At 40.9% G+C, this 288,358-nt stretch overlaps 2 protein-coding genes across 7 annotated transcripts; both read right to left on the minus strand.

Annotated features, from left to right (window-relative positions):
• Nucleotides 1–609: 609 nt before the first annotated feature.
• Nucleotides 610–203,419, minus strand: FARP1 (FERM, ARH/RhoGEF and pleckstrin domain protein 1). 6 transcript variants are annotated; one of them, XM_064712405.1, is made up of 28 exons: nucleotides 203,080–203,419; nucleotides 164,869–164,956; nucleotides 164,497–164,692; nucleotides 70,065–70,169; nucleotides 65,473–65,515; nucleotides 64,294–64,372; nucleotides 61,796–61,893; nucleotides 57,244–57,358; nucleotides 55,929–56,076; nucleotides 53,212–53,307; nucleotides 52,495–52,658; nucleotides 50,834–50,902; nucleotides 50,033–50,108; nucleotides 48,155–48,392; nucleotides 33,715–33,905; nucleotides 32,149–32,238; nucleotides 29,875–30,008; nucleotides 20,772–20,853; nucleotides 16,571–16,808; nucleotides 14,408–14,538; nucleotides 11,318–11,386; nucleotides 9,287–9,376; nucleotides 8,127–8,209; nucleotides 7,675–7,787; nucleotides 7,016–7,179; nucleotides 4,449–4,556; nucleotides 3,292–3,443; nucleotides 610–2,204 (listed from the first exon to the last, which is right to left on the minus strand). In XM_064712405.1, exons 3-28 carry the CDS (start codon nucleotides 164,665–164,667, stop codon nucleotides 2,123–2,125), a joined length of 3,129 nt encoding a protein of 1,042 aa, XP_064568475.1. In that variant the 5' UTR covers nucleotides 164,668–164,692; nucleotides 164,869–164,956; nucleotides 203,080–203,419; the 3' UTR covers nucleotides 610–2,122. The 6 variants fall into 6 exon arrangements, with proteins under 6 accessions (XP_064568475.1, XP_064568486.1, XP_064568491.1 ...); XM_064712416.1 differs by lacking the exon at nucleotides 164,869–164,956 and having other exon boundaries at nucleotides 50,045–50,108; XM_064712421.1 differs by lacking the exon at nucleotides 164,869–164,956 and having other exon boundaries at nucleotides 33,715–33,902; nucleotides 50,045–50,108; nucleotides 203,080–203,418.
• Nucleotides 203,420–216,924: 13,505 nt separating this feature from the next.
• Nucleotides 216,925–259,661, minus strand: IPO5 (importin 5). Its single transcript, XM_064712424.1, has 26 exons — nucleotides 259,392–259,661; nucleotides 254,307–254,387; nucleotides 248,756–248,948; nucleotides 248,172–248,274; nucleotides 247,851–247,947; nucleotides 246,729–246,833; nucleotides 243,412–243,534; nucleotides 243,206–243,326; nucleotides 239,635–239,722; nucleotides 236,452–236,558; nucleotides 233,965–234,089; nucleotides 233,768–233,857; nucleotides 233,502–233,675; nucleotides 233,056–233,274; nucleotides 232,518–232,601; nucleotides 231,677–231,809; nucleotides 231,462–231,583; nucleotides 230,846–230,942; nucleotides 230,193–230,365; nucleotides 229,651–229,762; nucleotides 228,997–229,052; nucleotides 225,748–225,870; nucleotides 224,953–225,172; nucleotides 221,826–222,054; nucleotides 220,254–220,395; nucleotides 216,925–217,658 (listed from the first exon to the last, which is right to left on the minus strand). Exons 1-26 carry the CDS (start codon nucleotides 259,473–259,475, stop codon nucleotides 217,572–217,574), a joined length of 3,288 nt encoding a protein of 1,095 aa, XP_064568494.1. The 5' UTR covers nucleotides 259,476–259,661; the 3' UTR covers nucleotides 216,925–217,571.
• Between the last annotated feature and the right edge of the window lie 28,697 nt (nucleotides 259,662–288,358).

The raw sequence follows: 288,358 nt of genomic DNA on the forward strand, positions 1-288,358 counted from the left end.
TTTTGGCAGGACCAGGTCTGCAGCGTTTTACCTCATAGCAACATCGAGTGCTGTTGCTTTTCCAGCATTGTTTTCCCAGACCAGTATGGCTGCAGCTGAGTTGTTGTTCACCTGTGCTGTGCTATTTCCTCTTCTCCTCACTATGCAGATCAGTGCTCACATTCCTGGACAGTCCTGAAGCACTGGAATTCCTGTATGTTACTCCAGGGCAGGGTGACAGGCTCAGAATGGACAAGGCAGTGGGACCTGCAGCTGAGAAAATGGCCTTCAGATTTTCCTACCTACATTCCAAGTCTGTCCTTCAGCACATCTTAGCCAGAGGCAGTGCTCCAGGGTAGGTGTGGTTATGGCACTGGTGTGGAGAGCCAGGGGCACCAACTGAGGCAAAGAGCAGCTGCAGCACTCTGCCTGCCCAGGGGGCTGAAGGTCTCCCTGCAGCTGAAGGAAATGCTCTGGAAAGAGTTTCCCTTTGGCAGGATGTGCTTGGATTTGGCCGTGAGGACTGCTGCTTGTCCTAAAGGGTTTGGAGCCCATCCTCATCTCAGACAGAGGTATGTCTGGGGTTGGGGTAACAGAAAGAACACTTTACTGGCTCGAAACAGGCATATGTACAATGGTGGTGTGAGGTATTTTATTCCCTTTTGTTGTGAGCAAAGCTGTAAGAAGCCATTTTACACATCGCACACAGACAAGCCATTAACAGAGCGAGTAGCTGGATGAAGAAAAAGCAGGGATAGAACTTGCCCAGCTTCCTTTCCCACACTGACCTTCAGGCCCCCTCTGCTCAGCACCATGCTCCCTCCAAGGCCTGTAATGGTGATGGGTGCTACCAGCACAGCAAACTTCTGCCCGTGGAAGTTTTACATCACCCTAGTGACAATGTTTCTCAGAACACAAGGGAAAGCATCTAAGCCTTGCAGATACAGTGCTGCCAGCCTTCTCAGCGCCACCAATTGATCCAAAATGCGGAGCCAGCTGATGTTGAAGTTAGGCATACGAAATGGGTAATTCTGCTGCAGGTTGTGTGAGTCACTCTCTGTCTGCCTGAGCCCCAGGGGAGAGAGGGAGAGACTGAAATTCCAACAATAAACTGCAAGTCAATTTGGGATGTGTAGCAAGCAGGATGAAAACTCGGGGCTTCAGCAGTACCCCCCAGCTTAGAGCAATTTAGTTACCAAAACACTACAAATGAATCACAAATAGCTGCAGTTCTTGTAGCATACAGGTTTTCTTTCAAGTTCGTAAAACAAACAGCAGAATGTCACCACAGCCTTTAATTTCTCCTTGTACATAACCATTCACAGTACATTAACAGCCCAAATAATATTGCACTGGATTATTTTAAAAATTTTTCGTCTTGCAAGTAGTACTCACTTTTCAAAGCCAACAGATGAATGATTTGGTCAACTTGCACCAAAAAAATGGTTAGGTAAGAACCCTATACTTTATTTATACCACATGGATTTGTGACCCCAAAGGGAAATGAGAATGAGCTGTCAACTGTTTCCTTCTTAAACATAGAAAATTAGTAAATCGTTGCTGATTAAATGTAGAAAGACTGGGGGGGAAAAAGCATGAAATCTGAAAGTTATCTCATTCCTGTTAGACTGCTTGCTGTATATATAATTATATTCTATACTGTGAAAATCCATCTACATTTAAAAGCCCAGCAGTCTACAGATTAACATGGTAAAAAAAAATAATATATTTTTATGAAAAGAGAAGAAAATAGTGTTTGCCTCAGAGGAGAAAGTTTTCATATTTCAGTCATCTGGGAGTTCTTTTAGGTGCAATCTTTGAGGCAACAAAACGTCTTTTGGCATTTGGCACTCTAATAAGGACAATATTTTAATACTGGCACAAGCTAAAAACAGCACAGAATGACAAAATACAAGACATGAAATGAACCGCAGCCACTGGGATGATGGTAAGCTAGTTTGTATATTCAGAGAACTTAAACAGTTTTGCTGAGGAATTGTGAAAGTTTCTGCAAAACCATACTCAATTCTCTTCTTTTACCAAAGTGTAAGTTTTCCTAAACTTGGAGGGAGAAAAAGAGTTTCAAATGTCCTCTAGAAAATCAGCAGCTGCTGGACAATCACCCCAGCGGCTCATTCGGCCGTCAATAGGCGTGAGGCTCTTTGTGGCTCAGAGCACGAGCGCGAGAGGCAGAGCTGGTGGCACTTCGGATCACTTCCATCCACCTGTGAGCAGGCACCAGGACAGACACAAACAGAAGGAAGGTCAGTTCCCAGGGGAGGGTTTCTTGACAGGCACAGTCTGTGCTATTGGTTGTACAGTTTGACTTTTAGTGCCTGCGGGAGCATCTTCCTACTTCACCCCTAAATCTGTCTCAAGGCAACTTCCAAAACTGTAAGGAGGTTTAGAGAGAACAGACAGCAGGTCCCAAACAGCAGGTATGGGTCCCAAAACTTGTGAAGTTAATAGTGATTTTACTTGCTCTGCACACACCAAATATCTTTTTCCTGAGTGGTCCAAGCAATGAGCAATTGAGACCAACCATTCTTAATCTGAGAGCAAAAAAAATGTACTTTAGCTGCAATTTATGCTTCTTTTTCCTAGAACTGATAAAGGCATTTTGTGTTTTTATTTTATCATCACTTTCCCACAATTTGCCTTGTTTATAGTTTTGGACTGACATGGCTAAAGGTTAAGAGCAGCTTTCTTTGATGAAGACATCATGATTTTTGACATGTTCATGCTTCATATAAAAGAGCTAAATTAGTTCCCTGTATGAACAATGACAAACCACAAATTAGGAGGATTAGTGCCTTTTCCCTGACTCTCCACTTACCTGAAGTTCAGTGGGAGGTGTAAAAATTACACGGTGAAGTGGCATAAATATGTAGTAGGAATAGCTGCTTCTATAAAAATTGGAATTTTGTTTCAGGTGCGGATTTTCCATGCAGTTGTACTAAAGGAAGCAAAGCTATTCTGAAGAGTTACTGAGGTGTCCTGTGATCTGTTCACATGCTTCCTGAAGGCTGAGGCATGGAGCTCCCCACACAGCCAGCCTGATCAATTTTGACTGGATAATTTCAGGTTTTGCAGTAATTACTATTACTGCTTCCATATCATCACAACCAATCACTTGATTTTAGCAGTATCAGGGTTAAAATTTCTTTCATAATTTTAAAAACTTTCTCCCATTGTGCTGAACCACTTTGCCTGTATTACTGAACCAACTTATTTAATAAACTTTGTATCTACTAACCTTTGAAAGAATGCTCCTGAAATTTAACAAAAATTTTCTCTCAAAAACAAACTTACCTTTCAAAGGTGTATTCACTTTCAGCCCTGAAGTAGTACACGTGGGATTTGAAATGTAGCTTGAACACGTAATCTTTGTGAATGTTTTCAGATTCAGAAGGAAGGGTAAGTGAATATCCCAATAAAGGAAGGCTGGCTAAAGGATGATTGTCCTGAAAAGATATGATGGAAAGTGCTGTGAGATAAATGCCCTTAAATAAAGAGAGCACGTAAGTAAATGGAAAGTAGATACAACCTCATTTAAAGATCACTGTGTTTCTACACATGTGCAGAAAAATACCAGATTTACAGAACTGCAATAAGATAAACTGTCTGGTAGTTTCAGTTGATCATCATTACAGACCCTCTGCATAAGGACCTGCTGCAGGTTGATCCCCTCAGTATTTCCTTGAAGGAAAGGTGGCTAATATCTTGGAGTTTCACAGCTTTCACACTGATGAATATAATGCTCCATTGTTTGCCACTGGTAGGGCACCACCCAGCTTCATCCTCAGCTTGCAAATTCCCACTCCTTTAGAGCTGTGCTGGCCACCCAGCAGGGTCACTGCTGAAGTGCAGTTACTACATGGCAAACGATTTCTTTATCTCTCTTACGTGTGGAATATCCTCCAATTCCTTCTTTCATCATTTAGGATTTCTATAACAATGCATAATGTAGCAACTTGAGTTACTTTGTGCTTATGCCCTGCTCAAACAGATTCAGGAGTCCAAGAGATTCTAAACAGAAATCCCCTAGTTTTGCAGTAGGATGTTTGCTCAGGTAGATTAAATCATTGACCGCTGTTCTCTTGTTTGGCTTAAGTGTCAGTAATGATAAACAAAATTTGTAAGTCACTATTAAATTTTTAATTGTAGTGATAAAAGCCTGGTTTGAAGTTGTACCACAGTTTCTGAGCAGTGGTGAGCTCTGCTGTGCTTTCAAGAATGATCTGCATTGTGCCTGCTGAGAGCTTCAGGAAAGAACTGGCCCAAGAGCAGTGAGAACAAGCCCTGCTGTGTGCCAGTGGCAGTGAAGGCTGTGTGTGCAGCTGTGCCCAGTGCACCTGCTGCTCCAGCCACAGCATCCCTGACTGATACCCACTTTTCTCTCAGCTGCCTCTTTGGAAAAGAACCCCCCACTGTCACCTCCAGCCACTCACACTTGCCCAATTGGTTACCTGGTGCGATTTATAGAAGAACATGCAGAAGTTGGTGAACACCACCCAAAGCTTCTGCCACCCGTTGCTGTTTTTGAATTTTCTTAGCAGATTTCCAGACAATTGGTTCTGAAACAGATCAAAAGCAGTCAAGTAAAACAGTGAAAGGTGCCTGCATCTTAGTTATTGTAAGAAAAATTATTTGCTTTTATCTGATTTTATGTGGCCTGGTTGTAAATGAAAATTCAGCAATTGACTGGACGTACTTTTCTTCTGCATTTTTCTACTGCTGAGCAGTACTTTACATATTTTTTTGTTTTCAGCTGGGTACTTCCAAAAACTCAAAGCTACTACACTAATTATTTTATCAACTGAGGTGGCTTTTGGTAATCTGTTACTGAACCTCAGTCTTGTTAATCCTACTGTCTTCTTTTAGAATGGTACTTAAATATAATGGAAACAGAAAGTCTGACATGAGTTTGTGATGTAAAGAAAAATTATGACACACTTTAGAATTGCAGATAGAGACTGAGGTCTCTGTACCCAGGGACTTCACATGGTACTTTTCAAAGATTTCAAAAACAAGGACTGTTCACCTTAATTTTAGCTGGATTTTGGATAGTTTAACATAAAGGAGGAGACAGCCATAACCAAGTACGTGTATTTAATGGCTGGTTGAAGCAACTGCTCTTCATATAGTGAAGACAGAAAGCCAGGCATCATTGTTCCTTGCAAATGACAGGGGGGTTCTCAGTGAATTATGAAGGATTTCCCATTCCTTGTTGACTGTAGGGCTCTTGCCTGGATCACAGTAGCTGTTTACATCATTCTTGTTATCTAATGCAGAAGCTAACAACTTAATCTGTAAAGCTTAATAGTCGAAATCTGGGGTTCCTGGTGTAGCTACTACAAATGAAGTATTCTTAGAAAGTTCTGCTTTCACCAGCCTTGGATATGCATTAAAGCCTTTCCTTTAACTCATCCTGTTCTCTGATATCTGGACAACTGCCTCCCTGCCCTAAGTTACAGGTGTACTCCTTAATTTTCTGTTACCTCATTACTCTGGAGGATATCATAAAAGGACAGGCTTTGCATTCGGTACCAGCAGACATATGAAATGGAAACAGGCCGCTGATCACTGATCAGTCCAGCAGGTAGGGAGGAACAGTCACTGACAGAGAGAGGCTCTTCTACCACGAGAGAGACAGAAAGGAGGGAGAGACACAAAGAAAATAAACGATAATGCTGAAGTGAGAGGCACCGACAGGACGAGGTGAGCATGAGCGGGCCCTGCCACGCATGGAGCAGCAGTGGAGCTGGAGATGTTTCACAGAACAACGCATGGCTCCAGGGTGGCTTGGTCTTCACTGCTCTGTGTTCATTGGAGGCACAGGGAAGGAACAAAAATGAGCAACAATGAACACTGATCTCAGACCTAGTTAGATTTGCCTAACTACATGTTTTAATCATTAGAATGAGTCACTGGTATAAGTTCTAGATCGGTTTATAATAAGGCCTCTGGCTTTAGGGAAAAATATGAGACCTTGTCCTGTGCTGAACTATTCCTCCCTTGCAGGATATAAGGATAGGAAGAATGGAAAATCCCACCTACGTGAGACAGAAATGAGGCTCTACTGTCAGCATTTTTTAGCATGAATATTTTGTCATACTTCAGCAACAAACTCACTCCTGTTTAAAAACAGAGGCAGTTACACAAACTGTGGATATGTTTGTCCTTACATCACTGTGTTCTGCATCAGTATCTCTTCTCTAGAGCAATGGTGGCCTAATGTTTGAGGGCTGCCATGTGAGTGCAGATCCACTCAGCTTTAAGACTCCTTCTTCCATTTTTATAGAGCATAAATTCCCATTTGCTGAGGGCCATGATAAAGTACACAGAGCTCCTTGGACTCTCTTCGGTGAAGGGGGAACACCTCAGCAGGCTTACTACTTCATCCTAAAACCTACACTGAGCTAGAAATCTTTCATTTCAATCTTTGAAAAGACAATGTCTGCACCTTGGCTGTCGAGTACAGAATTAACGAATGTGTATCAAATTGGCTTAGCTGTGATCAGAGTGGTAAAAAAAGGGGTTTATTTTGAGGTGGAAAATGCAAATAAAGAAAAAGCAGATGAGACTGAGCAATGAGACAAGGTTCCAGAAAAGATGGCTAGGTAAAGAAAGTAAGTTAGTAATAATACACATAATTGAAACTCTGGCTGCAGCAGCTAAAGACAATATCCTTTCCGCTCGAGCAATGACTTAATGCCTCTGTAACTGAAAGCATTAAGACAGTTTGAACTGCTGTACATTCTGAAGGCCATCAGCTTTTTTTTTTGACAGTTGCTTCTATGAAAATTACTTCTCTAACTGATTGTACACAGGTGCACTACAGGAGCAGATCTGTGCTGCCTGAGTGACGGTTCATGCCATGGTTTGGGAATACAGGAGGCAGGTTAATAACCGTGCCTGGAACTTCCCAGGAGGAGACAAGGGAACAGTGTACTTGTTAAAGGAGGAGCAAAAAGGAAATTGTCATTGAAAAGCGAGTCTGGAGCTGCAGTTCAGGTGGTTCTGAGGCAGATACCTCCACAGCAATACTAAAGTCGATCATTGAAACACTGGTATTTCTGTGCCAGCAGACGTGCACCGTAGTGTTGCCACGGTGGGGTGACTGACGTTCGAGTGAGGTGCGGGATGCACTGAGGTCGTCCTCAGATTCCTGGTCTACAGTAGTTTCATCAGGAGACTCTATGAAATGCAGGGAAAAAGCATCTTTCTTCCTCTATGCAACAACATATATAATTGGAAAAATTAAACAAATCAATTCTGTCCGCAGTATTGTGAACTAATTTAAAAACACCATTTTAGAAATAGTTTTGTGCAGACTTCAAATAGATTATTATATTTTATATATTTAATTTGTGTTTCTGCAAGTGTTAGAATTAAAGGCTAACTACCATGCTTTTTTGGTGTTTTTAATACCTTCCAAGGACAGGCACTGCCCAAATAGTTCCTGGAACCATTATGCTTAAGTCACTTCTCTATTCAATGAAACTTTCTGCTAACTTCAACAAGAACATTAAAATGGCACAAATCTCAATATATCTATACATATATATGTGTATAAATCAACTTCAAATGTCTCAGTTTGATTTGTGGCCAGCACTTCTCACCACTTTGCTTAGAAGCAGCCACCAATCATACTGACAAAAGTGAATAAAACCTACTCTGGCATTTACTTACTATTGTCAGGTGGGCTGCTTGCCAGTAACTCTGGGGCAGGGCCACTGCTTTTCTCTGCCAGGTCTATTGCCATCTGGATGTCCTCAGTCCATTTGTCCATTTCAGTGCGGGAACTAACAATGAAAATTCAGGTTTTATTCACTCTCATACAAGCTGAAAGCAAACTCTAAGAAACAGACACAAGCTGAGCTTATTTGAAACTGAAATAAATAAATTCAGATACAAGATGCTACATTTTTCTCCCTGATTACTTAGTTTTGGTTCCAGCTTGCACAATTGCCACTCTATTGTGTCCCATCCACTTTTTTCTTAACAACTGGCTTTCAGGAAAGAATATACCTTTGAGAAGATGGTTTTAGGTGCAAATACAAACAAAATGATGCCTCTCTGTCCCACTGTGACAGCTGCAGAGAAATACAACTCACATGTGGACTTTGTCTCCACTGAATTACCTTGCAGCAACAACGATGGACTGGTGTTGACCTCGTAGTGTCAGGCAGTGAGGAACTCCCCATTCCTCCTCACTCTCCTCCATCTGAGAGGTAAAAGGCCAAATGCAGTCAGATTGCAGGAAGTACATATTTCTTAAGGTGAAACAGTGAACTGAATGAGCTCTTACCATCGGGGAAAAGAAAATAGGAGAAATGCTCACAAACAAATTTGAGCTAGGTATTGAGGAAAAAAACAGTGCCTTGCAAGCTGGAAAAACAGTAAGTTCTGCAACAACATCTTGAACCAAAAGCATGGCTTTGTCTGCTTTGTGTCCAAGAAAATAGCAGTATTTTTATCAGAAGAGTGATTTATTGTACGAAAGAGTGTGTTAAATGCTGGGAGTGCTCTGGGAACTGTAGCATAGCACAGTTCTGCTGAGAGCAAGTCCAGGCCAAATGGCCACCAACCACTGAGTAGATTCCTTGAAATGCTAGGTAAAACTTGAAACCTTGCAAATGTTTAGAGAAAATCAATTACTGTGGTAGTGACAATTTAATTCAATTCTCAGGAGAACAGCAAAGAATTGATACCAAACAGTGAGAAGTTCCATTGAAAATAATGGAGGGAATGAAACCTTTTTGAAATCAGCAAAAATATTTTTGGAACAGCACAAGAAGAGGTAAATAGGTGCTATTGGCTTGAAATGGCTGTTTTCCAGAAGAATTGCAACAAGAGCTCCAAATAACATTTTGCTGCCAGATTCCCACTACTTTGGCTTTAAGATACAGAACTGAAAACATTAGGAAATGTATTTTTAACAGAAATTAGATTGTTGCTACTGTTTACTTGTCTTGTGTGCATCTATAATGAATTGGGGATGAATTACTTCTAAGAATCATGTTCAAGAAGTCTGTATTGTGAGGAAGCAGCCCTCAAAAATGCCTTTTCCTCTTTATGGAAAGCTCAAATTCTTTGCATTACACACAAAAAATGAGGGGGCTCACTTTGCTATGTGATGACCTCTGTGCAGAAGGCTGCAGGAACAGATGCTGAACCCAAGAGATTTAGAGAACACCTCCCTTTGCTGCTGTTTTCAGCCCAGCAGAAATCCATCAAGCAATTAAATGGGACCACAAATGGCCACTTAAGCACGAATCCCTTAGGCTCTCACAATACTTACTGTCATGCCATACAGTGGAAGATGCCCATGGACTTTAAACTGATTGGATGCTGTCAGGCCTCTACTTGTGTACAACAGGATATCATTAAACTGAAAAGCAAGGATAAGTATCATTAGAATGGTGTTGGCTGGCATGTATGTATGTGAAAAAAAAAATTAAAAGAGAACAGTGAATACAGGAAAGGTGAATATTTATATGGCAGTCCTAATTCATTAATCCAAAATATTGGCTTCCACAATATTCCACTACCTAGTGTTAGCACTTGTTATCTTCCCTGCCCTCCTTTCTGGCTAGGTTTAGGTATGTTTCCATAATTTTCCATTGGATATTTTTCGATGCCTTCTAATGTTCCCTTTGTGATCTCTGGGTCAGAACTACCAAGCCACAACAGTGGTGAAACAGAGCAGTACATTTCATACATTTCACACTCTGCTGCACTTTGAAGCTGTGGAAGGTGTGTCCTTCACCAGTGTTTTCTCCTGCTTTGAGAGAAAAGATAGTTAAACCTGCCCAAGAGGTGTGTCCAACTCAGCCCTTGTAAACAGAGTGTCTGTCTCCTACTCCCCATATTAAGAAGGAAGCTGGGAGACCTTTTTCCAGGTAGATGGTTTCAATGTTAAAAATACCAAAGTGAAGAGACTGAAAATCTCAATTTGTAGAGCTTCCTGCAGGTAACAACAGTTGTCCAAAGCATGTCAGATGTCTGCCTGCATTTTGTTGCCATAAAATGAACAGAATATTTTCACTGGGCCACCTGGGTCAAAGGGTGTTTTTCTCAAACCAGATGGTTACATCAAGAAAATCACACTCTGTGGTGTGAAACAGAGCTCTTGCCACAGACCTCTACAACGCAGCAGCAGCAATTCATGAAACTTTGTGGATCAGCCACTAGAGGGGGATTTAATTATGCCAATGATTATATGTGCATTTGGAATCTCACAGTACTGACCTGGGATTAGATTCTGGTGCTTAAGACAGGTAAAAGATTTCTTTGACAGTAAAAGCAACTGACTTGAGAGTCTAGTTCTCAGATTTTTTCATGTTTATAACCAAGGCATCATCTAGTATCTGTTGGTATGCAAGAAAACAGGCACCGTATTCATTGAGGCTTCCTCTACAGTGCCTTTAAAGGCAGAGGATAATCCTACTCAGGTAGATTTATCAGGTTATATCTTTGGCTTATTTAAAAGATTATATGTCAAACACCTTGTAAAATCTAGCACACTCACAAGCTTTTCTACACAGCCACTGCCTTCACCTTTAGCACACAAGGAGCCAAAGCAGCATTCTTCTGCCACACTGCACTGACTCTTCAGGGGTTTGTGTACTAAAAAATCTGTGCACCCTGCTGGGTGTCCCAAGGCCTCAGCACCAAGGGCACAACAGCAGTAACAGCAGGAGCTGGGAGCAAATCAGCTGGCTGGGAAGAAAAGAGAGGAGGACTCTTTTTATCCAGTGGACTCTTGTAGATCAGAGAGTGAGTGGGATCACCATAACGTCAAAGTGGTGGGAGAAGACAAACCTCCCTAGTACAAAACTTGCAAAATGCATCTCCAAGTACAGGCAGATCCATCAACATGCTGGGCACTTGTGTTGGAACTGGATGATTTATGGAAAAATTTGGTTCTTGATGTGTTCTGAGAGCATTATATGAATTATTGTTCATATCACCAGGAGTCACTCTATCTTTTCTGAATATGATCACTATCCCATGTGGTGCCACTTTTCATTTTGTAATGATGCTGCTTTTATTTAAGACAAGGTGCAAGGAGGTATTATTTTACCATTATATTCACACTGTCATATCAAAAATAGTTTTCTCTTTGTAAGAAGCAGTTACAAAGAGAATATTGGATTTGAACAGAAATGTAAGTTCTTAACAACCAGTTGCACGGGTGATGTACTATGTTAATTTAAATAAGGCTGTTTAAAATACTTACTGTAATTCAAAATTCAAGTCTAACAGTTATGTCTAGTAGATGCCTAGAGTTACATTTCATTGTACAAAGAAAAATTGTCTTCTTGCTTACCAGAAAAAACATCCGTTGCTGTAAACCTTTTCCAGACAACTTACTAAGACTGCCCAGCCTAATAAACTCCTGTGGGAAACAAATACAAGACAAAAATTTATCTTCTGCAGAAATTATGATTTTTTTTTTTAGTATATAAACAGAAATATGACTTCTTGGTCATACAAATGACTTGACTCTCAGTGACCAAGACTTTTAATTTTATTAAATATGTTAGAAATCTAATTTATAGGATAATTCCTGTTGGTAAGTGTCTTTAGGATAAACTCCTTTCATTCATATTAAGAAAATTCAGGTAAGCAAAATTGTTTTTACCTGACAATAACTCCTTCAGACAGCCCCCTCTTTCCCCAGTTTTTAATGAGTATTTTTCACAGCACAAATAACATAAAAACTAATGATATATATGTGTTCTTGGTTAGCCACTGGTAATCTTCTGTGGTGCATATGGCACACACTGCTCTCATTCACTGCAGTGTAAAACCAGCTACACAACATCACCACTAGCAGCAGACAAAGAAAGACATTTGTCTGGCAGTATGAGTTATCCCAGCACCATCCATGTCATATAATACAGCACATTAATCCAAACCACAGTGTTTCAGAATGTTTAGGGTTGGAAACAGAGGAAAAGTAGCACATCTAAAATTTCAAAATGCTGGATTTCCTATGTTTACTGTGAACTATGCAGCAACTCACTGTTATATTTCTCTGAAAGCCATGAAAATACAATTTTTCTGTCACTCCCTCCAGCTTCTGCTAAGAGGTTCATATTTATTTATTACAGTCTTTCGAAGGTCATTCTACTCATAATTGCGGATGTAAAAACCTGTATAAAGCACTTAACCACCTGCATCTTAGGAATAAACTGGCTCAGATCAACCTTTTCAGAGAAACAACACAAATGCCTTAGGCTTGCTTTGGTGTGTCCAGTCCCCACACCTGCACTGCCTGGGGGCTGAAGGGTGGAAAAGTGGCTAGAGGTGCTTATCCCTGTGCCACAGTAGGTTCCTGGAAGCTGCTGTTGGCCACCAAGGAGTACTGATCACAACTGGGGCCACGTGGTAGCACCCAGCGGTCCCAGGCAGGCTCAGCACCAGCACGGCCAGCGGTGGGGGCTCATGGATGCAGCTGCAGGTCACTGCCACCTGCAAGGACAGCCAGCCATGGGGGTTCTCCTGTGCAGCACAGGAACCAGCTCAGCAGCACCAGACATCCTGCTCTGGACAGCCTGCAGAGGATGGGGTTACAGTGGCATTTGCCTCCCAGCCCTGCCTGCACCAGGGCAGGGACTTGAGTCAGAGCCAGAAGAACAGCCAAGGGCTGGAAGCAGCAACAGCCTGGGCATGTGCCAGAGCGTGGTGGCCAGTGCTTCTTGTCTTGGCAGGGAAACAACTTCTGCCCCCCATCTGCCTTTTCCTTGAACTTCCTAGGACAGGAAGACTGCTCAGACTTTAAATAGACTAGGGTAGCAGAAAACACCCGATGACAGCGTTTAATTTCATGTGATAGAGAGATGCAGAGGCTGTGAAATGTCCTGAGGGACTTGCCAAGGATGTGAACAGTCTGTGGATCACTAGAAAGAAACATGAGCTGTGGCAGCTGCTTGGAGACAGGGAAAAGGTAAAGGGAGGGAGTGGGGAACAGCCACAAATGCAGAAATACCTGTGCTCAGCACTGCCTTCCCAATGGCACATCAAACTTGATGCAAGCTCTGGTTTTGTGTATTACACACAGAAGTCAAGGGACTGGGAAGGAAACTACTTCAGCAAGAGACAACTGTCAAGTTTGCACACACAGATACATGTGCCTAAGAAAATAAAAAAGGCTACAAATATTACAGTGTGGTTCATTTGTTCTGAAATGAGCTTTTGATTTTAAAAAGGCATGATAAGTAAGAAGGAGATGTTGGTATTCTTATGGCACAATTAAAAGTGTTTACTTGGGGCAACACTGTCTCAAAAATTATTGCCTAATGTTACAGTTAGACTGAAGAGACTGCTCCTCCCCAGAGCCATGAGTTTCAAAGCAAGGCATGGTGAAAGGGCTGAAGTTCTTCCAGCACAAATGCCTTACTCCCCCCCTTTAATCTATCAAGCTCTAGCATCAGGGGCTGGGAAAAGAAAATAAGGGCAGGAAAAAGAAATGTGCAACTGCTCAAGCTCTGAATGCTGTGATAAATGCTACACTTTTACTGCCTCTGTGATAAAAGATGTTTGGAATTGCCTAAAACAGTCCAGATCCATACAAAAGACAAAACTTTAAAAGTCAATAAAAAGGTAATAAAGAGGATTGCCTTTTCCTGCTTTAAAGGTGCTGTTTTCTACGGTGTGCTGGTTTTGGCTGGGGTAAAATTAATTTTCTTCATCATGGCTGGTATGGGGCTGTATTCTGGATTTGTGCTGGGCACAAGTAGCTGAACACAGGGTTGATGATAAAGAGATGTTTTTGTTATTGCTGAGCAGGGCTTACACAGAGCCAAGGCCTTTTCTGCTTTCCCTACAACCACACTGGTGAGGGAGCTGGAGGTGCATGTGAACCTGGAGGAGTCACAGCGAGGACAGGTGGCTCAAACTGACCAAAGGGACATTACAGACCATGTGACATCGTGCTCAGTATATACAGTGGGGGGATGAAGAAGGAAGGGGGAACATTTGAGGTGATGGTGTTTGTCTTCCCAAGTCCCCATTACACCTGCCCTGCTCTCCTGGGATGGTTGAACACCTGCCTGCTCTTGGCAAGCAGTGAATTAATTCCTTGTTTTGCTTTGCTTGTGTGCATGGCTTCTGCTTTCCTTGTTAAACTGTCTTTATCTCAACCCATGACTTCTCTTGATTGCTTTCACCCTTCTGACTCTCCACCTGGTCCTTCTGTTGGGGCAGTGAGCAAGCAGCTGTGTGGATCTTGGCTGCTGGCTGGGGTTAAATGATGACATTTGGCATTATTGTGTTTACATCTGAGAGGTTTTGGTGACAGAAACAGGTTCAAATGATAAAAGGCAATTTCACAGGTGCCCTAATAAACAGGTTTTGAAAACATACCTAATGATTTGAAATGGTATCAAATCTTAATCACAACTCTGTTACTCACCCTTCCGGGGATCACCAGATTGTCCATGCCTATCAAGTCTTTCTTCAGTTCATGCAGCTTCTGGAAGTTCTCCATCTTTATCATATTGCCATGGAGCTGAGCCACCATTTCAGAAATCTCAGCCAAAGCAGCTAGATGGACAAATCCATAAAGTGCTCATTAAAAATTTACAAGAATGTTCAAGAAGAAATATGGCTTTTGCCAGCAGTACCCAGCTCATGAACCCTCTTGTGCTACTCTTCTCCTCTACAGCATAAAGCTACCCAGGCAGAATAAAACCCACACAAACTCTGGACACCATCTTATGCAGTGGATGGGATGGAGTGTTGTGAAGAACAGTCTACTTCCCAAAAATTTGCCCTGTTTTAGCCAATCTAGAGCACCAACAAATGGATTCTCATAAAGGACTTAAATTCCTACAACTCTGATCAATCTAGGGATGTTCTTTGTGCTTCAAAAAAATGCATTTTCCCCCCTGCTTGCAGCACACTGGGTCAGGTCCATATTTGAAAAGAGCAGGAAATGGCAGTGTCACTTATTTCATCATTTCAGATGGCAAACACCTGAAATGATACAATCTTGGGGATTGTTCTCAGTCCCATCAACGGGAACAGCTAAAGGGCTGCACACCACTGAGTGACATCATGGCTCTTCTCCATTCTCTCCAGGGACACCACCCTGTGCCATCATGTGTGGGAGCACACCTGGCTGGGTGGGCAGGCTCTGAATGGGCCAAAGACATGGGCTGGCAGTGCCAGGAGAGCAGCTACAGCCATTTGTGTTAAAAACCCACAGTCCATGAACAGCAACAGTGGCTCCATCTTCCTTCATCATTGCTCAGTACACAGTTCACCCCCACCTGCTAGTGGGAGACATGCTCTCTTCTGGGATTAAATTCACTTTTTTTTTTTGCTTCCTTTAGACTCTGACCTTTAAAAAGAGTCTGCAAACACTTAAGTAAGAAACTGATCCCAGAGTGATGGGGTCTCTAAGTCACAATGCACAATGTTGTCTTATTTTCACCTGTGAAACCTATGTTCATATCCATTTCAAAAGTGAAGCAGGAATCAGCCTGCTACACTCTCTGGGGAGAGGAGAATGGACACATTCGGGGAGAGGAGAATGGATGCATCATCCTCACACCCCAGCCTTGGCTGAAAGACATGCAGGGACTACTCACTGCCTTCTCTGAGATCATTCAGGGAGCAGAGAGATTTCGGCCAGCACCTGTGTCACACAGCCCCCAGTGTCCCACAGCCCCCAGTGTCACACAGCCCCCCAGTGTCACACAGCCCCCAGTGTCACAGGCCTCTGTGGCATTTCCTACTGCCACAGGTCAGGTGGCTCTGCATTCCCTGCACTGCCTGCTGGGGGTCTCATCCCAGAGAATCTGAGGGAGCTCAGCTCACATGTTATGCCTGGAGCAGTTGTGCTGAGCACTGCTCCCTGCCCGAGTTCTTCCATGGATCTGCAGCAATGCACCAAAGATAATGGACACACGGGTGTGGGGGGTGGATGCAAAGGGGAAGGAGAACAAACCCTCAGAAGGAAATGGCAGGCAGTGAGTTCAGGCTACAGAAGGGCAATTTCTTCATGTGTGGAAAAAAAAAAAACAAAACAACCCTAAATCCAAAATCAACCCATGCTGGCTGCTTTGAGCTCCTGAAACAAATCATGGAAATGATAACAGAGCAAACTGTATTCTTGGAAAAGAAGACAAATAACACTGAAAGACATAATAACAGCATCCCTACTGGGTCAGATCAAGAGTTCACCTGGGCTAGTATTTTGTGTTATTAGAGGATCTCTAGGGAAAGCTAGGAACAACAGAAGCACATATGCTATGTTCCCTGTGCTCTCTCCAACCTTCCAACTGTTTTCAGTTCAAGAGGCTTCCCGAACATGCTGTCATTTCTGTGTGTTTAATAACCCCCAGCAGAATTCTATTCCAAGCACCTGTCCAGACTGTGGCACAATGTGTATAGAAGAGCATCCTTCTGTTAATCCTACTGCTTATGGTGCTCTGAGTGGTGGATTTTGCAACTCAATCCTCTTTTTATGTAGGCTTAAAAAAAAATGTTTTCCTTTCCTCCAGCCATACACCTCTAATGGATTTGGATGTCATTCCCAGCTCCAGGAACTGATGTCTTTTCTCTTTCTTACCTCTCGAATCCCTGAAGTCCATGTGGCTTGGAGGGTAGTGCTTGCAAAGCCTCTCCATTATCTGCTTGTAGTGCATAAGCCTGTGTAAAGGCCTGAGGAGGAAGGTATTGAGAGGCAAATAGCAGACTTTCTGTAGCTCGAAATCTCTGCAGAAGGTCTCCAGCTTGCGGGAGTTCCTGATCCCATTCTCCAGCTCCATTAAAATCTCATTGTGCTTTCGCAGGTGAATTGTCAGTTGCTTTTATGCATGAAAGAAAAGAGGAGGCTCTTAACAATCACTGAGAGACATGACTCAGCCCATACCTAATCCAATAACACATCCAACTAGCACAGCAGTGGGGATTTTGCAAACAAAATTGCTGTACAACACAATGGTTCTGATATTCACTTGCCAAGGAGAAAAGGCATTACTCATTTGAAGTAGACACCCCCACCCCCCCTGCATTCCCAGGAAAACTAAAGCACATAATTCAACAAAACTCTCTTATCAGTGAGGAATTCAAAGGCAAGGAGATAACATGAACACAGATCATGCAAGTAGGTGCAATAGAGACAGCCAAAAATTGTGAATGAGATTTTCTAAAAGGATGAAGGGATTTAGATGCCCCAGTTGCCCTTTGGTGATTTTGGGGAACAGAGATGCAGGTAAATGGACTTCTGGCTTCTGCTCTCCTCTTATTAATGAGAAATTGCATCTCTTGGGAAACTCAACAAACACAAAACCAGATGTGTTGCCCGACAGAAATGGGTATGTTACAAGCTCTTCATCGTTAGACTACATCTTCTTCTCCTTAGTGAAGTCTCTAAATAATCCCAGTGGCAGCAGGGGAGCTGCACACCAGCAATGAATGCGGTTTGCATTAAATATGTAATTCCATTGATGTCTCAGTATCACAGGTATTCACAACTCCCCCTTAAAACAATTCAGCAGTATTTTTTTAAACAATTTATACAGGGAATTAGTTGTATTTTGAAAAAGGTAAACTGGTTCTTCAGGATGTACAGAGCTTCTCTGAGCAGCCAACTGAACATTTCCAGTAAAGAGTAGAATATTATGCAGCAGCAAAAAGAAATTTAAGGCATAAATTGAATGGACTTGAGAAGAAATTCTGTCTTAATCTGAAGTTTGTGCTTTTTGACACATTTCCAGTCAACTCTCTCTCTCCTGTGATTTGTGACATGTTTACCAGAAACATACCTTCCCTAGAGCCAAGCTGCTTCCTCCACACACTGCATATTCATTTTACAAGTCTGTAACTCAGGAAAAGATACAGCAGACCCTCTGGGCTGCCAGAGACTGCCCATTAATTACTTTTCTTAACTTCTTTCCTATATTAATTAAACACGTAGCATCAGTTTGCAGATCTTTTAACAGGTCTCATGATAAATAAGTACAGTTTTTACTAACTTTATTTCTGTTTCTTGCGCAGTTCTTTTAAGTTAAACTAGCTTTTGTCTCTTTACCTATCAGTTGATCAGTGGTGGTGGATCTCAAACCAAATGTAATGGGAAAGGGAAAATGGGAAAGGGGAAAGCACGCTGCCAGGTCTAAGTTACAGTGAGGACTGTACACTGTCCTTAAACTAGTGGCCCAGAAGGACCTGCAGACAGCAAAGGAGACACAATTTCATGTTGCAAGATACCAAGAGCAGAGACAAAGTCTGTCTGAAGCTCTCTGGTACTCTAAAAACAGTTTGTGAAGAGCTGCATCCTTCTTGAGAGCAGAGATGGTGGTAGAAAAGTCTCCTCTGCATTTCTTCCACTGCATGTGAATTACATCTTGAGGGGGAAAAGCAGTTCCTGGCTAAGTACAGTGCAGAGAGAGAGAGAGAGTGAGGCTGCCTTATTGGTGACAAGGCTGGCTGTGTTGGGGATGGGAACTGGAGCTTTCTGTGCTCCCTTTTTTTGCTCTGCCGTGCAATCGCTTGTGCGTCACTTGGCTCTCCGCGTCTCTCTCCGTCCTTCTGAAAGACAAAGCGAGTCCTAGCCAGCACCTCGGGAGAGCTGTAATGATTAAAGTGCCCTTTCCTCCGGCCAAGGACTCAAGGCTGCTCCATTTACTAACAGCAGAATGCCCAAGTGGCCATCCCCAAGGAAAGATTTATCGAGAGTTCAGTATCACTCGCAGAGCTGCGTGCTGAAGGGGAAATGCCGCGTTCTGCCCCACACCGACCTGCAGGTGTGGATGCATTACAGCAAGGGGAGCCTGCATCCACACTGTACACACCTGTAGAGCTTTCACATGCCCCTGCATTCCATGCTGTTTTCCCAGTAACACAGAGCACTGAGAATACTGCTCTGGCCAGACTAAGAACACTTGCAAATACACCTGGATTTATGGTTCATATGTGCATTTTTACTTCTAGTTTTAAAGGCTTCAGAGGCAACTATTCTCATGATTCAAAAACCTTTCACCTAACTTGGCACTGTAGTGCACAAGTATAACTTTTCCAAGTCAAATCAATACCCAGCTTATGGTGACTAATTGTCATGGTTTGACCAGGAAGGAGTGGGAATTCTGGGAAGCTGTGGTCAAACCAATGAAGGTTTTAGGTTTCATACTGACACCTGGTGTAGCCAGTGGAGTTTGGACACACCTCCGAGAATACACAGGGGTTAAAAGCAGGGCACTGCCCTGGCACTTCCTCTTTTGGACATCGTCGGGCGAAGAGGTCAGATCTCTCCCCCGCCCGGCCCGCTGCTGCTGGGCGGGGGAGGGGCCAGCCATGCGGTAGGCCTGGGGCCTGGACAGAGATGGGGTTGAGGGGGCTTCGGGGGGGCTTCGAGGATGGAAGGGTGGAAGGTCCCAGAGAGTCAGCCCTCGGGCAGCCAGCCCCCCCCCCCTCCCCCCAGGAGAGCAGCCAGCCAGGAGGAGAAGGAGGGAGACTGCCCGGCCGGAGCGGCAGCGTGTGGGCAGCGTGCGTGGGAGTCGCTCCGGGACCGACAGCAGAGACTGAAAACTTTTAAACCCTTTCTTGCATGATTGGGGCCTTACAAAAAAATGCTAATCCTCCTCGAAGCTGAATAAGAAAGGAGATGAGAGATGAGATGACTTGGCCCGGAGATTGTGGAGATGATTGGATGGGGAGAGATGATTTGGAGTGGCCTTTTGGCTGGACTTTTTCTTGTAGCCATGGACTCAGTTGTTCCTGTGACACAGACTGCATTTAGGGGGAGGCAGTGCCTCAAAACCAGGAGGGTTCATTTGTGAGGACCCCCCGGCCCCAGGGGGTTGGAAAAATATGGGGGGGACAGTTGTCCCAAAAGCAGAGACTGTGCCTTTTTGGAGTGAGACAAAGCATCCTTGAAAGACCACCCTAAAAGCAGCTCTGATCCATGTCTCGGTGGTGAGAGCACTGAGCATGGAAGGAACATGTCACAAGCGGCAAAAGGACTTTTTTTTTCCCCCCCGGGCGGTGCCGAAGTGACAAGGAAGCATCCGAGATTTCAGTGTGTTTCCAAAAGCCTATGGAACAAGAAAGACTCTTTTCCTCTTCATGAACTGCAGTTTGAGTATACTAACGTGTGGGGCCAAGGCTGAGCAGTTGTTTTGAGAGAATGTATTAGATTGAGAAAGTCAGGTAGTGGGGAGGAGGAAAATGGTTTTTTTGTAAGGTTTTCAATTCTTTTTCTTTTTTTTTTTTTTTCCTTATAGTCTCTCCCTATTTCCCTGTAGTTTAAGTAATAAAGTGGTTTTTATGTTTAAGTTAGAGCCTGTTTTGCTTATTCCTGGTCACATCTCACAGCAGACACCAGAGTGAAGCATTTTCATGGAGGCACTAGCTCTGTGCCAGGCTCAAACCATGACACTAATCCTGCAACATCTTAACGTGAATATTTGCATGAAAAAACAGGCACACTCAGCATTTGAACAGTCTCTTCAGCCACACAAATTCCAATGCTTTGCCTTCTTATTTGAAGGAAAAAATAACCGGAAATTAAATACTCCTGAACTTTTGTGCTTGCTGCTTCTGTTTTTAGGAGAGTGGAGGAAAGCGGCTGGACAATTTAAAATCAGCTTGCAATTCTGAAATCCCAGGGAAATCCACCAAATGCTTGCTACGTCATCAAAGGAAACTTTCATATCATGAGCCTTGATTAGAATTGGCAAAACCAGCACAAGAGGCAACATCATAAGAAAATGAAAAGCACGCTGAAGTTAATCCGTGTCAAAGCTTAGCACTTATAGGATCATTCCTACCTTCATACTCTGAATGTTCTTCAGCATAACATCTCCGATTCTTTGGTAATCTCCTTTAATGTGAGCATTAGAGCGGCCTTCCCTGTCAGCAACAGAAATGCCACACACTTCAGTCATCCAATAAAACTGCATAATCACTTATAAGCACTGAAACTCAATAGCTCATTTCCTTTAAAATCCTGACCCCCGTGCTCCTTTGCTCAGAAGCTTGTGAGGAATCTTCCTGGCAGACTGTAATTCCCAGGTACAGTACACCCTTAACCCAGCCTGCCTTTCACTTCTGACAACAGAGAGGGCAGGCACTTAACAGAAGGATTAGACTTTTAAGGAAAATTGCTAGCACTTTTGAACACACCAGAGAAGGCTGGAAATGGTTTGGGAAAAAGAAGGCATCAGAGTTCCATGAGAATATGTGACCTTAGAGCAGGAGGTTCATTCTGCTCAGATACAATGGCTGAACTCCAGAACAGGACCTGGGGGTGTTCTTCTTCTGAAGAGTTTTCTGCTTGTGCAAGGGACAGTGGGGCCAAAAAAAAAAAAAAATCCACCCAGCATCTGGCTTTGACTCATAAGTGTTTACATATTGGCAGGAATTTCCATTCAGTATTTCACTTATGGTATTACAAATGCAAAGTGCTGCCTCCCACCCAGCCAGCTGCACTTTGGGGAGTGCAGCACTTGGGAGCAACACTGCTCCTGATAAAAAAGATATTCCTGTATCTAAATAATCCATGTGTGAGACAGGCAAGGATACCATGCTGTGAGTGAAACCAAACAACCAAACATGTGCTTTTTGAAAACACAGGAGGAAAGATCATGACTGTAAGAACTAGTGACAGACCTGTTCCAACCAAGCTATGCTGTCAAAAGAAAATCACTAGGGGTGTGTAGGGAGAAGCACTGTTCCCCTCCCCTTTCCAAGAGACTCCATTGACAAACAAGGGATTACTCCATGTTCATTTGAACATCACCCAGTTTCATAGGTTGTCTTTAATAATTTCCTATTGTGTGTTTTCCTAGTGTGTAAACACTCACATGCCTATTTAGGCAAGGAAAATCAGTACTCAACAAGATTTTTAATGTTTTTTTTTCTGAACCCAAAGGTTACACTGGGATAGAAAGTTGGGTTGTGTCAGTGGTAATTTTAATTACTATCACTATTTTTGCAAAACCATTATGTCATATAAACACTGCCATAGTCAAATCATGCCCGAGCAATGTCTAAACTGAAAGTACAATTTCTGTCTTCAGGAAGCCTCCGTCTGTCAAACCATCTTCACTCTGTGCTGTTCCTTAATCCTCCCTTCCCCCATGACACACCCATCCAGCAGCTCCCCCTCTGAGATTTCCTGACAGGTTGTAAATAAAACCTTCCAGCTAAAGCTCTGCTCCAAGTGGTACAGATCCAAGTGCCCCTGACTGAAAACCAGAACCATTGGGAGCCCCAGGCAGCAGCTCCACCCTGGCAGGGAGCAAGGGAAAGCCACCCTGCACCCAGGAAGCCAGCAGGCAGCATCCCCTCCCAAATGGTTCATGTTGGGTCTCTACACACAAGCTCAGAAGTGTCACAGCCAGATGAAATTGTGCTGCTGCCAGCAGTGGTGTGGTATTCAGCAATTATCTCTACAAGAATTCTTGCTTTATGCGTTATTCTCTCATTCTCTGGCACTACCTGGATCCCTTTCCATGTGTCTACATTTGATTTAATCTAATGGACTTTGGCAGTTTTGTACCTTTTTGAGTATGAAATGTAGAGCTATCTACTTACTGCCAAGATAAACATTAAGTCCATCATCACAGACTGGTTTTTCTAAACAGACACAGCTTTTCTGACCTGAAGGCTACAATACAGATTGGCTGGAATACACAGTGCAAATGTCTTATCTACTAGCTGCCTATTGGAGGCTGAGCCCAAGCCTACCAAAGTCACAGTGAGTGCTTCCAACAGCTAATAATTAATTAGCTGGGATTTAATTATTCCCAGCTAATTAATGGGAACTGGGGGCTGTTCATGGAACAGTCAGGTCCTTATTTCCTAAAAGCTGACCTGCTGGACCCTCTTCAGCACCACCAGCACCGAGTGCTTGCACAGCATCTCACCACATCAGGAGGAATAGGCCCCCTTCACCAGCATCACCCACAGACTTCTAGGGCTTTCAAAACTTACTCTGCACCTTGGCACTGACAGAGACAGAGAGAAGGGGGTCCCCAGAAGCAACAGCCCCAGCCAGCTCCAGCTGTTGGCTGAGCAGTGAGGAGCTGAATGCTACCAGAGCCCTCAGCCCAGGCTGACAGAGATGACCTGGGCAGAACACAGATGCATCCTGCTGGAAGAAATAAACCCTGGCTTTTCTTAGGAGAAAATACAGAAATGTGATGGCTGCATACTGCTCCGTGTTCCAGACACTCTTCTTGCTTTAGTTATTTATTTCCAGGCAAATGAATTTCCCTTGCAAAGGAGATGACTTCCCCACTGGAGATGGTGCACAGGCATGCAGGCTGTGATGTGGACAGAGAGGCAGGGAGAGCTGAAACTGGGCATGAGGGAACATGAGAGCTCCCCATCTGCTTCCTAAAACCCAACCTCCACTCAACCCCAGCTCCATGCTGGCACCCCAGAGCAAACCCCAAGCCACACTGCCATCTTCCCCAGCTCCTCAACATGCAAATCCCAAGAAAACAAGGAACACCAAGAAAAGAGCATCCAAATACACAGAATATAAAAATGAAACCCAAACACACAACATATCAGATGATGTCTTGCTGCTGCAACAGCCCAAAGCACGGGAGCACAAAGGCGAGTTCTCCCTGTGGTGTATGTTTTGAATAACAACACTCAGCTTGCTGAGAGGGAAGAAGCTGCTCATTTGTTGTGCATCAATGGCTAAATTGTTCTTCTTACTCCTTGTTTTCACGGGTCACTGTTTGAACATGGTATCTATCTGCCACTGACAAGGGAAAAAACTCAGGGCTTAGGGTCTCACAGCTTTTCATCAGGAGCTGATTTATGGTGCCCATCTCCACAGAAGATGCAGGAGCAGCTTCCCCCATGCATAATGTGCCCTTACTCCACTGACATTGTGGGGAGGTCTGAAGCCACTAAAAATCATGTTAAAAAGTGAGGACGTTATTGGTCATTGTAAGATCATTTCCCATTTTTATCCAAGTAGTCCCTTCCTTTTTACGGCAATGCAAGTGTACAACAGCAAGAAAAGAGAAGACTGGCTTACACCTGGCAAGAAATTCAGACACTACCTTATATATATTACTCCAAGCAGGCACCAGCTGGACTTACAGGGATTACACAAGCCGCCCTGTCAGATTTTCTAATTACATGATGTTTTTAGTGTATACAATTGAGAACATAATAGAAGGAAATCTCAAGTCAGCCCGTACCCTCAATCAGAAGGTATTCAATGGGGATGGTGGAAAGGCAAAAAAGAGAAAGATAGCTCAATAAAGATTTTTTTGAGGCAAACACAGAAGTCTTTGATTGCAGCCCTTGAATTGCAGCCAAAATAATAATAAATCAATTGTAACAAATTATATTTACAATGTGTGACCTTGTGTTACATACTCAGGAACTCCCTCCTGAATAACATAGCTGGTTCTTTGAACACCTACACACTTTGAAGTTCTTTATGACTCCATTATTAACTAAAGTTCTAATACTAAAAAATACCTTAAACATTTCTCATTACAACTGCCTTTTAAATAAGAGGCATGTTTTGTAATTGGAAAAGAAGAGCCAATAAAAGCAAACACCCCTTTCCTTGCTCACACCCTGCCTCTCACTGCCCTGCCCATTCCAGCCAGCACTGCAGCTGCACTTTCAGCAGTGAGTGGTGCATGACACGCTGCTCAGAGGCTAAGAAACACACTGCTGAAGCCATCAGAGCTTCCCAGAGTCAAACCAAGCCTTTGGAGGGTGTGCATACATTTAAAGACTTCGGGATGGCTGCCCCTATTGTGGGAGAAACCCAACCCACAGCAAACATGCGTCAGCAATGCTTTTAAATGTAAGGGATCTGAGCAAGCAACAGCACTGCATGAAAACGGGCTGCAAATGCAAGAGCATTCCATGCCTTGCTGTGGAACAGCCTCAGAGCTGACCCTGGGCACAGCCTGCTGGGAGAGCCACAGGGACTGATGCAACACGGCTCCAACTCTGACTAACAGATCCTGCATGTGCTACTTCTCTCCCACCATTTCCAGTTAATTTGGGCGTAGCACAGCTCCAATCCCCAGAGGTACCCAGAAGTGACTTCAGCAATGAAAACTCTCCTCAAAACCGAGCCCAGTGTGCTGGCACCAAGCCCCTCTCAATGTCCTGGTTTCAGGGATCTGCAGAGCATAACCCAGAGGTTTGTACTGCAGCACACACCTCATTTCTGTGCACAGGACAGAGACACTTGTGCAAGTGCTCTCCTGTTGCCTCCCAGCCTGCACGCTGCCTTTGAGGAGGCAGATAAGAACTGCTGCCTTGTTTATATAAACTGTCTGTCAGGCTGCTCCTCCTCAGCACAAGTATTCTCAAACAAAAAATGGTTAATAAATCAACATTTGGCTCATCTTCCTACACCTCCCTGAGTGCTTTTTTATTAGAGGTTTTCAATTTTGCTTCCACAAACCCTGATTGCGCCTTCTCCTTTCATATGCTAAGATTAAGAGCCCTTTTTCTTGCAAATTACAGCCACACATTCCCATCTGGTAACACTGAGCAGCAGCTTTCCTCAGAAAGATCTGCAAGTCAAACTAGCAGCTTCCCTGGGAGAAGAGGAGTCTGCCTGCACTTCTGGGAGGTACATAACACTTTTCTTTCCTAGCACATGACAAAGCCCAAAACACAGATTTGTACTACCTGATGAGGGCATCCTTGGGCAGAAACAGCTATCCTGGCTTGCCCCAGCACTGCTCTCCCTGCTGTTCAGTGGTCCGAAAAGGGGGATACTTATGGTTCTCTATCTGCCACTTTCTGTCCTCATTTAAAGAAATCAGTGTGGAAACTTGCAATACATTTAATGGGGTGTGGAAAGATGAGCTCAATTATTTGGATGGAAAATGGTGCTTGTGGCCCAAATGAATAGCTTATTAAACAGCTGAGGTAAAAGGAGGAGTAGAACCCAACTCCTCCAAACTGACTTCTCAGATTCAGCCCCCCAGGAGCTGATGAAGTATGTCACACTTGGCCTGCACTGCCCACACCTCTTCCTCCTTGCCATAAAATCTCACTGGTCTTGGCAAACAGGAGCCAGCCTAAAGTCACTGACATATGCCTCCCATATTTTCTCCCATCAAAAAAGCTTGGGAGCTCCTGGCCTTGCATCCAAAGCCTTGCTGAGGAGTCCTGGCAGGCAGGACCAGCATCTGGATGCCCAAGTGCCAGATGCAGCTCTTCTGGCACTTGAACAGCCTGATGTGTGCTGTTCCTGCTCTTCTCCTCTTCTCTTCCCTTCCTCTGTGAGGGGGCAAAGCACCATGCAGGACAAAGCGCCTGCATCCACCAAAGGTCCTCCTTCTTCTCCTCAAACCACACACCTCCAGTGGGGTGTTTCACTTGCTCCCAGGAACATGGGCAGCCTCCAGAGCTCAGCACAGCTGGGGCAACTGAGGAGATTCATGGAATGCTTTGCTGGCCTTGCAACAACACAGGCAGGGCTGAAGACATGGCCCAGAGCATGGTAACACTCATCTTAGGATGCTGTGCAATAAAACCACCAGGAATCTTCTCAGTTTCATGGCCAGAAAGAAACTCTGGCTGAGAAAAATGCACTGACTGCCTATATTCTGCAGCTGACTATTGGTGTCAGTATCAATCTATGTCACACTAAAAGCTGTCACTAGGGCCTGGACACTAAGACATGCTGCTCTTAGGAAATGCAGCACTGCAGAGAAAAATGGTGAACTGTGTAAAGAAACAGATGAGACCTGCCAGAATCTATAGCCAGGTCAAAAGGATCCTGGCCATTAAGGTGTTCTGTAGCAAACAGCCTGCCCTTGATTGCAAATTCAAACACTTCAGAAGCCTTCAAGCAAGCTTGAAATAAAATGCTTTTAATAATGCACACAACCTGAGCTTCCTCCAGCCAAATACTAAAAGTCTATAGATGTTATAACAAATTAAAGGCATGGAGACATCTAACAATTATGCACAATCCCCCTAAGCCTTGATCTCACCACAACTCTTTTGCACCAGCAGCAGCTTCAATATGATGCAAGGCCTAAGAGAGCAGGGAATGACCTCCTGTTAGATCTCCCAACATGCAGCATGAAGTTTGAAACAAACCTTGGAGAACTGCACTTGTGTCTGTGTAGACTGAGCAGGCTGAACTGCACTTTCAGTGGATAAAACCCAGCATCCTACTCACTAGGGGACACAGAGGACTGGCTGCAGGAGGCTCTCTCTCTCACAAGCTCCCACAGCACATGTTAGTAGCCAGGAGTTTCCAGCAGCCTGATGAAGCCCACAACCCCTTCACTCAAAGGCCCTTTTTTTGTAGGGCACGTTACCCTCTGACAAATGCAGAACAAGCTCAGGTCTCAGGACCTTCCTCCCCCATCCACCTGCCGGGAAATTTAAGAGCTGACATGGAAGAGTCAGATTTAAATGAGCTGGCTTGAATCCTGCCTACACCTGCCTGCAGCTGTGCTCAGCCAGGCCCATGATTGATTTGCTGGGCAGCTGGGAGTGACCTGTCCTGAGCTGTGAATGCAGCCAGAGCCCTCTGCCTTAAAAACTCCTGGGGCCAAAGAGAGAGGCACCAATCTGGCACTGAGCTAAGTGACCTTGACCATGCTGCTGAAGGAATTCCCTACCACACTGCCACCAGCTTCTTGGGGATGCTGAGGAGCTGTTTAATTTTGTCTCTCACTCTTTAATTAAACACTAATCTCTATAGGACAGAGTTTATTGCTTGTGGCTTATCTCAGCATCTGTGGCATTATATAGAAACATCAACACCTCCACAATAATACCTGTCAGCAGGGCTGCCTCCTTCCCAAGGCACACACTCAAATCTTGCAGAACTTTACAACCATCACTGTCTACAGCAGGGGTATTACACGAGGTGCATCCAGGCTGAAAACAATGCAGGAACGTGGCTGCTCTGCTGTCAAATGGTTCAGAGCAGCCAGCAGAGAAATCCCAGTGGCCTTACACTGACTGTGGAAGGACATGCAATAGCTGAGCTGACAAATCAGAACGAGGTGCTCAGCTGGGACGCAGTTACCTCAGCAGAATATTTTGGAATAAATTTGGATCTCAAAGTAACTTTGTAGCAGATCAGCACTTTAAATCACAGACTAAGTGCAGTTAAAATATGGTATTTAGAAGCTTTAAAATTAGGTTCACCACTCTGTGAAACTTTATGGAGAAGCTGAAAAATAGAAGGTTTACTCAGCTCTAAAATAAGCTAGCTGAAAAGGAGAAACAAAGTAAAACCAAGGAAAGTCTAGAAGTCTAAATACTTTTTCTTTCTTTTAACATCTTTCCCTCCACTTATCACAATGTCACCTTTCCACAGTAGGCTGGAAGTGCAGCATTATCCAATTTTTGCAAAACATGACACCTGAACAGGAGGTTAGGTTTGCATCCACTTCTAATGCCACCAGAAGGATATAGGGGATAACTCTATTTCAACATCTGCCCAGGAGTCAGCACCCAGCCAGATCAGACTGGTCTGACAGAGAGCAGAACTCAGCCTTACTAACTGCATAAATTTCCCTTTTCTCACCACACATGTTAACCTCAGCTAGTGGGGGATTAACTCCAACTACTGTTAATCCTACACCAAAGTTGAAGAAACAATCAGTATTTTATAACATCCTAAAGAGCCTTCTTGGAGTACCTGTAATAAATGCTGCTTAGGGCAGTGCAATCAACACCAGCAGCAGCCCAATGAAAAACAGAATGATACAGGCAGGGAGGCTGTGCAGAACATTTCTTAGGAGTAACTATATAGTTATATTAGTTAATATATATAGTTAATATTAGTTATTATATATAAATACATATACAAATATATACATATATCTATATCTATCTATTTATGTATATATAAAATATTAGGAGCCAACCAAGTCCTGGGTGAGGATGTCAGCTCTAAGAGGCAGTACCACATTCCCCTTCTCCTAGAAAACACCTGCTAATTCTGCAACTGTGCAGGGTGGGTTTGGACAGCACTACTCTGTGCTGTGCCCCCATTAAATTATCTCAATACATCACAAGAGTTAAACTCACACACTCTGAGACTGTGTTTTTGCTTTTGTTTTGATTCATTAGTTAAAGAGGCACCCGTCTTAATTAAACTGATTAACAGCCATTAGGTCTGCCTGCTCTGCTTTCACGTGATTTTCATTGTCACTTTTCTAACTGAGAAGGGAAGAGTTCAGCTCCTAGAACCAAAGACAAGTTACAAAAAATGCCTACACAGAGCAAGACAATCTAGTCCAGACAGGTATAATCAGAGCAAGTAGAAGGCTTCTGCTTATGCTGCTGCCTCTGGTAAGATTTCAGTGGTCAAATGTATTAAGAGCCTTGCCAGGGAAGAATTATTCACTTCATAGCTATTTTGTAAAAAATGCCATGTTTTACTGTCAGTATTGTGTTAGGAATAGGTAATTTTCAAGCCCAGTGTCCTCTTCCAACACTCCTTCAATTTGTAGAGAGCACTGTAGGCCCTGTGAGTGTCACAGCTGTGATGCTGCAGAATGAGAAGCTGCTCTGTGAAATCCTCCCAGCCTGTACCTATTTTGACAGAAACAGAACCTGGTCCTTTGCCTCTCCCTATTACTGATAAGCCTTGCTTGCAGCATGATCTTCAAAGGAGCTGCCATGTACAAACACTGACATTTGGCAAGGGAAAGCTTCATCCAGAATTATGATCTCATTTGCATATGTCTGTAACTGAGATATCTGAACAACAGAGTTTGTCAAGTAAACATGAACAAAGCACGATTCAATAAACCCTGTCTGTTAATAACCAACATCTGTGACTTTCACAAATTAAGCCCTACAGTAGATCACAAGGAGTTAGCAAAAAGGGAATGCAAAAATGCTAAACAGCACAAAAGACTACAGATAAATAACAATCAACAGTCTTACCACAGAGCAAGTCTCTGCTCAATTTCCTTGAGAAAACCAGTGTGAAATTTGTGCAAAGGTTCGAAGTTGGAGAAAATTAGATTTTTCAGTGTTTCAGGCATGCAATCTTCTTTACTCACTGCACTCTGAAACCACTACAAAGGAAAAAAAGAAGCAAAATTATCAGTGGGTGGAATGCAGAAGGTATGATCATTTTCTGTCTTTATGTACCTAACCCAAATACTCCTAACAGCTAAACCAGCAAGGATCCTATTTATCTGGCACTAGGAACACAACTCAGACTATCCCTGACATTCCTGTGTTCTGAACTGGTGCTCTTACAAGAGATCAGACCCTGCACAGCTGAAAAACGAACTCCCTTCCCTTTTGCCATCACTGATCAAAACTTGAAAATTCTTTTCAAACCCAAACTGGTTAGTCAATACAAACTGAATTTGCAAATGCTGCAGGTGCAGGAGAAAGAGCATTACAATACTTGTAAACAATTCAGAAAAAGTGAAAAAAATATGCTCTGCATTTTCTTTTTGCCGAGTTTGGTCTGAAATGCCTTTGGCAGGAGTTGGCTCAGTGAGCACCCACGGCCCTGCTGCTGTGTGCACACAGAGGACATCACTTGGCGAAGTGAGCAAGTGGAAGACACTGCTGTCACAAAACTGGAGTGGCAGTGACAGGCACTGTAAGGACTGAAACAGGCTCCTGCTCAGCCTTGCTCCAAATTCTCTTTATTTCACCCTAACAGACTATGGGTGACACAAGACCATAGGACTAGGCAGCTTGCCAAGGCAGTAATGCCTATTGTCTTCCACAGGGTAACACTGCTCACTCCTCACTGCCCTGAGGGGTTCCAGCTATCTGTGGTTGACTTCCAGCAGTGCCCAGAAGGCTGCTGGGACCACAGAACACTGTTAGAGCAGTCTTGCTTGACACTGCATCAGCTGGAGCTGAGCCAGAGTTGGGATAAAAAGAGATCCCTCCCAAGCTTCCCTCTCCCCTGCTTTATCTCAGCACCAGGCAGAACTAAAGTTGAAGCTCATCTACCAGGTCTTGAAATTCATGCACAGCAGCTGTTCCTTTTCCAGCTACGCTGGCTACTTGCTCACTTTCAGTGGCCTCCTGGGCCAGTCATTTGTGGAGCACAGCTGATACAACTGCATGCTAACCACCAGGCCCATCCCTCTTGGTGATCCAGCAAATTCAAATCTGCCTGCCACAAGAATGAGAGGATAGGGTGGAAAATGGGCTTTAGCTCTGAAGAGTTACAACTTTTTGTTTCTGCTGCCACTGGGTGAAATACTAGATGAGAACAGCATATCTGCTGTTGAGACTGCAGAACTGTCCCACAGAACCTGGCCTCTTCTCTCAGCAGGATGGCTTCCCAAAAAGCAAGGGTAAGGGGCAGTGAGGCCACAGATACCCTGCTGCCTGTAAAAACCATGTTATACTGGCTCTGTTCAAGCTGAGGTGTGATCAGCTGCATCTCTCACATGGGATCCTGGAACAGAGAAGCAGCTGAGGAGAAAGTGTGTCCCTGGTTCCCAGGTGGTGCCAACACTCTCCCCTGAAGCATGTCCTCCTCACCACAACACTCAACACAGGAGTGGGCAATGCACCTCACTGCGTAATTTAAGAGCTGAGAGATCTGGAGCTGCCCATAATGCCACAAAGGGGTTTGGATCCAGTGCCATTCACAGAAAAATGGTTATTTCAGACCAGATCTTGCACACATTATTCTCGGAAGTGAAACAAGACTGTTGCTGTGTGTGCAAAGACGGCAGCTATTTGCCTTGGTGATTTTAACAATCACACTCTGATCAGATGCTACAGATGAATGATTCATTTAACACACAGTTTTGCTTTCTGAAAAATCAGAATCATTCAAACATTAAAATACTCTGCAATATTTCATGTTAAATGGAGGCCGTTTAATACAGTAGAAAACATTTATCTGTGCCCCTAAGGAGCTGCTTCAGTTTTAAGAGAAGTCATTGAAAACCCACAGGCATTTTTAGTAATTATAACCACAAAGCATGAGAGCAAGAAAATATAAGTGAAGTGTGTCCCAAGTTCCTCAACCTGATACAGTTCCTTAGTGCATGTTACTAACCACAGAGCAAACCTCTGCTCTCTGATTCTCGTGTTACTTCCTCCCTGGAGGAGAACTGCCCTGCACAGCAAAGAGTAACCTCAGTGCAGAATGTAACAGCAGCACGAGGATGTTAAATGGAGCAGAGGAGAGCTTCACGTGTTCTGTGAGTCAGGCTCAAGCAAACATACCGATGTGATGACTTCAAGGTCCTTCAGGTATGTTCGCTCCGTGGTGGCCACTTCCTTAGCAATGAAGTAAGCCTTCTCAGTTGGGAACCTCTGTGAATTGCAAGCACATTAGGTTTTCCTCTGCTTTTATGGAGAAAAAAACTGTAGATAATAAATCACAGAGAGAGTTACAAACCAGTGACCCTTGCTTGTGGTTATGCTGTGACTCATCCTTGCATGTTCCTAAGCCCTGAAGCCCTAAAAGCAACCCTTCCTTGCAAACACAAGAGAACAAGGACTTTCTGTGGGTTTTTGAGAGACTTCTTTTTCTGCCAAGACGATTTCTACTGCTTTGGGGTGCTGATGTTCCTTTCAGTTTATTTCTGGAGCAGGACATGTTGTGAAGTTCATGAAAAAATCCTTTGCAGGATAAATGACCATTTAAATCAAGTGTAAAATTTGACAAAACAACAAAAATTTGTGTCTGATTATTGTTAAGTTTTGTCATCAGGATGGTAATCCACAGGAAAAATACTTCTGAAAAAAATTCAAACCTGTAAGACTTTCTTGGCTGGATAATCTAACAGTGGGATAGGGGAAGGATTTTAGATTAGGCTACAGATTTAAAATTTCTTAATTCTGAAGAGCCAAAGGAACCCAGCTGATCTTCCTCTGTGTTGCTTAGGAAGTAAAAATTAAGAAAAAAACATCCATAGATATTTTTCCTTTGTTTTCTCCCTGAAGACAAATGATGCAGTGCAAACACTGTGAATGCCCTGCCCAGGGAGTCTGTGTGGGCATGTCCCAGTCAGGATGCATCCCCAGGGAACCACCATCAGCTGGTGCACACAGTCACTGGCTGCTCTGTCTTGGACTGGCACACAGAGTCCTGGCTCCATTAACCGAGTCTCGGATTTTCTTCTTCTCAAATTTCCTTCACACATCTTTGCTAACTATGCACAGTGGGAAAAGAGATCTTCCTTACACAAACTCCCACTTCCCAGCAAAGCCATCAGAGTTTCTTTCTGCCTCCTGAGATGCTCCAAGACGAGGAGAAAAAACCAGCTACAGAAGGACAAGAGGAAGCTCTCTCACCCAGCAGCAGAGGAGGGATGAGCCAGCAGGCACCCAGAACAGCCCAGCTCACACAAACACTTCATCTTCAGAAATCAGTTTTGGATGTGTTGCTTCCTTATGGTTTTGCTGCAATGATGGGTCTGAGCCAAGCACTCCCAGCTGATTGCTGCAGGCTGTGGCTCAAAGAGAGCATTTTCTACTCCCACAACCAGATGCTCCCAGTGGTGCTCCCAGCAGAGACAGACTGGAGAGCCTGGGTTGGCTATTCCCACAACAGGCTCAACACTGCTCCTTTTCTTTCTGTCACCTGGAAATTTTCTCTCCAGTGAGACAATGGAGCTGACTGTTTTGTTACAACAAACTCCACTACTTAAAAGCAAGCTCAGATTTATAGGAGACCTCATCCAAACAAGCTCCTGAGGTTCCCTGGAACCTCAGGAGCAACAGGAATAACCCAGATTTATCACATCACAGAGAGAAGAGACACAAGGCCAACTTCATTCACCTTACCTTTCTTTTGACCTCCTCCTCATCATCAGCCCTGATGCATGACGGGTCATTCAGCAAAGGGCTGACCAAGGGAGATGACTGCTTGGCATCAGGGCTCAAGTTTGGAGATAAAGTCATATTTGCCACTGATGGTCCTCCTTGGGAATTGATGGAAAGCTCTGAAAGGTGAGGACTGCCAGTCAGAGAACCTGCTAAGAAAAATGATAAAAAAGAAATCAATTAGGACAAGCTTTCTCAAGAAAGTACCACAAGGAGTTATAATCTTAAATTGCAGCATGTGAAATTATGCTACAAGACACAGCCACCAGGGTCCTCAAACTAGCCCAAATGGCCTTGAAGCCAGAGGAACTGCATCCACTTGCATTCACCATGGGACTGTTAAGTGTCTTTTAGCTGATAAAACTGGCTGAAATTACTGTCTCTGTAGGGAAGGAATCAAGGCACAGATGATGGAGCTGCAGTTCTTTACCGTGGGAGGGGTGAGGCACTAGAACAGCTTGCTCAGGAAGCTGAGGCTGTCCCAGCCCTGGCAGTGCTCAAGGCCAGCCTGGATGGAGCTCTAAATAACCTGGTCTAATGAAAGGTGCTCCTGCCCATGGCAGGGGGGTTGGAGCTAGGAGGTCTTTAAGGTCCCTTCCAACCCAGGCCATTCTATGATTCTAAACATAAACTTAATATAAAACATTTCACCATTGCAATCCACTCTAGAAAGAGAATAAATACAACAATACAGTAATTGTTCCAGGAGTGCCATTCTTGCCAGCAAGGTAGAACTTCAAACACTCAAATCAGTACTTCATAGGGAACTACAGGACAAGTTAGTACAAATTTAACTAGTTGAGGTCTAGAGAAAAAGGATGACTTTCTACAGAAATGTTGCTGCTAAGATCAGTCAGATCTAACATGAAAGGAGAAAACTACTAGTTCCCCAACTTCTACACACAACACGAGGATGTATATTATACCTTGTAGGTCTTTCCATGCTCCTCTGATTGTTTGGGATGGAAATGCTAGCATTACATTTACATAAGAAAAGCAATACTTTTAATGCACAAAGCATGACAATTTCAGATTTTCACAGATATAAAATCCCATTTCATTTTGGATTAAAAATATTAAAGAATTAGACAATTAGTTACACTTCCATGGATTCATATACACTAGATTAAATTACCGAAATTAGCAAATTTTGTCTTCTGGGAGGCAGCCAGATTAATGACTGCACAGAAAGAAAGTTTGCCAAAAATGCCCAGTCTTCTCCCAGTAACCCCCTCCTCCATACATCTGACAATCTAAACCTGTTTTAGAAGAAGAATCTGTCATGTGGAAGAACATTTACAGTCTGTGCCATTTTGGCATCATACATTAAAATCCAACCAAAAAAAATGTGACAAGCTCTTGACTACCACAGCCAACAGGCTGTCTAAGATGAAATGTAAAGCACATACATCACCGTGTATAAATAGGGTCAAATACAATTTACTATCATGTGATTATGTCCTCCCTAAATTATCATAGGTAAATGTTCCTGTTGCTAAAACACCACAGCTGAGATACTCCAGTAAATGTAATAAAAAAAAAAAATATCATTAGGCCAGTAGTAAAACCTATTTATTTTCTGGAAGAACTTAAGCTTTATTGCTAGAACATGAATGTTTTCCAGTTCCAAACCAGTTCATGTTTATAAATCATTCCTTTGAAAAGAGAAGGAAAAAACAGCACAGTTATCAGTTTATGTAATCATGACAGTTATGTAGCCTATTAAAAATCAAAGTCAAAGCAGTATTTATCTTTGAAATAAAGATCTGTATTATTACAGCTAGCAAGAAAGGATTTACCAACAGTTTCACACTAATCAATGTTCAGTGAAATTTGAGAAAATGCCACAGCTTGTTACACAAATGTCAATTTTATTGACACTAGCACACAACTGTATACAGTATTTTCCAAAGAAATGGAATTCATCATTGAGAAATAGTGAAACAGATTAATAGCAAGGTTGTAAGGTTAAAAGTACTTAACTACATTACAAAAGACATAAGAAAAGTGGTATCACCTCAAACGTGGAAACAAAGAAATTCTGGCACTATGCCTGTCATACGACAGCGAATAAATGATTTGCACCTCTGTGAGAAGTTCACAGCATTGTAGTCTAGGAGTTAAATAGCACCTATCTGTGATAGAAAGATATAGATATATTCACATATCTATCTACCTATCTATAATCCTAAAACTAAACTCTGATGTACTGTAACTTTTATCAGTACAACTCAAGTATTTCAGACTACAAAATATCAAAACGACAATGAATTAGAAAGACACCCTATCTTACAGTTGGAAGACATTAACCTGGGAAAAGTATTATGGAAAGTATCACAAAAAATGTGCCTGGTGGCTCACAGCACTGTGTACACACCCAACTGATAAGAGACTCTGCATGCCAATGCATCACTGACATTCTCAAAGTTATTCTGCAGCAAGCTGAAATGCTGCATCCTCCTCCCTTTTAGTACCAATGTGGGCAGGAGCAGAGACCAAACTCAACCACCACCACCTACAAGCAAGAGCTCAGTCAGACCCCACCTGCCAATACACTGAACAAGTGAAAATTGAAACTAGTTATAAGAAAGTGGCTGCATTATGAGAGGACCTCAAAATGTCCTTGCATTAGTATATTCTGGGGCCTAATTACAACCAACACAGCCACAGATATCAACACACTGGATGTTGCTCTGGGAAATGTGGGAAACAAGTTCGTTTTGGTGTGAAAAAATCAGTTAGCCATGAAGAAATGAAAATGGAGGTTCTTCCCTCCCCCATCACCAATCAGGACATGTGTCATGTTGATGGGTCATGGCAGTGCTGCAAAGCCACTTTCTCTTTTTCACAGAGGTGAGGAATAAATAACCTGAATTAACAAAGTGTTTAATCTGATCTCCTGCCACAGAAGAGTATATTCATACAGGCTCTACTCATCTACTACATACTGCAGAATATAAACAGAAGCAGAAGGGAGAAGACCAATCCTATTTACAAGGTACTGAAATCCCTTACAATGTGCCCTAAAGGATTCATGGATTGACAAGCAATTATTAGCATATCATTTGCCAGATAGCAAATGCTACTGCACACTGGAGGCCTAAATGGTTTGCAGCTGGTAACATGGAATTGTCTTTGCTCATACTTCAAGTGATTTTTATTTAGATTCAGAATTGGGCCATCTTTCAAATTTAATGGAGTCAGCTGTATACACACAAATCAAGAGAAAAAGCACAAAAGAATGTTTATCTGAGGATTATTTAAGTGTACACTAAAATTACATCATTGGAGGAATGGGTAGGAATTATTAAGCATGTGCTTTAATTATTTTCTAAGTATGGGTTTAAGAAGAGAAACCAACACTGGTTGATGACACTGGCAAATAATGAGAATGCACTTTACCGTGGCATGCCAGATTTTACCATCAATGCCAAAATACCTGGAGTGATTCTTAGTTCCACTGACACCAGAGAAAAGTGCTGCAGTAGTGAAGGTAACAAAAGAAGCAAAACTTAAGTGAAATCTATTCAAGACAGATTGAAATCTAACTTGGGGGAAAACATCTATGAAATGACAATGGCATTTTACATGGCCACAGGGCATGAAAGTATGGGTTACCCTCCTGGCTTTACACGTGTCTCAAATCTCTCCCAACCAACATACGTATTCCATGTGCTACACAAATAGAAGCCAGCAGCTAGAATCAAATACTTAACAGCTACACCCTTGTCAAAATACACATCAGTTGCTTGCTGCAGTTTGGGGGCAGGAAGGCACAGAGTGCTGGCAAGCTGTGGCTGCCCTGCCAGAGGGACAGGCTGGGCTCTGCCCTCGGCCACCAGAGGCAATCCATCCTACTCACTGTCCCTTGGGTACACTGTCCCTTGGCTCCTATCACACAAGCTGTGAACCCACAGGGGCTGAGGGTGGTGCCCATGGAGTGCTGGGCTGAGTGACACTGCTGTAAGCATGGCTCATATCAAAGGAAAACCAGTTAAAATCAGTACTTTCCACATGATGAGGCAAGTCTCTCCCAGAGGTCAATTCACACCATAGGTGGCCTGAACAGCCTGCTGCCTCTTTGTTGACTACACAGGCAGCATGAGATGACTTGAAATCCCTGGTTAGAAACTAACCTAACAGGGGAGCTCCCCTCTTTGTGAGGGAGACAAACGGGACTCAGTGTATCCTGAAGATAATCCTCCTCCATTCCTTTTCTTCTGAAACTGCAGAATAACAAACTCCGGCCATTTAGTGTTCTGCATCTACTTCAAAAGGAACCGTTCCCATTCATACATAGTGTTTTTTTAACAGAGAGGAAGAGTACAGAAGTGTTAAGATCCCCATGGGAATGATTCTTTTCTGTGGAGTACTGAGAAGTGATAATGACTCAGTTATGGAAAGTGAGAGAAAACATTATTAAAGGTGACTGAAATTCTGCTGGAAAACTTCATGTACCGCTTAAGTCATCATCAAGTCAACTCTTGAGAGTTTTACTGTTCTCAAGGTTGTTATTATTACTATTAGAAATTAAAAACATATTAAGAGCCAGAAAAGCACCTTTCTCAATACCTGGAATGTTGCAGGGCTTATTCTCTCTTACTCCTGCTCTGTGGCCTGCTCTGCAGTCAGGGGAGGTTTGTGACATCCATATCCCATCAATTCAACTTTAATGTCTGATCAGTGTTTTCTAAGCTCCAGTCTGCCAGATGAAACTCAAGTTGTTTCCCCTTTCTCCTTGTCATTACTAAGCATATCCCTTATGAAGGCTCTTTCATAAGAAAGTATCTGACAGAGCTGCCCCTGCTGTGGCCACACAGTCAAGCTTAATTTTCCATTTTCACAGTGGTTGCATAGCTCTAATGAGCATCTAAATGTTTTGGTCAGAGAAGATATGTGGCATGGGGGAGAGATAGCACCAGATGAAGCAGCAGAAGTTTTCATATGCACTTCACCAATCACTAAAGTGATCAGATCAATCACTTCAGATTGAAGAAGAGTTCAATAATGGTGTCCATCCCTTCTCTCCCCAGCTGTGAACCAGGCACAGTCATGCTGCTGAAGAGTTATGGGATAGAGATTCTGCTCTGCTCTCCCTCAATGTAAGAAAAAAATCCCACTGACTTCCAGAAAAGCTTGAGGGGAACCAGTTCATCAAGCTGCACTTCTCTTCCCCATTACATGAATCAAGCTGGAGCAGTGGATACAGTTTGTTAGTTTGAAAAGCAGTTACACAACAGGTGTAAATTAATGTACAAACATCCCTGAATGCAGTACCAAAGATTTTGAGGAGGAACAGGAATTACAAAAACAAACTTGTGAAGAAATCCAATGTCACACAACTACTAACTCTGCCTGGCTTGAAGAGGAGCTTGCGAGGAAGAAAGGTTCACTTTGATGTCACAGCTGCAAAATGCACGCCCACGGCAGTGAGCAGAATTTGGGAAAATGGTGCACCTTCTCAAGGAACCAATTTCCTCATATTTAGGACAAAGCATCAGCCAGCAATTGGACAGAACAATTAAACCAGTGACAGTTTTACAGCAAAATACCAGTTAGAATGGGTAAAAGCCTTTAGGTACAGGTGAAACTAAAAATAATAAAAAAATTAATTCCATGCATACACAGTTAAATGGCTTGACATGCTTATAGTCTCATCAAGCTTGGTGTTGGTTTAGTAGCCAGCAGCCTCTCCAGCTGGTGAAGGTCCATGCTTTATTGGTGTGCTGCAGTATTAGACAGCGGTGAGTGTGAAATCAGACAGTAACTGCTGTTGGCCTACATCAGGGTCTCCTCCCACGTTAAGAACAAAGAGTGAGCATTACAGTCTGGGGAGAATGCAAGGTCACTGGGCATCAGCCCTTTGTCTAGCCTTGATCTCTCCAGACAGAAATAGAGCGACCTACAGAAGGTTTTCCTCCTGTGCCCAGGCTTAGGGTTAGTTTGCCTTTGTTTGCCTTTAAACCAACACAACTCAGTGCCACAACAGAATTGGAAACCTTCAGCCCCCATGTAAGCTAATGCCACAGCTACTGTCCATTCCAGCAAGACACCTCCCCAGGAGTGCAGTGATCCTGCTTACGAGCACACAGCCCGGATTGCTGTGTGCAGCCTTCATTAGGAATGAAGGGCACTGACTGTGCTCAGTGAAGCCCAAATGCCCTGGAAAAGAGACCTGCTCCCCTCTTCTCTTTTGCTCCCCAGCATGGTGTGGTTTCTCAGCCTGAGAGTCACAACCTGGTGAGGGTTTCCATTAATTCTGAGGTGAGGAGTGCTCCGTGAGGCAGGATCACTGTAACAGGAGGAATCAGGTACTCCAAATACAAAATAGGCATTTCTGCAGTAAAAGGACATTGAGACAGTGCTCCAAACAATGCAAGGAACAGAAGATATACCATGCTTTGAGGATAGACAGAACATTGAAAAGGCTTTTTCTCCCAGAGAGGTACATGCTGACAAAACAGTGCATACAATGAAACAAAAAGTGTTTCCTTTTCAAAGGTATTAAACAAATGACAAAAATGAGAATGAAGTCCCCAGCATTGCCAATCTTAAAAATTAATTTTTACAATTGAGATTTATTTTTAAAAAATCTATGTATGTGCACACACAGAAATCAGGAAAGGGCTGGGTAAGTGAACACTGCCAAGCTTATATACTTTTGTTAGTGGGCCCAGGTGATTTTTTTAGCGGGAAAAGGGAAATACAAGGACTCAGCGAATTAAATATTTTTAAGTGCCTCATGGAAAAGCAACAGACATGAGCTCTAACATTCTCTGAACTAAACAGAAAGATCTACCTCTGATCTTGCTGAAAGCCATCAAAGGCAAAAGCCTGTTCTCTTCTCAAAACCAGATTTGCAGCATTTTAAAGAAAGCATCTAATCTAATTTTAACAAGCTTGAAAGCTCTTGAATCAGAAAGCATTCATTTTCCTTCAGCCTTCCATGCTCAGTCCATGACAGCTGTATCATTACTGCCTTTAGACTTGATTTTTACCAATGTGAACTGTAGATTTTTATGGTTCTCAGGGGCCAAAACTTTAAAAAAAAATCATCAACGAAAATTACAACTTAAAACTCCAACCATTCTTGAGCAAATTATTTATCATTATGTCATGCAAATTTATGATCCTAAGGTCTTTACTCCCTTTACTGTAATAACACCACCATTATTTACACACATACTTGTGGAAAACGTGCCTGTGAATACATTGCTCAGCCAGGCACAAAGGATTTCCAGGTCTCATAACATTTAAAAGAAAGTGCTCACTGCTTTTAATAACAAACAACATAAACCAAGCTTATTCTACATGCTCCTTATAGAACACAGAATTAGAACAAAAGACAAAACACTCTGTAAAACTGCTACATGTTACCCAAACTAGGAATTTTGCTCATATGATGCCTTGATTTTTAAGTAGAAATTCTGTATTTAAAAATATCAATGGCACCACACAGCCTAACCATAGAGGAGGAACACAGAAGACACCTTTGCTCAGGATGCACATGATGCACAACAATTATTTCCCTTACAAATAAGTAACTAAGATATATGCCTTTGTCTAGGCATACTTCAGTAACTATAGAAACTAGAGAAACAGAAGAGGAAAAATCTTGCTGATGTCAGTTTCCTAGGATTTAAATTTCCTTCCTTTCTAGAACCTGACAGTACAGGCAAAAATTTTTCCTGACGTAGCTTGACTGAAACCAGAGTCCACTGCTACTCACGTTTGAGAAAAGTTACATACCAGGTGATGTGAGCCTTGGGTCCTGAAGATGTTAACACTGTGCATCTGCCACCTCCCATCAGAAGACCCACAACCATCACCACCAGCAAGTAGGGGACACCAACAAGCAGTTGGATTTCTGAGAAAAGGACTCTTCTCCTACCACTTGTGTCTGACAGCAGCTAACAAAAGAAAGGCCTACATACTAAAAATTGTTCCAGAAGATTCAATTTCCCTCATATATTTAGGGTTTCTCTTATTATTTTATGGAGAAGAGGATTTATCCCCTAAATGAAGAGGAAAGAGATGAGCTAAAGTATACAGAAGCTGCCTTAGGAAATTACACTATTCAGAGAAAGAGAGAAGCATTATTGGAAGACTAAAAGAGATTTTGGCTTACTTCACTTTTTTACATGCTTGAACAGAGAACCTCTTTCCTTCACACTCACTGCTCTTTCCAGCTGGTGACAACCATGCTGCTGAATGACAGGGATTCTCCAGTGATGCACATTTCTGTGCACAAGGCTGTGACACCCAACTTCCTCAAACATGTGTGGAAATCAGGAAAAACTTTGATTGGTAATTAATTTTTCGTCATTAGAAGTTAAATTGCAGCAATTAAAATTTCATTCTAAAGTCACCTCTGACAGCAGTCCAATGGCTCATTAAGACAAATGAGATTAGTTAAACAAACACGGAATTTGACAGAATTTATAGGTCAGGCATCCTTTTTTCTGTTAAAGAACTGTTCCAGAAATAACCACACTTCATGCTAACTGCATGTAGATCACACCAATAAGATTTGAATCACTGGTTTTACTGAAATTCAAAATTGGGTCTGCTTCATCAGTTCAACTGATCAACATAATTCTTGCTCTTTCTACAGGGACTTGGAACTCACAAAAAGAGTGGAAAGCACATTATGCCAAAGGGAACTGCAAATAAATAGGGCCAGATATTTTTTTGTGTGCTTAAGATGTTTTTTATTCTTCTTCTTCTTTACCTTGTCTTCCTGGAGCTCCCCAGAAGAAACTTCTAGTGATTACAGAGACTCTGTGTTTGTGTGCTTATCATGGACTGAAGAGGACAGAATTTAAAACATCTCTGCTTCTTAGTGAAGAAAAGAAAGGGGCTCATAAAGAGCTTTTAGATCTGTCTCATCCATTTTCTATTTGACTTTCTCTGGTCACCATCAAGTACTTGCATGTACAGGTAGAGAGGTCAGAACAGGAACTTCTGGCATGAATGCCCTTGCTTCAGAATGAACAGAGCTGCTTCAACTAATAAAAGCCTCACTGCAAACAAAAACCTGTCCTACAAATATTCAGGGGAGAAAATACAGGTCCCGAAGCAGTCTGGTCAAGTAATGCTAGCCCCATTTAGAGAACTAATTCACAAAACATTGGTTTTTCACTCTTTACTGGGTTCTGCTAATTACATTCAACATTACCAATGCTGCTCTGCGGAGCAAATTCTTTCTAGTTTTGCATGCCCTTTAATCTTGAAGAAAACTAATAGACTGATACGATTTTTTAAACTATTGATATGCAATTCTTTCATTATGCTCATATGCCTATAACTAGCTCTGTATAGCTCACATAAGGTAAATGAGAATGGAGCAAACCTAAAAACTTTCAGTCACATGTTGACATTTTTTACCTATGAGAATTTCTCTTTAGTTTTTCTTGATATAACTTGTATTCAGTGTGCACTGCAATGGTTAGTTGGGTTGTGCCTGTTAGGCAGGCTATAAGCCATGGGTGGCATAGCAGCATTTGGTGTAAATCATCTTCAGAGAACACTCCTCTCTGCCTTATACAAGGAGTATGTTTGCTAGGGGATATGGACTTAAACAGTAAACAGTGCAGTCTAGGCCATTCAGATATCAATTATCCAAAGCTCCATACCTGGAATATCCTATGTAGTTCTTGGCTCCTACAACAACTTGCCACTCTCCATCTTTCCTTCATCTATTTATTGACAGATTTCATATCCTGGGTCACTGAGGAAAACTAGATTCTAGGAAAGGCTGTCATGAAAAAAAAAAAAATTCCAGAAGATCCCAAGAGGAGATCACAAATTTGAGCTGCTGCTGAATAGGAGAAACCTCAAAATTGTCTGACATGACCCTTCCACTGCCATTGTAGAGGATGGCTGATTGTGGTTAAGTAGTTGGAATAGCAAAGAATTAATTTAATTAAAATGAGGGTCTTTTATCCAGAGATTACCTAGATCTGCACATTATTACGGACAAACCCCTAACTGCTTTTGCAACTCGCCTCCATATTTACCCAACTACATGGACAAAGCTGAATTCATCAACTCAACAAGAGGCTTCTTCCACATCCTCTGGAAAGACAGGAGATGGGTGATGCAGGACTATACAGTTCAGACTTGACATAGATGCTCAATCTCACCGGGACTCAGCGACCTCATCTGTACCAGCTGCCTAAGGATATCTGGGCACTTGGTGAGTTTGGGACAGAAAAGTCCATTATTGACAATAAAAATTTTAGAATGGTGAATCAAAACTACCATCAGCCACATTCTAAAATCTACTGGAATTGGTGGGAGAATCTGGTAGTTACTCTGTCTGTAACTACCTGCTATACTTGAGACAAAGGTATGCTTAGATCACTGCTGTTGTCCTGTGTATTCAGATTAATAAATGTTTGTTAATAAGTGTATTCAGATTAATAAATAAATAAACAACAAACTAGAACTGACAAGCTCCTCTTGCCATGAGCACTTTGTGAGCCAGGGCAAGAATTCCCCCACCTCATCTCATTTGCAATCTTGCCCTAAAGGTTTCTGCTCTTTTTCTGCAAGGTCCTTTTGATTGTCCCACAGAAACAAATTCCCAGATGAACTCTAAGGGGCCTGATCCTATTTAAAAATATAAGTTTAAAACTCCTGTCTCACTTCACCATTCTTGCCAAGGGCTCAGACATGAACCACATGTCTGGTGGAGGAATTTGGCCCACAGACTGCTTTAATTACAATCTTGTCTGCTGATATTGAACGGAGCTTCACTGGCATTAGAATGCTGCAGAAGTAATTAATCTAAATGAAATTATTTCCTATGTCATTTATAAACTTTACTTCTTTTAACTGGAAGAATTCCATGTGTTGAAACAACAACTACTTCACCATTCAAAGCTGAAAAAATGCCAGAAGACAGAAAACTCCTCATATTGCATTTCTGAGGATAATATTGAAGTGGGAAAAGAAAAGCTGTTGAGATACTTTATTAGCAACTAGGCTAACTCCAGCTACCCAGTGGGTCTGTTCTTAAAAAGTTTAAAATTCAATGTCTTTGTAGGCATATGAGAGAAGAATCAGGCCTGGAAACAGTATCAGAAAGGATGCAAAATAGCAAACACTACTTATAAAATTTTATATTCATTTAAATCCAAAGTGAATGTGAAATCTTTTTAAAGTAGCAGAACTGACTGTAAATCCTTTTGTGGAAAATCCATTACCTGAACTCTAATTTTACTGGCAAATGAAGCAATTAATTCATCTGTCCAAACTGCTATTACTTTACTTTATACCTACTGATACTTTTCCTGCACAGGCAATAAAAAATAAATCAAAAGAAGAGTCATGCACCCACTCCCCCATGCTCACACTATTTGCTGATGCGAGCTTCAACTACTTATATTTCACCTTATATATTGTGAACTTCAAGGCAATTATTTTACAGCTATTCTAAATCCAAAACACAAACCATCCTCTTTTAGAATCATATACAAGCAAGCTTCTCCCTAATTATCAATCTCACTGTTTGTAGACTCATGCTTTTAACTACAGGAATAAATGAGAGTATTCCCTGTCCCCAGAATATCAGTATCTAAAGAGATGCTTTAAATGATGCCTGTTCAAGAATGAGGTATCTAATCTCTAAGAAAACCAACACTCTAAAGGAGGTGAGAGAGTTAATACTTATATTTACACAAAGATATATTGTACTTTCAAAACAGTATATAACAACACATGTCTAACTACTAGGTATATAATACGTATATTTTTAAATATCCTTCATTCAGATTAAACTTTGTTAAAGTGTGCATAGACCAAGGCATTAGAAAAATTAAAAAGACTTCTTATTTTATAATTTCTGTAAAAACAATCTTGAAAATTTTTATATTGTCTAAATTTACAAAGTCCTTTAACTTTTTCATCAGTACTTATGTGAATGGATTAATCATTGCTGCATGCATGAACTGTATGATGCAGATCACTGAGAGTGACCTGCAGTTCAGTCAATGCTGTTGTTCATCAGTTAAAATTCTGGGATTTATTTTCATTCTTCCACAAGAAAAATATATAAAAGTTAAAAATAAGGCCAATTATAAAGAGCACACCTTGTCTCCCAGCACTGCTAACTGTAGAACAGTTTCCATAAAGAGGACCTTTCATCTGGATTTTCTTTCTTAACATGGAGAAACTAACATCAGATTTTATTAGGATACCCTAATTCTCAATAGTTCTAGCCTGTGAAAAGGAAGTATACACAGAATTAGTCTCTATGTCCTTCTGCCCATATCCACTCTATGGATAGAACAGAAGACCATCACCCTGGAGCACAGTTACTCCCATCATTCTCTTGTCAGGGGATGAAAAATTTCTGAGGTGGCACTACTAAAAAAGTAGGCTATGACAGAATAATTTGATCCTGCACAGATAAAGATTTTTTGTGATCAAAGCAAAAAATAAAACAGCCACCATCTCCAAAACAACCACCACAGAACTTGGATGTCTCTATAATAATTTCACTGAAAGTATAAGCAATTAAAAAAATTCTTGCAATATATCTTTATATTTAACTGATAAAGGATAGAAAGGATTGCCTTGCAAGTAATACTCATATCACTCTTCATTAGAGCTGTTTTGATCAAAGTCTTTTTCACTTGAAATGTATCTTTCATCCTGTTCTTTTTCTTGCCCAAGGAAGAGTTTGGCGTTTCAAAATCTCCATCATCAAATCACCCTGTTTAACCCACTGAAGAAAAAGACAATACTGAAATTTTATACATGCCTGATATGTACCCTCAGTTCATCAGATTACAAAATGAGTTATAAAGAAGAGTAGATCAGACACATTCTTGCTATGAAAAAAAATTCCAGCATATTTCAAGATTTCAACAAGTCCGGGTCTTGAATATCAAGCTGCCTGCATTTGGCTGCAATTTTTTTTTTTCTCCTAACTCTGTTGAGGCACTCAGAAGTTGCTCTCCTTATATGGAGAGAAGAAGATTGTTACAGACATATAAAAGAGCACAATGTACCAACTCGATTTGATTGTTTGTTTTGTCAAAATAACTAGTCAAATATCAAAGCAGCTACAACATGTATCTAAAACAAGACTTCACACAAAGAAGAGGAGAGTGTTATTAAGTCTTAGAGAGGTACCTAAATCAGTAATTACTTTCCTCTCCTCCTGCCTTTCAGAGGAGATGCAAACTGTTAAGCATCACTCAGACTCATTATTGTGTTCTAGCATCCTTTCCCTCTGGCTGGCCTGTACAACAATAAGGTCTGAAATAGCCCATGCACTTGAAATTATCACCAGCCACTCATCATGAGCCCCAGGAGATGCAACCACACTGCTGAGCAACCACAGCATCCCCTGGTCTCACACACACTGGTGCCTAACAGCTGAAGACCTGCACTCCATCTTCATCACTGAGGCCAACAGACACCTCCTCCTCTACCTCCTCATCCAGCTGAAGGCTTCCAAAGGAGTACTTATTTCTAGGCATGGGAGAGGAGCTCAGCACAACGGGGTTCCCAAACACCAGGGGGTGAGTGAAGGGATTAATGACTTCTGAGTCAGAATCACTGGATTCTGTCCCACTGCTGGTGGAGCCCTCCATCATCTGGATGGCAGCCATGTGATCCATCATGCCACTGGCACGCAGCGACTGCATCACTGGGCTCTGCTTTGACTGTGCCCCAGCTGCCATACCATTGGCCATCATCTTGCCTTCTGGAGAAGACATCTTAGCCACCCCACCTCCTTTGCAGTATCTCTCTGATCTATACTCCTGCCCAGGGGTTGAGGATACCTGGCTCAGGATAAACGGATCTGTAACTGACTTATTGCACAGATTATGGGTTTTCTGTGCTCGAGGCCGAGAACCTGGAGAATATCTGCAATAGCCATGGCAGTTAGTGGCATGGCTGTCCTCCTCCCCAGTCCTCACCCTGCAGTCGTGCCCATTTTCTGAGACATAGCCCTGAGAGCCAGTTCTACTCAGGCTCATGTTAGGGCTGGACTCTTTGCTGCTGGGAGGCAATGGAGTGGCCAGCGGGCTACGGCTTCCCGGCCCTCGGAACATTTCATCAACCAGAGAGCTATGCCTTGGCATCCTGGGGCTTCCCCCCGTGTAGAAGGAGAGATTAGCTGTGTTATCATCAAGGTACTCTTCAGAGACATACTGGGAAGACTTTAGAGAAGCTGAGGAGTCCCTATATCTAGGTCTATTGCGATTTTCGTCTCTGTAGTGAATATAGGCACCACTGGTCAAATCACCCTCATAATTGTCATTTGTTTGGGAATATGACCGGGTTATTTGTCCTCTGAGGAGATCATACTCGCTATCTACATCACTGCAGTCAATGAAAGGAATGGAGGTGCTGCTGCCATGAGCAGCCCTGGAAGCTGGACCTGTGCTTGGCTGCTGTGATTGAGGTCTGTTCTGCTGCATCCTATCCTTAGCAGGCTCCTCTTCTTCCTCCACTGCTGAGACCACTGCTCCATCCACCTTTCTGCCTTCCTTTGGACTCTTCTTCAAGGAAGGGCTCTTGTGCTGTCCAGTGTCTTCTGTTGAAGATTTCAACTCCTTCCCTTGCCGGCAGCTCTGCACTGCTGCAGCATCATTGCTGTCTCCATAAGCTCTAGCAGTCTGGAAAGAAAAGAGAGGGAGGGCAAGGGGGACACAAAGGGAAGGACAAAAGGGGAGGGAGGGTGGGAGGGGAGAGGTTTGGGAGGGATGGGAGCCAGAGGGAAAAGGCTGCATGTAATTACACACCAGAACTTCACATCTGCAGCAACACAGGAGTCTCTTGGAAAGAAAAGAGGTAACCCAAGCCTAAAAACTAACTGGAATTAAAAAAAAAAAAAAAAGTTTCTGATCTGGAAGAACAGAAAAAAATCATAGGCTAAACAAGGGAAAAGAAGGCATACAGTGCAGTGATAATGTAAAAAGGGGTATTTGAGGAGTTTCCATGCTCTAAGGCAGCCACTAACACTCTAAAAACATCAACCAGTGCACACTACTCTGAGAACCTGGAGGAAAAGATAAAAACATAAACCAAATTCTGCATAGCCTACTTAGACACACTAAAAAAGTCAAGTGTGGGCTTTTGAGCACCCTAAATTCACTCCCTGGAGCATAGCTGCCACTGGCTCATACACTGGCTTTTCTGCAGACATCTGCCCAGCAGCCATGCTCCATCTACCTGAGCAACATTAAAATACTACCAGCTATTTGAAATGGGCTCCATCTATAACAAAATTCTCTAAAGTTCCTAAAAAATTTGCAGAAAGGAGAGAGCCTGTGAATATCAAGTGGAAGTGATGCATAGAAGGTGAAGGTTTACATTCTTAAATGCACTAACCTAGTAGCTTACTCCTGACATTTTAAACTCTACCTAACATAAGGTTATGTGATCAAAGGTTCATCTTCACAGAAAACACTGGCAAGTGGAGAAACCACAACAACCAAGTCAGGAAAATGAAGCTTCCTGACCTGTCTCCTCTAGAGGCTGTCCCAGGAGAGCCATCAGCCCATATGTTGTGTGTGTTTGGAATGCCAGCAAATGGAGAAACCAGAGCCGAAGAGTGGAAGAGGGTGAGGCCATTGGCACTGTCTGTGCTTGTGAGAGTGCTGTTTTCTGTGTTTACATGTGTGGCCATGAGTTCATGCTCTGTATGTGTGCATTCACGTGGGTGCCTAGAGTGAATACATGCTCAGCCCCACTGGGAACCTGCAGCTGCTGCAGCCTCACCACTACTGACTGGGCTTTTGGACTTGTGAACTCTCAGCACACAGCAGCTATCAGCACGAGATAAATACATATGGTATCTGCCAGAGGTAATGGCTTAGAAGGCCAAAGGTGCAATTTTTCTGAGGAAATAATTGTTCTCTTCCCTGGTTAATACCTGGTTAACACTAACCTAACACCTCGAAATGGGCAACCAAGACCTCTCAGCAAAGAAAAGTAATTACACTTTCCCCAGATGCAATAGCCAGCTACAACCAAGGACCCTGGCAGCAACACTGAGGGTTGCAATTTTTCAGGTGGTCATTAGTACAGCTCAGACAAGCTCACTATTTATATTTGTCTGCTTGTCTGAAAGCAATGCTGTTTCACTCAGCAGAACCTAAAGCTTATGACACCCAGGGCTCCTTAGCTCCCAGCTAAATGGTAAGCAAGCAGAAAACTATGCTCCTAGGGTTTTAAAACAGCAATCAGTGGAGAGTAATCTAACAAGAAATGTTTCAAAGGATTTCATTTCCAGGGTTTCATCAACATCACTGACTTGTTTTGGCACCTCTGTATGCTGTTCTGAAGGCTGTGCAGTCAGACTCCTGATGGAATGAATCTTGCTGTGTTTCCTGGAGATAAAAGGAAAATCACATAAAGAGCTATTTCAGTTTTTTTTTTCTACAAACAGGAATCAATAGACATGCTTTTAAAACAAAACCTTTGAATAACAGCTTTCATAAAATTTTGCTTCAAAACAGATTAACATTCCTCCTTTCTGTAAAACTTTAATGTGCTGTGTGTTGCAAACATACCACTGTAAGAAAAGGGAGAAGCACTGAAGCAAAAATGGTCTACCAGGTAAGCATGAATCATAAGCAATGAGCTACTGGCATGGTCTTTGTGGCATTTTGGCCATTACTTTCAGCTCACCATGAGCATGATGAGTTCAGACAGAACTGCTCTGGCAAGCTAGAAGACTTTCAGTTTCCCTTGAGCTTGGCTGGACTTTTTCTTATGTTCAGTTTTACTCTGAGCTGAATATGTCTGTTCACACACATTAACCACATCCCAACAAAGAGGGTGCAAATCAAACTGGGAGAAAGTTACCTGTGATAGCAGGATGTTCATTGCTGAAAAACAGATTGAAGACTACTGATTTTAAGTGAACTATAAGTTATGAAACTTTAGCCAAAACATGCAGGACCACGGGATATTACACATGTGATAAACAGTCAAACCAGCAGAGAAGGAATTTTTTTCTTGGACTGGTGCCAAGATCTCAGACTATAACTAACTGGAAATCGCGACTTTTCTTGAATTTAACATTTGGCATAATAAATTTATTTCCTCTCACCTTTCAAACTGCACTTTTTTGTGCCCTCCTTCCTTAACATAATCAAGAACTTGCTTCTGGGTCCGACCACTGGAAGAAAACCAGAGTTAAAGAACTTAATGCAATATAACACCTGGTCATCATAACTTTGTATTTGGCTTGCATATTAAGTCACAGCAACCAGAAAAGTATTTGGCACTATCAGCAGAAACTCATGTTAAGATCATACAGAAGGGGACCTGGTCAGATACACACAGAGTTTTACCATTTTGCATGTTACTTGCCTCTTTTTTTTTGCTATGGAGCTACTTTTTGAAGCCATTTCAGAACTGCTTCAATTCAGCTTTTTGGACCCTACAGGGTACTAGATTACTGGGAAGCCACTACAATGGAAAGTGAAGCAGGGGTTAAGCTTTCCTTTAATGAATTAATATATTATTGAATCCTTTTTAGTCAAATACCAGCCTTATCTGATATTAGTAAACCCTGGAAACAAGATAAAACCCCTGACATCTACTTCATTCCTTGGTTGCTACTATAAAACACACCTTTTTGCAGAGATGTAGGCTGGAAATCCCTTTCTACCCTTCTGCAACAGGGCGTGAGGTAGTGAGAAAGCCCAGCACTGTCTATTGTGCAAATCTATAAACTCCAAAGCAAACTGAAAGCAGCACAGGAAACCCACACCTCAAGAATGCTCAACTGAGAGCCAAATTCTTCCAATTCATTAGAGGCTTTCAGGGACTGGAAAAGGTTATTGAATGTAGTAACACAGATCACAGGGAGTGGAGGATGTAGCCAAAACCTTCTTTCCAAAGCCTGAGGTAAGTTGAATGCATCTACAGTTCTTCATTTACTCTAGGCAGAAACTTAACACATTATAGTTTGTTTACCCAACATAGGTCCTTCCATGTTAATTTACTTTGCAGGCAGCAAACAAAGTGTAAAGAGAGTCAGAGTGGCTGTATATACACTGTGTTCTTATGCAAGGCATCTAGAGTGCATCACTCATCTCAGCAAAGAGCGCTTCTGGCTGTACAGCTTGTATCAGCTTCACAAACAAAATAAACTGTATGAATAAAAGGATTTCCCCCAGCATACACAATGCAATATCTACAATAATGCTTCTGCCAGTGTAATGAAAAAAAAACCCCAAAACAATAACTCAACTATTGAAAGCTTTCCTACAGGTCTAACAATATCACAGGTATACCTGGTCTTAGCAGAGATGGTCATGTCACATAAATCCTTTGTGAGCATAAAGCCATTGCTTTGAACTACACAAATATGGGTTTATCACAGGCACATGCAACAATCTCTACTCTGATACATAGGAAAGATCCCATCCTAGGAGCAGAGGATTCAAAGAATCCCCAAAAAATTGCTAGCTAGAGTTACTGAGGACACAGGTGAATTTTCTTGTGCAAAACCAGCCAAACCCTATACACTTTCTATCTTACCTTCAGAAAGCTACTTTGCAACAGCTGCTACAAAATTAATGCAGGATTTTCCCCTACAGTGTTCTTTGCACAATTCTGGCTGAGAAGATGCAAGGGAAAATATAAGGGAGCAAAATACAAGGTAAAAAAGGTGAACTGAAAATAACAGGTTTAATCCTAGACCATTATGGATGTGATTTTGAAATGGAGAGGCAACAAAGGTGGAAAGAATGCATGTCTTACCTGAACCTAAATGAAGAACCTCTAGAAAAAAGAACAGGTTTAGGCTTTGGTTTAGGTTCCTCAAAAAGCCTGAAAAAGGCATGATGCTCCACACAGATCTTCCAGAAAGACTTGCAAAAATCTCGACTGGCCATAAGGAATTCCAGGGTGTCCTGGAATGAACTCTGAAAATTGGGATAGCATTTGCAATGTAAGCTGGGCAGCAACATAGATTAGAGAAATGCATTGACAAATTAGGAGCTATGCTAAAAAAAAGAAAAAAGAATAAAGAAAAAAAACCCCAAAAGCTTCTTCCCAACTTACTGGCTTTCAGGCTTAACAGGCCCTATCCTTCTAACATTGAGACGTTGCCGGTCTGCCTGTCAGTATCAAAGCTATTGCTCAAACTTCCTTTCATTGGCAAATATGACAGAGATAAAGCAGTGGTTTGAATGTTAATGAGAAGAAGTTGATTACATGCTATACCTTAAGAATTGATGATATAGTACCAGAGCTGCAACCAGAAGATGACTCTGGGACATTCTATTATGATCGACTCAGCTCACATGTCCTTTGCCAGGACTGCTCACCTGAGATGCCAGGCTGATGTGCACAACACCAACAGTGAACATAAGCAATTAAAATATTCATGAGCTGATAAAAACCACGTGTGATCTGTGAGTAGAAATTTACCAAATAACCTTCTGTCAAGTTCATCAACTCCTGCCAAGGACTTACATTCACATCAGGCCGTAGTTTGATAAGAAAACGTTTCCTCTTGAAGCTCAGCTTCCGAACCTTAGCCCAGTTGAAGGCATTGATCTTGGTGTGACCCTACAGAGAACAAAGCCAGCTGGGTTTAATCATTCCAGATCCGAATGGAAAAATCTAAACCACTAAAGAAGCTTGTCATAAATTAATCATCTGTTCACTTAACTTGAAATGATGAAATTCTTATAACTCATCCTCTGATAATGCAAACCATAAACATCTGGTGCAATGACTGAAGGCAGGCCCTTAGGGTTAAACTCTTGCAATACAGGACTAGTTTCTGTGGAAATATCCAACCCAGTATTATTGCATAAGACAGGGTGGACCAGATTTTGCTATCTTGTGCTACTATGCAGACTCAAGATTTTCTGTGGACTAAATCACCTTCCAAAGGTGCCTCACTCTATTTCCACCAGTGACAGAGAATGCAGGGAATCCAGACACATCACCTCACTTTGATGAAGTAGATTTTCTCCCTCTTTTTATGTCTGCAGGGCAAAATAAATATCTCTTTAAATACTGCTTAAATCTGGGGGAAAAAAAAGCAACTGCAGGTTTTGTATTGGAAGTACAAAACACTGCATATTTTGAGCTTTTATAAGGACCATCAGAAGCAAAAGCAATTCAAACAAATTATCTGTCTCTGAAGAGCCACAAAATGATTTTCTGGGAAAACGCAACCAATACCATAAGCAAACAGCAAGAAGGAAATTATCTTTATAATACTCCAACTCCCAGCCACTACATCATTAGCCCCTACCCTCCAGATGTTTCATTTTTAATCTATGTCAGCAGGTATTGGAGGTGCTACGTTAAAATATTCACTAAAGCAGTTTGTTCAATGAAGACTTCAATGCAAACATTCCTAGAACACAGCACAGAAGTTTCAGAGAACTACTACAGGATTGCTAAAAGCAGAAACCCACATTGATTTGGGCACCACCACCAGACAGCTGTAGGAGTAATGACAGTGTAATGATCTCTGCTAAGTCAACCAGCTGTCTAAGAATCACATAATTAATCTCCTTAAAATAATCAGCAGCACTGACACTGATTTCTAAATAAATGGCAGACTTTAAAGTAAGTCTGACTACAGCTTATGCCATTTGTAAGTGAACTTTTATTTTCATTGGGGCCATTCTAATGAGATCCTCGTATTTCAATTTCTATCAGTTACAACCAAAATAAAAATAAGAACTTAGCTCTTGACCTATGAAGTGGTTGAAGGAAGCCCTAAGCCTACTGACAGACTCCAATTGCTGAGCAGACTCCAGCAGGTCAGAGCCCGACTTCCTTTTACGCATTGGAGCTTCACCCAGTAAAATTTCCAAGCTTTTCAGAAACTTGAAAAACAAAACAAAACTGTTTAAGTCCCAAACACATTAGGCTAGTAGACATGACTTCAGACCTTGTCAAATCAAGCCTTGGGCCATCAACCTGCAGCTACACTTCACAGCAGGATCTCAGCTGCGTGCTGGGACTCTGAGGTCCGTGCTGCTCCCTGTGGACACACACCTTCACCTTGAAGACAGCCTTAATTTACAAGGCTTGGCAGTTCATTAATTCAGCTGATGAAAATGCTGTGGGGGAGCAGGGGAAGGGCCTGAACATACATTTGCTTGAGTTATGTGCATTTCTAACAATGTCCTAGTGTTCTCATGTTTCAACCTACGCTTCAGTTTTGGGGTTCTACTACCAACTCAATTAGTTGATCAGGGATCTTTTTAATTTGCTGCCTTTTTTTGGCTGTTTGCTTGGTTGGGTATTTTTAAATCTTGGAGTATTTGGGTCAGACACTTCTGGGCTTGTTTGTTGCTGTTATTTTCCTTATGAAAGGACTCAAAGTACTTTGTAAGGCTGAAAACACTAGTATTTTAATTATAGTAAAACAGTTAAAATGAATAGTCTTTTTGACAATTGTAAAAAGGGATATTTTAAAGAACAGCTTACTTACTGTTTTTAGCACAGAGTCAGGTAAGCATCTAAAGTGAAAGCAGCTGACACCAGCTGACTACCTGTAGCTTCACAATTGTAAAAGCCAAATTTGTTATTTACGTAAGAGGAACTGCAGAATGAGAATTTGACAAATTTACTAATGATGCTTCATGAATATGTACTAGAGTGACTGCAGTAGGAAAGGAGAGGAAAAAAATAGAAGGAAAACAGTTTGTATCTTTAAAGGAAAGAGGTAAGATCCATGGACTCAGCAAAGATACAATGGCCAAGGCTGGTCAAGAAAACTGTAAAAACTTTGAAGAAGTAACACTACAGAGAGCTTATATTTACTGCCTTCATCCTTCTGCATGGACTCCAGCTGTCTGTTGTTTTACTTGTCTCTGCTTCTAAACCATTTAATGTGCACCAGGCCTGCAAGACCTACCTGCTCCTACACGTAGGAACATTCAGCATGACCAACCTGCAAATTGTGAGCCACAGCTCAGTCTGCATCTTGAACAGCACATTGTGGATGCAGATGGAGCTCCACACTGTGCATTTACATAAGGTACGAGTCCCTGGAAGCAAAGGGCCCAATGCAGCTGTAATAGGTTTAAGATAATTTTTAGAAAAATTTTGGAAGTTCCTGCATTTTCCCAACTGAATACTTGTAGACCTGGCTGAGTTCCTGAATTCTTACTACTGTCAGAAATCTCTCTGCCTTATGAAGTACAAAATCATGCTCTAACCTGAAACACCAGAATGCCTGTGTTGGCAACAGCCAGGTTGATTTTTGTCCCCTCCCTGTCCTTGGCTGGGTGCAGGCGTATCCCGTACATCTCCAGCCGACGGGCAATCTCCAACAGCTGGAAGTCAGACTCTGCTGGTGTCTGTCCCCTAGAGAAAGAAAACAGAGAACACTCACAAGCCTGTCACACCTTTTAATAGAGATCAAGAGGTCCTCCAGAGAACAAAGAGACATTTGATCAAAGAGACTGAAAACTGTCAGAGGTGTAATGTCTGTTTGGTTTTTCTACATCCCCAGACTTTTATCAGCTAGAACAACAACTTACTCTAAACAAATATCAAAGAATACACAGATTTTACAGTCTATTATAAATTTTGATTTATAAATTTTTGCTCCAATTCTGAGACACCTGATACAGATAGATTTTAAACCATTAGCTCTAACAGAATTTACTACCTCCCTTTGTTTTTTCCACTAGAAGACATGCCATATTCCTAAAAAAATAATTAATGGAAGCACGTAATGATGCTATTCATTGTAAAAGTGATTGTAATACCAAAATGAAATAAAACAGAAGGCATGAAAACCTTACCATAAATGTTGTGATAAGCATCATCATCATTAATTGTGATGAAATTATGCAAAGCTTTGATTTGACTGCCATAGAAATCACTAACACTGACGTATTACTCAACCTAGTTCAAAAATAAAACTGTTCACATCTTGAAGTGTTCTTGACAGCTAAAAAAATACTTTTCTAAGCCTTATTGGTACTTCTGTTCACCATCTTGCTAGTACAGGTTTTTTTCTCCAGACATTAGGTTACCAATTTGCACCATTATCTTGAATTCTCTTCTCCCATGATTCTGCAAATACTCCATGCTTTTCCTAAAACTATCACTACACCCCTTCTTCAACCTATCTCAAAATACAGCATGGAAAGGTTGAAATGCAACATTCAGTGTCCTTGAAACCAAAGGACTACTGTCAGAAGTGCCTGACTGATCAGTTGTGATTTGCAATCATACCTGCATGCACAAAATCAGCAGTAAAGCATTTTGTATGAAATAGACTGTAAAATAACAGCACGCTTGAATGAATATCGAATCAACTGTGCTTTAAACATCTTGTTATGATGATGGGAAAAAGGCAGGAGTAACCTTCAGAAAGTTCATAGGCTTTAACAGTTTTTGAGAAGCAACCTTTGAGAAACTCAGAGGTCCAAAGCTCTTTTGTACTTCAGATCTAGCATATACTTACCACTAGAACTACTCTACAGGGAAAGAAGGCCAATAACAAAACCAAAAAAGTCTTACATGTGGTTACGGTGAAATTCCATGATTTTGTCTTCTAGTGCTTCTTGATGAGGTATATACTTGTTCTTCGCTAAGTGTTCACGATCTATGGTTTCATCAAAATCCCCAATCTCAGCTGTGGAGAATTTCAAGAGGAGTCTGTTAAAGCACCACATTACATCTGAATAATCCGGTCAATCCAGAAGCCCCTGACAGCTGGGAGGAGGGCAGAGAAGCAAACATAGTTCCTTGCAACCTGTGCCATGGTTTTATACATGCATTCAGATTCCCAGTACATTATCTTCCACACATTACTCTCTTCTCCGCTGTGTCAGTATTTGATGTGTGAGAGGAAACCCCAGGATTTCTCCCATCTACCACAACTAAGTAAGTTGTTGCATGTCAGCTGAAGAGATGAAGCCATCAGTGCTACCTTGGCTTGCGTGGGGGATAAGGGCAGGGCTAACAGGGAGGGCAGCACTAACTGAGCAGAATTCATCCATCTCTCTCACACTCTCTCATGGTGCTCAGGTGCCTCTCCATGGAGCAGCCAAGCACCATCTTCCTCTCCAGGCCCATGCTCCCCATGGTAACCTTTGAGAGAAAGTCAGAAAGATGGTTCTGTTTGCTTGTTTGAACACTAGCTTGTAATCCACCTCATGAGATTATGAAACATTTGTCTTCCTCTAATTCTGCAGCAGTTTGAGACACATTCTGTCTCCCTCCTCCTCAAAGCTGCTCCCATCTGCTGCAGTTATTCAACACTGTGTGTGCAACAGTATGGCACACCCACCTTCCATTTTGCAGTCCATTCAGTGAAATTTCCTTTTTTTGGCAGGTGTGGGGGTGAGGGGCAGGCAATCTATCTGTGGGTGCCAAATTACTATCTTGTTGCCTGCTATTCTTGGAATGTCTCTGAAAAATCCTGCTATTAGTTTTTTCACTGAACAGGCATAGCAGCTTCTGCCTGCAAACCTGATGGAGTAATAGCAACATTGCTGCAACAAAGGCTGCTACCTTGGTAACGCCAGGGAAATTAAAATGCAGTGCCCTGCATTTTAAAATTAAAAGCAGGATGCAGTCAGACACGTTGTTGCACAGCTGACCCAGGATATGACAGACCCATGCTCAGATACACCTGCTTCACCCATGTAAATGAACCCTTGATCCAGTTCTGCTCAAACTAAGTCTGTTCAGAACAAGGAAAGGCTTCAGATCACATTTAAAACACTGTATTTCTGACAATCTGGGATCAGATGTACCTTAAATGCACAGGGGAAGCAATAGCCTGTGCAGGCACTGAAAATGAGGAACCAAAGCATCTGTGAATGACAGAACAGTAGTTTTTTTGACCCAAACTGCCTGCAGACACACGATGACATTTTTGACTTTGAAGGTCAGAGGTGGAAAAGAGTTGAAAACTGACACTGTCTGATTTACACCTCCTCATTCACCCCATCTGCTCTCAATCATTCCTTAAAATGGTAGAAATACTACACAACCTTTGAGAATTTCCTTTTTAAAAACTGTCCCATTGGTCCCCATCTCAGAAACGGCTCTCTGCTTCCAGTTTTACTCATCCCAGTCTCAAAAATCTTCAGGGTGTGTTTTTAATCCTACCTCAAATAAATGGCAAGTTTCTGTTCTTTAATGAAGCTATAAGCCCACCTAAGTTTGCAAGTTTGCAACATCTCAAATAATATGGGCCTGGACTCTTCAAAATGCAATTCAAAACCCCTATGTCCGTGTACACAGATGAGCTTAACACACCTCCTGTAGGGCTTTCTTCAGAGTCAACACTACAGAAGACAAGTTCTTTAACTCTACATTATTTTTAAAATGTTATCATTTTTCAACTGCTAATCCTTTATCAAATTTGTTTTCCTGGCTTTCAAGTTACTTCTGAATTTGTTCTCTCTGACCTCGTACTCAACAAGCTTTTATTTACCACTTACTCTCCTTTTCCACCTTGAATAACTTTCTAGTAGCACTCCATCGAGAATGAGAGGAAATTATATTGCAAATATTGTCAGCCTCACGCATAACTATTCTTAAAAAACTTTTCATGTGATTTAGCCAGACATATTTACACTGCTGATATTTTTTCTCTTACCTGGCCAGTGCATTACACCATGCTGTATTCTGCCTGCATTAGCACTTCTGATACATCTAATGTTTTGTATTTCAGCTCTTTTCCTCTTATGACAGAATTATATAATTGCTTCCTTTGGAAATGACCTCTAAGACCACCAAGTCCAACTGCTAACCCAGCACTGCCAAGTCCACCAGCAACCATGACCCCAAGTGCCACATCTACACATCTCTTTACCTCCAGGGATGGTGACTCTACCACTTCCTGGAGAAGCCGATTCCAATGCTTAAATTTCTTATTTCCGTGAAGAAAATTTTCCTAGTATCCAACCTAAAGCTTCCCTGGCACAACTTGAGGCCATTTCCTCTTGTCCTGTCACTTGCTACCTGGGGAAGAGGGTGACCTTCACCTGGCTACAACCTCCTGTCAGGCAATTGTAGAGAACAATAAGGCCTCCCCAATCCTCCTTTTCTCCAGGCTAAACCACCTCAGCTCCCTCAGCTACTCCTAATAAGACCTTTGCTCCAGAACCTTCCCCAGCTTCCTTGCCCTTGTCTGGACCCACTCTAGCACCTGAATGTCTTTCTGAGGGACACAAAACTGGACACAGGATTCGAGGTGTGGCCTCACCAATGCTGAGTACAGGGGGACAGACATTGACAGCTCTGGTCCTGCTGGCCACACTGTCCAGGGTGACACTGGCCTTCTTGGCAACCTGGGCACACTCTGGCTCATGGTCAGTCCATCTTCATACCTCACACACTCACTGTAGTGCATTGTTTGCAGTATCCAAATGTCCTCTCACTTCTAGCACTTTCGACAATGCTTTTGAGGCAGTTTTAAATTGAATGTTTCAAATAAAAAAATCATTCTGTAATATACATGCTAATTTAGCAGAAACCTATTTGCTGTCATATTGTGATTTTTATGATAAGTAACAGTATATAACATTGACATAAGCTTACATACATAATATATGGGCCTCCTGGAATCAGATATTCCCCATGGAAACCACTCACTGGCACAGCATTAGTAAGACATACAATAACTAACCTGCATTCTCAATCTTTCCCTTTTGATACCATACTCTTATCATCTGTTCGCTCTGATTTTTATTGCAGACAAATACATAATATTTATTTTGCTATTGAAAAAAAAGCTAGAGACAAAATAAATAAAGACAGCCATGCCAGTAAGATACAGTTATGGACTCTCACCAGAGAAAATTTTCACAGAAAAATGTTCATGAGACACAAGACAGAGAAATAAAAAGGCCAACTGCAAACTTCCAGGAGAGTTTCCTAGCAAATATGATCATAAATCAATATCTCAAATGAAGAGAGACACATGCATTAGGGTGTCTGAGCCTCAACATCTTTCTTTGGTGCACAGATATCAAAGAGAGTTAGAACTAGCTTAACTGAGAAAAGAAATACAGCTGGATTGCTGGACACTGTAGCAGGAAAAAAGAAGAGACAAGAACCTCACTAGTCAAGGATTTTATTTTTTTAAGTCTGTGCTGCCCAAATACTCCAATTTAAAATGGTATGAGGACTACAGAATTTCACACCACCTTACTGCTACTCAGTCCCACTGGTCAATGATGACCACAGCAAACAGAACTATAAAATACCTGCCTTTCCAACAGCAATTGATGAGAAACTGCCCTAACACTCCAACAGAGTATGGCAAAGAACCATGAGATTTATCTGCTCACCTCCAAAGAGCTTCCAAATGTCTTTGCTGACTGCATTTTTCATACAATAGCATTTCAGTGCAAGTACCCAATATGGAATTGTACAAGGACCATGCAAAACAATGTCTATTACAACCATTATACTTGCTGTTAAGTGGTTTTTCCTAATGTTATTTTCAAGATGAGTATCCATAAAGTCTTGAAAGGGAAAACATATACTGTCTTTCAAGTGATGTGGAAGCCAAAAGAAGCTCTGATGTCATGAACAAAATTAATGTATGATTCTACTGGACAGTGTTATTGTGCATACTTTGCAATTAAAAAAAAAAAAAAAAGGCTTCAAATCTATTGTTTTCTTTTCTTCCCTATCAGTTTCCTCTTAGGACTGTGATTTAGTCTGGCATTCTAAGCATGTTTATTTAGAACATTCTCCAGACAGCATACAGATCTCCAGGAATTTGAATACCCTACTGACATGATGCAAAGTATAATAAAACAGTATTTCAGTAGAATTCAACGTGTTTGCCACTGCCCACAAAGTCTACTTTTTAAATGATCTTTGGCAGCCTATCAAATGCTTTGGAATTCAAATCCAGTGACCAGAAATTCTTCTTTTTTTGAAATAGTAAATTATCTGTATTTGAATGCCATTACACAGAGCTACAATAAATTGTCAATATGGCTTAAACCTGTCCCTACAGCAGCTACAAGCAGGTAAACCTGCAAAGCATGTCCAACCAAGCATCCTTTTTATCCATCTGGAAAGAAGAAAAAAGAGAACTTACACTGTACTATATGTGAGATTAGGAGGGCAGTGCTGGTATCATTACATGTTAGCCTTCCCTCTGCCAGGTCCTGCTTCACTTGCAATGCAAATAGGTACCTGCAAAATAAAAGTGAACAAAGAGTCACACAAAGCAGGAGGGAAAGAGGGGAAAGTATCCCAATTCTGGCTTTGACTGCACCTTCTCTTCACACTTTGGAATCTACAGAAGTGATCTGAATTACTTAAGTTATAGGGCAAATAAAACACAACAGATAGTGTATTACTGCCATTAGAGCTGTGCATAGTGGCTGCTTTGAAGAACCAAGATATCTCTCTTTTTCTCTCTTCCTCCTTCCATTTGGAACCAGAGCAATGAGATTTGACAGTGCTAGAAAACGTGACAGCTATTCAGTATTCAGCAAGAGATAATGCAGCTGCTTCTAACCATGAAGAAATGACAGATAAACCAGCGATTGAGAGTTATCAGTTGTTTTTTGCAGAATACAAAGTGAACTCTAAACTTCCACCTTGGCACTCACTTGGGAATGAGGCACAAAATCTTGATCAAACTACTCTAGCTAGCTCTGATACCTTTGTGCCCTTAATATCTGTCCATGTACCAGCCCTTTCTAACATTGCCTCCAAACCACTTCAGACATGCAGGGCAATACTACACTGCCAGCTTAAATGCAGAGACAACAGAAGTCCAAGACATTATTTAATCCTTTAAATTTTTTCTAGCTTCAACAGAAATTGGCTTAGTTCCACTCAGTATCCAATTTTTTCCCCCAAAAAAGAAGAGCTAGCAATAGGCTAGCTGGTACGAAACCTGAAGTGGTGAGACACACCTGAACAAGCCTTCCAAAGACTGCAGCTCCTCTGGAGAACTCATACTAGGATCTCAATAATTTTAATAAGACTAGATTTTAAGAGATTTAGACAAAAGCTGTCATTTGAACAGTGAGTTTCAGAATGAGAATATGTAGCTGCACGAAATGAAAAGGGCAAGCTGATTTGAGGAGTACAGAAAAGTACTTTGTGTGTATGTACTGAAATAATACAGCAGATATACCTAACATCCTTTTGAAACCTGCAGACATCTGTCTACCCATACAAAGTTCACCCTGGTGGAGGAATATAGCACAAAAATTTTAGAGTCTTTTCTTCTTCAAGTGATGAAGCTGTTCCCCACGGACATGCTTTCACATCCTACACACTGCCATCTATATCTATTCAAGTCCCTTAGCATACATATTTAAAATCTAACAAAAAAAAGTCATTGGGATTAAGAGACACATCTTCAGGTACATACAGAGATCACCAAAAATTAATTTTCAGTTCACATAGTAAGAAACAGATATGCAGAGTGTCTATTCAGAAACAGAAATGTGTCATTAATAATGTTGTGAGTTTTCACTCATTCTTTTATTCTTTTCACTCTTTCATTTAGTCTTTGCCAAGTAAATAATCCTTCTTCCCACCCCACATTTCTACTTTTCTCTTTCCAGGCAATCAAGTAATATCAATTATTTATTTTTTTCTATTCCAATGCTCTATTGCCAAAATAAAAACACTACAAAGATAAACAGTGAACATCACAAAAGTAGACTTGTTCTTTATAAAGCAAGTCATAAGGACACCAGAGTTCTCTGCAAAAGAGGACTCTGTCTTCTGAGTAGATTGGAAATAAAAAATAAACACGAATATTCTGAATCAGAATGGAAACATGTAATTAAAAGCTAATAATATTGTAGACCAGAAAAAGAGTGAAAAGTTGCAATGAAGAAATACTGCAACAAAGCAATGTTTCTGACCATAAATGAAGGACCTGCTAGTAAAAAAAGAACCTCAACGGGTCCCTCATATACATATTTGCTCGCAGAGAACTAGGAGTTTTTGTGCCAATACAGTATGAAATTCTAAGCTTAAATGAAGTTTTTGAAAAGCATTTAAACATTAGTATTAAGGTACTCTGTCTGCATGTGTGTATCTTTCTCTACATTCTTATTTTTCATTTTATTCCTTCTCCTTTGCATTTCTCCATCTCCAAAGTCACACTTCCACCTGTGCAGACCTTTGGTATTTGTGCTGGTTATACAGACAGGGTCCAATGCTGCTGCAAATCAGCAATTCCCACAAAACAGCTCTCTCCCAAATGGCGGTGCACAGTCACACATGTCCCTTGGCAGAGGGGCACCTCAGGGTGCCCATACATTACTTGATCATGCCAAACAGAGAACCCTGGTGCCAAATTGACTTTTCTTGGGGTTAGTAAAGCTCTCCCAGGACTCCACATCCAAGGATGCAAAGGACTCCTGCACTTTGCAGAACCTCTCAGCACAGACTGCAGCTGAATCTTAGGGCTTGTTTTTTCAGGTGCATTCAAGGCTGGGACAAATAACACCAAGCTAAAAGTAAGAGGCAGTCATCACTCCTCACCCAGACATCTCAAATTCCATATTCTCCCCTCTGTCCATGGGAGATTTAACAAGAAGAAATAGTCACACAGCTACTAACCTTGTCAGTTCCTCCTGCAGCTGAGCATGGTCGGGTGGGAAGAATTTTACCACAAACTTTACAACAACATGCTTCGGTCCTAGGGAAAATGGCAAAGGAAGTTAACAAACATCAATAACATGCTGGCCAAATATGCACAATGATGTACAAGGGGTGATTCACATCACCTGCAGTGCATACAGACATGCTAACCTCGTGTCCTTTGTTAGTATGCAGGATATTTGGAAACTGCCCAATAAAATTTACACATAATAAAAGAGAACAGTAACTTGGTCAAGGGCTACTCTGCCAAAACCAAGTATGTTTTTAGCAATTACATCAGTTGATACAGTAAAATATATGTGTATCTACTTTCCTTGCTTCAGAACAGGAGGGAGCTAAAATACACTCTACTTTTGAAGACCACTAGCAAATTTCTATTTCTGTTTTAAGAACAGCAGATTCGTTCCAATTCTTACAAGTATGACCAGTGACAAAAGGACCAATGCATCCTGTCTTGTGAGAGAGAGGAGCTGCCAGACCATACACTCACACTAATATGACCAGAAAAACACCTAGAAAAACTGAATCGCAATGGCAAAGCTCCATAAATTAAGAACTTGGCTGATCATTGACAGAGAAAGAAAATAATCAGAACCTTCCCTGTTCACTTCTACTCTTTGCAGAGCTGGTGGCTATTTACGATTTCCTGTTCTTTCCTACCACCCACTGTAGCTTCCCTCATCCCAACTTTTTCCTCCTCTTGGTCTCCAAACACCCCAGGTTCTGCAGAAATCCCCACTCAGCTGTAATACATCTGCCAGCTCCTTCCCAGTAATACAGTCTTCCTGTTGTTCTCCTTCTGTTCTGATTCCTGTTACTACCAGCCAGCACCGTGTATTCTTTTAGCCCTTCCCTTACTGCACTCTTTTTCTTCACAAAGCTGTTCCCTCCATTCCCCCCACTGCCTCCCCCAGTGACTGACTGAACCCCAGCCTCCTTTGGCGTGGGGTCAGCCTGTTCATCTGCTCATGTGACACAACTTCACAGGTACATCTTTTAAGGACAGGCTAGGATCAGAAAATAATTCCAGCAACACAGTGCAGAAGGCTGAGAACATAAAGATTGCAACCAACAGAGTCCCAATTTATTCAAGTACTCTCAGACTGAGGAAAGAAATGTCAACAAGGAAGTACTTACTTCTAATCTGTTTCATAACAGGCTTCAAAAGATCGAGCCACACCTGAAAACAAAAGAAGGTGGTGTTATCATATCCAAACAAGCTACCAGGGGAGCATTTTTAATTGCAATGCCTAGATTATCAGTCACCTATTTATTCTTTCCAGTGTGGTCATTATGCTTTCCTTAATTACATATGGTGGATTTTCTCTCCAAAATTCTGGGAGATGCTCAGGAAACAGCACTGTGAATGGGCACAGCTTTCAAAGCAGTAGAGATCCAGAGAGCTGGGAAATAGTGAGGAAATCTCCCCCTCACTTGTCCCTGACACCAACAATCCCAGCACATGTATGTGGTCAGGAGCCATTAGTTTTGTGGAAAAAACAACTGAAATGAGGAGTTTAGGAAAAGACAGTCCTATATTGTCATTGAGCTCCAAACCCTGAATGATCTTGAGAAAGGGAAGTGAATAGAGCTGGTGCTTGCCTAAGAGGCTGGGAATGCTGGAAAAATGGAGAAATGAGATGGCAGCAGCCTAACCCAATTCCTGGGGGACCCAGGAATCCCCGTGTGAGGTCTGGCCATAAATATGGAGCTCTGTTGCTGAGCCCCATGGAGGTGAAGGAGGCTCCCTCCCATCACCTGCAGGAGGAATGTCCTCTCAGATCACAGGTGTGAGCAGACAAAAGGACAAGGCATGGGAGGGAGAAAGCATACTTTTGAGCTATGGAACATCTTCTCTTTTCTATAAACCTGGGAAATTCAGGCCCAAGCATTCTTAACTGGGGACAGTGTAACTTCTGCATGTAGTTCACTTGACAGCCCATTTTCCAGGACAGTGTGTGGGTCATCCCTTCAGCTTCCAAAAGCAAAGCAGTGGGTGGAAATGCAGTTTTGAGAGCCTACCCCCCCCCCCCCCCCCATCCTGCAGTCTCAATCAGAAAGGCTGGAGCAAAATGTTACAGAAAGCCAAGGGACAATCATGCTGAAGGTAAAAGCCAGATGATTCACAGGGCCTGGAGACAGCTCATAGCCCTCAGCTGGTAACAACCCATGCCCATGATTTATATTTTGTTATCTCACTAAATTGCCCAAAGCTTCCCTTGAAGACATCTGGAACTTGTGGAAGAACACCCTACAACTATCACAAAGGTCAAAGCCATTAAAAACCAAATTAATTGAGTCTTCCTCTAGAAAAATAGTATGTATTAGAATTATTACTTCTTTGACCTTTAGTAATTTTAGATTATGCAGAGATTGAAACATATTCAAAATATCCATTTCCCAAAATCACCTGAGAAGCCAGACAGGAGCAGGCCTGTATCACTGCTGTAACTGCTCCAATGCCATGTGCCATTTTTATTATTACTAATATGGGGATTCCAGTTAGCAGAGACCTCACAGCCCTGCTCTTTCCCATGCACTAATGTTACTCAATGGAATTCTTCTTATGTTTCTCAGTCTAGGAAAGTCTTCTTCTTTTGTTTCAGAGGTTAAAGAAACTTGGTTATCCAAGAACAGCAATACAGTTTTTAATCACATGTTAAACTGGCCCTGACACACTTTGGCACTTGAATAACTTAAAACTGTTTTGTTTCAGAAAGTTCACACGTGCATAATCTGCAACAAAGGTCAGGGACTTTGCCAAGTTTAATGAGAGGGAGAAAAGACACCTTGAATATGAAATAACCAATTTACAGGATTAGGAGAATAATGTATTTTACTTGATGCCAAAAACAAACAAACAAACAAAGCACAAAACCCTCAAACAAACAAACAAACCCACAGAAGACCCACCAAAATAAACCCCCAAAAACCCCCTCTCTTCTCTACAGAGGTGGTTTATGGTACAGCATGAGCACACAAGTGCACCATTCCTCTTCCTCTCCCTACTTTCCCAGTCATCCTACAAGCAAGTAACAACATCCTTGAACAGACTGCTGGAACTGCAAATGCATGTAGTGAGAAAGATGGGGCAAAATGTCAATGTCACCACAATGTCACCAAAACCCAAGCAATCAAAACTTCTGCATCATGCATCTCCCACACTGTACCCAAACACCATCAATCTGAGACTGCTTTATAAACTGGAAAGGAAAACTAATGCGAGGACTTAATTAAGATGAATGTTTTTCATTTTCCCCAGAACTACAAGGCTAGGTTATTTATTTGTTAAACAAAGGCTGGCATTCCATGATGGTGACCAGATTTCAGCAGCTGGAGAACTGAGGCAGACATCAAGTGTGCTGAAACCCCAGGCTTGGCGACAGTGCCTCGTTTTTCTCCTTGTCCCAGCAGGAAGTGGAGCACTCAGACCCTCCACAATCATCTCCCATGCACATCTTGTCTGCTCCAAGCATGGCATGCTTGAATGTACACAGCTCCTAGGCAACTTGACATACCACTGTCAATATGTCAGATATGAGATCTGGAGCCTTGCATGTTGAAATAAACACAGCCAAATTGTGAATATACGACTTCACATACATATGATTACATCCAAACAAATATGCTCTAAATATTTATTTTTCCTTTTACATTTCCCTCTGCACTGGAAAAGCAACTCATTCTCTTCAGATGATATGAATATAAAATATGCATGTGTGGTTTATTTCTCAGACATACCATTAACTGCAGGGATTTTTACTTGCACAATGCCTGATTCTACATTATGGCCTTTATGAAACTCAGAAATTTTTAAATCCCAAGGGAACATTCACCTCAATTGAATCATATAAACTGGTTACAATAAGTTAAGTGTAAATAATACTGCTGCTCCACATTGAAACAACAATTCATAATCAAATCTGCTTCAGAGTTCCTGTGAGATGCTTTCAGGTGGCTGAAGGCATTAATTCCACTGAATTTCACCATTCTTGGGGCACAGCTGAATAGATATGGGCAAGGTCTGTGGAGCTCCCCATTTTTCAGAAGCAAAGACTGGACCAACCAGCAAGAACATGGACTGGTGCTCCCAGATATTTGGCTGGTACTTCCCTTTCCAAGAGTAGGGGCCAGCTGAGTTACCAAGCTCAATACATGGATTTTCCTTCAGGTCAAACTGGCACTGTGCTTCAGGGGGTTTGTCCACCTTCCTCTTCCTCAGAGCCCTGCATCCCCCCCCGTGATTGTCTGGACATGTTTCCAGCCAGTCAATTCCTGCCACCCTGAGGGCCTCAGGCAGCAGCAGCACCTCAATCTCTCCTGTGCTCTGCCTCAAGCAAATAAACCACTTTGTTTTCACAAGACTGAAAACTGTTAGTTTGCTTCAGGTCTCTTAGTAAAATGCAGACAGTCATCTATTTAAAACTTAATGACCTGTGAAGTAGAGAGGTTGATCAAATGACCTTCTCTGTTTTCTAGAAAACTAAAAAGCAACTCTATATACAAAAGATGTTAGGATTTGTTTCAGTTTTACGTACATACATCAATAATGCCAGAATGCCATTATTAACACAGCTACATGGACCCTCTGCTGCAATGGTACTGCACAGTTGCACTGTTGAGAAAAGTTACATTAAGCTCTCAAGTTACCTCAAGCATTAGCCAAGGGTATCTGGCAGAATGCTAACCCTTCCAGTGAACTGTGTTTTATGTAATTCCAGCAGCACACTGTGAAGCAGATCCCTTCTAAAGATTGACATCCATTTAAAAAAGAATCCTGTTCAATTATAGTTAGCCTAGAACACTATGACTACTAGCATTCTGTTTAATGTCTATTGTCTAATGTCTGTGCCTGCACTAAGGCATGACAGGCAAGATTCCTACTGTTAATTTCATCAAGAAATATTGTTCCTTTTACATATTTTAGCTAGATGAAAAGAACACAGATTTTTTTTTAATCAATTGCCCAAAACCATCTCTTCTAGGTCATCCAGGCTACTGGTGCAAATTCACCCAACAGGTTAGAAATCCAATGTACATCAGAATGTACTAGGAAAGCAATCCAGGTAACTAGCACTCGTGCTAGTGGGTTACATGATAAGTCTAAAATAAAACAAACTTCAAAAAGGAAATCATTAAAGACTAAGAAGTCATCAGCCTATGGCTTTCTCTGGTACATGATATGGGCAGTGCAATGCCTGAACTGATCTCAGATTCCTGAATGTCAGGACCAGCCAGTACCACACAGCTCCCATCCATCTTTGGGGCTGTCCTTGGATTTGCTTTCCTTTTTACTAACCTTGCAATAGTTTATCTATCCCTTTTCTTACCCCATAATGTTTTTCATGAACTCTGTCACAATCATTGCAACTTTTCTATCAGCAGAGAAAGTTTATTTCTGCACTCCAAATCAAGCAGGACTATAAAATCAAGAGTTGAGGCTCTGTAACAGTCCAGCCTTTGGCTTCTGTACAGCAACTTAGAAAAACAAAACACTTTCCCAACTTGTGCCTGAATTAGCCATTACTTTCAATGCAGATGAAATCTGACAGGAATAATCAGGTTTTAAAAACATTTCTTCAACTCCACTAGGCAAGAACAATTCCTTTTTAGAAGTCCTTTCCCTTTTGAAGACTGAGGATTAAATGTATCTTACAAGTAAGGAGCAGAAGGAGAGAAAACAGTGTGCATGCAGATGAAAACCAGCTGAAAATGATCCTTTTACATACCATCATCTTTTTATGATCTGGAAATTCAAGGCCAAAATAGTCGCCTTCAACAAGGTTGAGGTGGTTGCAAACAGCATCATGCAAAACTTTCCCTGGAGCTCTTTGCTGTAAGAAGAAAACAAAGCCTAGGGTTACAAAGATGCTTTTAATTAGTGGCAGAAAAATTATTATGCTAAGAAATTATTCAGCAAACAACACTGCCAAAACTGTTTACAAAACCAGTGGATATTACAATCATACCCAAGGGCAGTGGACAATAATTACAATAGTTTTAAAGCTAAAGACTATATCCATCCATCCATGCATGGCAGCTCCAAATCCATCTTTAGTCCATTTTTATTTTTTGAGGGAAAAGTACTGTGAAATACAAGAGGGGGACTTGGGATACAGTTTTCTTATGCCTACCAAGGCTTATTCCTGCTGTGAATTCTTATTTTATCCCACAGCCCTTCAAGTGGTGTCAGGTGGTGCATGTACATCTGTGTACAACACACGGAAACCAGGATGTTCTCCTGGCTTACAAAACTCCAAGGACTAAGGCTTTGCTCAATGCTGCTTGATATGCAACAGGCTCAAGCCCTGGGTTCTGACTTCCTATGTGCTTATCCCAAGCTGGGAGGCACTGAGGCTGCTCCAGGTCTGTCTGTGCTACCCTGGCAGAGCTGGCAAGTAATTTGGAGGAGTCAAACACACTGAAAGCCTTCCCACTTCCCTCTATACAGACCAGATGTTCTAGCCCAATATTAGCTCTCAGAGCCACTGCTCTGCTGATTGTAAGGATTCTTTTCATCAGCCCATCCATTAAATCCACACCTGCAGAAAATACTACAAATTACAGTTCACCAGCAAGTCTTCTGCAAAAACCCATCTCTGTATAAAAAAGCCAATCACTGAAATCAAATATTTTTGTTCCTTGGACAAATGCACCTATTTTAACTCAAGAGGCACTGAAACACAGGTCTACATTCACTTCAGAACAAATAATAATCCATTAAATTGCACAAACCCTGCTGTTACAAGAGAACAATCACATCCTGGATTTGCACTCAACCTATAGACTGGTGCCCTCCCTTTCAGCCCAGTAAATAATAGAGTAGAACGAAACAGTAGTAACCAAGTGAAGAAAAGACAACCATTACAACAGGTGGGCAGGCCAGCTCAGAGCTTGAGCCCAGGCCCTGGCATCTCCAGGCACTGCCCAGACCAACAGTTTACTTGAGAGTGGGCAGCTGCTCAATCCCACCCCCTCCCAAAAGCATCATAACGCAGTCTGATCTCTGTTTCACTGGGATACCACAAAATAAAGACAGGCTTTTCCCAACCAGAGTAATACCCTAGGTGGGAAAAGCATCTTTCCAAAGGTACTTTATCTAACATTCTCTAATATGAACTGTGAAAAGTACATAAGCAGTAGTCAGGCTTACACCAGAGAAACCAAATTGATGATGTTTTTCTAGGGAAAGCACATTTTCTAGGATGTATGTGCTACCAGAGCAGCACTGTCACCCTGGTCATGCGTGACACAATGACTGAACCCTTCAATGCTGGCTGGTTTTGAAAGTCTGAAGGGAAGAGCCAAGCTCACTTCTCCAAAAACTTGCTGAACAGGTTTTTACCCAACATATTCCCAGTGCTTCTGAGAGACCTGAGCCACCAGGAAGCAATATGCATTCAAGCTATTAACTGTTTGATAGTATTTGGTGTAGCAAACATTAGCCTTGTGAATACTTTAAAAAAAAATTAAAGAACAATCACTGATAAAAGTACTAATTTTTTAAGCATTCACTATAACCTTGCTGAAGTAATTCAGAGTAAAATGCCAAGAGGATGCAAAGAAGGAAGAGAAAAAAATCTCTGTTTTCACAGATAGAGCACTTTTGATCTGACACAATGGCATCCAAAGTAAGCCTCAAGTGCGAGTATATTTGAATACTTCATGCTCTCCACTTCATGTTCTCCAGCTTCATGAAACCAAAAGCACTCCCAGAGTTCACCACCCAGACCCAGCCTGCACTGGCCATTGTGCCTGGCATGTCAGTTCTAACAGAAAGCTTCCCACACCTTCCACTCCACCTCTACATAGGCACAAACATACACACACCATCTCAATGAAAGAGCTTCCTGCTAAGGGCGCTTCATTGGAGGCAATGCAAGAATATTAAACACATTAGGCTGAGAGTAAGAATGATATTATTTACTGCTCTGAAAACACACCTACAAATAATTTAGAAGTAAATACTCCTGCTTCCAGACTAGTCTCAGGTCTTCACAGTTTGGCTGGGGCTGCTACAGAGAGGAAGAATGTGTTTATCAGTCACCCTCACAGCAAGAAGCCTTCCTACTTCTGCACGACCAGAGGAACGGTAACATGCCAGTGAGTGTGTACATATGCCTTGCTAAAGTATTTGATGGATTTCTGTCTGACAAAGATCAAATTTAATCTTTCCTCACAGGAAAAAAAGTGTCTCTGAGTGGAGATTTCTGACCAAGAGGAAAAAAAGGCAAAGAGCCACACCACTCAACATTAGCTGAGAAGAGCCTGGCTGTCTGATCTCAGGCCATGAGTAAAAGCCTCTGATGAAAACCTGCTGAGTGTTTTCACAAAGGTTTTTTTCTTATAGGCTTTTAAACGATGGAACAGCAGTCTTGCAGTATTTATGTCACTTGGCATTTTCTCTGGAGTATGCCTCAATAAAATCAAATGCTTCTTACTCCAGTATTTGTAAATATTATTATTCTAAACTCATCTTATCTTTGATCAGTGTATCTCAAAATAAAATCTGACAGTTCCCTCACAGGAAATGCTGTGCATATAAAATCTGCTGAGATTTAGAGCCTGATGAAACTCCAGTCTTGCAGGACTAGAAGGAGAAGTACAACATCCGCAAAAGCAGGAACACACAAGGTTTCAGAGAGATCTTGAGTGTAGTTCCATGACATCCCTACTAAAAAATTTAAACACAGTAAATTAAAAGCTCAGTCCACCGGGTATGGAAGCAAAGCAGGAGTCATTCAGGGCACAGTAAACACGAGCTGACAGAGGGAGCATTCAGGAATGAGTGTGCCACACCAATGACATCATCTGAAGTCAACAGTTGTGCCTGACTTCAGCGTGGTTACAAGGCCTAGGAGAAAACACAAGTTTTCCACAGAACCTGGAAGGCATTTTCCAACCATGAAGCATGGCCCTGCTGCCGTGTCTCAGACAGCAAGTTCTAGGCAAGCTTCACTGGTTTCTGCTCCACAGCCCCATGGCAGCATCTGCCAGAGCCGGCTGCTTTCCCTGCTCCATGGCAGCACCAGTCTGCTCCATGGGGGTCACTGACACGGAAGCATGGAAGCAATGAAGGCTGGGGTCAAGTCTATACCTCCAGACCACTTGCTGCACAGGCACCACCACCCTGTGAGGCAGCAAGGGAAAGGAACCAGGAGGGCATGGTATCCTGATGGAATTCAGCTGGGGGAGGGTCACATGCAGTCCCAGGAGCAGGGAAGCACCTGCAGCAGGTGGCAGTCTCCTGCTCCCATTTCTGCTGACAGCCAGATTCCTGTACAATCAATGAAAAAATACTGCAGCTCCAGGGAGCAACTCTTCCCAGCCCAAATGAGCCATCTGAGCACACTGGCAGGGACTTCTCCTGAGCAGTACAGGTGTATCTTTTACCCTGACAACAAGGAGCCCTGACATCTGTTTGAACCATCTGAGATGAGGTGAGCCCCAGCCAGACTGATACACCAGAGAACTACTATTTTTCTCTTGATGTGGTATTTACTTATACCAAGATAATATTAGAAATTTATTACACTGAAAAGAAGCTCAATGACTTCCAGCTACACATTCTTAGTCCTTAATGCATTTTGAACTGGTCTTTCATTTAGCTCTGTGAAATCACATTTTAAAAGTAGCTTTACATTTTCAGGGAACGTCAAGTTCTAAATTATGAATAATGTGCATCATCACATTTAGCTGCAAGCTATGAAGGTACCCAGTCAAACTAGCCTGCTTTACGCATTATATATTCAATATTTTGCTGTCTTCTCATTACCTCAGTCCTACTCCATTCAGCCTCACTCTACTCCCACCAAAAACCAAAACAGTATATTGTTTATGATCTTCTAATGGTGAATATTTTAACAGGTTCAACAATTCTTTCCTGTTCTAGTAAACATCAATCCTTTTTTAAAAATATACCTCTACATACTTGTTTGGACCATTCTTTGACACAGACTGCAATACATTAAAGAAAAAAAAAAACAAAAACCAGAAAGTACATGGCTGTATGTGATAGCCATGATGCAAGATATCCAGAACTTTAAAAGAAGCATGTTTGGACACATTACACCACCTCCCACAGTTAATTCAGCAATTATTTCACTAATTATGTACCCAAAAAAAAGTATATATGTTTACGGTCAAATAGAGAAATAAAGGTTTCACCATTTTTTATCTGTTCAGTGAAATAATCTCCTATCACAGCTTAAACAAGATCTTTGATTGAAAGGTTTTTGTTTATGTGTTTGTTTTTACATTACTGAGCAGTCATACTAGCTTAAAAGAACCAAATAAAATAAACACTTTCTTCTGAACATTGAAAAATATAAGTCTGATTTTTGGTTGAAGTAAGAAATAGTTTCATGTGGAAACAAAGACTACTCTGTTCTCCTTCTCTTCTTCAAAACTGGAATGGGTCAGAAAGAAGTTTGGGTGTCTTAATTACACTTGCTTGTACTTGCTTTTGCTCATAAGAGAGAAAACAATTCCTTCATGTCAATCTTAAAGAAAAAGGTGCATTCATAATTCACACCTGCCACCACATAAAGGCAGGTGTTTCTTCCACTGATGCCCTCTTCCTATCACATTCTGGGTGCTCTAATGGTCTAAAATGAAATGTGACAATTTGGTCATGCTAAATATTTTACAAATACCTAAATACTGTATGTCACAAAGGTTAAGCACAAGGTTTAAAAATGTATTTGGTCTTTCAGGGTTAATGACCTAAAAAAATCTGTTCTACTGATCACCAAACCAGATAGCCAAATTATTTTTATACTCCAATTTAAGAACTGCATTGAAATGATTGTGAAAACTTCATTCAGTAACTTCATTACTATTCCTGAAGTCATACACAGTTGTAATCACTACTAAAAATAACAACGCTACGCTCTTAACAGCACAACTTTCTCAGTTATTTGAAACTGTTAAAAAGTGTGTACATATCTACAGTTTTGAAATGAAAGAAAACCAACCAAGAACTGTTCGTGATAAGCAAATAGTATAAAAATAACCTCACAGATGAGATTGAGCACAGGATTCTTAAACAAATAACTCTGTCAGAAATTTATACTTCAAAGAAGGCTCGAAAACTACTCACAGGAGAACAATGCTGTCAGCATCTGAAGATAAATTTTGTATGTTAAACAGTTCTCCTTACTGGCATAAAATGAAATGCATAATTCATATTTAGCAAAAGTCTATTTCCTGAAAGGTGGGGTTAAGGGCAAGAATCACTGGTCTGCGTGTTGTTGCTCTGGACCTAATACTGCCAAGACACTTGGAGACCCTCTGCCCTTCTTCTCCTCTCTCCCTTTCAAAGCGTAGGTGTTAATCCTATAGAAAGGATTAGATGACTACAAAAATAGCATTAGACCACCAGGATAGCTCTTACACCTGGGCTTGCTACTTTTTACCTGGCTGTTCAGCTCAGACTGGGTAGTTGAGAAGTGCTGGAAGAACTGTGATCCATCACTCCTACACACCAGGCCAAAGAAGGGCAGCGAAGCGACACCTTTGAACAGAGCAGCCACACACTCCCACCCCTGCTTCTGAGCAGAGGACTGCAGCCACCAGGTATGCATCCCATCTGAAAAGAGGCTGCAGGAGAGGCAGATTTTTATGATAACCTAAAGGCACCTCGTTCCTTTTAAGATATTTTCCGTGTGAGTGTAGTTGAGGGCTCCACTGCTGGCACGTATCCCACATGCTTTTGCACAGGCTGTGCACATGCCATCAAAGGGCGGATTGAGGCCAGAAGCAGCAGCAGAATAAGGCTCTTATGCTGCCGTAAAAACAGATTGATCATCTGCTCTGCGTGTACAATGAGACTATTTAGGGTTCTTTTCTTTCAAGATTTTAGTGGACTGCTTTTACACTCACCACATAAACTGTATTCCCTTAATGCCACTGGCTGCCTTCCACAGTCTCTGATGTACACTTTTACCCTTCGGTCAGTTTTGGTGGTGGTGGCACCTTTTCTTAAACAGCACAATTTTAAGACATGGTAGATTTTACTTCAGGTATGTTTTACCACCCTTAAAAAATGCAGCTGCAAAGTTAAACTCCCCACCCCGCCGTCTTCAACAACAACTATTTTAGGAATTTCTTTGCTAACCAAAAATCAACATAGCAAACAATTAGTGAGGCAAAGACTACAAGGAGAAGGGGTTTAATAACTCTCTCATTTGCTTGAATTTCTGGAATGGTCACCAAAAGAAAACTGCAGTTTTCTATATTTGAAACATGGATTTGTTATTGTAACCATGGTCTTGGATTTTTAATCATGACAAATTGGTTTATGTCAAAATATTTTCTAAAATAGGCAGAAGGAGAAGGACTGCTCTTGCACCTTAAACTCTCTTCCTATGCCCAAAAATCAAATTCAGTAGAAACAGCCAACAGTAAAATTTAGGTGAACAGTAAATACTAAATTATCCACTTTAATAGTTCAATGCTGTGGAAGAAAAAATAAAAATATTATTTACAAAAGCTAATGAAAAGTTTTATGACGAGGCTATTTTCAGTACTGCTTGGTTAAGCTTTCTCTTATAGCAGTCAGACTAATACAAAACTCAGCTACAGTAAATCCTCAGGTAACTGCACATCTCCATAATTCCACTACAGTAAAGCTATGGAATTGGAGCCTCTGCTTGCTCTATTTTCATTTGGCTCATAAAATTGCAGCTTTGCACCTTAATGGGCAAACACCACCCACACTGTATTTATTATATATGCCATTTCAATGTGCATGAGAGGACACAAAAATGGAGGAGAGATGAGCTGGGCACCTTCAGGACTGAGCTCATATCACAAACCAATGTGTCATCTCCAGGTGTAATCCTCCAATAATCTGATTTCTTTGCAGTTCTTACAAACGCAAACTGATATTAATACTGATTTTATTTGCCATCTTTCAATTATTCCAATTTCCAGTGGACATTTGTAATTGCAGAATCAGCAGCAACCACCACAAAGGTAGTGGAGAATTTTGTAAAGAAAAATGAGGAAGAAAGGGGCAGATTCTTGAAACCTGAAGAACTTCCTTCTCAGGTAGAGGAGGCTGTAGAGACAAAATTCCACAGAATTTGTTTCACATCTTCATCCTTCTTTCATCAATGCCAAAGAGAAACTGAAACTCATTGGCTAAACACCACAAACCATATAAACCAAAAATATTCAGCTTTTGGCTGCAGTAGTCTAAGGACACATCTGTTTATTACAAAATGTTACTTATGGTGAAAAGCATTAACAAAATACTTCATTATTAGTTTCCTGGTTCACTGGTTCCTTTGGCTCTGTTTACAGCATTTTAACTAGCTGGCATCTAACTCTCAGAAAGTAGAACTGATCCTGTATTAACTTTTCTGTACTGGTTTTACAAGATCCTACACTTCACACATATGCAACTAAAATTCACTTTATCAATTTAAAAGTGGTGCTCTGATCACTTCTGCTTTTATGAATTCAGCTGGAAAACTTCACTGTTATCTGCCTAAAAAATCCTCTAAGAAATTGTCCCAATGGAGACAACACATTCCTTCCCATGAAATGCTGATCTCAGTAATGCCAAAAACACCTAAACCTAAATCCAGGTCTCTACAGAAGCTAATTAGTCCTTCTGGAAAAAAACAAACCTTGCTTCTTGTAGTACAGCCATTACTTCCTTGAGATAGGTGTAAAATATTTGTGGGAAATCAGCAGTGGCAGAACAAGTCTTTTAAATTACTATTTAAGGTTGCAAAATTTCACACATCAACAAAAAATTCTTAGACTTCCAGTGGGAACCTCTTGGCAGCACCACTGTTACTAAAATTACCTTCCTTGAACATCATTAAAATGCACAGTGTGGACAAAAAAAATGAGGCATTAAAAGAACAATGAGAAAACTTACTAAAAATATGTAATCTTATTTCCTAAATTAGCTCCTGTAAATGCTGAGTCATCTCTGCCTGATTTTACTAGCAAAACTAAAGTGGTTTGTGGCTGTTGTTCATCCCCTTAGCAAGGCAAGCATCCACTGCTGGAAGTGACTGTTTTCCATTCTGAGGAGTAACATCCACATGATGTATTCCAGCCTCAGAGCCTTGACACTGCATGGTGATGACTTGCAAAAACCAGAGCCAGCCCATCACAAATTTAAGATCTTGGTGTGAGTCGCAGGGCAGATGCATTAGACAGTGCCTTCCTCATGATCTGAAACACACAACTTTGCAAATCAGCATGTAAGAAAGGTGGAAGGCAACAATACTTTTGTGCTACATGGCTTTTTTAAAACCAGGTGCACGCCCAAAATTCGTCACTGAAAAGCTGTGTCTAGTTCAGAGGGGCAATAAGGGAGAGAGCCACACCAAACCCATTCCAGCTATGACACCAAAACCCTTAGCGGAGACACAGGAGACAGCAGGCATCACTCTAACAAAGATTACCTGTGAACTATCTATGTTTAATTGACAGCCAAGAGTGTAACTGGGCAGATGTCTCCATCTGCCATGAGCTGCCCCTCACCACGAGGCTGTGCCCGTAGGGATGTGCTGCCAGCATTCTGCAGCACAAGGATGCCCACAAAACAAGCCCAGCTTGTGCACTGCGGGCACTGGCTTTGGAAAGCACACCACAAGATTTGTTTTCAGAAACTAGATGGGAGTTTGATGTGAAGCTGATAGAACCTCATTTTTCAGAACGTTTTCTTTATGGAAAGCTGTTTTACTAAAGCTGAACTCTGGAACCAAGCACATACCTGTCAAATAAATGTTGATATTACTTTCTCTCCCTGCAAGCAAAAAACTGAATGAGTTTAACCCCCAGCCCTGACACTCTTTAGTGGCACACTGTGCTCGTTGTTTCTTGGGAAGAGCTGCAACTGAGGCTCAGAACACTCATTAAAAATACCTCAGATTGAATTTCATAGCCCACAACTTTTGAAAAGGAATATAATGGCACCATTCAGTGCTTTCAGTGTAATTCAGCAGCATAGCAGCCAGCATATAATTGGGGATAAAAAACCCAAACTCTGTGACACCCCTCACCCCTTGCCTCCCACTTTTACCACTCCTCTCTCTGTTTCAAGGCAAAATTAATTTAACCACCTTCTCAAGTTTTCTTTTTTTAATGTTAAGAAGTGCTTGCTTCTCTGTTTTGTTTTCTTTGCCTGCTCATTTTTCCTCATTTTCTTTACGCATAAACAAACACTTTGCTAGAATGAAGGAGTAGGCAATTCTTAAGTCATCAAATGTAAAACCAGAACCTTTATATACAGACTGGAAACATGAGAACATGAAGTGTTATGAGAATATGGGAGTTATTACTATAAAATCAGGTTGAGATGCAAAGCAGCTATTTATTATTTCTATCTGGATACATTTTAGTTCAACCATGATTGTACTAAAATCCTTTGAAGAAAGTAATTTCATTTAAATGCACGTCCAAGACCTGGAAAAAACCTTCACAACAAACCCCAACAAAAAATAAGTGGTGTTCAGGGAAAATATTAATCCTAAATCTAAAGAAAAAACAAATGCAACAGGAAAAACCTTTCCATCAGTTTCAACATTACTATTAATCTCAGAAAGAGCTCCCATCATCCAGGACTGTATATATTTTACTTTTTACTTTATCAGAGGCAGGAAAGCACATTTTAACGACTGGATACAGAAGTTTACAAAAAGGACACTCCTAGATAAAGCCTCCAGGCTGTGGCTGTTGCTAAGCTATAATGTAATAATTTTACACCCTAACTCTTTGTCTTCAGCTAGGCTTTGCTCCAGCTGGATGCAGTGCCCTGACAGCCAAAGTGCAAGGCAGGGTAAGGAAGACAACCTTGCATGCAATTTAAATTAGGAGTTTCTGTAGGACCCATTTGATACCAGCCTGTCTTCCAAAACTGATGTGGACTGTGTAAAGAAAAGCTTGGCTGCAGCACTCTGCAACTGTTCCAGATTGGACATGGAGTAATCTTGAATTTATGTATGAAACTGAAATAGAGATGATCTGAATTAATTCCTAATGAGCAAAATGCATATCAACAAGACATTTTAATGGAAACAAAACTTGCAAGGGCAAAACAAGTCCCAAAAGCAATCCTTCTTTAAGTATCTGAAAGGCAGAACTTTTGAGCAGTTTTTTGCCAGTCAAATCCCCAATACACAAGAGTTTCTTGTTTGGTTACGCAGGACCTGTGTCACCAACCTGATGGATGTACAGGCAATGTGTTCAACATTTCTCTAAGCAGCCTTGAAAGACCTTAAAACTGAATATACTTGGAGTCTGATCTGTCTTTTAAACATGCAAAGGACATGAGAAGTGAGAACTGTCTATACTCTTAGGGTATTTGCAAGGGGAAGACACAAGCTCTGTTTTGTGCATCACTGAAAGGTGCCACCTTTAGTTTGGGACACAAACTAGAGTGGACATAGGAGTTAGGGAAATTGGTATGGTAAGAGTTACAATAATGGGTGCTTTAGAGGCACCTCATAATGATGTAGTCAAGGCACAATTTCAAGAAAACATAAAAAATAAATACCTCCCTTTTTTAATATAACTACACAGTTTTCAGAAAGATCCTCAGGAGCTTTTCCACTCTTCCTTTGTAACCTGCCTGCAACTTGCAGTGTCTCCTCACACAGAAGATGCTCTAAAAATTCCATCCATGGGTGACCTCAGGTCTCTGGAAGGTGGAACTGCCTAGACTGTAGGAGTCTGATGCATGGTTATGTGAGCAAATACCACACAGCCATAGCCATCACTGGGGGGGAGTACAAGTGGAGTGGTGACACTGTGCACTGCAGAAACCATGACTTCACCTCCAGCCCCTTCAAAATCCAAACCTGCCAGGGCTGACCTGCATGTTCAACCCAGCATCAAACAGCAAAGCAGCACAGCCAGAGCAGAGATCTGCTTATAAATTCATGGCAAACCAGGGAAAGAAGGGATTGGTGCTCATATCTCTGGGGCAGGAGGAGGTGAAGAGGCAAGAAAGGCCAGCAGGATTTCTAAGCTGTACAGGGTGTCTGTTAGCAGCACATGGTCTGAGCCAGGCAATATTCTCTCATTTATCTCCAGAGTGCTTCCTCCTGACTGTGAGCAAGATTTTTCTTTCACCTATGTTGAAGGTGGAACATTCAACTTTCACCTGATTTCCCACCACTCCTGATATGTGTGTGTGTGTGTATGTACCCTACAGAATTGCCTGTGCCTGCAGTTAATGTGAAATACTTTGGAGACAACAACGCACACCCTTCTGCTTCACTGCTCATTCAGCCATACCAACTGTTCAAGCTAAGGAGATTCCTAGGAGATCTGCTCTGTGTCACTCAGACAGAGGCCTCAAATATCAAAGGAAAGCATCACCACTTACTATCACAAGTGCATAAACACAGCCTCACCACTTACTACCACAAGTGCATAAACACAGACTCTGAAACACAACTTTTACAGATTCTGTTTTGTTTTACTGGGCAAAAATGTTTTCTTTTATGCTCTGTTTAAGAACTGCGTGTTGTACAGAATTAGTTACTGTGATTTGGGCTTTGGACAAAATTGCTAAAATACATCTTTAGGCACAGCAGGTTTAAAAAGGCAAATGAGCCATTCAGCTCGTTTTTTCTTGAGGCCAGAATCCAGCACTGCCGTATTAGATACCACTTAGATATAAATGAGCTTTATCAGCAACAACAGACTTCGTGGGAAACAAGCATTCTCTGTTCAAGGTACGTCAAAGAGAAGTCTTTGGGGATGTGCTATCAAAAGTCAAACATCAGGCAGCCACAATGAGACTTTTCTGACCACATTTTCAGTCTGAGTTGAATTCCTCCACAAGGAGTTTTAATCCATTTAACCTTGAGGATAATGTGTGTAGCTGGAAAAGGATTTGATTTTATCTAATTTGTGGGTTTTTCTTAATGCTGAAACTCTACTTCTTATGTCTTTAGAGATAGCATACATCTCATTTTAAATTTACATTTGTAAATATAATTTGTTTAATGTTAATACCCAGGTAACTTAGAGATTCCTGGGCTATGTGAGAGCAATACATTTCATTTACAAGATAACAACATAATTGGATCATACAATCATAGAATACGCTGAGTTGGCAGGGACTCACAAGGATTACTGGAGTCCATCTCCTGGCCCTGCACAAGACCATCCCCAAGAGTCCCACCATGTGCAGAGGAACATTTTCCAAACACCTCTAGAGCTCTGTCAGGCTGGTGCTGTGAGCACTGCCCTGGGGAGCTGTTCCAGGGCCCAAACACCCTCTGGGGGCAGAACCTTTTTCTAATATCCAACGCAAACCTCCCCTGACACAGCTCCAGGCCATTCCCTCAGTCCTGTCACTGGTCACCGCAGAGAAGAGATCAGTGTCTGCCCCTCCCCTTCCCCTCATGAGGAAGCTGTAACTGCAATGGGGTCTCCCCTCAGTCTCCTCCAGGCTGAAAACACCAAGTGGCCTCAGCTGCTCCTCGTACAGCTTCCTCTCCAGGCCCCTCACCATCCTCTGGGCATTCTCCAATAGCTTTATATCTTTCTTATTCTGCATTGCCCAGCACTGCACACAGGATTCAAGGTGAGGCTACACCAGTGCAGAGCAGAGCAGGACAATCCTCTCCCCTTGATTGTGCTACCAGTGATTATGACCAAGATGCCTAGTATGAAACCTACTAAATATACTTCATCTCTGCCTATTTATAAAATATGTAGGTTATCCATGTTCTCAACAGCCCTCAAGTGAAGTTCTGTGCCAGCATACATACATACTTTAGTGATCTCCACCAAAACACTGTCTTGATACCAGCTTCAAGAATTATCTTTCTTCATCATAATTTACTTAGAGAAGTCAGACAACCCTGTCAGACTCAGAATATATCTCCTTAGGGAAAGAACTTTTGTCTGCAGAAGACCGCAATGGTCAGCATTGATCAATGATCACTGCTCATATACTTCTTGCACTGGACTTAATTTTTATTCACAATGTGTAATAATGTTTGACAAAACCACCATGGGACTAAGGAGAGATGTAACCCCGATGTGGCATTAAGCAGACAATACTATCAGATTTTGCCTTTTCAGACTGTAAGTATTTCTTGAATTGTTGCTACCAAACAGCTTGAGGCATCCTGTCTACACTAAAACATCAAGCAAGGTCTTGGCCAGGAGAAGGGCACAGGCTTTGCAGGATGAGAAAGGTAAGTGAAGACACCTGTCACTGGCATCCTTCTGGCTCTTTAATTCTTCCCAAATCATCAATACTCCTTTCAAGCTAACCAAAGGCAGCAACTTCTGAGTGAGCCCCAGTGGGAGACTCCTTCAGACCACACAGGGGGGAGCTGAGGAGGTTGGACATCATGTCCCAGGCAAGCCAAAGATTTATTAACCAAACAAACTGCTGCAGTTCTGCTTCTAGCTACCCAGAGAACACAAAGAAAGATAAAAAACCTTCATGTTTTTACTAAAGTAGCAGGTCATCATGCAAATAACAGCAAATGTATAGGTCTGTCATAATTGCAACTTAAATCTCATCCCCTCTACTGGCACTAAAAATCTTACAAAGCAATTAGTATGTGCTACAAGTAGCTACAGAACATTTTGCTCCAAGAGCAAAGCACAGTTTACTCAAGGGGTAGTATGATACAGAGATTAGACCAGGGACGGGTTCAGTGTGTGGCTGTCACCCTGTGGGACCCTCACACTCGGGCACCATCTCGGCACTGGAAGCAAGCAGTACTTGCAGTTTAAGAAAGCACAAATGCTGACAGACAAACATCCCACTGCTCCCATATGCTGGCATGTGCCTACAGCCATAAGCTGCCTCTACTTTCGCTCCATTGCCTACAGGGAGAGGGAAAAGGGCTGAAAACGAGAAAGTGATCCACAGGAAGAATGCAACTCCCTCCCAGATAATTCCTTTCAAGCAACATATCACAACTCTAAGCAGACTGTGAACAATTAAGGCCAGGAAAAGGTGAGTTATGCTCATCACTGTCAGTAACCATTCATTCCAAGCCCACACACTTCCTTCTAGCTCATAAAGAAATGAGATTTCCCAGCACTGGGAGTGCTCTTCACTCCCAGTTACATGTTAACCAGGACACACAATTTCCCATTATTTACTAGGGCATATGACCCTCAGAACCTTGAGTTGAGATTTATCAATTTTAACAGCAATTAGCATCCAGTTGCCCTAGAATTCCTTCATGTCAAGTGAAAAGGAAGGGTACTTTAGGAGAAAGACTCAGGCCAGGCAAAACTGACCAGATGAAGCTTGCCTTCATCTCATTGCTACTTTGCTTCTCCCCTTGGATTACATGATCTTGAATATGGTGGTGTGCTTATTTCTTGTTATCATTAACATTCATGACGTATTTTGTCTACTTGCTTTTAGGAAACAGCTAAGTGCTTACATAAAAGATATTAGAGGACATAATCAGCATATTTTAAATAGTCTTCTGAAACTGAATTCATATAAGTAAACTACTAAAGACAAATATTTCTCAATTGAAAAAAAAATGTAGTTCACATCCATTATGAATGGCTAGCTCTCACCACCAGCTATTTCAGGATATCCTGACATTAAATCAAGTATTTAAGGAAAGGCTTATATTTCTTTTTGAGTGATGCTGAATATATCTGGATATATGCCCTTGCTGGAGATTTATAATTAGGGTTAGGATAAGAGTGAGTAATTTTAAAAGCCTGAGAAATCATAAGATCTGTTTGACATCAATACTGAATATAAAAATTCTACAGACCACATATTTGCCATTGTACAAAAACCATTCATCCTGAAAGCAGTGGGGACTTGAACTTCCCCCATCACCTGCACTTCAGCAGAAGCACAACCAATGCTCCTCCACTCCTGATAATTATGATCGAGAGATGACACTATTAAAATCCACTTCACTTCTCATAACTGCTGGCAACAGTGTCCCCAAATGTCCCTAAATACACTTGTGTACCCAAATGTGCCAAAATATGCTTTTAAATAAGGCAATGAATGCATTAAATGCAATGTCTTTCCAGCAGGGCTGAGCTGTGGGGCAAGTGGTGGGCTCACGCAGAGCACTCCCACAGCTGCACCAGTGGCCACAGAGGAATTTAACTCACCCACAGTGGAATTTAACTCACCCAAATTCAGCTGTCTGAAAGTTATGTGTTATGTCTAAAGTTATTGTCTAGCTTGTCCCTCCACAGCTGGACAAGACAGAGGTACTGTGATAAGAAATTCGTCCCATCTGGAGAGAGATGGCTCACACACTTGGGGTGCCTTGCCCACTGGCACAATTCTCACCCCACGGACAACTGGGAGAGCATTTCTTACTCCTTGTGAATCTGATGTTCAAACAACTAAATGAGATTGAGGTGAGATTGAGATGAGATGAGATGAGATGAGATGAGATGAGATGAGATGAGATGAGATGAGATGAGATGAAATGAGATGAGATTTTCTTGTCTAAAATTTTGCAGGTAGGATTTTATGGACCCATACTTTTTACTTGCAACTTTTCCACATGCCTGAGATACCATACATGTGGCATTTCCTTTCCTGGGAAACATTTTTACAAAGCTGAGAATTTAAGCAAGATAATGGTCTTGAAAAGCCTGAAGAAGACAATCCTACTGTCTTCATTTCTGCTCTGTCTGGTGTTGAGAATGTATTACAAGAAGGACAGGTCCCCAGAGCTGAGCTACAGCACAGGCTCTGAGCAGCAGCAAAATCCTCCTTTTTCTACATGTGTTGACCGACACATTTTGCTTCTAATTCTGGTTTTTAAGTCCCAAGTTTTCTCAAAGCAAAAATAACCAATTCCATTCAACAGCATGCTGAGGTGTTCTTTTGGAGAAATTTTGACTTCTTGTGGTTTGGATGGGTGCACTCTTTGCTGGGTAAGAATCTCTCAGGACTGCTGGGCCGAGAGAGTGGTGCTGAATGGAGTCCCATCCAGCTGATGGCTGGTCACCAGTGGGGTTCCCAGGCCTCAGTACTGGGGACAGCCCTGTTTGGTACCCTGGACAAGGGGATCAGGGCACCCTCAGTCAGCTTGCAGATAACACCAAGTTAGGCAGGAGTGCTGGTCCATTGGAAGGCAGGAAGGCTCTGCAGAGGGATTTGGATAGGCTGGATTTATGAGCTGAGATCAATGGTGAAGGTTTCAACAAGGCTGAGTGCTGGGTCCTGCACTAGGGTCACAAAAGGCAAAATCGTTGGCTTTGAGGAAAAGTTTCTTCATTGAAAGGGTTGTCAAGCAGTGAAAGTGTCTGCCCAGAGAACTGCTTGAGTCACATCCCTGGAAGCTTTAAAAGACCACCACATGTACATGTGGCGCTTAAGGACATGGTTTAATGGTGGACTTGGTAATACTGGGCTAACACTTGGACTTGATGATCTTAAAAGGACTTTTCCAACCTAAATGATTTAATAATTTCTATGAAAAGAAGGACTTCCATGTTATTTTAGACTTCAAGTGATGGTGTTAAGGAGATTCAAAGTCCAAGAGCAGCCTACTGAATAAGAATCACATTTCAGCTTAGCAGAAGCACCCTGTAAGATGATGAGAACCTGTGCTGAGTGACTCCCCAGCGCGGCAGACATATGGAGATGCTCTTCAGGAATTGAGCAGCTTGCAAGGCCAGCCAGCTGGAACCTCCCACAGTGTTTTCCAGAGCACATGTGGCCCTACGGGCAAAATTTTGCTAGCAAAAAATTACAGTGGTCTTCAAAAACAATAAAGAAACTCAAATAGGAAAAATGTAAACCAATCTCTTTATGTACAGGCTGATGCTTTAGGTCTTAAAATAAATGCCAAATAATGGGAACAGCATGTCTGTCCAAGAGCCATACTTTTCTACTTGTGAAGAACTGGCAATATGAACTGAAAGTAGCAATTAAGTAACCAATACACTCAGTCTCTGATTGCAGCACTGTCACACTGATAGATCAATAAGTGATTTGGGAAGAAACAACTTCTAAAAACTATTATATAGCTATACAGTTAGGCTGAAAATACATGTAGCCATGCTTTTTTCCCTTCACCACTTCATGTAACAGGCTGAAAAATACCCACAGCGCACACACACCACGCATGCAGTTATACAAGGGGAGATTTATAGCCCTGTTTTAATGACTGCATTTGCCACAGGCAAAAATCTGCTTACTGTTACTGTTATTTCCAGCAATAGTATACTGTATTAAACAGAGCTTTTTTGCACAAAGACCCGAAACACTCCAAATCCAGCATAAAACATACATTAACCTTTTATGTTGCTGCTAAGTGGTTTGTGAAATCTGGTTTTGTGATTACATTTAAGATGTTTTGTGCAGTCAGTAGAAGGCAAGAATCCTACACAAGGGTTGGAAGGACCTCTAAAGATTCACAATAGGCTTGAAATACTGCATGTAAATCACAGCTACAAGCATTACAGAAGTCCATACACCATAAAAAGATAAATAAATAAAAACAAGCAAAAAAAACCGCAAAACTAGGTCTTTAACAAAACCATACCTATTACTTCTAAATACTCATATGAATAACACTTTAATATATAATAACAGAATTATATGCTAGGATACCAGAAACCATGCTTTGGAAAGAAAAGTATAATTTGCTAAGTTTTCAACAGGTGTCATGAACTAAAGACTCGATCCTGCAGTTGGAGCACTCAATGGAATACCCAGCATACAGGATACAGTACTATTTCTGATGGTTCTTATGTGAATAGAATGGTTACCATTCACAGACAACCCCAAGCCACTGGTACAACACCAAGTATTATATTTTCAAACCATCAAACACCTATGAAAAGACTGATGGAAGATATCACCCAAAATTCTGTGCTCAGACTCACCTTTCCATACTTACTATTCTACCTTACTTTTCTGAGAAGTTTCGCTTTTCTTACTAGAAAACCCCAGAACTATAGACTTAGATCTCTTACAACCACACACCTTGAACCAAAAATTCTTGATGTCTTTGGAATGTCTTCCACCTCAAGAGCATCACCATGTCTGGAATAATTTGTGAGTACTGATTTCACCAAACAAGGGGTTTTTCACACTCAGCAATAAACCTTTCAGTGACTGTGTTGGCTACTGTATGGCTGGTTTTTAAACACATGGGTTATGGTTACAAAGGCATCAACCACATTAGGGGCACCAGCCTTTACAGCAAAACTCTGCCCAGAAGTTACTACTACGGAAAAACAAGTTTGTGTCCTTATGAACAAGCACAGGGGAGGTAAAAGGAGGAGGTTCCAAAAATCCACTAGAACTTGGTGGCAGCCCTCTCTGAAAACTTCCCCTACACACTCACAAGAAGAAGGGCCAAAACTCATTTGGCTGTTCAACTTCATTTCTGATGTGTGCACGTATGTGTTTTACCTGTAGCCTGTGCTGCTATAGAAAGGCACACACTAACACAGACAGGCACATTTCAAAGTCATGCAGAAATAAAGAGAAGAGCCAGCCTTTCCCACTCCATAGCAGTCTACTTGTAGATAAAAGTTCATGTCCAGTAGAATGAAAATTAACCTTTGACTATATCAAGAGTGAAATGATAAATATTGCATTTCCTCAGCCTCATAAGCATATCTTTTTTCCCCTTGACATTTGTTTATATGGTTAAAACAAACAAGTAACAAACCCAGCCTTTTAGCCAAGTGCCATAACAAAGAGAAACAACTAAAGCAACAGCTGCTCTGAGTTGAATCTGAGTTTACTGATACTTTCAACTCAAAACTCTGAATGTCTGTAATAACAAAACCATAGAAACTTACTGTAAATACCCCAAGAGGTGAACAGAAGTCTAAGTAGGAGATCTGAGGAAGAACTTGAGCTTATCTGAATAGTCAGTTTCTGAGTTACCTTGATTTGTTTTTCCTCTCACAAACACACAGAGTGCAAAACCAGACCCTGTCACAAGAGTGGCAATAAACCTCCTAACTAATCCCTGTTGCAGGGACTTACATAGGTGACAAATCTTTTGAGGTGGTGCTGGGTTTTAAGTGGATGTTGCCTTGTCACCTTCCTGCACTAGGGCTGGCAAGCCTCAGCAGCAGCAGGACCCAAAACTCCTTTCCTTACAATCTCTAGTGACTCACACCCATCACAGAAACGTGAAATTAATGGTATTCCTTCACTGAAGGTGCAGGGGAGAGGAGGAAGTAGAAATGGATTTTAGAGAAATCCTGTGCTGAACAAGAGCTGAAGATCAAACAAACTGTACTCTGGGTGGGAGGCAAACAGAATAAAATAAAAAACAAGGATGTACAGAAAGAACATATTTAAAACATATTTTCATGTTCTTTAGTTTGCCACTTGATCTTCAAAGTGGTGGGTCTCATCAAAGAGACTGATGCCCAAGAAAGTAAAAACCTTATGCCTTTTTGAACAAAATTTCTAGGCTATTACCATCCTCTATGTGCAATTCAAAACAGAAGCAGTGTTTTGAAACAGAAAAGAAACCTAAGAGAAATAATTAAAAATATATCCAGGTGGACCAAGATATCCTGAATAAATATATTTTTGACAAAGGCATCAGTACTCTTCCACAAATGCAGCTGAAATCCAGTATGTCTGATCATATACTGCTGTTTCTACATATAACGATTACCATCCAGAAAAGCAAAACAAAATAACTGCCACTATTATCATGATTCAAGTCTTTTTGGTAAAAATTCAGCAAATCACTTCCAGAAAACCTGGTCCTGTAAACTGCCATGCAATTAACCTGGGTATAGTCAAAACACACTGGATTGGTGGGCTTGAAAAAACACTAGCTTGTGTATTTAAATGATGAATTATCTCCCTAGGAGACGACTCCCTAAGCCTGTGCAGTTAAATCAGTGGTAGCACAAGCAGAAACTGGCCATCAGGATTTGATGATCTTGAGTGTCCTTTCCAGTCTAAATGATCCTGTGATTAAATTCCATGATCTTTCTTCATTTTGCCATTTCAAACCCGTCTTTCACTATGGACATCTTACTTGCCAGCAACTAGGAACAAGGATTCCTCAGGAATCAGATGATCAAAATATTTTTTATTAATAGAGAACAAATAACCATGGAAAAGGTTTTTTCTCACTTTCAGGCATCTCACTTTTCACCTTCCTTGACCCAGAATTTGAGACACACAGGTGAAAGTCTGAGATAAAGATAGAAGCTTCCATAGAGCTAATCCACCAGAACCCTAATTACCAAAGGTCTGACACTATGTCCCATATGTTCACAGACATTGCTTTAAGTACATCAAACCAGGACACGGACAAGTTTCCAACTAAATCTTTCAGGTGACTGAGGTGCAGGCCTTCAGCTTAATCAGCCTTTAAATCTTCACTCAAAATCCCAAAATGTCAGCCTAATTTGTTATTCTTAGCATTCAAGTTTGAAAAGTGTGTTCTCAAAGTTAGACTGAAATGTGAGCTGATATAATCTACAATGATTGCCTGGGACAATAATCTCCAGAGAACACCATTCTGCCTGAACTTTTATATAATTTCCACTCCAACTCTCCATACAGCACCAGTTACACTAGTGACATGATACCGGGTTAGACTACAGCACGTGGGAGGTAAGCAGCATACCTTCCCCACCCTTTCCTCAAAGTGCCATTAAATCACTCCACATATTAAATTCTACTTAATCTTTAGAATGAAATGTTAACCAAAAGCATATGCATACCTTCGATTACACTGATTTCCAGGGGCAGAATAACTTTATCTTGTCCTAGACTGTGCTACTTTTAATGTAACTGAGTCAGCATTTGAACAATTATGACAGGCCACTGTGTACTGGGGGTGTTTATAAGCTTTAAACAATTGGAGATTATAATGATTTTCTCACAGTTTGCAATGATGAAGGTGATGTTGACCACACCTGAATGAAAACCAGGGGTCAGGAAAGCAGAAATAAAACTCATTTACACACAGCAGCTGCAGCAGGATGTTAACACAATACCAAATGGGTATTAGCCTGACCATGAGTAAATACAGACAAGAAACTAGAAGACATTTTTAACTGTTTGATTAGTGAGGTTCTGGAAGTTTTCCACAGGGAATATACAGGGTAGTAAACTTAAGTACTAAAGAGACTGAAATGAAATGTACTTTAAATAAATGTAGTCAAGCCAAACTTCAGATGGGATTATATAATAGGGCTGCTTGCAATAAAATAGGATCATTCCCAGCAACCCAGAAAATCAAGTCCCATCCTATATTCCCAAACACAACCTAAAGGAACCAAGCAATGCCAAGTCACCATTTTCTCATGAACACAGAATTTTTCTTCTCTAAGCCCCCATTACTGAGGATGATAGGAGAATCTGTTTTACATTTGAAGAATGAATAAATAAAGTGTTAGCCTGGGGTTTGAGGTGAAACACTTTTAAAATATGAACTCTTCAAGCTTAAAAACCAGAAGGCAAATAAAAAGAACAAAACATCTGTTACTTCTTAAAATCTCATGGTTTCTAAGCCACTGGAGACAGAGGGAGGCTGATTCATGATTTCTGCATGCTTAGGTTGACAATTCAAAGAAGCAAAGTGTGAAGGAGTCCAAAACTCAGCACACAAAAGCACTATGATGCCTAAAAATGGAAGAGTGTAGATGGCTAATTTAAACATTCAGCTTTCAAATGAGAGTTCTTGAAAGTCACTGCTTTAGAGCAGGAAGCAGCTATGAGCTTTGACCACAGCCCTCTGGTTGCTCAAAAGCTCTCACCAAGCCAATTGACCTGGCCACAATGCTTTTTGTTTTTCGGCTGTTTTGAGGTCTTCTTCCTTGGTTTTGCCCTGATTCATTGCCTGTCATAGTTCCTCCTCCTCTAGAGATCAGTCATTACTAAGCAAATGCCAATAAACCAATTTTGAAAAAACTCTTTAAAATTATGCTTCTAAGTGAGGCAAACCATGAACTTGATCCTGTTACTAACAGATTCCTAAAACTCCAGCTAATTGTAAAAGCTCCTGCATTCCTCAGGTTTAGGCTTACTTCTTCATTTGTTTTTAAAAGAAAACTTACCTCTCAAACATTTACTCACACTGGCCCTGCATATCTGCACTCAAATGAGATGCATGTACTGCAGTAATATTAAAATTAATTGTTACAATTATAAAATTAATTCCTATTATTCCTGGCAGACTCTTGAGAGCAATTTCTCAAGGCAGGATCAAACCCAAGTATTTGCTAGAGGTAATGAGGATGATTTAGAGTTCTCATGTTTTCGAAGATGTGGGCAGACAGGAGTTTCACGCACCAATAGTGGATGCTGTCCTGTTCCCAGTACCTCCACAGCTGCCCTGGCTCTCTGGTCTCATCCCTTCACATTTCCCTGACACTTCTCCAGCTTTGACTGCTCTGTCTCTTTATACCACCTGTCACCTTTGATATGACACATCAGAGATGCAGGAAACTCTTCCTAGGGTACACCATCAGGACACAGTAAGACCTTACCACCACCTTGACAGCCTGAACAAAGTGCAGCTAGAAGGGAAAAAAAAAACAAACCAACAATAAAAACCAGCCATCCTCTCTGCTACACTAACAGCTGCAGAGCACAAATGCTTCAAAATTTGTTTAGATCCTTGATGGAAGATCCAACCTTCAAGTCGTTCAGTCTGTCTTGTGACAAACAATTCAATTTGTTTTGAATGTCATGCAAGGTAGGTGCCATGCTGGAAGCTCTACACTCAAATTATACTTGATGAGTTTGAAGGCACTATCTCATATTAGCAGTTAAGCAAGCACCCCATTACTGTTCAAAGAAAATATTTTTCTAAATAAAAAGAGAAGGTCAAGTGCTGGCACCAAGCAGAGGAACACATTCTTATATATTCCAAAAGGAAAATTTGGGGAAGATATCACAAGAGCTTTGATAAACTGGGGGCATTAGAAAATTCTTTTAAAAACGGGCTACATACAAGATAGCCCTTCAGTGTCTCAGTAGGAAAAGAGTAAGTTCTTGTTTTACACTTGTCTTGTTTTTCAGGTCTGCCAAATCATAACCAAATTCTTCAGCTTTTTCCACCTTTATCCTAAACTACATTAATGGGCAAGATGAGTCAGGAGTTATTGATTATCAGCCTTTAAGCCCTTCACAAATACATTCCACCAAAGCACAGACCTGGGCTTTGGTCTTCTCCATCCCAACAGCAAGTACACTTCATATCAAAATCAAGTTTAGTGAGGAAATGCATCCATGACCTCTGGAGCAGGGAGGCGAGCTCATGACTGCAAACATTTTCATAGGCACAGTCCAAAGCCAAGCCCCCTCAGCCTGCTCTCCTAGAGGCCACAGAAACACAGATAAGCATCTAGCACTTTCTTGACTCTCAGCTGGCTGGGTTCAGGGTTCCTACTTCGTGCAAGAAATGACACTTAACTAAAGCACTCTGCTCCTGCTTGTCACCATTTCACATGCGACTGTTTGTCCCTCTCCATGTGCCTAATGCCCAGCAAAGTGAAGCCAAAGCCTCCCAAAGAATCTGTTACACAAAATTACCACAAAGAACCTGTAGTGAACAGCGCCTCATCCATGAATAGAAAGATTTATAGGTATATCAGAGGGTAATTTTTTTAAAAAAAACAACTATTTTTAAAATTCATGTTAATTGGTATTTGCTGCTCATACATTAGGGAAAGGTGGCCACAAGAACACAGTCTGAGCCACCCTCACATACTGTGCTATATTCTATTATAACAGAATCGATGCTTTGGACCTTGGAAGCAGCTGCTGACCTTGAATAAGCAAGAAAAAGTTAAATATTTTAGTGGTAAGAAAACAACTGTTCCATGAGTAATGGTTTTATATTATCCCAAGGGCCATGGTTTTGTTTATAATTACTCAGAAATAACTTTTTCATAACATAAACTCTCTTACTTGAGGCACATCTCTACAGCTGCATTAGCCTGTTGTGTCTGCAGTCCAGAAAATAAGAATTCAAATCCCTTTCCATATTTTTTTAAACATTGTTCCTGAATGCACAATCGGAGGAAAATTACACAGTCTGTCTTCCTCCCAATCTGAACAACAAACTACAGTACAGAAGAGAAGAAGAAAAATCTGCTAAAATCTTCAAGAAGTCCTTAATCTATAATTAATGCCAGCAGTATCTAATGTCTGTAATTTGTGTATATCACATTCATATTTTAAAGGTCCAGTAGTTCTGAATTATGCGGAGTATGGAGACAGTTTAAATATTAATGAAAGAGCATTATTTTCAACAGATAACAATATAAATAGCATTGGCTTTCACAAGGTAGAAACAAATTTTTTCTTTGAAATCAAGAATTGTTAAGCATGACCTGTTAAAATCTGTAACCTTTTAATTTTACTTGCATAATCACAGAATCATATAGTTTGGAAAATTCCCTAAGATCACCAAGTGTAACCACTAGTCCAGCATTGCCAAGTCCCCCATTACACCATATCCCCCAGTGCCATATCTACATGACTTTTAAATACCTCCAGCAACAGTGACTCTACCATTTCCCTGGGCAACCCATTCCAATGCTTGTTAATCCTTTCCATGTACTTAATATCCAATCTAAACCTCCTCTCGTGCAACTTGAGGAGATTTCTTCTTTGCCTCCTAAAGAATGATCATAATAATTTGCATGCCAGTGTTCCTCAACCCACCACAGGCATTGCTGTGAATTAATTTTTCTCATCAAACCTAATATCCAGCAACACACTGATGTGCTCTGAATTTTTAAATCCATACAATGACTTTCTGAGTCATGCCCACCCATTAAAAAAAGTTGCAGCCATATTTAAAAAGCAACCAGCTAAGCAGGTTTCACAAAATACTCAACTCATCACTGGCCACTATGCCTGCAACCAGTCCCTACAAAACTGGTGCTTTGGTAACCACCACTCTTCCTCCACTTCATCATCTTTCTCCTAAGTTCTGCGTATTTGGAATTACGTTGTAATGCAAAATCTCTTCAACCAAAATTTCTTCAATAAAACAATCTTTTAGACTCTATTTGAATCTGTCTGCTTCTAATGAAGGCCCTCAGGTTTACTCCCAGTGCTTGCAGGACCCAAATCCTTACAAGAATGTCCTCCCCTAAGCACAGGACTCTGTAGCCATCACTTAAGAGAGGGAATACACTTCAGTTCTGCTACAGAGAGGGATACTCAAATCCCAGTAAAATACCACTTCCTCACTGGGATAAGAAACACAAAAGGAAAGAACTGCATTCCAACAGAAGAACAGGTATCAACAGGGGTGTAGTATTTATTGCTGAACCATCAATACTGGAAAAATCAACTGGATATGCCCAACAGCAGGAGGATTTTTGTTAGTCTTTACAGTACTCTGTCAACAAAAATTTGAAGACAGCAACTCTAGGCAGCCACTACCAGTGAGGGAGACTGGAGGCAGAGGAAAAGGGTGGAGTGCTAGCATTTCAGCTTGAATTCAGTTTTGATGCTATGACGCTTGCAAGCACAGACACAACTGGCAGGTATGCAAGCTATAAAGCTTCCAAAGGCTCCTGCTATTGTTTAGGTAACTTATTTTAAGTAGATGGTGCATGAAAAACATGCCACATGCCATAGAAGTGGATACTGCCATTTACAGTTGGGTTGTCAGGCAATTTCCATTATTAAATGCTGTTTTCAGCTCATTCTAAAATTTTCCCAGTTCATGTTCTACCCTAAGCAGATTGTCTTAGGGAGCTTTCAACCACAGCAGTTTAGGCACACTACTAAAAATTAGAAGAGGGAAATATTCACTGTATTGCAAGTATTTCTTTGAAAACTTTCAGGTGGTCTCAGTCTGCTGAAAAAGGGCTTAAAATCTGAACAAGGAATAGCCTACTGTCAGAACCATTTCATGAAAAATTATAATTATGTTTTGAGAAGGTCTAATTTTTATGGCCCATGACACCTATCAGTATCAGAATGTGGAACAAGGCTGCAGGTTAATTCTACAATGTGCTTGTGTTTGAAGGCTGAAGTTCACAATGAGAACATTCTTTTGGGCATTTTTATTCTACAATTTTGGACTTATTTAAAAAATCACTTCTGCTCCATCCCAATGAATCAAGTGCTTTGCAATAAAAGGACTGACACAAGCACACATCCACCTCCTCCCACCCGAAAACATCCAAAAGATTGACTGAGCACTGAAGACAGTGAACAGAGTGAAAATTATTATCATATGATCCTTTTCTCTTTGCATCCAACATTGTATTCTAGAAGGACATAATGATTTCAGCTTCTTATAGTCTGAAACTAATGTAGGATTTAGCTTTATGACCACAGAATCTACTGATGCATTAGATGTTTTGGCAGTAGAGAGGAGCACACAATGAAATTATTTTGAAGCTGTCATTTGCATATACCCAGACAGGCATGCAAAACCAAACTGAGATATTGTTCAAAATCCCCATGGAGATTCACATGTTTCAACCTCTCTCTCTCCCTCTGACTACACTGCTGTATCCCATTAAGAGTCATCTCCATCACAGAGAAGCTTGCATTAGTAATTCCCAACAGGGACTGCAGCTTCTTGTTGTATCATCTCTCCAATGCCTGGGAGTGCTGTGTGGGGAAGCCCAACATCTGAATATCCTCACACTGATGACAACTGAAGACTTTTGTGTTTGACAGTCAGTCTGGAATCGCCCCTAAAACCAGAAAAGGGCAAGAGTTGAAAACTCCTCTACACAATCTGAACATGGAGTGTAGCGACAACAATTTCTTTAGCAACATGTGAACAGGAGACCAAAATTCACCATCACTGTACTGCAGATCATAGCCAGGAGGCTTTCCCCTTGTCTGTACTTCCTGGCCCTGAAGGCATAAGCCCTGCCAGCTCCTAGGTTAGTCCAAAGTCCTGGAGGTTTGCCTAGCCCAGAGGCAGTACATCCCACAAAAAGAGTTTCTCTGGGAGACTTTCATGCAAATCTTCACAAATCTTCTGCTCCTCAGAAGAACAGAAAAGAGTATTAATTAAAATGTTATTTTCCTGCCCTCAAAAAACTTGTAGAAATATTAATGCTCTTTGGGTAGATTAAACTGTCTAGTCACCTCTTCAGAGCTAAACTGAATATGGTACTGTCTGCCTGCTGATTAACCAAGAAGAAACAATCTGTCAGAGGAAAACACTCCTTTCCCTTTGGCAGGATGACATTCACATCAGAAGGTGAAATCTTTTCCTGCGCTGAAGTAGATCTCAAACACTGTCACTTGACAAGTGTACTCTATCAAAGCAAATAAATGGCACGAATGTGTGCAGTTCATTGCTAGCTCTTCTCTTAGAGCACATGGTATCATAACTTTGCAAAAAAACCCATGAGTCAGGAACCAGGAAAAAGAGTCAGAAACCACGATCCCCAGCACTGGCTGGGGTAGATACAACTTGGCAGAACCAAACCCAAACAAAAAAGGAAGAGCTTCTGAAATATGCCTTGAGGTTTGCTGTGTTCTTAAACCCTTGCTGGCGGCAGGACCTCTGAGGAACAGTTGGATTGTGGCCACTATCCTACCCAAGCTCCCATTCCACCTGGCTCTGTGCACAGTGCCCACCCTTGGTACACCCAAGCAGGTTTGCTGGATGTGGGTGCCACTCGTAACAAGCAAGCTTTCCTAAATTTAGTTGATCCTTTTAAAAATGTTATGCTTATTTTTTTCTGCTTAACCCTCTGCCTTGTGGTGGGATGACCTCAGCTGGTAGGTGAACCCCCATCCAGTCACACTTACCTGAAAACAACAAGAGTTTTCTTCTTTTCCTTCTTAGGCTGGTACTTGGAATTGAAGATAACTAGGGGCGACATGAAGATTTATACAACCTCTATGTATAAAACTCTCCCCCATCTTCTAGAGCAAAGAACAGTCTCCAGGAACCTGCCTTATCTTCCATTTTGTCAGAAATGAAGATTCCTATTTCTCTTACATCAAAACTTTTAAGCATAAGCAGGGTACAGGCCTGTTATATCTCATACTCACAGCATGACTCCTGCAGTTCTCCGAGCCATGCTTTTTCACACATTGGCAAATTTATCATTTCCCCTGTGCTCCACATGGCTGTCATTTGGGCTGGGGCTCCTTGGCAAGGCCTTCACTGGAAGAGCTGCTTTCTGAGCAGCACACTCTGCTTCCAGGGCCAGCTTCTCTTCTGCAATCCCAGCGTGCCAAACAACCTCCCTGCCTCACTATATGTCTCTCTGACACGGTTTCTCTCAAGCTGAATGATGAAGTTTATCATTCTTAGGAGACATGCCTGCAGAGCCCAGAAAAATAATTGCAGACATTCAGTTATACTTCAGCTGTACTTGAAACATTGCTTCTGACATACAGAGTCGTGATTTTTATCACACAAAACCAACTCCATATTCAACACAAAGTTTGTAACATTGCTGCAACATGACATGCTCCCTCTGAAAAGTACACACTTTCCTGAGAAGGCCCTCCTCTTAAATGAGTTCACAAGACCTTGTCACTCCCTTTTCTACCATAACAAACAAAAAAAAAAAAAGAAAAAAAATTCTGTAAAATCCTTATAGACATTCTGCTTATAGGGACTGTAAACTGCTAATTAATCTGAGTATTACATCTTCTTTTCCTATTGTACAGCAAGCACAAGCTGTTTAGTACCTGCTTACACTGCTATTAATTTATCAAGAAAGGACCACAGATGAGAAAGAAAATTCTGTGCTGGAACAGCTTTGCCATCTCTATTCTGCAGTTACAAAGGAGGGAAAATGGCAGAGCACCACATTTCATGACTCTTGATCACTGAACTCTCACGTGCACTGTGCACTAGCAACTTTGCAGTACTCAGAAATAAGGAAGCAGCTAAAGGTTCCCGTCCCGTTCCCTTTCAAGGATTCGTAGTGTCCCACCACACCAAGGGCAGATCAGGCACAATAGGAAACATCTCATATTCATCTTTATCAACATCATATGAATCTTTCTAGTGATAAATTAAGCATAACGAATGAGATAAACATCTTGTTCCTCACTCAGCTGTCAAGAGGAGAAAAAATTATGGTTACTGTCAAATACTTCACTAAGATGTGTGAAGATCACTCAGGTAGGGTGCAAAGAAGCTAAAATTCCACATTACACAAATACAAATGAAGAAAATTGGGGACATTTCTCAGCCTGGATTATGCTAGACTTCTCTTCCTCTTAAAGTACGCAGTACTTCAACAGTGAACTGAAAAATGCATGAATAAACATAAATTTTGTTAATGGCACATCAGGAACACTGAAATGTCACTGCTCTTTTTCCTATTGAATCCAGAAAGAAATAACACATTCTAGAAGGTCACCATAGTTTATATCCTTGTAATCTACACCTTATGAATAAAATAATTCTGTTACATCAAATACAAATTTTCCCCCAAGTTGCTTGGAAAAAACACATCAAAATGCACTATTTCTTTATTTTAGGGCTGTATTAGCAAACATTCGCCCTGCTGCTGACACCCTGGTTCTCCCCTTTCTATCTTGTCTCCTGGTCCCACCACAGCTCATTAGAGAACCTTCCTTCATCTTCCATGATGCAGGCTGGACAGATGAACACAAGGAGATCTTCCTTCATTACGGCTTAAATACAGTTAAGATTATTTAAGGAGTTGCTTTGAAGCCTACACTGTAAAAATCAGATGGAAGAATGAAGGTGTCATTTAAAAGCAGTATTTTCAAAACATGCAGATGTGCACTTTCCACAACACAAAGCTGACAAGGCTTACCCAAATAAGCTCAGTGGACAAAAAGGAAAGTGAATGTCTTACATTTGGTGAAAGTACTTTTCCTTCTCTGTGCTTTGATCAGTCTATTGGCCTCCCTTTTCACTTAGCAATACCATTTTTTCCTCTTAATCAGCCCATTGGGAGACAGCTGCCAAACCCAGTTGCATCTCTTCAGCAGAGAACATACACTGCCATTTACAGATAACTTTTCTCTGGGCACATCTGAACAAGCAGAACACAGACACACATCAGGGCTTTACACCCACTGTCTATTTTTATTTTTTTTTCTGCTGGGTTCTACATTATTCTTTCAAAACAGATTTTCCTTAGCATTTTCCACACATCCTCAACACCCTCAGGTCTTCTGAAAGAGCACCAGATCTTTTGCCCCCCATTGAAACCTTTGCATCCTGCTTTGGTGAAGCGTGGCCTAAGAATTGCCCTTTCCCCTCAGCTGGCTGCTGCAAAGGCAGTGCAGCCCCAGTTAAATTAGCACTCTGTACTTAGGTGCTGCATGCAGCAGCTTCAACTCAAGGACAATTTACACTTCTCACAACAGCAACTTAGCACAGATCAAAAAAGAGATGATAAAGAACTTAACTTTGCCATCCTAGTGCTTGTTCTCTAAAGCTCATAAGAAGTTACTGAATTATTTATTTGAGAAAAAAAATTACATTTGAAGGTGGCAAATGGCCTCATTTTCAATGCTGTTAATTCCACATCCCTAATAAGCATCCCAGAAAAAAGTATTTATTAGCCATAAAATGAGGTTTCACAGATTTTACTTTCTCAGTTGAATATTATGCCTACTGTGGAGATTAAGGGTATGTAGAACTATTTATAATTTCTTTTCCCACCCAAAAATCTCTTGCAATCCATTAAACTCCTTATAACTCAATTTTTTTAAAGCATATCTTAATTTTGTTGTATCTTTTCTTCCCCCTAGTTTTACTAAACTAATTTTTTTTTGTTATTACTGATTTTTTTCTTTCCAGCTTCTTTACTGAACTTCCAAATGACTTTGTATTTTGTTGCTGCCTGTTTTTCCACAGGCTGTGCATCCCTACCACTACCATAGTTTCTGCTCCTTTCCACATGTTCTGTGTGAGAGGGCTGCCCATTCTTGCCCAGACTGACCCGGCAAGATCCCCTCACATCTCCTCCCTTCCCTGCAACCCAGCAGGCACAAGCCTGATCCGCTCCCACTGGCCAAGAGCCAGAGGGCAGCTCCTGCAGGCAATCCAGTGGCTACTCCCATGGAGCAGGTGCTGCCAGGCAGGACTTTCACCTCCCTCCATGCAGCTCCATGCACATCCCCACAGATGACATGGACTTCTGGAAGAGCAAGGAGAAGGTAGCAAAGTGCAACATTGATAAGCATTTTGGCAAAACCTGGGCCAAAGAATAGAATCATTGAATTATTTAGTTTGGAAAACTCCTCCAAGATCACAAAGGCCAAAACAGCACTGCCAAGTCCACCATTAAACTCTGTCCCTCAGTGTCACATCTACACATCTCCTCAACACCTCCAGAGATGATGACTCCACCACATCCTGGGCAGTCTGTTCCAATGCTCGACAACCGTTTTGGGAAGGAAATTCTTCCTAAAATCCTAACCTAAACCTCCCCTTGTGCAACTTGAGAACTTCAGGCTGTGTCCTCTCATCCTGTCTCCTGTTCCTTGGGAGAAGGGACACCCACCTCAGGTGAGGCAGTACCAGGCCAGCCAACAGAGCAAGGCCATAATATGGCAACAGAAGGATGCAGTAAAGGGAAGCCATGAGATGCTGCAATCCTTGACTGACTGAGACACTCCTCTGGGGCCCTCATGGAACTTTCCACGTGAATCCTTCTGGGCTCACAATGGTCCCACCCACTCAGACACCAGCAACTCATCCAGTGTTGCCCACTCCCTCCAGACACCTCTTCAGCTGCCCGAAGGAGTGCTAAAATCAAGGACCTAATGGCAGCTTAGGCCAGGAGGGCTCTACAGAACGTCAGCACAACCTTTGCAAGAGCACCACACCCTTCCTGACAGTGACCTCCTCCACTTTTCTCCTCCTTGCTTCTCCAAAGACACTACACCCAGGCAAACAGGAACACAGCCAGTCTCCCTCACATCATAGCTGCACTGCTTGACCCCAGGGAGTAATTCACATTTATCTACCATCCAAGAGACTACCACAGTAAAGAATTCGAGTCTTTCCTGCTCATTTCAAGGAATCACTAGAGGGAATTGTCTCTAGTAAGCCCTGTTCCACTTACTCTTTTAAACATGTCCTGATGATTTCCCTAAAATTTCAGTGTCTGGAGTCATGTTGTCCAATACACTGACAATCCCTTCAGAAAAATAAATTGGCCTTGCTTTCACAGTTTCATGTGAAAGACTAAAGGACCAATCCAAACACAATTTTAAAATATAGAAAAACCACAGAAGGGGAATCACTTTTCCCACTTTTTACACTTGCAGAATTTATTTTTTGATTTTTGGGTACAGCAAATCATGTTTTTGAATAGACCACAGGGTACCCTGTCCTGCATGGCCAATAACTCACATTTACCAGCTCAGAGGAAGTTTCTCTCCACCAGTGCTCAATCACCCCCTGTTCCCCACAGGCTCTTTGAAGAAAGAAAGGTCACGCTTTTCACATTTGCTCTAATTCACTCTAGATTTGCTTTCTGAAAGGGATAAGAGTAATAAAGCATGACACACCAAGCTCTTTCCTATACCACCCTTCCCCCTCCCACTGACTTTCATGTTCTTAGTTGTAAACAGATGCCTCTCTCTTCCACTTTGGGTAGGAGCTTGCATTTTGCTAAGAGAGAACAGGAAACTATCACATAGTGAAGCAGGAGAGAATTTCTTCCCTAGCCCTTCTCAAACACTGGCTGAACTTCACTGTTTTAGAGATATCCATGACTGCTGCTCCCCATGCAATGCAAGTCAGGTGCAGGTCAGCAGACTGAGAAAAATCACACAGGAAGGAGGATTATTGCTTATCCTACATTACCTACAGCAGCGCTGAAATTCTACATGAAAAACAGTTTTGATGTGTCCTCTAGCCCCTGACTGAGATTTATGCAGAGGTAGAGCAGGATGACACCTTTCAGACTGACAGCTTACTAGACTGAAACTTTAATGAACTCCACTCATAGAGGCCAGGATCAAGCGGCCCAAGAGCTGTGCAGTGCAGCTGAGACACAACAGCAGTGCTGTGCATGACAGTCCTTAAACTCCTGCCCATTTTTTATTGCAGCCTGTGGATTTCACCAAGGAATTTTAAAATGTGGGTGCTAGACATACACAACAGTTTATTGGTTATCACCTGTAATGCTCCACAAAAGATACTGCATGATATAATGTTACGCACCTCTGTTATCTGTGATGGCAAAGTTCCTGCACTAACTCACTGAGTATACTCTGATTTTAATCCAACAGGGAGCATAAGTTTAATAGCCAGGCCAAAGAAAAACTAGGAAGCATAAACAACACCTTGTAAAATCAACAATTACCAAGTCAAAGAGCCATGCCAAGAAAAGGCTGGGAGGTGAGGGGGCAGGGTTCTCTCTTGCATTTTCTTCCTTTTTTTTTCCTTAACAAAGAAAGAAAGAAAGAAAACTGCTTAGAAAACGGACACCTACATGCAAACGCTGCTTCAAAGCTTTTAGCACAATCTCCCAGGGCAGAACAATAGTAGCTCTGTGCTCATAACCAGCTCAGGCGGCTCCAGGCAGGAAGAGGGTGCCCTCGACTTTTACAGCAAATGTTTTTTTGTCTGACACTTAGGTCCACGAAATCCAGCTCAAGCTCTTGAAAATTCACAGTCTTTGAAGCAGGACAGTGGGCAGCAAGTAGGTACTCCAGTGACTGAGGCTGTGATTAGATGCTTTTAGCAGCATTTGCCTACCCCAGTCCTGCTCAATTTCTGCAGTACCTAGGCTGGAAAAGAGGCAGAAGCACATTAAGAGATAAAATTGCATTTCAAAGGACCCCTTGTTCCTCAGATGTCCTTACCGTGCCAGCAAGGGGATACCTTGCAACACGTACCCACTATCTTGCTAAGTAAGAGGAAAGCACAGCTCTGCCATGAGAGCTGTCTACCTGCTAAAAAAAAATAGAAATCTGCTGTCTACTGTCAGGTCTATTAAAAAATAGCAGGCCAACTAGAGAGGGTTGGCTTATTAAGCCTCCACAGGTTCTAAAGAACCATTCTGCACAGGTCGCCCCAAGAATGGCTGACCTAAAATAGGATTTATCAAATTCCCCAAGATTGACATTGATCCATTCAGAACTTTAAACATGGTTATTTAGCTCTGGACTCATCTCAGAAACAGACATTAAAAATATCAAATGTTCTTCTGTGAAAACCAGTTCTCTCTCAATCAGGAAAACAGAGCAGGGACAACAGCTCTGGCAAAGAGCTTTCCTTGCAGTGAGCCAGACAAGCTTCTGCAGCTTCTCCCCAGTTTTATGGCATGACTGCAGAGGTGCTTGTTGCTTGACCTGCATGTGGACATCCCTATCACACATCACATTCATGCAAGCATCCCTGCTGAGCACCTTGGCAGATTCAGTCCCATCCCAAGGTGGTGGAAAAGGCCCAGGGAGAAAACTGCAGGAGTCTGTATTGCCACAGCTCCATCCCTTCACAGCTCTGAGCAGCTGTGAGAAGGCAGAGTGAGCTGCTGGGTCGATGACCTCCTGCCAGAAAGGCACTTGGGATCATTGTTCTAGTCTGGCATGCCATGTAACATATATAAAAGGCCACTACATGATTGTTTCAATCAAACACATGGTTTTCGGATGGAGAGAAAACCAAACAAAGCAGCAAAGCTGTTTATATCAGTAGTAGCAGTTGTATACAACCACTTTCTTTGCTAGGCTCTTCAAATCTCAGAACACTGGTGGTTGAAGCACCCCAGCATATTGAAAATGCAGCTTTCTCTAAATGAACACATGCAAGCTTTTTCTCCCAGAGTAGCAGATAATTTCGGTACTCTAGAAGACTTGCAGGACTATTTCTGCACCATGGTAGAAATTGAACTGATGGGAGAAACGTACACTCAGAAGATTTTGCACTGCTGCACATGTAAAAGAATTGTAAAGGGTTCATGACTTGCATGTGAAAGTGGAAAAACTTCCTGACAGGACAAAAACAATCAAAATCCTTCCTCACAAATCTAAAGCCCTTAAGGGAACAGAGGATCTATGTCAAGCAAGTTACTCTAGACATATGCTTTCACATTCTGTAATGTAAGTGGAGATTATGGCGTGATACTGTCTACAGTGAGTACTCCATAAGAAATATAAGGTTTGACTACCATTTACAGAAAGTGCAAATGATACAAAAAAGAGAAACTAAAAGCAACCAACCAAAAAAAACCCCCACAAACAAACAAAACGAACAAACAAAAAACCACAACAAAACCCAAATAAAACCCCTCCAGAAATAACAATTAATTGGAAATATTCCAAAATCACCACTATTTCAAAAATCTTGACATCTTATTTTAGTGTAAAGACAATGAAATGCCGTGATTTTGTCACAATATTTAAAACATTAATTTGCTCCTCACACCCAAGCTTGTTACTCTCCATTGGGATGCTCATTGCCTTCACATCTGAGAAAGAGCAACTGCCACAAAGGGAAGCAATTCAGTTAAAAAAAAAATCCCAGCAGGTTGTGCCTTCTGCCAAATGCCCGTGGCTTCTCAGGACAACTAAGCAAATGGACACATTTATGTTAGGACACCTGCGACAGCAGAAATGTCATCAAATCCATAAACAGTTACTGACCTGCCAGAACAAATGTCATAAAACAAAATTAAGGCCCATCATCCAGTTAAAAGGATTTCTGAGAGCGATTTACAAGGGCAATCCATACACGCTTACCCCGGGCAGTGTGTGATTAGCAGCGCTCTGCCACAGCTCATCTGGCATCTTACAGCCCTCGGCTTCATGGGGTGGGGAGCACAGCCTGCACTCCTGTTAATAAATACCCATTCCCATTCCAAACTCCAACTTCAAAGTGCTGCTTATGCCTCCTCAGAGAGAAAGGCTGAGTGACTTCCCTTCAACTGTACTCATCTGTGTCAAATTTCACCATCAGTAAGTCAACGTGTAATTGCAATCATCCATCCATAAAAGCTGGGGGATGGAAAGAGAAAAAGGGATATGTCCTTATTTTTCAGGCACTGAGGAGAGAATTGGGGATTTTCCAAGACTCCAGAAACCAGAGAACAAGGGGGATCAAAACCTTCTGGCTGTTGTTTCTTCTGATATGTATCTGGATCCACACAAACACATACATGTCAGTGGTACACCATGGTTTAAATGGTAACAGGAAATTACCAGATCAAGATGACCTTCATTTCTCAACACAACTGCACTGGCACCGCCAGAGACATCTCAAGTGAGTAGCTCTGGAGCAGGCTCCATTTCTTGGTCTATTCACTCTGGCAAGATCAGCTACTGGATAAACATCAGAGAGATGCTTTATCACAGGGACTCCGCTGCCTCGCTGCTTTAACAGAAAATCAGCTGCCTGAAAACACCAACAGTGTAGGAAGCAAAATCTCCACATTCCCCTGGGTTTAGGAGAATCCTATCACTGGCAAAGAGCAGACCCCTGGTGAAAGCTGGTATCTCTTATTTAGCCAGCCCAGAAGCCTGTGAAGAAAACCACAGGAAGCTAGTAATTAGCTTGTCAGTGCCAAAAAACCCCCAAAGGCTACAACCCTTCTACAACAGAGAAAGTTTCCAGACGTAGTGATTACTGTTATACACATAAAAAATATTCACATATAAGCATTCACAAGACACATACTCCACCTTTGTAGAAAAAGTTGCAAAATAAAAACTAAAAGGCTGACATCTGACAGGAAGGATACCTAGTTTGGAACAGAAGTGCTACGAATATGTAAGCTAGAAGTTGACCAAATATCAACATTTTAAAGGTGATAAAGATAATACTGCAAATTTATTAAGAGAGAATAAAATCATCATAATTTCAAAAAGTCTCTTCTCTCAGCATGAAAAAAAAATTACATGGCCCATCAAACAAACACTGAGTCATCCAGGTCTATCCATACAGGAAAAATAGGTGTCTCTTCAAAGATAAAATGCACAAAACCCAAAATTCAAGTGCATTGATTTGATCCCCTGCAGATTTAGACAAAAAAAGAAGGGAAAAGCCAAAACAGGAATCTGGAAACACCTTTATCTTGAGCTGAATAAACATTTAAACTGAGTACTATGCCAAAACCAAATAAATACCATTAACAATATAGAAGGTTTCTGTGGCTAATAGTGGCAACAAATGCAAACAAACTGTGTAAAGGCAGAGTAGATTATTTTAACAGCTCACCACATGGAAACCTCTGTAGCATCAAGGACAACGGAAGGAGAACAGTGCATCAATTAAATTTCCCCTTATGCTATCAGCCAACAGCTTGTGATTTCTCTTTTCACCTAAGTCAGAACTTCCCTAGGAGAGACTGTGGAAGAGTTGTTTAAAAAGGACAGTGGTACTTGCAGAAACACAGGCAGAAGGAAAAGAAAATACTCAAGAGGCAAATGAAGCAATGACAGTAAACAGGTAAACATTGTTTACAATGCAGTAATAACCAAAAAACATTTCTGGCAGAGGTGGTATGGGAATCCATCCATATCACTTCCTTGGCATCTTTTACATGAAGCCTCCCTTGAGTACAAACTAAGAAGGTGTTTTGGCTGCTGGTCTGGGGAAACAGTAAAATCTTTTAAATTCTTTCCCTGCCCAGGAAGTTTCTGTACTCAGAAATAATATTTTTTACAACTGGGATTTATATGAACTCTACAAACTGCTTAGGTCTTTGAAGAACAAAATTACCACATTGTGCTAAGAAAATTAAGAAGCAGCCTAAATGAATGTAAACTTGCTATTTTAAGAGATGCTTGCTGAAGCTGCCATAGGACAACCTTTTCAGCATTGCACTTGGGTTCTAAACATGCAAAGCTGCATATTTTCAAATGAAGACAAAACTCTAGGTATCAAATAGCATTCTAACTCAACTCCTCAACTTTCTTTACTAATGTGGAGGCTAGAAAAGACCAAATAAAACAGCCCTGATAAAGACCATAGAAATTTGGTTCTTATCTAAGAAGTGAGAGATCTTATCTAAGTGTCTGAGAGATCGAAAAGTCTCTTGGTGTGAAACACAGTTTGCAGACCATGTCACCAAGGTATATTTTAAAAATTACTTCTTGAATATGTAAAACAAATCATACAAACCTCTCATCAAAAAAGTGTTCCCATAGTAACTTCATACATAAGCACCTTTACAAACCATGAGCTGGGAGGTGAGTGGGGGAAGAGGGAACAACTTCAAAACAGAAATGGAAGAGCTGGTGAGATTCTTTGCTTCCTTCTGAAAGAAATAAAAGCAGCTAGAGTAAAGTGGTGGGGAATATTAAATCAAGGAATAAAGTGCTAAGAAAAGGTGAAAAAAACCCTTCTGATGAAAGCCAGGCCCTTTGCAAAGGGCTGTGCAGCTCTTCTACCACAACCATTTGAAGCAGTTATGCTATGAGGGGAATGTGTTCCGCATCCCATTCCTGTTCTCACAAGCTCTGGGCAGTTCAGCAAACACTTATGTGCACATGGTAAACATAAAATAAAACTGATAAAGGGTTTATTTGCTTTTTGCTTTGAGCAGTGTCATCAATTACAAGTAAAATACTAAAAAAGTTGGGCCATCTCAGTTAACTTTTCCAAATTAATTAGCAGTAGAGGTCAACACAAAAAACAAATCCCTCATTAAGGATATGAAGCCATGTGATCTGACCCCCACTGGATGTAGTTACTCATGTGCTTTCAGTGATGGTGAAAATCAATCTCTCACATGTTTCACGACCCATCACCATCCTCCCCAGTCTGAATCTCACAAACAGAGCAGACCCAAGTCCTCTCTGACCTCCTGTAGAAAGGAGCAGGCTCATTCCAGCTGTCCCTGCCACTGTCATCTGCACCCACGGAGCCATTCAGTGCACAGGCTAACCAAAAGGGACCTCAGGGGCAGGAAAAGCATGGAGGAATTAGGTTATAGGCTGATCAATTCTCTGATCAATAGGAACAGCAACCAATTTACAGAACTGACTGCACTGGTAATTGGTCTGTATAAATGAAGGGGAAAGAGGAGGGGAAAAAACCCAGATGACGGGGACAAGAGTAGCATCAAAAACTACACCAGTTGCAAGCAACCATTGCTGCTTGAATTTATATGGCACACTTTCATCCAGGCATGATCTGTAGGAGAAAAAGGAAGCGTTATTTTTTTAATTAGAACAGTTGTGTTGTTATTTTTTTTAATTAGACCAAGGCAAACAATTGGGGAGGATGAGGGGAGATCCAGCCATGCTTCTGTGGGAAGCAGGGCTGAGCATCAGCCGTGGGCAGTCATGCTGCCAGCATGCAGGGGAGTAGGAACACCTCTGGAACCCTGGCCTTGCCCAGTTCCCATAAGCACAGCACAGAGCATGCTGCCTCAAGTCACAGCCTGAGATCTCAAAAAAAAAAGAGCTGTTGTTATACAGTGCTTTTGCAGACCACCATGCCAGGCTGTTTTCCTTTTAACATGGTATCCCCATGTGCAATGTTTTCATGTTTAATGTTAAGCCCACACGCAGCAGGAGCATGTACCTGGGTTTCTCATTGTGGGGAGACACAGAAGCCCAGCCACTGAACCCTGGATCTCATCACTGTAGGAAACTCAGGGCTGCAAGTGTTGAAATGCCATCTATTCTAATGCATGACTCAGCCACCGGCCATGCAAGGAGCTGGGCTCATTTGTGCTCCTGATCCCATGGGGAGATGGATCCTGGCACATCCCAGCAACCTTCCCTCTGGCTGCCCTCAAGGTCAGAGCTGGCATACCAAAGCAGGCATGCCTGAAACCAGGCAGTGTCTGGGACACTTTTCCAGTCCCTAGAACAGCAGGTATTTTCACATATTCACTTAAATCCCCACTTGGCCTGCAGCAGAGGAGGCTCCTGTATCTCCTCCCTGGGGCAGAACCTGGCTGCATAAACTACCCCAGGTGCCTGTTTCCTCAAACACACCTCTCTAGGAAAAACTTGTACCCACAAAAGTAAACATCCAGCCCACTGGCAAAGAGGAAGATGCTTTCAAACTTAAAAAGGATTATCGGTTGTACTTGATGGCTGAGCACCAGGACAGAGTGGTAACTACATGGCTGTGATGCTGTGCAAGAGAAAAGCCAGTTTGGAAGGTTTTAGGCAAGTACAGAGCAGGGCAGACCTCATAAACCCCAGTCACTTAATAACAAAAGAGAGCACAGATTTCCTTAGGCTTCACTGCCATTAATCCAGGGGACCAAATGTGAGATGGAGAGAGAAAATTTACATGGTACTTGCAATACATACACTTACATATCATGTCTCAAATATTCCACTAAGAGTGCAAATTAACAGACTAATTTGTTCAATATTTTTTAAAGTTAGCAGGCCACTGCTGTACTAAGGGCTTGTAGTGATATGAATCATATTCCACCTAATGACCATGTACCAAATAGGCTCACATTTTCATTAATCTGTGGAGCCTTCATTAGGTCTTAGAACCATTTTTAGCAGCAGAGGAATCTAGAAATTACACAATAAATTTTGAACCACTCTTATGTTCTTACTTACCGTTCTGCAACTTTGATAGTGTTACTAAGGCACAGCCTACTTCACTGATGTAAATAGGCAGCCCCATATGACTCTTTGATAATCTTTAGGCTTATTCTAAGCACATTTTATTTGCAACTGAAAGAAAAGTAGGCAGTTAAGCTAGCAGAAAATAAATCAGACCTAGTGTATGAACTGATCCAGTAGCTGAACTCATGGAAGTTCTGTCTTCCACTGAAAACAACTAAGAGATGGTAAAAATCACTTGCAAGCATGCAGCAGAGCAGAAATTATCTAAATACCAGCTATGTGAGATTACCTGTACTACCTCTGCTATTTTCTGCCAAACAGGGTTTGCATGATCAGTTCTCACTCTTGCAAATCACTCTGGCAGTGCTCTGACAAAAATCCTCTGAGGTGCATGGGAATTCAGCTCCCTGGGAACATCTGAGAGTCTTTACATGCTGTGTGCACGGACCTAATACACTAATTTTACAGAGCCTAGGATTACTCTTGGCTTCTCAGGGCTGCAAAAGTACCTTCATGGATATTCAGCCAAGCATGTATCAATGCAAAGGCATATTCTAGAGTCTGAGATAAACTGAATGCTCTGAGGTGTAGTTAAGGAGCCACAGTATGGAATTATCAAGAGGCCAAAATGGCACAGCTGCTGCTACGCTGACAGAGCACAGCATGGTGGTCAAAGCAAAGCAGCTGGGAGTTATGCCTGTTTAACATCAATAGCTGTGTGACTGAGGCAGAAACAGGCACAACAGTGTCTCCCTGTAGACACTGCTACAGGGAGAAGCACCTAGCATGCAAGTGAGAAAAAAGCCGAGAAGTTCTGCTGGCCCCACAACAATAAGGACATGGAGACAGAATAGCAGCTAGAGGGAAGTAGAGATTCAAATTTATCAGAACACACAGGAAGAGAATGAAGGTGGTGTTTCACCATCACCTTCCAAGCCCTTTAGTATCTACCAATCCCATCATATGAAACGTCAGAAATCTGAATTGTTAAGTAGGTCAAGCACATATGCTGTGGTGTCAGAGCTGCTTCATCAAATACAGTTTATAAAAGGTGGGGAGCCTTTCTGAACCACCAATTTTCACATGAGTTGGGTGTAAAATCAGCGGGTGGTTGACAGCAGGTTACTGTTCTTTTGGGAAGTTTAGCATTAGGTTTGAAAGGAAGGCTTAACTCTCATTCATATCAATATAGTACTACTTTTAATGAACCAGGTAATTAGCAACTCTGTAAAAAGAAGGGCATCCCTGAGTGTTGAACATCAAAAGCACCACACTCATTTGCAATTTAAAGGCCAGAATTGGCAAGATCCTGTGCACTCTCTGCTCCCTCTTGGAGTCAGTGGAAGTGAATGGCATATAACATAACATAACATTAACTTAACATAACAACATAACATAACATAACAATCTGAACCTCTTAGGGTCAGAACCAAAGGAAGAAGTATTTATCTGACTTAGGTTACCACTTCACTTGGAAAATACTTAAAACTTTGGAAATGACAGAAGGAAAGCCAGTACTGAATTCATTGCAGAAATCCTCATTTTCATGAAAGCTGTTCTGGGAACATATAGTGAAGAGCCACAAAAGCAGCTACTCCACATTTCCCACATGCTGCAAACTGCTAGTTCCTGAGAAAATAAAGGGAAATCTTTAGAAAGCTCTTTAGAACCTGTGAAGATTCAATGCTGAAATTCTGACAAGTCACACAAATTATGTACCTTATTACTGATACACGTCCATTATTAATTCTATCTGCAACATCCACTATGCTCATTTCTCTCTGCTTTATCCTTTTCATTCCTCTTCACCTAGAAGTACTCACCTTGGCTAAGACTCTTGGATGACTCTTTTAACACAGCATCCACACAAAAAGAGAGTCAAATTGATATATTTTAAATTTTTTAATAAGCTAAAAATTGACACTGGTAAGTCAGGGGCCTTCCCCTTTCTTCTGAGCAAATATGTTATTTCTGACTATTGTAACTATGGTAAAAAGCAGACTGTGAAGTCTTGCATGGCCTTAACTGTTTTGAAAGGTGCTAGGCATACCTTTCTAACCTCAAAAAGACAAGAAAAAAATGTATGAGTGTGCTGTGCATCAACTCAAATTCTAATGTTGTGGAATACCACCAGGAATATTTCTTCAATGACCCCAGCAAACAGACACAGTCAGAGAAAAACTCAAGACTTAACAGCGCACGATTCAGTCTCTCTAAAAATCTGTGAGGCAAAAAAAGGAGCCAGGATAGTGCAGGTGAGCACAATCATTACATCCCTTCTAACTGCAGGGAGGAACAAACCAGGTAGCAGGAGTATTATCTTAGAAGTATTCTTCTGGCAACCAGGGCATGCCCAAAAGGAAAGGGTGCAGTTCTTCAAAGAGTGAAATTGCTGGAAAGGGAACTGAAGAACACTTCGACTCTGGAGAGATTTGTCCTGTTTCCATCATTAGTATTCTACTGCTCCCTGCAAAGACCTCAGAGACAGCAGAACAACTCGTGATGCTTGCAGCCTGCCACTGAACTCCTAGGTTTGGATTCATGCCTTAGAGTCTCAGGACTGGCATAAGTAAACCTTCACATTTATATTTAGCTATACACACAAATTCAATTGCAAACCCAGAATGTGAAACGACCTATGCAAAGCCTACAGATCTTTCATCCTTATAGATTTCACCTTTGCACCAGTGGTTATTGGCTGCATGGAAAACAGGAGTAATAAAAAGTAAGTTTACAGAACAAGCCAGAGACATCAAGAAAGCCTATTACTGATGAAATATTTGTCTCCTCTCCTTCATCCCAGTTTTGAAGCACATCTAACTTTTTGAGATCTCACACTTCAGGTTGCCCGGCAGAGTTAATGGAAAAAATCCCACAACTTATCTCCCATCATGAAAACTCCAGTGATTCTCTTCTGCTTTTCACAAGAACATCTGGAAAGCAGCACCATAAAAGAGATTTGCTCAAGGGTAGGAGGGCATGAGAAGGGAAAAATCCTTCTGAATATTTGAGCTATATTTAAACACCAGACCAAAGCTTACACTTGGAGTGAATGTCTGTCTCTCTGCTGTGGGAATGCAGATCCAGGCACTGAACAAGGATGTGGTAAGCTTTTCACAACATGCCCGAAAGCAATGGCATTACGGCAAGACTGTAAAAGTCAAAAGTGCAGTGCCTGTATCTTCTACTGGAATTGTTGCAGGGACAAAACACAGAACAAAAGGAAATTTCAATAGTGCGCTGCGGGAAAGAATCTCAGTTTTCAGCACAGGAAGGTCACCTGTTTTGTAGAAATACCTCCTATAAAGAAGGTGTAAGCAAAGCAGGAAGGATGCAGTAAAATCAAAGAAACGTAGACAAAATTTCAGAAGGTATCTCAGTTTGAAATTCAAAATTCACATAAAACCGGAGCAATATCAGAATCACTTGTCAGTGAAAGCAATGAGAACTACAGGTACTTAACTACATTGGGGGAGGAACATCCAGAACAAACAGACATATCAATTTTATTGTTTAAATCCACAAGTTTAGGGAACTGCCTTCTGAGAAACAAATTCACTTCATTTTCTTAGTATCACCTCACCTCAACTTGTTATTTGTGCAATCAGCTGTTTCCCATCCTAACAGGAACAAAAGTGTTGTTCATGCACAGTGGCACCTAGGAAAGATCAAGACTTTGATACAAGAGACAGGACTGCAGAGAAAGCTATCTTTTTGGGGAAGCACATTCCCAAGGTGAGTAGTTCATGTAATCAAAATCATTGTGGGAACTACTCACCACATCTAAATTCATAAATATCAAAATTAAGGCATTACCAAAAGAGCTCAGCCTGAACTGCCAGTACCACATCTAGCATTTGAGACTAGCAGCAGCCTGTTCATGTGAAATATAAAGGAAGTTAAGGCATGAACTAAGTAGGTGGGAGCTACACTAACTCTCAGGATTAGGGACCCTGTAGGAGCCAACAAGCAAACTTACCACGGGAGCTAAACTGCCTTTTCATTTTCCTGTATGACTAGGAAACAGTGACTTTAGTCATTGCCAATTCAAGATACAGATGTGTCTGTGTGACACCTACATGACAGCCCAGCTAATTAGGGCACCAGCAGAGATGTGCCAGGGGAGCACAGAGGTGTGGGCTGATGCTCTCCGTGAGGAGGACACCTCCTCTCACACAGAGTGGGAACTGCTGCCCCAGGCAGTGCTGCTGCTGTTTCCCCATCTCACTGGGCTGCACTGGGCTGTGGGACACAGCACAGACCTGCTCTTGCTCCTGTCAAGATGACTCTGCTTACAGTAATGCAGGAAGTATTAAACAATGCAGACATCCTACATGCATCATAACTCACACTGTGTAAAGTGAAAACAGCAGATTCTTCTGGTTTCTTTTGCTTCTGTGTTTTTCCAGTGTCTCAAGCAGTAGCTAACCTGTAATGCTCAGGGCAGAGGGTTTAATGCACAAGTTCATAGGTAAAAGCAATGCTTCTGAAATGTACAACAGATAAAGGGGGAATTGCAGGATGACACTGTAAAAATCACTACACCTTTTTCTTCCTTTACAACTTTACACATCAGCAAACAATCCTTTAAAAATTATGACCAGATCTTACATTAGATGCATGCTAATTGTGGGCCATTATTAATTTAAAAATCCGATCTCTTTCTAATTAACAGGAGTTTACTTTTAACCTAAATCATAAACACCTGATTACCTTCCAAATCAAAACTGTGATTGCCATATTGTATCTGGAGGTGTCTACAGAGTCACTCACACTTTGCTCAGTTGTACTTTAGCATGTCTGTTTTAGTGAAAAGGGAAAGAGTGGGAAAGTCAATTTTGCAGGTACCCTGGTAAAGATGGAAAGGCTTTACTGGAGAGAAAGATTGGGCCTCATGCTAAATTTTTGGGGCTTAGAGGGGTGTTCAGGAATTGGTTTTCAAATGAGCTCTGCAAGTTTGCTCAGCTTGAACACGAACTACCATGAAAGTCACATTCTGCTTGCTTCACTTCTTCAGCTGGTTGAGTATGTCACTTCAGTGGTTTTAAGACTGCACTTTTCCAGTACATAAAAACTTGGCCACAAGATTGCCTCTTCCCAGTCACTAGGCGCTCTACACACACAAGTAATATTTTTAATCTCTCATCCAGTTATATTGGCACACAAACTCCCACTGATGCCAATTACCTTGTACAGAGCTTGTAGAGCAGTATTTAACTTCAAACTTTTTTTTTTTTTTTTCTGAACTATGTCTTTTGGAGCATTCCAGCATGGGACAGCTGGGATTTTTTGCTGTATTTATGTTCACATCAAGTCTCTTCTGGGCCACACATTGAACTACAAGCAGTGTTAAGTTATCCTGGTGCAACATGGAAAGCTGAAATTAAAACCTGCCTTTCCATTCTTCCTCCACTAACGTACATTGTATTGTACTGCAAAATCTAGCAACAACAAATGATAAAAACTTCCATTTGTCTTTTGTATATAAGAATTATAGAGAAACTACAATTGTTGTCCATGTTATTACTGAAGTAACATGATGCAATTCATTAAGTAGGTTGTATTTTATTCATTCTTAAATATCACACCATTGACCAACTGACCATAGAGATAACCAAATTACTATATTTATTTTCATACTGAGTTATATAAGTAGAGAAACATACTGTGTCATTCATAGCTGGAGTTCATTCAGAAGTTTAAGGCCAGGACTCACTCTACGCGTAAGTTTAGTTTGCATTTAGACTGGCCTGAGTTTGAAATGCATTAGCTAAGAATAATAAGCCAAAAAAGGCAGAATTCCTAAAATGTCACCAGATTAATAGGAATCGTTAAAAAGCAATACAAGATAGAGTGGTATCTTTTATTTTATTAGAGTAAAAGTCTTCCTCTAAAGTTCTCCAGAGGGGAGAGGTTTCTAAATGATGAAGGTGATAATGCCCTTGAAATCCTCCTCCACCACAGCTTTAAAAACAGAGCAGAATAATCCTCTTCTGCTTCAGAGATGTTTTAACTTGGACCTTTGCACAGATAAACTAATACATCTACATCTCAGAGAGTGGAAGAAAAATACATGTAACTTACAAAATGCTTCTGTGGCAAAATCACAGGGGAGATGCCAACAAAACACAACCCTCTCCCCATCTCTCTGGAAATGCTGAAAAAGCTAGGCAAAACTAAAATTTTGCAATAATGTAGTGTCAAGCAATTACCTTAATCAGAAAGAAGTTGGTAATGGCTGCACCAAAAACATCTGCTTCCCCTCACCATAAGATTTAAGTATCCCTACTACTTTATGCAGGTTTTCTTTTTTTTTGCTAACAAACAGTGTGGGCAGTCTCTTAGGAGAGACTGCCAGGATACCAACAAATCTGTAGTAAGGCGTGATTAGACACCATGCTGATATGCATACTCTATTGTGAGTAGGAAACAGCAGCTTACCAAATCATTTTCTGATAAAAAAATCCCCAAACACTGTCCATCAAGAAAGGTCTCCAAAACTAACAGCCAGAAGCGGATTTCAGAGGGACACTCACCATCTGCTTTCAGCCAATATGGCCAAAAAAACCCCTTATATCATTCTTCAAACTGTGTAAATTCAGCTACTTATTTTGCTCCTCCAGTTTATCTCCTCTGAAATGTCTCTTCTCTGACAGAGAAGAGAATAGATCTACATACATGAAAGAATGGACATCAGAAGAAATACCACCAAAGAAGCTTCAGCTGCCAATATTTCTTCAGCTGCCAAGCTTTTAACTTAGTAATTTCCTTTATGTCTCCTCTGCATGGAAAGCAGATGGAGCCACACTCCAGTATCTGGTGGCATCACAAATCAGTGAATCTCAGCTTGACTGAAGTCTTGGAAGCAAGAAACCGATTAATTATTTTAAGCTTGCAGAAGCCAGACAACCCAGAGGAGTTCTGCCAAGCAAATATGGAGTAAAATTTATGGATGTAATTGTGAACTTCTGATAAACTGACACTGGTTGGAAAAGGTCTGGTTCGCTTCAGAGTGACAAGAACAAGTCTCTAAGAATCATAAGGAAAAATTGTGATGGTGGCTGGAACAACTTCCAGTTGCAGCTTCTTAATACGGGTGTCCCAAATCCTCATTTTTACCTCTGATCCTGCTGTTGAGTAATCCCTGTATAATGTTTAGGACAGGTCCACCTGCTGCTTGTACTTCACCTGCACGTCAGCACTGCCTCTCCTTCACTGCAGTAGAATGCTTCATATATTATGTTGTTTCATCTATTACCCCAACCTATTAGAATATGAATCCCAACATTACCAGTTAGATTGTGCCTGGGCCAGTCTGACCCTTGCTGCTAGGCCAAAGGCTGTAGCTGTGGTGTATCACCCCAGAGACACCTTTAGCTTGCCAGTGGTTGCAGCCAGGCTCTAAACAAGTCCAGGCTTGTTAGGAACTCCATTTACCTCAGGAAGAAAGCTTCAGGCAAAGGTGAAGAGAAAAAAGAGATGGATTCTGCTGGAGGGTTATATCCAGGGTTTATTCCATGGTTACAGAGGTCTGCATCTTGGGAAGAGCTCCAACAGAATGGCAGCCGCATGGCCTGATTCACCTTTTAAGCTCCCGGGGCAGGGGGAGGGGAGGGGACAGGTGAGCCACCAACCAGGTGGGAGGGGCAGGGTCTCAAGGGACGAGGGACACCTGGACAGGCCAATGACCTCTGGGCCTGAGGGGCATCCTTTGAACTTGACCAACCACACTACGCCTTGTTGGAATGTTAAGCCTGATTGACAGGACTCACTCAGCAAGGGGGTGAGGGGGAAGAGGTATAGGGGAGGTGACCTGGAAGTCTAAAATGGGACATTACAGCACACTGCAACACCAACCCAAACACCACTTCAAGCTTTCTCTCTGAAAATATTTTCTTTTATCTGCAGTGAACTTTTTTTTTTCTTTCCCCTTATTCATTCTTGCAGCTCTTTCCTGAGACATCTGCAAATTATTCAGCTATCTTCTCCAGTGCCATGCACCAAATCCAGCCACTGCACTCCAGCAGCATTTCTCTTAATGCCAAATTCAGATGTGGTACAGTCTTCCGAAAATACCTGGCATTTTCCTGATGATGGATTCATGGAGCACACTAAATGTCTTGGTGGAAGAACCACACTTGCAGCTTTTGCTTTACTGACTATTAATTGTGATCCAGCACCACGTCATGTTGGCTTTTTGTTCTACAGACTGCAATGGTGATGGAAACACAGAACAGAAGCAACACAACAGTAAAGAGCCTGCAGAGAGCCTCAGACAGGGCTTTCTTTCCAAGTATTTTGCTGAAGTGTACTGGTAGTAGGATTAACTAAGTTAGGACTGACTAAACAGATTCTCAAGTTGAGCAGTGAACGTCATCTCTTGCCCTGTTCCCACCACACACACACTCATTTAGTACTGCACCCATTTAAGAAGACACTCGCCAGTCTCACTGCCTAAGCACTGTATAGCAGACATGCATGGAATGAGACAGCAGCTTGCTATGAAATGTGGGCCAGCTGCTCCCCATTTTCTGTGTGGCACTGGGGATGACTGACCAACAGGCAGACACAGCTACAGGTAACCCCAGTTTGATTATTTACAGGTTCCCAAACCCAAACCTGGTAGGAGTCCATAATGATTAACAGCCAGCTGCTTAACAGGCTCTCAGCAGTCCATAGTTCATAAGGAACAAAACCAGTGGTGCCTCAGTGGGAGATCAGAGCAGGGAACAGCAGCTCCCACATGCTCAGCTCCAGGCAATTTGTGCAGGGGAAGGAAACCCCTAAGTCCTCCTTCAATGGAGCTGGCTAGTTACAATTCATTTCTGCTATCAGTACTTCTGTAGTCCTTTCCTCTACTGTGTAGATATATTTGCCAATGTCAGGGCCTAAAACGTCCTTTTGTGTCTTTTCTGCAATTTAATTTCATTCAGTTTTCTATTTGTTTCCTCTTTACTGAAATCAAGAAACACAAAAAGGTATTGCAAAGAAAAAGTGAGCAGACTAAGCCATAATTTGCAATTCTAGCATCACTGAAAAAAAAGCCTCCTGACTTCCCATTTATACATTCCAAATCTTTCTTGGCGAAAGGCTCTTCCTGAGATCCCTTCTGCACCTTCCAATGAGTGACAGTACCTAATACCTACAAAAAGTGTGCTATCAGGTAAAGTTCAAATACAGAAGGCCCTCAAGACTATTAAGTCTCATCTGGAGCAGTTTACTGGAACTGCTTCCCAGGGGAAAGACAGCAGTGGAGAGATTTCACCTTTTGCAGGTGCAAATTTCATATCCAATAGCAAAAAAGCTATTTAAAAAACTCTTACAAGCTAGCATACCTCTTGCAAGTTTATGCAGCTTACAGAGAGACAGGAGACATGAAATTCTGTGCATTAACACAACAAAAAAGCAGCTTCACAGCAGTCACTACCTGTGGATCCTAACAGAAAGAGTTCACATAAACAGTAAGAACATGAATATTACAGAGGCTTGTTTCCCCCTCTGAACATCAATAGCATGCACCATGGGTTTGCAACAATCTTATTTTAAAACTTTTAAGGCCCCATTGCCACACTGTTTCTCAGCCTATCAATTCTGTCCAAGCATCTCCTTGTGCAGAGCCAGAATTTGGACTCAATGATCTTTCTAGGTCCCTTCCCACTCAGGCTATTCTATGATTCTATAAGAAAGGCTTAAAATTTTTTGCTTATTATTTGTGGAAATTAAAAGATTTCCCTGTAAGCTCTTTACAATACTGATTTGTGCCTGGACAAACACCTGTTACATACTGTGAGTCTCAATGATAATTTATGTCATCATTCTCTAATCAAGGTGTTGGTTTGCTCTATAAACTGTTCTGATAAGCATCAAATTTAAATGGTGGTGGCACAACTCCTGAAAATGCTGGACTGGATATGGAGAAGTTAATGGGAAGAGTTATTGAAAAATAAACTGAATTGGAGTAGCTCCACTTCCCCTGCAGACACACTGATCTGAAATAAGTCACTTTGTTCTGAAAATAATTATTTCCCTCACAAAGCTCAGCAGTATATCTGGCCTTGAAAGAACTGGCTCTTTTCAGCTCATAACAGAAAGAACCACAGAATATGAACTTGATGCAAATAACTTGCTCAAAGGAAAGCTTAAAAGTTGCTTTTCTTGGTAGGCATGGGGGAAAAAAAAGTCTGGCTTTTATCACAACATTAACCCAGTCTGTAATTTTTCTTTACAACTAATGTCAAGATTCATTTTGATGGTGGGCTTCTGAACTAGACCTCTAAGTAGCTGCTTGCTGGAATGTAAGTGTGTGGGGGGCCAGGAAACAGGTCCCCATTTGCTTCTCCTTGGACAGGTCACTGGAGAACAGCTAAGGTTTAGAACTGTGCAAGAACTGGAACAAAGCTAAGTAGAAGTTTACTGGCAACAATCTGCTAAAACCCTTGGAAAAAAATAAAAAAAAGAGTAAATTGTGGCTCCCTGAGCACAGCTCATTCCTTGGGAGCCCTGCAAGGTTGCTCAGCAACATGCCACAGTTACTGTGGGTCAAGTCCTCAGGACATAATCTAGCCTATTGACTTTAATTCAACCACCCCTGGCATAAGGTACTGCCAACTGGGAGCAAGAAGAAAACAGAAGCAGTGCAGACTGGAGAGCTCTCAGATGTTGGGAGGAAATTTCACAGTTTCCAAATGTTTTATCCAAATTGTTCTGATCTGCTCAATTCAATGTCTGTTCTATGGTCATTCTCTGAAAGAGGTAATTCAGAAACAAATTTTAATTTCAATTTAATAGGAAAGCAAGAACTAAAGTCCACTGATGCAGTGAGACATTTTTGAGTTCAAGCCATTTTTCAGTACCCACACTCCTGCTACAGATACTCTCTCAAAAAAACCCCTAATACCTAATCTTGGAAGAATTTGTAATAAAAATACTTTCCACTCCATCAAGCATAGTTGTTCATGACAAGCTTGACCAGAAAGTCATCTTTCCCTCTTGCGGATAATTTGACCCTTCCAGAACTCATTCACCTAATACATTACTGGAAAACTTTGCTGTGAAGATGCAATTTGATTGTGTCACACATCTCTCCAGCCTTTCAGAAGGACAGAATTGCTTTCAGATGTCTGTCTGTCTGTCTATCTATCTATCTATCTATCTATCTATCTATCTATCTATCTATCTATCTATCTATCTATCTATCTATCTCCCTCCCTCCCTCCCTCCCTCCTACCTACCTACCTACCTATCAGTTTCTTTTAGGGAAGGACAGCTATAAATAGAAGATGAGACCTTGGGATGGCATAAAGTTCCACTGAGTATTTGGCTTTCCTATGTAAAACACAGAGAGCAGCCTTTTTGACCCGAGCTGCAGCATGCATGGTGCAATCAGCAGCTGATAACAATCCTCCTGCACAAGTGCTCCTAGCAGAGTCCCAAAAGTTTTAGCTTTGCTGTAAAAGAGGGAGCTTGCATGGGTTGGAGGAAGAGAGATTCCTTCAGAAAACATTTTCCCTCTCACTGGAACTGCAGTGATGACTCTTAAGCCCAAGCTTACAAGGAGTAAGGAGTATTAGTCCACTCACTGAAATCCAAGTATTGTTGTGGGCTGGGGTTTCCCCTCAAAGAAATATTTAGAGTAAATTTTAAACCTATTATTTTATTACAAATTTACTTTCAAATACTTGTGCAATTTGCTACAATTCCTTTCTTAGGGATGAAATCTAGGTTTGATATTCATTATTTAAACCACTAACAAGAACAATGGAAAAACCCAACATCTTACTGCAATAAACAAAGTGTGTACTTATGGGTTTAGGGTTTTTGATGGATACAGGTTTACAACTGATGGTCCAAAAGCTTGAATAATCCCAGACCCTGGTATTTCATGCAAGTATCTGTTAATAATGACACTAAACACAGTCCCCTGGACCTGGCAGTCCATGGGCACTGCACCCCAGCCTGCTTATCCACAGCAGCATGCTGCCAGATGGCCAGACCCCACCAAACCTCAGTTAATTACTAAATACAATTTCCCCCATGGAGACATTTCAGCAGAAGCCGTAGATAAAACATTTTGAGTACAAAATCACACAATTGTAAATGCACATATGTGCGACAGTAAACACACCCATTCCAGCCTTGGCCCATGGGGAAGGACCACAAACATGTAAAATGAGAGCTCTGAAGCACAAAGCAAGTGAAGAGATGAGCATTTTGCTAGTGTCATTACTAATACAGGCATCTAAGTATCTAACTAGCTTCTCTGAGGGGCTAGCTTGTGCTTTGAAGTACATGCCTTTCAAAATATCTCCACAGTCTTTCTGTGAAGGCTAATGATAATTTTATCTCTTCTGAGCCTTGCAGTAATAAATGCTGACAGAACCAGATGCCAGGTCCTTGGTGAGAGCATATTTTTGTTTATTCAGGATTAAGTTAAACTACTTAGCCGCCATTATGGCAAATCCACCTCTCCTACAGACCTTCTTAAGAATACTGAAGAAAATAATGAAACACCACACACTGCTGTGAGATCAATCACACTCAGCAGACTAAGAAAGTGCTGACAATTTATTCTTGGTGTGGAGGGGTGAATAGACTGCACCAAACATCCCTCCAAACAAGAAAAGAGAAAGGCCACATTACGTGCTCCTTGTCTTGATTTCATCACATCACACCTTGATGCTGTGGCAGACTTTCAACAAGGGACTGTAAAGCTTCATCCAGCAGTTTTTGTCCAACAAGAAATGGGTTTGGATATCTAAATAATTATGCTCAATTATATGCAAAAGGACTGGATGTATTATTTATTTTTTTAAGGAAATTCACATAGCCCTTACACTATCTTTCAATATTTGAAATGTAAAGACTTTTCAATTTAATTCCCTCTTCCTTAGGGGCGTAAAGGAAATATTGTGCTCTTATTGACACAAATGTAATTTGAGACTCTAAATTACCAGACCTGTAACACCAATGCCATTCCTTCACACTGGTAAAATATTCTCATATATCATATAAAGATCTAAAGCTGTGAGTCCATCAACTTGTAGTAAGACCACAGGATACGTATTAAGCAAAGAGCAAAGAAGACATTTGAAAAGGGGATTTTCAAGGCATGCTGCACTGTAATCTGTTTAATTTAAAAAAATCTGAAGATGGCAGAGCTAGCTTCCATTCTGCCATTTAAGGCAGCTGTAAGATTAGCCTTTAATTACTAAATGATGAAGCAAAAGCATGAGACCTCCTCACCAGCTGTTTCTGCAGCACAAGCAGAAACAGTGTCTGGCTACACCTCAGAGTACTGGGGGAGTAGGCAAGAGCATCTGCACACTGCTGGGTTAAAGTGACTTTAAGTGTGCAAATAAGATTTTGAAGGCTTTTCTTCTCATGAATAGGCAATGGTGCTTTATAGATACAGCAGCATGAGCTGAAGGATTAAGAGAATTTGGGTTTAATAAGACTGCAGCCTAGGGCCTGGCAAGGGTACCCAGGAACCCCTGACTGCACAGGTACCTTCTGCACTGCTGTTCTTGCTCTCCTCTGCCTTGTGCCACCAGTGCTTCTCCACCCAGGGCTGGAGACGATGTGGGAGGTGTGGCCAGCTGGCTCTCAGCAGCTGCACGTCCTGCCAAACACCCAGCTGGAGGTGGGTGGCAGGACCACCAGAGGCTGCATCTCTGTGGCTGGGAGCTCATCCTCAGCTCTCCCCATCAAAGGAGAGAAACCACTGCACTGATGTCACTCAGCAAACAGCTTCTGAAAGCCTCCCGTGCTGTGCAGAGACTGAGCAGACTTTGAGCATCCTGAGGCAAAAGCTGCACTGGCCCAGAGTGATTGGTCCCCAGAGGAAAGGCTCTGCAGTGGGAAAACCCATAGGAAGCAGGCCCAGGCTGGGCTGCCAGGAGACACTCCGAGGTCAGGGCAGAGAATGAGCAGCTTCCTCTCCGCGAGATGCTGTGCAGTGCTTCCCCCGCAAGCTCACGAAGCAAAAAATTATTGCAGGCAGGAAAAACATGACATTTAGTAACATAAATTGACAAGTTCTCAACAGGAACAGAACTATTTTTTCCACTTTGTTTCTTTATATAAACAGTATTTGATTTTTAACATGCGAAAGACTGACAGCACTCCGCAGACCAGGATGGCTCTTATCAGATTGGCACCAAACAAGGCCATTGTTGGAGCTAAAATTACCTCTCAGGTCTTGCAATACACTCCACCAAAGAACACCATGTCCCACTGCAAAGACACACTGCCTACACAGACATCCACTAGAGGGGCCAGGAGACAAAGATCTGGGAGAAGTGGACCCCTCAACAGATTTATGGAGCCAGGTTGGATCACTCTCCAGATCTGCACTCCAAACATGCAGGAAACATTCAGGAGAGAGAAATACTGAGCATTTCTGGATTTGACCATGCTAACAGAACACTGGCTGTTGACACCCTCTGATGTTCAAAAACTCAAAATTTTTTTTATCTATACCAAGTATGGCCTTAATGCAACAGGTAAATGAGCACCAGTGAAGACAGCACCCACTATCCCTCTGATTTTCACAGTACTACTTATTTTTCCACTCAATCAGAAGCCTGAAGGACAGGGAAAATGGTCAGCACTTCCTACATACAGAGGCTAAACGCTTCTGCAATGGTTTTCTTCTTCTGCAGCATCATGCCTGACTTTTCCCATAGCAATCAGAAAACCATTTCTTTAGTACTTGTCTCACATACAAGTGTCTTGAAGGGCAGGTATCTTCCCTGACACTTTCATTGTCAGAATAATTTGACACATATCCATCAAGAGGAGTCTGGAGTACCCAAGGTAAGTTGTAACACACAGGTTTACAGTACCAAGAGAAAACCAAAACCTTAAAGAATTTTCTTTCTGTGAATTTGCTTTTGAAGGAAGAATACCAGTAATTGTTTAAACCTTCTTTTTTTAAACAACACTTTAAAAGCATATATCTTTGGAAAAAATCTAACATGACACAAAAACAACTTGCAAAAAATTAATAACTCCCCAAGTATAACCTGAAAAAGAATAGCTGCTTATCCCACAGATTGATAGCTGGGCCCTGGTAGAAGTGGAAAATAACCCAGGAAAACCATTTCAAATACAGTTTGCAATGCACTACTGGCAAACTGCATTATACCACCCATGTCAGGGCTGGGAGTCAACAGTGGGCAGTGGACAGGACAGAGCTAGGACTGGTGACAGGGCACAGTAAAGATGGGATGGAAAGAAGATGAAGAAACCTGGAAATCTCAGTTTGCTGCTAAAGAGATGAGTCTACTGCAAGGATGTTAAGATGGGGGTGAGGGACTGCTGCCTGTGGGAATGGCAGCTATGCCTCACACACTCTAATAATTATAATCATTAATAACAAAAGGATTCCAGGCATAGATAAAATTTACTACATAAATCTTATGCACAACCAAGTGTGTGTTCCTTATGCAGGATCTTATGCATGCATTATGCCCTGCAGGGAGGCACAAGCAAACAGATATACACAGAGGGACTTTTCTCATGGCAATTTACTGGGTAAGCACATTATCTGCAGCCTAAATGGTCATTATTCCTATTCCCAAAGGCTGAACAATGGGGAAGACAGAAAGGTTTGTAATGAGGTGGTCACTCACTGCACCTCTGGTTCATTACTTGTTTTAAGTTATGTCACACCACAACATTTAAGTATACAGTATTGAGGAACATTTTTTCTTAGAATCCAGGCAGTTTTAGCAATATAGAACTGAATGAGGAACATGAACAAGTAGATTATTGTAGATATAAGTGTGTCTGCAATGGTGTCTTGCCACATAGAAAAGAACTTTTTTAATGATCAGAGTTTTTACTATAATAACAGCGTTGATTAGCAGCAGACAGTAGTGCTCATTGGAGTCACTGATTTATTTTAATTGGCTTTGAGACCCTCATAGCATTAATTTTTCCACACGTGAAGTTCAAGTTTTTTACTCTCCAAGATTTAATTCTGCTATTGATAATCCCTTTAGTTACTGCAGCACATCTTCAATAATTAAGTGTCTTAAACTTCTCTTTGTTTTGCTAGCAGTGGAAATCCAGCCTGTGAGTTTTCACTTAAAGAGTGTGGGGGAGGTGAGCAGTGGAGGAGAAAGACAACTTCTTCCTGAAGACAAAGGGGGAGGATTGAACAGAAATTGCTCAGGAGAAAGTCAGACACTGACTCAGAGTAAATGAAGGGAGCAGAAGCAGGGCTCCTGGCACTGAAAGTACTGTGTGACAACAGAAAACAACCTCAATTCCTATTACTCCCACCAGGCATTAAAGAAGGAAAATGATAACAGCTCCTTCATCAACAGGGGCCCAGCTCAGGGCCTACTGCCATGCCAGGCTGTGGGAGAGCAGCCCTGCAGGGGCACGGCTGGGGCAGGGCTGCCGTGCAGGAGTGCTGGAGATGGGCAGGGACAGCCAGGGCTGGTGGGGCCTGGCAGCCAGGCAGAAAGGAGGCACCCCTGCCCTGCTGGGCCAGCCAGGGTGTGGGAGCCAGGCCTGGCAGGGAGGGAAGGGACACCAGATCCTTCCCAGCACTCACAACATGGACTCAGCTCAAGATGCTGCTTGGGCTCACACGAGCGGAATGCAGCTGCACCTGTAGCCCACAACAAACGAAGCCCTACATTCCTCCAACATGCACCAAAAAAATGGTGAAGCTGATTGGTTTGGTTTTTTTTTTTTTTAATCAAAGTCCCTTGTACTTATTTCAGTGCTAACAGACAACCTATTCCTCAGGCCCTGATCCAGCAAGGCCTGTCCCTACCATCACTGGTCTCGTCATTTTACAGAGCTACAAACGTGGCCACTTGTATGCCCACAGGTGCATCTGGGACATCAATACTATACCACATAATAATTTAAATGTGTAGTAAAATATGTCTGGAATATGCAATGAAACAATGTAGATGAAACACGCCTCCTTCCCCTCAAAGGTAACTATTTTTAATGACTAAGTTAAGATAATGCATTTAAAAGATGTGGCTTGCTGCATAAACAGAACATATTCAAGGATAGCTCAATTTTTTACCATTCAACACCTTTCTCAGTTAACTGCAAGTCGAAGGAGAAACCTTCTTGACTGCTAATGATGAGAAAAACTAACAACTGCTGTCCTGTCTAAAAACGTCCACTCCTCCAGCTGGCCAGAAACCAAGCGGAAATTCCAGATCAGGAGGCAATTATTTATGTATGTCTCCTTCCAACCACCCCCCTCTAAACCTTAAATTTGCTTCTAAGTGGGAATTAATCCTGCCTAGAACACTTTTAAACATTGCTATATCTTTACAATCAGGTCAGTGACAGTTTTTGCTTCAGCTGCACTTGTGAAATTTTTGTCCATATTAATAGCAAATTTACTTTTATTCTCCTTGAGAGAAAAGAAATCTTCAGCTTTGGGGTATATTTTTTTTAAATACACCATCACACTTACATTTCTGCCTACTACAACCTGCTGTTGCAAGTTTTATTTAAAATTCTTTTGCATTTTAGAAGACATTTTTTTAAAATTCACAAGTACAAGAAAATGCCATTTTTACTTTAGGCTCTGTCTCAGTTCTCCAAGAGAAAAGGATCTCACTGACAAGCATTCACTATCACATTTTCCCCCTACAGTCTTAGCAGATAAACAACAACACTCACGTAATCTACTGACTAGATCTTATACTTTTGGACTGAAATAAATGCTCCTTCTTGTGTACTGGATTAAGAGAGACTGAAAAAAATGCTTGTTTCCCTTGAGGATGCAGAACAATTCCTCATTTCATGCAGAAAATGTTTCTCCAAGTGATCCAACTTCAGATCAAAGTATCATCTTTTCATACAGCTCTTGAGAAAGGCTACACTATGAGCAGTAACATTTGAAACAAATTATACTTTCCCAACAGTGGGCATAGACTTTAAAAATTTTAATTGAGGGGGGATGCTTTAATTTGAAAATACCTCTTTTGGGCTGGGGGTTTTGCAAAGGAGAATCATCTCTTCAGTCCTCAGGCATTCAAATGTAATTGAGTGATCTATACATAACATCAGGATGCTGTAAGTCACTACCATAATACTTAACTCTTGCAGTTGAATCCCTGAGGAGCTGTAACACACAAGATACAGACAACAAAACAGGCCTCTGAAAAATACTGCAGTATATCTTACTTGCATGGAGTAAAGCTCCCAGAGGAATCCTTGAGCACAGAGGAAGACACAGTTCAGGCAGCAGCCATTAAGTGAATCTAAATAATCAAGAGTGTGATCTGAGCTGAAGATAACAGGTGAGCAGTGCCAGACCACTCTGAATTAGCATTTTTCAATGGACAGGCTGCAGAGAATGAAAGTTGCCCCCTGTGCTCAGCCCAGCACAGTAATGTAAATGTTTACAGGGCAAACAGACATGGATGAATGATTTCCTGAGGTTGTATGATCAAGTTGGACAGGACATGGCCCATCAACAAGAGTTTGCCCAAAGGACAACAGGGTCAGATCTGGCAGCAGCTGTAGGGAGCTGAGGGACATGAGACAGGAGCTAACAGAGACACAAACTTCAAAATATCATTGTGGATCTGAAAAGGGAGCTCTTAGAGACGCCAGGGACAAGGCACGCTTTGTAGCTACCCACTGACACCAGCCACCTCAAATAACAAATTATTTCTATGAAAAAAGGCACATGATTTTTTCTGCTTCTTTAATTATCTGAAGCAAATGCATGTGTAGAGTCAGAGATCTGGGATAATCCACAGACTGCAAGCATTGTAATTTTCCCAAGTTTCTCTATGCTTTCACCACAGGGCACAACCTGCAAGCAGATACCTTCCCTTTTTTTACAGACCAGAGCTTTGCTCTATTACATGCAGAAATGTCACTGCAAATTTCACCCTCCTCCCTGAAACCACCCAGCCTAGTGAGCATGATTTGTGCCTCATTTACTGTGTCTGCAGCTGATAATTCTATTCAACCAACTCTGCTGGCTAGAAAAGTTATCATGATAACCCAAACAGCTTTGTCTTGAAGCACCATTGCCATTCTTTTTTCTTCAGTGGGAAACAACTCAGTCGTGCTCCCATTTGCCATAACAGTGCTTCAGTGTCCAGCTGTTAGTTTATAAAGGCTAACAAGTGGGAAGCCTTCCTAGTTTTTCAACATAGGACTTATTGCCTTAAGAGAAGTCAAAACCTAAAGCTTGTCAAAGAAGTCATAAAGAATTTAAGGGAAATGGGACAAAATGGCAATAAATATGTAATTCAGAGATTCCCTTTCCATGAACTGAGTTAAAAGAGACTTAAATACGCTCTGAATAAGGGCCCTACAGAGAGACTGCATTATGCATATGAGTTTTGAATGGAATGAAAGAAAAGCAAATAAATGGATAGTAATAAACAAAACCGTGAAAATGAAAAGTAAATAAAATGAAAAATAAAGAAAGTCTGAAAGGTTTTGGGAAAAAAAAAGGATGGCAAACAGTGCTTAAGTGTATTCTTATTTTTCATCTAATCTCTGAAAACTAAATGTTCTGCAGGAAAATGCATGAGATGCAGAAATGAAGTAGATGTACAGACAAAGGCAGCAGATGCATAAAGGAGCTACTGATTAATTTACTGTTTTTTTTTTTTTTTAATCTGTACTACTAGCATTTGGTTCTCCTAAAAAAACAAAAAAAATAACACTCACATTAACATAAACATTTAGGACAAGAGGTATCTTTTGCATTGTCAGGAATGACTTCTAATGCCCTTAGAAACCTGGCCTTTAGATCTTCCCTGATTGAGAGCAATTTGCTTGGTTTTGTCATCATGTCCTCTGATAAAATAAGTCTCATGGAGCCAAGAATATAATGCTGAGTAATCAAAATGTTTAGGGTTGTTGTGTGCAATCCTTTCCATGATGACCTGTGCCTTTTGACTGTATCTGTACATTCCATTTACTCCTACGTCACTTTCTGATACGCTGCAGGCCACCTCTTTCTCTTTTCGTGACTAGATATAACAAAAGCAGCTGCTGGAAGCCTATTATCTAATTATCTTCTTAGATCCTGCAAGGACTGGGGTGCTCATATAAGCAGATCACAAATGTTTTAGCCTCTCAGAGCACCATTTCTTATCTAGCACACAAAACATTGTTGTACATTCTGTAAATGTGCTGGATGTTTAAATGAGCTGCCAGAAAAGCCTTTTCTCTGTCACTGCCATCACTCATGTTGTTTTCAGCTGGCAGTATCTCCCAGTTTAGCAAGAGCTGTAGGATTAGAGTGCTTCACCAGATCATGGCCAGGACACAGCCTGGTATCTCAGCAGCCCCTTCAGGTGTCGTGGCCTCTGGTGACACGGAGATGGGAGCTGACAAGACATGCCCATTTCTACTGGGCATCACTGTCTTTAGCTGAGGTTCTTGCTCTCAAGAGTCACAACACAGCTGGATGACCATCAAACTGCTCTCGATTACTGACTGTCTTAAAAGGCACCTGTGAATTGTGTGACTGAACACCCATTGGTAATGCAAAAGAATTATAAGGTACAGAAAAACTGCACCCAGCACATGGTTGTGGTGCCCCTGCATGAATGGACAGAAAAGCACTCCATGCAGAACTGTTGTCATTTGTAACTATGGTATTCTTATCATCACCCCAGGGATCTCTGTCCCTTAAATATTGACACTACAGGTAAGCATGAATATAACATTGCAGTTGAAAAAATCAGGGTCAGTACCAGGTCAGCCTGCTCTTCCACTGCTCTGCTAACTCCACCTTGCTTTGCCACGCTGATGGTATTTCAGTTACTGAACCAGCCAAAGCGGACCAATAATGTAAGGTAGTTGAAAAAAATAAAGTCTGTCATCTCTAAACTCTGTTGAAGTGTCAGGTCCTGGATTTTTTTAAAGCAAATCCAAAAGTAATTTGAAAATCTCTGAATGCAATCTGTCAGCTTTTAAAGCTCTAACCAACAATTTATATTCACATTCCAGAAGGAAGAAATAACGAACAGAAAACTTTGGGCCATTATTTTCTCCCTTCCATGTACTTCATCTGCTTTCCAATGCAAAAGAATAACCTTCAAACTCTTATAATTTATCTCTTCAACATATATGCAAACATTCATTCCATTCTTAATTTTCAGTAATATTTGAAAAATAATTGTGAAACACCCCAATACAGATTCTAATTTGAACAGATCCATTTTGCAGATAACAATAAAATGACACTTTCAGACTATACTTCTCATGAAATGGAGGCCATTTTAACTATTGTGCTGTACATAAGCTAACCTATATTTCAATGCAGCCTTTGTGTCCAGTCTGCCTGCTTGTAATAGGCTAGAAGAGAAGCACACAGTTGAAAGCATGATCCACTATGGCAAATCCTATCAACAGTCAATCCATTTCAACACCCAGCCTCTCATGTGACCCTGCAGAGGAAAGCAAAGTCTTCAGTCACCTCCCAGTTACTTATCATCTACCAAGCTTGGGGTCCAAGAGAACACAGATGTCTTCTCAATCTCCTAGCACAGCTACTTTATGCTCTGATTAATTTTGATCAAATTCTGATTTTTGCTACAATTACCTTAGCAAGCATAGCTCTTGATATGGTAAAAAATTACCTACTGCTAAGAAAAATAATAGAAATATTTTATTCTTTATCTTCTTCCTCTGTAACAGCAAGTATTGTAGTAGAAAAAGATACAATTAATTTTGTTGGCTAAGCTCTTGATTATCTAAAGGATTTTTAAAGCCTAGCAGGGAGGGTAAAGATTCCAGTAAAGATATTAAATGTAAGTAGTGGCTGTTGATAGCTTCAAACTTTCTTGCTTGCATTGCACTACTGTGCTAAATGCCTCTTCAGCTTCCGTGCAGCCAAAACCAGAATGAGAGAAATGTAAAGGTGTGTGATATGGAAGATGTATTTGATAAAGAAATGCAATTTGATTCTGATTTTGCAGCTTTGAGAGTAGCTGTGGCCTTCGAATATGAATCCTGGGACAAATTACAGTTTAGGTAAATACACTGCCAGAAATTCGGTGACAGGGACTTGATGCGTATCTTATGCTGAAAACACACGAGGCTCCTTTGTGAAGCAAAGTAACAACAGTATGCTTAGACACTTAACCAGCAAGGAAACATCAAGCTAAGACCCTTAAACTTTCCTACTTCTCATCCGTGTTTATGCTTACTTTTGCACAAAGTACTAATGTGTGCAGCCCATGTACATTGCTAGCATAACATCAAGCTTTGTGGCAAATGTACTATTGCTGTCAGTAAATACTCAGCTCTCAGATCTCAGCATGCCTTTAAATATAATTTTCTGCCCCTTCAAACCAGCACATACATTTATAATTATATGAAACTGCCAATGTATTTGCACATAACTATTTATCCACTTGTAGTAATATTTATCTGACAAAAGAAGTGAAACATGTTTTTCCAAGTTATATATGGAACATATACAACAGACAGCCCAGGAAATACTAGTATACTCAGCATATTCAATTTCCTTTAAAAAAAATCAAGTTGGTACACTAGTAATTTGATCTATGAACTCTCAAACAGGCATTTAAATGTCAGTTTCAGTTAACTGAGTTTCCACAAAAAAGCAATAGGAGAAATTCTGTTACTAATACAATATCTAGATTTTTTTAGTACTTGTTGGTAAGGTACAGCTCTACATGACACCCCAATTGCTTGATCCTGCAACACCCCCTGCATAAACCCCCCAGACTACACTTTCAGCACTTTCCTTTCCTCTGGAAAAACAGCCAGATGATTCCAGGGTAGGAGCTGCAGATGCTCTTCTGGGTCAGAGCCTCCCAAAGCTTTTCTGGCTTAATCCCATACCTCTCTCCTTCCACCTCTTGCTGCTCCCCCAGGAAGGTCAATAAAAACCTCCAGACCCAGCTGATGGGCAGCTGGATGTTTGCCTGGAGAAGACAACCAAGAGAGGCTTTCCAAGCAGAACTATCCTGCAGTGACAGGTCTCTCAGCAAGCTGGGCTATGCAATGGCACAAGGGCAGTGCAAACTCCCAGCAGGGAGAGCACAGGCAGTCAGGACCTCATGTCTCAGGCTCCTGGAGCCCACTTCTCAATGAGTCCTAAGCTTCAGCTTTGCAGATTAGCCTCTTGAACTTCACATATGTGGCAGAAATTCACTGGCTGTTAAAGAGACTCGGGGAATTGATTCAGCTAAAACAGCAGGCTGACAAAGGGAAAGGGAAAAGGAGAAGGAAGGAAGAAGAAGGGAAAAAAAGCAAAAGAAGGGGCATTATTGCTGGGATGGATTACATCCTGATCTTCACTGCTGAAACAGCTTTGCTGGCACGACCTAAGTATAAATAAGTATTGACTCCAGGAGTTGGCATATCAAAACCACAACTCCTAATACACTGTCACTATCAAAAATGGTAACATTCCATAATACAAGATCATGACAGATCTTTACTACAGACAGATCTGTATAGCAGATTGATCTGCTAGTACTTTATAGAATCTGTGTTCTCTACACAAGGTATACCATAAAGGTCAACTAGGATAAATATTCCAAGTGTGACTGCAGAAATAAACAGTAATAAAAAATAAAATTCATAAACATCAAATGCTCAAACATGTGCATGCAATGACTTTTATTAATGCATGTCAGTGATGCAACAGGCCAATGCAAAATCAACTGCAGGTCAAGAAACATGACCTCATTTTCTGCATTCCAGCTGACTACTGGGTGATCTCTAAGTTTCTGTTACAAATTATCCAGCCCTTCTTCAAGTAGAATGGATACACAAGCTGACTTAAGGCTTATAAGCAGGGGTTTTGATTTGGATTCTGAAAATTGAAGACATAATCAGCTTATCAGCTTTAAAGAAGAGAAACTGAAACACACTTTTGTCTTGTTCTGCTAGTTTGTTATAACCAAAATCTAAACTTTCTGTTCCTCGAGAAATGGCTTCTGTAAAGTAACCCAAAACTTACTAAACCAGATTGAAGCACAGAGTGTCCACCTGTCATGGAGGCTTCAGTATAACCTTATCTGCAAGCAGACAGATAAATGCATACATGCTTTATGGAGGAGACAGACAAATGCAGTGCAACAGTCAAGTCCTGTGTCTGCTTTTTGTTTAAAAGTATTCATAGAAGTGAAATGGCAGTGCAAAGCCCAAGACGGTTTTTTGGAGATTTAAAGATGAACAGACTGCTGGTAACACAGCTTATAAAACAGAGTATCTCAGCTGACAGGCATTTGAACAAAACTCACATCCTGTATTTTATGATGAGCACAACTGCAGAGGCCACATGATGATTCTTGGGGCTAACTCTCCCTTTGTAGGAACACATGGAACTTTTCTTTCCATACAGAGAAAATGCTCTTTCTCTAGTAAGTGTTATGACTATTGATTATATAGATGAACAAAGAGATGCTGATCTCAAGAAAGGTTTTAAATACTGAAGAAAAGAATGTTAAACACCTGAAAAAAAAATCCCCAACACTCTGCTGTATTTTAGTAAGTAAGTATTTTAAGCTCAATCACTGAAACCAAAGAAGGGTCCTCTGTTAGCAAACTCTACTGGAAAAGCCTTGGCTACTGAAAAAGTCTTAGCTAGAAAGTTTGTTTGTTTTTTTTTTTAAATAATCTCTAGGTATAGTGTCTGAGAGCTCAGAGTTCATTTCCACAATCATGTTACCATTCATAACTAAAATTCCATGTCTCGTTTCTCCACCCATTCCCAGATTCCCGAAGAGAAATAAAGCCTAACTTTATTTATATTGGGGCTAAGGAGAAACAAAGCCCAACTTGTTTCTAAAGGACTCGGAGATCATTTGTTTTGTAGGTGTACGTTCTCCATAAAAAAGCCTGTGTGCCATGAATCCTCTCCCAACATGAAAAATAAGCTATATGTTTTTGCAGGCTTCCAGAGACATGAACAGTCTCCATACAATAGCTTCCCTTGTTAAAGGCAAATAGTTTTCAGACCAATAAAATTGATGCCCAACAGACTCCTTGCTACATATTCACATACTGCCATCACCACAGGAACACGGGGTCCTTGACCATTTTCTCCATGCATCCCCCCCCCAGTTGTGATCATCCACATCCATGCTTCACAACCTACGTATTTCCAGTTCCCCCCAGCCACAGCAGCATCAGCCCAGGCTGGTGTTCTCTCACTGCCCCACGAGTGAGAAGCAGCACTGAGTCATGGCCCAGCTGTTTTCCCACCAGCCCCCACACAACACCACTGGTGAGCTTACCTTACACCTTTTCCCTTGGATGGGGCAGGTATTTGTGTGCCTCTCCTCTAACAAACCAAGGCTATCAATGAAACCTGCCAGTGATTAGCAGCATTAAAACCTCACTCTCTCTGCCAAATCAAGATAATTGATCACTGGCTTCAAAAAGCTCAGTGGAAGGCAGATGGATAGATACAGGCATCCTATAAACTTCAGTTCCTCAGGAAACCAGGCTAAAAATAGCTCATCTCAAAAGCTTAGGGAACAAATTGAGCTCAAATTAACATAAATACCAACTGGAATGTTAAAATGTGTTGGCTCTTAAATACTATCTTTTAAAAAATGGTTTCTCAAAGGGTCAAAATTTCAACAATATTTATATGTAGCAACAGATGAATGTTAATTTATTTACAGGGTCCACAATGAGAATAAGTTACAATCTAGGGTGACATCAGTGCAGATGAATGCAGGATGCCATCAATGACATGACTGCGCACGGGCGTTTAGCATGTCTCCTCTTCATTCCACAGATCATTAGCTTGTCACTGTGGGTAAAGAAAACATCTAGACTTCAATTCCCTCCAGCAAAAGTGGATATTTTCTTGGGTTTTATCACCTGCTGCCCAGATTTCCAAAATGTTTTAAAATTTCTTACAGTTCAACATGTTAGAATCTATTTGCTTCACCTTCACCAAACAAATGTTGGTCCAAAGCCTTCAAAGAGTTATGCACAAGGCTGAACTTTTAATAAAACAAACTATTCAGAAGCAAATATAATCTCAGTTAATATTTGCCAAACCCAGGGATCAGTTTTCTTATTGATAGGGGGTAACTCCAAATAACACTTAACATTCCCAGTGTGAGGAACAGCAAACACATGTTATACAAACTGATGCTTCTTCATGGTGATGTCTCATGGCAAAGTTAGTACTTGCTGGATCCCAAATTATCAGCATTTTACTTCCTCGAGCAGGAAAGTTTCAGATAGAGTACTTCTAGAATCCACATGCCAAAATGTTTTTCCCTCCTTTAATCACAAGAATAAAATAGAGCCAACCTACACAAAGTCCTTACAATCTCTTCCTCCAGACACCTCAGTAATTTTAATGCGATTTTCCATCAAAACAAATAAACAAGCAAATTGATTAAAGTCCAGTGATGTTAATAATCCTAACCTTCTTAACCTTCTATGGAGATGAACAGGAAATTAGGACCTTGAATAATTCTTTCTTAATTATTTACCTCCAGCCCTCACACTGACCAGCACAAATTAAAGGTATCACTAGGTGTCCTGGTCTGGATGGACTGAAAGTTTGTTAGTCATGGGGTGGTTTGGACTAAAACAAACAGTTCAGGTATGGTTCTGAGTCAATGAATGTCGTATTTCCCAAAGTCTTTCTTTACAGAACTTTCATTCTACTCAAATATCTAGATAATCAAGAGCGAGAACTGCACACAAGCAAATATCTAACATTACTGACTAAGACTTAGTGGATTTCAGAGAACAATAATGTTATGGGGGTATTAAAAGTAGGGTCCCCTGAGAAGAAATTTGCCTTTTCTCTTCTTTTCCAGACTCAAGTCTGGAACATCACCTTATGGTCTACAATAAGTTTTTACAGGTTAGATGGTGAAAGCAGGATCAATCCAGCTCCACTGAGGGGTGAGGAAAAAAGTGGTGAAGAAGAAATTTTGTAATTATGTTATTCTCCCCCATTACAGCTAAGTCACAACAAAAATTGAGGAGAGCTTGGTTTGCAACACCTTCAACAATGCCTTTGTACCTTTTGGAAGGGAACTGCAATAACAACTCCAGCAATTGTCCTGGAGAACTGTAACACTGAATTCTTCGAAGGAGAACCATTTACAGGGGAAAAGAGTAAAACACACTGTCTATGAGAAATGGAAAAGTGACTCGGAACAGCATTTGGCACAGTGTAAACAACAGAAAGCAGCAAAGAAACTATATAACATTGAAGATGACACTAGAGTAAACTGTACATTTTTAGTCTAAATACATTCAACACGTGGGAAAATCTTTATTAAACTGTAAAGCACAGAAACATCTGTTTTGATTTAGTTTGTGTTATAGCAAACAAACATGAAAGACCACTGCCTGTAACTTCCCCCGGGGCTATTTGCAGGGAAAGGAATACTGTTTATAACATTTGTGCTACAATCAGAAAATTACAAAATAACTTAGGTTCCATGGGAGCGCTAAAGATCATCTGGTTCAGCCTTCCTCCCACCTCATCAAAGCAAGGCCAGCTTCAAAGCCAGATCCAGTTTCAAAGTTGGATCAGGTTCCTTAGGGATTTGAGTATCTCCTGCCAGGATGGAGACAGCACAGCTCTCTGGGTAACTGGTGTTTGACCACCTTAATGGGGAAAGCTTTCTCCTTGTCACAGATGTATTACTGACTCATGCTCAACTTGTTATACACTGGGACCCCAAGGCCTCTCTGCAAAACCATTTCCCAATCAGTGTGTCCCAGTTGTACTGGTGTGCAGGGTTATTCCTCCCAGCAGGAGGGCTTTGCTGAACTTTATGAGGTTCCCATTGGCCCATTTCTCCAGCCTGCCAAAGTCCATGTAAATAGCAGCACAAGCCACTGGTGCATTAATTACCACTCCTAATTTTGAGCTGGCTGCAGACTTACTAAGGGTGCATCCTGTCCCACCATCCAAGCCCTTCAGAAGCATTTTTACAGTGTTGGTCTCAGTGTGAAACAGTGACCTTCCTCTAGCTGAATGTTGTGCTGCTGATCTTGAAGCACCAGCAGCTCAGACACATTTCAGTCCCTTCAGTCCATTGTCCCACCTACTTACATGACTCATAATTCACCAGTACCTGTAAGGCTGTTAAGTATCAAAAGCTTTGCTAAAGTCGAGATAAACAGTAGTTAACCCTTTAGCCCTCCATACACAAATTTCAGTCCTCTGCTGACATTAGGAGCATTCAAGAAAAAAAATTCAAACAAATAAACCAAAACCATTAAAAGGCACAGCAAAGCCTTTCTCTCTTGCTCAAAACTCAGAACTGGTATCTCAGAACAATCTAAAAAAAACCCAACATCAGAATAAAACATATTAAAATGAATTAGTTTAAAATTCAGTGAAGCCTCTGTATTTGCATTACATTTGTTACAAACTAGGGAGATGAACAAGGACATGATTATGATGATGCACAGCACCTCATAACTTAACAGAATTCCTGTGACTTCATTAACCACTTTTTTGTTGAAAAAGTTCAGAGAAAAATTCAGGGTCAGGCAAGCACCCTTAACAAAAAGCACTGTGCATATTTAAAAACCCAGTAGAGTAACAAGTGAATTAAAATAGCCTCGTTTTAAAAACAGAGGGAAACTTCAGAAATAGGTGGAACAAACTTCTCATTTACACCACCATAGGTCATTACTCCGTGCAGGCATTATTTTTTATATAAAAGTTTATCTTCTTTTGCTGTAGTTCTCTCCCCAAAAGGGACTGAAGAAAAATCCCCAACTCTGTCAGAATGCAGGACTGTGATCTACTTTTCTAACAGTGGCAGTGTAAACTGTTCCTACACAGCCAGGGTAGCTTTCCAACGCCAATCACTTCCAAAGCAGACACAATTCAGAACTTGGTACAGTAACCTGAACTCCTTCTCACCAGCCATGTGGGAGGACAAGAGTCAGCCCAGTATCAAATCCTTTCACGAGGCAGAAGGATGCCATCACTTTTTGGACCCCTGACAAGGTGGGGAAGGCACCTGAGAAAAGGTGGAAAATCCTCATGTGGATATTCTGCATGCACTGCAACTTGAGTTTTTCAATTTCTAAATGTCACATGTATCTATTGCCAGAAAGGTCACAGAAAGTTTAAACACTTGAAAAAGAGAGATTTTTTTGAACATTAAGAACTACTGGCATCATTCTTAGGTCTTCCCAACTGCATGTTTAACCTCTTGGGTTTGGCAAACCTGAGAATATTTCTGCCTTTCTTTAAACATACAAGTTGAAGAAGTTACAAGCTTCACTTTTTATAACTATTGTGGTTTCCATTTTTATTTTCTTGTTTCCTCCTGCATATGATTTTAATATTTGAATGGTTTTAATGATTCTTCAGTCCCAATCCCACCAGCTTCCCTGTGTGGCTATGGAGAATCCCACTGGTATCCTCCTGAAGAACAGGATCAGCTGCAGAACATGAACTTTGCTTGAATTATATTCAAATGCATTTCCTTAGAGGGAAGTTTTTCAGGTGGTTAATACGAACTTAATGGATAAACGGCTCTTGAGGTTTTCTTTCTTTCTTATTTTAAGCAGTGCAAACCAGGTGAACTTGTGGAAAAACACTGCCCAATACAGACACAAATCAGGGCAAACAACAGAACTAAACCCTGCAAACAATGTGAGAAGAGAAAGTGACAAAAGACTATACTGATGGCATGGCCACAGGAAGAGCTTATTTCTTTAATCATACAGTCCTTAATTAAGCTTCATTGCTCAAGATTATACTGAGTTAATCACTGAAGTCCTAAACATGGCCTAAAATTCATAAGCAAGCAAGAAGGAAAGTAAAGTTTCTTGACAAATAAACATTTTAATCAAGTGGGGGTTTTGTTGGGTCTCTTTTTGTTCATTTTTTTGTTGTTGTTCGAATAGGACCCTTCTACTCTGTCAAGCCATTACATGGCTGCTGTTAGCACAGTTCAGCTCTTATAAAGGGTTACACTGAGATGAATTTACTGTCTCTATTCCTGAACTTGCTCCACACTGCACGTACCAACCATGAGGTTCAGAAGACAAATCACTCTGAATGTTCACTGCAATGCACTTTACTACTGTCAACAAAAAGATACAGCAGTAAAGCAGATTTTCACTAAGATGTATTAACTCTCTGCAAGCAGCTTTCATCTACAGGAACCCTGGTAACCATGAATATACAGCAACAGTTACAACACACCCACTTTCAATTTAATAACTTTTTCTCATTTTCCTTTCCTTTATTTATGAGTTGGTAATCTAAATTTTATAATCTCTTTTGTTGAAGGATGAGAAAATAAAGAGCCTTATACCACAGGAAAGTAATCCATTATATCAGATACAACCTTCTGGTAGCTTGCTGTAGTGATGTTTTGCCCAGGCACTGGCTACACTGACTGACTAAAGTTCCTTTATCTACCATGTGGCAGAAACAAAACCAGAACAAATGCAACAACATTTAATCAGAATATGTAAATAGGTCTGTATCAGGTAGGATAAGGATTACCAGTGTATTCTGAAGTATTAAGAGCCCTTTCTGATGACAACCTGTGAGTGCTCCAATTTTGTTTGTATTTTGAAAGCAAATCTTATGGGAAATGACATTCTGGCCTTCAGGCACTATACTGAGTTCAGCTAATTAATAGGCTAAATTGATTTTTCTTCTTAAAGGACGCTTGTTTTGATTGATTTGGAAGAAAAACGTGACATTGATGACAGCATTAGAAGGGTGAGATTTTTAACTTTGGGAGAGAAACACAGCACAATAATGTACTGGAAAAAGCAGAACTTTTCTTAAAAAGCTATGTTGAATGGTGTTTTTACCTAGATGGTACATCTGTTAAGAATTTTTCAGAAGTTAGAAGCTGTTCTAAATCCCAGTGGTAGAAGTAGAAAAGACCAACTCCAACAACAATTGCAGGATTCAGAACTGCTCTATTCATGTGTTGTTTCCTAGAGAGGTGCATTGAAATGAAATGTGATGTAATTGCCACTAAATAGAAATCAGAAAAAAAACCCTTTCTGCTTTGATATTTATTTTCCTGATTAGAAACAAAATTAGACTTAGCTAATATGAAATAGGTTTTCGGTCTTTAATTGGTGTGAAAACAATTGATGCCTTTTACACAGAGCTGCTTAGGATCACTCTTCAGTTTCATGAACACACAATTTTCCCCAGACTGTTTTCCCTTCCCAAAGCATCTGTATGAGCGAGAAAGCTGTAAGAATACAGAAGCTCTCATAGATTCGGACTTCACAGACATCTATTAGAGAATATTTGTCTTTGTTTTTTACACATACAGAGCTGTATCCACATGTGAAGTCTATCAACCTATGGTGGGAGTCTTCCCCTGTCTCACCCCCAATATTTACTCTGTAAGTTGGGAGAAAACCAAACCTGACTGCTCTGAACAACCTAATTTCACTCTGTGTATGCTCTATATTGTACTGCATTTCCAGGCAGTGCTTTAGTATGCCCTGCATACATTTTCTTATGGATAAAGTGGGAAGATAAAGAGTCTATTGGCATTCCTGCAGAGACCAGAAGAACCAAAGAGAACCTCTGGAATTGCAGAGAACTAACTTATTTATTTAAGCTCTTGGATGTACTCTCTGAGAAGTCACTGCATTAAACACCACAGCAGGAAGAGATGATGGTTGCAGAACCATGAAAACAGTGTATAACTTGACAGAACTTGCTGTCCTTCTTCTAACCAGGAGAGAAGCTGCAGCTTTGCCAGGGGCAGAGGGAAGGAAGGACCAGACACAAGAAAGGAGCTCCTTGCTTGCAGCCATCCCTCTGAAGCACTGGGGCATGCCAGGTGTGCACTTGCCATTCAACACTGCTGAGCTGCTGAGGGGGGCTGAAACACAGGGACAGACTGAAACAGCCCAGTTTTCATCCCCAAATCAGCTTTCTGACCTTTCCCCATCCCTTCACCAGCCTCAGCTTTGGTTTCACTACATGTACTGTAACTTATACAGCTCTTCCAATTACAGACCTCACTCCTGGCAATGCCAGGAGAAAATGAAGAATAACTCCTATGCTCTTCAGCATCTCACAGTTTCCAGGGCTGTTAACAGTGTGTGTATTAGACCCGTGGTGGAGGCTTGTGGCTCTTGATTTAGCATTTTCCAAGGAAGGAGTGATCTTGGCAGCTACCTTCTGTACCTGTGCTCTCCACCAAGGGGAGCCGAGCCTCAGCCAGGGCCAGGAGCTGCCCTTCATGGAGAAAACTCAGGGTGGCCTGGCAGCAGCACAAGTCAGAGCTGCTGGGCTTTGTTTGCTCCCTGAAGCACAAATAAATTAAACCTCAAAACAAATTATTTCTGTGTCAGATGTCTTTCTCTGCATTGCCACAATGTATACAGAGGTATTCACTACAGAGATAGCAGCTATTCTTATTAGAAAAGTTTCTTCCAACATTCCTTCTATATTAAATGTTATTTGCTGAGGTGTAAGAAAGCACAGCCAGCATTCCCAAGTTTCTCCTGTAGAAATTATTTAATCCAAGAGAGACATACACAGGAGCAGGTGAATGACTAACAAAGATACTGATTGCATTCAAATACAGCAATTTGTGGACTGAAAACTAGAATACACTGCAATGTTCTCTGGAGCAAATATATGTCAGTGTTTGCAGTGAGACTACAGAAAGCCTGACTGGTATTCTCAAAATCATTTGCATTGCTTTATCAACATGCATCTGTCCATGGATAGCAGGAAAAAAAGTCAGTTATCAAGTTATCATAGTGTTTCCAAATCAAAACAACCATACAGCTTCTACTCTTTTTACCACCTAAAAAATAAAACTGCATGATCTTTTCTCTCCTTGGTATATTGACTCAAGATAGAAGAGAATAGTCTGACTGAGATTGATCTGGGAAACACATTTCAATAGAGATGCTGCCCCTCAGACACAAGGGATTACAAAAATATTCCTCATGCATACATTAGTCAATAGATAAAAGAATTTGTAAAACCAATATAGTGAAAAAGAAACCGACAGAACACTTTCTAAAACAGATGTTTTCTAATCCTCCAGCTATGCATACTCTTACCACTAAAACCACTGAGCTACCTGCATGTACTCAGATTCACAGCCTGCATACCTCTTTCAGACAAATTGCAATTATTTTCTAACACTTCAGAAACTTTTTGATTCCAGACACAGCATCTTGAAAAAGGCAGCCTGTGTTCATAGAGAGCTACTAAAAGTAATACATTATAAACAGTGAATTTACAGTACAAGTCTTTGAGAGGGAAGCAAGGCTAGTTACAATGCAACCTCTGGGGGAAAAAAGACCAGGATATCTATCTTCCTAAATCCCTTCTTGTGCAAAAATCAGAAACTGCTTAGTCTTAGGAAGGGCATCACCCATGTCCTACCAAAGGCAACCTCCAAAACAGCCACTTCCTGAGACAGAGAGATACAAAGATTTCAGCAATGACTACTATACCCTGTGCTGTTTAGTTGCAGCAAGAATGATCAAATATTACAGTCAAGACCAACAGCACAGGGACACACCTAACTGGGGCTTAATGTAATCCTAAAGAATTTGCCAGTGAAATGTACTTGCCTTTACAATCTTCAAAGTTTGTCACTTTCTCCAGTTTTTGCTAGAGAAGCCTCTCAAACTACAAATCAAGATTTTTTTGAGATAAAAATCCTTTCAATTTTACTGACATTAAGATGATTATTATGAAGTCACATTTTATGCAAGTTTCCTCTTAAAAGGAACAATGAAGTTCCAAGTTCAAAAAATTGACAGGATAAAGTGCTTATTCTCTAACAACTAAAAGTTTTCACTTTCTTTGTTCCATGGAAAACCCAGTTCAGGGCTAACCCCATTTCTTCCTTGATCCAACAATTTTGAATATTCATTGGAGAAGACAAAGATAAAAAGCATAACCCTGCTGAGTAAGAACCTGCAGCTTAGTGACAGGCTTTGCAAGTTATCTATAAAGTCTATGCTCTGCTCCAAAAGATCTTGTCTAAAATGTTGCCACTTTTCATTGTTGGTTAAATGAGGATCACAAAATAAAATAGAAACAAGTTATTAGATTTTCATCTTTAGTAAAAATTTAAAATAAGTCAGATCTAAAAAATGTATATAGTATGCCTTACTTAGGATACTCTAGTTAAGGTATATTGTACTTCTTCAAGCTAATCACGCCTGAAATCATGAACAGAAATAAGAAAATACAAGCTGAGATTTCAACCATACAATGCTATATTTACCAACTGCAATTAGTGAGTTTTCCCATTCTGCAGTTGCACTCTGCTGGCTTTTCAAATTCAATGGATAATAAAAGACATAACCACAACCACCTGGTTACATATTCAAATCAATTCAATCCAGATATAAATAGCCTCAATGTAAAAACATGAATTCATAAACTGCTGAGAATTCAGTATCTTAGTTCACTGCTGGAATTAATTTCTTTTCAACAGACTGGTTGTCTAGAGAATACCCGTAATGCAGTAAATGAAAACATGTGTGTCACTGCCAGCAGTGAGAATTCATGAAATTGTAACTGATGGATATTAAAAAACCAGATCTGTCATGGGAAACCAATGGTTTGGCAGTCACTGGAATAAGAATGATAAAGCTAAAGATTCCTGGGTTTGGCTGTATTTTCCTCTTATTTAAAAATGAAACAAATATTGTCTCATATGGAGGTCAATACCCCTTTATGGGGTATTTCCACAAAGATATGTTTTAAAAACAAAAGATTCCGTTTTTTCGCCTTGTTGCAAAAAGTGGATAGTGGATAAAATGTAAGGAAAAAGACTCGCCTATCTCTTTAATTTAAAGAAAAAGTATATGCACCTGAGCTTAAATCATTAAAATTTCAAGGCAATTTTAAAAATTACAGGAGCAGTCTGAGAAATTGTTATTACCCTGTTCTGCAGATATCCCAAAAGAATTATACTTACACTTTCTTAACATTTTTTACAGTAAATTATTCAGGAAGAGGGATACTAGATGCTTTACAAACACTTAACTTTTAATAACTTTCCTGACCTTGCCAACAGCTGCTGATAGTATCAAGTTATACAGATAATTTGTCTTGCCTTTGCATTTGGGGTTCTCTTCCCTATTTAAGATATTTAACTATCATCTCCATTTCATAAATATTTTTGACTGCCACAGTGCACCTGCCAATCAACAATTTGGGTATGCAGATGCCAGCAGGTACCAAAGTGAAACAGAAGAATCTGGCTACAGACAGAGAATGCAGAACAGCACAATAGCTGCTGGTGCCAGCTACGGTTCTGCTTGCACTCAAAACAGCAACTGCTGCCTGGTTTAGTAGGTCAAGGTTAATGTGACAAAAATAATCAATGAAGTTAGTAACTCAATGTTTCTGACTCACTAAAACCCTTGTTGGGACTGTTTGCAACAAAAGTCTTGGAGCTGAGCTATTCTGGACTCTCAGAAAAGAATTTCTGCAGTGAGGGGGCACTTACATCCCTCTGAAGTGCTAGTTTCTTGCAAGCTGGGGGGGAAAAAGGAAGGCACATTAAACAGAGTGGGTCTGAGTAAATGTTATGATTAATCAGAGACAGTTTATTGAATAAAAGCATCCCAAACAAATGGCACATGAGATAAACCCAAGCTTAATATAGCTCTAGGGAAAAGAGTCCTGACCGAGCCTCATATCTATTTATCAAAAGGTTTTGTAGCTTATGAAGCCTCATCCCAGAGGATTACAGTAGTGCTTGCAGATATCTTTTAACTGCTAGAAATAAATGCAAATGCTTCGTCTTTGGCAAGGAACTCTGCTATAACAACCATAATTTCTCAAATTAGAGAAAACAGTTATTTTGTGATTACTGCACTCTGCTTCATGTGGGGCCCTGCAGAGTGAGTGCTGGTACAGCCACCAACCACCTGGAGATGGTGAGGGTGACCAAGCAGTGGCACAGGCTGCCCAAAGAGGCTGAGGAATCCCCATCCCTGGAGGTTTTCAAAAGCCACCTGGATGTGTTCCTGGGCAATTTGTTCTGGGTGGTCTTGCCTGAGAAGGAAGGTTGGACAGATGACACCAGGTCCTTCCAACCTCAGTCTGTGATTCTGTCACATACTAAAAATATACTGTAATGTCATTTACTGATACACACATTCTCTCTCACTTTCTCTTTAAATAGTGTATCAATAAAACTGTTTGACTTATATAAAATCCAACTACTGCTCAAAAAAAAAGCATGAACAGCAATTTGAGGGAGGTGATTCTTCCCGTCCACTGTTGTGAGACCCCAGACTGGAGCACCACATCCAGCTCTGGGGTCCCCAGCAGAGAAGGGACAGGAACCTACTAGGGGGAGTACAGAGGAGATGATCAGAAGCTGAAGCATCTCTCCTGTGAGGACAAACAGCTGAGAGTCAGGGTTGTTCAGCCTGGGGAAGACAAGGGTCTGGGAAGACCTTGGAGCAGCCTTCACAAAATAAAGGGGACCTGAAAGAAGGCTGGAGAGGGACTTTTTGCAAGGGCATGTAGTTATAGGACAAGGGGGAATGGCTTTAAACTGAAAGGCAGTACATTTAGATTTTGTATTAGGAAGAACTTCTTTACTCTGAGGGTTGTGAGGCACTGGCACAGATTGCCCAGAGAAATTGTGGATGCCCCATCATTGGAAGTGTTCAAGGCCAGGTTGGAGGGGGCTTTGAGCAACCTTGTCTAGTGAAAGGTGTCCTCCCAAGAAAGGGGGGTTGGAACCATATGATCTTTAAGATCCCATTCAACTCAAACCATTCCATGCTCAGTGATCTGGAATTCAAAACAAGTTACCTAACTGTAGGAGAAAAATGAGACATTTTGGTAATTCTCAGGTTTATTTTGCCTATTAACTGTATTCTTTTGATGCAACTTGCAGAGTTAGATTTGTTGCAGAAGTCTACAGCAAAGCTACCTCCCTCTCAGAAACCACAAAGAATTTTAGCTCCTGCACTCAGTAATAAGTGCTGCTTCATGTCTGTGACTTCCTCTGCCCCCATGCAAAGGGGAAAAAATAGACTAAGGCCAAGATTCTTCTCTCTGCTCTTGAGCTTTTCCCATGTGGCGAGCAAGAGTTTGTGACAAACTGGCAGAACATTCTTGCTCCACTTCAAGTAGCTGTCCTGTTGTGAGAAAGTGCCGTTGTACAAAGGAACAGACGGAACTGGGATTCCTGGTTAATTTCCTTTTTCAGCTGGGGACATTAAAAGTCTGACAACACACAGAGTAAGAAAAAACAGGAGAGAGAGACATTTAAGTGCTCCCAACACTTGGACCAGAAGTAAAAACAAGCAACTAAAGCTTCTTATTTTCTTCTTCCAAATGAAACTAGAGGCAATTTTTTTAAGTTAACCTCTCTCATTATATCTGATTCTTCAACGTATGACAAATTCTTTAAAATGTTTTCCTTATTGCAGATGACACACAGATTACTCAGTAACAAATTGCAGATCAAATTTATAACTGAAAAAACTCTGGTCTTCTTGGAAGCAAAACTATAAAAGAGCTACAGATTTTTAAAAAAATTGAATCAGCAATCCATATATCCTGCTGAACAGGATACCAAGGTCTTTATGACACACTACCTACTTGTGAGAGCAGCGAATGCACGTGTTTTGAATGGCCTCTCTGCTACTGCAGCTGCTTTCTTACCAGTGGGATTTCAACCCTTCAGTTTATGTTAACATAAGATTAGCAGGGGTATGTGTTCCTCCTTCCCTCTTTTCCTCTTTCACACATAGGCTTCAGGCCTTTGAAGCCTCAAGCAGTTGCAAGTCTAAAAACAAGGACTGAAATTCCTTCACCTTGCTAAGAGAAACCTGAGATGTATCCATTGCCTCTTCTCTGAACAACTGAAAAAGCACAAGAAAATTCCCAACCTTTCATGCAGCCTTTGCCTGAGGAGCTCTATGAGCAGCTGAAGTGGGGCTGCAAGCTGCAAAATAAACCTGCAAGCAAAGACTACACACGATGCTTGACAAGAAGCGAGGAGTTACATTCAACATCTCAATTAGTAGTTACATCTACATCATGCATCTACATTTATATATTAAATGTTCCCATATTTTTAATTACTCCCAGCATGACTACAATTGCTTCTAATGGAAGTTAAGGAAAAACAGACTTCAGATGAATGTACAACACAGTTCACCCAGCTCTGTAAGATTCTTTTGTGTTTAAGGCAGACTGGTTATTTGCATCAAACACTGCCTGATAACCCTAATTTTGTGAGGTGGACAATAAGATAGCACTAAATCCAGCACCTATTATATTAACCTGTAATCTTACACTGGAGCTGTAACTAGTTCATTTTGGGATCAAAAGAGTGTGGTGTTAGGCTGCTTTTATATTAACAAATATGATTCACTGTGAACAAAGGAATGGGAGCTTAATTTAATTTTGCCAGTTTGGGAAGGGAGAGTAAACTGATACCACCATTCAAGTGTTTTTTCCAACTCTACCCAGGAGATCTATCAAAAGTAAATTAGGGGAAAGCAATTCACAGCAGTATTTCCAGCCTTTTCAAAGGTCAGTCCAGACCATGTGAATATTTAGTTATTGTCATAAATGGTGACCTGGATCTTGGACATCAAAGGTAAGTAAGACTGTGTAACCAAAGAGCTATATAATCTCAGTGCATGTTGAATGTTGAACCTCTATGATGTTTGTTTCAAATACTTTCTAAGCACACAAAGCTGCATCACCAAAAATCCATACAGGCCTCACTAGTTACTGTTAATATCTTTATCTTCAGCAATCATGGAAAAAAACCGAAGAAGGTCTGTTCCAAAATACAGTGAAGGACACTGAAGAGCATTTACAAACACAGAACCTAGATCTGATTTGTCCTCTGAGTCTATATAAGAGGTCAGGATTCCGTCATTAAATTACTGAAAACATCTCCTGGACCACCAGTTTCAGTGCTTAAAGAAGAAGCTCCATTTATCAGTCAATGGAGCATCCACACAGCATTTCCTGGGAGACTTCATTAGAGGAAGCATATAAGGAAGAACAGACTATAAAACAATGACCTGAGGCTTGTTTTGTTTCAAATACCTGTACCTCAGCACATTTGGTCATCCACACCCAAAATACACACCTATTTCTGTGCTAATTTGTTGTGCCTTAAGGCTGTTTTCACCTGCTTGCTTTTTGAAAATGGATGATTGACTGAATAGTGTTTCATGTTGTTTCAAAACTCGCCTCAATGGCAAGCACTGTTCTTGTGTTCTCTCTTTCCTTAATTTGCCAATTTAAGAATTCCTTTCTTTTCAATATATATTTTTGGTGACCCACACAGACATTTTGACATGAGCTGTATTTATTAGGACAAGAAAGGACAATCAAATTATCTCCAGACTCCAGATTTTGTAGAACTGTCAGAGCACTATTCTAACCAGCGAGACACCACCACTCCACATGCTGTTTCAAGCAGAACCAACACCAGTGTAGTTACTTCACTTGCTTCCAACCTTAAAGTAACCACATTCTTGAGCTATCCCAAAGCACAGAGACTCTTGGATGGTAATTATTCATATTAGAGTCAGCCTTTTACCACTTTCCAGTTGGTGGCCTGGACAGACTTGAAATGTGTGCTTTCTTCTCTTATTTTTTTGGTTAACAGCCCACCTAGTTAAAATACTGCAAGAGTCTGTGCCTCTACTCTTCCCCAGCAAGCTCAGCAGGCACTCTGCCAACTCCTCCTTTTCAGTTGTGAGGGAGAACAAGAATATCCTGCTGCAGCAGCCAGCTGGCTACCTTCTCCTGTCAAGGACTTAATATACTTCCATAAAGTATTCAGCTGTTGCTGGATGAGAGACAGAGCGCTCTATAGTGCCTTCTTCAAACAGTCCTCCTCCTTGACTAGCACAGACTGAATGGATGAAAGAACCATATGCAAAGAAACAGGAATGAGGGTACAAACACAGCCTTCATTCTTTGGATAATCAAAAGTCACCTAATTCATCTTAACCTTTAAGCCAAATATTTTCTCTCCAGGACAAAGGCTCACCAGACGAAAGTTCAGGCGAATCTGAAAAACCTTCAAGCTACTTACATATTATATTGTCTTCTCATCATACTTAGCTCAAGTTTGGCTCAACAAAAGCTTTCTTGTATCAAAGGTGAAAACATTTCCATTCTCTTAAAAGACTGCAAGAAAACCAAAGATTTCCAATTTTGTTTTAAACATGAATATTCCCTTTCAAAGACTCTATCTCAAACACTTTATCATTAAGAAAATGCAAAAGTGGAAGAATAAGTAGGACTTGCCAATTCTTACCTTGTTTTCTTAATGAATAACGAATTCAGTCAGCACTGGAACTTCTGTTGCCATGGCAGCAGGAAGCCCACCTTTCCAGTAATTTGGAATCACTTTGTTGGTCATTTCAGTCAGATGCTGGAAAACTTGCTCCAGCTACTCACTCTGCCTCATTTCCCAGCCCTTCTACAGACATCCTGTCCTGCAGATGCCACCCTGCACCCTCCTCTCTCTGCTGCCCAAGGGTCAGCACTCACACAGCAAGCAATAAATACTCAGCATCCCAGGCAGCTCTTCCCTGGCAGCTGGCAACACGCTGGAATAAGGGCAGGAGCCTAGGAAATGAGAAGTTGGGCCCTGGAATGGGAAAAAGGGGCCAGGAGAGCCACAGGGCTCCTGCTCTGGTGTGAAGATGGGGGCAGTGGAGAGAGGCAATGAACAGATGTGAAGCCAAGTAGATTAACTCACTCAAGCAGCTGTGGCAGGAAGTGCCTGGTGAGAAAAGAAATCTCCCAATCTTCCTCCATTCTGAGAACTCAGAACATTAAACTGCCTCTCAAACAAACAGGTTCCAAAATTAAAACAACCCCAAATCACTCTTCTGTTGATCATTTGAATTTTCAGAAGCCTAAGTTTCTTTTTAAACTGCTGCAGCTTGCAATATTTAAAAGCAATGGAACTGACATAAGCTGATTTACACCACCTTACTGTTAAATTTACCACTTAGGTTCCACTTTGGAAGTCAACTCTCCACTGTCTTGGGATATGTGAAATGGCCTGTGCTGAGCTGGTGACTTTGGGTATTTTTAATGAAGATATTTTCTTCACTCAAATATATTTTAGATGATTGTAATTTGGATTCAATGTATTTCATAAAAGACCATTCTCCTGACATCAACATTGATAATGCCAAATACAATTAAAAGGAGCAGGCAGTAATATTATGTCTGCACATACAACTTTATGGCTCTAATATGCAACTGTGCCTTAGCAGAATCTTAGGTACAGCCCTGAGTTCAAATTAATCATGTTAATGTAACAGACTTGCAATTTGCAGTAATTTCTAAGAGCTGCATCATTAACTTTCTGCTGTATGTAAGCATCAATAGGTGGCAATTAAAAAGAGGAGCAAGTGAGGGTTCTGACAGACTGCACTGTTGATTTCTAGTGCTCTTCCTTCATGTGACTGTGCCACACTGTGATGTTTAGGACACAAAAGCACCAGACCTCCAGTGTTTAAGTACAGACCAAAAAAATGAATTCAGGTAAGTCAGAGATTTGTACAAGTCCAGCACAATGCTTTCCTCCTACTCTGAGGTTTTTTTATACTTCTGCATCTTCAGAGGCTCCTTTTCCCCATCTATCCCACCCTTTTTCCATCATTCTCTTGTCTGCACTTGATCTGTCCCTAAAGCAGACTTGCCCTTTTCTAAACAAATTCTTCTTCACCTCACCTTCTCCTAGTCAGTCAATCACCACACAAATCACCTCTCAAAACACAATCATCACAGATAATAATAACTGGCCCATTTCTGTGATGCAGTTTAAACAGAATAGTTCAAACCTTACAAAGCTGAGATTAATATTACTTTCATCCATTTAGAGGAAGTAAAAGAAGAAGCAAACTGCTAGAACTTTCTGCTACGGAAAGAATGTGGAGATAGGAGGCATCAGCAAATCCAAAAGGGGCTTTGGGGAATAAGGAGAGAAAGGCAGAGGAGGAGTGAGTGGTTGTGACAGGTTGGGAGACAAAATGTTAAGCCAGCCTTTCTTAGTGCAGTGTTTATATTTCCATGAAATGATTTTATCAGAAAGGGTCAAGGAAACAGAAAAAAAGCAAGAAGGAAACAAAGCCAACAAGCTTACTATCTGTCATGCTAGAAGATGTTGCCACACCTTCAGCTGTACCCCAGGGCTATCCTTATAGATGTACTTGTATCCTTACAGTTGTTGGCTGTATCCTCACAGTTGCAAGTAAAAGAGGACAAAGGATCAACTCCAACCCCATCCAGAAATGGACATGCTGCCTCACAGGTCAGGATGAGCCCTTGCTCAGAGCTAGCCATAGCTCAGTCAGCTCTCCTCAGAGCAGCCTAAATCACAGCCAGAAACCCAGCCAACAGCTAAGGAACATGGAAAATCACAGGCCTTGGGCTCCAGCTCATTATCTGGTCCTCTCAGACACCAGTAAAGGAATGTAAAAGAAACTCACTCCTGGACTGAAGCTGAAAGTGAAGGCAAAGGCATTTCCTTTACAGAGAGGGCATTCCACTTGGTCCTACAATGCTTTTCAGGGCTATAACTCTACAATTGTGCCAAAAGAAGAAAAGTTAAAAACAACTTATATGCTAAGGTACAGAGCTATATACACACCCGAGCACTTCATACCCCAGTGCAGTGGTTTTCAGCTGATGGCAGCAAGTGCCCAGGAATTCATGGACCATTCCTACAAGAAGGGAGCTCCCTGAGTGCTATGGCCTTCCACATGCACAACCTTTTCAAATGAATTTGCACAACCACTAGCCAGTCTTTGGGGCCTTCAAATGCCCCCAGAGGAAAACAGTGATAATTGGTGACACCTATTCACCTGAGAAATATCAATGTGAGGATCTGGTGGCTACAAAGGACAAATGGATTACCTAAGAGTAGTATGAGATTTCTTTAAAAGAGGAAGACAAGTTATTTATCTTCAGAAATAATCATAATTCACAGTCAAATTAGCCAGGCATCTTCTGTTAAAATGTCTAGCTAATTTGAAATTTAAATATTAATACCAAAGCTATCTACAGATTAAAAAAAAAACTGTTTGCATTAATTATTTTAGGTATTTAATTCTTTCATGTTGCTTTATTTTCAGATGAACAAATTTTATTTTCAAGTATTTAATAGGCAGTAGCTAGTGAATTAATGCTGAGTGCTGAAGGAGTTAACCTTCAGTTTAATTCTCAGTAAAACACTACTGCTGAGGACATGAGCTCTGGTTTTTTTCTTCCCCCATGGCATCCTAAATAGAAGCTGAATGCAAAATAAAAAAGAATTAAAAAATTAAAAACAAAAAAAAAAATCCAGAAAATACAAACAAACAAAAACCCAAAGCAAACGAAACAAAGTCCACACGCACACAAAAATGTCCCCACCATGTCCAAAACATACCTGGAATTTATTCACAGCTATACCTATACAGGAAATCGATCACTCCAGTGAAACAAGCAACAACAGTGTTAGCTGACACTCAAAGACTTGTTCTCTCAGCCCAAGGAAATGCTGAACTGTTTCCTCAGTAACCTTTGGTCACTTCTCCTGGCTAGGTTGTGTGTATATGATCTTCCCTGTGAGGAAACATAAGCAGCACAGATCTGAAATGCTCTGCAGAAAAGTGACCTTTCCACTGAAAGGTATACATACATCCCTGTTCAAAGTTACAAAGGCATATATATCTGCTCAAAGTTACTCCTTTCATGGAACAGATACAGAAAGAAGTGGCAATGGCTCTACTCAGCCTACCTATCTAGGAGAAACAAAAGGATTACCTGCTTCTAATTCTACTTCTCTAATAACAGCAATCCAATGGCTTCACATGAAAAAATGTCTGAAAACTTAGCTCTTCCAAAGTTGGTGTGAATTCAGGTTTTCATGAGATCTTCAGAAGGGTTTGCTGACTTTTTTAAAGTGGATGCAGTTATTAAAGTCTCTCCTGTTCATAAAAGCTGCTCTCCTGCAGCTTGCTATTTCTACCTTGCTCTTCTTGAGATTTTGGCAAAGTCACAGAGTGGAGTATGTTGTGACACAATCAGCCGTTTGAAGCGTTTGCTTTTCACTTGAATTTTATTTTTAGAATCTCCCATAGTCTTTCAAAGCACACGTACCCACACTTTGACATGAAGTAAAAATCTATGAAGAAAAGCTGAACGATCTGACAAACTCTAGAACATAAGTAAGATCTCTCATTTATAAAATGACTACTGCCTCATTTCTTTTAGAAGCCCACAGAAATGGCTGCATGGCAAACACTCATTTGCCATACAGAAAACCTGACAGTTTCTATCTCAGAACTACAAGTCACGGGCTTAAAAGTGTCAGATCTTCAACTGGTGACTCTGAAATCCAACTAAGGCTCTCAAAGTAAAAAAAGAACACATCAGTACTCAATTCTTACAGTTAAATGTTTCTTAGGGACCATCTGCTCACTGCTGGCCCTGCCTTGAGCCAAGAGCTGGACCGGACTACTTGCACAGTCCCTTCCACTCTGTATCATGCTGTGAGCATACAAGTGGTTTCATGAAAACCATTGTCCTTTGCCAGCCACCACGTTTATCATTGACTGCAGAGGTGTTTCTGAATTACTCTGGAACATCTAAGACCAAAGATTACTGAGCTACATATACTTCTGGTTGCAGAGCTACTCTGTGTGAATCCAGTAATAAAAACTACTTGATAATGTCCTTTTATATTTGCTGACCTGTATCTTTATATCAAAGCTTTGACAAAGCATTCTCTTTTACATCAGTTTGCATGTATTACCTTAATTAATTCTGCAAAATCCCTCTTATTTCAATTCTGTTCACCAAAATGGTTGTATCTGAGATTCATTTCAAAAGGCAGACCTCTCAGAGAGACTCCTGGATGACATCACCATATAATGTAACCCAGCTTATGTCCAGTAACTCCAATCAACCAGAGACAATGGAAAGTGGATGAGGATCCTGCTCATCCCTGCCAGCAAGCAGAAAGCAAGGTGTTCTCTAAATCACATTTAGATCACTCCAGATCCAGGACCTGCTGCTCTGCCCAAATGTCCTCCTTGCAAAAGACTAGAGAGAGAGCTCTACAAGGAGCTATGCTTAGACCTGTCCACACAGAGGATACAAAGGTGAATGTTTACTAAGAAAGGACAAAACTCCGATGACAGCAGGGAATAAAACTGAGCCTCTGCACTATGGAATGAAGCAATGAAACATGAAGAGTCACTGAAGAGCAAAAGGTCCCCCTTTATGCAGAAAGAACTAGCCCCTGAATGCTAAGCAACACCTACACACAAATACATAGTACTCCACTATCTACTAAATGGAGATAATTGTAAATTCAATAAGAACCGTATGAAAATATAATAGCATGAGAACAAGACCAGAATTATAAAAGCAAGGCAAACTGAAGAAAAAAAGAAGCAATTACTGCAGGTTCAACCAGAAAACCAGGTGAGAAGGTAACAGTGAAAGAAATGAGAAGAAAAACTCCCTGCTGCTGTGCTCTGCATGAATATTTGCATCTGCCAACAGGCCATCAAAAAGCAAACTGGCACTAAGTCATAATTCACCATTTGCTATTTATATTCTGGCAGCATTATGTTTGTGCAATTTCTATCAAAGCCTCCATTTTGGGGACGGGATAAGAAAAGGAGATATTGTAATCTACTTCTGCAACTGCTGTTTGTATTTGCTGAGTTATCTGGCACTTGATGTGTGCCTCATGCATCACTTTTTATTCAAAAATTGACATGTTTATCCAAGAATGATTGTAACACGGTAGCCTGATTCAGATACACACAAAAGCTTTGGCAGACATTTTCAGCCATGCATTTTATGTGATTTACACATTGGCATGCAAAAGACAACATTTAATTGTGCGTGTGTATTGTAATCACAGCCTGGTGGAGGCAGCTCATTGGAGCAGTGGAGATAAGTCTACAGGTAAGCAGCATATTAATAAGTTTCTGAAGGCTTTTAAATCTGGGAACTGGTGGAGGCCTTTATCCTGTACCAAGATAAGACACACTGCTTTAATCACTGCATCCTAGCTATAAAGGTTTCTTTAGATAATTTTAAGCTAGTCAAATTTCACTTTCAAACCACAAATTATCTTAGGTAAAAATTTGATATTTCCTCCCACTCTGAAAGTTTGAGTATGAATGAGAATGTGAGTATGCCATTGCAGAAAGCATCCCTAATTCTGACTGTAGATACAGCCCTTCCAGGTGATGAGCACTTTCTCCCCTGTGCAGCACTGCACGTGGCTTGTAACAGAGAGACCTGATACTGCACTAGGAAGGACATCACCACAGAATGGAGCTGGGTAAGGACCCAGGAGATACACCCAGGACTAATGCATCTTTCCACTGCTGTCTCCTGTTTCTTTGGAGAATACCAAATAGGAAGGAATTGAACCAGCAGCTCCAAAGGAGCTGCAGAGAGGAAGAGAACAAAAAGGATAAGCAATATAAGGGGGCGTGTTCTAGTGCCAATAAAGGAAGGAACAAGAGGTACCAAATGAGAAAATCAAGCAAGTGAACAAAACCAAGCAATTTGAACTAGAACTTGGCTGCTGATTCTGCTTGGTTTTATTGATGATGACAACCATTATATCAACGTCATTTGACTGCATGCAGGTGGTAAGGATGTTCCTTATCTTGATATCCAGCTTATCTGTTTCAGGTATGAGGGATCCACATCTACACTGTATCTACAAATAATATATCACAGTATTTTTCCTTTTAAACTGTATGATACTGTTTTATAGTTAAATGCTACATAAATTCAGTTGGACGCAAAGATCTTAAAGTCCTTCTCTGACCTAAATGAGACTGTGATTTCCTGTTACTATTAGAACAGAAAAAGCAACATTAGGGATATACAAGCACCTCCAGAGAGCAATTAATCTCCTCCTAAAATACACATTTGAGACAGGCATGATGAGCAGTCTGTTCAATGTACCATACTTTCACCCTAGTATGGATTAAAATGATTAGCTGGGGCTCTGACATCTAGCTTTTAAAAATTTCAAGGATGGAAGAGGTGAACCTCAGTCTCAGGGGAAGGATGCACACAAGAAGCAGCTGAGCTCTCCTCCTGCCTCTGACCAGAGGCAGAACATCCCTCCCATCACCCCTGGAACAGGAAAACACAGAGGTAGCAAAATCAGAGTTTGTACCACTGGACACCCACACATGTACAGTTTGAAGAGGAGAGATGGGAAACAGCTCCCACTGTTCCTTGGACATCTGTCACCTCCAAACAGGTGGCCCAAGGAAACAACCCGTAACTGGGGAGATGCCCATGCTCCCTACACAGATCATCCATTCAGTCTCCGCAGTACAGTGCAAATCAACTTACAGGCACAGACACTACTACCAAAATTACCAACATCATTTCACTGAGCCCTTCAGTCAGGGCAGCAGAGTTCACAAACGCTCCCACAGCTCCTCTGCATCCACAGCTGCCCTTCCTGAGCCAGCTCCATCCTCTGCTTTGAGCTGGCTCACACTCTGCTGCGTGGCTTGGTGAGTCAGCTCAGCAAGAGAGGTGAAAAGGCAATACTTGAGAAGCTTTCCATGATTACAAGTTAGCCTAATTCATTCAAGAAAATTACATGCATTTCCCAGATATCTTCAAATACATCAGTCTAGTCTGAGAATGGACTGGATTTGTTGGCACTTAAAATTACATTCCCACTTATTCTATTCATTCTACAGAATCTTAAAGAAATCAGCAGTTTAAACAGTCTGCTGCCTCAGGTTACAGAAGTTTGCTTGCGGATTATTCTCTCTCCCACTTTGAAAAGCACATAAATTATTAACACACATCACTAAAATACCCTGTCTTTCAACAAAGACATTCTAAACATTTGTCAACAAAAATCAGTTTACTGGGTAGCCTCTAACAATATTCTGCTAAGAAAAATACAACTGATGTGTTTGAGGGTTAAAAAAAAAAATCATCACTTTTCTTGTAATTTTAGAAGACCAAGCAGAGCTGGCGTGACAATTAGTGAATATTTAAGTGCTTGATATTCACTGGAAATAGTCTGACAGCAATAGCCAAATAATTTCAGGCACGAGAAGAAAAGAAAGTCTCAGACTGATGAATAACTGACATTTGACCTGCTGTTCACTTCCTAAGCTGGAAAAAAAAGCAATTCATAATTGAACTGAAGTTGAAGCTGGCTAAGAAAGCATAAAACACTATTTTACTTTTCTGCATTGCCGTGCTATCTCATGCTCTTTTTAATAAATTGTTTATTTCACTGGTTATAACTGCATATTGAGGACAGATGTAAATACCTAGACAAGGCAATTATCATTACCCACAAATGTAAAAGAAAATAATTCAAACATTTATAAAACTTTGGCTGAAATTTTGAATTTAATAGGTAACACAGCCCCTGTGGAAATTTGTAAGAAAGCACATGTAATATTTGTTATTAACTATTGAGACTTTCTAATATTTAGCTTTTCCTGGCACACATTTTGGCTTGAAGCTGGTGAGAGCACAGTTAACAGACAACATTTTCCCCACAAAGGGAATATGAACCACCACCATATGACTGCATGAACAAACAAAACCAGCCAAACAAAAAAAAACCTCACCCAGAACATAATCCTTAAGAAACAGACCCCCCAGGAGGATTATGAAGTCCTTCTTTCTGAAAAATTTGGGATTGAGGCAGAGAAATTCCCTGCCAAGGTACTACATCCAAACTCCAGTTGAAGATAAATAGCTGTAGATCCAAGACCATTTGGTCTTTATTCTGTATTCTCAAGTAATCTGAAGCTTTTTTCTTCCAAGAGAAGAGCAAACTGAAATGAAATGTTTACAAGTGACGTTTACAGAGGATTACACCTTTACCCTGCTTTCTATTAAGGGACTCCTGTTGCTTAAGAAACCCGTGTTAATCCCCCAAAGCAGATGACATTTTCCAACCCTGCATATTTCACAAAGCTTGAATATATTCAAAGGGAAAGGAAGTTGACACAATACAAAAAACAGATGTTTAATAAACTTGAGTAATTGGACAGGCAAGCATGTTTTGGTCCTTCCAAAAGACAGCTACAAAAAGGAAGCAAATATTCTCTTGCAGACACAATAAAGAAGACTTTGGTTTGGTTTTAATTAAAGAGATCAGATCCTAACCAAAAGAAGAATCCTAACCTCCTGTGACTTACTTTGATCTCACCTTTGATGCCAAAAAGAAACAGCTCTTAATTGCTATTTAGCATCAATATATCATCCCAGTCACATCAGCTTCATTCACCCAGAGAGCAGGACAAGATCAGCAGCAAGCATCATATCAGTCAGGGTCAAACCTGGTCTGAGTCACCAAATCATCCTGGCAGCCTAACCAGAGAATCAGTCTTGTCTTCAGCATCACCCAGACAGCAACTACACTGACTCTGCACTTAGGAGCAGTTTTAAAACAGATTACTTCAGGCAATGAAACAACTATAAAAGTAAATATAATATAAATGGCAGACACTAAACATGAAAGGGGTTTTTTTTCCCAGAAGGATCTGAAGTAGATGCAATCATCATCATTTTTACTGTTCTTTAAAAACTGTATTTCATTTTCACTTAAACTGCTTTGAATCTATAGGGGAGATCATATCAGAACAAATATATGAAAATCTAAGGTTTGCTATGGCTTTATGGAATCAATCCTGTTCTCTTTCAACTACCTTAGGTGAGAAATAAAAGCAGAGGAAAATCAAGCAGTACAGAACTGTACATCTTCACTTTCTATTGTGTAATACACAACCTCTGTTTTGCAGTGTGGGGTTTTTCAAGTCTTCAGGTTGACATGTCAGCCTTTCAAAATGCCCAAGATCTCTCTATATATGATTATCACTGCGTGTACACATGTGGAAAATGTTCTTCCTCCTTCCTATTAAAAATTTTAGCTAAAGCAGTCATCCTCTCACCTAGCAGAAAGGAAATGTATTTGCTCATTCTATCACATAAGTCAGCCTAACACTGGCTGAAACAGAATGCTGCATTTGGGACCTCTGCAGTCTCCACTTAGCATATCTAACCAATTTGTCAGTAAATACAGCCAAAGTGGAAATTAGAAACAAAAAACAGGGGAGAAATATATTCCACACTTGCATGCGACACCTTGACCAACAGGTTGTGACCTCTTGACTCATGGCCTGATTTTCAGGCACTAATCACCTCCAACTGCAGCTGACATCTAGTTCTTGTCTGAGAGTTTGTGGCAGACAAAAAACTAAACATACAGAGACTCAGTCACAAAATGCTGAATAACTTAAAAGAGGGAAGGATGCTCTACATAATTTGTCTTCTCATAGCTGAAGAGATAAAAATGTGCTCAAAAAAGATAACTGATGAATTTTATACTTTACTTATATGTTAAAGGCAGGAAATACAAAGTCAAAGTCATCTAATCTTTTTTTTTTATAGCAATGCCTACCTTTCCCCCTCCTTCTTCAAGCATGTGTACCCAACCAGCTAAATGGATGTGTGTAAAAGGATTCAGGACTATATATTCAAGTTTTCACTAGGTTTTTGGAATATAGGAATGTTGAAAGATTCTTCAACAAAATACTGTTTGTTAACAGCAAGCAGCATAGAAGATTTTTTCTTATGCATCCCTTTCTTTTACAATATTCCATTTACAACAATTGATAAAAAGGCCTTCACTGTGGCTTCTGTTTTTAAGTTTCCCATACAAACTCTCCCCACATACTATATGGGGTTTTTCCTATTAAAAAATATATAATTTACAGGTCCATATATAGGCATGTGGATGTCTCTTCTCTCTTTTCTGTTGATTTGGAGTTTTGTTCTTGTGAGCCAAACATGGTATGATTTTATGGCATCAAAGTACTAACACCTAAAAATAATATTCCTTGAGAAACTCAAATGGCACTGGAGTTACTTTACTTTTAAACAGCCCAAAGAGCAGCAGCACTGAGGGGTAATGGAAGTAGGTCATATTTTCCTCCTGTTTTGTTATATACAGAACAGACAAAAATCTGATGGATTTGGCACTCATAGTAACAAGTCATCTGTATGCAATGTGAGAAAAGGGGTTGCTTAAGAGCAAGGATATTGAATCATGTCTCTTGGAATATAATTTAAAAACAAACCAAACCAAAATTCAATAAACAAGAAAAAATAAACAAGCACACAATAAAAACCTAAAACCATGACAATTTTCAAACAAAACAATAACAAACCCAATAAAAATACTACATAGATAAGGTCTTACAGCTAATGGGGTGGTGGTGCCTAAGGTATAACAAGAGTAGCACAGAGGTAGGATCAGACAGATGGACAGTCCCAACTAACCTACCACTTCCCCCAAACTCAGGAGGAAGTAGCACCAGCATCTCTTTCCGTTTTTATGCAGACCTCGTGAGAAAATAATAAACTGGCATCATTAAACTTTATACCATCCTACAAGACACACTACAAGCATCAATAAAACCACCCAAAGTATGGCTCATTTGCTAACACAGAAAGGTTTGTGCAGCAAAATTCCTGAAATTGTAGGAAACACAAATCCATCTCAGCTTATACTTGTATCATATTTACAAAGTTATTTTCATAATCATAGCAGCTCAGGTTTTGGGAAGCGTAGTTCAGATCTTCAACCACGCAAAAAGTCTCTAATTCTCCCCTGAAAAGCAAACCCACAGATGTGCTTAGGCATGTATGTTTAATGTCTTCTGCCCACGGCCACACTTGCTGCTCCTAAAATATTTTGTTGAAATGGTATCGCTTTCCTTTTCTGTGCATACTGCACCAGTTTGGCTAAAAACATGAACTTTATAAATAGGAACATGGGGTTTCCAACATAAATAAACACCTCAATTTAGATGCAACAAAACTTAATAATTTTTGGGAGATGGGACTAAAACAACTAATGTCTTTTTGAGCAGACTGAAAACACCATGTATTCCTCCATTTGACTATGCAGAGGTTAAAGACAAAAGGCTTTACAAAAGATTTGCTAAAAAAGATTTTAAGCATCCTGCATGTTTTAGCACAAGATCTGACTTTCAAACCAACTGGGCTTTCCTTGAATAGTGATAGTTATAAAATAAAAGTCTCTGAAAACAATCATATTGAAGTGATTGCAACAGAAAACTGTTTATATCCCCAGGTCTTTCAGGTGTTGCTGAAGTTAAAAACAAATGAAATGCTGATATCATCTAATATTAAAGGTCGCCAAAAGGCACTGTTTTCTCACACTCCAGGAAGCAAAGCTGGAGTTACAGGGTGCTTTGCATCCACATAATCTTATATTTTCTTCTAAACAATTTAATTAAATGGACCTAATCAAGAAATGTCTGCACATCTTTTTCAATTTTCAAAATACAGTGAATTAGTATATACAGATGGGTTAAAAAAAACCCCAAACTTATCTCTGGAATAATAGAGATATTTATATCATATAAAAGAGCACCAAAATAGTATCAGTGTTTGATGGTTTAAACTATAACAACACTTTTGAGCTGCAACCATTATCTAAAGACTGTTTTTACCTAAAGACTGTTTGCTATGGATATTTGACAGGCATTGTGAAAGGTACACAAGTGTAACAAGTTGCTACATACATGGGCATTTCACTTGATGGCAGTTCAGTTCACCCATAAACTGACTGCCCAGAGAATTTACCTTCCACTAAAATAAAATCTGAGACTGAACACATAGCTGCAGTTGGATCACAAACAGCAGCACAGAGCAGATCAAAAACCATCTGCACGTACACATAGAAAACAGACAAACAAAACCTCATAAGCAGGCCATAAAAACATTATAAACATTTTTTAAATTATAATTTTCAAAAGCAGAATTCCTTCATGTTAATACAGGGGTAACATTTTTCCCTAAACATACAGTTTAGGGCACTGTATGTGTAAGACCTCTGTATCTTGCTGGTGATCCTCCATTTTACAAAGGGAAATCTGAGCCAATGAAGGCATGAAAATTACCATAGCTACAGAAAATGCAAGTAACAAAGAATGAAATTTGAACTCAGGTTTCCACTTTCCTATTCACTGAAGCCTGAAGACTTTGAAAAATATACATTCCAGTACACTTCCATAACAGCAGCAGTGTTCAACCACATTTCATGTTAATTGTGTAAGCATGGCACGTTAAAATCATTAGATAGATTGTATGAAACTGGATCGGTTTTGGTATCAGAACTAATTCTAACTGATTTCACTGATCACAACCACATAGTAAAGCAGCAGCAGCTCTGTCTCCTTGGCAAGGACAAAGCAAGGACAAAGGATGATACTGCTTTGCTTCCTTCCTTGCACTCAACTTCTGTGAGAGCACTCAGCACTTGTAAGAGTGATATAAATTACTGAAAACTTTGATGGCTCCAAGTTAATATCCCAAGGACTTGCCAGAGGAAAGACAAAAAAATCTGTATAGATCTACAGTTTACAGGATCAAGACCAAAACAGCAGCAAGGAAGTACATCAACTGTTCAAAAAGTAGAGGAAACCACTAATGAAATATTTGAAGGAAAAAAAAACCACCAAGGACTTGAACTTCTCGTGAAGCTGTTCAAACAGAAAAGGAATTAATAACTGTAATCTACAGTTCACTTCCCTGTTTAATGTTATTGTATTGCACCATGATCTATTTAATGCTGATATACACAACAGCCATTTTCTCTGCAACATGAATTCATTAGCCAAAGAATTACAGCTGAAATAAAAAGAACTGGTTTGAGAATATGTATTATCAGAAATGCCTGAATAATCTTTGGCCACTCCAACCTCCACATCCTTACCGGAATGTCAAAAGTCTCTTGTGTGTCATCCAGCATCTGAATTTTGATAGAGACAAGTTTTCCTGGAGTTGTCATAGGTGGTTTCTGTCCATGCTCCAAAGTACTGATCCCAGCATTTTCCTGAGCTCCTAAGCGGGATCCTGCTGTTGGTCTCTGCTCAGTTTCACCCATGTTTAGGGAAACTTGTTTCTTATATCTGATAAAAGAATAAGGGCAAAGAAGATCATATTAGTCATAAGGAAGATGTTTTGCACATAAGCATCATGCTATATATGCTTGCAGGTAGTAAACTGTATGACCATTAACAAGTAAGAGCATCACAAATTTTTTCTTAATGTTTCACATGAAAACAAGAAAATCAGACAAACGTACTTTTCAAAATACACAGCCTAATCACCTCCTTAGGGTAAGGCTGATAGACAGGCTACGGACTGCACGAGGGAAAATTATTCCTTTTCTCCTGGAAAAGTAAACAAGACCACATTGGAAATAGAGCACGACAGAGCCCAGATTTCAATTAATTATGTAAATTTTTAATTATTTATGAATCAGGCTGTTATCACCCCCAGACAGGATTCCCAGAGAAGGTAGGAAGGCGAGAAGAGCAAGTGAGACAACTCAGCACTTGCTGACCATCATTCCCTCTTGGCTGCATCAGCACTTTTTCCTTCCAGCCTTCTCTGGCACTTTGCAGCTGCCACCTTGGTAAGGGTCTGCAAAGTGGGAAAGCCAAGGGGTACAAGATTACACCAATTATACACTGGGGACCAGAGCTGCTCCAGCCCTGGGGCCTGGCCCGATCCCACCGATTAGCCAAGAACTGTGAGGACATGCTACTGGGAGGCCAGGAAAAAACCCAACACTGACTGGGAAATTCTTCATTATTGGCACAACCATGAACCTTATTTTTTAATTCAAGCACCATTAGTTTTACTTGTTGAATGTTACACTAGAATTGTATTTCACACTAGGATTTTATTTCACTTTTCCTACCCGGCTTTTTGACACTCCAGATGGGTTTCTGATGAAACCCACTTCTACTGTCCATTTATGTTTCTTGGTAAATGCATTTTCATTCTGCATGACTTTTATACAGTGATCAATGACCAAAACATGTAGCACACAGATGGGCACAAATGGAAATGTAACTTTCCAGCTGAACAGAGGCATAAGAAGAGTACTGCCAATCATTGCCTGGCCTTAACTCTGAGGTTACAATTACTGAGAGGCCTGTACGGGGAAAAAAAGGAAGCACAAGACAGCCTATGAATTTGTGAATGCATCACCAGTTCTACAGGATTCTATAAAGAACAGTGACAGGTAATAAGACACCAGTTCCCACCATAAGGATAGAATAAAAACAGCCCTGTCTTTGGCAGGATACACTATTTACTACACATTACTCTTCCATATCCTGACTAATCTGTTCCCACAGATTTTTTACACAGCAAATACTAGGCGTAAAAAAATTTAAAACAGCACTTGGATTAAAAGCAATGTTAGCTGAGAAGGAAGGGAATCAAAAATTATGGATCCCACACTTCTAAATAACAGCTCAATGGGCACAAGTGAAGGAGAAAAAAAAATGCAGGCAAGCTTTTGTAACGATTCAGCACTAACGTGCCCATCAAGGTCAGAGAGACACTAGCGAAACCTAAGCAAGCACATGTCAACCACTACCAGAGAGGCAAATTTTTCCTCAATTATCATTGCAATCTAAAAATCTATGAAGAATCAATTATATTGATCGTCTTCTTTAAAAATTTTAAATTATATTATTTTTATAAGACAAGCAGTGCCAACAAGAAAGCCTCAGTTGGAAGCAGGAATTCCAGAAGAAAAGACACCAAGGTCTACGTACAAAGACTCCAGGCCCCTTTGAAAATAATCTGTTTTTCCTGTGTGTGGAGTACACAGGATCATCTAAAAAGGTAGCACAGGCACTCAGTCTAGAAGTGCACAAGGATTCTGGTCTGACTAAGAGCTCTCCTGAAGTCACCACAAACCCCAGCCAGCACCAAGAGGGCAGACAGGACCTCTACAACTGCTGTGCTACTATAGAAGTTTTTGGCTGTGTCCTTTCCATTAAATCATAAATGCAGCAATCAACCAAGTCAGTTCAAGTGATACCATTAAACAATCCATGCAAGGAAATATTACAGACACTAAACCCTTCTATAAATGTTCTTCTGACTAGATGATACAGTAGCCCACACACACAACCAGACAGGCCACTAAACTTTATGAAACATATAAAAACCACTCAAATTTAGGAGCCAAAAAAATCATGGAGGAAAGGTACAAGCAGAACCACTCCATATACAGAGCTTATTTTTTATTATTATTAAGTTAGTAATATAGAAATTCTTGCTTTATATATATATTTAACCTTTTGTTTAAAAACATACACTTTTATTTGGAAGAAAAGATCTAAGAACTATTGTACTCAGGCTACCTGATCACAAGCATCTGCTACTTGGAAAATTAAAAGAAGACCTTCCATTTTTTAACCTATATTCCTAAACATCAGCATGCTGCACTGGAAGCTATTTAGGGGTTTTTTTCTGCATGCCACTAGTCTCACTATGCTGCTGTCATAACATCAGCATAATATTTTTACTACACTTTTATGTAAGAGGCGTTAAAAATTACCCTCTCTAAAATAACAGAGCACATCAGTCAAGCTGTATACCTTTATATCACTTTGATCTAGGAGACAGTGAACTAAGGTCACAGTACACAACCACAGAGTATTAAGCAAACATTGAGCAAACCTGAGGAGATTAGGATGCCTGATGTCTGTCATGATGAAGAGATGGATCAGGTCTGGACAAACAATAGAGAAATTCAAAGACTCTCTAGTAGAAAGACAACAGTAAATTGGGGAAGGAGTTAATCAAGAAGAAGGAGCAGCAGAACACCAGATTCTAGCATATGGCAGCTCTAAGCAAAACATGTGGAGATAGACAACCAATACAGAAGCACAGTGACAAACAGAAGAGGATTCATCTGAACTCTGAAAATTAGGAGTTTCTGCCTGCCCTTTCTGACAGCTGTTGAAACCCAGGGGCAAAACCAAGTCTATTGTTTCAGCTGCAGGCTCACTGGATGTCACTGCCGTTCTCAGCAGTGCTGTAGCACCTGCAAGATGGAGAGAGCCTGCTGCAGAGAATGAACCTGTGTCCTCACCTGTGTGAGGGGAGAAGTTACTGACACAGCAGAGCTGCCCACAGAGGAGTCTTGTCCCTTCTGCTCCTTGCCAGGTCCCACCCATACAGTCGCGGCTGGTGCTGAGCACGGGCTCTCACCCTCCTCAGGCTGAGCCACGGCACCTCTCTAACCCAAAACAATTCAGTGTTTTGTTCTTGCCTGGGTTAGCAAATTAAATCAGCTCTCGGCAGGCTGGAAAATCCAAGGCCAGTGTGAGCTAAGCCCAGCCAGCTGCTCTCAGGCCACTGTGCTGACTAAAGCTTTTTCTGCTTACAGCACCTGAGAAACTCAAAAAAACCCTACAGCTGCCATTAGATAGATTAGGAGATGCTGAGATGCTGTTTTGTTCTAATCACACATTAATAACCCTTTTAGACAGATACTAAATGCTTAGATTAAAAAATTAAGGTCTGTAGATACTTATGCAGTAGCTGGACAAAGGCCACAATGTGGTTCAGCATAAAGCCACCTCAGTTCTCCATGTTCAAAGCAGGCACATTTTATAGCATCAGAAAGGTTCTGGACAATTAAAATTTCCACATATTTTCCTGGCAGGATGAAAAAAGTATCAAACTCAGTCTAAAGGGAGCTGTGAGTATAAACAGCTTGTTGGGGTTAGGGCAGGGAAAACAGGGGCAGGAATAAAGGCTACAAAAATTACAAAATACTGAGGAAAACAGAAGCAGTATGTTGGAATAGATGTCACTCTGCCTCCCACCTACTCTGCTCTTTAGGTCAGACCAGGGCTCAGAATTTGATGCAAGAGGCTCCCAAAGCCTGAAGACTTCTGTTACTTGAGAGAATGGTACCATGTATCCAGGCCCTTTCCACTTCTTCTGCTTTCCTTTATGACACATTTCCACAGCATGAAACAGAAGGAAGCACAGTGCTCAGGACGCTCCTCTTAAAGGTGGGGAAGCCTGAGGCACAGTGGGATGGTGTGAGTATAGCCCCACTAAAGCACAGAGCAGACTTGTACACCCCGTAAGAGAAAATTCTATACATGCAGCCTAAATGGTCAGTGATGCTGCTTTTTCATTAGTACATCAGAATTACCATAGAAATGAAATAAAAATAGTGATAGCATAACAAGGCAACAGGACCAGGAAGACTGAAACTACAATTCAGTCTGAAATGATGGGAAGCAGACAGTTCAGGTTTTTATACTGCAAAGCATTATCTTGCTTAATTTGTGCAAGTCCCCGGTAGAACTCTACAAAGCAAATATGATGATTAAAAAAATTTAAATTATTCATGTAAATCACAGAATCACAGAATATCCTGTCTTGGAAGGGACCTAAAAGGATCAGTGAAGTCCAATTTATAATTTCTTTGATAAAACCCAGCACATTTGCAGAAGCAAAGAAATGGGAAAAGTTCTTAATAGAAAAACAGCTCAAGCTTGAAGGGCAGTAGACAGACACAGACACAGGTGCTGGGTGTCTGTTTCTCTGCTTCCACCCAGCAGACTAAGTCTGACTCAGACTCTAAAGGAAACCTTGCAGCTGAAGGGATTTGTCTTCAGTTTCTTGTCTGCCCTTTCTGCTCACATCCACAATACTCAGAGAAGGAAGGCAGTAAAAATTCAGTTTTTCTGTACCATTAGACTGTCTTCTAGCTCAAAACAGAAAAGTTTAACACTGTAAGTGATGGCTGCTCATGAAGTGAGAAGTAGAAAAGCTCAATGCGAGGTATGGTCAAGAAGATGGGTCATGTCCAGTCCCCTGTGCTGTCAGTGGAAAAGGGGATGGAGGGTGAAGTACTTAACCAGGCTTTATTTCTAAACACAGATTTATTTTTTTTATCTTTTTTCTGTCCCTAAAGTTGCAGAAAATTAACCTTGAAAAACCTTCCTGCTCAAGAAAACACCATGGCTGCCTACCAAAACTTAGACAGAGACTTGAAGAAGCAAGTCTTAAGAATCAGATTCTTCAGCATTCTGCAGACTTCCTAAAATCTGCAGCAGTAAGAAATTCCCTCAGCTATGCAACACTATCTCTAAAAGAATAAAATTCATTATTTCTACTGAAAATTAATAGAGCCTACAAAGTTGCCTATCTTGGTCAGACTCTGAAAAATCTCTAAATAACACTCTCTTATCCCTTGACCCAGTTTCTGTGGGATGGTTATGCAGCTGGACAGAATAAGTGCTCAGGTTTGTAAAGCAATAGAGCACACTTAGTGAACACCAAACTAGCTTGAGCCTGAAACCAATGTCAAATTTAGGCACCTGAGCAGTAACAGAAAGCTTTAAAAATTCAAACTATTCAGTATGCCAATAATGTGGCCCAAAGTCCAGAATAATGAGCATTTATGACTGTACAGGATAAAAAACACCTCTTGCAAGCCTATCAGTACAGCATTCAGAGTGCCCACATTCATTTCTGGCTTTAGGGCCATTCAGCTTCCAAGTGGAACTCATTTATCTTCATTGCATTCAGGTCCTAAAACTGTCTGCAATTCTGTGGCACTAGCAGCTGTCCCAGATTCCAATTCTTCTGCCAGATGTCAGCAAAGAACAGACCCATCCTGCACAAATTGGATGTGTGCTATCCTTTTTCCTCAGCCACACACCTGTCAGTAGATCTATCAACAAGTGCAGTGATAGATAAATCTGTGCTTTCCCAATTGCCTCTGTGAAAATCCTCATCCCTTAAGCACAACTACAGACTGCTCTGTGAATTAAGCCAATCTGGTCTACAAATACTTTATTTCAACCCACAACATTGCAATTACTTTTGATGGCCATCAGTGATATTGAACAAGTCAGCAGACATATTGATTCACTTTGTGTTATGTTTCTGGACAATGTTGCATTTGAAACTGACTGAAGGCAAAAAACTTTTCTCCTTCCCTGCATCTCACACAAGCAAGCAGAGCCATTGTACATATGTAAGAGAGCAATTAAGTAAGCAAAACTTCTTACACTCACCCTCTCAAAGGGACTCCTGAGAAACCTCTTCATAAAAGTTACTCTTTTGTCTGATTGTGACTGCTTCCCAACCTCTGGAGACTTGTCTGCACTTTGTTCTTCACTATCCCTATGTGGCACCCCTGTACCATGATCAACGTCACTTACTTGAATCAGGAATGCCAACATCATATTCAAACCAACACTGCCAATTTTAAAGTTTTTAATTCACGTTTTAAATCAGCCAACTTGAAGGCACTGTACAAACAGGTAATTCTGCCTACACCTGGAAGGAAAATTAGTGTTTCATCTGCTAAGCCAAGGGGATGATTAGCTCCAATTGCTCAATTAGTGACTCTCACCCAACCATGTTTTCCCTTCACATCCAAAGGCACGGTCTGAGCAAAACAGAGATCTTGTGGAGCCGTGAATCCCTTAATAGACCAGAGGGAGGTATTTCCACACAAATGCTTCATTTGTTATTTGATAAGTTAAAATTTGAATTAAATATTTCCCACTTGCTTTGCAGTTACTGCATCACCATTTAACTACTATGTATGTGTTTATACATGTATACTTATACATGAAGTTCAACACTGTTTTCCATTGAAAATACTTCCCTGACACTTTGCTTTCCCAATTGGACAAGACCACACCTCTTCCACAAAATTTCTACTTTCTCTCAGGCCAGGGGGAAGATATTTCTTCCTCACTGTAAAACTCCCAACCTGCTTTCTTAGATGTTTTTCAACCCATTGACTAAACTGCCTGCATAAGAAATTATGCTCAGGAAGAAGCTGCAAGCATGTATCATATCCTTACATACTCGATTTTATTGACACCCCTTCTGTTTTGCATAACCTGCAAATTCTGTCACTAAAACCTATGAAAAAATGAAATTCAGCACGGTCGTACAAGTAACAAAATGTGATTTAAAAAAAATCCACTGGAGAAAAAATATTAAGAGTAAATAGTACATGAAATACATGCTGAAGTCACCCAGCTAATCCTTCACTGATGATAAAATGTGTTGTAGAAGTGAGAAAGTACATGTTATCATTTTATGAAGATGTAAAGCATTTTACAGTTGAGATATAAAAGCATCACCATGTGGGCAAAAAACTATTTCACATTATGAACAGAAAGACTGTGGAAGATTTATTGCCACATGGTAAATGCTAGGAACTTATAAGGACAGTCTAAGAAAACCTCTACTTCTTGTATTTCCAACCAGCACAGTTTCCTGATTAACCGGTCATGACCTGAGCCCACAGTTTGTCACTAGAAAACACAAATGAAGTGGGTAAGAACTTTAGGCAGTTTGGTGGTTCAATAGTGGCACAAATCAATCCTGAAGCCATTAAAAGCATTTCCCAAAACCCTTTCATGCCATCACTCTGCATAAATAAAGCTGTTGCACCAGCTGGAGTGCTCTGGGCTCATTCACCCATACAACACCTCATGTGAAAGCCAAGCCGAATGTGCTTATAGTAGAACAAAGTAATCTGATTTATTTCCAGATTTAACAGAATTCTGAAAGGGATCCAGCAACTCATACCCAGCTTCAAGCATAACGTAGACGTTTTCCATGAAATAAAAACATGTCAAAAGAATAAATAACACACTACATTAATACTACTGTTCAGCAGTTGGGGGAAAATCTCATACAGTCCTGGTTTTGAGAAATAAAACAGCTCAGGGGAAATGCTATTTCTCTGAAGCAAGTATGAGTATACAGTAGAGGTATTCACACTGCCTAAATGCAAGCCAGATCCTCCAGAGAACTGCTGAGCACCAGAGACTAATTCAGGCACTCAGCAGCCCTTCAGAGGAGCTTCTCCCTGCCCTGAGCACGCAGACCCCTACCACAAGACCATCATGGTCAGTGTGCCTGGCCCTGCTCTCTCTGATGCTGAGAGCCATCAGAGGTGTCCCTCCAGCAGCCCCACACTTGTGCTGGGGCGCTGCACGAGCAGGGAGCAGGAGCCCAGGAGCTGCAGGGCGCACACTGTGCTCACTCAGGGCTGGGCACCCACACGGCCCAGCGGCTCCAAACCACAGCGGCAATGACATCAGTGCTCAGCACTGGGCCGCCACCGATGATGCCTACCCACACATGTTAAACTGAGGCCATAATGGCCTTGACTAGTTTCCTTTATGCCCAAAGCTTGTGATCAGACTCCCACAAAATTATTACATAGCTTGTGCACCAGGAAAAACGTATTTATGGCCAAAGCCCTACACTCAGTATATAATCCACTATAAAACCAGAAAAGAATTCCTGATGTTTTAAATATTTAAATGTCTGCTCCCAAAAGAGACTTTTTATAAGTTTGTAAAACTGCTTGTTATAACTGAATATACAATGATTGTTTTGTCTGGGTTTTTTTAAAATTAAGTCCTTTTATATGAGCCCTTATTATTCTTGACCAAGGAAATATCACATTTAATAATGTCACAGAACCAGCAAGAAATACTTGTAACATGAAGAAAAAAATTATTTCATGTACTGTTGTTTAGAAAACAACTTAATATATTCACTTGCATCCTGCTGGAGACAAAATGGGTCATGATGTGTGATTGTATAATACTTACCCTAGAGTGTTTTTAAATTATGCCATTATTATGCTATTATATATTCTTTAAAAGAATTCAAAGATTCTTTTAAAAATTATTGCAAAACTCTCAAACTTCCCTGGGTTCCTAACTCATTTCTCTTTGTGCAAATACTTCAATCAGTGAAAGACTCTACCTGTGCTAAGCACCACAGTCCAGACACTACCTTGTCCTCTGACAGCTCTCCTGATCTTTCAAGATAGGGTACTTTTGTGTCTTTAGATAGTTGATAACACTGTGTTTATTCTGTGAACAGTTGTCAGAGACACTGTGAGAGATGCACAGATATACTGTTGCTACAGGTACAGCCTCATTTTATGTTTGGCTAAAATGTGAGTATTATATATGCTGCATGAAGACAGACAAGCGTGGGTTTTCCCTTAAGACAGATGTATGAGGTTTGCACAACAAACACCTTTTCCCACTGTAACTAACTTCACAGTGAAAACTGATGCAAGTCAGTCCAAAGCACAGCACTATTTAGAGCAAGCTTTAGAAGCTGCACCTAGAGAAGGGCTTTCCTGCTCAACCACACCATTGTCTCTTCATCAACAAACCTGTTTCAGTACAGATCACATCCCTGTGGTTTCTTGTTACATCTCAAAACTAATTACTCACCTGCTTGGAGGTGTGAAAGAGTATTATCTGTGGAATCTGTACTTTTTACTACTAAAGGGGACAGTGGAAAGCACTGATTCTCTTGTTCTGTTCTCTTCCTTGCAGCATTGGCAAAAAGAGTTAGCAGAAGTACTGCCAAAGCAGCCCACCAGTCTGCACTGACCCCCTTGAAATGTCATTGGAAGCAACACTCCAAAACAGCCTTTACAATCAAAGCAAGACAGAGAGGTGTAGGAACTGGATTCATTTTTAAAATTCAGATTTCAAGAGGCAGAAGCTGACAGTGAAAGATCAAGCAGAAAGAGGCACATAATAAATAATACATTTCAAATAATCCAACATGAATGCTGTCTGGAAGATTTTTATAGGTCTTCTCACTCAATACAAGGCTCCCAGTAAGGCAGCATGGCAGAGGACACTGCTGTGCTGGGCAAAGCAGCCATGCTGGGTATTAGATTGCTCTTCCTTCCCTTGGAGAACATCCTATACTCCTCATATTCCCCTCTTGGCTCCTGAGTCTCACGTAAATTTAGATTGTGCTGAACATGGAAATCAGTTTTTGTACCCATATCCAATGGTAGCACACAGCGCATTCACAGCAGGCAAAGACCTTTAAGGAGCCAATAGCCAGGATCTCCCAGGAGCCCTTCCTGGCCGAGCACGCTCCAGCGCCGCTCTCTTTCCCAGCGGCAACCCAAGGACTGCCCGCAGAGTGGGCCAGCACGCGCCAGCCCAGGAACAGAGGAGCCCGAGACTCCTTTCATTTCCATGGCTGCCCAGCTGGAGCAGGTCCAGGCTCTGGAGCAGATCCAGGCCCCGGAGCAGAGGAGCCCATCTTTCCTGTGCTGGCCGTGGCCGGGCTGCCGGCGCCCGGGCAGCAAGGAAGCGAAAGGAGTGCATCTGGAGAGCAGCAGGGACAAACGCCAGGCCTGGGGGAGCAGACTGGGACAAGGGCCCAAAACAGGAGGGAGAGCAAGCGCAACAGGCAGGGAAGGGAGCCAGGGATCTTTAGGCAGTGCACAAAACAAGGCAGGAAAAAGGAAGAAGTTGACTAAATGCAAAAAAGAAAAATTGGACAAGGATGGGGATGGGGCAGTCATTCAGACAAGATGTCTGGTGTCTGACAATGACTCTGCAAGGGAGGTGAAACTGCAGGTGAAAGATAAGAGAATAAAAAGCTAAAATTGAAGAGGTGTCCCAAAAAGTGCAGAAGGATTGTCAGGAAGGGCAAGACAAATGGGGGGGCGGGGGGGAAGTATGTCACATTTGATAGAAAATAGCTTATTTCCTTGTGCATGGACAATGACATCAGGTTTTATTCCTGACAGATTCCTCCGGATTGATTCCAAGCCTGTCAGAGGTCAAGAAGCTTTTGGACAACATCCTCAGGAGGCACATGGTGTGATTCTCCTGTGCAGGACCACGAGTTGGACTCAGAACCCTGTGGGTCCCTTCCAACTCAGGATATTCTATGATTTCCTTCCAGAGGTGGGACCAAAGTCAACAGCCCTATCCTGCATTTACAAACAACTCAGAGGTCGCCCCCTCTCAGGGTGAGAGCAGCACAGAGGAGCTCGACTGTCTGCTGCCACTGCTGCTCTCATCTCTTACCCCAGTGCCAGAAATCCCCACTGAAGGGTGGAAACTCTACAGCTGCTACAGCAGCTTTCCTTTTCAAACAGAACAGATTCTCATTTTCCTCTTTAAATAAAGGAATACTGCACAAGGAAGAGATGAGAATCAGGAATCGTTTGCATTTGAGCATGTCATCAAAATACAAGTTACCTTTTTCCTGTTCTTGCACACCAGAACCTTTACCAATTTCCCTGCCTGGATGTGCCAAAGACCACTCTGCCTATTTCACTGCACAAGGAAGCACAGTTACAGGAAAGCACTCAGGACTTCTTTTTTCACCCTGATCTATCCTTAAGGCTAACTAACTCCTTGAACTCTACTGTTAAGACAGAATTAACAATTATCTTTCTGCACTTTCTCTAGAGAAGGCTGATTTACTCTCTTAAAAAGTACTTATTCTAACTTCATGATTGTTTCAGAAGGCATCACAATATCTTTACTTCCTATAGGGGGAATTACAGACAGAAAACCCAAGTGTCCAAGAGACATGGAGACATTGGCTTCACTAGGAGTTTGGAGTCTAAATCCATTTATTGATCTAGGTCAAACAGCATGAAAACCCACAGCTTCTGTATGTGCAAAGCAAGGTTCTTTAGGGCCAAATTATGCTTCAAGTATTTCACAGCCCACAGCCCATGGCTTGCTTTAGGCACAACTATAGGCTACATCCAGGAGCATGAGGCTTTCTGAAAATTAGCTCTTGCTGATTTTCTCAAGCTTATCAAGAGTTTAACCATTTTCTGGGTGTTTAAACAACTTCTAACAATGCAGGGAATTCTGCTGAGAACTGAGTCCAGCTCTTTAAAAGCAGGAGGCCATCACCATCTTGAGCCACTCTTCCCTTTCAACATCTGCAAAAGGCAAGAAACGAGAGCTTTCTCATGGACAGTGCAATAGACAACAGTGCCTGGGGTAGGAGAACTACCTCCACACCCATCAAATAACATAAAGATTGCTAGGTGGGGAAAATGCAACTAAATAATTACACTTGTGTTGTAAATCACAAAAAGGGAGAACTACATCTTTACATTATGAACTTCTGCTTTGCAATATTAATCATGTTCTTTAAACAGCATCTGACCTACAATTATATTCCAAGTATTAAGGTGGGTTGACTTCTCATGAGAACTTTAAAGAAAGCAAATCACATGACTGCCATTACCTTGAGAGTCCAGAAAACACTATCCCTAATTTTCATAACTCCTGAATATGAATATATCAATTCCCACAAGGTCTACAAGTGAAACATCTACCTTCAAATCACACCTCATAAAATAAACAGTGTAGGATTTGCTTTTGGCATTCCTTTCACCTTGCCCCCAACTGCTCCACTCCCAGAGAGACACCACCAATCGGAGATCTCCTCATATATACACCCTCTGTCTCTGATTCCAGCCATCCAGTCACACACACCCCACTCTCTTCATCTTTCAGTGGAGGAGGTGAGCACTTGTGCAAAGCTCAGCACACTTCAGGAGCATGCACACACAGAAGCTTTCCCATGTGGAGCACACTGGTGCCCAGTGAGCAGAGCAGGGAAGTGCTAGAAGTGTTGGAGGGAAAGAAAATGGATGTAAAATGACATCAGCATTGGACAGATGGGAGGGGAAGGAAATGATCATCCACCGTGCACTGATGTAATATTATGTAGGTTGTTTAATTTTATGTAATTTCATACATAGAATATTTTCAGGGGTTTAAATCACTACAGCAGAAAAGTGGTCCATTTAAAGAATATTTAAACATCTACCAGGTATGGAAAATTTTCCCCTCTAGCATCAGATAGGATTATATTTTCATAGGGTCACTAACACACCTGGGCTCTGCAATCTGGGCTGGCCTGCATACAAAAGTCTGCAGTTTTCCCCAGGGAGCACATCACTGAACAGATGGGATGGTAGTCACGCTCTCATCCTTGGAAGAACTCCTTCAGCTTGAGTTTGGATTGGGACATTGAAAAAAAATTATCAACTGTGAAAACAATGCGTTGCTATCCCTTAGAACCATGAACCCCTGTATTTTGTGAAAATCCCAGTGTGCATCCTCCAAAGGGATGGCAAACTCACCTCCACTCCAAGAGGAAGAGAATTTCTCCAGAACAAAGCCACAGCCAACCTGACCCACCTGCCCTGTACTGGAGATGAACACGTCAAGGCAGGTTCCTGCCTCTGTGGAAGGCTGAGAAGGCACATTTCCCTCATCTGTACTTGGGGGCTGCTCTTCTTCTGCTCTCCAGGTGCCAAAACATATAAATACCGCAGAGTATCACAGGGAGGAGCAGGGAAGCATAGGAACATGTTGCAGTTGCCAAATGCAAAGCAGCACAGCATACAAGCAAAAACAAAGACTTCAAAAGGTTTCATCTCATCTGAATAGCAGTTGTACCTTAGGCAGTCCTATCTATCTGGTACCACTCTCTTCCTAAATACACAAATTTTGTCCAACACAGCATATGGACAAAGAAGACATAACTTCTTTGAAGTTCACTACTCTGATTGGTTCAGAAACAGAGGAAAGTCTGAAAGTATTTACAACAGGTAAATAAACCAAGAAGAGAAGGAATTAGCAATACACACTGCAGCCCATTGACTAACATACTTGCAACCTGACATCACATCAGTCCTCCTCCATTCAGTCCCTATTGGGGAAGGTCAGGGCACCCTGACCACAAAAACAGCAGCAGGAAGAAAGAAAAAGCCCTGTAACAGCAGCAACACACACAAACAAATAGACTTACTGCAGCTTCTCTTGGGCAGTCAAAGAAAAATGGTGATGAAAAATGGATCAGCAAAACCAACACCTTGCTCACCAAACCGACCAAGAGACTACATGCGGTTTCTCCCCTTTGCAATTCAACCCAGAACACTTTCCCTCTGCTCCAAAACCTGACACTGGAAGACATGAGTTGATAAGGCTGCTGTGGGGTTATTTACTTGCTTTCCAACATAAATAGGCACACTGCAAGCCTCAGGAGTGGAACACTGCGTACAGCATCCCCCCACCATTAGCTTCTGGCCCAGCAATTCAACAGGAAGCAATGCAGGAAATCCAAGGCATCGGTGTGATTCCAACCCATGCCCTTCCTGTCTGAGGAGAGAGATCTAAAAGCATCTAGGACTCCTGCTAACAGAAGCAGTCAACACCTCTGTTGAAGGCCAGGGTGTGTGGGGGGGGAGGAATTCAACTGCCCAACCCGAAGCTAAACATAGTTTAGCCAGTACACAGAGGAGACCACACTGATTGCCAAGCTGTGTTCCACCTCCATTCTTCTGACATTCAAAGACAAATGACACTGCAATTCGGAGGCAGTGCAGCCATGCCCAGCTCTAGGCACGCCAGCCAAGGCTGTGTAGCTCTGGTGCTGTCTCAGCAAGGACACCAAGAAGGGGAACGAGAGGCCACCCAGTCTGCCTCCCTCCCCTAGCTCCTTGCAGCTGCTGCCCAGGCTTTGCTGTACACAAAGCAGTATTTTAAAACTTGTCCTGCTCGTTACGTCCATGATCCTCAACCTGTCTGCAACATCCTAGCTGTGGGGTTGCAGGAGACACAGTAAAGCTGCCAGCTGGCCTCTGCAAGAGGATGCTGTTCAGGCAGCAGAGCAGGCTGCTAAAGGCACATCATCATGTACTCTGCATTTCCCCTGCTCAGCACAAGGCAATGTCAAGGTTATAATTGTCCAAGCTATGCCCAGGATGGTCCCTCACACATCTCAGACTGTTACACCGGTTTATAATGAGCTGCAGTTTGCCAGAGTGGCACTCCTGAAGTGTAGGAGACAGGAGCAGGGGGCAATAGCCTTGGCACACTACCAGGGAACTCACTCCCCAGGGTATTAGAAACTACGATGAACTTTCCTCTTCAAAACAAAACATCAAACAAATCTGCTTGACCCGTCAGTCAGTAAACGCACAACAACAAAAATATACAAACAAAAAAAGGAAATTCCAATTAGTTAGAGCTGGGGGAGGCAGGGAAGGGAAGAGAATATTCTTTACTGAATCTATTTTTAGGCTTTGTAAGGCTGTCTGAAACCATGGCAATGAACCTGCTATAAAATCCCCTTGCCAGCTCGATGTTTTGTTTCCTTACAGGAGAAGATAAATGAGTACACACTATGGACTAAATGGACTAAACTAGAAACGAATAAACTATCAGGCTACTGGAAATGCATTTGTTGGTTATGAAAACTACTGGTTAAGAGAGGCAGGAGCAGCTGATCAGAGAGACCACCCCACTGAACAATCCCATGTCTCATAAGTAATCCTTTATAGCCCAAATAAACAGCGCTCAGGTGGGATCAGCCTCCAAACTGCACCTCTCCAGCTCCACCATCCTTGACTTCTGGGTGTATTTTGACCTTATCAAGAGCACCCTCAGTGCCCAGATCCATTCTCCAGGCTGGGCTTGCATGACCCAGCTGTGGAGGGCCATGTCTCCATCCCACCATTACCTTTCTCCCGCTCCATGAGCAGTCCAGTGCTGGGGCTAAGGCTCAGAGGAACAGGTGATCTGGCAGCAGCACTGAGACAGCACGTACCAAGCACCTGAGGGCTGCAATTGCTCACCCAATCACCTTGCTTAACTGCACACAAAATGTGTAAGAACTTTGTAAGGAGTTTGTAAGCCTTCCAACTCCAAGACAGAGCTTTTGCAAAAGAATGGTGGGCTTGTGCTTACTGAAGCACAAATATTATTGCATGAAACAAACAAAGAAATTTAGTCTGACCACGATTTATCCCTGCTATTCAGATATAATCAATATAACTGCCATCAAGGAATGGAAAGATGTCATCGTTCACAATCCTACCAGGCTGATGGAGAAAATTCCCCTCTGTCTTCCACCCAGGATTTCAACTAAAACCTTTGGTTTGAACTCTGATTGGTTTAAAAGAGGAAAATAACACTTTCACAGTTATCCTAGTCTACAACTTAAACATGGGGTTATTGCCCATGCTATTCAGTGTTGTGTGAAAATGAGAGCTACCACCTGGTAAAAATGTGCCTCAAAGATATTTGATTCCAATATATGTCATTTTTCTAATGCTTCTAATTAAAAAGAATGAACAAAAAGAAAACAAGCAGATAGTTTAAATTTTTAAAAAATGTATACTCCCTTGGCTTTGTTAAAAAACAGAACAAAAAAAAAAAAAAAAAAGAAAGCTGGAAGAGAGAATATTTCACTCCTTTGCAATTTAAATGAGAGTAAAAAACCCCACAGCTGAAAATTAGAGATTTCAACAATTTTAAAGAAATATTTCAGAGCTAATAATTTCCATTAACACCTCTGTATATACTGCCAGTATAGCTCATTCTATACTCTTATGTGGTTGGTGGTATTAAATTCATCCTGGTTTTTAATCCACTGCCATGCACACCAGATTGGCTGCCAATCTATGCCACTTTGGAGGACTGAAACATCCTACAAAGCTCAGCTCTGCCTTCATAACAGCTTTGCTTGGTATGTGGGGGAGGAAGACAGAAAACATACCTATCTCAAGACAGTTAATTAAATACCCAGCTCTTTACAGACTGACACCCCAATTATATTTTGATTCTACATGCTACTAAGTTTTCTGCATGGATCTGGAGGAAGTGGGGGAGGAACATCTCTAAGTCTTTAAAACTGTTACTCGGCAACATAAAGGAAAAAACCCCACCCAAGCACATAAAGGTAAGTGTGCTGAAAACATTAGAAAATGCAAGATAATTCTTCTCTGCACAGAGCACAGAGGACAGGTAGTCTCTCCTGCTCAGTGCTGTTCCAGCACACACATCACCCAGGCAGTATCAGCTTCCAGCATTGCTAAGCAACACCACGCCACATTACCTCAATTGATTCAGGGGAGGGAAGTTGATTCAGGAGCCACTGAAAAAGGCAGAATCTAGATAAAAACGGCTGCACAAACCTCACACACACAGAAGCCAGGATCCTGCAGTCAGAGCAAAAAGCAATTAAAGAAAACCATGGGGACACACAAACTGAAGAACAAATAATAACCACGTACATAAAGACAGAAGAAAGGGGGAAATGAAGTCAGGAAAAGAGAAAGAGAAGAGTGCTGTTGTCTCACCTCAAATACTCTAAGACTAGAACAAGGAACTACCTCTTTCTTTACAGGAAGCAAAAAGCAGCAAAACAGCCAGAAAGCCATTAGAGGCATGGCAGGCTAAGTCTGATCCTCATCAAAAATAGAGCTTGCACATCACTCAGGATCTTTGTTACAAATACTGAAGATCAAATGGCAGGAATTAATATGAAACATTCAATTGTGCACTGTTTCAAAATCCAAACATGGATTAACTCTTCGGAACAATAAACATCTTCCCCTTCATTCTGATCCGAAATTCTATGCATGTCTTAAACATTTGAAGAGTTGTATTTAAATCCTGTTATGAATACAATCCAAAACAAAACAGTTTACATTAGTATACTAAATAAATCCATGATCAATCCAAAAATTTGGAAAAAACCCACTTGTGTAAGTTTTTTAATTGCAATGGAGATTTTTCTGAGTGATAAGAACTGTAAACAATCACATACAACTACACTATCCATGCAAATAATTAATGCAATAAATGCCAATTCATATCAATCTATATATTATTATTGCCATGTCTTTGGGACCTGTTCAAGCCAACGCAAACTAGGACTGAGGCAGAAAGAGGTGCTCCCCCACGGCAGTATATTGCTGCCTTCCAGCAACCTCCTCCTTTTCAGCTCCTGTTTCACACATGGGAATCACTCAGGGCAAAGAAGGAAAGTCTGCTCAGCTATTGAGCAGCACCCAGGGACAACAGAGACAAACTGGCCACCACTCTCCCAAAACTCAGGAAAATGCAGGGTGTGTATGGGAGCAAGAAGATGGCGCAGGCACAAGACTGTCAAAATCACAGCAACATTAGAGCAGACTTTAGGACCAGACTAAGAGGTTACCAGACTTAGATGCTATTTACCCAGAAATTTTAAAGGCACTTCAACATACCACCACAGAACTATTTACCGTGCTGCCCAGCTTCCCTCTAAGATAAACTCAAAAAACAAGATATAAAAAGCTGAGGATGTACTGCCAATTTCAATAAAAGAACTCCAGGGAACAACAGGCTGGTAGCCACAGGCTCCCTTCTACCCTGAGAAAGTTGATAGAAATTGTGGAACAGATCAGCAGGTATGCAAATAAACATGACAAAGGAATGTTATCATGGCATGACTTCTTTTGCAAACTTGCTGTGACATATATAGGGAAGTGTGGTATGTATGATATGTATAACATGCTTGGATCTCTAACAAACCTTTGACAATGTCTCTCACCACAGGCTTTTAAAGAAATTAAATTGTTATGGGATAAAATGGAAGGTCTACATGTGAATTAACAATTGGTTAGATTGAAAGAAACAGCACAGGAATATACAGTCAGTTTTCACAAGAGCTCTGGTTTTGCATTTGTGCTACTCAATACAGTCATTATTTATGTGAAAAATGGAGCAAGCTGCAAAATTATAAAGCCAGCTCACTACGCTGAGCTGCAGATAGATTTGTCAGGTATTTATTCATACGCACCACAAAGTCACAGCCAATACAGGGAATGGGAACCCTGGAGTCACCACAATTTAATTAAAGTCAGGAACTGCACACTCACAGATGAAGAGCTCGGTGCTGGCTGGGAGAGCAAAGGGAGCAGCAGGAGTGAGCAGCTCAGGGGCACCTGACAGGAACACCACAGTAGCTCTGCAGCTACAGATGCTGCACCAAGCAACTTTCAGAGAAGCATTCAGCTGATCAAGAAAAGATTCAAAGAGTGACAACAATGAGAGGTCTGAAACAACTTCAACCTAAGGAGAACTGAGCAAACAAGTGCATTTAGATTAGGAGGAAAGATGGATTAAAATGAGAGACATAAAACCATGAATGGTATTATGGAAAAACTAAATAGGAAATCATGTCTCGGAATAAATGAATTAAGCAGTATAACATGAAGTTTATCAGGCACCTGGTTTAAAAACAAGAGGAAAAGGAGGGACTTTTTCCATACTAAAGTTAATGGCATTGTGACAGGATGTTATGACGGCAAAAATTTAAAATACATTAATACAGAGTTAGATGTATTCACAAAAGAAAGTCTGTCAAGGATTGTTAAACAAAGGAGCAGACATGACTTTCTTGCTCAAAGTCCTTGAACTACAGCCTGCCAAAAGTTTTTACTTTACTGTTTTACTAACACTTCTCCCCATAAGTATTACTACTGACTATTATTAGAGGTGAAATGCTGGGCTAAGCCAGACTTCTGCCTGGAAATATCGAGGCTAAATAATTTCATTGCTGGCAAACCCCCTCTTTTGAGAAGGAACATGCATAAGCAGCACCTGCTGAAGCCACAAGTCAAAGGTTTGCTTCCTATTGGAGAGCTGCACTTGTTTTATCATGTTCCTCTTACATGAACACAGCTAAGCTACATGTTTCTGGACTGGGTTAGGTGTAAAAAGTCTGTAATTTTGCCTACATTGAACAATATGATTTACCTACTTCTGCTTTGTGGCCTGGTACTGAAAACCTCATTAGAGGTGAGTTATACAAGAGGAGCTCCTGTCCCCCATTTCAGGTGGCTGAGCTCAATTACAGTCCTGTGCTGGTGAATTTGAAAGTAATTTGAGAAGTTGCACACTTCCCAGATGTCAGTAGCAGAAGGGGATGAGGAAGATAAAGGAGGAAGAAGAAAGAGGCCACTGTACTTCTGCAGGGATTTAGAAACTGAGGGCACTACAAAACAGCATTAAAAGTTGTTCTGCCTTCTCATCCCCAGCCATGCCTGTAGCTCTCCTCCCTAAAATGGCTGTCAGGCAAACTATGAATCTGGGAGATGTCAAGAAAATGACCTCTTGATGAGATTTATGAAGCACTAACACATTTATGCACCCACTCATACGATGAGATATTTACCCACTTGCACAGCCTTACCACCACATTATAAATACAATTATAGTTCATGAAGAGCAGCTACTCTGTTGCATTTCTCACCTGTTGATAAAAACATGCCTAAAGTACCTTAAAAAAAGAATATAAACTTTGGTTCCCTTGCAGAAAGTGAGCTTCCAGAGAGAAGTAAATTTGCATTTTTCAGTACCACCACCCATTTTTAGCTCAAGTAACTAGAAAATATTTAGACCGTATGTATGTTATTTCTCTTGGGAAAAACTGATTGAGCTGAAACCCAGAGAAAATCCTTCCCTTGGGAAGGAGGAATCAGTCATGCAGAAATTCCCAACGTGAAATCTCTTTTCAGACAGCAGGCTAATCAACAAGCTCTCTCTTGCTTTGTGCATTCTTGCTCTGCCTCACACAGTGCCTCTTACACTTTCATGTTCTGCATGCAGACCCACAGAACTAAAAAAAAAATTCAAACTCCAAGAAATGAACCAATTTGTTCCAACACTGTATGGGGTTACCACTTCAGCCACCCCATAAATTCTACAGTGTGTGGTGGCTCTCCTGTTCTGCACAAACCATTTGAGGCCAGGAGGACTGGAGATGCCCCTCATCCTCTGCCCAGACTCTCAGCTGCACAGCCTGGTTACATGAACCACATAAATCCACAGCTGGTTCCTACTGGCTCCCATGACAGGCTTGCAACAGAACAGCTGCCCACATTTCTCCTCCTGCACAGGAGAGAACACCAACAATAACTCAGGCATGAGATGGGATAGATCTGAGCTGTTTGTCAAACAACAAAGCCCAGTCACCAACATGCCTCATGCTGCTGTGCAACTCTTCCTTGGGATACCAGCACCACTTACCAGATGACAGTAAATCTGTTAGTGCTTCTTTTATCATGTTCTTAGGCTTACTTGTCTCCACTCAGTGATTATCCCAAAAATTTCAAAACTGGCACTAAAATGACTGATTCAGTGACTCACCCCTACTTCTCCACTGTGATTTCAAAACAGTGCCACTCACCAGTGTGCAGCTCCATCCAGAGCATCAACACCACACAAGTGCCTCCCCACCTCTTCTGGTGACACTGTGCTCCCACGACACTCTGCCTTATCTAGAGATCATGCAAAACCACAAAAGTGTTTGGGCTACAGCTCTAGTCTAGCTCTTGGTACCTCATTCCTCTTTGCATAACTTTGAACTACCACTAATTCTGAGACTGCTTCTTAAATAAAAGCAGCATTGCTTTGTTTTCAAATAAACAAAATGAGGCATGTCTCCATGAATGAATGTTTCCCTGGTACTACTCTGGACGTTACCAGTGCTAGATACAGATCAGAATATACGACTCCAGATCATTTAGTAACAGGTAAATTTTATTCTGGAGCCACTCTAAGGCAACCAGTCAAACAGGACAGAAACAGGCCATGAAAATGTGTGATCTGTACTTTCCTATACACACCCAGAATCATGTTTATTCAGTCATGCACCACCACCTGGGACTTTTATGGCAAGCATAACACCTTCAGGAAAAACCAGACCTCATTAGTGTGGTCAACTGTTCACTCCAAATAGAAGATATTTGAAAACTATGTTAGCAAGGGAAGATGCCAGCTTTTCCCTCTCAGGCCTCTCTTACCTTGTTCCATGTTCTTATGCTTTCAGCATTAACTCTTCTCTTTCCATAAACAATCAGAAATCAGCCTTAACAATTTCCTATATATTTCACATCCTTTGAAGCTATTCTTAAGATATACTCATCCATCTTGGGTTTTTTCACCACTTGAAATTTCTTTCATTTTTCCAATTTCAGCAGCTTATGATCCTTGTATTTTCCAAACAAACATTAATACAAAGAAATGGAAATAAGTATCAACTAATATCCAAACAAAACCTAAAAAGGTCTTAATCAGGTAAAGTTAAGGTCTGGATGTAAGCACAAGAGAAGCAGCTGAGTGAAGGGAGAAGGGCATGAAAAAACACTGCAAAACCCCATCACATCACCAAGAACATTTCTTCATCCTTCAACTTTACTAAGAACTGAAGGCAAAACAGCCTTTAACTACAAACTACAAAGTAGCATCTGAGCACTGGACTGAGCTCTGATCACTCTGAAAAGGAAAGCTCAAGCAGAGCCCTTCTTTAAGTGTATATGAGAATGTTTGAATTTTCAGTCTTGCCTTTCTGAAAATGTAACTCTAACATTACAGGGTATCCTTTGATTAGACTGACAAAAAAATCTTCTGAGTCTCTGCAAAGGAAAAGAGAGTTCAGAAGCATGAAGGCATCTACTGTTGCTTAAGTAAATGACATTTTGCTATAACAGGTTTTTAAATAAACTGTTTGCTCCATTCCTCAAAACTCTGAGATGATCACAGCAAGAAAGAAAAGCAGAAAATAAACATGCCCACAACAGCATACAGTTTCCAGGAATTGTGGTTAGGAAGAGAATCTGCTTGTAGTTTATTTCATTTTCCCCCCAAGAAGTGAAATCAGAGGAAATTCAAGTTCCCATGAGTAGGGGACAAGTCCCTTCTGAATTCACAAGCAGCCATGCACAAAGCAGCCTGCAGGGGAAAGGGAGGTGACAATCTCTCAGAGACAAGCACACTGGAAGGGTATCACACGTCTCCTAAGATGTTGAACTTTCTAGACCAGGACAAGCAGCAGTAGCATCATGAGTTTTGCTTGGCAAGAACTGGTCATTTTTCTGCAGCAAAATACATGTAATAACAAAAAAACTTCAAACCCAAACAAAAACACTCCACCAAAACAAACAAAAAAAAAATCATACAAAAGCCAAACTTTTTATGCAAGTGTCCTTCATATCATTTAAGAAAGATAACCTTAGGTTGTAGTCTGCATCCTGGCAGTGTTCCTTTCCACTCCTCTCCACAACTTAATATATACTTTACTAGCAAGACAAGAAACTTGGTCAAGTCAAAAAAGGGAAAAAGAAACCAAAAAAACCCCACCTTACACACACACACACACACAAAAAAATCCACCAAAAAACAAAACAAAAAAACCCACCCAAACAATCTAAAAGACAGCACAAGCTTATATTTTAAAGTATTTTTAGATAAATTTTTTGGTTTAAATGAAAGAAAGGTAAACAAGAAGACTTAAGTTATTACTGAACACCAAACACATTAGGTAGGAACAAAATTTCACATTAAAACTGCTGTTGCCATTTTCCTGTAGAAGTCCATTTCCATCAGCTGATAAATCTCAAAGATTCATTTGCAATATAATGATGTGTTTGCCTTTACTTCGATATCTCCTTTTCCACAACCAGTAGGTTAAACAACATTTACCCACTTTTTCAGTGTTATATCATCTTGTTTACATGAACTGCTCTGAAACATTTTGTCTTAGAAATTAGCAAAGAACTTGTTTCTTTATACCAAAATCTCAATTTTACTACAGCATTTGGAAGGAACTAAACTTAAATCACTAAGATGCCTTAAAAGTCAACTCTAAAAATGCATCAGAGGAAATAAAGAAAACTAAACCACAAAACTTCACCACAAACAAGACTGCTATTTAAAACAGAATGATTGATTATACATAGAGAGATTAAGATCTCAGGACCATAATTAATTTTTCAATTCACTAATATTCAAATATACTGAAATATCAAGAAGTTCCTTAATTATCTAAAAGACACTAAGCTTGTGAGACACCTAATTTATGTGATGTCTTCAGTTAGATACCTGAAATTCTTCTTGTGCTTCAAGCTTTGATGCACATAGTCCTAATTTTCTGCCAACTATGCAGAAATAGCCTGTAAGAATGCTGGAACATGGAGATGACTACCTAGGAATAAAACAGAGAAGTAGCAGGTGTTGGAAGAGATCTCATTTACCTAATGAGAGGCATGGAACCTCTTCCTCCAAGAAACACCACCTGGAATATTTCTGCCTGGAAAAAGTGATGTTTCTGGGAAATGAAGAGAAGACTGTACAGAGGCAAGTTATGACAACTTTGAAAGTGCTTATGGAATGGTACCAAAGAGGAAACAGTGACTGTGGTAGCAGCTGCAAGCTGAACTGACCAGTTGAGGCTGACTCCTCAGGGGAGCTGAGAGGAAGGTGGAATCCTGGAAGGTGTGCAAGCAGCCAAGCTGCACACAGCAGCCCACATGTAGAAGAAAAGGTTCACACCAATAAGGACCTGAAGACCTCACTGTGTTAAAACAGACACTAAGTACAAACCAGACTGCTGTCTAGCCTTGCAATAATTTTGATAAGCTCTACTTGCTGCTAAGAGATTACAAACCTAGAAGTCCTTCTGCTCAATAACTGTACAACAGTACTGAAAAACTACCAACACACTTCATTTCTGCAGTAACGGATGATGGATATAGGCAAGAAATCAAAATGTAAAGAACAATGCCACATGAGCCCCATGTGCTGGTGTCTCACAAGCCCTAATTCTCCCCTTCTCACAGAAAGATTTCCCTGGATCACCTCTGGCCTGCTTAGGAAAACCACACTCTTCTCAGCATATGGAATGTAGCAAGGCCAGCAAGAGCATCCCATGGACAGCAGATAAACTGCTCCTGCCCTTCAATTATCAACTGTGTTCGAGGCCAAACCCGTAGTTTCATCACCCACATTATCTCCTGGGCTTGCTGTGATGGATCCTGGGTTTAGTACAGCCTCTAAGTGAGTTACACTTCTTTGTTCACCAAGTCAATTTGCAACGAAACTGCCAGAAAAAGCACTAAGGTTGCTACTAGACAAAGCAGGCACACAGTCATGAACTTGACATTTTCATCCTTCTGACAATGAAGTGAGAGTTTTGCAATTACTAGGACTAGTTAGCAGTCAGTTAGGGAATACTACATGTACCATTTAGGAGGCTTATGGCTCTGTTCTCATCTCTCTGCAGTGCATAAGATGGTGAGATGGATAAAAACCAAATACCTATGAAGCCATCAAGTCTTCTAAGTTAAGGAAAAAAAAAAGATTTTTTTGTTTAAATGGAAGACATTGTAATGGGAAAAAAAGTATGCCTATGAGTATTCAATTCTTTTCAAGTCTTTCCCCCCCCCCAATTAGTAAATTCTAAGCATGAAGAACCAGCAAAGCAGCCAAATGCAATATTGCTTTAAAGGAAATAAATAGTATGTTACCACATCCCTCAGCTTGCAAAGTGACTCTGACTTTTTGCATGTTCTGCAAAAATTAGATACCCTTTAGGCAGCTCTCTTAATGGATTCATTCAGTAAGGAGCCTTCAACGTTGCATTCATCTAATGAAAAAAAAAAAAATGAGTGGCTCTCAGTAACTCAGTACTGCCAGGAAGCAGAGAACCTCTGTTAATGTATATAAGGCACAGTGACACCTTACTGAATTCCTGTAGTAAAGTCAGCCTTGCTTCAAGGGTCTTAAAATGATCTGAAGTCCATAAATGAACTCCTTATTAAAGACAGTTTTTAAAAACAAGAGTGACCCTTTAAAACTTTCATAGTCTCACAGGCCTCTAACATCTTACAGAACAGAATCCAGGCTCCACTAACATTTCTGGTATTTTACTCCCCTATTTTGTCTCCAGCATACCCCAGAAATTCCAAGATACGCTTCTGCTATCATCCTGCAGCTGAAAAGCCAGACATACTAACCAAAATAGGTCATCATGCCTTACTAACACAGATAAAATGACTAAGCATATGGTTACAAAAGGGAACCTTGAGGTTATTAATCACAAACTGCTTCAGCTGGGCATAAAAATAATGAGTAATTACACTTCAAGGAAGAAAATGCAGTTAATATTTCCTGTATCATGGAAGACAACAGTGAGATAAAAATTATTAAAATTCAGAAGAGAGACTGACAGATCTAATTCCAGTGGTCCGGTAAGTAGGTTACTCATGATCTTTCTGGAAAGCCAGCTGCCAGGAAGAAAAACCCCTCCCCTGTGAGTCCTCCTGAAGTGCTCTGTCCCAAGGGTAACAATTCCCTGCTCCAGCAATGCTCAGCCCAGGGCAGAGAAAAAGCTTCCCAGGGAACAGAGGAGACTCACACAGCCGAGCAGCAAGAGAGCAAACTATCTGCAGAATAATGGGAGCAAACTATCTGCAGAATTGTGGGAGCACGTAAGGGATGTGGTCTGCAAGCTGAGAGGGAAGATTAAAGATTTAGGAAGAAACTAGAGCAGTTTGAAACAGACCAGTTTACCAGCAGGAAAGATCCCCAACAGTAAGACCACAAACTATGAAGTAGATTTTTCTTTTCCTTTTAATGGAAGTAGTGGTATTTCAGACATCTGAAAGATGCCTGAACAAAAACTTGAGTCCTTATAGGGAGCACCCTTGAACTGGATTATGGATACAGAAAAGCCCATTGCCAAGATTCTACAAACACGTGGCTCCAGCCTGTAGTTACCTAAAACTTGTCCTTTAGTCAATCACTGAAAGTACAGCTCTGCAGACAATGGAATCATCACAAAGCTCATACTACAAATCACTGAAAAAAATTAAGCATGTAATATCAAAGGTAATTACTGTTCAGGATGTAAGGGACTGTCCATTATAGAGTAAAAGCTAAATGTTTACTGATCAAAGTGTCTCATATTAAATGACAGAAAAAGATACTGAGTTATAAGTCCATAGGGGAAAAAAAAGATTATTTCTCTTAATGGAAAAAAACTACTGAATAAAATAAATATCTAAATAAATCAGATCATTAATAGTCATATTCTTTTAATAGCTGATAACTGTCTCAAAATCAGTGCGTTTTTATCATACATACAGAACAAAGTATAGGTAGAACTTACACAACAAAGAACAGAACTTTTTAAAAACATTAAGTTTGAATCTTGTGATGATCACAAAGAACATTTTTAACTGACTGTATTCAGCCACAGGGGAGCAAAAAAGCCTTTAAAACATCCATTAAGATAACTCTCCAAATCTGGGCTTGCCATTTGGAGTCTAAATCATACCAATCACATACAAGATCTGTTACATTTAAAAGCTTCATGCCAAAAAACCTGAAGTTTTATTGGGCCATCAGAATGCCAGATGAGCCTCCAAGGATGTGCATTCCTTCCTTACTGTTAAGAAAGCTGTAGGACTAATGGAAAAAGAGCATTACTCAAAACTTACATACTTGCACTTTCAATCTTTTGTTGAAGATATAAACAAACTGCTTACAAGTCCCAGGACTCCATGTCAGAAGAAGTTTTGGCTATAAGCTTACTGAAACTTAAAAAACATACACAGTGTGTCCTTCCACTACATTTATCTTATCAATGGAAACGATGAATTGTAGGGATATTAAGGATAAATATGATGGAATGCTGTCACAGATAGTAACTGCATTAAAAAAAGAGGAGTTGAGAAATTAAAACATGAACAAAATTCAAGAAGGAAAACAAGTTAATACTGAACAAATAATCAATATAGCCAAGTTTGGAGAAAACCAAATAATCCTTAACACCCCAAAAAAGTAGCATCACTAACATCCAACTTTCATTAGTGGAATTATTCAGATAGCAAACTCCTCTCCCTCTATTTATAGTAGAAAAGCCATAGATCCATTAATTTCAAGTGCTCAAATACATTTCCCTAATCAGCCTTACAATAGCAACAGTATGGTTTGTTTTGGTTGCGGTTTTTTTAATAAACTGTTATTAAAACTAACACAGGAGGAATTGTTCTTCCTGGTATGTCAACAGCAGCACACATGACATACAGAAATAGAATCTCACAACCTCAGTTGACATCAGGTTTTTCTTTTACCCTGAAAGAAATTCAGCCTTATTAATGAATCTGAAAAAAATCCCACAAATCCTGCTAAAACACTAACAGTCTATGCATATGGGAATTTCGTGGATGGGGAAGAAGAGGAACTAAAGGGTGGACAACAGAAACTGGCACAAAGAAATGGGTTAGTATTTTTCCCTCTAACAGGAACTAATTGCATACTGGGTAAGGATAATCCCCCATGACATTCCATGTGTTCAAAGGTCAAGACTTTTGCTTTTCAACTGTCCCCATCACATGTTATTCCCTGAAGAAAACAGCCTGAAGCTGTCCCACAGCACAGACACTCTCAAACGGGAGGGTTAAGGATTCTAGCCCTGCACAGTGAAATACTGCACCAGGCACACTGCAGCCCTCAAGGAGGGCAGATGAGCACACAGCACAATTAAACAAGAAGTACAGACAATAAACACAGAGCCAAGAGCTTCTAAAGGCTATTGCAAAGGCTATTCCAAAACAGCAGAGACATGCTACTAACACAGTCTCATTCACTGTATTTAAAGAACTCTTTTCACCTATGTTGTTGTGTGACTTTAAATTAAAAGCAGAGCTCCTGTCTCTTGATGTCTGAAGAGCATCCATGGAATACAAGACTGGCACCGCTGGGAAAGCACACAGCCAAGTGGGACCCCTCTTGTCCCCATGATTAGCACTCCAGCCACTGCACCAGATATGAAAAATCTGTTTCCCAAACACATATATATATGTGTGTGTGTGTGTGCATATAGACATATTTTTATTTATATTTATATATAAATAAGATACAGCCCTGAAAACAAGCACCTGGGCCGTTGCTATTGCTCCCCGTAGTCCTCTAGAGCACGAGCAATTTGATTAAACTTCCTCAACAGGAGAGCACTAAATAAACACTGTAAATTAAACAAAACTATGCTGATGATCTAGCTGCAATTACTTCCAATTGATTTGAGTCTTTATTGTTCCCTCAAGCTTTAAACTTTGTAGATAAAAAAAAGGATCAGGCCTTACTGGAGGAATACCAAAGAAGGAGTTATGAAACTTTCTTTAAACGCATTCAAAAGCAACCAGACCAGCTTGTCCTCCTGACAAAATTGCAATTAAATTTAACCTGGAAGTTTAGTGCAAAAATGAGGCTATTCCAGGGTTTTCCATAAACAAGCAAGTTAATGCTTAAAATAAACTCACTCATTGGTGAACATATATACATGCAAACCAGAAATTGCTGCAGCATATTTTATTTCCAGAAAGTTAGACATTGCCAAAAGACTTTATGGGAACTTCTACCCAGCTGATTCAATACAATCCAGCTCTCAGGCATTTCAGACTCTTCTGAGTTGAACCAAACTGTCACCTGATGGCAACAGGACACATCTGCACACATATTAGGTCCTGAGATACCTATATATATAAAGGTTGGTTTCATAATTAATTCTCAGATATTAATTTCATTACTAGACTCATTCTCCTTGTAAGAGCTGGAGCTATTATTCTGATTAATTTTCTCTTCCATGTCTCCAAATCCCATTTTCCTTGCCAAGATGGAACCATTCTCAGATCACCTTTTTTTCTGAAATTTTTTCTTCTCTAAGATTAGCCCAAAACCTGCCACAGATACAAGGCTTTAAAACTTCTAGGCATATTCTACATTTTTCTGTAGACATTTTTTAGATGTACAGCTACCATTTTCCCTTCATGGCATACATCCAAGCATCAGTTCAAATCCTGGTGTGCTTTTAAGTGGAAAGAACTTTGTTCAGGTTAGAGGAGGCATTTTGTTTTGACAAAAGCAGGCAGAAAAGTACAATACAGACCCTTCCTCAGGATTTTTTAATTGAATTATGTTTACCCCAGAATTAAATTTTTTGAGCTTTCTTAATGGACAGACTTTATCTCACCCCACAGCTCTAAATATCCTCATATCACACTGATCATGCAGAAAGTTCAAATACAAGGATGAAGAGGCATCCCTAGCTCTCTGTTATTTTCTTTACGTGACACAGGAAGGGAAAAAATTATATCCATCTATTGTGGTACATGCTCAAAAAGCTCACCAACTCTACTCCAGCTTTTAATAATTATTCTTTGTCATTCTTTCTCTGTGTATTGGCTGTTCTCATTATATCACCTATTTTCTGCTTTAAATATTTCAAATAATAACATAATGCATGTATGTTCAAACATTATTCTCACTTTTGAGGAAAAGAACTTTGAAATAAAATTTACTAGTTTTATGTACTGCCGCAAGAAATTCCAGTAATGGATTTAAGGGAGTCAAAGCAAGCCTAGCGAATACTCAGTTAAGAACAATAGTGTCTTCAGTTTTAATGCTTTCAGATGTATGTCTGAATTTTCTTGAATATATAGACTGTTGGGTTGTTAGGGTTGTTTTAAAGCAGAGAAAATGAAAAGGTTACATATCGTGGTTCCAGAAAAAGAAAATTCTTCTGAGCTCCCTCTTTTCATCAGATGTAGAAAAACATACACACACCCCACTCCATCACAACAGTGATCTAGTATTTCAGTCATATACTTGCAGAATTCTGCTACTAGTCCCTAGCTCGCCTCCATCATGCACATTCTCTTCATTCAGGAAGACAGGAATGGCTTCCCTGTGTTGGGTTTTCTCAAGTGTTATTTGCTTGTCCATTGCTTCAAATGATCCTTGAAGCATTATTACAACTAGAAACTGCTCCAGCGATTCCTCTGGTGCCTCAGTGTGCGCACACTGCACACAAAATTAAGGCACAAATGCTTGAGTCCACGGCATTGCCCAGTGGATAATTTCTTGGTTCAGAATGTGTAATAGCCCTTGATTTGCATTTTAAAAGCTGGACAGCAGGAGTTAAAAATCATGCAGATATCCGTCTCCTGCATCGTCACTTTGGTACTTCATTAGATAAAGTCACACAACTTCACAGCTCCAGGGAGCATTCCCAGATAACTGTGGGAAACTGTGCTTAGTTTCAATATGGGCAAGGTTTTTGATGAAGACGTCACTTTCTGAATAGGCTTCGTCAGTGCCAGTGCTTATTTCCTGCCCCTGAGAGCCAGCATGTAGAAGTGCTCACGCATGGTGACAGAGCCAACAACAACCACACAAGTGACGCTTTGGTTTCCACACAAGTGATGGTATGGTTTCCACACAAGTGATGCTCTGGTCTCCACACAAGTGATGCTCTTCCCTCAGCCCCCGTGGGGTGAAAAGCCAGCATGGCTGGCTCCACCACACCCTCCCTGTCCTGCCAGATCCTCTCCTGGCACTGTCCTATTTACTGATTTGCTAATTAGATGGCAGGAGGCCGCATCAGCTCCAGACAGGAGCTGTGTTGGGTGGCTGAGCCACACACGTGCCCATGCCACAGGGACAGCTGACAGGCAGCACAGGTGACCTCCAGCAGCAGCTGCAGGGATCTGAGTCTCTCCTCTACCCACCACTCACTTTTTAATTAAGCTTCACTGCTTGCCTGGCACGGCTGAAGCTGCCTGCCGGTTTACTGAGGTACACACAGAGAACACTCAGAAACAAAGATGCAGCACTACCGTTCAAACCTTAATTGTAAACAGTGTGAAAAAAAATATTGAGATGGAAAAGCCTGCCCCATAAAGTTACCACCACAAGCTTCTCCCCTCTCACAGGTCTGTTTAGAAATGCTTCTCTTAGAGGTTCACTTCCGACTCACATGTTTTAGGCAAATGGATCCTACACCCTTGGAATTGTACCATTCGGGACCTATCTCAGCATTCAAATATTACTATTAAAAGCAAAGCTGTGCACAGCACTTAATTAGAATGCCTTTTAAAACATTTTTTGCATTCAAATGGTAGAGTCTCTTGCTCTTCTCCCCACTGCAATACTATCACACCATCTGTTTTGATTTTTTTTTATTTATTTGCTATTGAGACATTTTGAAGGTATTTTCTGCTAGCTTCAATTTTAATATTTATTAACTTCACATTGTAGATACACTTTCCTTTTTGCTCATTTTTTGGTTTTTTTTAATGGCTTCTAGTATTTTGTGATTTTTTTTTAAAGACTTTTAGTATTTTCTCCTTCATAGTGCTGAAAATAATGATCAACATTTCAAAGGACACAGGAGGGGAAAATGGCACTCTGCACCAAAACATTAAACAATGTTATTTTCCATATTACACCAATCAATTCAGCCAAAATGGCTAATGAACAACACAGGCTACAATGGCATAACCACAGAGTTGATCTTCCCACATGCACTAATTGATACCTCTGCTTAAAAAGCACTATTGAATGTTTAATGTGTTAAAGGCAAACACAATGGCTTTAGGTCTTACGAACACAGTGTAAAACAGATTTTCAGCAGGAATTCCCACCATGATAAAATAGGAGTTGAGGTCTTCAAATTGAAAAAATAATTAATTAATATTAGCTAAGGAGGCTAATCTCAGAGATTCACACAAAGTTTAATTTCTAAAATGCACAGGGACTATTTAGTTCAAAAACGCTTCATTTTCTAAAATGTACAGCAACTGAATGCCTCCTTTCCATTTCTCCCTTTAATATTTTCTGTATTTTTCAGAGCCTGATCACTAACCATTTCCTGGAAAATAGGAAACTCCTGAGGAAAAAAAAAACCAACATGATTTCTGTTCATTCTTACTTTTACAAGAGCTTTACCTTCCTTTTTAGGCTGAATGTTTGAGAAAATAACCTCAGGCAGGACAAACTAAACAAATCTTACTTTTCCTTAATCTGGAAAAGACACTGCTATTGTACAGAGAACTAGCTGGTCAGAGACTCCTCAGCTGTAATCACTGTTACTACAATCATAAGACTGTAGAGAATTAACAAAATAAAACCAAATCAAATTAAGTTCACTTTGATGGTAAGCCACAAGCAACAGCCAACTCCAGAATAATTGGAAATATGAGAGAGATGGACAGAAAAAAAAATACTTAATCCCCAAACAACATCTCATCCTCCCTTCCCATAATCATAGGAAGACCAGGGTGGCCAGGGAAATGCTCCAAGTCTGTCTGATACCTGCTGTGATCCCAGAGCCTCCAAATTATGAGAAACTCTCTTCCAACGGAACAGTGAAATCATCACATACTCTTTTCCTCTAAGAAATTCAAGATTTATGTTCACTTATTTATTAATGCAAGGGAAACTACCTCCCTTTTAAGTAGCATTAAAGTCTGCTTGAGATTTCTGCCTCTCTTTGTGCAATAATATGTTTTAAACCCAACTCAGAATGAAAAAAAGGCAACTATGGAAGACATATAATTTAATGGTATCCTATTTCATATAATTGAATGGTATCCTTCCCCTCCCCTGAACTTTCAGGCCAAAATCAATGCCACACAAACCTGCTGAACAGGAAGCCTAATTATTCTAACATGTGCAACCAAAGCGATAGGGAGTTTCTCAGTAAAGCTGATAAGGAGAGACATAAAAGACTAATGAGCAGCCTGCCAGTGCTCCACTGCTAGGCTAGCAAAGGTCCCTGCAGAACACCTTTAGTATTGTTCAGGGGAGAGACAGAGGCTGGGACACGTCCAAAAATAACACTCAGAGGTTGAAAGAGTGAACACATAACATCTGAAGTTCAGGTTCTTAATCCAGGCACAGAAATAAATTATTTGAAGAGTAACCAACAGAAAAATGCTCAATGTGGCATAGAAAGAGCCAGTTAAATGCACTCAGGTTACTGAGCAGACAGACCTTTCGTGCTGTCAGAGTACACTGACAAATGTTTTCTTGACCCATGTCTGTGGTGCAGGTGACTGAAAATAAAGGCCCTTGATTAAGGAGACACAGTCATCAGCATTATTAGTGACCAGCGATCAGACTACTGGGCCTGCAATAATCAAGCATGAAAGATGCAGAGAGGCCAGTGGTGGCCAGCAGAAGCAGCACCCCAGAGCAGAAAAGGAAGCACTCAACAAGACCAACTCCCTCCTGTTACTGTTAGGGTTCCCAGTTTACGAGTGAGTCACCTTTTGACCGACAAAAATGTGTTCTTCCCCAGCAATGTTTTGTGGAAGACAACCCAGGTCCCCCAGGCAGTGATGCCATATTCCCTCTGTACACAGAGCACAGTGCCTCAGCTCAAACACAATTGTTTCAAACAAGGATGGCTTGATACTGGTCTATCTGCTCAGAAAGTCACAGCTTTTCCTCAGATAAAACTGGCCATGGGACACATCTCCTGCTGCTGAATTTCTCTAATATTTTGTGTATTATACACCTCAATACCTGGTGTTATAGAAATAGATGCTCTGGGGAGACCTATACCGAAGGGAGGAGGGGAACGTCCCCTTTGGTTGCACAACGTTTCACTTCTGTTACCCCTAACAAGGGAGGGAACTTGAAACAGCAATTTAGAGCCTTAAAAGACAGCAGGATCACATGTCAAATGGGAGTGTAATAGCTTCTTAACATACTTCCATTATGCCAAATTCAGTCACCCTGCAAGGTCCAAACCATTAATTTCTCCCCACCCCAGGACTGCATATTTGGAAGGAAATGGGGATTGAAGTCATTGTTAACATTGCTACACGTTTGATAAATCTTGTGCCATGGGTCAGCAACCTCCAGTGCTGACACCAAAAACCCGATTTTAATGGCAAGCACCAGAGCAGAGCATAGGCACCAGTAAGGGAAGCAGCATCTCAGAGACACAGCCTCCCACGTTCCAGGGGCTTTTATCACTACACCCAATTTAGAAGCTGAGAAAGAAAATGTCTGCAAACATCATCCCTGCCTTACACCAAAATATCACCCAACCCCCCAGTTTTCCTCATGCCTAGTGACAAACTGGTATTGTACAAAAATCTTCTGAAAGCCTCAATGTCTAGATTTCATGGCTTGATAAAGTTTTTTTTCCTCTGTATTATACAGTGACACAAAACCAGATTTTGCTGTACAGACTTCAGTGTGTAACACTGAAGGGCACACTACAAAAATCAGCTCCCACATGAGATCAACAGAAAACAGAACTTTAGCACCTTCCTGAACTTCACCAACAAAGCTTCATTTTGTTTGAGTACCAGCTAACAGAGACACCATTCTTTTTTTCTTTAAGTCTTTTTTGACAACCAAGCATGAGGAACAATTTCCTCCATTTATATTTCCAGAATAAGGGAAAAGAAATGTAGTTGCAAAGGATCATCCCTGCTTCTCAAATCCCCCAAAAGGCATATCATATTTTCCTTTCTCATAACATTTAATCAAGTCTGCTTCATTGCAGACAAGGTCAGAAAGCTCATCATGCTGCAATTGATGACAAAGAAGATAGTGCCCACAACCCACAAAGACTGATCTAACTGTCTGATTTGCCTACATTTCTGCAGGCCAAATTTACTGACATTCTGCACAAATTCAAAGCTGACTTGAGCCTGATGACCTTTTATACCTCTGTAATTAGTCTTCTGAGCCTTTACAATCAGAAAAACAAGCTGTTCCCTTATGCCTGAGTTCAGTGGTCCATCTGTAAACTACAAACTTCACCATCTACTCAGCCCGTCAAAGAAGTACACAAAAAAAGGAAAAATATAAAGAAAGAAAATATACAAACTGCAAGCTTTCAAAGTCAAGAAACTGAGTCTGGAAAGGGCCGTTTAAGATAAACATGCCAATTTCTAAAAGAAGAAACAGAAAAAGCAGAACTGGTTGGTGGACCCAAATTCAATAAACAGGATTTTTATCATGCTTTTCTAAAAAAGCCAATATAAAATAAGGGCACTGGCAAAGACAAGAACCATGAAAAAACAGTTGGGGGAATAAAATCAAACCAGAAACCAAACGAGTAAGTTTAGTCCTGAATGCTAACAGTGCAGCATGAAAAGCACAATGCTAATACATTGATTCAGCACTAGCATTTAACCAAGATAAATAACACAGAGGTTTAAGTGCTGAAAGCATCCACCAAGAGCTTCGTTTATGTATATAATCAGGGTTTGTAACCCAATCCTACAGTTACAAAAAATACTTCCTGAATATGAACGTAAGCTTGAAAAGATGAGTTGAGTCAATGCTCTGGAAGTTCTGGATCCAGATCCCCGCTGCAGTCAGCAAGGCCCTTGATCTGCTTTTCCCCAAATGGAGCAGAGGAGAGGCCAAGGTCAGAGCACTGCCCTGCACTTCAAATTCCAGTCTCAGAAAGAGGGAAGGACAGCCACTAACAAGCAAGGAACAGCCAACATTGTTCGCTTTTACCTTGTAAAACCTGAGGGGACGAGCTCAGCTGGTGATGAACATTTGACTCTTTAGCCCTGGGGTTTCTCTGCCCAACAACCTACAGACACGATGGGTACCACAGGAGCACCTTCCCCAGCTCCACGCCCTAACACATCCTAGTTTGGGACTCTCCACAGCAGCCAGTCCCTTCAAGAAAAGCATGCCCAAGAGCAAGTAAAGACTTAATGTAAGGATATTTCAAACCAGAGAAGCATTTCTTTTGCATAGCTCCATCACGAAGCATACATTATCTAAAAAGCTGCCAGAACTGGCAGCCTCGTATTCATCAATGTCAAAATTTTTTATATATTTTCTTTTTAGAAGAGCCGCTAATTATCATCACACATGAATTTTTTAAGTGGAAGTTTGGATTTTTTACTAAGTTTAATTAATCTAAAAATCAGCAGGGAAAATTTACTGAGTAACTCTACAAATTCAGAATTCTCTATCTGAATTTTAATGCAGAAATACATCTCATAGGGGCAAGTCTTTCTTTTTCCTGTTTCAAATCTTCACATTTAAGTGGCGATTCCCCTCAGGTCATTTATCTTCCACAATTTCATTTCAAAAGTTTGGTTACAAGTAGCATGCTTAAAGATATTGATTACAAAATGACTAATGAACTCTGTCAACCTGAGGAAAAAAAAAAGGAAAAAATCCAATTTGAAGACCAGCCATTAAATAAAAGTCAAGCTTGGATACTGCATATTTAATCTCATACCAACTTCTGACTTTTTGAAGTTTTACGTTGCTGTTGAATATTTTGTCTACTTTCCTAGTGTGTTTGGTTTGTTCAAAAAACAGAGAGCAGGAAAACAGTAATTTAATTGATTGTACAAGTTATTGCAAAAAAACAAGCAGAGAAATACAGATTTCTACTCCTTCTCATGATGACAAACTCACCCTACTGCCAACTATGCCTTCCACAGGGATCCACAGTTCTACATTTGAACTTAATTCCATAGGGACAGAAGAATTTGCACCATGTTTGGACCGATACAGCCACGTCTAAGATTTCAAAAATAGCCACCGTAATTCAATATATTACATATAACCCCTCATCTTTGTTATTTGCAGAGAAAAAGGGAGTCTGCCAAATCCCGGAGCAAAACCGTATCTAAGAGAATGAAGTTCTCAACTGGAAAGCACAAACATTTGGCGGGACTCCTGAGCCACAAGAGTTGTTACCCTTTGCTGGGCACTTCTGACACTGGAGAAGGCCAGGGCAAAAGGGGGAAAATGAGCAGCTCTCACCAAGAGCGCGGTGCTCGCTTCATGGGCACGGCAGGGTAAGCACACACAGCTCCCTCCTGTCCTGTCCTGTGAGCCAGCCCCGAGCTCCCAGAGCCCGGCAGGTCGGACACGTGAGGCACAGCTAAGAGGATTTGGGACTTTCCTGGGAAGCAGGAGCATTTCTGAAAGGCTCAGATCCACCAATTAGCTAGATATCACAATTCTTGCATAAAGTAGAGGAAAGAGGTATCTTAATTCAAAGAGAACTTTTGGGGCTTTTCTTAAGTGACCTGCTCCAGAAATTTATTTTTCTTGGCTTGATTCCAGCATCAGCCGCTTGCGATGTGGAGCAGGAGTCAAGGTATCTGAGAGATATGAATAACAGAACAGCTGATCGATGCTGCTCTTTTAGAAAAATCACCTTTCCACTCTCGAGGGACAAATCTCTTTGAAGGTAACCCAAGTAAGAAGGCTGTGACCGAAAAAGATACGGTACAGAGTAATTTCATGCCGGCAATCGAGCAAATCCGGCAACTTTAAATCAACTCGAAGGAGTTTACGCGTGCATTGAAAAGAGAGAAAGCAGCCGAATCACAGAAGCTGAGTAGGCCTACCGCACATGAGCTCCCGCTCTGGAAATAAGCTGCAGTTTACGCTAAACTTTGCCCAGCGGTTCCCGGCTCTCTGAGGCTGAGCATAACGAAAAGAAGGCAACGTTCGGTTTGGAACCGGCGAACTCGCCAGCCTGGACACGGGCAAGGTGATGGCAGAGGTGCGGAGTCCCCCAGGCTGCGCACCCCAGCGTGTGAGGGAGTGAGGGAGAACCGGGCGGCTGCAGCCGCTGCAGCCACTCAGGAAACCCGGGGTGGTGGGCCTGGCCAGGAGCGAGCGGGAACCTGTCCCGTCCCGTCCCGTCCCCGCTGGGCCGCCCCGAACCGAGGCGGGAGGGAAGCGCTGCCCTCGCACGCCCCCCGGAGCGGCACCTCCCCGCCGGCTGCCGGCCGAGCTAAACCCTTCCCCGGGCCGCCCCTACAACTCCGCCCGGCACCTCCAGGGCTCCCGCCCCGCCGCCGGCACCGGGGGCCGGGTCCCAGCCCGGGGCGAAACAAAAGGCACAAGCTGCGCTGCTGCCCTCGCCGCCGCCCGGACTGTGCCCGGCCACGGTAGCCCAGGGACGCGGGGAAGGGCGAGCGGTCCGGGCGCCGCTCTGCGCGAGCCTGCCCGCGGATTACCCGCGGTAATGGGATTACTCGGAGCCGATCGGGGTGTCCGCCGGGCTGTCACCGCCCGGGGAGGGGGCGGCGGTGCCGGGGGCGGCGCTCGGAGCTGCCGGCTGCCGCCCGCCCCGGCCGCCCCGCGGGCGGGTCCCGCTGCTCGCCCCGCAGCCCCGGCCGCGGTGCCCGGCGGGGCGGGCGCCACCCGCCGCCGCTCCCGCCCGGCCCCATTGTTTGCCGTGCCGCCCTTACCGTGCGCGGGGCTGGGGCGGCGCGGGCTCCCGCCGGCTCTCCTCGCTGCGGCTGGTGCAGGGGCAGTCGCGCTTGGCCGCCGGAGGTCCGAGCCATTAAAAGCTCCGCGGGGAGGAGGAGGAGAAGGCGGCGGCAGGAGCGGCGGCGGCAGGGAGAGGAGGACAGCGAGGGGCTCGCAGGAGCAGGGTCGCCATGTCCGGCTTGGCAGCGGGGGGAGCCCACCGGGCCGGCGCGGAGGAGAAGGGAGGCAGGCGGCGGCAGAGGAGCCGGTCTTGCTGCCGCCCGCGGACCGGGGGAGCGGGAACTGGACGCCGCTCGCCGCTGCTCTGCCGCGGCTGCACCTCCCTCCCCTAACCCTGCCCCCTCCCGGAGGGGGAGCCGCCGGCGGGAGGAGGCGGCCGAGAGCCCCCTCCAGCGTTCGCGGGCGGCGGCGGCCGCTCGGATCGGCGCTGCTGGCGGTGCGGGGTGCCCGCCCCGGCCGCGGTACCCGGGCAGCCCGAGCCGGTGAGAGGCGGAGACGCGGCGACCACCGCCCTGCGCCGCGGCGGGGCCGGGGGACTCCAGATATCCCCATTCTGCTCTACCTCCGCCCCCCAGGCACCAGCAGGGACGAGCAGCGCCCAGGTGGGCGCGGTGTACGGGAAGGGTTAAACCTGGCTGCAGCCCCGGGGCAGGGAGAGCGGGAGGCCCCGGAGGTCCCTGTCCCTTCCTGTGGATTTTGGGGACCATCGAGCGTAGGTGGCCAGCGGGACACCCCGCAGGAGGGCCGTGCCCTGCCACCCTTCCTCGGAGAGGGTATTGCTGGCAGACAGGCGTGAGGCTGTGGAGGTAGGCGGGTCCTGCAGGAGGAACCAGGACAGTGCCTCAGGGGCTGTGTGTGCATTAATGGTACCCCGGCTCCTCTGCTCTAGGAGCGAGGCTTCGGGAGCCAGCAGGGAACAGAGCCGTGCTTTATGTGCTGGGAGTTGTCCCTCCACACTCAGCCCTAAGCGCTTGTCTGAGGTGCCAGGGAAACCAAAGGACGGGGCGTGTGTGAACTGTATTCACATTTATAGGTACAGCTTTGTCATAAACTCTATTTTTGTCCTCGTTAGACAAACACAGATCTGTAAAGTTTAACCAGTAGCAGCAATCTGGGCTTCAGGTTCTGCCTCTCACCAGTTTTCAGCACATCAGAAGAAAGGAGCCGAGAGCAGGCAGAGGGCAGGGCTGGGTGCCGCCTCCTCAGAGGCTGCATTCCCTCAGAGGAGATCTGGAGTTCCAGCAAAAAGGCTGTCACACCTAGGGCCAGCAGAGTTGTCTGCATACAGCAGCTCTTAAATCGCCCCCTTGCATTTGCATGCCTGAAGGGTTACAGCATGCATCCCTTTGAGCCTTCTCCGGTCTCTCATCCCATGCTTTTCCAGGAAGAAGGCGGGGTGGTGCGCACGAATGAGTGATGCAGGGAAGACCCTCCAGGTGTTTGAAGTTCTCTCAGTGACCCAGGAGTGAGCACTAAACTAGGATTTATTTGTAAAGTAAACCTTCTGAGCAACTAGCATTTAAAGGCTATTTGAGGAACCATGCTGCTATCTAGTTTTTAATCACAAGAGGGAAAATAACTTATATGCGTCTCTATATTCTTTTGTCCAAGCTTTGGCCTTACTTAAGACAAATTTGTCCAAAAGACAAATTCCTCTGCTGTCAATAGCATGGCTTCTCTGTGCACAAACCTCACTACAAATACCTCAGTGCATGTGCCATCGAACCTCCTGAGATCAAGAGATCTTAATTTCTCCAGTCAACCCTGAAACCTTAATCAAAAATGCGTCCATTACTGAGTTAAAAGCTGGAATTTGACAGGCTTTACCTGTCAATACCTGAAAAACAATGTTATTTCCCACAAAACTTCTTCCATGCAAAATGAACGGTCTGTAGAAGATCTAGAAGAAAGACATCTCATTCTGACAACGTAGAATGTAAATAGAATAGAAATAGAGTAAGAAGAGATAGTGTTTTCCTTGGAAGAGACCAATGAGGACCAGCTAATCCAAGTGCCTGGCCATAAGAACTATGATTAAAACCACTGACATAATAAAAATATTGCCTTTTCTCAAATACTTACTTTATCAGCAGCTTTAACTCTTATTCAAGAGTGGCAGCACTTAACATTTAGAATTTCCTGGTGCTTTTTATCTACACTTCCAGATCGCTAATGCCTCATTCGCACCTAACAAAAGAGTTGTTGTAATCTAATTCGAATGTATGATGTCATCTTCAATGCCTTCCAAGTTTGAGTGGCATTTCTCGGCACTGAACAAAAGTAACAGGTTGCCTTGCAGCTATTGACCATTTCTTACCAAGCTCCAAAAATCAGCAGCGAAATACTGCCTTGAGTGGTGTACCTTAAAGCTGGTAAGGTGTTGGACATTCCTCCAGCAGCCATGGGCAAGTTTGCATGTGGTTATTTAGTTAACCATTCGATTCTTGCGTCTTCTGAAGGCTGTCAATGATAACTAGGGAGTTACACCTGAGAAGACAGCAATTTTTCCCTAAAACGTGTTTCTGTCTTGTAAATTTCAAGTGGCAGCATCTTGCACTCTTCTGATGTGATAGCTGAGAAAAGCACTCACTGCTGCTGTTAGTTTCCTGTAGCACAGTAGGTTACATTTCTTCCCTGTTGAACAAGATGTGGAATTTGTTGGTACATCAAATAAACAGAAGAATTTGAGAGAAAAGCCTTTTGTTTTTAAAAAGTCACTGAAATTAGAAAAATGGTTCTAATTAGTTCATGTTTCTGAAAGCAAACAAGACAAGCTTTGTCTACCTCCACTGAAAAGGAAGAGAAGAGCTGGAACTGGATGTCAGATTATTAGTTTCTGCTTTACCAGATAAAGGAGAACCCAAGGAAAAGGAAGGGAAGGAGAGAAGTGTGTTAAAAGGGTTCTGTCATCTTGAGAGACTGCATCTCTGCATCTTCTTCCTTTTCTTGTGAGGAAAGAAATAGCAGCTACAACGGAATACAAACGCAGATCTCTGGAAAGCCTTCGCTTTTTCACAGCTCTCATATCCTGGGATGATGTGCAGTTATTTTTTCACCACTTTCTCCTGTATGTTGTGAGGCTCTACAAGGTATGTGTGTATGCCAGCAGTTAAGGCAGAGTACTTACAATTTCTGTTTTCACCTCCCATGTAGGAATTTGTTTGCCTGTGTGCTTTTCTAACTAAATACTCAAACACTGAGTATTTGGATTAAATTCTTTGGTCTGGTTTACACTAAGGTCATACTGGATTCTTCAGTGGTCCTTCTGACCTTAAAATCTATGCCTCTTTTGTGAGCTGCTTTACAATATGTGTTGAGTTCATGTTTTGCTGTTTCATTAAGATGAGAAGCTAAGATGATGCCCAAAGTGAAATCCATCTATTTCAGAAGTCTAGTAATTCTTTTTCATAAAACATTCCACAGATATTTTCCCTGGAGCTTAAACTTTGTTTCAAAGACGCTTTCAGCAAATACTTCCCTGCTAGATTTATCAGTGTGTTCTTGCATAAACGTGGTTTGGGACTCGGTCTTGCAAACCTATGGTGTTTGATTGGTCACTTTTAGGCTCTCATATGCCTTTATGCTAACTTGTGTAACTCATCAGTTTTTGCTAATTTCAGTGCAAGAATGTGGCAGAGCTATCCATCTTCCACCATTATTTTTATTACACATTTTGTAGCATTTGGAATTCCCTCTACATTTCAAAGGCTTTTGTTTTCAATATATTCTTGTCCATGTCTTCTCAAAATATTTTTAGAGTCATCAGTTGTTAAGATTACCCCTGCCTATTCTGTTAAGATTACTAATGTTGAAGCAATGTGTCTTTCTTGCTTCTACATTGGAAGGCAGTGTTCAGCTTACAGCAAGAGGCAGTGGTCTTTTAGTTTTCATGACAGTGTATGGTACTAGCAGTACTACTGTCTTAGCTTTTAAGAGAAAAAACCCAAGTATTTAGCCAGTTGGCAAAGGAGTGAATTTCTAGGCTCAAATTTCAGGATTTCCATGTGAAAGAAATACTCAGACATTGAAAAGGAACCATTCAGACACTTAGAGCCAGCTAATTAACAGATTTTGTTTACTGCCTGCTCAAGGGGTATAATATCATGAATTAGGAGAGAGCCTTTTAATGGTGCTTACAAGTTTCCCAAGTCCCTAAGAATTTATATAAAGAGAATTTTGCATGTCAAGTAGCTGTAACAAGCTCCTCTCCCCAGCCTCAGCACACCAACAACACCCCCTCGGTTGCACATTGTCCTATTTACCTTGTGTGGTCCAGTCTGTGCTCAGGCCATCAACAGTGCAACAGCTCACAGAGGAATCGTCCCTGAAACTTCAGAGCTAGAAAGTTAATTTGAAATTAGTGAACAATTTATACTCCTCAAAACTACACACATTGCATCATCTTATACCTTTTTGGTGCTTGCTTTTTCCCACTCACAAATCCAAGTTAGGAAAAAAATGTTTGTTTCTAAATGACACTGACATTTCCAAAGCGTTCATTAATGGACAAAACTGTCAACTACTGCAGTATAAATGAAAAAATAATAATGTTTTATAATTATTGATAAAATAATAATTTATGAAATAACAAATATCCTAATAGTCAAGAAAAAAAAAAGCCCAGGAAAAATACAAATGTTTCTTAAATAAAAAAAAAAATCATTTTGCTGTTCAAATTCAGGCTTCCTCTCCTACAACCCACTTTCACCTTTTCTCCCAAAGAAGGGAAGAAGAACACTGAATATCATGACAAAATGCATATTCTATACCAGTATTTCCATCAGAAACTCTGTCATGGTGAGGAGAGAGAATTGATAAGGGAAAGTCTTAGCAGAGCTGAAGAGATTTCATACAAACCAGCCACATTAATCTTTCAATACTACTTTGGAGAAGAAAACTACATATGTTGTTTTAAATAGCAATGTGTCTTTAGAATTCAGAGCCTAGGGTATAACTCCCAGCACCATAGTTCATTCTCTTCCATTGTTTTTGTAATTTTGGACAGAGCAAACTGGTTATCTGTTTAAAGAAACAATGAAACAAACAAAAGAGAAACAAAAAATGTTTTACTTTTCTAGGAGGAAAGTGCAACTAAATTTATTAAATTATTTTGAAACCGATTAACTGCATGATGAAGAACCTCTTAAATACCTGGACTGATAAAAATATGGTTTTAAACAAAAAACACCCAATTTTTGCAGCCCCTGCAAAAATTGCAGCCCCTGCAGCCCCAGAATTTATACCATGACTAAACACAGCTGAAATGAGTCCCCTTGCCAATATGAAAATGAGAACAATATAGAACATTAAACATGACTTTTAGCTTTATCAGACTTGAAGATTCCCATGAAAACAATAAATCTCTTCTCTCCTCAACACTTCCCGCCAATATTTTTGCTGCGACCTTCTACAGGGGAATACATCTGGAACACATCAGTGTGTTTGAATAGATCCCTCTGGGATAATCCCCACTTCAAAGTAGTGCTGGGGGAGCCTTATCTGGGGCTCTGTTGCATTCAGGGTCTCCCATGGGTCCTTTCTGACTTCATGCTGGCTGGCAGACGTTTTATTTTTACAACGGGTCGTTACAACAGGTGGCTCAGTTATTGTCTTCTCCATTGTCATATTCTCTGTGTAGAACCTCTGAATCTGGCTGTGGGGAGCAACTGTAAAACCTGTCAAAGCAAACATCAATTCAGTCTATTAATTTACTATTTCAGAAGGCAGCCTCTAAAATCAGCCCATTCCTAAATGTCAGAGCAGAAGCCCAGTTTTCTCAGGGTGGTAATTTTTATGCGTCCCAGATGAAAAGCATAACAGAATGAAGAGAAACAAGACCATCAATTTTCTATCTGTGCTTAACATAATTAGTGAAATCCCTTCTTCAAAAGGGATCTGTGAAACTTTCTGTTCTGAAAGTGAAAAGCATTAAATAATTTACAGAAGTAACATTTCACTGTAGAAAGCTTAGCAAGATCTGCATAATCTGTGTTTAATAAAATAAAATTATTAGAGACTTGAAAAACATTTTTCCTGCTTATTTTTTTCTCAGAAATAAAATTTCAATGAATGTAATGCTCTAGAAAGTCGAACTTAGATGAAAAAATATGAAGCATCATTTCCATTTTACTGATGAGAAAATTCATCTACAATGATATGGTCTATTTTCTGCAACTGATTCTTTTCACATCAGGAAGGAAATTTTTCCTGAAAGGTCAGGTATATTGAGCAAACACTTTCTCTCCCATCAACTTGCTGACAAAGCTGTCCAGAGCTGTTGGTCATGTTCCTCCCAGTGCCAGTCTTTCACTGTCAAAGATGTTCTTTTACCTGTTCTGTGTCTCTGCCTGTAGCTTTTAAGTGTGAGTGATGAGTGCTGTCCTGCTTCCTGGATTCTGATGCTGAAGACAGACATAGAAAAGTTTTTGTTTACAGCATCTTCATATTCTGAGATGCAGGTCAGAGGTACAGAGGGTATGAGTTTTTCCCATGCCTGTTTTTTTCCAACTAATACCATCAGTCAAAATTCATTATGACTATTTCCAATTAGATCATTTTCCCACCCTACTTAAGAGAAAAAAATTCCCTTACGTGCATTGGTAGTAGTGTGATTTTTTGTTTTCTCAGTTAGTGTCTGCATGCCATGTATGTCTCATTCCCCTCAGCATTTTGGTGTCCCATAGGATTCCATTTATTGTGCAGTTTTCCACTCTATAAATATTTGAAACATGAGATTCATGGTTTACTCTGACAATGAAATACAGAAAGCAATTACTTTTAGTTTATCAGTAATCTTTAGGAAACAATTGTCCTTTAAAAATGTCTTAGTTATCTCTAGTGACCATTTGGTATTTCCAAGTGAAACAAAAGAAAAAGAATATATAATTTTAAAAAAATACTAGATTTCAAAATGGACATGAGCTTAATATAGAATTAGATTGAATTCACTCTTCTGAAATGGGACAGGCTTAACCAGAATAGTTCCCAGGAACTCTATTAAAGCACCAGGAGTTGTTATAATAGTCCATACTAAATTTAACTTTATAAAAAAGAACCTCCCTATTATCTTATGCTTTTAAATTCTGAAATGCAGTATTTTCTTTGATATTTCCAATTGCTTCAGCCCTGCCTGTTTAATTTGCTCCCTTCATATTTTCTCTGCAGCTGATAACAACATTGGGTGTCACACATCTGTTCTGTGCCATATCTCCCTCTGGCACTGGAGAGGAAATCTTATTCCCTATTTCCTGCTGTCATCTCTCATCCTAAAGAGGCAGATCAGTAACAAAGGAGCTGCAGTTCTCATAAAACTGCCCAAATATTAAAATGGTTTATCTTCTACTAGGAAATGCCAGATTCTCACCACATGCCTTACTTTCTACTGCACTTTGATCCTTCATGTAAGCTGCAAATATTTAGCATTTCAGATTTGCCATATTTGAATACACAAAAACCAATCCATTATCTCCTTCAAAATAGTGCAGAGAATAAAGGATAGAGATTTTACTATGTTTGTACTTAATTATAGATTTGTCTTTTGTCTTTTATTTAGAATCCATGTAAGTGTCAAGGTAAGAAAACACTTTTTTCCTTCTCAGGCCCCAGAGCAAGTGTCTCCATGAATATTAGCACTGAGATGTGTTTTATACAAAGTGAATCCTGCTCCAGTTGATCCTGTATGACCTGGGTGAACAATTATTTGTATATCTCCCAAAGCCCCATGCAAAGACAGCGAGTTTTGATCTGTATAAACAAAACCAGTGAGGGGAAAGTGAGGAGTGCTGTAGAGAATGATGTGTACAAAGGGCTGTGTGAAGCCTGATCAGAGAACTGGGTGTCTAACAGAAGATGGAGTAGTGGAGCTCTAGGGAAAGAAAACAACACATGGGACAAAGGTAGAGTAACCTTTTCCCAGCCTACTTTCCCAGTTTCTGACAGCCAAGGATTTATGGACTTCTTGAGCAAGTAGTTTCCTCAGGAGCACCTTGCTTATTAACCATTCACACACCCTTGAATTGAATGATAATAAATACAGTATTTTAATAGCAAAAAGGGGCAGATGAAGATCCTCTCTTAAAATCTAATATAACTTCTTTACCAGTTAACCCTTTTTAGCTTTGCACTTGAAATGTGTTTTCTCACCACACTGCCAGTTCCAGCTATGTCTTTAAGCTTTTACTCATTTTAAGGACAGGAACCCACATTGCTGATGCTCATACAGAGCCTCAGGAGATCATCTGCAGAGATGCTGTTCCTTTTTGCTCGCTCCCAGAGACTGACAGGCATCCCAAATGAAACTCATTTCCTCCTTATCCTGAGGACAAGGAGAGGTGGCAGGTTCCAAACAGAGTTTGGCTTTGTAGCTGCAAGGAGAAAGGTGCTATGGCTGGCTCATTTTACAGGAATGCATTTATCCATGGGCACGTACTTTATTCACACTCTTTAATGACAGGAGAAACAGGGATAGGGAGAAGACCTGGCTAAACCTGCACTGATTCAACACTTCACTTTCTCTTTGTTTTCTTTCATCTCCATCTACTGGCCAGAAACAGCTTTAGCTGGAGCACAAAACTGCTGAAACACAACCATTGCATCCACACAGGTCTTCACACTAACTATTGACAAAAACTGCAGTTTTGGGGATTTGGTGTTTCTTTTGGTTTTTTTTCCAGAGATACTAACTCTCTAAACAGACAAAACTTCACAGTAAAACATTTCTTTTGGCATTTTATTCTCAGGTATTTAAAAATGGTGATGTTGCATAATTTAGGTCAAGTAATATAGGCAAGGTTAGCTTCCCTGATTCAATATCCTGTATTACATTATTTCTCACTGATCTGAATACAAATGTGAATTTTATTCCAAGGGGTTTTTTTTGTTGAAAGATTAGCATTGGTTTTTAAGACAGTATATGAATTGAATATTAAACCTTTTAATTAATTGACAGCAAATCCTATCACCACCAGACACAAGATAGGCCTATGCAGTTATTAAGGAACAGCATTTTGTTAACAGCACATATTACATGAAAAATTGTACTTCAGATATATTGAAAATAAAACTTCCTGTTGCCTGATAGGAAAAAAAGCAGCCACACACATAGTGGAGAAATGCTAAGTTGAAAAAATAACTTCTTTTTTGCTTCTTGCCCGCCATCAGAGGACACTGGCCATCTGTAGTAGGTGACAAGCAGTGGTAATAGTGTTGGCTAAATGAGAGACAAGTAACAACCTTCAGAGCAAAACTGACTGAAGTTATAATTCCCATCAGTCACCAATAAGTTGGGAATATTTCACTATATACTCCTGGATAGTGATCCCTTGAGGAAATTCTGCTGACATGTACCCTCTCCATTCTTCTGGAAGAAAATTCCATTCCATCAATGAGTGTGGCTCTTCTGCTGCCTCAGGGGAGCTTTGAGCCTCTTCTGCTGGCAAGAACATACAAAAACCCCTCAAAAAAACCCAAACAACAAAACACACTAACAAAAACCCACAAAAAACCCAAAATTAAAAAAATCCCCCGAAACAAACCCTGAACAAAACCAACAAACCTCCTTAAGTAAATGAAATTCCACTACATGTAACTGTCTGCATCTAGTGTTACATCAGCACAAGTTATTCTTAAGCCTAGAGTGGTAACAATACTAAACTCAAAGATATTCTCATTTCATGGTTTAGCAGCCACAAAAATTCCCTGCACCTCAGCTGAAGTCATGGGCAGCCTTTGGAGTGATAAAGCAAAATCATGAAAGTCCAAACTGGCTTGTCCCTCTTAGGTCCTACCTTTCCTTCCTGAAAACATACAGAAAGTTTATCACTGCTCTGAACCAGAATGATAGGAAATGATCTGTTGCAGAGGTTGTAGAAACGGTCTTCCCACAGCAGAAACTGCAATTCCTTATCTCCTAAGCAAAGAAATGAATTTCACACTAACCCCAGCCTTGCAGGATGCCCTGGTTTCAGCTAGGGTAGCATAAATTTCTTCCCAGTAGCTGTTACAGTGCTGTGTTTTGGATTTGGAATGCAAATGTTGCTGATAACACCCTGACGTTTTGGTTTTTGCCAGGTTGTGTTTACCCTAAGTCAAGGACTTGTCTCCCCCTCTTTGCCTCATGCTCTGCCAATGAGGAGGAACACAAAAACTGGGAGGGATCATATCTGGGACAGGTGACCCAAACTAACCAAAGGGATATTCCACACCACAGAATGCCATGCCCACAGTCTATAAACTGGGAGGGGGGTTACCTGGAAGGGTGGCTGATCTGGGTTTAGGAACATGGGTCTGGAATCACTCCGTGGGTAGTGAGCAATTGCACAGCATCCTTTGTTTGCTCATCAGGAGGAGATATCCCAGGCTGCCATTCCCATGCTGATTTCCTAAATAGGCTCAGAAGAGCTGAGAGGTGATGTGGCTTCTCTACCAGGTAATTAAAAACATCAGATTTAATTCAGTGAGCAAAATCTGTGAACTTGTGACAAATGTGAAGACCAAACATTTAGGCCTCATGGGCTGTGAGGAACAAGATATTACCTTTGAAAAGCAAATACTCTGATACACAAAAGTGGTTGAAAACTCAAGAGACAAACCCAGATTTCGACTGGAATAACTGTACTGTGGCTGAGGTTAGCATTTAGTATTCAAAGACAGGAAACAGCTTTCATGTTCTGAGTATGCCTCCATTCCTCATTTCTCTTTTGCTTTAGAGAAGATGCTATAGAAGCCTTTTCCTGAACAAATCCCATTACTGCTATTCAATATTGAGCCCATACCCCTACATCTCAACAGAAGTTAAGCTGTCCTGAGAGATGTTCTTCCTTGAAGCAACACAAACATCTTCCTGATAATCAACAGGGGAAAGGACCTGTACTAGACAGACACTTAGATCCTGTTTATTGCTTCTTGGAAGACAACAAATACATTTCTTAGAATTTAAGGTACCATTGAGCCCCATAAAAGAAAGTAGCATTTTCTAAGTTAGCAAAGGAAAAGCAAACCAAATGATTGAATAGCGAAGGATAAGGCTCCTCCATAAAGATGTCCAAAAAATATTTCAAAGCTGTAAAAACACATGGTGTCAAGTACTTGACTTTTGTATTACTTTTAATAGCACCCTATTGTATTTTGAAGACTCAGTGTACGTGTGCACCCCTACAGATACCACTAAGGGAAAACCAAGCTCCAGTTCAAGAGCCTGAGGCAGCTGCATAGCAATACAGACAAGCATACACAGAGTCAATAGGAAATTCACCTTCCTTAATTCTTTATTTCATCAAAAATTCCAACTGTGCAACACGTCTTACTCTCATGCATGTACTTCATACATGAGACTGACAGATCTAGATATGTAGAGAACAGACAACATTTGGCATAACAACAACTGTTCTATGCTGGGGAAATGCCAGCCCTTGCACTCAGCAACACTTTGAAATCTCTGCAGGGAAAAAAGCAATGACAGAATACCTCAGCAGTACACAAACCCCATGTTGAAAGCATGAAGGCTACAAGTCACTTTCTTACATAGATTTGGCACAGATTCTCTGGGGGATCTTGTAGACCAAGCCAGGTAAAGGAGACTTGACATTCACCTGCATTATTATCTGTCATGACCAACCTAGAGCTGCAAACACAAAGCAAGTAGCTCCACCTTCAGAACAGTCAGAATGGGTGAGGGTTTAGATGGAAACTCACCCACATTCAGGGAGATGAGCTACTTTTGAAAGCAGTGCTCATGAATGCTAGTTACTCTCATGTGCTTATTAAACAGGCTAATGGAACTCCAGTCCTGGAACACCTGCATGGTGTTCTCTAGTTGTGCTTTTGTTTCTGAGTGCAACTTGGAGCACTTTTGTGTGGATGTCCAGGGTGGATTTGGCACCTCTTTGTTCAGGCAAAGTGAAACACTGCTATTGTTTGCAGTGCTCTTCACGCCACACTAGGTACATCTCTCAACCCCATGCAACAGCTGAGCAGTTTGTTAAAAAAAGATTGGAGTTATACCCAGGAAAAATGTTTGAATCAAAACTACCTTTCCCGTATCAGTACAACAGTTTAAGATTACTTTGGTTCCTTCATAAAGATGTCACTTTATTTTAAAAATAGATAGCTGCAGCTAAAGCTATGTTCTGCTACTATACTTTCTTTGGGCAACGGTACTTAAGTGCAATGAACATGAACAGTTGACTGCTTAAAAATTCCGTATTAAGAAACTAGAAAAGCCAATATAAGTGATCCAGACAGCTTTTAAATATGGAAAGGAAGCATTGTTTAAAGCCTGAGCAAATTGAGAAAATGCCACAGAAGCTTTTGGATTAACCCTGATAAGTTCAGTGGGGACAGGCAAGAAGAGATCTCCAGGTAGGATCCAGAACCAACCTACCTGTCAGGCTGACAGCGATTCATTCGGTGCCCTTTGCTTTGATCAAATGATTAACAGGGTAAAAAAGCAACTGCACAAAGATGCTCTGTGCTGGCTCTAGCACACAGAGCAGCCCCATCCCCTGGTTCTATTTGTTCTCAGTTACTTTGAGTAAAAGGAAGGCAAGAGGATTACAGCTGGTCCATTAGGAGAGCAATTCAAATGCTGCTTATGTAACAGAGAGCCAAAGCTGACACTGTTTCTGGGAGATGCCAAATGTCCTAAGATTCTTGCCACACAGTCCAAAGAAAGGGGAAAAATCTAAGATTTAAGATCTGAGAAAACGTACAAAAAGTTTGCTGCAGGGCAAAATTTACATGTTTTAGACTGAGGGGAAATTGAAATAACAAATACCTAAAAAACAAACCCCACAAAAAAGAAAGATGAGAGTATAGCAAAATTGTTATTGTTAGGACCAGTGCTTGAGATAACTGACATGACTTACTAGTTCTCTCACAGCACTGGTATCCAGTCCTAAGCATTCATCTTCCAGATGCATGAATGCTTGAATTTCTGTAAATAAGAGATTACCAATACTGAACAAAATGAAAACTGGAACAGCACTTTGTTGTACTATTTCAGCTGCCTCTAAACAAACTACATTGTCAAGTTCTATGGTTAAGGCAGTTTGTCTCACAAACCTCTGGGTATAATAGTTCTGGGCTGGTTTTGGTACACCTCATTCTTCTTTTCTGAAACACTTTCAAAGGCAAAACTAAGTTAATTCTTTAATATGAGAGGCATTTATTACATGTAAAGTTCTACCTTTTCTTATTATAAAGGAAGAAAACTTACACTCTCTTTGTGAAAAGATCTGTTTCAAGAGACAATTGAGATCTACTTGAAGAACACTTCAGTAAGAACTTAAGTTTTTAAAGATCAATGCATATATTAACAGCTTTGAAGTAACAGAGTGGGAAAACTTCACTCATCTTTGTTAGAAATCAGGTAATCTATGCCTACGTTTGCTGGTAGATGATGTATTGCTCTTGAAGTACCAGAAAAGACCTGAGAAGGTTTTTTTTATTCTTTCAGGTCAGGCTGTCAACTGCATGATTGCTTTAAACGAAACAGAGGCTACTACAACAGGTTTGCTGCCTACCAGATCACGTTGCACATTTGCAGCTGGTACAACACTACATTTTATAACTTAAGAAATGCAACTGCATCTGAACATGAAAAACATTTTAAAGTCAAGATATGTATATTTACTGTCACACCAGGAATGCCATTAAGTTTCCATCCTACAGACTCAGGTGAAAAATTTGTTAAAAAGTCAAGAAACAAAAAAGCATAAAATCTGTAATAGGCAACAATATACAAAGTTTCATATATAAAATCGTGACTTGTATAGTTTGTTATTTTCATCTTTTCACAAGAGAAAATTAAAAGAACCACACATCACTGAACTTCTACACAAGCTTCTTGTGTTTCAATGTCATTTATTGAGGAGTGAATGAGAGACTGTCAGACATGCCAAAGAGACTTCACATTCAAGGGCTGGAAGCTGAACAGCTTTCCTCATTGAGTCACTGTACAAGTTGTTTTTGGGAATCAAAAGTGCGATCAATGAGGTCTTCATGCTCGATGTTTGTCTTCAGTTTTTCATCTTTTGATCTACTACCTTGTTGGGCAGAAGGACACTTCCTACCCTACAAAGACTCACACTCCAATTCATACAATTAACACTAGATGTAGAGAAACGTTTATCTGTTATAACGTACATCTACTGCTGAAGGTCTTATGTCTAATGAGAAAATTCAACTTGTTTCCCTTTCACCATCGTATGGATGGCTGATACCGTTAGAAAAATACTCTTCAGTGCTATTGTAGGGTTTACAGGAAACTTCTTTCATGTTGTGGGATAGAAACCGATTTAAACACCGTTCTGAAAGAATGCTTCTTCCTGCTGCCACTGCCTGGAGGTTGCAGAAGAATGGCCTACACGCACTACAGTTCTGGTTTTACTCAGAAAAGAAACAAAAGAAACCTAAACAATAGGGTAAACGTTTATTTGGAGTTAGTTTTCTTGCAGATGATAATTAAGGCCCTTCAAGCAGAGTTCAGGAGCTCCTGTATGGCTGCCTGTTGATCTGCATTGAGCTGTGATATGCATTCTGTCCACAGTCCTCCGGATGTCTAGAAAAAAAATGAGAAGGTGTCTTTATGCAGGCTGAAAGTGTCCAAGGCACATCCTAAACTTTGCTATGTTTACAAAGCTCAACATTCACTCGGCTTAGTCCTGTAATATACATGCCAAAGAGACTGAAATCTTCAGGGGTACACAGGGCTACACAGGTTCACCTTGAGATGCTCCAAAAGGCTGAACAGCAGCAGAGTAATGGATTTGGGACTCCTGGGAACTCCCTGTAACAACTGTGTGGGTTAACAAATGGCACTCATGTCTGTGTCAACCACAGCTAAAGCATTTGATGGTTTTGCAAAGAAGTTAAAAGACCAATGTTCAGGCAAAACTGAATCATGCTTCTTCCACATGAGTGTTTTGGGCACTGGTGCAGCAGTAACACACTCAGAGCTTCCAGGTGAGCTCTGGGATTACAGCATGATGTGCTACATGAGGGTGTGCAAAATTTGCTGCCAACATAGGGCGTGGCTCTGCAGTGAAAGGAAAGGTCAATTACTTCCCAGAGAGACCTGCACAGCCATCTGTCTGGGTAAATGTAAACCCTTCATCTGTGCCAGCACAGCCCTCAGCTGAGACATTAGCTTTTAAAGTCACCATCAGTGAGGTCTGTTCTAATGGTGCCAGAAAGTGCTGAATATTAATCAAGATTGAGGAAAAAGTAGTTATTAGCTTATCAACAGAAGCTGGAAGCAATTGGCACCCTGCTTTCTTTAGGAAAATGACAGGGAAAAAAGTTCCAGGTGACTGACTTTAGGTCTTTAGATTGGCTTTTGCAATAACTGTATAATTTAAGTAAAATTCAAAAAAAAATTGTTTAATTTATATTTGTTATATTTTACATTCAGCTCTATTATAATGCACTTTTCTCAAAATTTAAAGTTAAAAAAATTAAAATGGATTCAAAAAATAAAAAATAAATGCTCTCAAATGTGAATTTGTGGGTTTAGTTTTAAATACCATTAGGCATTTTAGACTCTTAATGTATGATGAAATATTGTAGAATTAAATGCACTCTTCCAGCATTTCTGATGCATATTTAAATTGATACTTTATGCTGAAATATTTCTGGCCTGACAATACCTAAGCAAAGAAGTTTATACTCAATTCCAATAATGACTATTTTGATCATGTTAGACACTGGCAGTGAAACAGCTTACTGAGATAATTAAAAAAATTCTCCTAGAATCTGGGAAGTAGGAGCTTGTTAGCAACTCCACAACCTTGAAAATTCCTATCATAGTATAAGACTCTTACAGTTAGTAAGAGTATAAAATTCTTACACCTTTACTAAAGCTAAAATACTATGTATGAAGAGAAATAGGATTGGTAACACTGTGCTAAAATTGTATTTTTTACAAGACGTGACTTTAAAAATTATGTTTTTCTCCTCAGTCCAAAGGTAAATCATTCAGCCAATGCTGAAGGTCTTATCTCACATTAAAGTTTCTATCAATCCTGGCCAGAACCAGACATTGTTGTAAACAACTAATCTATACATGTATGTGCCACTGTAGTGTTAAAAAAAAAACTTTGATGATTTGAGGTAAAGTGAACAAATGCATTAGGTAAACCCTAATACAAAGGTGCATTCCTAGACTTTGAGTACTAACAGCAAGGATTTGTATCTGTCAGGCAGAATTTAGAGCAGTCACTTACACTACTTTCACTCTGAAACTTGCTCAATTTCCTTCTCTTTATGCCTTCAGAATTTTAACAACTTTTCCTACCAGACAGAATGGATCTCTCAGGCTGACACACTCATACAGGTGAATCAGTTCCAATGTCAAGTATTTCTAAAATTCTTGAACCTGAATTTTGCCAAAGCAGGTCAGGTAAAAAGATAATAATTGAAGATCAGCTGCATAAAATCCTCCATGCTTTTTTATGAGCAAGATGCTTGCCAGGCACCTTTCTCTCATTAGTACTACATCCACCCAACAACATTTGGCCCTGGAGCAGATCTGCACTATGAGCACTATCACTTACAGCAGTGTAGAGAAGCACTGTTTAAGTTCCTGGACATCCCCATCATCATTAAGTGACTCATTATGGCATAAAGGATGTGAACCTTACAGCAGTTCCCCAAAGGCAGGGAAAACATCAAACAGCCACCTATATTTGCACAGAACTGAAAAGGGCAGTAGTAAAATAACTTGTGGTTTGCACTTGTTACCTAACAAAGATCCCAAGCTGCTGTAGTACTAGAAAGTCACCACAAGGTGCTGGTGACCCTCACAAGAATCACATCTTGGACCAAATCCTGCAGTACAGTTCACTGATAAAAGGACATGCGGATTTCTCTCCAGATTCTAATTTCTGACTCAGAAAAAAAACCCCACAAAAACTAATACTGGCTCACATATTAACCATCTCACTGCAGGAAAGTTAGTTACAGTTATTTTAGTCAAGTGCAAATGTCACCAAGTTTTATCATGAATCATTCAAGGAACATCAAAGGATCTCCAAGATCACTGGTTGAACCCTTATTCTCTAAGGAGATAAGGCTCTCAAAACTGGTTGAACAGTTTAGCTCCTTGTGCAAGCAGACTCTAAATGCTCCCTTTCTACTTAAGCAAGCATTTATTTACCTGCACTTGGCGGACAACGTTAGCCAGCCGCTTGGTGCACGGATCTTCGTGTTTGATAGCTTCGTGGATTTCACCATCCGCAATTATCCCCAGTATTCTGGGAAGGTTGGAATTGTTGGGACCCAGGACAATTGGGTTATTGCTGTTACAAAAGACATATTGCAAAGGAATTAATGGTTATCTAAAAATAATGTAAACACTTTACACATAAGTGATTTTGAATGATCTTATTTTGAAGCTGCTTATTTAGGTTTAAGTTTCACACAGCTGAATAAGTATGCACAGCTTTGTTGCCTGCTGACAGCGTGCTCCCCCTTCTGTTAATATTTAACCAGCTGATTCTTTACTCAGCCTAAACTTTATCAGGAAGAAGTTCTGAACTTTACAGAATGGCTGAGTTCCATGCAGATGGAACTGTAAACAGTGTGACAGAAATACCCTGCCTAAAAGGACTTGTTCCTCTCTCTGTGCCTCCCAGGACGCTGTGTTACTGGCGTCAGGAGCGTCGGTAACTTCAGCTCTCTGCCAGCACTCTCCATGACACAGCAAGCAAGCAGCTCTGCTCCCTCTTTCCCAGCCAAATGCTGGAGTGGAGGAGTATTAGCAATCAGCAATCTGTGTGGAACACATGATCTACTTCCAGCCCTGCCACCTACCATTGCTGGAATGCAGAGGCTGTGAATGTAGGACTGGCAGAGCCCCAGAGAAGCAGGTAGCCAGGCTGAGCCACCTGCACAGAAGTGAGCTGCTACTGCAATTCCCAATTTCTATGTTCCTGTTCACATGCACCTGGCAGCATTGTTATGGTGTCTCATCTGTATCTCACTGCTCTATAATCAGTCTAGGGACCTCAGTTGCAATTTTGAGACTTTGCCTTAATAAAGCACCCAGAGATACAAGCTATTCACAAAATACAAAAGACTGTAAGAAATCTAAGTTATTTCCCTTATATTTTTCTCCTAAGATGTAATACAGTGCCAGCCAGAATGTGCTTACTACATAACACCTCAGAGGCTACATTTTTTCACTCATTTATGAAATGCATCACACTAGAATAACTGTTTACTTTTTTCTTTCATTTTACCTGCAGGAGGGAGAAACCCAAAGAATAAACTGAGGGATAAGATCCTTTCAACGACAACTGAAGTAATTATTAAGGGAGACAGCACTGTACAATGAATTTTTCCATATTATTTCTCTGCTTTATACTTCACTTTGTTGGAAAGCAAAAGGGTGCAAAAATCTGATCAGTTACTGGTCCTGATATGTAAGCAGAGTATCAAAAAGTTTTCCTGAAATTTTCTGTAAAAGTTTTCGGCAGATCCTTTGTCATTATAGATATATAAAGCAGCCAGGATTTTTTTTTTCCAGCTGTACAGACACTATTTAGGACAGGAACTGTTTAAAAAAGCAGCAATAACATCAGGCAAGGCTCAGTTCTGACATTTCTAATTATCTTCTCTAAACCACATGTAGATTAACCTCACAGTTTCTCAATTTTGGAAAAAGAGGGCAAGGAAAGAGCATGCAAACAGGCTTATTTTCTGCATTAGTGTGAAGACTTTGCCTTACCTCTCAAGTAAGTCACACAGATAATTGAAAGTATGAACAGCTTCTTCTTTGTCTTCATGAAGTGGAAGCCATGATAACCAGTGTGGAAGGACTTCTTCAACGTTTATACAGTCAGGCTTGAACTTCATTATCTTTCCTATTGCTGAAATGCAGTTTTCTGTTGCATTCACATTCTCTTTGGCTTTGGCATCTGGTGACTGAATGACTCTCACCAGCAATGGAAGTGCCTCTAATTGTTAAAAACACAAGAATAAAGTTTAACTGCACAATCAAGCTGTACTTTATTATTATCACACATCTGTATATAAAAATATGTATGGATGTACACATACACACCACCCACCACTAAAAGGTGCCCTAGGAAAAGGTCATAGGAATAATCTCACCTATTACTGAATCAACTTGGCATAGTTAGGATCATAAAAATCAAGGAAATCTTTCAATAGAAGAAATATGCCAGTTTTTTTCCTAGGTTAACAGCAATTATATTTTTTTAAACAGTCATGTGGGTAACCACACACACCCTTCTAAATGAACATTAATGTCACATTTTTAGCCACTAGTGTCCATGCAGGCCTCCAAGCACACTACATGCAAGCAGGAACAATTGTCCTTGTGTTCTTCTGCTAAAAATAAAATACTAAAGCTGTGAAATTCTTTATCAGCACAGTATGCAGGTTATGGAATTGTACAGAAAGTACAACTCGAAATAACTCTAATTACTGAGGAAGAGTAAGATCTGTCACTTCTGAATTTTGATGAGTAAGTAGAAGCTTTGCAGTTAAAGAATGCACAATCCACTTTCTATATTAAGTCCACTGCATTAGATTTTTGAAGAATTAAGCAGCTACGGAAAAGCTGTTAAACATTACAGAACTACAGAAACATCAGACCTGCTAGCTTATGTATACTGAATGCAGGATAATGATGCTGGGCTATTCTCCACAGCAGAGTTTGTTTCAGAGAGGTCTACAATGTCCAGGACGACTGACCCTGCATTTTATAGCTCAGGTTTTCATGGTTGCTGAAGCTAAATCTCATCTCATCTGTATCCCACTCACTAATACTAATGAATGACTCTGTAGGTATGTGTGTCCTTGCAACTGTAAAATTAGGAGGGCATCAAAATGAATCAGCATAATTTTCTCCCTACAGCCTACCAGACAAGTTTTCATCTTGTCTATAAAACAGATGCATTCTCACATAGATACTGTGTTAGACAAACCTTAGAAAAGCCTTTTGACAATGGAAGACCCATCTTGTACAATGTTAAGCTTTTCTCCAAGGACTGACTGCTCTGACATCTGGCACCACCCAGTTTTGAGGCCACTGATGTGAATCAGGAAGAAATCCATGCAGTTGATTGATACAATTTTCACAGAGAACAGCTGATTATATTCTTCCACCAACATAACAGAAGCAACCTTGCCAGCTGCATCAATTGTAACCTTGTACCCATGTCGAGAAAGTGACTAGTTTTGCTGTAGTTCCCTTCCATCCTATTTCTTTGCCCTTTACAAAATCTGGTTTTTGTGATGTTTGTTTCATCAGGTAACTCACATGCCATTTACAAGTTCTTGCTATATTCCTGGACATTTTTAACTGACTGCCAAAAATGCTTATATCAATACCTCTGCTTTTTCTGAAGAGTATTTACATACTCTTCAAACTTGCAAAAGAACAATATGCCAGTGCTGCATATCACCCAGTAAAGAAAATAAGTTACAAATAAAAGCCCACAGGCATGATGTTTTTCAGAGATATAGCACAACTTCTGGGGTAGATAATGTCTCATGACATGGATTTGTTTCTAATCACAGCATATCTTCATCTATTAAAATAAATCATAAAGTTTTTTCATGTATGCAAAAAGGATTTGGAATACTTTTGAGGTGTCTGCTAATAAACTGTATACTGTAAAGGTGAAAGTTTATTTTATCCAAAATTCAACTTAAGGAGAAGCCAGGTGTCTGGGCATAATCAAGAATTATTTGCCCAAGCACAAAGAGAAGCATCAAAGATTTTACAAAGTTTAAGTGGGGTAAGATAAAGTGTAATTAGAGAAAAATAAAAGACTGTTAGACTTCAACAGAGGCTAAAAAGCTCAAAAAATTTCAAAATCAGAACTGTCTAGACAATTCTAATTTTTCATGCTCTTAATGATTCATTGCAAGTCTTCCCACACTGCTTTTCCTTTTCTTTTTAAAAAAGACACCTTATCCTGATTGTTATCATGTAACAGTTACATTAACAATGAAAATTACAACCCTGATTGATGTAGGCAAGACTAGTGTCAATCTGTATCAGATGGTTCTTATTTTCTTAATTCAGCTTTCATATAATATTCAGGCAAAATACATATTTTAAATACATCCTTAGAAGATATACTATATATTATATATATGTACTATATATATTATACATATTATTAAGTATATATGTTATATATATTTTATTAATATAATATATATTTATATTATTATATTATGTTATAGTATATATATATACCATATATATCTTATTAAGGAAAAAAAACCTTTCATAAGGGGTGCTACTTAATGTGCAAAATTAACTTTGGTGACTGGCAAGAAGAGTGTAAGCAGGCAATAATTTCTTTAAATTTAGGACGAATTTGAAGTTTCAAAGAAATTTGAAACATTCAGAAAGACAGCAGACAAAATGTTTCTGATAAGTACTCTCACACTCATTTCACTTCTTTACAGAAATCAGGCTCCTTTTTATATAATCAGAAAGCAGAGAGCCACACAAGTCATATTCTAGGCTATTCCTTAATATATGTCTCTTGTGTAGTTTTTCCAGACATCCAAAGGCTTTTGCATTTAATATGTAACCACATCAATATTACTAGAAAGCATCTATGAGACAGCTGTGTATCAAAAAGATGGTTTCTATGAAATTAAGATTTGCATACCAGATCATATTTTAAAAAAGAATATGTAAATCAAGCTTGCTAAGCAGTCAGCGCTGCAACAGGAATGCTACTAAGCAGAGCCACACTAAAAGCCTGAGGAAGTGAGGTGGTTTATCACTCAATCCATCACGGGTCCATGACACAGGTGAGAGCAGCACTCTGTGAGCCGTTCCCAGCTGTCCCCAGCGGCAGTACCTGGGCAGACGGGCCGGTAGCTGTCGCCGCCGAACTGCGCGATGACTCCCACGCCGTAGGCGGCGGCCTGCCGCACCTCGGGGCTGCTGTCGCACACCGCCTCCAGCATGGGCCGCAGGAAGTACTCGGCGTACTTGAAGGACGAGGGGCTGCAGTGCTCCACCACGTCGTCAAAGATGCACAGCCCCCACTGCCGGTCCGGCCACGGCCGATGGGGACACTGCGGCACAAACAGCCGACAGCTCAGACACCCTGAATCCTTCTACAGCCAATGAGTACATCAACAACGGTCACAGAACAGTGGTCTAATACTTTGGTTAAAATCTTCACGGGTGAAATTCAATCCTAAAACCATGTAATTTGCAGTAGTGATATTCCAGCAATACCATGAACAAAATAAAATCCAGGTGTCCATCTTTGCACCTCTGTTTCACGCTCCATTACATGTATCAGTCTCAATTTTTCTCCACGAGCCTGCAACACTTTTTTGTCCCTGCTCTCGAAATCCATTTTTGAGATACTGGACAGTCTCAAGGAAATTTAATTTCTGGAAACAGCTGTGTGTGTCAGTGATCCTGGATCTTTGAGACACAGATTTTAAGTAGCACAGCAACGACCTTGCTCAAAAAGCACGGGATAACAACTTCATTCTCGATCTAGAATAAACCTTCTATTTCGAAAAACAGTAATTGCTACATTCTATCTACCAAGTTCTCTAAGACTTCAACATGGAAGGCATATTAACCCATCAGAAAAAATAATTATGTTTAAATTAAAGGAAAACAAGGTACTTACAATTAGGTTGACAATTAGTGGAAGTAACCTTTCAAACCATGGCAGTACCTTCTCCTTGTAACTACTGAATATTGAGTGCAAAATATCCGACACTTTAGTCAAAATATAAACATCACTGTCATCCTGAAAGGAAAAGGATACAATTCACATGAAGACTAACAATCTTTAAGGGAGTGGAAGTCACATGAAGTGCTAAGTGTCTAAACTAATGGAAAAAAGTTGATTTATGACTTTTTTGGTAAAACCTTTTTTTTAAAGTTCAGTCATTTTCAATTCTTTGTCTAATTGCAGAATAATAGAAAACCAAAATGGTTTGGGTTGGAAGGTGCCTTAAAAATCATCTAGTTCCAAACCCCCTGCCATGGGTAGGGACACATCCCACCAGACAGGGACACTTCCCACTAGAGCAGGTTGCTCAGGGCTCCATCCAACCTGGCCCTGATTGTTCCCAGGAATGGGACATCCACATCCTTCTCTAGGCAACATGTTCCAGTATCTTGAGGGACATCACTTGTTACTGTCATGTCGATACTGAGGCACTGAATTGAACTTTTTTAACATGGCCATTCAATCAATTCTTTATCTGCTGAATTAATCAAATACAGATCTCCTCATATTAGTGACAAGGATGTTGTGTGGGACCCTTTTAAAGGCCTTACAGAAGTCAAGACAGATGACATCAGTTGCTCCCTCAACAGTCACTCCATCACAGAACCCACTAAATTAATCAGGCATGATTTGCATTTTGGAAGCTGTATCAGCGGTCTCTAATCACCTCCCTGTCTTCCACTGCTACCAGGGAGATGTGTTCAGGTTGTACTGGGCACAGCATGAGACTGACTGCTAGTTCCAGGAGTCCTCCTTTTCACCCTTCAAAATGTAAGTTGATTGTTAGAACTCAGTTGCCTAGGACTTGCAGGTTTGTTTCAGGGACAGAAAAATCAGATCAAGACAAAACTGTCTTGAGCAAATTTGCTGCTTCAATGGGTTCCCTTTACAGAAGGCAAAAGGCCTTTTTCCTCTTCTGTTCCTTACAGATACCCAAGGAAGCTTTTGTGGAAAAGGAAATGGATAATTGCCTTTGTGATAAAAGATTGTGGCAAAAATATAATAAATATTTTTCTCCTCCTCTTGTTCAGATTTTTCACTTTGCCCAGTTAATATAACAAACTGGTCAAATAAGGAGCCTTACCTCAGAGCTATCAATTCAAGTTATTTCTACAGGTGAGGATTATTCCCTGGACATATTTATGCTGGGAAAACTCTTAACTTTTTTTTACAGCAACTTCTATTGCACTCAGTATGGTCCTTTTAACCAGTTTAACAGGCAGGGAAAACAGTACAGCTAGTTTCTGGTCCCTAGTGACTTTCACATTTCTCACCTTCTGGTGACCAACTAGTAACTATTTCTTGTGTAACAGGCAGCTTCCCACAACTGGATATTTAAACCCTTCCTAGCGAGCCAATTTCTGCACCATCAAGGCACAGCTCAAGCAGGAGCCCTGGCATATGCACACAATGACATTAAGAGGTAGAGAACTGCTCCAGCACACCACAAGGTCCACCTAGCCTGGTACTGCCTGCTAACCAACAGCTGATAACAGAGGCCTGGGGAAGAGAGTGTAACATTTGCTTGGTGTACGCCTCACACTCCCTACCAAATCAGCAGTTTAGTTATTGCTGAAGTGAGGGCTAGATCTGAAACTACTGTTTGAACAACCTTCATGACTTCTGTGCTTCTTCTATTTCTGCTGCCTTGAGGTAAGGGCTACATGAACATACTCTGAGGTGTATATCCAAACGTAACTCATTTGTTAATTCTGTCCATATGGCAAGTGATGTCCTCATCCCACACCTCCTTTCACAGGGTAATGCAGATAAGCCTTTCTCCAGACTTTACAGAACAATCAGCAAACATGAGAACATTTTTTAAAACGCCTTGCAACTCTGTTGCAGAGTAGGGACTCAGCTTTTCTGAAACTGCTGCCTGCTTGCATTTTTCTAAGTACAGAGTGACACAGAGGAAATAAAAGGGTCTTGGAGGCAACAAAAATATATCCTCTTGAATGCTGGCCTAATTCTCAAAAGCCCAAAAAGAGAGTCAAGAACCACACTATTATTTAAGACAGTATTTACACAGAGGTGTGATTTCTGGAGTCTGAATCCAAGTTAAATTCATGTGATCAAGCTTCATACCTGCATTGTGCAGCAAAAAAATTTCTTAGTTCTTAAATTTACTGAGCACCCTTTGTCTCATGTTATAAGTAGCAGCAGCCATTAATTATTAGTCTCTCTGCATACAAATAATGATTTAATAAAATTATTGTATCTCTTCTACAATCACCTCCACTTTAAACTATTAACTCACTTTGGTACCCTAGTGTGTGAGTAGTTAAGTAGTCACTTTGGTATTCCCTCATAAGCAAACGCATGATGGATGGCAGCTGTTTATCCTGCTGTCCTTTTCTGGTTTTGGGCTATTCTTTTTGAGACAGGCTCCTGACATGACACACCAGATGTCTTGGGATCAGACGTATAGAGGCCCAAGATTAAAAGGCTCAAAGAAAAAGCAAGTCAGCAAGGCTAGACCTAAGGGATGACCTCATTGCAGTCTACAACTTCCTCACTGGGGCGAGAGGAGGGGCAGGCACTGATCTCTTCTCTCTGGTGACCAGTGACAGGACCAAAAGGAATGGCCTTAAGTTGTGTCAGCAAAGGTTCTGGTTGGGTATTAGAAAAAGGTTCTGCCCCCTGAGGATGGTTGGGCTCTGGAACAGGCTCCCTGGGGAAGCAGCCACAGCAGCAGCCTGACAGAGCTCAAGAAGTATTTGGACAATGCTCTCAGGCACATGGTGTGATTCCTGGGATGCCCTGTGATGAGGCAGAAGTGGAGTCGATGATCATTGTGGGTCCCTTCCAACTCAGCTTACTCTGTAATTAAGTAGTCTGCTGTGAAATCTGTATAAGTGTTAATGTCATCCAAGAATTGTTTGAGCAGATGAAGAAAATAAAAAGCTATATCCTGAACTTCTTACTTCAGCATATCAGACAAGGAAACCTTTCATATTTTCTAATTCACAAATGCAGTGTGACTCATTTCTTACTGTTTTGAAGGACAATGGTAACAAGATTCTTCTATGAAGAAATAATTCTAAGGATGCACTATGCCCTAAATGAGTCAAAAGCATATTTTTGCAATATTTCCATCCTGGTGCTTGTAGAGCAGAAAAATTCTTCAAACTAACTTACTTCATCTTGTAATGACTCTTCCACTTGCTCATCATAGTCTTCATCTTGTCTTTTAACTAAATTAAAAGAAAAAAATTAAACCACTGCCTTTCTATAAGTGCGTAAGAAGCCTGTGAAAGGGAAAAATTATGCAGAAACAAATTTAGAAAACAGGAAACAGTAGCTGAAGATGCAACAGGAATTCTCCATTTTTAAGAAGCTTCAAAAAACTTCCACAGAAAAGGAAGTAGTACAGGATAGTCCAGTTAAGGAATGTGTAAAAATGCACATGAAATAGAAACAAACACACCAGCTTGTCCACAAAGACAAGTGCTTAGAAACAATAAACTACTATTGCTTTAAGAAAACTGCAGACTTCAGATGAAAAAAACCCAGGGAAATAACACCATAGATGTGCACTGTCTTTCAAGTAAATCTGTCCATTAACTTTTGATTAAACTATAGTATGCTGAAAATTATGCCATCTTCATCCTCCAAAATCTTACGAATACAACTCATTCTGTTGTATTCGGTTAGTTCACAGTCCAATTACTTCACATAAATATACAAATCAGTGAAATTGAAACAGTTGTTTTCTTTGTCTTCAGAAATAATTAGAAATTCTGCTTTAAAGAACAGCCACATCCCATGTCAACAGGATTTGTGTTAACTTACCCTGTCTTAATTCTTGATTTTTAAAGTGCTCTTCTAGTTTTTCTTTCAGTATTCCTCCAAGTTCTTCAAAGTGTTCGTTGTTAAGGCATCCATCTCCCATTACCTCAATGCACTTGTGAGACAAAACAACCATTTTTTTCAGCTTTAAAATTTAACATGAGCAGTCTTAATCTAAGCCCACAAAGAATATTAATACATGCAGGAATAATATTAGAAGAACAGTCATACTGTAATCAATGCTCAAATTATACAAGTAAGGCACAGTACCACTGTACGTTTCATACCCATAATTTCAGTTGCTCATGGTTAAAATGAAAAAAATTTGGTGACTGTTTTATTCTTGCAAAAAAATCCAAAACAAAACAAAACAAAAAAAAAACCCAGAACTTTTTGCATCAGCTGTAACAACATTTATAGTCACAACAAATTTCCTGTAGAGGAAGCCTTGCATTCATTTGAGCCATTTAAAGGAACACCAAACTGTCCCTTCTTATTTCAAAAAGCTACAAACAGTAACGCCATGAAATCTGTAAGAATGTTACCTTTGCAAAAGAATGCATTATTTCTGAGAGGACATCAGACTCTGGCTCTGTCCCAATGGCTTTGATGAGAGCATCACACATGAAGTGCCACATCTGTGTGAGGTACTCGGGCCCACGCACCCTGGCACACTCAAGCAGGAGGGGCATCGACTCTGCGGCTGCCACTCGGACACGTGCCATTGTCAAGGAATAAAGCAATCAACACCAACAAAGTGCTTAGGATTTAAGATCCCACCACCACGATGAAGTTCTTGGTTTTCTACCTGAAACCATTTCATTACAATCCATGCATTTGATTTCTTAATTATGTATAGATTAAATAATAGGAAAATTATACTGCCTGCTCTTTAGAAGTGGTTTCAAGCCTGTTTCAGGCCATGACAGAAAAGCTGTTCAAGTTCTTTTCTGCTTTGTTACACAAACATTGCTTTTTCTACTGATTGCTTATTAAAAAAAAAAAAAAACAAACTAGGGGGAAAAATAGGAATACATTGCCTAAAATATAGTGTGTAAACCAACATTCTCTGAAACCATTTCTGCTATAAAGTCACAGACTATTTTAACATTAACACTTTCAAGTCATTTAGGAAAACAGCAAGCACAATCTTGATTCTAAGTTTCCGTTTTCACATTGGTATTTGTTAATAGGATATCATCATGGAAATAGAATTTCAACAATGGAACCATCAGCTTTACAACTTGCTCTGTGTATTCCACAAATCCTTCTTTTAGCTCTTTTGCATAGCAAACCTGAAAAATAGAGCACAGATATACCTCTTTTAAGGGATAATACTTACATTTTTCAACTATGTAAAGGTGAGAGGGAGATTGTTAAAAGTGCAAGGGTTTTTTTAGTTCATTTTAAAAAACATGTAATAATTTGTTTCCCTTTCCCTCAACTGTGGTAATTTGACAAACCCTGATAGCAGCATGAGTTCTCACTTTTAGGGCATGCATGTATTTTTCAAACCAAATTCCAAAACAGCAATATTTGCAAAAAGGAACTGCTTTATAACATATCCAATTCCTTAAGTTTTGCTAACAAAGAAAAACCATCTATTAATTTAAAAAAATTTACACTCCTAAGTAAATTAACTTTTTTTAATCAAGTAAACCACACACAACTAAGTGCTGCAATCCAAACTAAGCAGTATCACTTAACTCAAAACACTCTTTCACGTGAAACAAAAAATATTTTAGGTGCAGATTTTGGCTTCAGACTTGATTGACCAGAAACACATTGATCACCAAAACTGTTTTATTACTCACCAGCATTTGGCATGCAGTTGCTTTTTCTTCAAGGCCTGCAGTTTTAATTCCAAAACTCTGCTGATCACCTATGCTTACAAATTCCCAACCATCATCATCGCTCATATTCTCCATATCTTGTGCTGTTATACGGAAGGAAGGAAACATAATGTAGAAGTGCTACAAAATAATTTATTTCAGTATGCTTTTCAAGCAAAACATCATCTTAAACCTACTGTCTAATAGAGCAACTTCAGGTTTAATGGATGCAGTCTTCATTAAAGGTCCCATGACAACAGGAAGGTACTGCTGAAATTCCTTTCCAAGAATTTTACACATTCTAGCCCATGCAGAGATCATGTAAGAAATCTAGAAGAGAGAAGGCAGAATTTTCATGTCCCACATTTTATTTTAATGCATACTTAAAAGGAAAGCATAAAGGAAATGCTTTACACAATAGGACTTTTGAAAAGAATTTGTCAGCAGTCCCTAAAGCTTATTTCAAAGAGAAGTAATCCAATATGCAATCCACATAAAAATGCATCATCAAAAGACATCCCAAGTCTGGCAAAACCTTGACACCACCTCCAATCAAAGTTGCTGTACATGTAAAAATGTGACAGTATAAGATTCATGATTACATTGAAAGTGCCTGTTCTAAAAATTTTTTTTCTGAAATATTTCCCAGATTTAAACAATACTACCAAGCCACATTCCTGAAAATGGTAAAATAGTGCAAAAAGTCAAAAAGGTTGCAGTACTATGTTTTCAGAGGAGTATTTGTTTTCAAATATACAAGTTAAAATAGCTCTCCGCTCATTAGAACAGCTGCTTAACAAGTCTTGTTGATCTATTTATAAGAACGTGACAGCAAGCTCAAATTTCTTCTGCAAATATAGGTCCTGGAAATCTCATTTCCTAACCACACTTCTGTGAAAGATTCTAGGGCCATCTCAATGTCAGGTTTTGTAACACAGGCTGGACAATTAGTCTGAGAGGCCAGGGAAGGGGCAGAAACATCATGTATACAAGGAATGTTTTTAATACCAATGAGCTGTAAAGACAAATTCAACATACCTGTGGATCATCATCTTCTAGATCACTGAAGTCTGTTTGTGTCTTCAATAACAGCTGCATAACATCTGATGCATCCTGCATAAACTAGATACAGGAAATAACTATGTTTTTAAAGACAAATTAAGATGCTACTTCTCAGAGACTTTGATGCTCACTTAAGTTAAACTTTTTCAGGAATCCACATACAAAACTAAGTTCCCAGAGAACTGCATACATTTTGCCCCTGACACTGCCTAAATGTGATGCCGTGTCATTTTAAATAAGGCAAAAAAAAACCAAACTCAAAGGAAGAAAAAATTCTTGATTTCAACATTTTTCAGTGTGACATGAATTACTTAAGCTACAAAAAGATGCTATTGCAAATTTGTGAATCTAAGCAGCAACACACTCATCTCAGAACTGCAACAAAGACAAGCACAGAAATCAGCAACAATACAGCTGTATTTTTAACAAGTGATTATATTTATTCTGAACTAATACCACAAAAATAAAGGCATTAAAAAGTGTATTTAGACCATTATACAAAATCTAAGCTTACCTTTTCTTTGCCAACAGCAAGACCAATTAGACTGATGCATTCAATAGTCTTTCCTCGCAAAAGTCTTAATTCCTTCTGAACAGCATTTTCAACAATGTGTTTTAAGGAGGGCATAAATAAATCATAGTAGGGAACAAACTTCTCCTCCACTGTATCTGCAACTGATGCAATTGAAGTCACAACTTGCTCCAGAACTAGCTTTGTGCCTTTCTGTATCAACTTGGAAAGAAGAAGAATAAAGTGTTATATTTTAAAAGCACATATTTTACTTAAAAGCATGCCAAATGTGAAAATCTGCTTTTGCACATATGCTAATTCTCGTCAGTTTAGACCAGCATCAGCAGATATGTGTACTGGCTTATTTCTGAGGTCTTAGTTCAGCTGTACTTATTCTGCTTATGTGACAAGGTTACCCTCCATCAAATAGTTTTTTCAGTGTATTATACCTCTTGCAATTTTATCACCATAATGGAATGAAGATGCTTCACTAGATTATCCAAATATGGAATAAGCAGTGACTTGGGACAATCTTCAGTGAAGTTTATGAGCGCTGCAGCTGCATGGGCTTGAACACGTTGGCTGCCTTGATCCTCCATGGTTTGTAGAAGAGCTCCTATCACCTGAAAAAGAAATACTCCTTTTTCAGACAACAAGTTTCTGAAGGGAACATAATTTTACCACTTTTTTCCCCCCCTACCACTCTACTACTTGCCTTCTCATGAAATTTCTTTTGAAACCCAGGTGCAAAGTCCGTTGCCATTTGTCCAACAGCATTACAAGCGGCGTATCTTACTCTGGGATGCTGAAAAATTATTTCCCTCAAGCAGTTAACAAGTAGTCATAACAAGCAGTCATCTTTCATTTTCAGAAATGAAAACATTTTGCAATAATTACTAGAACAATACTCACAGGATCCTGAAGGAATAGCAAAACGAAATTAACTATTTCATTTAAAATTCCCTCCATCTGTTGGTGACAACCTTCTCCAATGGCAGAGAGTGCCATCAAGCCAGCATGCCTGTACTTCCAGTCAGCTAAGGAGTGAAAAAATGAAGAGTTACTCATTTTGGAAACTACCAAGAACCACAAAGATGAATCACCTTATCTTTGCAGGGGCTGGGGGACACAGGAGGAGGCAGAGTGAAGAACAGGAGATGGAAGGTAAGTTAATGCATCTATTTGATTTGTTAAATACTCTTCTGTTTTCCTCATACATACTTCCAGAGATGCACAAAAAATTGAGTATCTAATCCAGGCCAAATCCAGACCTAGAAAAAAGAATTCTTAACAGCTGATACAAGTACATACATAGTACTAATACCTGGAAACTGCATTTTTAATTAAATGCAAACAGGCAAATATCAGGACAGTATTTTTAGTATTTGTATTTCCCTCTCCCACATTTTTTTTCTGTTTTAGTATCATCAGAAGAGCCCATATCTTCCTCAAGAAAAAGGTCTAATGACTCAAACAGTATCTGAATTTAAAACAAATAAATTATTGGTATCAAACTTTCCAGCAGTCTTCTCAAGACTGTAGCAACAGCAATATTCTACTTATGATGTAAACTTTGCTCACCTCCAAGTCATACTAGCTTATTCTCAGAGTAGTGGGTACTGTTGAAATTAATCTTCCATGCCTGTCCCTCTCTCTTTTTTTTTTTGAGCAACATGTGATAAACTCTAATTTATTTTATTTTGTTTCTATAAAAATCTTTCTTTGTGCTAGAAATCATTGGGATTACAGAAGAGAAAACCAAAGGAATAAACAGGTTTACCAAATGACCTGTGAGAAAGGCATGTCACAGAACTTATCTCCCAAAATAGTGCAATATTTCATTATTGCTAATAACATATTACATTCCTGGAATGAAGAACATCACAGTTCAGAGCAGTAGAATCCTGACACTCAAACTTCTGTCTGACCAGGATGCAATGAAGCATCATCTTGACAGAAGGCACAACAGAAAAGCAGCAGTTTATTTTGTGTTATTTCAGTTCATTAGATGTTCCTAGTTAAGCCTACACCTCATCACTCCCACTGCATTACTGTTAGCATGTATTCCAAACTTGAAATAAATGAATCTACAAAATGAAACACAATCTTCTTTGGACCATCTGGCCACCCAATCTCAACTCCAAAGTCTCAAATTATTATTTCAATAAATAATTGCAAGAAAGAGGGGATAGGAGAAGGAAAAGTTTGTCTTCTGAGAGTACTGTCAACATTTTAATCTAAGTGTCTTCACCTTTCCTCTGTCCCTACCAGTGAGAGCTTCCAATCCAAACCAAACATCATCTTCTGCATTTCCCTTTTCCAAAGAGTATCAATGGTTATGGACAGCTCTGACCCACAAGGAAACAAGCATCAGGGATGAATTGCATGACCTCCCCTTAACAGGAGTCAGGCCTTCAGTGACTATCAGACTCCACATTTCTCTGAATGTACTACAAAATTAGCTAGTTACTAGCCTAGAAGCTACCAACACTGAGTCAGGTTAGCTCATTTCATTAATAAAACTTTCTTTGAAAAAAAAAACACTTTAATTCCAAACAGACTTTGTGAGTGTTCACACACAGCTGGTGCTACCTTGAGTAGCCCTCTGTTCCATACCCAAAATGCTAACAGCCTTTTCTGGACTGGGTTTTAAACCAAGAAGGCAGAATCCAGAACTTCAGCATTATCTTCTACTCCAAAGACTCAAACCATAGGTCAAGTGAAAGAACTTGAATGCAAATGCACAGTATGTTTTGAATCATTGACTGAGCAGGCACTACAGGTATTTCAAGAGGAAAAGAAGCATCCAAAATAACTGATAAGAATATATAGAAACACCTCATGAAACAAGTATTAAAATCAGCATACCAAATAGACAGACAGACTACCACTGACCTCAGTCCATCAAATTCCAGGGGGAAAAAACAAGTTTTCCTCTACAAACTGTAATGCATTAAAATTTCACTTAAATGCAGCACTTCTGGAGAAGCAAAAACAGTGAGCTACAGAAAAACAGGTGGCACTTTGGACAAACTTAAGGTACTGTGAGAGGATCTGTTTAGAGATTTAGAGAGAATATTCTGAAATAGAAAAACCCAACTCTTCCCAGTGTAATTCCCAGTTTTTTAAAAAAATTGTATTGTTTTCATGACATCTCTGCTCAGCTGTCCATGTATCAGAAGAAATGTTATAATGCACTCTATGTAAGTTTATTAAACCAGACTAAGAGAAAGTATAAACTTTCAAGTTCACAGCATTTACAGTTTTTGCTGCTGACATCAAAAGTGGAAATGTGTCATAACCTATCAAGGAGCTAAACAAAAAGACTTAAGAGGTACTGAAGTTCCTGGCAAGCACAGAATTGTTAAAAAAAAAAAAAAAGAAAATGCAGTTACTTACGATTCTGAAGCATTTGCATAATATGTTCTTTAATCATTGGCAAAACAAGCTTCCCTCCAAGGCCACATGCCATCCTGTCCAGCGCACTCTCACCAGCCACCGCATTGCTAAATATTGATTACACAAATATCAGTGGTTTGAGATCTACAACAAAACAAGCAGTCCAACAGAGAGCTCTTCCCTGCAGTTCTAGTCTTCAAAATATGCCATCTGAAAACACGAGCCTCTTAAAGTAAATAAACCATATCCACATCTAAAAACACACACACCAGTCACAAAGTAGTTGTTTACTATTCACTGAAACATTTGTTATCTGCAGGCCACTGCCTGAGTCTTATTAGCTGTAGGTCCAAAAGTACAGACTGAATCTCTTAGCAGTTACATACACCCAGAAAAAATTTGCAATGAATGAATCAATAATATTGGCCATCGTCTTTTTGTCACAAGAACATAAATCAGTTCAAACTTGTTGTGATTCAGGTGAACCAGCAGAATTCAAACTTTGGCACTCAAGAGCCCTTTCTTGGATGGCTGTACTCAGTAGCACGGTCTCTTGTCAATGACTCGGCAGAAAACATCCAGTCCAGGTGAGGAATTTGTGACTCTTGGCCAGTTACAGAAGTTAGAATAGCCCAACATTATCTATGCAAAGTGATTTGTTCCACCCAATAGAATTATTCCCTACAAAAAAGCAAGAAAGTTTCCAGGACACAGATAACTACTGTTACAGTCTGGATATGGCTGGGAGTGTGGTAACTCAAGGTTATTACAGTCCATCCTGGACACCCATGATGATGAAAAAGCTGAGTAATGGTTCACAAAGGGATCAATCTCCCCCTTCTTTACAGTTTCTATCAGTTGGGCCAGAAACCGTCTTCAAATTACTATGTTTAAATCTCCAAGCCTCATTACAAACCATAAATAATCTAGAAACTCACATGTTGTGAAAAAAGGTGCTTGTGAAAAGATCTTGACAGCATTGTATCTGTTCCTCAGATTGGTCATGTTCAAATAAACAGACACATCACCAGCAGGACAATGAAGCATGGGCACACAGGGTTAAATTGAAGCAAACTCACTGAAGCTAACAGACACTTTCATCTGAAATTCCATTCCTTGATCTTTCTTCCCACCATTAATTCACACATTCAGTTTTAAGAAATAAAGATAGTTTATCTCAGAAAAATGACCCTACATCTCCCTCTAATCTTTGCAAGGCTTTTGCCAAGAAAAGAGGAAGTCGGATTAATCTTTTCCTCCTTTAGAATGTCACGCCTTTATGAAGCTGGAGCAACAAAAAACTGGAAATGCTAAAGTATTCCCTGCTGCTTTTGTGTGGGCTGACTCATACCCCCATTCATCAGATCTGAACACACCCTAACTAGGGCACAGCCCAATGATCATTAGCCTGTTCCTGGGTCTGCACAAAAATGTCAGTCCTCTCAGGAAGCTACAAAGACTCAAACACCAGGAGACATTAGCATGCACATCAGCCAGGCACTGAGCTCTCCACAAAGGTGAGCTTCAATGGTGGGAAGCACACAGCAGCACCAGGAGTGACCCTGCTGAAAGAAAAACTGCCCTCACACACACCATCACCAGAGACCAGCTCATGTGCAGTAGCTTGTGTCTAAGCCTCAAGCTCTCCTATTACTTCGAGGGCCAAAGGAGCTCCTTCAGGCTAAGGCTGTTGAGAGTAACTTGTTTTCTGATCTGTGCTCACTCTACTGGTGACTTCTAACTAAGAAAAGGAAAATCTTCATTACAACATTACAAAATCCATAGGAAGCTAAGCTGTATTTAGAAGAACAAAGTTACTCTGCTGACAATAAAAAGAAAATGGCATGCCTCAAGTGCATGATTCAGCATCCTTACTAAGCTGCCTACAGCAAGCTATCTGAATAAATTTCCACACCCTGAAAGGCTTGATAAGGATATGAACTTGAATATTCTATTCCCCCTTGAAATTTTATTCACTGAAGAGATTCAAATACTTAACAAACCTGAATGTAGTGGTGGTGTCTGACACCTGTATAGCAAAATTTCAGCACTCAGGAAAAGGTTAAAAGGGTATGGTCTACTATGTGGGGGAGAGAAGAAAGGACAGCTCACTTTCAATTTCATAATCAAAGAGAACTAAAAAGATTATTTCAAGTAAGGCAAAGATTATTCCATAAATTCCTATGCATCAATTCTACAGGTGTCTCTACATGCCTGCTATCTATCAGAAGTTGCTTCACAGCTTAGGGTAAACATCTCTTCTTTAGTCTATTTTCCTATGAAGATCTGTAAGTGTTCTGAGATAAACTGTCTCAAAACACTAATTACATGAGTCTGGATGAACCAGGTATGTCAAAGAAATGTCTAGACTGGTAAATTAACATCCATGTCTTTATAGAAGTGCAGGGATAGTTACCTCCTACACCTGTTTCTGCTTTCTTCACTCTAACAGTAGCTGGACAAGAGTAAATGTAACAGGATGCTGTATGCAAACCCCTATTTTAGTAAAAAGTTGGAGCAAGCTACAAAGCACGTAGGAATAAGCAAATCCAAATGACTGGACATCTTTTGATCTTCCTTGCCTAACACACAGCAAGATAAGCTATTGCTAGCCACACCAAGGGATGTAAAATAATAGCAAAATTGTAGTGTTTTTGGACTAGGTGAAATCCAACAAGGAATTCTGCCATGCATGATGACATCCTTCCAAAGTCACCTTTTTCTGAAAACACCACATTTTCAAGGGCATAGATACAGAAAAATACAAAGACATTGGTTGTGGATAATTAAACTGGCGAATATGCTTCAACATGGCTTCCAGCTAACTTCAGAATTAGCCCTCAGTTTAGAGGATTAGGAGGCACTGCCTTCTGAACTGAGTAATATAAATGACAAAAAACAAAAGCTAAAGGCTTTGAAAAGCTACAACAGTACAAAACAGCAAACATGAGGACATGCAACTTGTCTAATTACAGCAAATACGAAAACTGAAATAATTTACTTCCTTGCCGAACACTGTCTAAGTAACCTACAAATAAACTGCTCCTGACTGAAGGAACAAAATTACAATAGCTATTTGAATAAAGAAAAAGTAATGCACTAGAGGCATTTGCATTCTGCACTTTAAATGTGCCTTTAGCCACAGGCTTGATAACACATTGAAACAACTGGTTTCATAATTACCTGTCAAAATCATCATCTGCAAGCTCATCTGCATTTGCCCAATCTTCATCTTCTTCCAAGTCAACCATCATTGCTAACATCTGAGGAACTAAAAAAAAAACCAGTTTTAACTCAGTTTGATCTCTTAAAATAGATTCTCAAATAAAAAGTATGAATTTCAAGTTTTCTTGTTTCAAAAATTTTTGAAGAAAACAAGCTTTTCTTCAAGTAGCAGATGGTCAGGTCTGTCAAACTGCATCAGCCAATAAACCAGAACTGATTGCCACAGAAGTATTTCCAGAACATTCAAACTGAGAGTAAAAAAATCTTGTGTATAACTTAGCAAGACTCAAAAATTTTGTAGATCATGAGAATTATAAAAAGCAAATTCCTTAATAAAGTCTATATTCTTGAAACAGTTAAAAACAGTATTATATGCCTTAAGAACTCTGATATACTTAATTTTTCTGAAACTCTGGCATCATCCTTTGAACATTTATTAAGGAAAGAGACTATTAATTAAGAAAGAATACTACTGAACCCTTAGTTTTAACATAATAAATTGTTTTATCTATTTATATAGTGGTCGCTTGGCATAAAGCTTTTCTTTTACAATGAGGCCAAGGTTTAGAACTTGAGATTTCCTTTTTCCCACCTAATGCAAAGTTTTCTTCTGTAGAATGAACATATTTTGCACATTATAATCCACCAGTTTTCTTCTTCTACCTCTATGGACGGTCCATTCTTCTCATTCTAAGTCTTTATAGAGACTATTACACAATCTCTATCACAGCATTAAACTCCTATGCAATAAGCATCAGCTGTTCTTACCACTTGTCACAGGAGGAAGGAGTGAGTACAGTGGCTTGTCTGCTCTAAGTCTACCTGCTGTGCCCTTCAGAAGCACAAGGGGTGAAAAGTCTACCTTGCACTTCCAGAGCAAAGTAAGGGGCTCTTAAGCACTTCTCTACTCTGTACTACACACCAATCACTCACAGCAGTTGTTTGAATCATTTATGCAACATGCAAAGTATCACTTATGCAACAAAGTCTCGCTTTGACCTGGAGACAAAAGGTTTCAAATACTCAACCTTCGACCTTTAACAATCTTTTCAGCACAGCCTACCACACATCTTGAAGAGAGCTACCACAGGTAACTGCCCTTTACAGCAACCTACCTGAAAAACCAGTAGGCATCTAGTCACTGTTCAATGCAGCTAATGAGATTTACTGGAACTGATCAAGTATACTGCAATTGCTGAATTTCATAATACACCCACACTATTGTAATCTAACACACAGACAACACCCTAAGCAAACTCACCACCACATATCTGGACAGATGAGAAAGTTCTGGTCAACTGATGACAGAAAAAACTATTGCTCACTGAGAGCATTGTAGAGCAAGTATCAAAAAAGATCAAATTATGGATTTATTTGCTTGATGTGGGTATGTGTTTTCAGATAGAAAATATCCTGTGGCTACAAAAACCTCCAGAGGGCTCTTATGTACTATCAAGATAACTTCACAGACCCTATGGTCCCTCTGGCATGATGCCCACATGTCAGTTTTATATACACTGATTAGACTTCAAAAACCATCAAATTACTGCAGTCCAGAAGACTTTCAGACACAGACACATATAAGTACACAGATGACAAACATGGATTCTCACAACAGCTATGGAATATGGAAGACAAACATCATCTAACATAAATGCTCTGTGGCTCCAAAAAGTCATGTCAGTGTTTGCTGCTACTAACAAACAAGGCTAAGAACACACTCACCCAATGTGCTCTGGCCATAGTTATATCTAGAACCTACAATTTCTTGTTTCTTCTTGATGTTTTGCATGAATGTGGCTGCCAGTTAGTGTAATTTCACAATGAGTTTTTAAAAAAATGTAGACTCTGCATAGAAATTTCAACATTGTCCCAACAAGCCCTCAAAATTTAATTACTGCTAATATATAGACTCTTACAAACAAGTTAAGCTTGAGCCCACTAAGCCTGCTTCTTATCAGAGCAATAAAACTCTCTGCAATCCTGTGAGCTTAGGAAGGGAATTCTTAATCCAAGTGGATTCCCGAGCAGCTAACTGGCACACAGGACACACACTCCCAAACCAGCACTGTGCTTAGTAAAAGCAGCACAAGATGACAATGTTGCCCAAGTCCCAGCTCTAGTCGTGGGTATCAAGTGATCTAGCAACTTCTCAGTTGAATGAAAACAGAAAGCCTTTTAAACTAAGATACAAAGCCAAGACAAAAGCAGTAACTCTTTGCTACCTTTTTATCAGGCCCTGAACACAACTGCTTTACCAGTTGTGCAAAATAAATGTCTTTCTCCTAATGATATATTAATAAGACTAACTTTACAATGAACTGCAAATGAAAGGCATTTCTTTCCTATATGGTGCTTTATCTTAATAGAAGTATTTCATTCCTGAACAGCAACTAGCAATGCAAAATAACAGGAATACATTCTGAAGAGGTAAGAGGTACTTCTCTCCTGAACAAACAAGAAGCTTGTAATGATCTGAGGTCAGCAAGTGTCAAGTGTTAATAGTTCCAACAAGCTACAGGATGGAGTGAAAACAGTGCTCTGAAAATTTACAGATTCCAAAATAGGTTCTAAAGAACCTCTTCTTTAAAAAAAAATTCTACTAGCAGACAGAACTTCTCATCAATATTTTTAACACTTAAGCCAAGTAGATTCAGTTTGCAACATTTTCCAAGTAGATTCATTTTGCAACAGAAGTTTTATAATTTTAGTGACATCTATACAACTTTCCTCATGTTGAGGACACAGAAAATTTGTAGTATTTTTGAGTGGAGCACACAGCAAAAGTTATCTTTTATGCAAGTTTCAGAAAAAAAGCAAGAATTTAGACAAACGCAAGTCTGACAGGGAGGGAAAAGCAGGCTACACTGCTGTGCCAGGGCCCTGATCTAGTAAAAGAAAAGGTTTAAAAGGCAAAGAAACACCAGTGCAAGCAGCACTGATGCTGGAGCTGCCCAGAAGACATTTATTTTTAGCATTTCAAATAATAATGCACGATTTTAAAAGTGCCTCTTCAAAGACTTTACCATCCACATGTTAAATAGACTAATTAGATTATTTCTATGTATTTCTACCAGCATCTGATTTTTTAATTCACAGCTTTAACTCACCACTGCTGTTCAACATACATGCTGAATTCCTCAGGCTTGACTTGCCAGCATCACAGAGTATCTGGCCTACATACCAAACTCCAAACTTAGAACTTCAGGACTAAATGCTGTTTTTTGTTACAGTAAAATTTTCCACAGCCAGCTGAAAAGCATGCAAGTAGAGTTTTCCTTGGAAATATCTAATAAGAGCCCACTGTATTTTTATTCAAATTTTTGGTGCTGCATAGGCACAGATTAATTTATGAAGAGTCATAATAGAAGGGGGTTACTCCGTTAGGTAACATTGAATTGAGTTTTCTTTAGTTATGAGCACCAGCAAACTTTCAGTTAGATGTGGTTTTGCCACTGACCAACAGCAAAGTCAATTTAATTCTGTAAAAGAAGACTGTTTCAACAAAGAAAATGAGGAAAATACTTACTGGCTTGTGCAATAATATTTGTATGCCTCCTCAGCATAGCAGCAGCAGTTTCTGACAAGGCCACAATTACTTCAAGTGCCAACTGACGCTGCATGTTACTGAGACTGGCATCTGCACACAACTACAACCCAAAAGTTAGAGCAAATGGTTAGAACAGAGGTTTTGGGGTGGAAAAAGTGATTCTTAAAAAACATTCCTAGCTTTACCTTCAGAGTTAGCTGCAAAGTAGCTTCTAAATGTGGTCGTAAATACTTGGGAACAGAATCTGCAATTTCTACAAGGGATTTCAGAACAGAATCATCATTTTGGTAGCAGGAATCATTTAGAGCCTATAAAAAGATAAGATGGAGATAAGATTAAATAAAAACAAACACCATTATGAATAGGACCAGTGTTATAGAAGAAATTTCATTAATTGTATTCTTGTTTCTCTCAACAGTCTCATTTAGTATAAGTAGCTAAGCAGCCAAAGCCTGAGGCCACAAGAACTGACCAGAATAAACTTTTTGTTAAAACTAATGCTTCTAACAATGAACTAGCTGATTCCAGCAGATACAAGCTGAATGAAGAAGATAAGAATCAAGCAGACAATTCCAAGAGAATGAAGTAACTTCATCAGAAGATCAGTCCTGCAACAGTGAAAAAACCAGTGAGAAATCAAGAGACCACCAACCAGAAGTAAGTGGCTGGGGACCAGGCCATCAGCACCACAAGTACAATTGAGAGACGTGAATTGGGATAGGGGTCCCTCTCTGGAGGCACCAGCTCAAGCTGAGAACCTGAGAACTAACAGAATACAATTAACCAGAAGCCTTCACTCCAGCTTTCAGCAGGATACCAGAGTCAGACCCTGCTATGGTGACCTGTGTGCATAAACCCATAACAGGATACTAAGCAGCATCCGAAACTACAAGTTTTCTACAACTAAGTTATGGCTCACAATGTTCAAATCTAACACTGCAGACAATCAGAAAGAATTAAGGTCACACATCAGAGGCTCCAACATGCAAAACCACTTGGTTCTGACAACTTCAAAATCCATTTAAAAGGAAGTAACTTGGCCTGAAAGAAGGAAAATGAGCCTAACTTCCCTTTTGCCTGTTACATGAGAAAAGTTTTGAATAGCTTATGCTTACAAACACCAGGAACCACAAGATTAAAGAGGTTTTTTTCCAGACATCCCTCCAGAGCCACCAAATTAAAGCAGACCTTTCAGCCTTCAGTCACAGACATGGAAAAGAGAGAAAGAAATCGAGCTTTTTGCAACTATATTTCCTAACCCATGTCCACAATCTGAAAAGTAATTTAAAACTTACTTTTAACTGATCAGGGTGATATTTTAGTGCCAAACCAGAATACTGTTACTCAATGGTGTTAGAATTCAGAAGGAAACAAAGCTCCAAAGAAAAAAGTCTTTACACTCACTTCTGAGATTTTGAAAGGAATTTTCATTAGCAAAGTATTTTATGTCTTCTTAACGTTGAAACATTTTTGAAGTAACTAAATATTTTTTAACATTTAAGTCTATAATTCAACATTTTTGTTAATGGCACTTATATAACCCACACTTTCAAAACAGAAGCATCATCTTCTAGTACCAGAAACGCCGTGGAAAAATCCGGAAAAAAAAAATCTGTCACGGTTAAGGCCTTTTGGTCTAACAGCTATAACATCCTCTGATTCTCTCAAAGGACAATGTAATATTTACTGGAATTTTCTGCAAAACTGTATTTTATATCAGTTGCAACTCTGACAGTTTTTTAAAGAGTGGTTTTCTGAAGAAAGCACTCAAAGTGAAGAGTGAGCTCTAAAAGGCAAAAGTACTTTTCTATAGTATCAAACAATGTCCAAGAAGTCAGTGAAGTTCTATCTGCTTTTACCTCCCTTTGCAACAGAAAGCTTTGGGTAAAAGTTTCAACTGTCAGTTTTGAAAGTTCAACTTCCAGCATAACCATTATAGATCTTGTACTGAAAGAACTGATATGCCAAGTCAGAATTTTATTTTTAGCTTTTTTAGCCTCAGTGTTTCAACAAAATTAATTTCAACAGCAACAAAAAAAGCATCCAACTGCCTCCAAAGGTCACTCACCACTATTCTAACACATTCCTATTTATAAACTCGGATCTTCATATCCATCTTGTGTTACCACAGCCTGAAAATCTAGTTCTTCTTGCAATAAGTACTTTAAAAAGACAGATTTCATTGCACAGCTCTGTGCTCTGTATTAGCAAAAGAAAGCTTGAAAATGTGAGCCAAGTGCATGTGTTACAGTGTCTTCATAGTGTCAGAGTAGCATTGAAAGTTATAGCACACAGAGTGGGCTATTAGCCTGAAATCCAAAACCCACAGACTTTTTTAGTGCCACACATCAAGACAAATGGCATGACCACCCCAAACTCTGCTTCACCCCCACTTACACAGTAGTACTGTTAGCCAAGCTCCTCTCAGGCAGTTACAACTTTTAAACAACAAATGTTATTGACAAAGGCATGCACAGGGACTAATCACCAAATAGAGACCTCAATATCAAAAACTTATACACACTACAGCCCATTTGCAAGTTCAGATGATTTGGATAAATTGCCCTCAGTTTGCATTTAAGATCAAGCAGAATTCCATCAGTTGCAGATGCCACTAGATTTGGCAAAATTTTTCTTCAGCTTGCCACAAAGCACACGCAGTTTACAGCCACACTGTCAACAAGAACCTGCTGTTCTGACTGTAGTGAGAAGTCTGTCTTTAATGTAAATTTAGCCTAATTTAAAATCACCAGAAGTTCACTTCCTGCGTTATCATAGGTACTTAGTGCTTCCACTGTTTCTTGATATGGAAAGGGAAGTGTACTGTGAATTTTTCAGCCTTCAGAGCTCAAACCATTTCTGTCTCTGGTTTGATTTACAATAGGCTTCTCTGCAAAAGTAAATAACCTTACACCAGAATTTCAACTTTGGCTCAAATTCATCCATCCAAGAGATCTAATCCAGCCTCAGAAATTACATGAGGCTTAAAATGGCATTTTATTTGCAATTTCCTAATTTATCAAACAATAAAGATCATTTCTACAGACTTTTGTTCTCAGTCTGAGCATCTATGTTCAGAATAATTCTATGCTTTCCTTTAAACTGAAGAGATACAGGATATCACAAGTCCATGAATTCCCCAATTACAGATTATTTCAAATCTCAGGGTAGCCCATATTTGTATTTCAATATCATGGTTAATTTAAAAGCTGTATGATTTTGACCTATATACCTTACAAAGAATTTTAACTCATTAATCTCTGTAACACTGTCTAAGTTGATCAGCACTGAGCTATTTTCCTTAAAACCCTATCAAATATCTTCTGTTTGCAAAATTCCTTATTAGTCTCCACTTCATCTTGCTGGCAATTGCTGTCTGGCTAAAAGAGTCAGTTAATTCAGGTCTCAGCAAAAATTCATGGATTCACAGATCAATAACTTACATTTGTATATAGACAATACCAGTAATGGCACAGTAAGAGTAACTAGTTTGGTTTCTTACCTGCAAGATTCCAGGCAGCAAGTCTGCAAAATGTTTTAGAAGGGGAGCATTGAGCTCATTAGCAAGCACAAATGCAGCTGCAGCTCTAGCAGACAAAGTCTTGATCTAAAAGACATGATTGAAGAAATAAATGTGGGAAACTAGTACTGAATCATGCCTCTGCTAGTTTTTAACACGGGATTTTAAATTTTACTTCAAATTAAGGTAAAGTGATAATGAAGACTTTCAGCATCTACATTGTCTATAAAAAGTTTATCATATGAGGTGGCAAGTAGTCCCTAGGTTTGCTTTTTTGTTTTGGTGGTTTTCATTTAATGAAAGAGGAAAAAACCCTATTGTTTTCAACTTCTATCAAAACTTCAAATGTGCATGCAAGTGTCAGTCTCATTTTTCAAGAAGTGTGTGCTAAGTGTTTAAGACATTCCTCTTTAAAGGCATGACTTGTGGTACTTTAGAAAATGTTATTCAGTTGACTTTCAAAGGTCAGAAAAAGTAATCCTTGGGGGAGCAGCAAACTGAACCCATATATCACAGCAGGGTTCCCTATCCTTGCCCAGCATTTTCCATAACAAGAGAAACATTTTCAAAGTACAATTCTCAGCACAAATCAATTAATCTGAAGCCTTCCAGAAAAGCAAGGCTTGCTTACACACCCTTAGAGCAAAACATGCACAAACAGTTCAAGGAGCTGTTGTATATTCAGAATATTGAGACATACCATGTCCCATCTATATACAGATACTGTATGTAGAGAGATGACAAACTTACACTGCTAAACACAAAGGTCAGAAAGAGAATTTAACTTGGAGTTTCTGACCCCTCAATGCTGCTGGCTAAAACCCCATCTGCCTGGGCCACTGCAACTGGGTTTCTCCAAGCACAACTAGGCAAGAATCTGGGCCTAAACCACGCAGATATGGGCAGCCAGTCAGCTTTAGGACCACAAAAGGGTCTGAGCCTTTGGTTTGCAGCAGGCACAGTCAAAACTCTCTATGCACATCATTTTCAGGTAATGCAATTCTCTGATTGAAATCTATGGTTTAAGCTTTATGTTTGAGACTACTGCACTGGGTTTCTATGCTCAGAACATACTAAAATTCCAAAGAACATAAAGGTTCTTACTGAGGGATGTTCCTGATCTTGCATACACTGAACCAGCATTCTCTTAATGACATCCAAATAGTGCTGCTGTTGATTCCCAAAAATCCCAGGAAAATTCCTAAGGATAAGACCAAAGCATTAATAAAAGCTGACACAAGTTAAGGCTAAACTAGTATGTCAAACTTATCCATTAAGTTCCAGACTGTAACTGTACACATTTGAGTTAAGTAAGCCAATACAAGAAACTAAATTAAATAAATATGATTGCTAGTTAATTACATTGTGAGAGTTTTTCCTTCATTTTCAGACATGATTAGGCTATCCTACAAAAATGTAGCTTACCAGAAAATATGTAGAGCAGCCTCACGCAGTCCCACATTCTGAGAGCTGACAGAGTCAAATAAGAATTTCAGAACTTCTGGCCACTGGTTGTTGCCATCTTCATCTACATTAAACACAACAAAGTTTAGGATAAGCAAACTTCAGAATGGTGAGATATCAGTGGGGCAGGAAAACCAGTCATCACTGACTCCCTGATCTGAAGATGTACCTAAGTCACAATGTAAAATATTGTGAAATGTTTAATCTAAAAACACTCCATAACAGAAGGTGATCTCTGTTTACTGCTATATAGCAACACTCAAAAAAGAAACTGATGCAATGTTCAGCATAATTCATGACAATTTACACAAAACTGGATTCATAAACCTTAATACAATCTCACCTAAACTTGAGCAATTTAAAAAGCAGAGTTTAAGAATCTTATTTTCATCTGGTCAAGGATAGTGTAAACAAATATTAGGTTCTATTATAAGCCATGGAATTAGTTAGCACATCATGTGCAAAAGCCTAAACAGAGATACAAACACAACCACTATCAATACATAAACATTTTACTATAGTATCAACTTAGATAAATAAAGTACCTATTAAATTCCTGGCCAATTCAGCGACTATGTCACATATTTTCTTCCTCATAGTGGACTGCCCTTCTAACTGGATAAAGAGCAGCAATTCACTCTTGACTGATGTCTGATCCTCAGGTGACAGAGCTGGGTAAACTTCTTCAAATGCAGATGACAACAGGCGGCGCAGAAGGACAGCTGCCATCTGCCGAGCCTGTTAGGGAGAAGTGTGTGTGTGTGTTAAATGTTTGGCATGATCATCGTGCTCCTGCAAGGGAACACCCACACGTGCTCCCAAATGACAGTTCCATGGTGTACACTTTTTGGTCAATGGAATACCTCTCAAGCAACAGATGACTTTACCATAGTAAAGAAACATCAGCTTACAACCATGTTTCTGACAATTACAGCCCTACAAAGAAATAATGACAGTACTGAGGTATTCAGGCTTTTTCTATAGCTGAACCTCAGAAATATTTTGTGGCAAGTTAAGAACTTAGCTGTGCTATTGAAAGATCTTTAAAGCATGAATTCTTTCTATTTTAAATAGCCTAATGTGGTCATTATAATCCAGACAGTTTTTTCTGGATTAAAAAGGGACTTATTGGGGCAATTTTGTCAGATAATTAATCTGTAAACCCTCCTTCACATTCTCAAATAACTAAACCCAAATCCAAGTCAAACCAAAGCTTTCAGTGTTTTGTAGGTGTATGATGACACTTTAAACTTGAACTTAAGCATAGGAACCTCAAAATCACATATTACAATCTTGTATCCTGTATGCATACACCTATTTTACAACAGTATAATTTCTATATCCATCTTCATTTACAATTGTACAAGAACTAGAAGCAAAAAATACAATTAATTCAAAATTAATAGAGCGACACATGCAGTAAAGGCAAAAAGACACATGAAGCTCTCTGAATAACTTAACAGAATGTTCACCAACTGGTGTTTAAGGACACACAGTAATTAAAGATCACCACCCAAACTTCTAAAGTTTAACACATGTAACAAAACCTTATGTGTGCTAAATTCTCGCAAAAAATAATCCAAACTCAATTTTTTCCTAAGACATTCTTATTTAATGTGCAAATGAATGGCAGTTTTATTTATAAGGCTTTCAAATTCAAAACTCTGCAAGGAGCAGCAAAAGTAATCAATTCCAATTTCTCAATAGTGTTACTGACATTACCATAGATGTGAAACACCAAGTGCTGCTAAGTGTCAACTTCTAACATACCCTGTAATTATCAGGTATTGCTAAAATCCAAGATACTATTCTTATGTTCTGCAGTCTCCAGACTCACTGTGTCTTTTTATAATCTACCCAGCTCTCTTCTGTACAGCTGAAGAGTACTGCACACAAAGTGTCTCTGTAGCAGCAGAAGGAAAGGACTAGAACTGGACCCAACTCTATCATTTCTTATCTCCTGGTCACCATCTCCAGTAGGGACTAAGGCCACCACATATGCAGGCTTAGCTCTTCCCTAGCAGATGTAAGGAAGGCAGCAGCTCAACAGTCACAGGGCCCACCTGTGCTGCAGCTCCCATGAGAAGCCAAGATTCTCCAGCAATATTGTCACAGAGGAATGTGAGTTCAAAAGGATGTTCTTCCCCCACTGTCTGTGGGAATCTCACTAACAATGTGTCCAAAAACTTTCATGGTACCAAAATATAATAATATCTTTCTTTCTCCCATCCCTTGGAGCACCAATATTGGGAAAGATTAAATTTTTCTTCATTAGTATGGTAAACTTACATACAAATGCCTTGAGTGGGGAGCAAGTTCACTGGAACTAAACAGGGCACAAACTCTGGTGTTGTCTTCCCTTAGTGGCATCGTGTTTCAGTGAGGATTCCCTGACACCTGATAATGACTGAACTCACATTATATTATGTTCTTTCATGAAGTACTAACAGGTGGACAGTCAGGGGACAGAGGTGAAGACTACATGCTTTATGAAAACAAGGATAAGAATTTCCAACTCTGAAGAATTTAAAATATTAGAAGACTAATAAAAAGGCTGACTGCAAAGTAAAAACACAAGCAGTAAGGCAAGCAGAAAGACACAAGACCAGCACTACACGGATTATCTCCTGGTTATAGCTACTAGCTTAGGAAAAAAAACAATCTCCAAAATCCCCAAAGCAAATTCAAGTGTTTTAAGGAGTGACAAACTGACTACTGACTTCTAATAATAAAAAATGGCATCTTTTCCTCAGCAGATACTCACTTACTTAGGAAAACTATAATTGTCAATTTAATTATTACAAACATGGCTGAATTAATGGCACTTCCAGGGCTGTTTCCTCTACTCTAAGAAACAATCTATGTATTTTCCACAGACCTCAAAGGTTCATTAAGTTTAAGTATTCCAAAATATGTACTTAAACAAGCATTTTAAAATTCTGCAATTTAGTAGCAATAGTTTTTAATGAAGAGAGGAATATAAAGCATACATCCCCAAAGAAGGAATTCCAGTTACCAATGAAGCATAAAGAGAGCACATTTTTTCCCAGCATTGGGTCTTCTGCATGTCCAAATTACTGAGATGCTCACATACAACTGAAGTGTTAAAGTTATTAATATAAGTAGTCATATTAAAAAGTAGTCATAATACTCAAATTTCAACATACTGCTTCTGATTAGTAGAATTTATAGCGTGTTAAAAATGTTTTAGTATTTTAGGGATGAAGGAAATAAAGCATAAGAAGAAAATCAAATCAATTTGCTGAGCAGGGCAGCAGCAGAATTATAACAGCAATCTGGGATGCCATGCTCTCCACTAATATTCAAAGCACCCACATAACACTACATATTTTATAACAAAAAGTTTGACTATCTTGTGTAGCAGTGTTACACTGAATTTTACTTTTGTTTTATTGTTCAAGTCCTCAAGGACGAAAACATGCAGAGATGGAAGTAAAGAACATTTAGCACATGGTTCAAAGATGGACTTGTCATTCAGAGATCTAGTCCAATGTGGAATTCAAAGCACAGAGTGCCCAAGGTCCACAGACAACTCAAAGGCAGAATTGTGGTGCATCTTTGGGCTGCCTTCCTTCCCAAAGGCTAAACAGGGAGCTGTCCACAACAGCAGTCTTCAAACTGGGAAATGCATCCCTTCATGTGACCATATGGGCAGAGGTCTGGGAGAGGTCAGGGGCCCCCAAGAAGGCTGTGAGTACAGCAGAAACAGTTTTACAGAGCATTTGTTATTTTACTAGTCATCTCTAAATTAGGACACAATCAAAACCTGCCAAACCAGAGTTAACTAAGAAAAAACAAATGAAGGGGAAAATGCAGAACTTCTGCTCCTCTCAAAGATTTATGTGGTAAATCAAAAATGCAAAGTAACAGTCTAAAATATTTAAGTCCTACAAATAAAATAAATCAATTCAGCTGTGAATATATATCATCTTTCTGTAGAGCTCTTTAAAATGCAGTTGCATAGAAAGTAGTCAAAATTTCATAACAATGAGACTACAAATGCAGGATGTAAGGACAAGCCCCTCCTCAGACTGGTGTACAAACTTGCACATCACCTGGCACAGAAGTGTTCTAGCTGCTAAGTCAGATGCTTCCCTCCACTTCTGTGAACAGTGTTACTTTGCTATTAGGAAAGTGTGAAATAAGAACAGAGGAAAGAGGTGAATATTTCCATAGTTTAGGCATCTGGTTAGGTAGGAGAAAAGCTGTTACACAGTTAGTTAAAAGAGTTATTCCAAATCTGGCTTAATGGTGTTTTCTATTCCAAATACAAGGGGTACTTGGGAGCACGACCTGCATCCCTGTTTCTCCATTTAATTGCCAAAACTACTGGGTTGCAGAGGCAGGACTTCCCCAGCTGCTGTCTAATAGTCCTACAAGTCTTGTGCTCTCTACAACACAGACACAACTCATGCAAACAGGATGGGCATTTTCTTCATCCTAGTTTTCCTGCAAGGAGGTAAAGCAATACAAAGGCTTCAAGATGAAGAGGGATCTGAACCCAGCTTCCACATAGCCTGGACAAGGCACATTTAAAGTTCTGAAGCTCCTTCCAGCATCCTGTGTTTGGTGGCACCAGTACATTCACTGTGCTCAGAGAACACATGCCAGGCCCAAAGCTCTATCCACTGGTGACATGCAATATTCTGCTCAGCATTTGGATCTCTATAAAACACATGCAGAAATCACCTGTTGACACCAGCACCACATTAAACACACACAGAATGCTTCCCAGCATATGCAGTGTTTATATGCAGCGTTTAGATTGAGCATGGGGATTACTTCACTTAGGCTCTAATTAGGCTACTAAGTAGTTGGATTTACAGGGAAGAGGTTGTAGGTTTTATTAATCAGGATTTTTTGAGTCCAGCACCTAATGCTTACTTAGGGTAAGAGCTAACATTTAAACCTTTCTCTGAGTAATCCATTGGTAAAGTTAAATGTCAAGATATTCTGCAAATGTTAGCCTTTGATGTCTTTGACAAAGTAACTTCCATAGGTGAAAAGTTTCTTTTGTACTTTGCAAGTCAGAATCCAAGTCATTGGCAAGATTTTTAAGTTTTACACTGGGCTATTTCCTTAGCTGATGTAAAGGGAATAAAATCAGCAAACACATGAAACAAGTATTTATTTATACTTTGTAGTAACACTGCTCTACATTTTTTTATCATTTGAAACATCTTAAAGGAGCAAAAAGGAAAACTAGATTCCAGTTGCTAGTATAATATTGAAGGAGTCTGTCAGAAGAACACAACACTGTAGATTGATAAGCATCAGTATGGGTGAACTGATACTTTCTTAGCATTAAAAAGCACAAACAGCAACTAACTCTTAACTGAATACAGTCTGCCAGAAGAGGCTGTTATTCATAGAGAAAAAGCACACTTATGCTCTTATAATATTGTTCAGAAATTGCTTAGGTGACTCTAAAATTTGTAATATCTTGAAAGTTTAGTACTTCTCTGCTCTGCATATCCAAGAGAATAATAGTTTTACCAGTAAGTACTTTAAATGATTGCTAAAGTTGTGAGCCTTACAAAACCAAGGAGTAACTAAAAGGCACCCTTACTTTATGCCCAGATTAAAAAAAATGTATAATATTTAGACTACTCTCCACTCATTCCATAATACTGCCAGATAACTTAAGAAGCACTCTAAGTTTCAGACAACACACAAGTTTAATGTTTAGGCACGGGATTCCAAGTAGAAATCACTTCTCAACTGTAACTTGAAGAAACAAACATGACAGTAAGTCACCTACTAGTTATACACTTAATGGAAAATAACTCATTGAGCAAAGCATACAACAGAAAACAATGGAGACTCAAGCAGTTGCTTACAAAAAAACTATTCCTGAAACTAAATATGCTGCACCACAAATCTCAGCTAGTGAAATGGGCATGCAACAATCAAGACAAAAAGAAGACTGATCCCTCTACAAATGCGCAGTAAATTATGATGCTTCAGTGAACACCAAACTTGCTCATTTATCCCAAAATGATCAGCACTGATTTCTTCCCCTCTTCTCCAGGTCCCCTTGAAAATCTGCACAAATCCAAGGTTATTGAGGCATACCTCCTCGGGAGTAGCATTGTTCCTGATTGCCTGCAGGAGGTAAGTGATCTTTGATGGGCCTGGAATAGTCTCGTAGGTCTCCTGCACAAAAAGAGATGCAGCTCACTGTAAACGTTTATTAGAAAGCATGTGTTAAGCACTAATATGAAGTGACTCTCCTTTTAAAAACATCAGTATCCATCCAATTTAAAAAAAAATAACATAGAAAAAAGAAATGAAACTTAGCAAAATAAAACTGTATGACCTACTATAAAATTATGAGTAAAATCTTAGTTATCTGGTAACATCTGCCATCTTAGTTATCTGGAATGATCTACATATGCATGGTCACTTAGGAGATTAATTAAAAATATAAATAGAACATAAACTTGTACAAATACAACATACAACAAATGTCCTACTGGGAATCCATCATAGCTTTTATCATATTAACAAATTAAGAACTTTGGAAGCCTGAGACTGAGCTGTGACCAACAGCTTAATAATCACAGACTAATGTATAGTCCAAAAATTGGATCAGTTCTGGGTTTGAACCTTTTTAAAACTTTTACAATGTTATGTGGCACCCACATGTCTCAACCATACATTCTGTATAAGAATGTCTTATTTTTAAACTCCTGCCTGAATCTCAGAAAGAGAAGCTGTTTAGTCTCCTCCTTAGGAAAACCCTCTTAACAAAATGAGAAGTTTAATAAGTTCAGTAACATGCTCCTGGAATGCATTTTATACATGTCTCCTTTTTAAATTATATTGTTACTTAGAAGCTAGAGTGAAAACACAGAAAAACAACTTTTGCTATCCAAAACATGGTATATGAGTACATTTTGAAACAATGTTTTTTTAAAATATATTAAACCTATGTAGATAGGAGAAGCAAAATCACAAGCTCAAGAGCAACCCCTCATAACATCTAGAAATAGTTCTACACTTAGTAACTCTGAGTTACTTTTTGCTGACAATCTGGGAGATTAATTACTTCACTCTTTCCAAATTTTCATTATCCCATCCTGAACTCAAGGACTGAGCCCATTCTGCAAAGCTCAGGTTCATTTGTATCAGTTCTCTGCCGGCCTACTTCCTCTTTCCAACTCTGCACCAGCTCCTTCCAGTCCTCCAACAAACTTACCCACCTTGACAGGATACCTGCTATTGTCAATTAAGCAGTTTTGCATTTAATATTAGACATCATCTTCCTCCCTTTCTGTACCTGCTTCCTAGTAGGCCTTCTTCACAGAGTGAATCCACATTTTATATTCTCCCTAGTTGCCAACATACACTCACAGTCAATGAGACTCTGAATCCCCAATGAATCCCTGCATTTAATCTAATCATTTCATGGAGACTGCAAAATTAAACGAGGTTTAGGGTCAGAATAGAAAGTCTTTCTCAGGTTAACCTCTTCCATGAATGCATATGTTTATACTGCACTTTAATCTACAAATCCAAAAATTAACACAGAAACACAAAGGTTCCCTAAACCCAGGCCCAGCACAGACTTGTTATGCTTTCACAGACAACTGAAGCACAGTAAAAGCTGGCTTCCCTCATGTCAATTCTGATCACCATAAAATTCTATTTTGAGTTGTTTAACTCACTAAAAATGGCAGCAACCTAAGCAGTTGTTCAATGGTATAACTCTGCCAATTCTGTAAACTGGATTCAGAGGATGCTAAAGCCAAGGGGCACAAGGGATACATGGCCAAACACAGAACCTTCCCTCTGGGCTGCTGGGAGACTTCTTGGTTGGCCCTACCCATCTTACCACCAGCCTTGCCTAAACTCTAACTATGTAGCTGGATCCTGCTACATTTCACTGTGTTCTTTCAGCTTACAATTAGTTCCCCAGTTATCTTATACAGAAGTACACATTTCTCACACACCATGACCAACTTTCATAACAAGTGCAAGAAAGTATCTATCCTCTGTACTTGCTACCCATGTTCTCTCAAACCCGAGAAATGCTTTTTAAAAAGGAGCATAAAATCACCAAAACAAAGTAATCAAAAGTTTCTCTATTAGAAGGCAGACACACAATTAAGAACACAGGTTTTTATAGTCAACAGACAACACTCCAGGATGGATGGTAAAATAAACCAACCAGATTTCAGCCAACTAGTCAGGTTAAGTTATGAGCATGCTAGCTCATACACATAATCACAGAATGTTTTGGGCTGGAAGGAACATTAGAGACCATCTAGTTCCAAACCCTCTGCCATGGGCAGGGATACCTTCCACTAGACCAGGTTACACAAAGCCCCAGACAACCTAGACTTAAATACTTCCAAGAATGGGGCATTACAGCTTTTCTGGGCAGCCTGTTCCAGTGCCTCAACATTCTCACAGTAAAGAATTTATTCCATATTTCTAATCTAAACCTGCCCTCCTCAAGTTTGAAGCCATTGCCCCTTGTCCTATCACTGCATGCCCTTGTAAAAGCCCCTCTCCACCTTTCTTCTTCCCCTTGAGGTACTTGAAGGCTGCTCTAAGGTGCCTCCAGTCTTCTCCAGGCTGAACAAACCCCCAGGTGTCTCAGGCTGCCTTTCACGGGAGAGCTGTTCAGACCCCCAGACCATGTTTGTGACCCTCCTCTGGACCCACTCCAGCAGGCCCACAGAGGCAGACACAGTACTCCAGTGGGGTCTCACAAGAGCAGACTATACACATATAAATTCATACACATCTATTGAGTTAGGACTCATCAGGCTGTCTTCCTCACCCTTTTTTTTTAACATCTTTCACTACAATCCTCCCAAACAGGATATGACTACATCTCTATTAATTTCAGTCTTCAGCTGAACACCCCTCATTCTCATTTCAATGACCAGACTTATTTGGAATAACCTGCTTAGTCTGCTTAGTTCCCTGTCTATCCATTTCTCATTCTGACTGGTTTTCACTAGATACAAATGAAAACCTGCTATTCAATTTATCTGCAGTTATTTGAATCCTTTATGTATTCAATATTACCTTCCAACAGTAAGTACACTTTGAAAAACTGATTGGACTATGCCAATGTTTAAAACCAAGTATAAGTCCTGTATGATTTTAGGAAGCAAATATTTTAAAGGTTATGCAATACTTTTATCCAAAAAAATCTTACTTCAAGGAATATACAACTTAAATCAGTCTAACTACACTGTAGAGAAACAGATTTGTGCTTCCAGGAGAAAGTTCATTAAGCCACCACAAAGATAAGTGGGGTTCTTCACAGCCATGCATGGGGGAAAAAAGAGAGGCAACAGGCATAAATTGAAAAAAGGAGGTTCAGACTGGAAGGTCCAGATCTCTCTGTCCTAATGAGGACAAGGCAAGCAGGAGTGAGTAACTCAAAGAGCCTGTGCAGTCTCCATTCTTAGAGGTTTTCAAGAGTCAGCAGAACAAAGCCCCGAGTGACCTGATCTGACCTGATAGCTGACACTGCTTTGAGCAGGGCAGACCTCCTGAGGACCCCTCCACTCTGAATGATCCTAAACCATAAAATCATTTGCAGCACACCTTGGAAATATTCAGAAACTAATGGCAAATTCAGTGCAGATAAATATGTAAAAAGTTATACTATTCCTTGTATTTTTATAGGAAACTAATAGACTTGATAAACTTGGTATCTATCATGCCCATTAGGGTTTCTTATTCTGATTACCATAGTGCATATGTAATAAATAAATACATACTTATGAAGATTAAAAAGAACTCCAACTCAGTTTCAAGCAAGTTTCAGACAAAATATACCAGTTTTAAGAATCTAAGCTTTAGAGTTCTCGCCCAATGTTTTATTTCATAGGCATTGTGACACAGGTGCACAACGAACTTGCTTTGTTACAATTCCAATAAAGTTCAAAATTTTTTAGAAATGTTTTTAGGTTATATGTAGGCAGTTAAGAAGAGAAAGAAATTCAGCTCCCAGAGAATGGCCTCCATTGCAGCTCTATGCTCAGGAATGTGGGAATAATTCTTGCTGACTCTCTAGAAAGTGCAGTTATCAATACCAAACTTCACTAGCTTTCTAAAAATGTTTGTCTCGCCTCCTTCTCACTCTCGATTCATATTTGAGGAATTTTCACTGCAGCATCAGGAATAATGCTTTTTATTCTTCAGCAAACAATGCGTTGAACTCTGCTGACCGCTGGAGTGATGAGAGCGATAAAAGACCCGATGCAGCCATGCAGCGGGAATTCATGCTAAACCTAGACGCTGGTATTTAATTCAACGGGAGAGATTCCCCACCAGGCTTGACAATGGAGCCTTAAGCATGACAGAGAGAAAGAATTAACGTGGCTTAGCCGCCACAAAGAATTTCAGCTGAAACAACACGTCTGAAAACTTTTTGCTGATAACAAGAGAAACTCAGCATATTGAAAACACTTCTTTTGGGTGAAATACTTCTTAGCTGACGAAACGCTTGAACACACACGGGGCCGTTCCGAAAAGTTAAAAAACCAAACTCCTGTGTGGGAAGGGAGAAGGACCTGGGTCCCGCGGCTGCCGGCGCAGCGGGGCGGGGGCACGGAGCCCCAGCGAGGGCCGCTTCGGGCGCGCACCCCACAGCGCTCTCACGGCGCCGGGCACCCGCTCTGACCTCCTTCGGGAGCCGCCTCCGCTCCCGGCCCCCCACACGCCACTGCCGCCACCGGCGCGGGGCCCCCTGCGCGGGGCCGCGCTCCGTCACGCCGGGCGGCTCAGGCGGAGCCGGCCATGGGCAACGGGGACAAGCAGCCCCTGGCGACGGTCCCACACGGGCCGCGGGCGGGGCGGGCTCGAGGCGGGCGAGGGGCGAGAGCGGCGCCGGACACGCCGGGGCGGGCGCCGAGGGGAGTAACGGGACCCTTCGCGCCCTGACGGGCCGAGGGCCGCCGCGGGCCCCGCGCCCGCCAGGCGAAACGGTCGCCACCGCCCGGCCCCGCCGCCCCGGCTGGGGCAAGGCCCGGGCCGCCCGGGCGGCAGCTGGTGCCGCTGCTCACACGTGGGGCTCGGCCGGCCCCGCCGCCTCCCTGCCCCCCTCCTTGCCTCCCTCCCTCCCGCCCTCCGACGAGGCCCGGCGGGTCTGACAGGCCGTCCCGGCGGCCGCTGACGCGGCGGCCCCGTTACCTCGGCCTGCTTGCGGACCGCATTGTCCGGGCTGAGCAGGTTGCCGAGAAGGGCGTAGAACTGCTCCTGCTCCGTCGCCGCCATTGCTGCGAGAGGGAAGGAGAGGGAGGAAGGGGGAGCGCCGGCCGCGCCGCCGGCGGGGGAGCGAGGGGCGGGGCCGCAACGCCAGCCGCGCTCCCATTGGTTGCGGCGCACGGAGCCTCGCCCCCGATTGGCCCTGCCTCCCTTTGACGTCCCGGCAGCTCGGGGCGAGGCGGGCAGCGGGGAGCGGCGGCTCAACCGACCCTCAAAGGGGGTTTGTCTCCTCGCGTGTCATTGGTGCGCCGCGGCGCCGGGGGCGGGAGGCAGAGGAGGCGGAGCGCTCTGATTGGCGAATAGCTCCGGCAACCCCGGCGGGATTGGCCGGAGCCGCGGTCGGGCGGCGCGGGCAGGGAGGGGTCGCGCCGGGACGCGGAGCTGGGCCGGGCCGGGCAGGGGAGGGACGGAAAGCGCGGGAGATCGCGGGGCGTCGCCTCCGGCGCTCGGTGACGTCGTGCTGCTGTCCCGCCGCTGGGAATCTGTGAGTCACAGCCCGGGTCGGGTTGGCAGGGACCGCGGTGATACCGGGTCCGAGCTCTCTGCTCAGGCAGGGGCGTCCTAGAGCACATGGCACAGGATTGCACGGAGACAGATCTTGAATATCCCCAGTGACGGATACTACGCAGCCTCTCCGGGCAGGCTGTTCCCGGGCTCAGTCACTCGCACGGTATAGAAGTTCTTCCTCACGTTCAGGTGGAACTTCCCGTGCGTCAGTCTCTGCCCGTTGTCCCTGTTCATTGCTCAGCACCGCCGAGCAGAGCCCGGCTCCAGCATCGTGGCACTCTCCTTTCAGATACCGGTAGACATTGATGAGGTCCCCTCTCAGCCATCTCTCCTCGAGACTAAGCAAGCCCAGCTCCCTCAGCCTTTCCTTGTAGGAGAGTTACTCCAGTCCTCTCATCCCGCTCTGCTGGACCATTCCAGGAGCTCCACATTTCTCTTGCGCTGAGGAGCCCGACACTGGCACAGCACTCCAGATCCGGCCTCACCAGGGCTGAGCAGAGGGGCAGGACAACTTGCCTTGACTTGCTGGGATTGCTCTTCCTAATGCACCCTAGGATACCATTGGCCTTCCTAGCCACCAGGGCTCATGCACAGCTTGTTGTCCACCAGCATCGCCAGGTCCTACATTGCAGAGCTGTTTCCCAGCAGATCAGGCCCCAGCCTGGGGGTTGTTCTTCCCAGCTGCAGGACCTTGCATTTGCTCCCGTTGATTTCAGAAGGTTCTTCTCTGCCCATCTGTCCAACCCACTGACGTTTTAATGGATTGAATAAAACTTAATTAGTATTCCCTTTGATCTCAGGGGATATCACAGGTTCGTGACGTGCATGATGAGAGGCTTTGAGCATTACCCTGCTCATTGGTGGAGGGCTCTGCTCAGCCAGCTGTTTGTGTGCACCAGCCAGCTGTTCACCAGCCAGCTGTTTGGGGTGCAGCTGTGGGAGTGGCTGGCCAGGTCAAGTATCCTGCCTGGGCTGTGCCAAGGGAACGCCAATGCTTTAAAAGCAGGAGGACTCTGGTAGTGAGATGGTGGAGCAAAGATGGATGGATGGATGGATGGATGGATGGATGGATGGATGGATGAGGAAGGAAGGAAGGAAGGAAGGAAGGAAGGAAGGAAGGAAGGAAGGAAGGAAGGAAGGAAGGAAGGAAGGAAGGAAGGAAGGAAGGAAGGAAGGAAGGAAGGAAGGAAGGAAGGAAGGAAGGAAGGAAGGAAGGAAGGAAGGAAGGAAGGAAGGAAGGAAGGAAGGAAGGAAGGAAGGAAGGAAGGAAGGAAGGAAGGAAGGAAGGAAGGAAGGAAGGGAGGGAGGGAGGGAGGGAGGGAGGGAGGGAGGATTGCGGGCAGGGCTGGAGAATGATTTTAAGCTGACTGAAAACTCAGAAGGGCCATAAGTGAAGATGAAATATAAAAGCAGACATGCTTTCTAGTGTGAAGTGCACTCCTGTAAATGTCCTCAGAGCTCAGCTGTGTGGATTAGGTTTGTACAGCTTGTTACACATTCTGGAGGGCCTTTTGGATGTCTTCTTGAAATAGGCATGGTTTTCCTGCCTTTTTATCACTTGTAAACAGGTTTGTATCAACTTCAGTAACATTGATGTCTGCTTCCCATGCATAAGCAAATAAATGTATTTGCTTTCATCTTGACTTGTCTTAACAGTGATTTCACCATAAATCTGTAGTAGGATTGTTAACTAAAGAATACAGTATCTAATGGGGGTTGGTAAGATAATGTAAACCACAGGATATGGAAAATCATTTTCTTACTCCTGCTGGTTTTTGCATCTGTAGATGCAGGGAGTGGATTGTTATATAAAAACTGCCTAGTTGTCTTTGAGAAAGAGCAAGGTGTATGAAATTTGCCTAAGACCTGAAAAACAGTTGTCAAATTATCTTTGGAGTAGCAGTGATGAACATGAGATTCCAGTAGAGCTCTCTTGGAAAGGAAAGGCAGGGAAGGCAGGAATGACCTGATGCAGTTCATTAGTGCAAGCCAAGTGAGAGTGTCTCTCTGTGAGTGTATGTGTGTCTGTTTCTGTTCCTGTGTGTGTAATGATCAATAAATTTAGTAGTGTAATGCTCTAGGAATACCATTTGAATACATTTCACCCTGATATTCAGAGCATAGAAAGGAGCACCTATACTGGGTTCAGAAGAACCTGCTGGTAAACTCAGCAGATTAATGATGTTCCATGTCAAATCCTGACAGTTTGGGGAAGGCAGATTTAAAACTGCACCTAGGTAAAAAGCAGTTAATATATTGGAGAGAGTCCCAAGCAAACAAAGTTGTCACTAATGCAATGTGATCAGAATCTGCCACATCAGGTGCTCGTTCCCACTCAGGACAAGTTTGAAGCTTGGGAAGCAGCCAGAAACTATACCAAAGAAGCACTAAAGAGGGTTTGAACAAGCACCTGAGGAGAGCTTAAATAGATACAGCCACCAAGCAGCCAGCAGCAATGTTGGTATTGCTGAATATTGCCTGATTCCCACAGTCTGTTTAAAAAACAACATCAAAAAAGACAGGAGAAAGTGCACCAGCAGAAATCAGAATAATTACCTTGACCTCTTCTAAACACTTCAGGTCCAAGATGTGTGTTCAACTGTAGTTTATCCAATGAAATTTTATTGCCGTTTTAAAACTTGGACAGACCCTGAAATTGTAAATTCAAGTCTTTGATAAGCAGAATCTTTTGTTTAGTATTTATTAAACTTTACAGCTCTGCATACAAATGGATTATAAAGAGAGGGAGAGCTAGAAAACTGTTTATTATACCCGAGGAATGCTATAATGTTTCTTATAGAATAGTAGGAGATGTGAAATGACAAAATAGGAAAGGCATCTCAGATTCTTGTGAAATACTTTCTGATGCTGTTCTGTGGGTGAAGGGTTTGACATGTCTGTGTTTCAACATTCAGAAGCAAAGAATGAGGTGATGATAAAAAAAGATGCAGAAAAGAAAATACAGCAAAATAAATTCAAACGTATTTGTAAAGCACAATAACAGGTCAACTTTGTCATATGAGGAGATCTACCATAAGTTTAAAGTGACTGTTGATGGTCTATATGGATTCCATATACTCTACATATCACAAAAAAGTGCAACCATGACAGCCTCAGAGGCCAGAGAAGAGTTAGAAAGTGCATGAGGGCAGATTTCCAGGAAACGTCAAGAGAACAGAGTAAGTTGATGTCAGTGGGAAGCTATGCTCTAGCGGGGGCTGTTTGAAGTTATCTTGGCAGAGCAAGCTCTCTGCAAAGAGCAGGCAGTGTCTGAAAATTGCTCTGGCCAATGTGTGGGGTGAGGCAAAGAATTACAATGCTGTCAGCAATGCCTATCAGTAGTGGATTATAGTTTGCACAAATTGTTCATCTGTTCATCTATTTTGTGTGCTCGGAGCTCACAAAGGGCCTAGGTCAGTTCCTGTGCCTAAAGCATGGGGAGGGGATGTCTGTAACTATAAAGGGTGCTGGGGGAGATGCTGCTCTTTCAATTCTGCTCCAAGAAATCCTGACCTGTGGCTTCTTACTGGTTTTCTGTGTTGGTAAGGCAGAGCTGGGAGGCGATACAACAGTGTCTAGCCACAAGCTGAGGGGTCTGCTAGGCTGGGGAGCAGACTGGGAGTCTGGACAATAGCTATCAACCACTAATGAGATCCAGTATTCTTGGGTGGGAACTTTCTGAAGCCATTGAAATGGTTAATAAGCTTAATTACAAGGCAGGAAAGCTCCACATGCAGGTTATTCTGTAGGTCCTACACACTGCAGGCTTGAAAAGCTCTTGTTGTGAAGAAGCTTTGAACATCCTGTAGAGCTGCAAAGAGGCATCTCATACTTCCCTTCTCCCAGTTCTTCTCACTGAAGTCAGATATCCCTTAGAGGACATCAAACTGAGGAACTGACATGAAATTTTGCTAGTCCCAGAAAGGAGAATGTCTTGTGTATTTGTCTAGGAGTATTTTCTGAACACATATACCTGTTAAAAAGTTCACTCTAACCTCACTAGAGACCACCAGACAGCGCAGAATAATGAAGTGTAAAGGGCTGGGATAACCTGTGGAGATAAGTGACTTCTTGAACAGGGCTCTGTCCCAGGTCATTTTACCAAAGAGTGATACAGTGGAAGAAGTAGGAGACAAGGCTTTTGTGTGGATTACAGATAATACTGCACTGAGGCTGTGCCTGCTGTGTCAGAAGACAAGGCAGATAATTTACTGAGCAGCCTGAGCAATGCTAAGTTGTACAACCTGCCAAGCTTCACAAAGCTGCACATGCACTTACAAAAATAGTAGTTTACATGGATCATGAATGTAGGCCTTTGAGTTCCAGACAATTACTGATTTTGTTAATTTAGGAGGCAACTTTCTGACACTTAAAAACCCAGTAGAACTGCATTATTTGACGTATTGATAACACAGACGCTGAGAAAAGTGGAAAACCTGTGGGGTTTGAATTGAAAAAAATGGATAAATTATGAAAAAATTATACACTTTTAGTCATTAACAGCAAGAAGGAGTGGGGAGAGATGTTACAGCTCTCTGAGAGATAATATAAAGACACAGGGAATTAGCTTGTACAAAAAAACCCCCAAAAACCACAAAAACACCACCAAAAACAAACAAACAAACAAACAAACAAACAAGCAAAAGAAAAACTCAAAAAAAAACCAGCAAGAAAAAAATAGACCATTCACAGAGTTTCTTTCTTAGAATGGAATTCAATGTTATAGAATTCAATTATTACGGGAGATTTGTAGATGGCTTCAGTGGTATTGTTGCTTTTATTAAGGCAGTTTGTCAAAAGCATTCATCTGACAAGGCAATCTGAACATAAGCTCTGAGCAGATTAAAGAAGCTTTCTGACCCTCACTGTACTAGCCTGGAAAGGAGCAGGAAAATGCATGAATGATCCTGTCAGTGCTTCAGATGCAGGTCTATGGAGGATGCTTTTCCTGAGATGGAAAGGGAGTATTGCATTTAAAACCAAGATATGAACAGAATTACTCCAGAATGAGTACATTGCCACTGTGTGGGCTATTAGGTGAAATACCATTTCCTCACTCACAAATTCAGTGTCTGCAGGGAATAAATAGCAGTGACATTTTTGTAAATGTCTCATATTATTAATGGTAAATGTTCTTTATCCCTAATGGGAAAAACTTGATAACATTAAAATGAATTCAGTATGAAAGTGTAGTTTTGAATGAGTGAATGTTGGCAGGTCTGGTTACATATTTATTACTTTGGCAAGTCCCTCTGCTCCAAGCCTGTTGCCAAGCTGTGAGGAAATAGACAGATTCTCAACCATTTTCAGAACTTTCTATTAGTTACTCAATAACATTTTTTATTGTATAGCATGTTTTATGAGCACACAGAATGATAGTAAAGTCATATTTTCTCTGAAGCAATGAACAAGGTGCTGTGGAATACCTGCTGAGCTCCCACAAAAAAATTTGCTGCTCCTACTGAAAAATTGAAAGCTGTCTGCTATATTAAGATGGTAAAAGCCTCTTTGCTCTCAGCTGGTTTGGCATTTCACCAGGTATTATTCAGAAATAATGTAAAATCATGGAAACCACTGTGGAAATGCCATACTGCTATATCTAGTTCATCTTGTTAGAATTCAAGATTGCTGCTCCCTCTGGAGCTGATTCTGCCTTAATGTTGCATACCTTCCTTTCTCCTTCCAGCTTCCATGCGTATGGGAGAAAAGAGATGCTCAAATAGTCACAATTCAACAATTCATTTTGCTATATTGGTAGAAAAATAGCCCTTTCAGCAGGAATCAAATTTTCAATTGTTTGTGCATTAGACAGAGTGTCAATTGATTTGGCATATCAGTTGGCTTATAACTGGCAAATCCATTGGAAGGAAGCACATAATTATAATGAAGTGCATTTCCAAATTACAAAGACTGATGTGTCCAAACATGAGTTGAATGTCAAATTTCATTTATTCTATGGCTTAACTCATAAATCACTTGCTAAAATTTTGCATATAATATCCTGCATTTGTGACATCTTTATAACAGCTTACCTACTGTTGACCTGGTTCAACACACCTCTGAAAGAACACATTCAGATCTTCAGATTAAAGAAAAGGTCAATTGCAAATTTAATAGAGATAGTTTTAATAAGAGACTAAGAAAAACATGAAAATGTGACTCATTGTAAAGGAACTGTTAAATAATCCATACAGGGGAAAAAAAAAGACATTAAATTCAGTCAGTCATAATCTTTGGTAAGTAAAAGGAAGGACATCTGGAGACAAGACAGGTAGAAAATTAGGTTTGACCTGGTAAAAGAATAGAGTGGCAAAACCACCAATGTAGTTTAGGGTTGCTCAAGCATGGGGAGATGCTCCTTGCTATGCAAACATCACCTCTTATGATCAGAGCAAAGTGGCAAGCACAAGTGCAGATTACAAGTTGTGCATGTGGCATTTCCATCCCCTTTGATGAAAACTGAATGTGCTTATCACAGGAAAGGCTCTAACCTAGAATTTGGAGTCTGGGAGGATGCATTTAAAAGGAAAAGCTAGAAGCGATAATCAGCAATTACCATTATAGATTCTGCAAACACAAATTACACTGTTGAGAGTGATATGAATTATTACATGTCTTTACAAATGAGCTAAATTAAGGAGGGAAAAATCCTTTGGCTATGTTTTTGGAAAATTTTGCTTGTACTTCCTTGATCATATGAGGTCACATGTAAGTAATTGCAGAAATGGAAAAAAGATTTCCAAAATATGTCTTTGCACAGGAAATACAGGTATTTTCCAAATTCTAAGTGCTTGGCTTTGTAAATTTAAATATTTTTTAAATTTTATACATTTAAATATTATTTAAAAAAGGTAATAAAAGCACCTATCTTATAGGATTAAAACAGAACATTGCAAATTCATGGTATTCCCTCAGGCCTGGCTTTCCAGTGAGTAAGTATCTGAACTTGTCTTTTTGTACTTCTCAGATACTACAGATTGGTTCCAGGGGTTAATCTGGGCAAAGTCTGCTCAGATGTGGTCCTGCAGAATAAAAATCCATCTCAACAGTGGCCCACAGGATTCTCACTTTAATCAATGTTTTGCTGAAATGTTCTTGGAAAAGTTTCTAACAATTCTCTATTCAGCACGCGTAAACTGTGATTTTTTTTCTTTGAAGGTTGAGCAATATTTTGAGAGTGTGCTAACTTAAAGTTACTTTTTCCAGGGACATTTTATGTCACCAAAATATTCTTCAGTTCAAATTTCAAGGCCTTTCAACAAGGCATGTCTCAAAGAAAAGCTTGTAAAAGTTTCTTGATGTGAGAAAATGAAAACACCATCCCTTAGTTCCATTCTTGGGAATGCCTAACGGCTCTGCTTGAAATCAAAATGTTTGATACAAACATGGCAAGTTTTAGTCCAGGTTCTAGAGTTCAATAAAATTTAAGCAGTAGTTGGGGTACCAGCTGTGTTTATCTCATGCTTTAATTACTTTCTTATTTATAAGTTATGTTGTTCTCTCATCTCAAATAGTTGTGATATCTTCCAGCTATTAAATTGCATTCTTGACTGTAGCTCCTGGGGTCTGTTAGACATAGAGTACAAAGTGGCATTGATTCTTCTCCCTTGTTTTTCATTATCCTGTAGAAACTGAAAGTTGTTCCCTAAGAAGAATGAAGGTCAAATTGTTTAATTAAAAGAAGATTTGATTTTTTTAAAATAGGGATGGAGACTGAGAACAGTCTGCAAGATATATTGAGCTCCAAAGAGTTTCAGTTTAATCTAGTTTAATTTAGTTTTAATTGCCCTGAATACCAAACTTATCTAAGAAGTCTAGGAAGTCCTTTGTTTTTCTTTTTGTCTCTTCCAGCTTTCTAACATTACATTTCTCTAGCTGTCTTTCATCAAATAAATCTTACATAAGCTATCTGTAATTCAGGTATCTCCATTCTTTGTGCCCTCACCGAATTTATTTGTTTGGAGCCTGTGATTCTTTTCTATGCCAAAGATAAGGTGGAGAGGTGATTGAGAGCAGCCCTGCAGAGAAAGATTTGGGGTTGGTGGTTGATGAAAAACTCAGCATAAACCAGCAGTGTGAGCCCACAGCCCAGAAAGACAATTAAATCCTGGGCTGCATCAAAACCAGCATGGCACATGGGTTGAAGGAGGTGATTCTCCCCCTCTGCTCTGCTCCTGTGAGACTTCCCCTGGAGCACTGCATCCAGCTCCAGTACCACCAGCACAGGAAGGACCTGGAACTGGTGGAGCAAGTCCAGAGAAGGGCCACAAGGTGGGTGAGAGGGCTGGAGCATCTCCCCTGTTGAAGACAGGCTGAGGAAGTCGAGGCTGTTCAGCCTGGAGAAGAGAAGGTTGTGTGGAGACCTCATAGCAGCCTTCCAGTTTCTGAAGGGAGCCTGCGGGGAAGCCAAGAGGGACTCTTTGTCAGGAACTGTGCTGATAGGACAAGGAGTAATGGCTGCAAAATGAAAGAGGGGAAATTTAGGTTAGATATCAGAAAGAATTTTTTTACTGTGAGGATGGTGAGATGCTGGAGCAAGCTGCCCATGGAGGTTGTGGATGCCTCAACCATATATAATATTCAAAGCCAGGCTGGATTAAGCCTTGAGAAGCCTGGTCTAGTGGGAGATGTGCCTGCCCATGGCAGGGGAGGCTGGAACTAGATGATCTTTAAAGTCCATTTCAACCCCTTAATATTCTATGATTCTGTATCAAAATTTGAACAATATGTTTTTAGATCATCTATGGTATTGGGGAAGAAATGCATTCTAATTGGGCCAGGGAAAATCTCCGTCCTTTATTGGATGCTGAAGGATCATTGTAACCAAGGCTGAGGAAAAGGAAAAGGCTGAGGTACTTAATACCTTCTTTGCCTCAGTCTTTAAGAGAAGGACTGGTTTTCCTCAGGACAGGCAGCCCCTGAGCTGAGAGTCAGGGACAGAGAGCAGAACAGAGCCCCTGCAGTCCAGGAGGAAGCAGTGAGTGCCCTGCTCTGCCACTGAGACACTCACAGCTCCGTGGGGCTGATGGGATCCATTCCAGGGTACTGAGGGAGCTGCTGGAAGAGCTCACCAAGCCACCCTCAACCACTGATCACCAGCCCTGGTTAACTGAGCCTGTCCCAGGTGACTGGAGGTTGGCCAATGTGACACTCACAGGAAGGGTCAGAAGGAGGATTTGCACCTGCCAACCTGACCTTGGGGCTGGGGAAGGTTATGGAACAGAGTGTACTGAGTGCAGTCACACAGAATGGACAGCACAACCCGGGATCAGGCCCAGCCAGAATGGGTTGAGGAAAGGCAGGTCCTGCTTGACCAACCTGGTCTCCTTCTATGGCCAGGTGACCCGCCTAGTGGGTGAGGGAAAGGTTGTGGATAATGCCTACCTGGACTATCGTAAAATCTTTGGAACTGTCTCCCACAGCATTTTCCTGGAAAAGCTGGCCACCCACAGCTTGGACAGGAGCACTCTTGCTGGGTTAAGAACTCTCTGGATGGCCAGGCCTGGAGAGTGGTGGGAGAATGGAGTTAGATCCATTGGGCAAGTGATCACCAGTGGAGTTCCCAGGGCTCAGTATTGGCCCAGTAAAGATACTTTGTGTCTTTAATGGTGAACTAAATGAGAGGGTGGAGTGTATCCTCAGTGAGTTTGCAGATGACACTAAGTCAGGCAGGAATGCCTATATGTGGGAGGATAGGAAGGCTCTGCAGAGGGATCTGGGCATATTAAATTGATGGGCTGAGGTCAGAGGTGTGAGATTCAATAGGGTCAAGTGCTGGGTCCTGTACTTGGGTCACAACAACCCCACACAGTGCTACATGCTGGGACAGTGGCTGGAAAACTGCCAGGTGGAAAAGGACCTGGGTGTGCGGGTCAACAGCCAAGGAACACGAGCCAGCCTGTGCTCGAGAAGGCAGATGTCATCCTGGCTTGTATCAAACCTCCTGTGGCCAGCAGGACCAGGGCAGTGATGGTCCCCCTGGATCAGCACTGGTGAGGCCACACCTCGAGCTCTGTGTCCAGTTCTGGGCCCCTCACTACAAGAGGGACATCAAGGAGCTGGAGTGAGTCCAGAGGACTCCAAAGGAATGGAGCTGGAGAAGGGTTCTGAGGGGAAGTCTTATGAGGAGTGGCTGAGGGAGCTGGGGGTGTTTAGCCTAGAGAAAAAGAGGAGGAGTGACCAGGGGAGACCTGGTCCCTCTCTACCACTACCTGGAAGAAGGGAGTAGCCAAGTGGGGATTGGTCTGTTCTCCCAGGCAGCAAGTGACAGAACAAGAGGATATGGCCTCAGCTTGTGCCAGGGGAGGTTCAGGTTGGAAATCCACTATATTTTCTTCACTGAAAAGGTGGTCAAGCATTGAAATGGCCTGCCCAGTTACCATCCCTGGAAGTTACCATCCCTGGTAGAGTTACCATCCCTGGAAGTGTTCAAGGAACAACTGGACATGGCACTTAGTGCTATGGCTTAGTTGACAAGGTGGTATTCTACCAAAAATAGGCTTGATGATCTGGTAGGTCTTTTCAAATCTTTATTGATTCTGTGATTCTAATGGTTGTTTCTGTCCTTTATAACAGCTTCTCTCCCTCCAGCTCTACCTGAAAACATTTTCTAATGTATCTTTTAAACAAAAGTATTGCAAATATCTCTTTGTTTTGCCTTACATCTTAATTATCCTAAAATGTTGAGTTGCCAAGATTTTGATTTCCATTCAATTACTTCTCACTGATGTAGCAGGAAAAAATCAAGCTCAGTTTCTACAGCAACAGGAGTATGCTTCCTAGTAGTATTCCTCATTTTATGGTTCTATCATTTGCATATTTTGATATAATATGTAAATAAGTGTAAATAGTAAAAGGATTTTACTCTTTTTTAACCAATGTGTTGAAGGGCTGGATATCTGAAAATGCATGCTGGAGTGGGATTTTTTTTTATGGTTCAGTAAAACATACTATCCTACAGTAAAATATACTGCCTTCTTTCTGTGAGGGAGAATGGAAAGTGTAATGCAAACCAAAAAAACCACAATATCATCATTGCAAGGGGCGATGTGTCAATGGTGGCTTGCTGAGGCAGTTTTTTTTAAAAAAAGATGAAAGACAGACAGATGTTTGATGCCACAGTTAATGAAAAAGAATGATACTTGAAGCAGTTGATAAAACAACTGCTGAAGGGGCATGTCCTATTGATGGATGGTTTATCTCTTTCGAGTGAGCTCTATTGCAGGTAATAAATACTGGCAAACAGTAACAGCCATCTAAATAGAAGGTTTAGAAATCACCACACCTCTGATTAGCCTTAACAGAGCAGTATTTGCTTGATATTGACAGAATCTCAGTATAGATAAATTAAGATCTTTCAGGGAAGATCATGTTTATCTAATGAAAGCTTTTTGTGGGACAGGGTATTTAAATTCTGATAGTTTTTGGTAAATAAGGTCCAATTGATTTTTTGTTTCCTCGCAGCATTTCTATTGTCCTAAAGTCTAGCCATGGCAATGGTCTAATAAAATGGTTGGGAAAAAAATGATGAACATGTGTTGGGTTTTTAAAAGATTAATGTAAGAAAACTAAATTTAAAAAAGTCTGCAGGAAAGCATGATAAATTTGTAGAAAACTCTCCTGCAGGGCTTTTCCTTGTTTTCTGTTTTCTTCAGATCACTTTTTTTTACTTTTTTTTAAAACTTGCTGATACAAATACTTCAAAAATACAGGGACACACACATTCTGTTGTTCTTAAAAATTCTCAAAGGAAATCAATGACATGCTGGACCAGCAAAAAACTCTGCCCCAGATTTTTCCCTTAGGCATATAGTGCAATATAGAGAGAAAATCTATGGGAAAAGTGGATGTGTGATGTTTTATTGCTGTGTTTCATGTGCTTGTTATTTGGATGCTGGACATATTTCAGCCACTGTTTTTGTCTGCAATAGCCCAAGTTCCAGGTCCTGGATGTGTCATAATTGTTGAAGTCTTTCTAGGCAAGCCTTGCCTAGCTTGGAAAGTAGGTTGTATGGAAATAGGGACAGGAAGAGAACCATCTTCACAAGTCTTGCTAAATTTGGTCTCCTTTGGCACCACAGTCATAAATAAATGTGCTTCCTTGGGAGGATATAATTCTGTTTTGGAAAATATGAACAAAGATCCAGAATAAAAATATAGTAATTAAATACCCCTGGGAATATTCAGTGATGGAAATGGCAGGATAAAACTTGCATTAGTGTTCTGTCTGTGAGTATGCAGTTCCTTACTTCTGCCTTCTTGCCTGCATGCTTTGCTCCTAATGCACTAAGACACATGTCCTGTCCCCGGGCACATCATCCTCTAATATTAAGCATCTGCCACACTCTCATCTGGAATATCTGTGAATGGAAGATGACAAAACATCTGAGACATTAAACTGGAGGCATTAGGACCACTAAAAATAGAAGCTTGAGAGTTCCTTCCAACTCCCTGATTTCCCATAAAATGTCTGGATGTGCTTTCATTTCCAGAGAGGGTGCCAGGTTAAAAAGATTTTAAGCTGGACCTAATATGCTAAATTTTGATCTTAATGGGAAAATGTTAACATGATGCGTTGGTTGTCTATCAATTAAAGAATATAGCAGCTGGAGGGTATCACAAAGTTCTTTCTCAGAAGGAAACACTCCTTCCCCAAAACAGATTATGAAGTGAAATGGACCTCGGCTTGTCCTCAATGCTAGGGAAGAAAGCAGCATGCTGATGCAACAGCATCTTACATAGTAGGTAGGTAGTATTGTTCAGGCAACCAGCAGCTCTTCCTGAGTTATATTGAGTAGTGTTCCCTCACGTCTCAGAAGTGACTTACCTGCTGCAGAGCAAGTGAGTTGTCTGATGAAAGCATCTGCTTGTGAATGGTATGTTTCAAGAACTTTTTCAATGGTTAGATGTAGGAAAGTGAGAGGGTGCAGTCAAGAGGTACTTATTTTCCTGCTACATCAAGGACTTGAAGAATCTCAAGGCAGGTAGCAATTCAATTTCTCAGGTAAACCACAGTCTAATTTGTGTGATAGCAGGAAGCAGCTTTGCAGACACGACAGTCAAGGTGTAGTTGCTTTGACTAAGAGCACATCTTGATGTTTTAGGCAAGGAAATGCTTCGCTGTGATTATCTTGAGGGTTAGCTGATTTTAAGAAATGTGCACAGCCTCTGGGACTACCAACCATCTGGATTCAAATAATCAGGCTCTAAGGGCTGTCAGCATTGCTTCTCTCATGGCATTTGCAATAGGAGAGGCATCATGCTATGGCTTGGTTCATCTCTGTTTTTAGAGATCTTATGCTGTGGAAGATTTATTTCCATGCCAAAGCCAGTCAGAGTCCATACAGCTGGCTTGCTCTTCCCTCCAGCAATGTCACCAGTTTCTTCACATGCCTGTGACTGTCAGCAGTCTACTCACTTGTTTGTGGTGCATGGCAGGTCTGATGACAACTGGCCTCCTTCAGGGTTGGTAACTCACATGGAGAAATCCTGCATCATCCTGAGAGTGCCTTTTCCATGAGAGGGTCCATGTTCTGTTACCTGTGGGGAATGCTGTACATTGCCCTGGTAGAGCTGCCAGCACAGATTAGGGTGGCTTCATGGTGGGAAAGAACAACTTTCCTGCTAGGTGGAGAAAGAGGAAACACCAAGACTCTGGAAAAAGGAGCCTTCTGTGAGGCAGCCTTGTACCAGACAAATGGAGCCACATCTGAATCAGACCTCTGGCACATCATGGAAAGTGTCAGCCAGGCAGCACAGCAGAGACACTGTTATAATGGAAAAGTGAAAGACTGTCCAGGAGCACTGGGATGAGTGGATACTCAGGATGCTTAAGCAAGGTTCACTTCCCCATTTAACTGAGCCTCCCAGAAGAGAGAAGCGGCACAAATAAGTTTAGGGATGAATCAATAAAAGGGTCTTTAAGAAGTTAGACAGATATGGGGTTGCTTAATTTGGCTTCTAAATAATGAATAAACATAGGTAAATAATTATCTTAATGATTCCCTGATGAAAAAGGTTGTTTACAGGAAAGACTACTTTTGAGCTTAGACAGATTTTTTTTTTAAGGCAACCTCTCTAATGCCAGTGGTTTGTTTATTTTTTATGTTGGTTTTGGTTTTTTTTCTCATACAGAATAAACCACAAACATGAATTTGCATTACTGGAAATCACTACAGTAAAACACTGTGCACATATCCATGCCACATGTAAAAACTGCACTGAGCAATTACCATTGTTGTATACTGCTTTGAGATTAAACAGCATGAAATATGTGTGAGGGTCTCTTGGGAAGTGGTGATGGTTGGTAACTGATGGTGTGGCAAGTGTTTAAGTTTCCTAGGGTGAGGATATGGGCATCACCTTCCAGATTCACTTTATTTGCATTTCCAGATGTTTTTTTATTTGCCAAATGAAGTATCAATTTTATTTACCAAATATAATGTGTAAATCTCTCTATTCAGCAGCATTCCTAAATGGTGATGGTTGATGATTGGACTAGATGATCTTGAAGGTCTCTTCCAAACTTGATATTCTGTGATAGTTTTATTTGGCATGGTTTTACTGGTTTGTGTGGGTTGCTTGCTGTTTCATTATGCATGAAAAAACTTTAGAGTATGACTACCATTTCTTACTTCTTCCCAGTCGAGTGGACAACAAGCAGTGGTTAGATAAACAGTGCAATTAAACCCACACATTTACACTAATACAAATTTGTTATGCATGAAGTGGAGATGGCCAATTCTTTACAAAAAGAAAATTAGCTGTCCTAATGCTATCAGCTGTCAGCTGTCTTAATTAGGTATCAAAATGCTATCTGAAAAATCAAAGTAAAAGTCAATTCAAGCAGGTGTAATGGTAGAAAAAGAATAGAACAGTTTTAGTTGGAAGGGACCTGTGTTGATCCTCTAGTCCAACTACCTGATGCTTTAGGGCTGACCAGAAGTTAAAGCATGTTGTTAAGGGTATATCCAAATGTCTTGCAAAAACTGCCATGCCTGGGGCATCAACCACTTCTCTAGGAAGCCTCTTTCAGGATTTGACCACTCTTTCTGTAGAGAAGTGCTTCCTAATGTCCAGTCTAAACTTTTTGTAGACACAGTTTTGAACCATTCCCGCACATGCTATTGCTGGATCCCAGGGAGAAGAGATCAGTATCTCCCTCTCCACTCCCTGTCCAAAGGAAGGTGAAAAGAGCACTCCTTAGCCTCCTTTCCTCTGAACCAGACAAGCCCAAAATCTTCATCTGCTCCTCACAGGACATGGCTTCCAACCCTTTCACCAGCTTTGCTGTCCTGTCCTGAATGTATTCAAGAACCCTCATGTATCTGTGTCCTGCTTGGGTTGTTTTCCTTCCTTTTTAATCCCCTTTTGTACATGGCAGATGTCCCCACAAAGCATCTCTCTGGTGTTTATTTACTGCAGGCTTCCTATCTATTTAAAGAAGAGCAGTAGCTGCCACCCAAGGGCAATTCAGTTCACTTGGCTCTGGGATTATTCCAGGATGTTCCTCTCTTCTTTCTGTTGTTAAAGCCTAGGATGATGGATTTCCAGTGTAATCATGCCATTTAGGTAGGATGGGTCTAGATCCTTTGTCCCATTGCATGAGAGCTGGGAGAAGGAGGACTGCTGTCCTCCCTGCTTGCTGATTCTACCATTGGTCTTGAAAAGTTGGTGGACTGGGAAACTGTGTGTGAGGGATTTGGCAGAACCTTTGGCTGGGAACTTGGAGAAGTTGCTGACTGAAGCCACATAGCTTTGTCTCTGTGCTAGCAATTCCAGAAATCTGGCAGAAGGATTGCAGGAATCAGTGGATCCTGCAAGTGGAATGCTGCAGGAATCCATGCATAGACTCCATCCAGAGCATGGAGAGCCTATGCCTGGTGCTTGTCTCTGTATGAAATGCTGCAGAGAAGCCTGTTTGGACATCAGTTTGTGAAGTGGTCTGGTAAAGTTAACTCTTGAAATAACCAGATTAAATGCCAAAGAACTCTCCCAGCATGACAAAAGGTTTTGATGTAACTTACTAGAAAGGAGGAAAGATGTCTTGCTAACCAGGCTCTTCTGTATTCTCGGTGGATGAGATGCAGCAGATGTGGTTGCATGCTAAGAACCTTTTACAAGTCTCCTCCCCCTTCTTCCCATGAAGTCAGTCTCCTGGAAGAAGCATGTCATGGAAGCAAATTAATTTGGTCCCTACTGCATGTCTGGGCAGAGGACAAGAGGACGAGAGAGCATTAATAAATCAAATCTGTCCTTACCCTTTCTATATATCTGCATGAAATTATAGGCTTTGAGTCACAAAGATATTTTCTTTCATCTAAGCAATGAAAATATGGCTTTTGTCCAGTGGAAAAAACACTGCCATCTCCAGAGGCACTTAAATTCTGTGAGAAAGAAGAAGCAGCTGAGAGGATGTTTCATGAGTTACCAACCTGCTCCTTGTGTCAACAACAGCTCACCAAAATAAAGATCTCTCTGACAGCAGGTAAGACTTATTCATGGGCAGTTGTCTTTACCTTTGCAATTTATTCTGTGCAGGCAGATCCCACAGGAGAGTGAATAGGGCCAGGAGGTCCTCCAGGCAGTGGAGCAGAGACCCCCCTGCAGCTTGTTGTGAAGACCTTGGTGAGGCAGCTGTGCTCCTGCAGCCAAGGAGGTCCACAGTGGAACAGACATGCACCTACAGCTCATGGAAGATCCCATGCTGGAGCAGGTGTGTGCCCAAAGGAGCGAATGAGCACTGCAGGGGAAGTGTGGAATGACCACCATGTGGGAAGCTTGCACTGGAAGAGGCTCCTGGCAGGACCTGTGGCCCCATGGAAAGATGACCCCACTCCGAAGCAGGTTTGCTGCCAGGCCTTGTGACCCTGTGGGACACCCAGGCTGGAGCAGCCTGTTCCTGAAGGACTGCACCCCATGGAAGGGATCCATGCTGGAGCAATTGGTGCAGAGCTGCAGCCCATGGGAAGGACTCGGTTGGAGAAGTCCATGAAGGACCATGGGAGGGACCCCACACTGGAGCAGGGGAGGAGTGTGAGGAGTCCTCCCTCTGAGGGGGAAGCAGCAGCAGACACAACATGTGATGAACTAACCACAATTCCCATTCCCTCTGAGCTCCTGGATGGAGAAGGTAGAGGAAATTGGGAGTGAAGCTGAGCCCATAAAAAAGGGAGGGATGGGGCAAAGAGCCTTTGAGATTTAGTTTTATTTTTCATCACCCCACTCTGATTTGACTGATAATAAATGAAACAAATTTTCCCAAGTCTGTTTTGCCCAAGAGAGTAATTGGTGAGTGATCTCTCCCTGTCCTTATCTTGGCCCACGAGCCTTTTGTTATATTCCCTCTCCTCTATTCAGGTGACAACGAGAGTGATGGAGCAGCACATGGACACCTGGTGTCCAGACAAGGTCAACTAACCACAGCATTTAGTGTTTTTCCTGAAGTTAAACTGATACCCTGTTAATGTGTTGTGCTCCTTGCTGTTTTTAAACCTATAGGCCAGGAGTCCCACTGAGGTCACAGGAGAGGTGAATTCGTTGCAGGATTAGTTGCACTTTTTTTTCCATTCTGAAATTGAATACTGTTGGATTGCCCTCATCTGTGCTTTAAAGGTAATATGAACTTGTGTTGAAATTAACAGGTCCTTCTAAGAGCCTTCAAGATCAACCATTTCCCCTCAGTTTTGCATTATTCTACTTCATTGCAAAGAATGTTTCCTTTTGCTCTGTTATAAAATTATCTTCAGTAACATAAAAATGAAATGTACATGTCCACAAAGTACATGTGAATCTGTCTGCTCTGCTCATTCTAACTTAGTTCATGTGTACACTTATTTCATGGGTAAAATTATAATTTAGGGTGCTCCTTATACTGTACCTCTCCTTATTGTTTTTACTGAGATTCTCAAAGCAGCTAATCACCTGGAGCACCTCTGGCCTGAATACTTTTTAAATAAAGCTGTGAAGCTTTTCTTTCCACAGCTTTCTCAAAATGTGAAAAATTGTTCTGTCACTCCAGCTGCAGCAGTCTCTATCTCAGGTAAAATATATGATTCTATTTCCCTGTCATTTGCATAATTTGATTGGATGTATTTTGCAATTTTACTTTCAATTGGAATTCCTGCTTATTCTTCCTGAGAATTATTGTGCACCTCACCCCATAATTTCCAAACTAATGTATATCAATGTTTTGTTGGCTGGCATTAGGATATTGAAAATACTTTACATTCTTCCTTTGAGAGTAGTTGAATCACCAGAGGCACTTCCTCTGAGTGCAAAAATGGAATTACTGACCAAACTGAGTAAATTTCAAAAATTGTAAATAGTATTTAAAGTTATGTCTCACTGCATAAAAATCATCCTGGTAAATACAGTGTTCTAGCTGTTTTGTAAGATTCTTTTCCTCTTTGCCTGCTGTTCTTTTGAAGCAGCTAAGAGAAAGTATCTGAGCTGAAACACAGTTCAGGTTACTCTCAGCTGTTATAAAAGGAAGATAGGTCAAACAGGAGGCAGCCATCATCCCTTTGGAGATGACAGCCCCTGATCCTGCCCTTTGGCCCTATTAGACAGACCCAGCCAGGATAACTGCTGGGGAGTGCTCTGAGCTGTCAGAGACGATGGTGAAACACCTGAAACTGCTTTCTGACTGCTTGGCATTGCATTTGTCATTTGTACGGGGGCACTGTGAGTGAAAAGCCAATGTTAAAAGCCAACTGGTTGGCTGCAATAGCCAGACTACAAAGCTAGCTTTGGCTACAAAGATGAAGTGGTTGGCTTTCTAGCGATTTAAAATATCAAATCACAAAATAATTTCGGCTGGAAAAGAGTCTCTGAAGGACCATCTAGTCCAACAGCATGCTCAAACCAAGACTGATTTCCAAGTTAGACCAGGATAAATAGGTGAAGGTGTGTGTATATATGTGTCAGGGGAGAATTAGCCTTATTTGTGTTGAAACAGGTCTGTACTAGGAAAAAATAGTAAACTAGGATGAGCATTTAAAGCTTTTCTGGGAAAAAAGTCTTTTCTTCATGGCTCTGTGTATTCCTGTTCCATGCTGACAAGCCCTGTATTTTTGATACCTCCCTAATGAAACACATCCTTGGGTAAGAAGCTTCCTCTGGGATGGTGCCAGCATACGCTGCATTCTCTGTCCTACTAACTGTCCTCCACAGTCCCCAAGCGCGCCTTGTCTCTGTCAGTCACCCTGATTATAATTTTGAACTCTGTTGCACAGAAGTCACAGTGTCCCAGAAGCATCTACTCCCACTGTTAAAAATTGCTAATTATGGAAGTGTCCCTTTCTCCATTAGCTCACCGCTGCAAGCACAAAGTACAAAAATTAGGCTAAAATGTCAAGCAGGGGAGAGGATGCTGGATTCTTCCTTGGAAAAAGAATGTGAGGGGAGAGGGAAAGAGAAGAGAGCAGGGAATCTTGCATCACTTGAGAGGATGGGGAGAAATGGTGTGGCAGGTGCCAGGTCCCAGTGTGCCTGTGGGTCAAGGGTCCAAGGTCATGTCGACTGACTGCAGAGGCACAGCCTCTCAGGGGTACCCAATGTGTGTCTTGAGGGTATGCTTTGAAACCTTTCTTCTGATTTCATTAAAATTAGATGTGTCTTTATTTCCAAATTATTAATAGTCAGGACATAATGTAGGGAACTGGATGTCCTCAGAGCTCTTAGAAGGTATTTTAGCAGCTTCACTTCACTCTATCCTGGACTCAGTGTAAACAATTTTCTAATGTAAATAAAGTCTTCGTTTTAAGAGCTCAAGCTGTTTCCATGACATCCAGTTAGAGACTCCTGGTCACAAAAGAAACTGCTTTGTGCTGTGGGCAATTCTGTGGTACCAAATTTTGTGCAACTGTGGAACACATGGAACAAAAACATGAGGAAAAGGTCACAGAAAAATTTCCTTCTCATAAAGAGAAGTTCCTCTTATCACAAACAAAAATTTTTGTCTCACAAAGACACTTCACTTTTCACTTAGAGCTGGCAGAACAGCTTTATATCCCCTTGTCACAGGCTGGCTGTGCTGGGTGTGCAGCTGGGGAGGGGACGAACAGCAGAGTGTGCGTCATCCCTGCTATTTTTGACCTCAGAAGTACCCACTAGTGTCCCAGGGAGGCTAAATTTATGTTGGGACTGCCTGGAGGTGGCATGTGATGGAACCACTGCATTGTTTTGTACCTTGTGCTCAGCCCCCTCCCCAAGGACCCCAATGCCCAGAATCCAGCTTGGGTTTGTCCCAGCTGAGCAGCCCTGGCTCAGGCATCCACTGGGATGGGCAAGCTGAGAGTGAAATCATGGAGCATAAGGAAGGCACAACTGCAGGCTGAGGTGGGGCTGTTGAGAGTAATTTAGGAGGCAAACCTCAGCAACATGGAGAAGTGTACAATCCTAAAGGAGAACTGTAGTGAGGAGTTGGTAGGTCAGAGCATGGAGCAGCAGGACTGACCCTTCCCCACCTGCCTGATGCCTGCTGGGCTGGCAAAGGCTTCCTTAGGGGTCTTATCAGCATGGGGAGCACAGTAATGCCAGGTAACTCCTTACACCCAGCTGTTTGTCTCTTGTGCATGTTCACCAAGAAAAGCTGCCTTGTGGAAACCCAACTAAGCTGTGTGTACCTTTTTGGCAGTTTCTGGACACATGGCAGGACCTGGCTGTGGTGACCCAGAGAGAGCCAGTTGTACCCTGGAGAATGGCAGAAGGAGTCCACAAATATGTGTGGCACCAGATAGGGTTTTTGTCTGCCTGCAGCTGTCCCTAAAGGTGGAAGTGTGGTGAGACACCAGCCTGTCCTGCCCAGCAGCCAGCAGCCTTGCCCAGTCTGGAAGGGAAGCACTGATGACATTTCCTGTGATGGAACCTTCATCCCATTGAAGAGCTGTTCCCAAAGCAGGGCTGGACTTTCAAGGCTCAAGCAAGAACTGAGATGCTCTTAAAGCCAAGGGGAAAATACTCTCCTTCATCTTGTACTAGTTCCGTATATAGATGCTACAGGGGTTTTTCCATCTTAGACATAGTTTTTTTAATACTGATAAACATAAAAAACCCAGCATTTCAAAGTAATAAACATGACCAATTTATCCTTCCATAATTCGAGTATTTATCAATCAATTAATTAACTAATTTTATTTTTATTTCATTGCAATCACTAGTGCAGTGTTCTATGGTTTCATTGTGTTGCTTCCTCTTGTTTATTCAAATCAGCTCCTTACTAATTTCACAGAAAACTCTTGCACCAACAGGAATGATGGAAAATCTTTCCATCCTCATGACCATGATTATGGAAACCTCTAGTGTATTCTTCCTAACATATACTTTAACTTCGTGCTTTTCCAAGAAATAGTAAAAATATATTGAAATTTATTATTTTTTTAATGTTAAACTTTGTAAAGAAGGAAGAAAAGATTGTAACCTGTGATTGTAGTTCATTTTTTTTTTCATGATCCAGTTGCAGTTTAATAATGTAATTGCTGATTACTAATGAGATACTGAGATATTTGCTTTAAGAAAAGGGTACTTGTCTCAAGTCAGGTACAGACACATGCAGAAGGATTATTGGACTGGATATTTTATTGCAAGAAACACCCTTTTTGTTTACAACATAGAGGCTTTCAAAAATAATTGCAAATAAATGTAATGAAAAAACCACAAGTGGGCCTTGTGTGATAAAAAAGAGCTTTATTTCTATTTGTGTATACAAATTGTGAAATGTGTGTGAAGACTATTTATTTAGCTATGCAGTGGTCTCAGTACTAACAAGAGATGCAGCAGTAGCAGTAGGTGATAAGGCTGAGCAATAATATATTATTCAAGGCACTTCCTTGGAAATGCATCAGATAGATGTGTAAGTTTCAGAAAAAGATGTAAATCTAGTTCTTAATGCTGACTGAAAAAAAGTTTAAAATTTACATTCTAAGTAGGAGTCAAAGGGTTTCCTTAGTAATTATCAGTACTTTATTGAAGTTTTAAATAAAAATTCAGTGTTCCCATGGCTTGTAGCTGTAGACACCCGTGAATCACTGAAGCCTTTCTCTCAACAGAATGATCTTTCTTTAGTGACCAGCCAAGAAAATATACTTTGTCTTTCACTTTCTCTGTTGATACTGCTTCAAGATTACCTAGAAGATTATGTTCCACTCCCACCTAGTGGCAAATAAAACATGCACAGTATAATTATCTTTTCTTATGGTGAAAGAAATTTGTGTTGCCCTTCCTAGAAATCAGCTCTGACTTGCTTAAAAATTACATGCAAGCAGCTACTAAATTAAAGCACACCTACTGGAGTCAGTAAAAATTATAACCTAAAACATGCTTTTGTACCTGTAACTCAGCAGCTTTTGTATAAAAGAAAACTCAGATGAATTTAGGCCACGGTTTTATGATTTAGCTTCATTTTTCACATTTACTGTGTGCAGTCAGTAATAGGACGAGGCTCTCAACTGCCAAGTAATGGACATTAAATAAAAAGAAAAGAAAAAGTGAGTAGCAGTTTGTTTGGCTTTAAAATAGCCCAGACAGAGAGTGTCCCTGAGTGGAACCCCAAGCTGCTGGAGCAGCCAGGAGCTGCCTGGTCCTGACTGAGCTGTCAAATACAGCTCAGAGCAGGTCTGGGCACCAAATCCCATGGGACCAAACTCAGCCACTGGGACTTGCACAGCCCTGAAGATGTGATGGATGGGATTTAGCTCCAGGTTGCTGGCTCAACACAGGAGTCTATAATCTTGCCATTTGCCTACAGAGTTGGCATAGACTAGTTCTTCTGCAGAGTCAGCTGTCATTAAAGACCGTCCCTAAGACCGTGGCTGCAAAGTAAATTTGCTGGAGCTGTTTTCCTAGATAGGCTGATGCAATGCTGAGGCTAGAACTGAGATGTGTGAAGACATGTTAATTAGCCTGTTTGATTAGCTTCATCATCTTGGAAGCACAGAATCATAAAATTACATGGTTGGGAGAGGCTCCAAGAAGTCATATAGTGTATTTCCATGCCAAGAGCAGAAACTGCCCTATCAGCAATGTTCCTTGACATGCAGTAATACAACCTAGTCTTTAATATCTCATAAGCTGGATTTTTCACATTCCTCCTACAGCTTCTTCCACCCTTATGTATCCTCAGTGGTAGAAGGTTTTTTTCTAATGTCTAATCTGTATCTTCTTTGTTATGGATGCAGCTCCTTCATTCCTGTATTCCCTTTAGGCAGCCCTGTCTCCAGTTTGGGATTTTCTTGAGTTGACATTGTCTTCTTTCCAGACTGAACAACCTCCTGCCTCATAGGTGATGTTTTTTATATCTCTGGTCATTCTGAGTGCTGCCCTCTGTACTTAATTACTTAATTAATTACTTTTTTATGAGTTATACTTCTAATGTTATGACTCAGTAGAATATATAAGTTTTGTCAACAGCATAACATCATTGACTTCTGTTCTGCTTATGATCCACTGAAATGCCAGATCTTAGTAGGCCTGCTGTCTGGTCCAGTTTTGCAACTCATTATTCCTGCTGAAGTGTAGACTTCTGTACTTTTCTTTGCTGAATCATAGGCTATTTTAGAAAAGGTTTCTTCAGTTTAGTAATTACTTTGAATTCTAACCCTGTTCAAAAGCTTATTTTCTTCTTTTATGTATTTATTTTTAATTTGCAGATTTGATAGGATTCTGCTTTTTTTCATCAGTTGGTAATAGATAGTTCTATTTCTAAGATAACCCTGCAGAAACATTACTTTTGCTCTTCTGCTGCAGTAATTTAATCTGTAGTTCATTTATTTTTGAGAATTCTGTTTTCCAAGTTCAGCTATGTGATGTCTACTATTTCTCCTCTACCCACATAAGGAAACTATTTTAGCCTAATGTTTGTCCTTGACAAATTCACATTGACTGTTATTTGTTTTCTTGTTTTACAGATGCTTAAAGATACTGGGTTGTATGTTTCAGTGGCTTGGTGGAACTGAAGACAACTAGCTATTCTTTTGTGTTTACTCTTGCTTTTGTCTCTTTTAAAGCTGAGTCTCCCTTTCAAGTTTTACAGCAACTTGTCTGTTCTCCAAGTGGGCTCAAAGATTTCTCACATCAAGTTGTGTAATCCACTAGGATAATGTTCATGAGGCCTGGCTGATTTATAAAAACACTTTTCTTACTTAAATGCTTTCCAATCCATCTTATCTCTATTCTGAACAGTGATTTGTCACTCTTCGTGGTTCATTAGCTAATTGATTTGTTGCTTTGTGTGAAGACAAACATGGAAAGGTATTTGGTCTTCCCTGGTGTCATATGCCAATAGGTTGTCTTTTCAATAAAACAACAGATCCACATTTTTCTTTGTCATCTTCTTGGTACTTGATATCTCTACAGATGGATTTATCTGCCTGCATCTCCTTTTTTTTTTAAATTCCTCTGAGAATTTCTGATTTTTCCCTTAATTGTTTATGCTATTATTTTGTGTACCTCCAATCAATCCAACCTTGTTTCTATGGATGTGCACTTATTTCCCTCATTTGATATAATTGGAAAGACCATAAGATAGCTAAACTGATTCCTCATTGCAGCTCCTGTCCTCCCTCTGCATTGGGGGAAGTGTCACTGGCAGACCAGCTTGTCTACCCAGATAAAATTTCCAAGACCCCTTTTTCTCTTTGTATATGAAACTTGTGAGATTTTACCAGTGAATTCTCTGCACTTATTGAAGACCATCTCCCTGAAATCCCTGTTTAATTACAGTTTTCTGCCTCTTCCCTTCTTAGGGAATGTGAATGTTACCTTTACACACAAGTCTCACATTCTCAATCACCCTCTGCTTCTGGTAGGGATAAGATTTGCAAAAACCTTCTCTAACTGCTGCTTCTACTCTCTTAAACAAACCAAAACATCTCAAGAGCTATGTGTGGCTATGTTTTCCCCAAAAAATTTTGGCTCAGTTGAATACCTTCACTAGTGCTGACTCTTGGATAGTTGCAAGCAATTCTGACTTGTGTTGGTCTCATCTGCCTTGGTGACCAAGAGACACCTAACTCCCCACACTAGCAAACACATCCTTCCTCCCTTCTGTTTCCACCAAAGTTTAAGTTTTTCTCCTTCAGCATTTTGGATCTCTGAGCCCCACTGATGCACACAGCAATTCTTTCTTTATCTCTTCTTTCCTGGAGAAACTATAAAACTCATTTTAACAAATCACTTATTTCCATAAATCTAATAATGGATAGTATTTGCATAACCCATAATAAGGGATATTTGCATGAGCCATAATAAGGGATATTTGCAGTGATATAAATATTCCTTTAACTGATGGGATCTATTTTCCTCTCCTCATGGAAAGCATTTTGTAGTGGTGTGATTGTTTCATGCTATTGAGTCTGAACTGCTCTAAATTTGTGCTTATGACAGAAGGTATGGAAAGTTGGTGGGTTTGTCAAGCCTATGCATCCATGTTTTCAAAGCATTAACCAATTCCCACATGCTACAGTTTAGTTTTATATCCACGATTCTGCAACACAGTCGTTGAAATTTTAAAGCTGCCCTTTTGTTAATTGAAAATAGTATCAAGGGTAAATTAAATTAAATGAACAGGGCTGTAGTGGCATTGTTGATTGATGCGTGGTATTCAGTAAAATCCTCTGTTCTCTTTATTGAACTCAGAAGAGTCCAGGTTCTTTGATGTACAGCTCGCTGTGGTTTTGTCACAGAGTACACAGGCATTGATTGTAATTTATTTTATGCAGCTTATGGTCCCAGTGTATATTTCATCAAGGCACTAAATACCAATAGTACCATTTAAAGGATCAACATCTTTGAAGATAAGAACCTCACTTTTTAAAATTATGTTCCATTAGTTTTCCCAAAACCTTATGCTGAAGATTTAATTTGAAGTTTGGTTGATGAGGTAAAAGGGAAACACAATGTTAGATGGATGGATAATAATTCATAGCTTACCTGAAATTAAAATATTTTCTTTTCTCATATGTTTCTTTGTATTAATCTGAATTTTTGAAGATTAAGTTGGAATCAGATATAGGCTCTTCAAAAAACGTAATGCAAAGAATTTCCAAATCCTCATTTGAGTATGCAGAGAGATGGAACATCAGTGCAGTTGAGGAGAACATTTAAGTTTTGGCTTGAAGGCATTGGCTGTCTAATATATTAGTAGGCAAGCTGTTCATTAAACAGGAGGGAGCTCTATAATCCCTCAAGAAGCCTTTGGTGTTTACAAATATTTCTCATCATATAGATGAGTCGTGATGTTTTTGATTTTTAGATTGTTGAAAATATGAAAATCAGCTACTTGATGCTTAAAATGCCTTTGCTTCACAGCGAGCATTCCTCCTATGAAGTTTTATTGTTCTTGACTTTGTGTTTATCTACAGTGAGTAATGATACATCATGGATGATGAATTACAGTCTATTTCAGTGAGGACAAAAAAACCCAGATAAATTTCTGAGTCCAAATATACAATTTTCTCCAATTATGCAAAGCATATGAGAAATAAGAAACAAGACAAGAAAGAAAACCAGAAAACATTTTTCAAATATCAACTGTATTGTAAGAGGCAGTAGGGCTGCCTCTTGTGCATTGAGTGAAATTATTAGTAAGATGAAAAGAGAAGACAATCCACTCCAGAAAAGTGAAGCTACCAGTACTCCTCTAGAAATCCACTTCATGCAGCAGAAACCTGGGGACAAACTTGTTCTCTGCATCCTTTCCTAGGCTTGAGAATTTGACTTAGCCTGCGGGTTCTATATGAAAAATTTTCCATGCCATGGGTTATCATGTTTCAGAGCCATTATGTGTTTTCCAGATTCAAGGTGTGCCTTCATTAGGTTTACTGCTGGATCTTGGGAGGTCTTCAGCTCTTCTGCTCATCTTCTTGGGTCTGAGCTCCATAATACTCCACTGTCCCTCTGTACTGGGATAACAGAACACCTTGACTTTGGGCACAGGAGCATGTGGAAACCTCCAAACCTAGAGTCTTTGGAAGAGGAACTTCTATTTTAACAAGAGGGCAAGAATTTATCCACAAGTGAAGAGGTACTAAAGTTTGTCCTGAAGTGGAAGCCAGCAGCAGCTCATGCCCTTCTCAGTATCATGTATCTGCTTTAAGAGCTGCTGTTTTTAAACTAGAGCTTAAGTGAATGCATTGAGTGAATTCTGTTATAAGGAGCAGAAAGAGTATTGAATTATGAAAACAGGTGTGAAATATGTTCTGTGAATGCACTAGAGGAATGTGTCTTGCTTTGAAAACAGCTTGAGAGGTCAATCAGCATTTCCTAAAGGAAAAAATTATTTTCATTTCTTGATAATTAAATTAAATGTTTTGTTTTGCCAGTTGTCCTTGTGGTATCAATTGTGAGAGACTGTTAAAGTGATAATTTTTGTCTTGTGATCTTTAAAAATTATGTTCTTGCTATTTTTTCATGTGAAAGGCAATGACACAGAATCACCATCACAGGCCTTGGGAGCTGACTGGCTCACACTCTATGAAGGTAAGTGGAAACCACTGCTGAGACCAGTATCTTGTCTTTCATAAGAAACTGAGAAAGCTTTCCTCACTTAATCTGCTTAAAAACATCCTGAGAGAGAATAGGAACAAAACTGGTTTGAAAAATTGTATTTGAAGAGTGTTATCTTTGTTGCAGTGCCTGCAGGGAAGGGGCAGAGCTGAGGGTTCAGCACCATCTGTCCTTGGTGAGTTTTGACTCTGTCCTTTTACTGAAGTCTTGGGTTAGGAGGTGAGATATGCTCATTAAATTTCTCAGTTACTGAAACCTGAGAGAAACTGCTATGCTGGTGATAGGAGAAACCCTCTGAAAAGCAGGCAATCTATGGAACTGTGGGTTCATTTGGCATACCTGTATCTGCCCTGCACATTATGTGAGCATAGCCCTCCCCTCATCCCCTCTGCCCTACCTGTAAATTCCCATTTCCCAACATCACATATTATTGCTCACCTCTGCTTTGCACTGGTGCTGGCTCTTCCCCATGTTCTCTGTCTCTGGGCTGGGCAAGGAGCAGCAGGACATGAGTCTAGCCCTGAGCTAGCCAAGGCTGAGGGATCAGCTGGCAGACCAGGCAAAATAAATGCCCAGTGAACTCACAGAGAGCAGCCTGAACCTCTGCAGGAGCTGTAATTTCCATCTTTTCTCTTAACCCAGTCATTGATTTTCACATAACTTGAAAGAACTTAATTCCTTTGCCGCTCTTCAAGTAAATCAGATACGGAGGTAAATGAGCTCAAAGAAAATGGAAGGAAATAAGAAAAAGTATCAGGTAAACAGATAAAGCAGCTGCCTAAATGCATATGTTTTGTTTTCTCAGAAATCAGGTGGAAAATAAGATGCAGTTCAATTTGCAGTAACTTTCCAAGTGAGATAAGGAATAATTGCCATATAAC

This window comes from Zonotrichia leucophrys, chromosome 1 (genome assembly GCF_028769735.1).
Source record: "Zonotrichia leucophrys gambelii isolate GWCS_2022_RI chromosome 1, RI_Zleu_2.0, whole genome shotgun sequence".
Classification (NCBI taxonomy): domain Eukaryota; kingdom Metazoa; phylum Chordata; class Aves; order Passeriformes; family Passerellidae; genus Zonotrichia; species Zonotrichia leucophrys.

What these genes read in the sequence shown, in the direction of transcription:
- FARP1 (XM_064712405.1), bottom strand. Translation starts at nt 164,667, where the DNA reads ATGGGTGAAACTGAGCAGAGACCAACAGCAGGATCCCGCTTAGGAGCT. An exon ending in ACCTTGAAGTCATCACATCG is followed by an intron (nt 30,009 to 32,148) that starts GTATGTTTGCTT and finishes TTTCCTTTGTAG; the next exon opens with TGGTTTCAGAGTGCAGTGAG. An exon ending in AGCAACGGATGTTTTTTCTG is followed by an intron (nt 9,377 to 11,317) that starts GTAAGCAAGAAG and finishes CTTGCTTTTCAG; the next exon opens with TTTAATGATATCCTGTTGTA.
- IPO5 (XM_064712424.1), bottom strand. Translation starts at nt 259,475, where the DNA reads ATGGCGGCGACGGAGCAGGAGCAGTTCTACGCCCTTCTCGGCAACCTG. An exon ending in ACAATGCTACTCCCGAGGAG is followed by an intron (nt 248,949 to 254,306) that starts GTATGCCTCAAT and finishes TCTCCCTAACAG; the next exon opens with GCTCGGCAGATGGCAGCTGT. An exon ending in TGGTGATAAAATTGCAAGAG is followed by an intron (nt 233,275 to 233,501) that starts GTATAATACACT and finishes CTTCTTTCCAAG; the next exon opens with TTGATACAGAAAGGCACAAA.